Source organism: Labrus mixtus, chromosome 11 (genome assembly GCF_963584025.1).
Source record: "Labrus mixtus chromosome 11, fLabMix1.1, whole genome shotgun sequence".
NCBI lineage: Eukaryota > Metazoa > Chordata > Actinopteri > Labriformes > Labridae > Labrus > Labrus mixtus.
The window spans coordinates 10,879,427-11,135,362 of NC_083622.1; the positions used below are offsets into that span (position 1 = coordinate 10,879,427).

At 40.8% G+C, this 255,936-nt stretch overlaps 15 protein-coding genes and 1 long non-coding RNA gene across 27 annotated transcripts; 7 read left to right on the forward strand and 9 right to left on the reverse strand.

Annotated features, from left to right (window-relative positions):
- The first annotated feature begins 3,964 nt into the window (after positions 1 to 3,964).
- Positions 3,965 to 58,726, forward strand: pear1 (platelet endothelial aggregation receptor 1). Of its 3 annotated transcripts, none has more exons than XM_061049960.1 (23): positions 3,965 to 4,182; positions 31,285 to 31,395; positions 32,929 to 33,030; positions 33,133 to 33,233; positions 38,102 to 38,194; positions 43,005 to 43,251; positions 45,709 to 45,811; positions 46,193 to 46,329; positions 46,686 to 46,898; positions 47,321 to 47,495; positions 47,655 to 47,775; positions 47,941 to 48,104; positions 48,607 to 48,709; positions 49,382 to 49,534; positions 49,634 to 49,765; positions 49,946 to 50,077; positions 51,154 to 51,276; positions 51,425 to 51,643; positions 52,653 to 52,762; positions 53,032 to 53,158; positions 54,165 to 54,227; positions 55,538 to 55,729; positions 56,529 to 58,726. In XM_061049960.1, the coding sequence occupies exons 2-23, from the start codon at positions 31,289 to 31,291 to the stop codon at positions 56,672 to 56,674; spliced, it is 3,063 nt and encodes a 1,020-aa protein (XP_060905943.1). In that variant the 5' UTR covers positions 3,965 to 4,182; positions 31,285 to 31,288; the 3' UTR covers positions 56,675 to 58,726. The 3 variants fall into 3 exon arrangements, with proteins under 3 accessions (XP_060905943.1, XP_060905941.1, XP_060905942.1); XM_061049958.1 differs by lacking the exon at positions 3,965 to 4,182 and adding an exon at positions 6,582 to 6,728; XM_061049959.1 differs by lacking the exon at positions 3,965 to 4,182 and adding an exon at positions 16,887 to 16,968.
- A 3,177-nt stretch (positions 58,727 to 61,903) lies between these two features.
- Positions 61,904 to 70,912, reverse strand: LOC132983175 (lamin-A-like). The gene is made up of 11 exons (XM_061049407.1): positions 70,572 to 70,912; positions 69,546 to 69,702; positions 68,832 to 68,957; positions 66,901 to 67,071; positions 66,404 to 66,550; positions 66,071 to 66,258; positions 64,910 to 65,153; positions 64,405 to 64,512; positions 64,034 to 64,153; positions 63,883 to 63,942; positions 61,904 to 62,005 (listed from the first exon to the last, which is right to left on the reverse strand). Exons 1-11 carry the CDS (start codon positions 70,910 to 70,912, stop codon positions 61,904 to 61,906), a joined length of 1,764 nt encoding a protein of 587 aa, XP_060905390.1.
- A 5,239-nt stretch (positions 70,913 to 76,151) lies between these two features.
- Positions 76,152 to 115,841, reverse strand: LOC132983591 (lamin-A-like). 6 transcript variants are annotated; one of them, XM_061049964.1, is made up of 13 exons: positions 115,684 to 115,841; positions 107,951 to 108,333; positions 87,996 to 88,152; positions 87,261 to 87,386; positions 86,402 to 86,572; positions 86,094 to 86,219; positions 85,647 to 85,867; positions 84,036 to 84,342; positions 80,964 to 81,071; positions 80,749 to 80,868; positions 80,590 to 80,649; positions 80,265 to 80,435; positions 76,152 to 78,453 (listed from the first exon to the last, which is right to left on the reverse strand). In XM_061049964.1, exons 2-13 carry the CDS (start codon positions 108,286 to 108,288, stop codon positions 78,418 to 78,420), a joined length of 1,941 nt encoding a protein of 646 aa, XP_060905947.1. In that variant the 5' UTR covers positions 108,289 to 108,333; positions 115,684 to 115,841; the 3' UTR covers positions 76,152 to 78,417. The 6 variants fall into 6 exon arrangements, with proteins under 6 accessions (XP_060905947.1, XP_060905948.1, XP_060905949.1 ...); XM_061049965.1 differs by lacking the exon at positions 115,684 to 115,841 and adding an exon at positions 112,822 to 112,901; XM_061049966.1 differs by lacking the exon at positions 115,684 to 115,841 and adding an exon at positions 110,168 to 110,378 and having other exon boundaries at positions 107,951 to 108,329.
- A 9,131-nt stretch (positions 115,842 to 124,972) lies between these two features.
- Positions 124,973 to 137,639, forward strand: mex3a (mex-3 RNA binding family member A). The gene is made up of 2 exons (XM_061049967.1): positions 124,973 to 125,493; positions 128,763 to 137,639. Exons 1-2 carry the CDS (start codon positions 125,073 to 125,075, stop codon positions 129,914 to 129,916), a joined length of 1,575 nt encoding a protein of 524 aa, XP_060905950.1. The 5' UTR covers positions 124,973 to 125,072; the 3' UTR covers positions 129,917 to 137,639.
- A 271-nt stretch (positions 137,640 to 137,910) lies between these two features.
- rab11al (RAB11a, member RAS oncogene family, like) lies at positions 137,911 to 148,898 on the reverse strand. The gene is made up of 5 exons (XM_061049968.1): positions 148,563 to 148,898; positions 144,966 to 145,161; positions 144,037 to 144,230; positions 141,384 to 141,464; positions 137,911 to 139,768 (listed from the first exon to the last, which is right to left on the reverse strand). Exons 1-5 carry the CDS (start codon positions 148,600 to 148,602, stop codon positions 139,629 to 139,631), a joined length of 651 nt encoding a protein of 216 aa, XP_060905951.1. The 5' UTR covers positions 148,603 to 148,898; the 3' UTR covers positions 137,911 to 139,628.
- A 1,869-nt stretch (positions 148,899 to 150,767) lies between these two features.
- Positions 150,768 to 163,553, reverse strand: LOC132983595 (ras-related protein Rab-25-like). The gene is made up of 5 exons (XM_061049969.1): positions 163,213 to 163,553; positions 155,712 to 155,907; positions 152,713 to 152,906; positions 152,310 to 152,390; positions 150,768 to 151,357 (listed from the first exon to the last, which is right to left on the reverse strand). The coding sequence occupies exons 1-5, from the start codon at positions 163,247 to 163,249 to the stop codon at positions 151,239 to 151,241; spliced, it is 627 nt and encodes a 208-aa protein (XP_060905952.1). The 5' UTR covers positions 163,250 to 163,553; the 3' UTR covers positions 150,768 to 151,238.
- A 758-nt stretch (positions 163,554 to 164,311) lies between these two features.
- lamtor2 (late endosomal/lysosomal adaptor, MAPK and MTOR activator 2) lies at positions 164,312 to 166,742 on the reverse strand. Its single transcript, XM_061049971.1, has 4 exons — positions 166,536 to 166,742; positions 165,359 to 165,521; positions 165,114 to 165,203; positions 164,312 to 164,919 (listed from the first exon to the last, which is right to left on the reverse strand). Exons 1-4 carry the CDS (start codon positions 166,601 to 166,603, stop codon positions 164,863 to 164,865), a joined length of 378 nt encoding a protein of 125 aa, XP_060905954.1. The 5' UTR covers positions 166,604 to 166,742; the 3' UTR covers positions 164,312 to 164,862.
- Positions 166,743 to 167,367: 625 nt separating this feature from the next.
- Positions 167,368 to 174,585, reverse strand: ubqln4 (ubiquilin 4). 3 transcript variants are annotated; one of them, XM_061049975.1, is made up of 7 exons: positions 174,343 to 174,585; positions 171,545 to 171,696; positions 171,322 to 171,452; positions 170,744 to 171,066; positions 170,071 to 170,186; positions 169,805 to 169,976; positions 167,368 to 168,612 (listed from the first exon to the last, which is right to left on the reverse strand). In XM_061049975.1, exons 1-7 carry the CDS (start codon positions 174,568 to 174,570, stop codon positions 168,472 to 168,474), a joined length of 1,263 nt encoding a protein of 420 aa, XP_060905958.1. In that variant the 5' UTR covers positions 174,571 to 174,585; the 3' UTR covers positions 167,368 to 168,471. The 3 variants fall into 3 exon arrangements, with proteins under 3 accessions (XP_060905958.1, XP_060905957.1, XP_060905959.1); XM_061049974.1 differs by having other exon boundaries at positions 170,744 to 171,090; positions 171,310 to 171,452; XM_061049976.1 differs by having other exon boundaries at positions 170,744 to 171,028; positions 171,308 to 171,452.
- A 471-nt stretch (positions 174,586 to 175,056) lies between these two features.
- LOC132983602 (membrane-spanning 4-domains subfamily A member 8-like) lies at positions 175,057 to 181,131 on the forward strand. Of its 2 annotated transcripts, none has more exons than XM_061049982.1 (7): positions 175,057 to 175,166; positions 176,591 to 176,785; positions 177,535 to 177,651; positions 178,656 to 178,712; positions 178,860 to 179,060; positions 179,841 to 179,966; positions 180,491 to 181,131. In XM_061049982.1, the coding sequence occupies exons 2-7, from the start codon at positions 176,609 to 176,611 to the stop codon at positions 180,554 to 180,556; spliced, it is 744 nt and encodes a 247-aa protein (XP_060905965.1). In that variant the 5' UTR covers positions 175,057 to 175,166; positions 176,591 to 176,608; the 3' UTR covers positions 180,557 to 181,131. The 2 variants fall into 2 exon arrangements, with proteins under 2 accessions (XP_060905965.1, XP_060905964.1); XM_061049981.1 differs by lacking the exon at positions 175,057 to 175,166 and adding an exon at positions 176,350 to 176,464.
- Positions 180,948 to 187,880, reverse strand: LOC132983601 (CD209 antigen-like protein E). Its single transcript, XM_061049980.1, has 7 exons — positions 187,686 to 187,880; positions 186,090 to 186,155; positions 185,225 to 185,323; positions 184,461 to 184,655; positions 183,363 to 183,520; positions 183,065 to 183,183; positions 180,948 to 182,663 (listed from the first exon to the last, which is right to left on the reverse strand). The coding sequence occupies exons 1-7, from the start codon at positions 187,744 to 187,746 to the stop codon at positions 182,522 to 182,524; spliced, it is 840 nt and encodes a 279-aa protein (XP_060905963.1). The 5' UTR covers positions 187,747 to 187,880; the 3' UTR covers positions 180,948 to 182,521.
- A 2,438-nt stretch (positions 187,881 to 190,318) lies between these two features.
- On the reverse strand, positions 190,319 to 196,136 carry LOC132983600 (C-type lectin domain family 4 member M-like). The gene is made up of 7 exons (XM_061049978.1): positions 195,155 to 196,136; positions 193,679 to 193,735; positions 193,457 to 193,561; positions 193,171 to 193,365; positions 191,739 to 191,899; positions 191,461 to 191,582; positions 190,319 to 190,600 (listed from the first exon to the last, which is right to left on the reverse strand). The coding sequence occupies exons 1-7, from the start codon at positions 195,216 to 195,218 to the stop codon at positions 190,432 to 190,434; spliced, it is 873 nt and encodes a 290-aa protein (XP_060905961.1). The 5' UTR covers positions 195,219 to 196,136; the 3' UTR covers positions 190,319 to 190,431.
- A 1,968-nt stretch (positions 196,137 to 198,104) lies between these two features.
- tspan13a (tetraspanin 13a) lies at positions 198,105 to 203,353 on the forward strand. The gene is made up of 6 exons (XM_061049983.1): positions 198,105 to 198,305; positions 200,640 to 200,807; positions 201,032 to 201,112; positions 202,430 to 202,543; positions 202,631 to 202,750; positions 202,836 to 203,353. Exons 1-6 carry the CDS (start codon positions 198,243 to 198,245, stop codon positions 202,908 to 202,910), a joined length of 621 nt encoding a protein of 206 aa, XP_060905966.1. The 5' UTR covers positions 198,105 to 198,242; the 3' UTR covers positions 202,911 to 203,353.
- Positions 203,354 to 205,109: 1,756 nt separating this feature from the next.
- Positions 205,110 to 218,464, reverse strand: bag6 (BCL2 associated athanogene 6). Of its 2 annotated transcripts, none has more exons than XM_061049972.1 (25): positions 218,427 to 218,464; positions 217,268 to 217,357; positions 217,049 to 217,166; positions 216,499 to 216,713; positions 216,191 to 216,262; positions 215,987 to 216,109; positions 215,695 to 215,900; positions 215,303 to 215,435; positions 214,720 to 214,920; positions 214,414 to 214,636; positions 214,212 to 214,268; positions 213,350 to 213,693; positions 213,189 to 213,261; positions 212,710 to 213,038; positions 211,974 to 212,235; positions 211,697 to 211,866; positions 210,844 to 210,897; positions 209,659 to 209,767; positions 209,345 to 209,469; positions 208,644 to 208,787; positions 208,242 to 208,298; positions 207,905 to 208,129; positions 207,260 to 207,367; positions 207,024 to 207,170; positions 205,110 to 205,660 (listed from the first exon to the last, which is right to left on the reverse strand). In XM_061049972.1, the coding sequence occupies exons 2-25, from the start codon at positions 217,346 to 217,348 to the stop codon at positions 205,565 to 205,567; spliced, it is 3,672 nt and encodes a 1,223-aa protein (XP_060905955.1). In that variant the 5' UTR covers positions 217,349 to 217,357; positions 218,427 to 218,464; the 3' UTR covers positions 205,110 to 205,564. The 2 variants fall into 2 exon arrangements, with proteins under 2 accessions (XP_060905955.1, XP_060905956.1); XM_061049973.1 differs by having other exon boundaries at positions 218,431 to 218,449.
- A 960-nt stretch (positions 218,465 to 219,424) lies between these two features.
- On the forward strand, positions 219,425 to 221,082 carry glrx3 (glutaredoxin 3). The gene has a single exon (XM_061049977.1). It carries the CDS (start codon positions 219,454 to 219,456, stop codon positions 220,420 to 220,422), a length of 969 nt encoding a protein of 322 aa, XP_060905960.1. The 5' UTR covers positions 219,425 to 219,453; the 3' UTR covers positions 220,423 to 221,082.
- A 2,101-nt stretch (positions 221,083 to 223,183) lies between these two features.
- Positions 223,184 to 223,634, forward strand: LOC132983604 (uncharacterized). Its single transcript, XR_009674854.1, has 2 exons — positions 223,184 to 223,409; positions 223,525 to 223,634. It is a non-coding gene; the product is annotated as an uncharacterized LOC132983604 (long non-coding RNA).
- A 28,811-nt stretch (positions 223,635 to 252,445) lies between these two features.
- Positions 252,446 to 254,297, forward strand: tnfb (tumor necrosis factor b (TNF superfamily, member 2)). Its single transcript, XM_061049985.1, has 4 exons — positions 252,446 to 252,996; positions 253,103 to 253,157; positions 253,364 to 253,423; positions 253,652 to 254,297. The coding sequence occupies exons 1-4, from the start codon at positions 252,517 to 252,519 to the stop codon at positions 254,107 to 254,109; spliced, it is 1,053 nt and encodes a 350-aa protein (XP_060905968.1). The 5' UTR covers positions 252,446 to 252,516; the 3' UTR covers positions 254,110 to 254,297.
- Positions 254,298 to 255,936: the final 1,639 nt, after the last annotated feature.

Here is a 255,936-nt window from a genome sequence, read left to right on the forward strand (position 1 = left end):
CAACAGCTGGAACCAGAGGTTCAGGCTCGCTGCAGGCATAGGTAAAGGCGGCATCACAACCTTGGGATCCTTTGTCGTCTGTGGGCTGCAGCCACTCGACGCTTTCTTGTCTGTTAGATCAAAAGATATTTTTTTTCGTTCCTTCATTTAAAACAACTTAGCCTGACTTAGATATTTAAATAAACGTATTGAACTCATGGATGAATTTGTTTTATACTCGTATACAATGTTTATTGAAGAACTTCAAAACAGGAAGAAAAGGAGCACACTCAACCGTAATAAAATTTCAGGTGCACGACCGCAAGAAGGCTATAATGAAAATAGAAAAGTCTGCACACTAAATGTCCTTTTTTAGAGTATGTTCTACCGGTTCCCTTGATAGGGGGAAGGAACCTCCCAGGTTGAGCTCCTCTTTTTTTAGTTTGAGGCTTTTTTGGAGAGCCTGGGGCCAAAGGAGGCAGCACAGGGACCCTCTTGGCAGCGTCAGGAAGTTTAGACGTAAAATAAACAGAAAAGGAGCCAGTGAAAAAAGCCATTAGTCAGGATACACTCACCAATTTGTTTGGAAGGTAGAGCGGAGCGCAGGTAACTCCCTGGTCGAGCTCCACCTGTATTTGCCCGTTGCCCCGTTGGAGGTTTTGGGGCCATGGGCAGCGGCTCAGGGACCCTCTTTTCAAGGACTGGGAGCCTCGATTTAGGGACAAATGTTTGTTGGGAGCAACAAAGCCGCGTTTATGCCCATTGAAAATTAACGCATTTTAATACAATGCAAATACATTAAAGAACCATATATGTGTACTACTGAGCATTAACATGTGTTTCATGGAGCGGAAGATATGATGACTAGTTGCCTATAAGTATTGTAATGGTGCAAAAAGTCAAACTTCAGAGGCATGTTATCAATAGCCTTTATTGGAATGTAAATGTACATCCACGCTTAGCTGCAGGAATCTGTGAGGGCAACGGATGTAAGATAACAAAACTGGACAAGAAAATTGGTTTACCCAGGGCAGGCTTAGTAACAATTACCCTTGTATGGTCAAATTCACTCTATCCGGATAGCGCGATTTATCTGGATAGGTTTTTTTTTTTTTTTTTTTTTTTTTGAACGATGACAAGCCAGGATGAAAACAAGCCGAAATGAAATAGGAGTAACAAGGTTTTTTTTTTTAATGTGAGGAGTAGAAAGTACAGATAATTGCGTGAAATCTAAGGAGTAGGAGTAAAAAGTCGGCTGAAAAATAATTACTCCAGTAAAGTATAGATACCCAAAATTTCTACTTAAGTAAGGTAACAAAGTATTTGTACTTTGTTACTTGACACCTCTGCAACATCCCAGATGTGAACAAATGATGTCATACACATTACCACTAGGATGTCCTATAAAGCTTCAAGGGGACAAAAGAAAAATGTTAAAAAAAAAGTTTTATGCAGAATGAGAGATTTAAAGGCAGGTATGTGCAGTAGCTACTATTTGTCATTTCATTTTAAATTTTAATTAAATAGCCGCACAACATAAAAATCGTCTTGTTTCTTGCTGTTTTCAAGCGTTATGTTTATTAGCAGGTTCTCCATTAAAGACAAACTCAGGCTACGAGTGTATTTGCCATTGCAGTAATGTGCCCAACCTGCCTCTTCGAGCACAGTTACTCTAAATTCAGCATGACAATCAAATATTCAAAAAATGAATAATTCAGGGTTTGATTTTAATGGATGCTGTTTGTTCAGGTGTAAAAGAAACCTCCATCCAGGACAAGGACATCTAAAGCCAAAGTGATGCCACCCCCCCTCTGTGTCCTGATCCTCAGTGGGACTGCTGGTCTGTTCTGCAGGAAACAGTTTTATTTCCCTCTGCTCTGGTTTCCGGGCAGTGAGGATGTTGCTCCAGCAGGTCTCCTTCCATGATTGTTTATCTGTGTCAGCACACAGCAGGGGGGTGATGGGGCGGGGGAACAAACACCCGTCCTGCACAGGCTGGTTATCATGCCTGGCCTACTGTTTTGGAGGAAATCCACCAACTGCTGGCTGCGATGCTGACTGACAGATATCTCAGAGGAGGTTATAACACAGCTGTCAAGAAATGAGAAACGTATGAGAGAGACAGAAAAAAGTTCAAAAATGTTTTTTATAGTGTGGGCCAAACCCCTTAATTTCATTTCCATACTACATCATATGGATACATTACAGACTAAAGTTTGCCTTATTTGTGGCAGTAGTTCTCTTTCAACATGACATCATCCTCAGGCAAAAGTTACAGGAGCCTTTAAATATGTTTTCCCCATTTTGATATAGAAGAACTAGACTGTCCTGCTTAAAGCCTTGACCTCAAACCCACCCAAAAACTTTGGGATGACTTGGAACAGAAGGATTGTCCAGATATTGTCATCCAACATCAGCATTGGACCTCACTATCCTGTTGCTAAATGGGAGTAAATATGACCAGCCAGCCAGGTACCAGAATATTGTTGAAGTTATTTGCAAACGAGTGACGGCAGAAGGCAGCAGAGTGGCATTACTCCTCTGAGGAAAAGGCAGCTTCACCTACTACATACTACTAACAAATAGAACGCATACTAACTTAATGATGATGGTCTCGATATTATTGATGATGATGGTAATGACGATGGTTTTTGTTTGATAACGACGACTTATAAGATGGTTTCTATACTGATTAGAGCTCTCAAGAACTGCCGTCAATGTTGTGCTTTGCCTCTGGTCACTTCCTGTCAGCACCTGTGTGTCCAATCGGACTCAAAGCTGATCGTTTGCTCTTACTGACATTGTTCCCTTTTTTCTAGATCCTTGCTTGTGTTGTACTTACTCTCTGATGTACGTCGCTTAATGATAAAAGTGTCTGCTAAGTGAATTGTAGAATTTTGAGATTTGAATATGATAATTGTTGGTATGTTTGTGTGGTTTAGTCTGCTTGTGATTATTTCCTATTATATTGGCCGTTGCTGTCTGTCATTTTGATCTCCGCCCTGGTGATTTGAATTGTAGGAAACATAGGCGAAGCACTGGTCTCATGCATGTACATTTCTTTCAAATAAGTACGATATCCGGGTATTTCTGGAATACTGCAGATCTTGCATTTGTTTGCATGCTGGATACTGCATACTTGATTTTGACCAAATCAGTACGTACTATTCAGGTCTGTGTCAGTTCATTAGATCTACCTTCCTGTCTTGTGTGTGTATTTTTTCTTGTGGCATTTCGTCGTTTTGTTGGATTTTAAGTTGGACTTTGATGGTTTGTTTTCTATTCCCATAGACTCTGTTAGTTTGTCATTTGTTTATTCTTGTGGCTCCTTTTTGTTTTACTGCTTTTTCCATGGATTTAAATTTTTTTTTTTTTTTTTAACTTTTGTTGAAAAGTAGCCTTATGTTTGTACCTTTTTGTTTGAATAAGTACCCTTTTTTCTTTTCTACCTGTGGGTACTCCTCTTTGTTTTTCACACACCACCACTGTAATAGGTGTGAACAGGTTAGATTGCCAACCTTGAGCTGAGGAAGACCAGCTGTCCCCCCCCCCCTTCCAGTATTTGTGCTAAGCTAAGCTAACAAGCTGCTGACAGTATTTCAAATGTCCTATTATCTACCTATTTTTCCACCTGTAAGAGTCCTGACCTGAGTTTTCCATCATGTATTATCCCACAGGACCATTTATCATCCAAACAATCCTGAACACAAACTTAAACTTTAAGACATCAAGGTCTCCAAGCCTTCTGAAGACACAAACAACTCTCTGTACCTCCTCCTTGCCCTCCTTAAATCTCCTCTCTGCTCCATCCCCTCCTCCTTTTCTCTCCTCCTGCTCCTCCTTCAATCAGTCCCCTCTGTGTGTCACAGTTTTTTCCACTTTCCTTGGCTTCACTTCAGGACCCTCCTCCCCTCCTCCCCCCCCCTCTCTCTCTCTCTCTCTCTCTCTCTCTCTCCCCCCCCCCCCCCCCCCCCTCTCCACGTCAGATGCGGCTGCTCTCTTTTGCACTCTCTCCCCTAAATGTTTACACCGCTTTAAGAGTTTACTAAGAGCACGAGACTCACATGTTTGCAGCTATGATGAATCGTTAAAAAAAATATAAAAAAAAAGAACTTTCTTCTTTTTCTTCGTTTGGTCTTTGGAAAGTGTTGGTCTGACTGCGATAAGAGCGACACATTAACACTGGAGCTCCTGGCTGGAAAGGTGAGTGAAATGTCCTCTGGGGTTATAACTGAACTAAACGGAGACTTTAGGGCTTTTCAGATGCGACGAATTGTTGTGACAGAAGTTGTTGTTTTATGGACTCGACAGAGAGATGTGAAGTTGTAGGCTACTTTCTCGCACTGAATGGGGCTCAGCTCGTGTGGATAACAGAAACGAAGTCCCAGAAATGTTAAAGGATGCAACTTTTCAATCCTTCTTATAGTATCTGTATAATATAGTATAATATCTGTTGTCATCTGTGGCTTTGTCGATACTGTTATCAGTGTCGTTGTCTCGATGTGTCGTTTAGTTTGAGGCTAAATACGGAAAATGTTTCTTCTCTCTGACGTCAACATTCATTAAAAAAAGTGCGTTTCTTATAGGAGGGTTAAGATGTTTTTAAAGGATGGTGATGGATTTAAAAGTGTCGAAAAATGTAAATTCTGGTTGTTGTTTTTTGTTTTGTTTTGGGTTTTAAAAAAGAGAGAATCGTCCTTAGAGTTTTCTGTAGTAGGGTCCTATCTTTCATACACTGGTCTACTCTTTTTTCACCTTATTTCAAAGTTGTCTTGCACATATTGTGAACAGTTGTGTAAGAAGTGCTCAGATGATTTACTTTACTAAAGCAGAAAGAGTCCAGTGCAGTTCTAATCCATTTGTAGGAGAGTACAGAGCAGTGAGAACTGTTGCAGAAAAGACACCAAACATAGGATATTTATTCAATGCTACTGTTAATATTTACATTTATTTGCACAATAAAAAGTATTTAGCTGCATAAAAAAGAAAGATGGAGAATATACAGTGCAAGAGAAGGCAGGAAACTGAAAGATTTTATTAAAAGCCTCCACATAAATAATGTTAAAATATCACCAAATTGAAAATAAAAACTCAGAGTTGCCATACTGTTAATAATGTGTACACAAACTTATAATTAAAAATCTACATACAGTAACAATGACGATCAAAGCAAAGCAGTAAAATGTGAATATTTAAAGATTTATGAAGAGCTTTGTTCTTTCTTATTACATAAAGTTTTTCTGTCTTTTTGTGCCTTTATTGGAGAGATAGGACAGTGGATATTTGGAAATCAGGGCGAGGGTTAGAGAGAGGGAGAGAGAGGGGAGTGACATGCGGGAAAGGAGCCACAGGTTGGATTTGAACCTGGGCCGCCCGCTTGGAGGACTATAGCCTCTGTACATGGAGCGCACACAGTAACCACTGTGCCACCATCCCCCCAGCTGCACCTCAGTTCTGAGGTCAATATTGATTCTAATAAATGATGAGCTCATGAAATGTGATTCTCTAATGTAAAATACTCTAAAAGATAGAACGTTAAATGATGAATACATTTTAATCAACAAGCAGTCTAATTTACATGACGGTCTAACAATCCTATAGGAATCTTTTTGTACTTTAGATCCTCAAAGAACCGTTTCCTTTTGCTTACAATACTTGCATAATTTAGCTTATTGTCACTGCACCTAAATAAAGTACTTTTACTTAGTAATATGATGATTTATATCACTCATGCTGAGGTGAAGTGACTAATCTGTAATCAGAAGTGTTAAAAGCAGAAACAAACATTGTGCAGAATGGCTACTCTGCTTAACAATATGGTGTGTGCATTCATTTAGCTTTATAAAAATGTGGAGACAGCCTTTGAATGATGCAGCAGGAGGAGCGAAAAGGAGGAGAGAGGAGATTTAAGGAGGGCAAGGAGGCGATACAGAGAGTTGTTTTTGTCTTGAGGAGGCTTGGAGACCTGGAAGTCTTAAAGTTTAAGTTTGTGTTCAGGATTGTTTGGATGATAAATGGTCCAGCGGGATAATACATGATGGAAAACTCAGGTCAGGACTCTTACAGGTGGAAAAAAATGTTGCATTGTGGGAGTCTGACACCAAAAGAAAGTCATGAACCAAACATCAGTATCTCTAAAAAAAAATAGAGAAAATGTTTCGGTATAAGTACCTGAAAATAAACTGCCCATCATCTACTTGATTTCTCTCTGCTAGTTTTCAAAGCATGTAGGCCGCTTTTTTTCTTTTCTTCAGATAATCAAACCATCTCTCAGCTCATCAACAAGTGATTAAAGCACTTGTTTAAGTGAGCTCCTGGCTTTGTGTCATCACGTTATGCACTTGCTGTTTTTTTTTTTTCTTTTTCTTGACTTTCTTGGCGTCTCTGCTCTGAAATGTCTCCAGCTTCTATCAACAGAGTGTGAGTCAGAAAAGCTCCTCTGGCAGCTCTTCTCTATCGACTCATTGCAGAGGAAGTTGCTGGGAGGAGGTCTGCTGTTTCCTCCTCACCTCCTCCTGCTCCTCCTCACCTCCTCCTCCTCCTCCTCCTCCTCCTTAAGCCTCTGCTGTGTTTGATTTTTACATACAGATATCTGGATCCACCTCTTGGTCTGTTTTAGGGTCACAGAGGAGCTGACTCAGGCTGATGAAACGTGGCGGCGTGGTGCCTGCAGCCAAAACAAGCGTGTGACATCCTGAGCGTGATGTGTGACTCAGCTCACTCATGTCATGTCGGGGAAAGTTAATCAGGTGAAGCAGATTGAGATGAAGTGCAGATGGGAGAGTGTAACGAGGGTGGTTGATGCTTTCATGCTTGTTGTTTCACGTGTTTGCTCCATGTGTGACACTGATTGTTTTTTTTGTCGTCCACAGGACTCTTGAGATGTAAGAGTCTGATTAACTAAAGATGGGTTCATAAACTCGCTGTGTCGCACTTTTATCATCGTTTTTTGTGGCCTGAAGTAAAACTAAAAAAAGTTGTTAAAGATGTGTAGAGTTTAGGATACAGGACACAGGCAACTGCAGCTCGAGCAAAGGACTATTTTGTCCACCGTTTGTGCTTAATGGTGCTTTGTTATGGTGCGTTCTAATTGATCGCTCCTTCATTCAAAGCGAGTGGAGAAGGGGTTGGAGGTGCTTATATAGAGCTCTTTACAATATTCATCTATGTGCTGGGAATTTCTGTTTGCAAAGAGATGAGCAAGCCACAGAGTACAAGAACAGTATGTGGCAAAGAAGACAAAGAGAAAACAGGCTTTTATATGTAAAAGGAAGAGGTTGACAGACAACCTCTGTTGTCGGGCAGATTTACGAGTTTAATGCTAAACATAGTTTGGACAGTGTCTATCTCAGTTTGGAGAAAGGCATGAGGTCAGAGGTTTCAGTATGAAAGCAGAAATTCATGCGGAGGTCTCTGAGGAACAGGATATGTGGGGGGCCAGGTGTGACTTGAACAACGGTACTTTGTTAATGTCACAGTTTTAGCACATCAGCATAATTATTTCCATGACATCTACCACCTGCTGTTTTTATTCTGTTATTTTCACATTTTCCTCTCCATCACAAACACAAAGGACACAAGATGACTCACATTTAAATACATCTGCTGGATTTATGACTCTCTTTTTTCAAAGTGTATCTAAACTTGTATTTTCTCATCCATAAATATTAATAGCATATTGCCTATTGAACTTTTTCATGCTCACTCACTGACAAATCCACTGACGTTTTAACAGTCCTCATCCCCTGTGTGTTTCGAGCCATAAAATACATCAAACTGTTTTGGAAACAGCGTCCTCGAGCTGTAAAATCATCCACTTCTTGCACTTTTGCACTTATTGTCTGCAACATGTGAATGAAAGCTTTTTTTCACTAAGAAGGCCCTGGCACTCTGTAAAGCATAAAAACATCTGTGAGGAAGGCGAGATGTGATTAACTATCAGAGTGAAATCTCTGCCACCTGGTTTAGACTCCTGACCACATCTACTCTGGCAACCACAAAACACCAGGAAGTCTGAACTTTTCTTCTCCAAGAATTAGTACTTCATTTTGATTCAGGTTTATCTGTTTCATTCTGTCTTAAATCTGCATGGGAATAGTAACCCTAAGGTGTCTCTCTGAGGCCATCTTTTTTTCATATTTTGAGGGAAATAGCCACTCAGATGCGCCTGCCCGTCTCCAGACATGTTTGGACTATCACTGTTCTTCTGGTTACCCATTTTCACGGATCTGACCCGTCTCCTGTCTGACACCTGGAGATCTGCCTGCCATGCCATCTGTTTGTCTAAGAAAGGACTCGGGTTCAGACGAGTCATCGGATATGTTTTGATAGGAGACGACACTGGACAGAGACACAAAGGATTCAAGGAAGGAAAGAGTAAAAAAAAAATTTAAAAAAAGAAGAAGAACTGGGGTTAGAGCCATTACTGTTAATTTGATCCCCAGTGCCGTGTCATTTTTGAAAATTTATTGTGACATCATGGAGGGTACCCAGAGTGTCTGCATGTTGTCTTTTGAAGGCCACAGTTTGTCTTGACAAGCTTAAACCCGTCAGCCACACGGCATGCGTGTGTTATTTATGTGACATCACAGCCTCACTTACATAGGTCTTTGTTTGTGTAGTTATTTGAGGCATGGTAGTATGATGGTCACACCTCATTGGTCTAGTCCTAAACATCTCAATAGACATGTTTTCTTTAAGATTCATTTGGGGGCTTTCTGCCTGTATTTGGACACACAGACAAGAGAGACAGGAAATGAGGGGAGAGAGAGTGGAGGATGACATGTACCAAATGGCGTTAAGACTGGGAGTCAAACCTGCGACCAGTGCGACGAGGACTATAAGTCTCTGTTCAGGGGGCGCCTGCTCTACGCACTGAGCTAATGAATGAATGCATTCGGACTGGGAAGGTGGAGAGGAAGACTCAAGCTTATTTATGATAAAGAGTGTTTTTTTTTTGTGTAAGGCCCAAATAATGTATTCAAGTTGGAGCAAGGGTCAGTATGTTTGTGCACCTGCATGTGCATACATGTCAGTGACAGTTCCTGCTATAGGATGCCTAGCAAAGTGCTTTTAAAGAGGACATATTATCCCCCTTTTCCACCCTTTCAAACAGTCCCCTGTGGTCTAAATGAAACATCTTTGTTGTGCTTTGGTCAAAATATAACATGAATCAAGCACCAGAGGAGGTTTGTGATATAAACCAGCTCTCTCAGAACGCTCCGTTTTGGTGTGTGTGTCTCTTTAAATGCAATGAGCCCCCCCCCTGAGTTTTCCCCGTAGACATCACTCCTTTGCTAGTGAGAATAAAAATGGCGGACCTGCTCAAAAGTTTTGTTCTAGGCTGGGGGTGGAGTCTATGGGTGGAGATACCAGAGGAGGGGAGGGTATTTTTTTTATTTTTTTTCCACAATCCCACTGTGACATCACAAGGAGAGCAAATTTGAAACTGAGCATTTTTCTCTGTTTTAAGACTTATGCAGACCACAAACAAAGGACTGGATGGATTTATTTCACATTGTGTGGGTCTGAAGACACTCAGGTTACCCAAATATATGTTCAAAAACACTGTACAATTGGATTTTTCATAATAAATTTTTTTAATTCCCCTTTAAAAGATTTAACACAAATACAATTAAGATAAGTGCAACATGTTCGCTATGTAAAAGAACCATCAAGGAGATTTTCTGCATTGAAGTGGGCATGTCTGAGTGGTAACCACTCTCTTTCTGGGAGCATCTTTAGTCCTGTTTGCTTGTTTCAGCTTCATTGCTTGTTGTGTTTCAAGTAAATGAGCATGCGGCTGGTAGTGGCTGGTAGTGGCTGGTAGTGGCTGGCCTCTTGTTCCTTATGTTGTGTGTTGATCCGCACACTGACATGTCAACAGCCAAAATTGAGCTGGAAAAAATACTTTTATTTATCTGTAAGATTTTTCATATTGTGATTGGATAATTTACTCCCTCATTTAAGAGTTTTATACAACAATGTTTGAATAAAAAGTCTAAAACACGTCCATATTCTAGACCTTGAGCTTTGTTTTGTTGATAACATAATCTGGATAAAAAAGACAAAGAGCTGAGGGAATTCAACAGAAGGTGACGGGAGTTGAATATTCCTACCACAGGCTTATATAAGCCTTTCAACCCCATGTGCTCTGCAGCCGCACAAGTAATTTGGATCAGATTCTGCTGCAGCCCTCCAGCTCGGGGGTTTTGGGTCTTTCGCTCTGCTCTGGCGGGGGGTTGAGGGGGTTGAGGGGGGGGGAACATGTACAGTTTCTTCGGGCTCTGGCTCAAATAACCAATCATAAAAAGCTGGGGTCGGGGGGTTTGGGGCTGTAACAGAAGGAGGAGCCTGCCTGCTGCGGCTTGATGAGGTGACCACAGACTACTTGTACTGTGGTGAGGGTCCTTCCTGAAGTTGCTTATGTTGGTGGTTGGTGGGTGGTGTTTGGGGTGGTGGGTGGAGCAGCAGTGGAGACATTGTTCATTAAGACTTCAGGGGCTTTCTTTGGTGTCTATGTGTCACACACACAACCTGAGATGTAGAATTAGATGAAATAAGGCGAAGGCGTCTCGCTGTTTGCTTTCATCTCTGTGACAAAAACTGAATTATCTCTCAGATTTTCGTTGTTTTTTATTCATCGAAGTTAATACGTCATGCAGATGGAGCAAAGAATACTTATTTTACAAGTTATAAAACTGAAGTTCATGACTTTACCATTCAAAATATGCGTTTTGCATGTGGAAAACAAATGGCCTCTGTGTCATGCCTGGCACAATGTGGACTTGAGCTCAAACTTTTGATGTTTTTTTTTTTTTTTTTTTTGCACAGACCCAGATCCTGATCCACTCCACCAGCTGTGTTAAGCTGCGACTCTCTCAGTCGTCCATCTTGCATTTTTATGAGAGAGAGACTTATTTTCTTTTTTTCCCCCTCGTTTTTTCCAGGCCACTTCTGAAAGACAAACTTGTGCTCAGGAAAAGTGAGATGACAGATTATCATTATTTCAGTGTCCCCATTACTCAAAACAACACAGGCTCCATGTGGAAAAAAGGGATCTTTGTGAAAATGGACACAGAAGCCAAAAAAAAAAAAGGAATTCTGTTGGAAAAAAGAAGTGGGAGAAGGAGAGCCAGTGAAGGTCTGATGGCTCTGTTGAATGACTTTTCCTTTTAGGCGCCTGAATTTATTCTCAACTCACTTCTGTTTACATGTCAGAGGAAGAGAGTGTAGAGATGCAGACCTGGATGTACATGCAAGATGTTTCCTATCTGCTTCCTATTGTTTGTCCCAGTTTTCATTCCTGTGTGCCTCTGCAGAGCTGATTGAAGACAGAGGAGAGAGCAGGGGCCTGAGGGACTGTAGGGACAGGGTTTGATTTACATGAAAACATGTTTTTCTTTTGCCCTGTGGAAGAAAAGTGAAATAAAGTCAGCTGAAGTGATGACATTAATAGACACCGAAGGATAATAGTTAACCAGGGAGTTGTGGTGTATTTAAAAGTAATGAGAAACTTGTGTTATCATCAATAAAGTGCTGACAAGATACGTAGTTATGACTGCTTTTGTGAATGTGTTAACAACTGAATTGCTTGTTAATTGCCAAATGGTTGAAATTGATTTAAAGTACTTTAGTAAGAAGCCCCACTATGAAAAAACAAACGCACTTCAGAAAATGTAGAGAACTTCTGCCTCTGAAATAATCCCAGGTTCCTCTTTCATACATGTCCTTCACCACGGGAGATGTTCCCTGTTACACAAGGGAGGGGTTTGGGTAGGGGGGGGGGGGCGTCTCAGGAGGCAAGATATAATGTAAAAAAGACACTCCAAGATGGTGGATGCTCTATCAGTGTGATGCAATGCTGACAGTTTTTGTCTTCATACTAGTGTTTTTGTGCAATTTGACAAATGGAAAAAAAACAAACATGGAGCACAGAAGAATATGACGCTGCTTCATAACATGCACAAAGATAAAACAGACTTGCAGCAGATGCAAGATGAAGACTTCAGGAACTTTGTGTTAAAACAACTGATTCAACATTTTTTCTTAAGTAGAAGAGAAAAAAATCAATTTCCAGATTCCACTTGCCCGCTGTGAATTTTTCCTGAATAGTACCTGCTCTTCATATTGACTTGAGGAAAATTTCTTTGGAGGCCGGTGGGAAAACTAATGTATACATTTTAGGTGAAAAACTTGCATGCAGCTCACCCCGGAAAGCGTATGTTCTATTTTCAGGAGTTTTGTCGCAGGTGTGGAACGGGTCTCTGACTCACAGAAGACATGCTGTGTTTCCTCCTGCTCCTGTTTGCCTCTGGGAATCCGCAAAAAACAAAAGTGTCAACAGTTTCCTCCTCACTTGTTATCCTTGAGTTGGAACATCATACCCAAACAAGATGACAGGCCACTGCGGCCATTCCTCTCCTGAGTTTGCCCTCCCACCGTGCTGCCCAGGATGTCCTGTGTGGCGGTCTGTATCTGGCTCTCATCTCCTCTTTGCCCTCTGCCTTCCTGTTGTGCTGCACAGCCATGCAGGTGTCGTAGCAAAAAGCCCCGAGAGGCTAATAATATGTTGCACAATGCAGACGGCCGCGCAAGACTTTTCAATTAGCTCGAGCACTCACTGAAGACTCTACTTTCATCTCTTTTTTTTTTAGCCACGAGGCGGTCCAGTAAAGTGGATTAATGGCACCACCTGTGGGGTTTGAAAAGGTTTCAGTCTACGTGACACTGCTGGGAAAAGCACAGAGACTAAGACTAAGTAAAGGAACATCTATGAGGGTTCACCTTCAGGGTAGCACACGTGGCCGAAGTTTTTGAGCGAAGAAAATAAGGCTTTAACTTCCAGATGTTGCAGGATGAGGCCCATCTGGAGAGAGAGCGAGGGAGAGAGACTGAGCTTTTTTCGGGGGGCTATGTGTTAAAAAAAAAAAAAAGGCTCTAAAATGATCAGTTTAATAAGTTGCAGGTTTCCACTTCGTCCTCCAAAAAGGCAGCACACCATATGCCTGTAAACCAGCAGGGTTTAACTTTGAGGAATTTACTGGCCCGGGCTGGACTTCCTGGAAATAGAGATAGAGACGGAGAGCTAATCAAGATAATAACTGATAACTGTTGTGGTAATACCTGTGTTGGTGGTGCTGAGCTGCTGCTGCTGCTTCAAGCCTTTCCTGGTTACAGAGGATGAAGTATATAAGCAGCACCAATACTTCTTCCAACACCTTCTTGATGTTACCCTCTAATCTGAACACATTTTATCCCAGACATTTAACTCAGAAAATGACTCATGACTTTTGTCTTTGCGTTTTGCACTCAAGGAGAATATTTCTTTTCTTTTTTTTCCCATTAAGCACTGATAAAAAGGCTAAAAACTGTCACTGTAGAGTCAGAATGTTGCGTTTTCTGAATTCTTGGATTTCTGGAGTGCCTTTTTTTTACGTCCTGTCTTTCCTTCAGAGCACCTCCTCTCCTCCTCCTCCTCCTCCTCCTCCTTCAGTCCTTCAATCTCAGCACAGTGAGGGACATATGTGAACAAAGCATCTCAAGAAGATTTCAGGGGCAGTCCTAAACCTTTCTAGAATTGTCCAGGGGTGCAAGTGTGAAAACAGCATGTACTTCTTATTTAAGGTTATGAGTTTTGTTTTTTTCCTTTAAAGGTATACCTCTGTTACGCTTGACCACATGGCAGTAATTGAAACACACATCTGTCTCGCAGTGTGAAGCTCACACTGTGCAGGCAGCAGCAACACTTGAGTCACTGGTAAATCATCCAAGTGTCACATTGTTTTTCCCTTTCGGAGGAGAAATGTTAATATCGGTTATTCCTGGAAACAAACAGCAGAAATATTTTATCAACAGCTACAGAAAATGATCGCCACTCAAATGCTCAAATGTTTCCGAGCTCTCTGTTTTTGTGGCAGCTGCAAACAGAGAGAGAGAGAGAGAAAAAAAAAAAAACTGCCATCCAGTCACAATCGAAGTGTTGTCTTAACTGAAACCAGATGCAGCGCGGTTTAAGTCTCTTACTGTAAATTGCTTCTCTTTCATACAGCCAGCCCAGGACTTAAAGACTCACATTAAGGCTGTTGCATGGGAACATAATCCACGCAGAATGATATATGTCATTCTTAAATCTTGTGTCTCAGTAAAAGATTCTGCTTCCCGTTATATTCTTTAGTCACCGCAGTCACTCAGAGGGATCAGGACCATCTTGTTTGGCACCAAAGACCCCCCAAGAAGCTCATACCCGACATGCATCGACAAAACATGAATCTGTTTTTACACAGTAGGCATCTGTCAAATCATAAGAAGTTATTTTTAAATGCAGCATGAATTATGTAAAATAATCTTATAATTGTGGTTTTGCAGACACTGGAGCTCTTTCAGCTTCTGTGTTAGTGGTAGTTTTTGCCAAAGCCGATGGGGTCTGATTTCACACCTCTCCAACAGAGTTTAGACGGCAGCTCCCCTACCACGAGGGTCGAGACCGCAAGAGTAAGCAATCTGCACGCTCCTCGGCCAAAACAAAGGTTGTAATGGAAAGAAAAGAAACCACGGTGCCTCTGTGTGTGTGTGAGTGTGTGTGTGTGTTTTGGTACATGGAACAGGTCGAGTTTTTGTGTGTGCACATCTGTGTTTACGTCCATGTTGGATGCAGAGGTTTGTGATGAGTTTGCAGATTTCGGTTGCCTGCAGTGGTTCAGCATTTCCTCCTTTATTGGCTGCTATGTGATCGCCCGTTTCCCCTCGTAACAAACTACGAGTCAAAGAAGAAGTGCACAACAGTGAGGGACCTCCTGCCTGTGAGGGACGGACTGTGACGATGGCCAAAGCTGTGAAATAGATTCAGATAGCTTTTGCATATGTTATCACACTTGAAGGACATCCAGATGTGCACAATGCTTTTGTGACACCCTAGAGCCTTTATATCAAAGTTTTTCCACCCACAAGTCAATTATAGTTTGCATTTATGATTGTAGAATATTAGTTTAATTTCACAGCTAAAGATTTACAGGCTGAGACAGATGTTCTATATTTTACTTATTGTCAACAGATGTGAAAAACAAAACAAACCAAGAATGTGTAAGTCTGACTCTAAAGTACTCTCCAAGCCCAATTTATCCCTCCATAGACTCCTATAAGAAGTAGACCATTACCATCATGACTTCATCCAGTGGATTTTGGACAACCATTTCAAAAGTTGACTGAGTGGCATTTTGGCCGTCTTTTTAAATTAAAAGATTTTTATACTTTATTTATCTCTGAGGGAAATAATTGAGAGACATGCTTCTCACACACATAAACAAACAGGACCTGTGGACATGCATCATAGTGGAGAGATGTCAGAGTGGGGCTGCTACACACTGCAATGCAGGGAGCGCACCAGAGCAGTTTGGGGTTCGATGCCTTGCTCAAGGGCACCTAGGCAGTACTCGGGAAGAGCCCTGCATCCTCCAGCTACCAGACCAACTTCCAGATTTTGGTCCGCACTGGGACTTGAACCGCCGACCCTCCGGTTCCCATCTCAAGTCCCTAAATGCTGAACTACTGCCGCCCCAAAATATGGTTTCTACTGAAGACATGATTCTTTCAAAACTTCTACCTAAGCAAAATCATTACAGGAAACAGCTGGTTATTGTAGTTTTTAGAAGAAAAAAATATTGAAAAAGAAGTCAAAAAGTGCATCGGTTGTGGACTGCTTTTAAACGTGGATGAATACGTGTTTGTTGTCTAGTGAGTGTTAAAGGCAGCAGGATGGTGTATGCTGGACTGACCTGAAATAAACTACAGTCCCCATGTTTATCATAGTAATGGAACATGCTGGGATTTATTTTCATAGTTTATGAACACCAATGGAGGTCTGTCGAACATGGAAATAAGATCTAGCAGGCTCTGGCTACAAAGGGAGCACAGTTATTAGTAGAATGTGTTCATTTCTGGTTTTGCTTTTTTATGGGATTTGTTGACAATAAGAAAAATCAACCATACTGGCCGAGCTTTAGAAACACGATATGAAACCCTGCAGCCAACTGGAAATAGCTCTCCCTGGCTACAGTACAACCATTAAATGCAAGATGTAGCTGTGTTAACTTGAAAACCACTTACACATACAGTTTTCAGAATCGATTTACGACCAAAACCAGAGCAACTCAATTTGATTTTCACCCATTGTGAGAAGACGGAGAGTGAACCACAGTCACAAAACAAACCGCCTCCATCAATAAAAAGAAATGATTTTTAGTTTTCTCGTAGCTGCTTCTCCGCTCTACACAGCCTCATTGCAAACAGAGTCGGCTGGAATTGGGATGAAATATTTAAGCACCAATGTGGAGAGAATCAATCGACTATCGATGCAGAGCTCCTGTGTGATGCTGTTGCACATCTGCAGCCAAGACAGCTTTAACTTCTGTGATCAATGCAGTACTCGTCTTAGACAAAGAAAGGATTAGAGAAAGGATCAAAGACTGAGAAACATGATCCTGCATGCATTGATGTTGTTTGCTTTCATGCATAATAAAGTTACAAAGTTTTTTTTCTCTTTGCAAAGATTTACTCTGCTCAGAGAAACACAAACAGCGACAGATTGTGACTGTTGTAAGAGTTCCCCCGAGGTTGTGTCTGTTTTCTTTGCTCCTCTGAAGATTTCAAAGGCTCTTGACCTCGTGCCCTGTTCTGTATATGTTTCAGGAACTGGGCTAATAAATATGGTTGAATTAAGTGTTGTCCTTTGCATAGTTTCATCTTGGGGAGATCAGCTCGGGACACAGTGACTTAAGGTCCTAATGAATCTCGTTTTAATACAACGTTTCCCACAACTTTCTGACCCCGAGAGGAGGACCGGAGTCGTTTGTTTTGGAGGCGATATAAAGCAAAGAGAGCAACGGTATGAAGTTAGCGTGTCATGGTGGAAATGCGAGCAAGGGAAAGAGACTCGGATGTGTACAGAGAATTAGGATGAAAACATCACAGGGATCAGTGGCAGAATTTAATGTGAGTACCATTTAGGCAGACCAAATACCGGCTCTGAAAAGTTCAAGATATGACATTGAGAAAAATTAGATGCACCTTCACTAAATAGGTAGATCAATCATTCATTCAGCTATACTTGGTTTTGATAAAATGTTAAAAATTTTCAAGCAAAAATATTTGACATCTGATGTTTTCCAGTTCTTAAAGGAAGAATGCGAGACAATTTTCACACAAATACAGCAGAGATCAAGTATATCATCTGTTAATGTCTCTGAGTCATGACTGTCTACAATGAGTGAGAAGCTCGAGTCCTGCCGGCTGTGTTGTTGTCGGAGCTGTGTTTACATGGACGGGACGGCCGGCTCCTCCCCTTGTGAATAAAGCTGTTTTAGTCAAGGACTAGAGAAAAGAAGAAGAACATACTCACTGCTTATTTCCATGTAATTTAAGCGTTTTTAGATCACCGTCTTTCCGTGTCAACTTACATACAGCATGAAGCTACGAGCTAACTGTGCTAACATTAGCCTGCTAACACAACAACGCAGGGGTCTTGACTCTTGACTACTTCACGTGAGCGCGTGGGGAGGGGGGTTAGAGATGTGTCGCTGGAGGAGAGCGAAGGCTTCTGTCATGCTTGTGCTCAAGAGCGACATCTACTGGATGGAAAAGTCACACATTCTCCCTTTAAATATGGGAATTGACAGCCTTTTCGGAAAAATGGCAGAAGTGAGTGCTGCACTGGGTTAAAAAATAGAGGAATCAGGTTCTCTTCAGGAACAGGGGACAAAGGTTGAATAACTAAAGTTTGACTGTCCTGATGACAAACAAAGTTTGAAGTGTGGAGAAGCAGTCTTAACTGAAAGTCAGAGGCACTCTGATGTCGTATAAAAATCCTTAATTAAACAGGGATGTGACTCTACTGAGTCTTCGTCAGGACAGCCTTTTCGGTTGAATAATAATTAAAAAAACACATTACATTTATATGTCTTATCACTTAAAATCATCACCTTTTGTCAGTAGGCTCAACAATTGGCTGATTTCTGTTGAGGATATTAGCAAAGTAATGGTACAGTAGGAAAAATAACTAAATTAGATTTAAAAAAGACAGCACAGAAGATATTTTAATATTCTTAGAAATTAAACAGCCCCATAACACTACCGTATGAGTTTTGAGTCATAGTCTTATCATGAAGAAAATAAATCATTCAAATAACAAAAAGAGTTACTGACTCACTGATACATTCATGGACGGAGTGAAGAGAGAGTTTCCTGACTGGATGTAGAGCAGCAGTCTGATAGTAAAGCTCAGGAAGAGATGAGGAGGAAGTGTGCGTCTGAATCAACAACACGTTCTGTGATTCAGGCTGAAACGACGACACATTCCAACGGATCAATCAAAGGTTTCAGCCGTTACACATTTCCTCGTTATAGACTCGTCACGGCAGAGGACTTTTCAAATAGTTACAGCATGATTCAGCAAAGTTTGAAATTCCTCACGCTATTGTGTTGTGGTTTGTGTTAAAGGACGCATGCAGTTTGTGTTAAAACTTGGCTCTTCCTTTTGTCGCGTTTGAAGTGGAGCTCTGAGGCAGCATCGATCGGTCAGTCCAGATCTTTGAAGCCGTACTGCGTGGGTCAGGGTAAAACTGGAACAGGCATTGATGGTGCGCAGATGATTCTAATGATCCTATGGCTTTCACTTAGCACCACCAATAGGAAACTGTTTTTCATTTAAGCAGTGTGTTCACAAGCCTGGTTTATGCATCTCAAGAGATTCTGTTGTTAGCACCTCACATGTGCTAGTGCGTCTGCGTAGCTCTGCAATACTCCGCCCAAAAACTCGAGCTGGCAGAGCGATTTTTATGCTAGTTATATCGCCAGTTACCGGTTACACCACATTCTCTGCGTGTCTGTGAATAGGAAACCATGGCAACTGAAAGCCAGTGTACAATGTTGGATTTGTTTGTCCTTCTGAAGATTTTTGAATGTGGGGGAAATGATGTAAATACCCTGCGGACCAATCGCAGGTCTTGCTGTCTGCATCGTTTTGAAACCTAAGGTTATTAAGGTAAAAGAATCAATCTACTTGAAATTATATGTAGTTTGGTACAACAGTTAATTACACTGGAATAACACAATTGGCTTTTGGTTCATCTACAAACTGTGGAGTTAAAGTCATTTCTTTTCAGTTATTTTCATGGTTTGTCTAACCAACAGGTAACTAAGGATTTAACTCTGCCACATGATGTCAGAGCCGAAACAGATGGTTCATGTAATAATGAAATGTGACATTATGGTTGTCTGCATTAAACAGAACTACATTATGGCGGTTCTATAGGCTGTGAATTGTGTTCTCTTACGAGCTGCGGCCGTCTTGTGTTGTGGACGGAGAGGTTTTTCGCCCGTGCTCTTACTGTGAACGGTTACAATGCAAAGCTGTGTTTTCTGGTCACGGTTTGTGGAAGGAGCTGCGAGTTTTATAAGAGCTGTATGTGTCTCTGCAACCAGTATGATCAACAGAGCATTACGGCACATATAATTACAGCGCTGTATGGTCATGTCGCTCTGAAACCTCAGCCAGAGCCTCCATTTTGGGTTTTTCCACCATTTCAGTCCCAGAACTTTGCGTAAAAGTTTACTTTTCAAAGACCAGACATGATTTCAATCCAAGGTGTTTGAGTCTGTGTTTTTGTTTGTTCTGCTCCGTAAAGTTCTGACGGTGTATTTGTCACACTGTCTTAGTGGTTAAAGTTGTTTTTTGGACCCCTCTGCTCTCTCTGACCATTGAAGCCACAGCCATCCTCCCTGTGGTTTCAGTCTGCAGTGTGGAGGGCCGGGCAGCAGTTTGCACTGTGGGCCTGTGTGCAGAGCGCACGAGCCTCAAACGTGTCAAGCAACAGGGGGAGCAAACAGGCCTCCTGGCAGAAAGCCCTAAGCTGACAACACAAAAGAGAATTTGAGTGTAAACCACATCAGAACACACACATCTGCACTAAGCAAACATTTCATGAATGAAGAAAACATGGATAATTTATTCCTTTTTTCATCAGCGTCCCCGAAGATTTCAGTTGAAGCATTTGTTTGAATTTACTCCGCGTTCAGTTGTGCTCTTGTAAAAGGAGCGATGCATGTGTTCAAAGCATGCAAAATGTAAATGTTAATTCAGAATGGCAACAAAACAACTGTGCATGTGCTTGTGCTGCGGTTATAAAGTGGGCTAAATGAAAACCTAATGCAACTGTTTTGTGTGTTTGTGTAATCTTCTGAATGTCTAATCTTCTTGCAGATTGTCGAACACTTTCGCTTAATCAAAGTCGTCTTTGACGTCAAAGCAGCGTCTGATTTGAGTCTGTTTACTCTGATGCATCTCTGCTTCCTCTGTCTGTGTGTCCAGGTCTGTTTTATGGTACCCTGAAGCGTCCTTTTTCTGCCTTTGGTTAAGCTGAAGAAACGCACCGTGGTCTGGACTAACACCCTGGGCTCCTTGGTTAAACTCCTGTGTTGTTGCACTATCGATCTTTCCTGACTGCCGCTTTAAAGTCGACGACATCAGTCCTTGTACCATGTCAGATCAAACATGGAGGGCTGGAGTAGATCTGAAAGAATTAGTTTACGTTTAAATCGCAAAATTACACTGCAGTAATCTTTTTCTTAGGTTAACTTTTCTCTCACTGCCCAATCAAACTCAAGACGGGTTGGACTTACAACATTAGCTTTGTCAACAACTTTTCCGACAGATTTGGACCATTTTTTTCCCAGTTTTCCAGATTAACGTCTCTCTTTAAAAATCTCGAGCCGCGTGTTTCATAACGGATCTGTTAACCTTAAAACTGCTTGTTATTAAGCCTCGGCTAGGACTGGCAGCAGGCTGAAGTCTGTACAGATTCAGTCTGGCACTCTGCTCAGTGTTGAACTCATGTTTATGTCCATGTTGTTCAAAACAACAGTGTTACCATGGTGACCATATCACTCCTACCGCTGTTATCCACAGACTCTGCTCTCCGTCACCGCGGGGACAGAGTCTGTCACACTACCATACATACCACCTTCTGACTGCACTAGAAAAGTCTGTTTCCAACATAAACACACACACACACACACACACACACACACACACACACACACACACATTAGTCTATCTAATTCACGTTTAACCGCTCCAGGAAAAGGTGTGGTCATCACACTCTGCATCCTCCTGGATTTAACTTTCTTGCTAACACACTTTAAAGTAACTCCTGCCTCAGGATCTCTGCTCTGTTGTTTTTGGATGGACCACAGCAAAGTTTGGGTCGGACCTGTAATCATGAAAGTCTGTCATTGGCTGAATGACAAATGTTCTTGTACGATTGGTTGGTCGATTTGGTGAAGTGTCCATATTTGCCATTGAGCTTTTAAAGTTAATTGGCTCAACCAACTGTAACGTCGCTGGTCTGAGTGCTGAGGCACTTTAAGGTTTTCACTCGTAGGATCATGCCTCACCCAAGCAGACCTTAAGACTATAAGTCTACTCCCACTTACCATGCTGGTAAATCATCTCACTTGTGTAAAAGTGAAGGGATTATTTATAAAGCACATCTTAAGGGTTATGGAATACTTCACAAAAATACAGAAAGATAACGGCATATGAAAAACCCGTAGATGTTAAGAGCCAGAGATAAATGTCAGAATTCATTTCTTTAAAAGGAGGTTTTAAGAGACGATTTTAAGGCTTGCTTTGCAACTTTAAGGGCCGATTTTTTTTTTTAAATCGGCCTCTTCAGACACACCTCCTCCATCCCTCAGCTCCCCCTCTCCACTCCTGTCTCTACACTTCCCCCGTCCTGTTTCACATGCAGGGTTATTTGAGGCAGAGACAGCAGCAGACGAGTGATAATAAATATCGGAAAGAAAGATTCTGAGATAAATTCTAAGTAATGATACGCATCTAAAACTTGATTCAGTTGTTCTATGTTTGTATTTGGAGGCCATATTTAGAAACAGCTTCCCTGAGCTAGGGGTCATCTCTCTTTCACACATGGTTGCAGGGCTAACGGCTGGAAAGGGGCGGGGTTTATGCGGAAAAAGACTAATTAGCCCAAAAAAAAAATACATTTGGGAAGTTATGAATCTATTTAAAATCTCAGAAGATAAGAATCTCGATTTTTACATAAATCAATTTTTTTCCCCAACCCCTACTCACAATACTCTCACATGAAGGCCGATCTCTCCTGCTTTTCTAACAAACATCAAAGTAAAAGTCATGAAAAAGTGCAGAGGATAAACATCAGCTATGTTTCTGAACGCACAGACATCAAGACCATCTCTGCATCATCTGCACCGACCTCCCCTTCAGGAGAATCTGCAAAGTAAACATGTGGGATTAAACACTGGCTAAAGAACCAGACTAACAGACTGTTTGATTTTCTCTGCCAGTCTTCCTGCTAGCCTGCAGCAAGTTGGACATTTCATGTGTCAGATCATATTTTACAAACGGACTGCATGCTAAAGCTTTCATTTTTCTTACATTTGTGAGCAATAGAGTAAGATTATGTTCAACACAGCTAACTGACCTGAGATCTGCAGCCTGATTGGATGAACCTGGACAACTTCCCCCCTGGAATCTAAAACTTGAATGAATATGAATTGGGGGAGAAAAAAGGGGGGAAACGCTCCCAGACCACATACCCTGAGGCTGCCAAATGAAAGCTGGCCTCAAGTTGCAGTAGAGATGACATAGAGTTGACATGAGGTGATTTCATTAGTTTTTCCATTGCAGCTCCCTAATTAACAGAGCTTTTAAACAACTCAAACCATGGGACAGATTGGCAGGCTGCAATGGGCATCTGTCGTTGTATTTAAGAGCCTTTTCGGGGAGAAGTTTGACAAGAATCCAAATTATTTATTCCCATGTTATTTCTGGAAACTCTTGCAAAATTGTGGAGATCTGCTGTTGCAATTTTAAGATGCAGATGCACAGTCGAGGACTCAAATCGAGACAGTTTATAGGTCTGAAAAAAATCCAGACTTTGCAAAGTGCACATTTCTGCAGCCTTCCTTTAAATTTTGAAAGTCAAAAGTTCATAAGTGTCTAATTTCTTGCATCAATCTTGCAGATAGCAAACACTACAGAGCTCACTCAGCGAAAGTCAGACTTTCAAATTCTGTGCAAAGGCCTCCTCCTCTCCCTCGCTGGATCGTACATTTGTCACGCAACTCCCCCGAGAACCGTCAACTGCACTTGAGCTGCCAACTGTTTTCCACTCAGAACTTTTCCAGAGGGGGGGGGGGGGGGGGGGGGTTCAGCTCTCTTTATGGCACCACCTTTTACCGTATGTGATGTCTTTACTGTAAACAGAGCGGAACGTGTTGATGTAGGCAGTGTGATTTTTCACTGGATACACTTTATAATGTGGCAAAATTGATCATTGAAGCCCGTGAAATAAGTGTGTGTGTCCACTGGATATGACTGTGTGTCCTTGTGTTACATTTCAGGGTGTGGCATGTCATTGTTTGTCTCTCCAGTGTTTTGTAAAGGGTCTCTGCAGCCACCCACCCAACAGCCCGAACCCGTCCCCCGTGCCACGCCGAGAACCCAGATGCAAAGGATTATGGGTTTTATACTCAGTTTACAGTAACTCTGGTTTAATGCGAGGGTGGGATGGGGGAGAGGGGACTGCGGTCGATGTGTCACATGGAGGACTCTGGCTAATTTATTCCAGTTTGTGTCTGTTTCTGCCTTCGAGCACTTTTATAGATTTGTTATTGTAAGAGCTCAACTGTAAATGTTTGATTGTAAACCTTTGGTTCTAGTCTCCTGGGATTTTTTTTATTTTTTTCCTGGATCCCCGTGATGATCACAATCAGAAGGTGATCGTTTAAATCTCCTTAAAGGCTCCGATACACGCCGCAACTTTACAAGCCAAACTTTTGAATGTTATCGTGCACAGCCGAGCTTTAATCTTCTGCAGTGTGACCATTTGGTTGCCAGGAAACATCTGAGTTGATTTTTTTTTGTCCTTTTTGGTCTCCCTTCCTTTGTATGTTGTTGGAGGTTTAGCCAGTTTTATAATGCAATGAGGGCACTGGTTTCTCAATTACTTCTCCATGTCGAGGGCCCCTTCAAGGGAGGTTAGTGAGCCTGCAGTCCGATTTGTTTTCAGGGAGCTCAATTTGAGGAGATTTTACTTTGTAGAGCGCTCGCTCTGGGTGGGCAGAGAAGTTGTGAGTTAAGTCTGATACATGAGCAATGATTCTCCATAGCTGCTCTCTTATTGTTTTAATGGCATTATAATGGAGTTAAACCACTGCTTATCCCTCCCTGTGGGAACCCACGGTTGATTAAATCACTCCCTATAGTTCAGCTTGATGCCGACAGGTTTGGCTTGCTACTTTTATTTGAAAGTCCACTGCAGGGACTAATTACCTCATTAAAACTAGAAATCAGTAATACATGGGAATACAAACAATAGAACATGTATTCTAAATACTGTCATTTACTTTATACCATTTCCCATTTTGTATTTGCACTGCAGTGACAGAGTTGAGGAAATTGATATCATGTTTAAAATATAATTTTATAAGGAACACCTGCCTTCAGTTAAACGTTTAACAGCCTCTAAGTTTCTTGATTTTATTAAAAAAAAGAATCCCCAGAAGAAATACTTTCATGTGTCTCCAAAACATTTCCGATTGAATGCATCTTTTTCTACATTAAACATCAACATCAAGTTTCAGTTTTGTTTTCTGATCAAATATTCTCCAAATAGAAAACATCTCTCTGCTCAGCTCTTACATCCGTCATCGTCAGGTTCGCTGGTTTATTAATGATTTTAAAAAAGGGCTTTAGAGGGAATCCGGTGCTGATATTAGAGTAAATTATTACAAGGATAGCTTGAAACGGGTTATAAATTATCAGCAGTGTTATCCACACTTATGGGCCGAACAAGAATGCATTGCACCTGCAGGATCTGTGTCATAACTCAAGAGCAGAAAGTGGAGAGAGGCTGCCGTATTTCAACATGCGGCCTCTCTCTTGGATCCCTCACTGGCTTTTAGTCGAAGCTTAAAATAGTGCAAAGAACAAAGGCATGTTAAGATTTTGATGTTATTGATTCTGGAATAACATGCCGGAGTCTGCAGCGCCAAGATGAGCTCAGATATGGCTTCAAACAGAGAGTCTGGAAGATGGAAACACATTGTGTGTAGAGTCTGAGTCTGACTGACATCACTGCACCTCGACATGAAAATGAACTTGTATTTGGCAGAACTGTCTCCCTCTCTCTCTCTTTCTGTGTCTCTGAACACTCCAGCCAATATTTATTTCTTCTTGAATATTTGTCTTTCCCCTTTTTTGCTTCCCCTTCCAGTGGGTGACTAATATTTTCTACCTCAATTAGCACTGCAGCTGCACAGAAATAAATAAAGGAGACATAAATGTGAGGTTAGAAATATCGGAAACAGGGACGCAAACAGCTTGATCGAAGCCATGTGCTTTGCATAAAATTTCACCAGAAGTAACCCCCTCTTTTTATGGAACCTGTTATTAGTTTTAATCTAACTTATGAGGATCAAATTAAAAAGGAAAAAAGTGCAGCTTTTGATCATTGTAAGACCTGCAAATAGAATATATGTTGGTTTGGTCCACCACTCCTGCCTGCTGTTTCTCAAAGACTGTGACGTGGATTGCATTAACATTTTGTGCAAACATTCAAGTCGTCCAGTGGATGAATCCTTATGACCTTGGTGAAACCATGATTCTCTTCCTCTAGCAAATCAACATGTAGAAGTGTTCAGTTTTATCCCAGCTGTCGTCGAGCGAGCAGTGGTGTACACCCTGGACTGATCGTCGCCGGTCAATCACAGGGTGGACATATCGAGTTTAGAGTCACCAGTTAATCTAACGAGCATTTCTTTGGCCTGTGTGAGGAGGCCAGCTGCACAGGGAGAACACGCAAACAACATGCAAGCCCTCTCTGATGAAGGATATGAAGTGGGGACCTCGGGATAATCATGTAGAAAAGTAAGCAGCAAAACAGTTAGCGAGGAGAGTAAAGATTTTGTTTAATAAATTATCAAAATAATTCTTTAAAAGTTCCTTTTATTCTTTTGATGATGACATAAGAGATGAGCGTACATTTTCAAAGCTGCAGTAGAGCTCTGTTCCTACTGTTTAAATTTGACAAAGAAGGGGTGTGATGGGAATACTTATCCATCAAGACAATGTCTCTCTTGCATGAAGTAAAATCTAAATATTGTTTTACTTGTCAGCACTTATGCATCCTAAAGGGGCCTTTAGTTTTCCAAGAATATACTTATAATGTAGATACGAGTGTCAAGCGAGATTCAATATAAAAACTGGTGCATCTGTTTCCATTTGGGCTTTGTTTTCACTGAAGCCCCTGTGCGGTTCTGGAAAGAGCATTGTGGGTCTTTTAAACATCGCACAGCATTCCTCAGATGGTACGGTGCGTGTATGTACGCGTGGGCCGTTACTTTGGGCCTTGACAGAAATGAGTCAAGAGAAGCTCAGTGAAATCGCAGAATGTCCTCAGACACTAAAAATAGTTTGTCTCTGAACTCTTTTCAGCGTATGGGGCTCATTTGATGTGTGTGTGTAAAGTCTCCAGAAGATGAAAACACACAGTCTGTACTTGAAACAGTTACAAACTGTGTGGTGGGCGTTGAGAGTGTATGTGTGCATGTGTACATGCGCTTGTGCGCGCGCGTGTGCTGCATTTTGCCTATTTTGTATTGCTTTACGGAGCCACATGAAAGGTTCTTTGTTTCAGAAAAGATTGCCTGTTTTTTTACATTACAAACAGGACCAAAATATGCCAGAGAAACCTCTACCACTGTGAGCTTTTAGTCATTTTGGTCCTGATTTGATATTTTCCACCAGTGGATGTGAAGTGTGTAAGTGTACGTCTTCTCTGCAGTAAACTGCAGCTAGTTAGCTGCTAGCAGTTAGCTCCAAATTAACAGAGGTTTCATTAACATAACGAGTTTAGGAGTCAAACAGGAGAGGGATCTAGCAAAGTAAAAGGAAACTCTTGTGCTTCAGCCACTCCACAAATGGAGGTCGGTGCTCTCAGAGAAGAACTTCAGATGTTCAAAATATAATTCAGTGAATACCTTCTTCAAGACAGCAACCAAAGAAAATACTGGAGCGCATGAATCACTTAAGGCAAATTTAATAAAACGTCTTCCTCAGAGTCAAACAGTACAGGTACAGATGAAAATACACTCCTGCTCACAGCGAAATGAGTGAGGAATATATTCACATTCATTTATGGATTGATATTTGTTTGTTTTGAAAAGAGTGTTGATGATGTTAGTGGCAACGTTAACAAAGTGCCAATTCAAGCGCTAAGGAAGCTAATGTGGTTGACACATTTTGTTGCCAAACATGGTAATAATAAGGACTATGAGGATGACCATGAAGAAGAGGACTTTTTAAAGCAGTTGTAGGAATAGTTAGGCATTGTGAGGTAAAAGTAAGCTACGATTGATACGAGCTGTTTTCCCTCAGGCTAACATTATCTACAGCTGGCAGGCAGCTGCTAGCTAGTATGAGTTGTGCGTTGTTGTTTCCATAGTAAGGTAAGCTGAATCTACTTTTTTATATTGTTTTTGCTCAAGATGAAGTTGTGAGTAAACCCACATATGCTGTGATTTGGATTTCAACTATTTGTGGTTATTATAGTCATTTGATTTGTTCATTTATAATGTGCTGAATTTAGTGTGCTTGCGTTGTACATTCAGTGACGTGCATATCTGTTTTATATCAGTGATAAGTTAGTCTTATTTTCCAGTAGATATTTAATTTTTAATTGTCCTGTGTTTTTAAAAATCATAAGCCCCTTTAACGATCAAGCTGTCCCCTAGCTTCCCAAATCATAATTCTCGGACGCCGCTTCTGCTCAAAAGTGAACGAAAAAACAGTTGGGATGCATCTTGCTACTCGTGTTTTTCTGCTTCATTGCCAAGCTTGTCCGAGTGAAAGGGTTCAGAGCTGCAGTTTGGAAAAAAGCTCTTAGGAAGTATAATGATAGCTTAGGACTGACTGTAATGGAGAAGAAAACTATTATGTGAAAAAGGAGGAAAGGGGAGGAATCAATCAGTCCACACTTGTGGTGGAGTTTCATGAAAAACTTTGTGTTTAGAGTACCTGTCCTCCTCTACACCACCAAAAAGGAGGGTCGCCTCCTTGAAGAGTCCAGTTTCCAGATGATTGTAGAACCACCTGGAGCCCCAGACGTCTACCTGCCCCCCCCCCCCCATATCCCACTGTACGTAACCCAAACATTCAATGCAAACGGCTGAGCCTGACTTCAAAACAACTCCCTTTGCACTCATTAAGCGCTCTTTTCTCAGCGTTGAAGAATTCCCATGCGGTTTGAAGCCTTTCCCTAATGAAGCACAATTAAAATGAAAAGAAGGTAATGAAAAATATTTACCCCCAGTCCAATGAAGTGGCTGGTGAAGTTGATGACTCCTCTTAATAAAAGCCATATGCCTGTTCTCATAAAATCCTGTTTTTGTGCCACAGATTTCTTTAGGCGTTTGTGCCAGCGAGTGAATTAACTCCTGACGGTGGGTAGGAGGGTTTGTACGAGGCTGTTTATCAGAAGCAGAAGATCTGATTTATGCTGCAGGCCTCACCGTGCCAAATCCTCTGCAGTGATTACCAGTCACTCAATAGAGTTAATGCAGATTTAAACCTGAACAATGAGCTTCTGATTGATCGTAGATGTGTCTAATCATTTTTATTTAGAGGTGTTTCATTCTGCAAAGACTGGATTCACTTTGTAAACACTCATGAAGCGTTTTTCTTGTGGGAGTTGATCCGCTGACCTTGGCAGTATGAGAGGCATGTATTATTCACTAAACCACAGGCTAATCTTTCCCTCACCCGAGGAAATTTCCCAAAATTTCCCAAAGACAGTAAAGTGACTTAAAATGCAAATATGTGCGTGAAAAGTGGGAGAAATATGTTTCTGCACCACAAATGGATGACATGAAGGAGAAGTAGCTAGAAAGCAGTTTAACAGTAAAATGATTCAGTGTAAACTTGTGCCAGAAACCAGGGTCAAATCTCTAAATCACTCATTTTAAATTCATTTTCTCTTGAGTTTATACTGAAGCTTGCCACAATCTTATCCCACATATTCAAAGTTTTAGTCATTTAAATATAACCCTTACTAACAACAACTTCAAAGTGGTCACACATTTATTAGAAGACACAAACACTGTGTGAGAGAATTATGGCTCATTTCTAACAATACAAATCAAAACTAGGAGACAGGGCGGGAAACAGAATGTAATCTGGTGATGGAGTTGGGGCTGGTGTCTATTGACAGCGCACGCGACCTCAGTTTCAGAGCGCTTCTCACCGGCGCTCATTGATGCTTTAGGTTATGAAATGGAACGTATGCTTCCCTCGATAGTGAATGTTAGGTCTGTTTTAAAGGCTCAGTGCACTTAATATTTTCCTTTATTCAAAATAAATATCACCTAGAAAACATCAAAGTAATCTAAAGGTATAAAGTATCCTGGCACTAGCAGCTATAGACCTCGACCCTCGAGACGACGAGTCAGATGAATTTCTCCATTGTTCCGCCATTGTTGTCATCTTGTACCCAAAGCATTGCCCCTTCTTGATTTTGATTGGTCGGTGAGGGAGAAGGGACAACTGGTGAACGCAGAGGTGTTCCCAAAGATGAACTGTTTACAACTGTGAGCTCTGTTAGCGCAGCAACATAAAACAGCTGACCTCGAGGATGTTTTTACTCTTAGCGCGCTGAAAGTGCTGAACTGCATTTCTGTGCAGCGTCAATGGGCACAGGCCGTTATGAATCTGAAAATACTTTTACTACTAGGGTACAACTTTCTGTAGTTCTCTTTTTACTCAAACATCCAAAGACTAAAATGATAAGCTTTTTCTCAATTTAAAGTTTGACTAAAACGGGCTTGAGTCTGTATTTCCAGCCGTGCTAGGAGCCTTTCTCTGTGGGGAGCAAAGTACATTTGATGATCGTTCACTCACTTAAGCCCAGAGTGAAATATTTCAGCAACTATTGGAAGTTTTGTCATGAAAGGTGACACTGTCAAAGAGACGTTTGTTGTCACTCCCTCTTCTGAGATCTGAGATTTTTTTTTTTTCATGGCTCACTTGAGCAGAGAAGATAATCCTGATCCACGGCTGTGATGTCACTGTCCCAACATATCAGAAATGTCCCTGAGGCCATGTGGAGATGATATGAGAAGCAGGGATACTGTAATTCTGTCAGGAGGGGACTTGTTGAGAAAACAGAGGGGACCGCACCATACTGATCCTAAGTCAACATCATCGTTACATTCCCACGATACTTCTACCAGAGGACTCACAGTACTGGCCTGCTGAACTTCTGTTCAATTCCATGGGATATTTTAAGAGGAAAAGAAGAAGAAAAAAAAAGCCTCCCTCTTGCTCCCTGAGAGCCTAACAGGGTCCCTGTGCTGAAGCTCTCTCGTGGGTCGATGCACTGATGGGATCCAGATGCTGCAGGAGCGTGGACGGGGACAGAGAGGAGTGTGGAGGCTTCACTGCAGCTCTGATTGATCGGGGTCAGGATGAAGTTGGGAGTCACATTTCTTGACTCTGATCCCCCTCTCTCTCTCTCTCTCCTGCTCTCCCTCCTCCCCATATATCTGTCTAGTGTCAGGCCTGTGTTTTATGCTCCCTGTTGAGACGGCGGGGAGCTCTACGGGGAACAGAGAGCTTCACGTCTGGCTCTCTGCCTCACCTCTGCTGAGCGTTTAATGAACTCTTTAACAATCACAAGCTGAATCGAAACCACAATTTATAGGCACAGAGAACTGCTTTTTTTATATAAATGAAAAACAGGCTTTGAAATGTTATTTACAGTGAACACAAATAAACTAAACAATGAATTTACATCCAAGAGAACGGGAATAGAACTTTTTGTCAACTTTTTCCATGCTAGCGCAACATTTTCCGCTGTTTGGTCGGCCGTGTTTTAAGGCTGCACAGATTTAAAAAAACAACTCTAAAGATTCAGGACTTTTGTGGGATTGTTGTTTTTTATCGTGGCATATTAATATTACACATGACTGCATGAGATCCCACGACCCTGTCATTGTTTCAACACTTTTCTTTAAGCTAAACAATATGCAGTACCTTTATGTATTTACTGCAGAATCAGATTGTTTGGCATTATAAAAATGTTGTTTTTTTTGGTGCTGCCTTCTCTATTTTTTTTCCCCAAGCAAAATTACAAATATGTCTTGGCTCTGAAATGTTTTGGTTTTTGCGACCCTTAGTGAAAATCTGTCTGCTTTTGTCCCCCTTCTCATCAGGACCATGCCCACTCTGCAGAGCTCCGCCCCCTTGCTGCTCTTCAGCTTCCTGATTGGTCTGAGCTTCTCTCTGAACCCCAGAGACCCCAATGTGTGCAGCCTGTGGGAGAGGTGAGTGCTTGTTCAACAGGGACAAACTAATAAATGGTGCTATTTTTGCATGTGCATATTTTCCCAAACAGAACTCCTAACATATGATGTCTGAGAGTGTACTTTATTGTTTAACAGGATTTATGAGGGTCAAGACATGAATTCATCACGTAAATGACAACACAAACATCTCAGAAAAATGTAAACAACATGAGTGAAATGCATGCATGCTTCATCTGGGGTGGATGATGATCTTAAAGTGTTCATGTGCTGATTCTTTTCTAAAATAATCTGTCAACTGTTCATGTATGACACGTCAGAGAGCTGTTAAAAATACCTGCAGCGATGCGGCACAAGTCAAGATGTATCCAAATTGCTTGTTTCAACAAACTATTTGTCAAAAACTAAAATGAATACAGCTCATAGAAAATAGAAACGTTTAGCATTTCAGAAAGCAGACACAGCAGTGAGTATTCTTCATTTTTGCAATGAAAAATTGCTGGCTGTAAGAGTAGAGGCCTATTACCTGTCCACTGATTCACTATATCGATTAAAAGTTACTATCTGGGATCGTTTATTAGGTCTGTTCCCAGTTTCATGTCAGTAGATCTAAAATTTGACAAATTATTTCAGTCTTGACTAAAGTGATGGACTAAGGGACATTTCTATCTGACTGATAACATAAAGAAAACTCTAGGACGGTGTCCAAATTCAGGGTTAAAATCCTCGTAGGCTGTGTACACGGCTCAGGCCAAACTGAAATGACACGGTCGGGTTTAAAGAGGATTCCCCGTTTGCTTCACCAGCTGTTCCTGCCCTCACCCTGTGATTTCTAAGCAACGCACTCGTCGCCTAAACTGGCTGTAAGAGTAGAGGCCCATTAACTGTCTGCTGATTCACTATAACGATTAAAAGTTACTATCTGGGATCGTTTATAAGGTCTGGTCCCAGTTTAATGTCAGTGGATCTAAAATTTGACAAATTACTTCAGTCTTGACTAAAGTGATGGACGAAGGGACATTTATATCTGACTGATAAAATAAGGAAAACTCTAGGATTGTGTCCAAATTCAGGGTTAACATCCTTCGTAGGACGCAGCCCTCGTAGGCGGTGTACACGGATCAGGCCAAACTGAAATGACACGGTCGGGTTTAAAGAGGATTCCCCGTTTGCTTCACCAGCTGTTCCTCCCCTCACCCTGTGATTACTAAGCAGCGATCTTGTCGCTTAACCTTGATAGACGTGCAGAAACAACTACTCTCGGCTTAGAATCTGCCATCCCGTATGAATTGGCATGCAATGAATCTCAAGAACTGTCCAGCCACCAAGGATGCACTGGATGGATCCTTGGTGGCCCAGGAAAAGATGGACACATCTGTCGGCCCCGTTTGAGGCAGCCTTCGAACTCTTGACAGCCTTCGATGCCCCGCTGTGAAGCAATCAGTCTTGAAGTCCACCCCGGCCCCTGAATTGGGACAAAGCTTTCTTCTGTTTTGTTTTTGATATTTTTGATTCTATTCGATCTCCTATTTCTGTTGTTTTGCTATTTTTCAGCTTCACCACCTCAGTGAAGGAGTCCTACTTTCATCCTTATGACCATGTGACAGAGGAGCCCTGCTCGGACCCTCGGACCTCCTACAGATGCACGCGCCACAGGTAGCAGCAGCAGCAGCAGCATGATGACTCTTTTCCCGTCAGGCTAACTTCCTTCTCCTGTGAGTTTGGGAGGTCCAAGCATCCTGTCTGTTATTGTTTCAGGATCACATACAAGACGGCCTACAGGCAGGCGGTGAAGACCGACTACCGAAAGAGGTACCAGTGCTGTCCGGGTTACTACGAGAGCAGAGACAAATGTGTCCGTAAGTATTTATGGAAACCTCTAAACAATCCGCCTGTCTGCATGCTGACATCTTTAGCACCAAGACAAACAGCAGGCGAGCAGACGTAAGAAACAAAACACTCCTCTGACTTAAGGGAATCAGTGGTTTTAACCTGTTGTTTAATCCCCCATCCCCACAAATAAATACCCGTTGCATTCCCTGCAGCAGCAGTTCACACTTACCCTAACCCTATGAAAAATGAATTTATTGATTTTGCCGATGGTCTCATTAATATCTGAAGGTCATACAGAGGCATCAGTTTAAACTTCAGTATGTTTCCTAACCAGCTTCGTTTTGAGGACACGACCTCAGTGACCTCTGTGAGCCACGGAGGTCGCACACATGAGAACACGCCTCTGAACCCAGACTCAAAATAATACATAGATACAGTAATTCACCTATCCCATTTTCAAGCCCAGCGCTGTTTCCATAGATGGCTGTTCTTCATGAGCCTGGATTTGCCCAAGATTTCTGCCTCTTAAAAGGAAGATTTTTCTTGCCATTGCAACTTTTGCTTAATGTTGCTAAGTGCTCATGATGGTTTAATACTGGGTCTTTGTAATATGCAATGAGTAAGGTCTTTTTACCTGCTCTTTTGTAAAGTGTCCCGAGATAACACTTGTTTACTTGAATTGGCGCTATACAAACAAAGATTGATTGATTGCAAACACACATTGTGTATAAACTGATTCAGGCTCTCTCAGTTAATGAGCGCAAAATGTATAAATCAAGTAAAATAGAAGATATGTGTCCGTTCGTTTGATTCCTCTGTACCGGAAAAAGAGTCACTGTTTGTTTGAACATTGTTTTTAGTGATGATTGAGTTTACTACAGTGCACAGATATACATCCACCCCTTATAAAGCTATAAGCTATAGCTATATAAGCTATAGTTCAGTCAGATGTTGAGGATCAGTAAAGTTGTACTGTCGATGGCGATGTTTCTTGAAGCATACTGACAGTAATCCAGCTGAACACCAAAATGACCGCTAAGGTTAGAGAAAAGACAGTCATCACATTTCTGACGCAAATCATCATTACCCACAGAAAGTTGATAATGTTTTTGGTCTTTTTCCATGAAATGTGCTGCTAAGTTAATATGAGTAGCATATGACACTGAGATAACCATAATGACAGGCTTTATTGCCACTGGTGCTTCTGGTGCTGAAGACTCACTGTATAAACTGGCTGCTGCTGCTGCTGCAAGCTGGAAATGTCAACCTAGCTGACAAACCCTCATACACCCACCGTCATTATTTACATATTTTCATTTCAGTTTGAGGATTTCACATCATTTGAGCAACTCTTATTTCATCAGCTGAGCATCTGTTAGTGATGAGTTCAGAGGTGTGGCACTGCTGTGTGTACAGCTCAGGGTGGAAGAGCAGAAACTTCATGTGAACGGTCTCATCACTGGACTGAAAACCGGCAGATTATACAGCCATTGTTCATTAAGACTCTCATCTGACATTTAGTTTGTATGCTTAACCATGCTAACTATGTTGGAGTGTGCGATTCTGCTCAAACATTGCAAATATTGTGGGTTGAGTTAGTAACCTTGTAGCTGTAAACACTGTATTTACACATGCCATTTATTTGGCCAAGGCAAAGGAGACATAGTACGCAATGCATAATGTTAGCTAGAAGTGAGTTAGCAAACTGTCACTACTGCTGTTGCTGCAAAGCCGACATGCAGAGATGATGAAACAGCTTCTCGGGGCCAGACTGTCAGCTTCAGGCAGCAGAAATAACATCCTGCAACAACAGCTAACATCACAACATCAGATATTATCAAGCTATCAAAAAAGGAAGCTATATGTCCATGACCGGCTATTGTGTGCTTCACTCTGAACCAATATGTTCTGCCCATTTACAGAGTCAGGATTGTGAAAAAAAATCGTTGTCAGAATAAGGTGGTAGTGTTGCACGATGAATGAAAGAGTGCAGAAGTTTAAAAAAGCACCACGGAGTTTGTTGCTTTCTTAAAATACAAAAACTGCTGCAGCTGTCAACAGTTTGCTGACACACTGTTATTGTTGAGTCGGCAGTGAGCGTTCAACAAAGTGAAGTTTACGTGAGTTTGAGAAAAGTCCACCTTCGCTTCACAAACCTTCTCACACATCATCGGAAGGTCTCAGAAATGCCCGCCAGTAATAACAAGGTTTCTCGTTTTGAAAACTGACATTAGGGAGCTGAATGTCATTCAGCAGAGATAATATGCATGCCTTTGTGTGTGTGTGTGTGTGTGTGTGTGTGTGTGTGTGTGTGTGTGTGTGTGTGTGTGTGTGTGCGTGCGTGTGTGTGCGTGTGTGTTTGTGTTTTCTTTTGTATTCAAACACAAAAGCTTGTATTTAGCTGACTGGCATCACAAAAGCCAAGATGGAGCCCACTGATGGCTGTTTTGAGTTCTATAATTGAAATATCTCTGTTTTTAACGTGTCATCTGTCAGTGCCTCCTCCTTAACCTGCTCTCCGTACTCTGTTTTTATTTCTGAAGTACATCTAATTATATGTAATTACAGTCCTCCATTCGATGACATGTTAGCCTCTTTTTTAGAGCCTCCAGTGTTCACACACACACACACACACACACACACACACACACACACACACACACACACACACACACACACACACCTACAACCAGAGAGGAAGATAATCAGTGAAGTTATTGTTCGTGCAGCGATGGAAGAGAACAAAAATCATTCTGATACATAGCATCTGGTTTTCAGTGGTGTGTGATTAGAAAACCCTTGTCTTCCCTAAATTAAAAAGTATGCAGACATCTTATAAGTCTGTAGTCATGAATGCTTGTTAGAATTTAATCAGTTGATAGTCGAAGCGTTTATGATGCTGGCTTGAAAGCCAAAGTCTCCCCACTTAGGGAAAAGGTCCTTTAAAGTATGAATGGCATCTAACACTGATGCTTGCAATTGTACGGTTGAGTCCAGCTGTCGGGCTGGCCCCTCACATTATGACGGCTGGAAAACATGTCGAGAGAAAGAATGCTATTCAGTAAGAACGAGTTCTGATTGAATAACAGAGACCTTTAAATCAGTGCAGACTTTCTACGAACGATATGAAACACGGCCCATGTTTCTTAAGACCAAAACACTCACACATCTAAAGAAAAAGCACACTAATGGTTAACCCATAAAAATATCACACAAAGTTAATATGAGTAACAGAAAGCCATGTTTGAAAATAGTGGTTGAGTTTTCAGTTGATATTTCATCTCAGTAGAAAAAAGGAACTAATCGAGTAAAGTCAAAAAGTTGATAGACGTCATGATAATAGTTTGATAAGTCCTATAAGTTGACTTCTACTTTAGAGTGTTCTCTCAGCAGCATTACAAATATGATCATGACTGATGTGTAATTGTTTTAGTCAAAGAGGGACAAAAACAGCCCTGATAGGGTGAGTCGTACAGGACACACCTCCTACCAACTGTGAGCAGCTGTAACGATTAATTCTCATGGACTGAGGCAGCGAGTGGGCGTCAAAAACCAGGAATGATTTGAACGCAGGAGAGCAGGGCCGTAGATTTTGTTAAGGTCATCAAAGAATACTGGGAACAGTGATGGTACTGGTTGCCAGAATTGTCATTCAAAGTTAAAATAGTGTAGCATGTGGTCATCCTCAGCGATACTTCACTTCTTCATACAAGGAGAAGACATGGAAAGATAATTCTTTTGCTTTTCTGCCATTCACTGAGTTTGTCTCTTCCTGCACTGTTCAGGAGGTTTTGACAATGCAGCCATGTGAATACTTTTTCACATGGGTTTGTGATAACTAGAAAACACAAATTATGTTTTTAAAACAGCGGCAAGAAATCGTACAACTGGTAATAATTTAAATGCAACTTTACATAATCTTGCGGAAAAAAAGGAATTTGTCGATTCAAGAGTGCATTAAAAGAAGTTCTCCAAAAAGAGGCATAAAGTCTGTTAATGAGTGACAACGCCCTCTAGTGGCTCAGACATCTCATGTTTGTTATGGTTTGAAATGCTTATTGCAGCAATGAATCATTGTTTGAGTTTGGCGTCTGTAGTCTTTGACCTGACCTGTGTGGTGTGAGGAGATTACAGTTTAAGCCCCCCAGCCGGAGCCTGCAGGTGGATGCTGGGGGGTTAGTGAGGCTGAAAGTACGAGTGCAGCACTGGTACGGGACAGCAATGGCAAAGACAGAGAAGATGGAGAGAACGGAAATCCTGCAGATTAAATAGACTATCAATGTGGGAGAATATGCTTGTCAGGAGATTGTGGAAAATAAAGCATGTTGCTTGTATGAACTATCTTGCAGGCTTTGCTCTATTTTTGTTGATAACTGCAAAATAAGGTGATGTACTTGTGATGTAGTGGCAAAAGCCCCCTTAGGAAGGGGGTCTTGAAAGGTACCAAACATTAGATTTGAACTAGAGAGACAGGTCGATTGCAGACTCTTATTTTGGTATTTATTAGCACTCCTCTGCTGCTGTCTCTGCCTTACAGAACCCTTCAAGTGAAACAGGACAGTGGGGGATGTGTGGAGACAGGAGGGTAGGGGGGCTGAGGGATGGAGGAGGCATGTCTCATGAGAGCTATGTTTGGATCTGAAAAATCTGCTCTGAAACTCGCATTGTAAGCCGTTATTAAATGTGTTAATTCATTAGGAGAAGAAAATTAAAGAAGGGTAAAATAAAATAGATATTTAAAAACAGGGAGGGGTCAATAATCTGATCTGTGCTCTTTGTGCATCTTCAAGTTCCTGCACACTTTGCTGTTTGTCATCCATTGCATCCTACAGATGTTTTGTTGAACGTTCTCCACAAGGCTGGTCCTGTTATAAAGTGTGTTTCTCATCAACAGCTCGCTGTACCAAGGAGTGTGTCCACGGTCGATGTGTCGCCCCGGACCGCTGCCAGTGTGAGGGAGGCTGGCGAGGAGACGACTGTTCCAGCGGTATGAATACGCTTTTTTCCCCACCTCGCTCAGACATTCCCTCACTCTCTCCTTCTTCACCCGTTTCCCTCTCCCCCCCCCCCCCCCCCACCATTTCTTTCTCTTATCCCCTTCTTCACGTCCTCAGGTGCGCACACAAATAAAAGTTCACATGCACAACAGGAAATGACAACTGGCCGGTCAGTCACACACGGCACTCCATCACACACTGAAGGAGTTTCCAATAGAAACAGCAAGGGAGCATTACAGCACGCACACACTGAGTCATGGATGTGAGCATCAGTCCAGAAACAGTTTACCGCACCAGAGGGACGAGGAGCTGCACCTCCACCTCTCGCTCATAGTTACTGTTCAACATTAATAATGATAGTTCACATGTGGAGCTGCCGTTACTGATTTGGCTGAGAAGTGAACAGTCAAGGGTAATAAAACAAACTCACAAAGCATGAGCATTTACACAAGAGCAATAAGTAAAATCAGATTAATGTAATTAAAGTGGCCTTAGTCAATACAAAAGAGTTATAAACGGAGGCATTAATCTTGCTCCTTCTCTTTGAATGATGTCTTTTACAAAACTAAAGTCAGCAGAAACAGTTATATAATACTTCTTAAAGGCACCATCTCCAGCCAGTGAGTCTAACCCTGTTTCTCGTCCCAAATCTCCAACGTGTGATCGTCCAAACAACCCAAAGTGTGAAACCAGAACCGCATTACTTGGAGCTGCTGCTTCACCTCACTAAGATGGAGGTTTTTTTTTTTTTTTTTCCACAACCTCCAGCTCGTTTCATGGCAGTCAGCTGGGTGAATAGTACACAGCTTCACTGCATTTTCTCCCCAAAGTCTCTGCAGAGAGCGGGAATTAGCTTTGACCGGGCAGCGGTTGATTTTTTGACAGCGGGATGATGGGAAGGGGAAATGGAAAATGTTACCCCACTCTTTCTCTTGCATGGCTCAGTTCTCTTCGTCTCTCGTTACACTCCCTCCTCTAACCCGCGCTTCTTTTTTCTTCTTCTTTGTTTTCACTCGGCTCTTTTCTCCTCTTACACTCCTTCTCCTCTCTGCAGCCTTGGCTCCTCCATTTTGTCCTCTAATGGAGTCTTTTTTTTGGCAGAATCAGGCCTGACACTTCCTGGATGCCTGTGTGTTGAGTTATCTAACGATGGGAAATAAGAGAGGGGCCTGAGGTTTTATACTGAACACTCTTAGGACTGTTTGTCCATGAATGTGTAGAGTTGAAAGAAGTGGGAGAATCTATTCTCTTAAAAAACAGGCAGTAATAGTCATGCTTGAGGAAAGAGAAAGGCAACGATGTGGAAATCTTATGTCAACATATTTATACTTAATGTAAAACCTTTTTAAGAGTAGATTTTGACTGAGGGACTCAGGAAGCAGAATCAAAAATAAGCAGCGAGGCTCCGTTAGATGTCTGTGAGATTTTTCGGACTCGCGATGCGAGCAAAACCCAAACCAACGCTTGGACACTTCTCAGGGGAAAAGGAGGAATTTTCCCACCATGTCAGTGTGCAAGAGATGCCAGTTCTGAACTGTGGGCCAATTACTGGGTCTACATGCATGCATTAGTTCAGATACTGATGTGTATCCCTGTAGAGGTCATGTTGATGTCTGTAGGATACATAAACACATCTCCATCCTGTTAATCAGCTGTTTGTTTGGGAAGTCTTTTTGAAATCAAGAGATGATTTGTAAGGGAGACTTCAGAGCTTCTTCAAGTACATATAAATAAGTAAGAGAGTAAAGTGTCTCTTCATGCCTCAGTTGGTTTGTAGTTTATTCAGTTAGGGGTGAATACTGGAAAACATGTTGTCTGCACTTCAGATATTTGATCTTACTAATCCTGTGATCCATAATCATGGTTGAAGAAGGTATCATCAGCATAAGAGTTGAGTTACCAATTTATCTACCAATGCCAAATCGGGAAATCAACATGTTCTCTGCTCAAAGAGTACGTTGATAAGGACTGTTCCTTGTGGGACACCATTATACAGGGTCACAAACCTCCTCTGGTGTTTGACTCATGTTTTATTTTGACCAAAGCACAGCACAGATGTTTCATTTAGACCACAGGGGACTGTTTTAAAAAAGGTGGAGAAGGGGTATAATGTGTCCCCTTTAAGATCTAAAATGCATCATGAACACAGTCTGTTTATTTTGTGGTTTGCTTCTGATAATGTTTGTTTCCTATTTGTTTCCTTGTCTCTGGGAAGTCGGGTTTGTATATCATGTCATGCACACATCAGGGCTTCTGCATTTTTGTCGGGTCACTGTGATAAATAATCAAACATGCCAAGTATCCTGCACAGATGCAAACACTTGAAAGAAACTTTTCCCCAGAGTGCTCCCTTCATGTCAAAATGTCAAACGTCTAGAGATGCTTAGATGATCAGAGCATGCCATTAAAATAACCCTATCAAAGTGAGATGCACTTTATTTAGCTAAGGTACACGTGTTTGAAGAAGGTAAACAAGCTTAGCAACAGTGTTAGAGAAATGAGAATAACTGTTTATATGCAGATAAACAAACCCATGGGAAAAATTTTGGACATTTGTCAGTCGAGGCCCTGCTGGTCAGCTGCTTCCTCAAAATGTCACCTCCGATATAGTCAATTTCACCCATTCACTCATCTTCTGTCTGAATGTATCGGCCTTCAGTTCTTTTGTTTCCAGCCCTGTGGACCCTTTCGTAAATCTCCCCTCCTGTCCCGGAGAATGTCTGTGTAAACATACAGGCTGCTCCAGCTGAGTTTCTCATTAGTTTACCTGACACACTCCAGCAGAGCCCCTCCACAATGCCCACACAGAGAACAAGTAAAGTTATGATTCAGTTAAACAAAGGAGGCAAGGGTCCTGCTCTGAGTTAGTGCAATAAACACGACAGTCAGCAGCAGATCGCTTTGCTCCAGGCCAAATTTGGCTCTGCTCTGCCCTCTGTGTAATTATCGTCAAAGCAGTCCTTGTACTTTTTCAAAGCTGTGGTCGAGAGGGTACGGGGGTAAACTGGGAACGTCGACAAATAAGACGTGGTGTCAAGGCCTCTCTGCACTCTTGATTCTGTGCATGGATGTCTGCAGCTCACGCAAAAAAAATGCGCAGAGGTCAGCGTGAAATTGTTGGACTCGTTTTCCAATCAGGAGAGGATAACCAGCGCCTGTTTATGCCTTATGTCAGCGCTATCGAATATCACATTTTCTCGATGATTTCTAATGTCCGAGTAGAGCAAAGTTATTGATGAGAAATTTCAAGAATGCCCCCTTGACCAATCGGGTTTCTCACAACACGATCCGGAGGACTGAGATCTCTTCATCATGAATTGAAATCCAAACCTTGTGTGAATCTTCGCTACACGGTGAAACCCCCGTCAGACCCCCAGACTTCTATTAAATTAACCATTTCAAACCCCTCCACCCTGTGATCTCCATGCAAATCCCCCTGCCAGAGCACAAGTATTTGTAGGTAATTCGACACTCCTGAGTTAAAAGGGAGGATTTGGATGTGGAGGCATGAAGGAGAACAGTAATGCATGGACGAGTCAGTACTTTATGTCAACTCTTCTATTGTTGTTCATCTCTGTGCAGTTTAAACCCACTGACTTTAATCAGATTTGTTTCTGTTTGTGTTTTTCATGACATCATATTCTGCTGTAAGTGACACCATGATAAATAAGAGGAAAAGCTGATGTTGACATAACAGAACAGACGCAGTATGGCTGTACTTGCAGTGTATGCAAGTCACAATAATCATGAGTAATCTTATTTTACTGGAGTGTTTTTATTTTATTTCCAGGATGGCAGAGTAGGTTTGACTCAGTGTTTGGAGTGGGAGTTGTGTTACTGGAAGACGACTGGTTTGAATCACTGGAAAATGTGGGCAAAGAAAGAGAGAATGTAACTCAAAGAGAAGTTTCCTTGCTGCTTCTCTTCATTATTAAGTTTTAAAAAGTGAGAAAAGAGTATTTTTATATTTAAAGGTCACATATTGTGCAAAATACACTTTACCAGGTTTTTTTTACACTATGTGTCACTAGTCTGTCTGCAAACCCCCAAATTATGAGAAAAGTCCATCCTCTCTGTCTTTTGCATGCTCCACTTTTAAGAAAATGTGTGCTCAAACAGGCCGTTTGGAGACTTTCCCTGCATGACATCACAAAGGGCAGTAGCCCCTCCCCCCCAGGTGGGTGACACTCCCACAGCTAGGTGTTTGTTGTGCCGTCTGAGTCTGCCTTCTCACCGTAAACAATAGGACATGGAGCGAGAAAGCCCGAGCCACATCCCCTTCTAGAGAGGGGGCGTGGTCAGAGACAGCTCATTTACATTTAAAGCTACAGACACAGAAACAGCCTGTTCTGAGCAGGGCTGAAATAGAGGGGTTTATAGGCATGATCAAATACAGGATCAGAGTGGATTTAGAACAAGAAACTTCACAGACATGTATTAAGGAGCTCTAAGACTTATTTAAAATCGTTGAAAAGGAGGATAATATGTGACCTTTATGTTGGAAGTTTTTCCATTCTTTAATAGATAATTTTTTTTCCGTTGAGGTCTCAAAGAAATGTTTCCTGTTTTAAATTTGAATCCAGTTAACAGTATCATGAACTTTTACAGAATTAGACAACATGACAAAACAAATCTAATGCATCAAAATTCAAAAGTTACAATTCATTTTCAGACAAGGCATCAATAAATTGCATAAGAAAAAAAAATGATTAAGAGCTTGAATTTTACATTACTTGTCCAAGTATTAAAAATTCTACAAAATCAATTACGGTATTAACAGTTTGTCTCATTACCTTTCAGCCTGTGATGACAAACACTGGGGTCCGGCCTGCAGCCAGCAGTGCAAGTGTGAGAACGGAGCGCTGTGCAATCCCGTAAAGGGGGCGTGTCAGTGTCTTCCGGGGTTCATTGGACTATACTGCGAGGAGTCGTGTCCAGCAGGGACCTTTGGTAAAGGCTGTCTGCAGAGGTGCAAGTGTGGAACTGGAGGATCCTGCGATAAAGCAACAGGAGAGTGTTTATGTCGGGATGGATTCACTGGGACTTTGTAAGTGCACATTAATAAATTATAGGGATTTATTATGAAATGACTCTTGGATATGGAGAAAAACATGGAAGCCTTTTGAAAATATTAAATAACTATGGAGTGGTTAATCTTTTAACTGTTTATTTCTTAAATTTAGATAACTCACAGATTATTTCACTTAATGTAGAATACTCTATTGATTGTCCCTTGAGGAGAAAATTGATACAAACTGGTTTAAAAACATACAGAAATATCAGGCTTAGAGTGAAGGAAGGACATAAAGAAACAATAGCAGAACCGTGACTGGAAACAAAAGTTGTGCAGGAAAGCGTTTTTATGTCCTAACACGCAGGAATTTGAAGGTTGCAGGACAGGTGAAATGCTTAGTGGAAACAGGCAGGTATGTCAGAGAGACAGATCCAGAACAAAGATTCTTAAAAATAAAAACACAGACCTGCACAACCTGCAAGATGTGCCAACAAAAAAAATTAAAACCAAACCAAGAAAAACTTGGTGGTTGGCATCCATATGTGTTGCATTACCGCCAACGTCTGGATTGTGTAAGTTTCATTTGTGTAAATACAAACAGTGTCCACCCACAGTGATCCATTGTCCTGTTATGTCCTTCTCTGTGACCCAGACACAATTATCTGGGTTTGGACAAAGAAATGGTGTGGTATATATGCTATAGCATGTCAAGTGAATGTGTGACAGGTGTGCAGGTGGGCGGAGGTGAAAAAAAATACATTCTGAATTATTTGTATTCAAGAGAAACATGTCGCAAGAACTGCGATTATAGCATAAAACATGAAAAACAGCAGGTAGACAGAAAAGGTGAGTTATAACTAATAATATACACTTTTTAATTTTTTATCACACATCATATCATTATCGCAGTATTGTACAATGATCTTGCACATCCCACTTTTGTTGTTAAGGCCTATAACTTTGCTAATCATGGTCACAGTGTCCTACTTGGTATGAGACATTTTTTTATTAAAGCATTTAATGCCTTGATGCCTCACTGTGTGGAACACCACTTCATTACAGCTCACTTCATTATGTTAATTTTCTCAGGAGGTCTGACAGACGCAGAACTGGGAGGTCTTACTTAGTCATTCGTTTTCACAACTTAATTTTAAGATGGAAAAACGACCCTGCTACACAACACTATAATCCGTGAGTCATCTGTTACGCCCTGTTTTTCAGATGCCCCTGAGGATGAGTAAGCTATAAAAATTCTTCCCCACAAGATATTAATGGAAACTCTTAAAGCGCTGATGTGAAAGCACAAGCTCCACTGAGAGCTCAATAAAAAAAAAAAAAGGAGGAGGTTTGGATTTACTGATTATAGGATAAAGCACCTCGATGAATTGTTGGTATCTGAAGTCCGTCCATGTTATTTCACCTCACGGGGGTTTTAGAAAATAATATATCCCAAAATTGAATTTTACAACAGGTAGTTTCAGCCAAGTGTTCTGATTGGTTAAAGACACGTTCCAGCTGTGCTGATGATTCCTGTACAGCTGCTGTAATGCCAAGATTCATAGTAATCCAGGAGCTACTGCTCTCCCTTTTCCTACACATTTTCTTATAATCAACAAAGAGAATGTATTAGAGCTATATGATATGACCTGTGGGCTAAAAGGTCATTCTATCTGTGTACAGCTGCTCCGAGAATGAGACTTTTTCTTGTCAGGAAGTAAGCACGATGAACACCCCAATGGAAAGATCGCCAGTCTTTGTCACTGCGAACTATCTGTTCCCCTCAGCTGGTTATGTCGGACTCAGACGACAGAGACACTGACAGCCGATCAATATACATTTTTTGAAAAAGTGCAAAAGTAACAAACTGTGTGCGCCGCTCAGCTGTAGTGCTGTGCATCTCTCAGCACCACCGAGGCGAGGAGAGAGTGAGCGAGCTGCCGACACGAGTTACTTACAGTAGAAACGAGATGATGCTAGTTTGTAACTTGACCGAAAAACATTCTCCTCACAGAGTCTCTGCGATTGGCTAGTGATGAAAAAGCTGACCCTGATTGGTACTTTAATTCAGATATGATAGGTTTTTTTTGTAATGATTAACATTTTATTGAATCAAGTACTTACGTACATTTTTGTGTCAGATAGTTATGTTGGTACTTAGAGAGAAAAAAAACAACAGTTGGGAAATTCTGACAAAATGATACTCAGAAAGGAAAGCAAAAAAACGGATTAATATGGAAGATAAACAAAGTTGCGCTGAAACTTAGTACTCAAGTCAGTGAACTGATTTACCCTACACCACTGGAAGTGTTGAAGCATGAATAATCCACCTTAAAAATCCTCTAAAAACACTTTTATTTTTCTCTCTGTCACTGCTGTATGAAGCATTTACCTCAGTCCTCAGGAATGTCCCAGGACTCTCTGAGTGCTTTGGACTGAAGTGGTCCATTTAGCTTCGTTTATTAATCATCGACTCTGTCCCTTTTCTTCCAGCTGTGAGAAAGCGTGTCCCAGAAGATGTCAGGCACGCTGCCCCTGCCAGAACGGTGGTATCTGCAAGGGCAAAGGGGTCTGTGACTGCCCCCCTGGGTGGACGGTAAGTTTTCAGGTTGCACTGACACTAACCTTTACGTTACCTGTGGAAGCAGCCAGGCTTTGAATGAGGTCATTTGTTATAATCCAGCTGGCTCCCAACCTCGCACAAACAGTTTCTTTTTGTTAACACTGACATAACTCTAAAAACATTTTGAGTGTTATGGATGGGGATAAGACGATTCAATTTTTCAGTTCATGTGAGAACTTAAGGTTTCTCTGTTTTGGAAGACACGAACGAGGAGAGACAAACTATCTCTGAAGTCAGGGTAACTGACCTAATAAAAAAAGATCATTTGTTGGTCTCACATCCCAGTTTTTCATTCTTTTTGACTTTGCATTTCACTCTGTCTCGTCAAAGTCTTCTTTTCTTGTTTCCCTGCAGGGTGCGGTTTGCACGGAGCGCTGCCCAGATGGACGGTTTGGATCAAACTGTGCTGACGAGTGTGTTTGCCACAACAGGGGCAAATGTGACCCTGAAAATGGACAGTGCCAGTGTGCTAAAGGCTTCACCGGTAGTAGGTGTGTGAACATTTCATGTGGGTTAAATTGCAAGTAAAGAACCAAAAAAAAAAAAAAAACGTTGTCTTAAAAGTGTGAGTGGTTGCTTGTTCTTTTGTATTACATCATCAAAGACCAGCTGGGTTGGTCTGTCTCAATTTGTAGTCACTCAACAGTCCACTATTACAGCTGTTCTTTCAAATTAGTTTAAAGTGTTTGAAAGACATCAGAGACAGAAACATACAGCATCAGGCTCAGAACATGACTGTCCAACCACAAGACATAGTATTGGATTAGATTTGGTTTGTCGTTCAACAGTGAATCAACAGCAGACTTGATTCCCTGTGTCTTTATAAGCCTCTGTTTCACTGTTCCAGATGTAATGAGGAGTGTGCTGCAGGCTCGTACGGTCAGGACTGCAAAGGTGTGTGTGACTGTGCGAACGGTGCTCGCTGCTACAACATCGACGGAGGCTGCCTGTGTGAGCCGGGGTTTCACGGTCCACACTGCAGGGACAGGATGTGTGCACCGGGCAAATATGGCATGCACTGTGAACGCACGTGTCTCTGCCAGGACAAACACACACTCAGGTGAGTTCAGGTCTTCTGGAAGAAGGAGGGGTTTCTACAGTAGTGCCCAGAGGAAAAATAGAAAAGAGATTTCAAAAATGTTTTCATATATTTATCCTGGACAACTTATTGATCTGTGTGAACACAAAGTAAGAGTATAGCCATTTTCTCCTGATTCTTATTATTTTCTCCGGGAATAAAGGTTCACAAAATCTCAACTTTGTCTCCTTTTATGTTTCAAAATAAATCTATTTGAGCTCTGAAATACTTCTCTAGTTTTTCCTAAGTTTTGGGACTATTTTTACACATAGGTCTAACATATGAAACCCAGCTAAAACTGGCAAAGTGTTCCTTTAGCTCTCCTTACCTAATCACTGCTCCTTTGTATTGTTTGTAGCTGGCTCATCGAGCTGTATTTACATGTTTATATGTTCATTTTTCAGCTGCCACCCAATGAAAGGAGAATGCACCTGCCAGCCTGGGTGGGCTGGGCTGTTCTGTAACGAGACCTGCGCTCACGGTTTCTACGGTCACGGTTGCCTGGAGCCGTGTTTGTGTGTGAATGGAGGGGTGTGTGATAGTGCAACAGGTCAATGCAAGTGTGCACCCGGGTTCACGGTGAGTGGTGGAGATTATCATGATTGAGTAATGAATCAGTGGGTGATTACATAAGTTCAATTGGATTTTCATTCCACTTAATATTCAGAAGCTCTTGGATTGAATGACTAGACTTACCTGCCTTCACATTGAAATATTTATCTTTTTTTTTTATTGCAGGGGGTTCACTGTGAGAATCCATGTAAAAGTGGCACCTATGGCAAGAACTGCTCTCTGGAGTGCTCCTGCAAAAACGTTGTCGACTGCTCGCCTGTTGATGGGACCTGCTTCTGTAAAGAGGGTAAAAAGTGCATTTGATCACTATCACTGTCAAACAGGAAACTTGTCAGTTACTTCACACCTTGAGAGACTGAAGGATGCAAGATAGTACTAAAATTGGTGAGGCAACTTTATATCAACTATTCAACAAATTAAACATGGCTGACGGTCTTTCCCATGCCTGCAGGCTGGCGGGGGTCGGACTGCTCCTTCCGCTGCTCTGAGGGAACCTGGGGTCCAGGATGCAACGCCACCTGCCACTGCACCAATGGGGCAAAATGTAATCCTGCAGATGGAACCTGCACCTGCACAGCCGGCTGGAAGGGGGCACGCTGTGACCAACCATGCCCGGTAAATGCCCTCATATGAGGCTTTTTAGCTTGATTTATTTGTTCATTAAAGGTAAAGAGGTGAGCAAACTGATAAGGGACAGCAGTTTTTAATTTATACTGATATTCCAAATTGCTACAAGCCACAGAAAATGTCCTGGACTCAGTCCCCAACACTGTATCAAAACACACAGCCCTATGTCTCGCTGAGTAGACAAACAAGCTGCTGTGTTTGATAAGATGAACACAGAAATCATTACAGTGATAATTATTTATGTCAGTTGAGATTGGACAGTCTGTAGAAATGCGGCCCAGCTTTTCATTCCTCCCTTCAGCCTCCAAACGCATTCATCTGTGTTTTGGAGACGTGCTCCTCCGGTCTTTGTCGTGCCAGCCCACCAGGCTGCCCGTACAATCACACTCTGCCAGTGTAGTATTTTGTCTGACTCTGACTGAGCTGGCCTGAACGTTGTGGAGATTCCCCTGACGATTCTGTGCCTGTTGGCGTTTATTCACATGCACAGATGGGCACGTTCGGGCCAGGCTGCCTGAAGAGGTGTGATTGTGTTCATGCAGACGGCTGCCAAGCAACAACCGGGGAGTGCCACTGTCTGCCAGGCTGGTCGGGTAAGTGATGGCGTCCTCTATGTGACTCTGCCAGCTTGGCTTTGTACCACAGATAAGTCCAGTCCAGTGAAACACTGTGTGCTACATTTTTAAATAAGTCTGTCTGATGTCTGACATCGGGTAATTTTCTCCTTATAGCCTGGGCTTCACATCACCTACTGTCATTTTCTGACCGCCGTTTTTTATTCTTTTTAGGATAATTCTACTGCAGCTTTCATTTTCATTTTCAGGAATTAAAAGCAAAAAATTAATTTAGTCGAATATAATCACGTTCATTGTTGAAGAAGTATTCAGATACATTGTTTTACCTGTAGTAGAAATTGAAATCTTCAGTCAACAAGTAAAATGTCTCCATATTCAGAAATAAAGCTTACTTCATAATAATGAAACAAAACCTGCAAATTAACTATAAACTGAAACAGTTAAATCAATGAAGATGTTTCTGCCGCTCTAAGAGCTTAAAGGATGAATAGAGTTATACAATTTATAAAAACAAGTGCCAATCCAAAAAAAAGAAATCTCTATTTGCTTTGATTTCCTTATATGGCCATACTTTGAGACGCAGGAGACAGACAAACGTTGGATTTTTTTGGATTTCTTTATTAAAACAAACGGCATGAACACTTCTTGGCAGTTGGCCTGCCCTGCACTGATTTTCTGTTTTTCCTCCAGGTTCACGCTGTAACCAGCCGTGTTCAGAGGGTCTGTGGGGGCGTCACTGTAACCAGACCTGTTTAAAGCACTGTCCCAACAGTGACACGTGTGTGAGGGAAACTGGAGCATGTGTGTGTCGCGCAGGCTACTGGGGAGTCACCTGTCAAAACAGTGAGTCTTGTTTTCAATTTTTTATCTAGACATAATTTTAGATTTACAACATCTCCATTTCTGTCTTTTTTTTGTTTGTTTGTTTGTTTTGTTTCCCAGAATGCCGAGCTGGTATGTATGGAGAGCAGTGCAGCATGTCGTGTCCATCCTGTGGTCAGTCGTACCGCTGCCACCATGTGACCGGAGAGTGTGACTGTCTACCTGGGTTCACTGGAGCCAACTGTGACCAAGGTTTGAATTAACATCAATAATTCTACAGCGCTCAACAAACCATCCAAACAAGTCCAAACTTTTTCTAAGAGTGGGCAACCTTTGAATCACACAAACCTCAGATACAGCAAAAATATCTACAAATTCAATCTCAATGTCACCTTGTGCGTCATCTTTTACATGACATTGTGTGTCTTACAGTTTGTCCTGCTGGCTACTTTGGAAAACAGTGTTCTGAAGTTTGTATAAACTGTGCCAACAACTCCACATGTGACCACCGGGACGGCCACTGTGAATGTTTGCCCGGCTGGACCGCGACGGACTGCTCCATACGTGAGTTTATATCATCATCAAGAAAGGTTCAATTACTAGAGGAAAAGAGCCATTGACAAATATGAACTGACTGCTGCTGATCAATCACAACTTTAAGTCCTTAGTTGTTTATTTTGTATTTATTTATTTAACCAGGTTGGTCCCATTGAGATTAAAAACCTCTTTTTCAAGGGAGACCTGGCCAAGACAGGCAGCAGCAAAAACACAAAAGTTACTGACAGAAATACAAAGAGAGGCAAAATACAATTTACAAAGCACTAAATTTTGGATTGAAATAGAACCATCTATGAGTCATATCTGGGAATCAGTTGTTCAAACAGCCGAGTTTAAACATCGACATCCTATAGGATCTGCTTCCATGTCTTTCATTTTGGATTTAAAAACATTTAAGCTCACCAGCTTTATAACTTAATGAGTATTTGTCCCCAGGTCAATGACTTTTGTTCTGCACACCTTCTGAAGATTAGTTTGACTTGAAATAAAGGTTTAACCTAACAGGGCTTTTCACCACCACTCATTCTGCATCTTATACCCTAAATTGTTTTTTGGTAATCTGTCCAAAAATAGGGAGTAAGGATTACTTGTTTTTTCCATCTCCTTCTTCCTGCATCTCCCCCTCTCCCACTTTGACTGAACCAGTTAACTATTCATTAAGATAGTTGAAATTTTAATCGTTTATTTGAATCAGGGACAGTGTACAAAAAAACATTAGTCTCAGAAGAGAAGAGATGCTTTGTACCAGATTTAGCTAGCTAGCTGATTTCCATCTGTTGTCCCTGGGCAGATGATGGCAACAGCAAAATACAAATCAACCAGTCACACAAACACACACACAAAAAAAAGGAAAAAAGACACAGAACTGACTGTAATATTTCTTCACAACTTGAGCCAAACTTTTTTAAAGACAGAAAATAGCTAGGAAAACTTCAGAAAGCTTTATTGTAACTCTCCTCAGCGTTACACCAAGTTGTGCTTATTATTCCGAATCTGGTGAAGCATCACTTTAGCAGATCATTATCATCTTTGCAACATAATTGAGTGTTCTGTTTGTGTGTCTTGTCTTGTGTGTTTTCCAGCCTGTAGTCCAGGACGCTTTGGTCCGTTCTGTACTCAGACCTGCTCCTGTCCAACCAACCTCATCTGTGACCGATTCACTGGAGACTGTGTGTGTGAAGGTGGAGGAGACGAGTGCAAAGAAGGTACAGACAAAAAGACTTCAAACTCAGCCTTTTTTTAAACAGTGCTGATTTCCATTAGCGTATTCTTTGGCTTCTATTTCTGTTTGTGGAACGTTACCGAAGGTTTCTTCAGCTACTTAAATTCACTTTCCACTCGCTGTTTTCACAGACTCCTCTGTGCAGTCGGGGAGCGTTATGGTTCCTCTTCCTCCCGGCGAGAGGGAGTCGTGGGGAGCCATCGCTGGCATCGTGGTGCTCGTCATACTGGTGGTGTTGCTGCTGGCTCTGCTGCTGCTCTACCGCCGCAGGCAGAAGGACAAGCAGAACAACACGCCGACTGTTTCCTTCTCCACCGCACGCACCGTCAACTCTGAATACGCTGTTCCAGGTACAATACGGACGACATAGCAGCCTCCGCCATCAGTGTGTGAATGGGATTAGTACATTTCTGATGGTCACTTTACATAGCAGCCTAAAATCATTGGAGCAGTCAGTAGACAAGGGCTATACATGCTCAAGTCCATTTACCATTACAATGACGCCCTGTTCTATCACTTCTTTGAACTCCTGAATGATACTCCCTTTATTCAGTCTCACACATTTATTTACCTTTGAATACGAAACTAAACATGTCTAGTGATACGATAGCAAAATAGTGGTTCGAAATTGTACAAGGCTTGTCTTTATTTTGAATGTTTAATTTAACTGTGTTAGTCCCGTTGAGATTAAGAACCTCTTTTCCAAAACTGGCCAAAACAGTCGGCAGCAAAAACACAAAGGGACACAAAGTACAAGTACAACACATTCAAATGTGCACGTCGTCTTTTTCATGACGAACATACGGGTTGATGTAGGAGACTTTCAGGAGACTGAAGGTCAAATAACTGGCTGTTACACGGCGATTTAGCAATGACTGAAAAATCGATGTTACAACAAGAGACACTATGACAAATTCATGTTTCTGTTTGTACTTTTGTTTCTTTAAATTTGGATCTTTATTAAGAAAAAAATACATTTGCTTGTGTTTCCAAAAATCATGTTGCTATTTAATGTTTGATCAACTTTCAATTGATTTAAGTAGCATTATTTCATGGCATCATGCCAAATGATATGATGGCAAATGATAATGTGTTGAACAAGTGAAATGATTCCTCCTGTCAACCAGTGAATATAAAGTCACATATATTTTTTTCTTAATGGATTATTTAGTATTTCATATACACTGATCATTAGACTTAGATGTTTGTAAATGTGTCCTCGGTCATACATGGTTTTGGTTTTAACTCACTCTCGTTTTTTTTTTTTTTTTAATACTCTTCCACAGGGATGCATTTTATTGACCTTGAGGTGGTTTTATAGCCACAGATGTGATTCCATGTGTTTGTTTTGGCCTCCAGATGTTCCTCACAGTTACCATCATTACTACTCCAACCCCAGCTACCACACACTGAGCCAGAACCGACCTCCACTGCCCCACCTGCCCAACAACCACGACCGCACCATCAAGGTGAATGTCACCTCGGCAACCTCTGCTCTGAGACTCGAGGCTGTTTTCAGGCCTAAGAGCTTTTTTTTTTTTTTTTTTTTTTTTTTTTGCAGTATTGGGACATGTTGTTGTTTAATTAACAGCAGCTGTCTGTGTCGTAAATGTTTGTACCTGTGCGTCACTGCTCCTCAGTGCCACATTTCATTGGCCTGACTTCCGTTCAAAGGACGTTTTTGAAATGTTTCTTAGCGTTAATAGTTGCTGTTTTTATTCTTGTGTCTTCGTTGCAGAACACCAATAACCAGCTGTTCTGCAGTGTGAAAAACATGGAGCGGGAGAGGCGGGGCTTGTTTGGGGTCGAGAGCAATGCCACTCTACCTGCGGACTGGAAACACCACGAGCCCCGCAAAGACTCAGGTATGTCTGGATGAGGCTAAACTATGTTTCCATACAATTCATGCTTTTAAAGGAGACACTGAAGGAAACAGTAGAGTAAGATCAAATAAGTGGATTAATAAAGATACTATACTGAGCTGGTTTCCTTAATCCCAAATATGATGATGAAAAGATGACGGGTCAAACCTGCAAATGACATGCTAAAATGTTCTCGCCATTTCTCTGCAATGACCTTTTAATTTTACAAAGTTGTACATTCAGGCGCCTCTGCTCGTCAACATAGTGGCAGCACTAGTTTGGTTACGTCTGCTATCGCACTAATCTCATGGGAACAAAAGTGAAAGCGTCGCACAATGACGTCAAACGGAGGAGAAACCTGCGCACAGCGTGACGTTACAAGCCCCAAAATCCGTTTTTCCCATCTACACATAAACACATGGAGTTTCTGAAAATCCAAAAGGTGCGTTTTCAATGACCTAAAACGCTGTTTGCATACGAGAGGCCAAAACATACACCGTTTTCCAAAATACGTGTGGACTACGTGTGGACTAGGCCTATGAGTCAGCAGAAAGCTTATTGGATGTGAGTTACGTACGTTTTATCACACAAACTAATCAGTAATTTAGGAGTAAATATTGCATTGGTTTGATGTTTTTACTCGTAAAACAATAGTGTAGAAAAACGCTCAGAAGATAGAAACTTTTATTGTCTTAAGTGTAAAAATACCATCATTGTTAGTGTACGCTAAATCAGGAGGAATTCAGAGCAGAGACGTGCACTTACAGCTCAGGAAAACTTGAAAAATCTCTTTTACACAGCCTGTGGAAAAGTTTATCAACCATCACATTTTCTTTGGACAAAAATTCACTCTAGTCAACGCTGCGGGTTTGATTTGAGACTATAAAAACCAATCAGGAACTCATAAACAGTGATCGTTGCACCGCCAGCTTCGACTCACCTGGTAGTGATTTTTCAGGTTTGTCTGCCTTTGATTAGTTTGCCATGATTTGTCTTTTATTGTTCACAGGAGCTTTTGGAATCGACCGGAGCTACAGCTACAGTGCCAGCCTCGGAAAATATTACAACAAAGGTAATTTATCACCCTATTTTCACCTTTTTACCTCTCCTCCTCTCTATGATCTACTACAGAGAAGTATGGTTACTAGAACTACGGAGGCAAAGTGATGCACCACAAAAATAAACGACCACATGATTGAGATGAGAAGTTTTCAAGACGTAAGATGAGGAGCTTTAGAAATGTCTTTATTATGGTAAAAATCATGAAGGAAATGAGCTATCAACGATCCATTATCGTTTTGATTCCAAACAAAGTCTGTGGCAGTTCAGAACTCATATCTCTGGTTCTGTCAATTGTTAGTTCTTAAAGCGCGGTGGCTTACGGAGGGTCAGTCAGTCAACCATGTGAACCCTTTTTTTGGGCTATTTTTGCTATAATTGGATAGAAAAGCTAAGGAAAGACAGGATATGTTGGGCGATGAAAGGGGCCGAGGTCGGATTGCATGAGGACTACTACTGTTGATGTATTGATTCATTCAATGATTTCAAAACTAGTCACATACTGTACCCTCAAGCCCCTGCCTGTTGCCTCCACTGCCTGAATGTTGTGTTTGGTGCCAGTTAGCTAATGTTAGCATGCAAACGTGCTAAACAAAGATGCCGAATGTGGTTAATGTTAGGGATGCTCGTCGTTATGGTGATATCAGCATTTGCAACAATCACATTACAGAAGTCTGAATTCATTGCAAAAAAAATCATTGACTGTATAAAAGAAATATGGACGTATCTCAGGGACATCACCCATTGGTTACTGAAGGGATGCTTTGAAGCCCAACGATGGCGGTCCCCATATTGGAAATGCTGCAAGTCATATCATTATCGGAATATTAAACAATGTTATCGCAGCAAGTCAATATCATACCTGCCCATTATCAGCATGCTAACATGCTCAACGCCTTGTTATGTCAGCCTCACTGAGCTGCTGGTAAACTAGTATTTCAACATGAATGACATCTGACTCTTTGTTACAAACATGACCTGTAAAACCAACCAAATGATACCTGGGGTACAGAAAAATGTTACGTACAATTGTGTTGCATAAAAATGATGTAGACTAATCACATTTCATGATATTTGACTGTCCATTGGGTTTTCTTTGAACCATCTCAATCCATGAAATGAAAAGGTCTTAAACTTTTCCTCAGTCCGTCTCAGGGACTCATAAAAAACATTAAAAAAATATTTGGAAGATGTCCAGGAAACTGCTATAAAGTTACAACCCATACTAGATTTATACTAACCTTTAATCCTGCTGCGCTCTGACCGTCCACATGTACCTCAGATGTATTTTTTAACATCTCGCTGCTTCCTGTGTGCTGACAGAGCTGAAGGACTCGGTGGCGGTGAGCAGCAGCTCTCTGAACAGCGAGAACCCGTATGCCACCATCAAAGACCTGCCGGGCCTGCCCTTCTGCCCCCCGGAGAGCAGCTACATGGAGATGAAGTCAGCCGTGCCGCGAGAGCGAGCATACACAGAGATCAGCCCGCCGTTCAACACAGCCACTTTACGCAGAGGTGAGCAGCTCTACCATCTCCGGATGAATTTAACGACTGTTCACAAGGAAGTGAAGGAAGGAAGAGGAAGAGGAAAGGGTTGCTGAGGAGGGTTTTTTTTAATTGTCCTGCAGTTTATTACAATGTAAACATATAGATCAACATGAAGCCAGGCTGACAACTGAAGACTGGAAAGTACTGTTGTTGAACTTTAAACGTTTTAAATGAGACATCTTAAACATGTAGCAGATATCAAATATATCCTGACTTCATGTATAATCACGCATGACTTTCTGAAAAGTAAGTTAAGTCAAGCTCCCTCTGGGTTTGTTGTTCTCAGTTCTGCGTTCACACTGATGGGACAGCGTTTCCTTCAGTTTGGTCAAACATGTTTCATCAAGTATTATGAAATAGTATAATGTATATATATATATAGAGAGAGTATTATCCCTCTCAAACCGTTCACCAGAATCTGGGGAAAGAGAGATTGCTCCGTCCACTCAGGGAGGAGGTACAATAAATAAAGTATGTCTAGTATTAGCAGTAACAGCTAAGAATGACAACAGACTGATCAGTGTCATATTAACGTTGACTGTAATGTAATGATGATGAAACAGGGAGAACTGATTATGTAAATTATGGAGGTTGAAGTTGAGCTGCTTTGAGGTTCACTTTAATATTTATATCAATGATAATAGATGTACGCCTGATATTATATATATATATTATATTCACTTTTATATTGAAACAGTTTTCTGTAATTATTACCTGGAAAATTAATCTTACTGTGTTTTTAATTCCCCCCCCCCCCCCCCCCCAGAGCGCCAGAGTTCTCTCGGCCACCCTCCACACGAGGACCCCCAGAGCCACTACGACCTCCCTGTGAACAGTCACATCCCAGGACATTACGACCTACCGCCACTCCGCCGACCCCCCTCCCCATCCCTGAGGAGGAGTCCTCAGTGACAGCCACAGCAGCAGATTGTAGTCCTGCTCCTCCCTTAAAGGGATGATTGCTAATGAAGAGCGAACTGTACCTGTTCATCAGATCTGTACAACACCCACGGAGCAGTAGCAAGGCATCTGTCCCACCAAGGGGCTTTGTTTACTGTGGAGGTCCCCCTTTTAACTCCACACTGCCCCCCTGTGGGCTGAAGTGGTACTCGCTGCACCAGGACAGACTTGTCATCCTGACAGAGGAGCCAGTATCTGCAGGGAAGAACGCTGGACTGTTGTGACACCAACGTCTCATTTGTCTCCCACGGGAAAAGACTAAAAGGCTAAAAGCAGCAACCGGGGAAGTTTAAAGTGTTTGAACTCGTTTCAGCAGGCTCTTAAGTTCTACCACACAATGGGCTTGTTTCGTCTTTAAGCCCCTTTTCAAAAGTAATGTTTTTATTATCTAAAGTGATAAGTTTGGACTTACAGTTTTCATTCTGCTTCTGAATGGTTAAATTCAGGTCTCATACATTTTTTATATCTGCAATTCATGATGAACTCATCACTGCTGGACTTTCTTTTGATATCCTCATTGGGAAACCTTGGGAACCTCAAAAAGAGACAAAGGTCATTGAAATGTATAACAATGGGAAAAAAAAATCAAAAATCCTCAATTTCAGGAATCTTGAAAGTCACGTATTTTAAAGTAGTAAGTAAAAGATTTGCTTTTCAATGTTTCACTCCATTTGGCATTTAGATACATATTGATAATGATGAATGTTTTGCTGCTCTCTTATGGAAACTTTGTAAATATAGAAAAATATATTGTTATCTTTACTGTTATGAAGAGCGGCCCTATTATCACATGGTCATATTTTGACAGGGTTTGTGTGACCAAAGATCTGAAACATTTTGGTAATTAATTAATGAAGCTCGCTGCCATGACATGACAGTATTATGAATTTTAACACAAAGTGTTCTAGAGCTACTTGTTTTCTGTTTTTGGTATTTAAAGGGCCAGTTCACCTGAAACACATAAAACAGTTTACCACTTCTGCATTGGTTTTTTCAAGAGTTGTCCATCCAAAATTAATAAACAAATCAAGCTGCAGAATCACATACAGGTATACTGTGTGTGTATATATATATATATATATATATATATGTATATATTACCTATCCCTAGAATTCTTACTTGTCTAAACTTCATCCAGATTGTCTTCATTTTCAGGCTGACTCAAGTGACATCACTTTATCATATCGGACACAGCTCTCTCGGACCAAAGGCTTTATCGAACCATTCTTTTTTCCTTTCTTTTTTAAAGTTGTTTTTTGGACATTTTAGCAGCTGAAGAGAGACATTAAATGTTAGGAGAGGGGGGGGTTGGAGGATGACATACAGCAAAGGACCGAGGTTGGATTCGAACCCATGGCCGCTGCAATGAGGTCTATAGCCTCTGTACATGAAACGCGCGACATAACCGCTTTGCTATCGGCGCCCCTTTTTTCAAACTTTTTTCATATATTCAGTACTGCTCTCAAAGACCTGAAAACAGACTTTAATGTACAAAACAGGCGCGCTTCCCCTTTAAATCTAAGACATTAACACACTGATGTTTGTCTCTGATTCTTCTGCTGCATCATTGATTTCATAATACATTGTTTGTACGACAGCCATCCAACTGTTCAGACTCACAGGAACACTGTAAGAGAGGAAACTGTAAAACATGTTAAATATGGTTTTGGGTCATGGGTGAATTGGCTGTTTCATTGGCTGGTTAGTCTTTTTTGCTGCAGTTATAATGTTGTTAATTATTGCAGACAGAAGTCGATCACTATTTTTCTAAATTGATTTGCCAACTAAAATTCTTGTGTCCTGTTCATTTTCTGAAAAATGTAATGTTTGGTATAATATTCAGATCCAAGAAGTTGTGCTGTAAATACAAACCCTGTGTACCAGAAGAATGTACATCACGCTATAGTTTTGAGTTTTCGCTTTTTTTTACAACGCAAGGCCGTATATTTTTGAATGTAACCATAGTAACATGTGTATAATGTAAATAAAATGGCTGCACTTTTCGTTAGTGTTTTTTCTTTATCAGTGAATTCATTGAAGCAGTCGTTCGCTGGAATAAAAAATATATTTTTAATCAATAGCAGCACTTCTGGTCTACTTGGCAGCATTTGTTGCTCTAAAACCCGTATGTTTGACTCAGCACTAATGGAGCCTTCATAAAAGTGATGGTTACCCCATACCATCACAGATGCTGGCTTTTGAGCCGAGCACTGCTAACAAGCTGGATGACCCCTCTCCTCTTCAGCTCAGGAGGCATGACAACCATCATTTATTTAACCAGTATTTAAATCTGGACTCATCAGAATTTATATAAGGACAGTTTTCCACTTCACCTCAGTCAATCTTGAATGACCTCAGGCTCAGAGGAGGTGTGACATTTCTGGATCCTGATTGTAAACGGTGTCCTCTTTACGAGTTGAACTGTGTTGACAGACAACAGCTTCTGGACCTTATCCTGAAAACCAAGCAGTGATGTCCATGACAAAGGTTTGTGTGTTTTTCTGAAGATTACAGCCATTCAATATTCATGTATTTGCCTTTCCCTTGTGTCTTTTATTATTATTAAGACACTTTTGGGATTTCACACTGACAAACTATTTTGTTGTAATTCTTGCACTATTCTCCAGCACCATCTTCACAGAGGGGTGACTCCCTCCCCATGTTTACTATACTTCAGATAGACTCGTCCTCTTTGGGATTCTCTTCTAATACCCAATCTTGTGACGAACCTGTTGCATCAGTTCATCGTGTTAACTGTCCGATTTCAGGTGTTTCCTTCCAGCATTCCACAACTTTTCCAGTCTCTTGTTGCGAATGGCCCGACCTTTTGGAAAAGTGTTGCTGTCATAAAATTCTAAATGGGAATATATTTTTCCAAAAACAAAGACATTTCCCAATTTTCAGCGTTTGATACCTTTGTGCTATGTTAAACTAAATATTGTGTTTCAATGTGTTTCACATCATCACATTTCTTGTTGTTGACATTTAGACATCCCAACTTTTTGGGTTTGTAGGCCTGTGTCTCATAACTTTCAAAGAACATATGAAATAAATGCCATGTTTTTGTTTATTATAGATCTGTCTTAGGGTCTGTCTGCACGGTGCATTGAGTGTCTGCACACCACCGCTACGATCTCTTCTTCACGATTCTTATGTTGGTATTGTGATTCCGTTGAACTACAAGTAGCAATGATATGAAGGCAAATATTTCCGTCTGACAGGGATAGTCTCCCGCTGTGCTGTATGAGCTGTATGTGAACAGCCAGGTCAGGAGAATATCCAGAGCAGTACCCCTGAAATGATCTAGATATTTTCAGGAGTGCATGAGAAAAATGCTTTAGAGGCCAAAACAAAACACATTTGATTAAACCACTTTATTGATTGTCGTAAACTTTTTAAGGCACTTTAGTGATCAGTGTCAAAATCAGATGTTTGATTAAGGAATAAAAGAGGATCTACTGTAACATTTTTTTTGCACTGATTAAGTACAGTAGGGAAAAAAGTACAATAAAAAAAAAAAAGAATACATTGCAGCATCAATAGTGTCCATAAAGTACACCAGATAAGAGAAATACCATCATCAATGATCAAGTATTTTCAATTGAATGCTTTGCTATGATTGTCACAAATCACAAAGAATACAAATCCCACAATCCCACTCAGACTCCCAAATCATGCCAGTGGAAATTTATAGCCAGTGAGCTGAAAGGAGATTAGAAATATGAGCCCTTATGTCCTGTTCTCAGAAGCAGCAAAAACCAGAGTATGGCTGACAGTCATGAGACTGCAGGCAAAGGATCTGACCACCCGAGCACATCTGGTTCCTACACTGTCACAACAAAATATATATGTTCTCAGATAGCTTGCAGTGTAGGTAGACTACAGGCAGTAAATGAACACACACAGTCCTGCAGTGAGTGTGTGCTTCTGGGGGCAAAGAGCCCATGAGGAGGGGCCCAGTTTAAAAGTTGTGTTCACAAGCTGAAACAAACATTTCATCTGAATCGACCTTTAAGGAGAATTTTTTTTTTTACATGTGGTGGGTTTTGAGGTCATTTTTCATCCTACATGTTGTGCAAGTAAATCAAACATCATCTGTAAACATCCCAACATGCTGAATCAAGATTTGATCTATTCAATGCGCGATAAACACAGACTAACAAACACCACAGGGTTCATTCTCAAAACACTCAATATGAAAATCATGTGCCCTTTCCTTTTAACGTCAAATCAAAGTTACCCTGTGGAAATCAGAGTACAAAAAAATTTGAAAAATGTAGATGAAACATCCTGACTCTAGAAAACCATTCTCCATAGGGTTCCCATGAGGTGTTATCTGGTTTAACAGATAGCCATCCAGCCTCGCCCCTTCCACCGCCCTGAATCAGGGATTGAAAAACAGAAAAATTAAAACAGGAAAACTGCACCAGGTTTTTTTCTGGCTCAAAATGAGGCTGAGGTGATGCCTTTCTTATTGTGTATGCATACTGGCTCCTCCAATCACTTTTTATTTTTTTTGGAAGCAAAGTATTTGAGGCATAACTGCATCATTAAGAAAAAAATTACATTAATCACATTTAAGCAGGTTGTTTTCATGTTTGTCATATTTGCCTGAAAAAAAAAAAACAAGGTCTGTGAGAACGAGTTGGAAAATAAGTGTTTGCACTCCTTCAGAGGATGTACGAGATGGTTGATTTGCAATCTTCAACGTTTATAATACTAAGCATTCAGTAGCATCCAGAGGGGTGGCCAAGTGTGCACTCTCGATAGAAAAGTGGCTTCAAATAACGGTCATTTTGAGTTGATCTTTTTAGTTCTGTTAGTGTTTTCAGATTCTAGATTTTCCTGTGGAATTGTACTGCGGGAAAGTATTTCTGTGACTGTATTAAATCCTTCAAAGACTTTGAGATCTGGAATAATTTCGTCAATCTTAATTTCTTAATATTAAAATATATGATGAATTCTTAAGAAAACCCCATTTCTGTTTGTTGTTCTTTTTCAAAGATCTGTTTCAGTTTATTTAGATTCTTACAAACATTACCAATTAGTTAGAAAATGAAATACAAGTAATATTCTCATATAACACATGCTGATTATGTTATTCCTGTTATCCATGTTTTAAAACAATAACTGGACAGTACCTGTCTGGGTTCGATGGTTTCCATGAATTAAGAATCTCCCTAAAGGTCATCAGACGGACCCCCCCTATTGCGTACATTTCTCTCAGAGATGGTTGTGCGGCTCCGTAAATTGTAATCCCTCTCCACACTGTGGGTGCTTTCCTGCAGGGGGCGATACAAAACAGAGTTACTGAACACTGAGAAACACTGCAGTCACAGCAAGTTGAGAGTTGTGTTTTATATGAAGGTAGATGTGTTGCAAAATAGGAGAGCTTGTAGAATGTGATGAGAACAAGCTCACATCACATTCTACAAGTTCTCACATCACATTCTACAAGCTCTCACATCACATTCTACAAGTTCTCACATCACATTCTACAAGTTCTCACATCACATTCGACAAGCTCACATCACATTCTACAAGCTCTCACATCACATTCTACAAGCTCACATCACATTCTACAAGCTCTCACATCACATTCTACAAGCTCACATCACATTCTACAAGCTCTCACATCACATTCTACAAGCTCACATCACATTCTACAAGCTCTCACATCACATTCTACAAGCTCACATCATATTCTACAAGCTCACATCACATTCTACAAGCTCTCACATCACATTCTACAAGTTCTCATCACATTCTACAAGTTCTCACATCACATTCTACAAGTTCTCACATCACATTCTACAAGTTCTCACATCACATTCTACAAGCTCTCACATCACATTCTACAAGCTCACATCACATTCTACAAGTTCTCATCACATTCTACAAGCTCACATCACATTCTACAAGCTCACATCACATTCTACAAGTTCTCACATCACATTCTACAAGCTCACATCACATTCTACAAGCTCACATCACATTCTACAAGTTCTCATCACATTCTACAAGCTCACATCACATTCTACAAGCTCACATCACATTCTACAAGTTCTCATCACATTCTACAAGCTCACATCACATTCTACAAGTTCTCATCACATTCTACAAGCTCTCACATCACATTCTACAAGTTCTCACATCACATTCTACAAGCTCACATCACATTCTACAAGCTCTCACATCACATTCTACAAGCTCTCACATCACATTCTACAAGTTCTCATCACATTCTACAAGCTCTCACATCACATTCTACAAGCTCTCATCACATTCTACAAGTTCTCACATCACATTCTACAAGTTCTCATCACATTCTACAAGCTCTCACATCACATTCTACAAGTTCTCATCACATTCTACAAGCTCTCACATCACATTCTACAAGCTCTCATCACATTCTACAAGTTCTCACATCACATTCTACAAGCTCTCATCACATTCTACAAGTTCTCACATCACATTCTACAAGCTCTCATCACATTCTACAAGCTCTCACATCACATTCTACAAGCTCACATCACATTCTACAAGCTCTCACATCACATTCTACAAGCTCACATCACATTCTACAAGCTCTCACATCACATTCTACAAGCTCACATCATATTCTACAAGCTCACATCACATTCTACAAGCTCTCACATCACATTCTACAAGCTCTCATCACATTCTACAAGTTCTCACATCACATTCTACAAGTTCTCACATCACATTCTACAAGTTCACATCATATTCTACAAGCTCACATCACATTCTACAAGCTCTCCTATTTTGCAACACACCTACCTTCATAGTTTTAACGTCAAACAGGACATTTTAACAACAGTGGTCACTCATTGAATCAGTCCTCACATTTAACATCATCTCACTGAAAAATGCAAGAAAAAACTCACTGGTATCATCTAACATGCACCAGCAAAATTTCCAGAAGCAAAATCTCCTACATTACAGCATTAAGAACGTTTTTCTCCATATCCACTATAACGCTGCTTTCTGCCATGTTTTTCCAACATGTGTTCTCATTAGCTGATCTCAGATGTGATGTTTTAATTCTGGGAACTCTAAAGGTGACTCTCTGTGGTCAGGCACAGGAAAAAATGACAGGTTGTAGTTTGAAGACATCTGGAAACTAGAAGAAGTTTACCATGTCATCATCATCATTGTCATAAGCCAGGACACAAGTCACGCAGCTCTTGGCCATTTCCTTGAGTGAATTAAAAGAACAAAATGGTTAATTAAATTTAAAAGAAGGACAGATGTGAAATAATCTCCAACAAACACAGGGGAGGTCAGACCTCTCCGTTGTCTCTGATCAGGGTGGTATACAGGTGTTTGCCGGTGCCCCAGGACTGATGGCTCCTGCAAACCAGATTGGTGGGGGGGTTATGTTGTCCACCACCAGAAGCAGCCCAGATCTACAAAGGTCAAAGTTTGGAGGAGATTATTAATCTAAGTAATACATCTTAATCTTCTACAGAAATACAGAAACAAATTATTTAAGTTTTGAAGGGATTGAAGTGGTTTCTTTCCAGCTTTGCTTTTTTGATTCTCAATTCATTTTACACACAAATGAATGTGTGTGATTGATTTTCTCTGCCTTCATGCAAAGGCAGAGAAAAGTTAAATTAAGATATCGAAGATCAACAGAGAACCTGGTGGAACTTACAGTGACAGTTCCTCCAGACATCAAAGTGAAGCCCTTGGGAAACTTGTAGTCAATGGGAGAAGAACTTGCAACTTGTCTCTTCAAGTGCCAGTTGGTGAGAACTTGGTCCTGTAAGGGATTCAAAAGCTGTATCATACCAAGATTCAATAATTGCAACTCGCTTTTTATCAACCAGACACATTCTGTATTCAGTGCTTTACAACAGGTGTAAAATGCAACAGCAAACATAAAGCTCTCTCCTTTTGAGCAAAGATTTTTCTAGTCCCACAATCAACACGAAAAACTCTGTATACAGAGCCTTTTCTGTAACACCACCATGACTCAGAAAATATTTTACAGAGAAAATATAAGACCAGAAGAAGCTGTCTTCAGACACATTTTGACTCTATTGCATTTCTCTGTCGGTTGTTGACACTACATTTTAAGTGCACTCTCATCTCTATTAAATTAAATTACACCCAGTTACAAGGTCGGAAATTCTAACCAATAGATAACCGCCACTCACCTTGTCAGTCTTGTTGCTGAGACGGATAAACTTGCCATCCAGGTCGACCTCTTCTATTGTAATACGGCCAGAGGCTGATGCATGCTGCTTGATGTGAGTCTTGGTCACGGTGCCCATGCCAGAGGTCTCGCCATCATTGCCACTGAGGCGGCGCTTCTTGGTGCTGCTGGACTGTGGGGTCCTTGCTGCTTTGGCTTTGTAAGGTGAAGCCTTAGGTGACAGGCTCAGCCTGAGGAGAGAGAGATCATTTAGATAATTGAATTAGAGTAAGGCATTCAGTGAACATACAGATACAGTCTCACAATGTTGGTGAAAAGCCTTTTGTCTTCTCCTTTCTGTTCCAGCACTCTTCTTCTGCGACCAACCAACTAACAATGAGTGGTTGAAATTAATACTTAAAATAGAAATAGTCAGCAGCCAAGTACCCGACCTGCACAAGGTTGAATTTATGCTAACACATCCAGACTGAAAAATCTTCAGCTGATTCTGATTTCCAACTTTTGCAAGGTCTGACTTGTTGATTGCAATTTTGGTCTAAACCAAATGGGTTTGAATCCGACCTCCGTTCTTTGCGGCAAGTCATTGCTCTCTACTCCCTACATTCCCTGTCTCTCTTTTCCTGCCCTCTCTGAGAGAGAGAGAGAGAGAGAGAGAGAGAGAGAGAGAGAGAGCAGATTGTACATGGGATCCGCCCCTGGGTAGAGAGGTTCTTTCGGAGGAGAGGAGCAAGAGCCAGGAAACAGTCACTGTTTATGCTCTGGTAGGTCAATGCTTTATGGCCTCTGCTGATGCACACCTCACGTCCACACTGCACAAATCTTAGCTGTTGGAGGACATTTCTTTCTTTGGACATCTGTGTAGGTCTGTCAGGTCAACCCAAACATTTATGGAGCTGAAAGTGGAATGCCAACTTTTCTCATTGTTCCACTTCCACTGTTGTCCACATTATTACAGTATACTTAGATTTTCAAATTATCATTTGATCTGAACCAGTTTATAGATTCATTGTTTTTACCATCAGGCAAAGTCAAAGTCAGCAGAGAGAGTAGTGTTTTTTTCTTGTTTGTGATACCTCCCGTCCACAATCTTAGAAAGCTTTATTTGTCCGAAGGTGGATATGTTTTTCCACATGGTGTAGCTTATATTTGACAACAACCTCACCTCTCCTCCTCTCCCTCCAGCATCTTCCTGTAAGTAATGATCTCCATGTCTAGGCTCAGTTTGACACCCTGCAGCCTCTGGAATTCATCCTCCTGCTTCTGCAATTCAGCTTGAACATCACGTATCTCCCGCTCTTTTTCTTCATTCTGGGCCTGCTCCCTCGACAGAGCCTCATCTTGGTCCCGCACCTACACACAGACACAGACACACACACACACACACACACACACACACACACACACACACACACACACACACACACACACACACGTAAATATAAACCAGTAAAACCAGCAGACGGCTAAAGTATTAGAGACAGAAAGTGTGATCGACAAATATAATGACTATGTGAACCTGTTTCTGCAAATCAATGATGTGGCCGGACATGCCCTTCATTTTCTCGTGGGCCTGCTGAAGATCTTCAGAAATTGCTCCCATCCGGTTGTTGCACCAGTCCGCTTTTTTACGAGCGTTTTCCAACTGATAGACATAGAGATGATACAGTGAGCAGTGGATTACGGCCCTGAAACAGCTCATTAAAACAGCACTGTTTGAAACACATCTTTAGCTTTAGCTAGTTGCGTTTTGCGATCGTTCATGTTAAGATAGCTTTCCCAAATAGACTTCTCAATATGAAAGCAAAAACCCAATCCACAAAAAAAAAAAAAAAACATGAAACAACTTTTGAGTCATAGTTTAGCAGTCGATTCTTTTTACAAAAACTGCTGTTGTGTTTGTCCACAATCCAATTTAAGATCCCAGCAAAACAGTTATGACTTTGTATGCTTGTCCTGTAGAAGAAACAAGGTAAGATCTAAAGATAGCCATACCCTAGAGTTGTTGGCCTCCTCCATCTCCTCCTTATAGATGCCTAACTTCTCCTCATATTCGGCTCTCAGCTCGTTAAGGGCCTCGGCCATTTTGCTCTCATACTTCTGCTCATACCCGTTTTTGTTCATAGCAATGACTATCTCGTGTCGCTTCTCCATCTGTCGCAGTTCCTACAGCCAAAGAAAGGTCAGGGATGAGTATGAGTCTCATCAGCACTTGATTTTGCATTTGTCTAGTCTGTGTGTTGAAAATTAGCTAATTTGACTTTTTCCATCCAACTTCATTAAACAACATAAAGAAGTTTGTAATAATGTTTTGTTTTTTTCAGCCACAGCAAATAATTGCACCTGAAACCTCAAAAGCAGCTTTGGCCAATAAACATTGATCGGTCCATTGCTGTGCAGTTATTACTTCTGTAGAAGAACAGAAGAACAGAGGTCGAGCAGAAAAATGTCACTTTCTGTTGACCTTTAAGCAACTTCTGATCATTTCGATGAAGTTTGGAAAACAAACGTTCGTTTTGGTCAGGCTTCAATATTGTGGAAACCAATATTTAAAGTAACAACAAATTACAACAATCTAATTTTTACAATCTAAATATATTTCTACTTGTGTTGTGTTCTTATAATTTATGTGAAAATATCGTTGAAATAAAAGAAGCAAAAAAAAGTGCATCTGAGTGTCAGATCTGCATCAGGAATGCAAAACAAACTAGACAATTTGCATTTACCTGCGCAAAATGCGTGGGAATGCTGACCGCTGAAATGTTTTGCAAAACACTGCTGCATGAAGAAGAAAGGATTAGTAGATGAAGAAAAAGTAGAAGAAGAGGAAATAGTAAAAGAATAGTAGTAGAAGAAGAAAAAGCAGTAAAAGCAGAAGAACAAGAAGTAGAAGTAAAAGGAGTAGTAGAAGAAGAAGTATTAGTAGTAGAAGAAGAAACAGTAGTAGAAGTGGTAGAACAAGATACTGCATAAAGACTGCTTAAATGCAGTCAAACAATGAGAAAAAGGGGAAAACGTCTCCCTATTGAGTGCTCATTTCAAGGGCTTAAATTAAAAGTTGGTGGCTAAATGATGATTTTGTGAGCAAGAGGACAAATGGCCGAACGCGTTGATGTGATCTGCATGTCTGGGATCCAAGAAATGTGGAAACCACAGCGATTTAAAAAGTCCCAAGAGGTTTGGTCAGTGAAGTCAGGCTGAAGTTTATCATTACCCCAGATGGAGATTTATCTGGACCACCTGCCACTTTGAAGCTCACAGTGTAAAAACCTTTTCTCCGTTTGTCCTGAAAACTCAATGTGTGAGAGAGGACAAGTTTTCTTACATTTTGAGGGTAAATTTATTAGTGTGGGGTGAAGATTGTGGTCAGTAGAGCAATTTGTTCGGGAGATTTTGAACTCTGTCCCACTCTAGCGATGACGTCACTCACTCTAAAATGTGAAAGAAGTTCAAAACATCACCAAACATTTGGAGGTACAGTTTGAAAAGTATAAAAGGTAGCAAGAAAAGTGAAAGTAGTATGAATAGTGGAAAAGTGTGTGAACGTTTTAAAGCAAAAATTGAGTCTCTAGGCGGAACAGAGATAAAGTTATAAGGCTGAGAAAAAAGTGGGAAAGTGGAACATTTTCCCATTCATTTCAATGGGGCAAAATTTTGTGGAAAAAGTGGAATAACTTAAAAAGTAAAAGTAGTTAAAAAGTGAAAAGTCATAGCCATCATGTCCCGAAGAAGCCGGATAGTATGATAGTTGAATGGTGGAAGTAGAACAAACGGTTGAAGAGGAGAAGCGCGATAATAAAGATTTGGATAACAATCAGCATGTTGTTGGAAGTGAATCAATATCCTGTGGAAAAGATGAAAAGTATGATTGGTGACTTCGACAGCTCAATAAAAAAAACAGCGGGGTTAAAGTGACGAGTGGGAACCTCAGTGTGGATGTTCTTCTGGAACGCCAGTTTCTCGTTCGCTGTCTGCAGGCAGTTCTCTGCGTCCACTCTTCTCAGTACCTCGTCCTGCAGCTGCTTCTTGGCATCGGCTAAGTTTCCGTTTAACTTGGTGGGAAAAGAGGGAGGAGAAAAGAGAAGATGAGGAAGATGCTCTTGAATGGAGGCAAGAAAATTAAACGACTCCAGCTCACTGTTTAGGCTTTAAACTTTGTCTTTTAAGAGAAGCTGTAGTTGCCTAAGAAGATCAATGGGCGGAGAGAGACCAGAACTATATCAAAGTGAGTCCTGTAGTAAAATTCATTGATAAAACAAACAGCAAGCAATGCAGCCTGGTCTGCCTCAACAACCTTTCATTCATAATCAACTAACTGGAGGGTTTAGGTATAATCCCTACTTTTATTGAGGTTCATCTATATTCATGAGGTAGAGAAACAGTCCATCAAATCTTTCTCCCTCTATAAGAATCAATGTGAGTCTCTACCAATAATCAAATGAATTCATTTACAGGACCAACCATGTTCAAACATTTACAATGATGTGTCATTGGGAAGACAACCTCTGTAGACTAAACTATTGTGAAATCATTTTCTGTGCCATCATGTATAAATAAAGGCGTTTTGGATATTGTGTCATGAAACAGGCTCTTTCTGCACAAAACAACCACCTCAGTTCCAATAAAAAAAAAGTTTTTACCTTGGCCACCTGGTCCTTGAAGTCCCTAAGCTCGACCTCCAGAGATCTCTTATCCCCCAAGACGGTGGTGAGTGCAACATCTTTAGAGTTGAGCAGGGCCTCTAGGGCTCTCTGCCGGGCGCGAGCGGTCTCGAGGTCAGCCTCCTTTTTACTGTTCCTGTGTAGGAAACAGACAAAGATGTGGACGTGCGCTGGCTCTCTTTTTGACGGTTTATGATCCACCACTGTTTACACCTCATATCTTTGGTGGGTTTAAACTGTGGCGCCTTTTGCAACTACTCTTGTGTTATTCTGAACTGTTCTCTTTGACAAACTAGCTGTTTGTTCATGCTGTTTTAAAATGTCTGACTTTTAAAAAGTGCTGATTGCAGTATGTTTACACATTTAAAGGTCACATATGCAAAATGTTTCATGTTTCTCTAACTCTTAATATGTGTCACTAGTCTGTCTACAAACCCCCCAATTATGAAAAAAAGCAAATCCTCTCAGTCTTTAGCCTGCTCCACTTCTCAGAAAATGTGTGTTCAAACAGGCCGTTTAGAGATTTTCCCTTTGTGACATCACAAAGGGCAGTAACCCCTCCCCCAGGTGGGTGACACTCCCACAGCTAGGTGTTTGTTCTGCCCTCTGAATCTGCCTTCTCACCGTAAACAATAGAACATGTTGCAAGACAGCTCGAGCCACCAACACAAATTAATTTGTTTTAGAATAATAGGAAGAACAGATTGTGTCCCAGCCTGCCCTCCAATGAGGCACAGCTCGCCTTGAAGCTGCACTCAGTTACAATGAAAAATCCACGGGAAGAAAAGTGACGGCTACTTTTGACGAGAGCTTTTCTAGGTGTTTTTCTAAATCTAGAGCTCATATAAATGCATGTGCAGTTTGTGAGATTGTGCTGAGTTTTAGTTTCTTTCAGCTTTTACGAGCAGACCAGGGAAAAGATGTCGTCTTGTCTTTCTTTAGATTTGTGAGAGATGCAGTGTCATCCTTCTTGTAACACTAGTGAAAGATTCATGGATGGCATACCTGGCTTTGAGCTCCATGTGCTCCTGCCTTATTTTGCCCAGCTCCAGCTCAAGGCGGGCTCGCCCCTTGGCCACATGGTCCAGGGTCGTGCGGGCGTCACCTAGATCTGCCTCATAATTATCCTTCATGGCCTTATTCTCACAGATATATGTGGACTGAATTTCCGTGTTGTGCACTTCCAGTCTGTTGTTCTCGGCCTCCAGAGAGCGCACCTTGTCGATGTAATCAGCCAGCCGGTCATTGAGGTTGCACAGGTCGTCCTTCTCCTGCTGCCTGGCGTTGCATGCTGGGGAGAAGCCGGTGCCCCCATGGCTGCTGCGTTTATGGTTTGGTGTGTCCATGGTAACAATGGATCAGCAAGGCTTGTAGAGGGGGTCTGTAGGAGAGGAAGGAGAGAGCGAAAGAATGAATGACAATTAAAAATGCAATGTCAGAATGAGGGGCCTTCACATGAACAAATACTCCGAGCAGTGAGGGGCATGGCGCCTTGCCCAAGGGCACCTTGGCAATGTCCACGACATAAACTGGCACCTCTCCAGCAAGCAGTCCCACTTTCCATACTTTGGTGTAGTGTAATTCTACTTCTTATTTTAATTTATTAAGACATTATATCTTTATTTAATTCGGGGCACCACTTCCCATCATAGGAAGAAATTAACTTTAACTGTATAAGTTAATTAATTAATCAGTCAGTTTCATATCTTGAAAGAAGTAAGTAAATGTTAAACAAGAAAACACAGACAAAGTCCTGAATTTTATGTGTAAAATTTAATATAAAAAGGGTAAACAATAAGGTATAGATGAAACAGATAAAGAATATGATTATTATTATAGAGAGAGAGAGAGAGAGAGAGAGAGAGGAGCTCAAGGTGCCAGTTCCCCCGGTAGTCTAAGCCTATAGCAGCATAACTAAGAGCTGGTCTACACCAGCACCAGCCCTAACTATAAGATTTATCAAAAAGGAAAGTTTTAAGTCTATTCTTAAAAATACAGACTGTCTGCCTCCCGGACCCCGGCTGGAAGGCGGTTCCAGAGGAGAGGAGCCCGATAACTGAAGGCTTTACCCCCCATAGTACACTTAGAGACTGTAGGTACCACTAGCAGGCCTGCATTCTGGGACCGTAATGTTCTCGAGGGACAGTACGGCACTAGTAGCTCCTTCAGGTAAGATGGTGCCTGGCCATTTAGAGCTTTGTAAGTGAGAAGAAGGATCTTGAATTCTATTCTAGACTGTATAGGGAGCCAGTGCAGAGAAGCCAACACAGGAGTAATGTGGTCCCTTTTCCTAGTTCTAGTCAGTACACGAGCTGCAGCGTTCTGGACTAGTTGAAGAGTCTTTGGAGACTTACCAGAGCACCCTGACAAAAGAGAATTACAATAATCCAACCTGGAGGTAACAAATGCATGAACTAGTTTTTCTGCATCACTTTGCGACAGGATATTCCTGATCTTGGATATATTACGAAGGTGAAAATAGGCTGTTCTTGAAATTTGCCTGATGTGAGAGCTAAAAGACATATCTTGATCAAATAGAACTCCTTGATTCCTAACAGTGGTGCTAGATGCCAGGCTGATGTCATTAAGGACAGTCACATCACTAGAAAAAGTCTCTCTGAGGTTCTTAGGGCCTAGCACAATAACTTCAGTCTTGTCTGAGTTAAGTAGCAAAACATTTCTGGTCATCCAGGTCCTAACGTCCTTAAGGCATGTTTCTAGCTTACATAACTGACTGGTGCCATCGGGCTTCATTGATACATAAAGCTGAGTATCATCTGCATAACAATGAAACTGTATGGCGTGTTTCATTGTTATATTATTGTATGTGATAGTAAAGGGCCATTCAAGGATTCAGAGTAAGCCACTTTCGTTTTCACGTTTTATATAGAGTTGTAAAAGACTTGATGAGGGATGCGGGTTCATCTGTTTATCTTGACTTTCAATCTCAAGACACTGTACATTTGTTAAAAAGACAGTAAGGACAGACTAACAGACATTGCAACATTACAAACTAATCATAAAGACAACAACATGAAGGTACAGCTACAGATAAACAGAACACACATCACAATCATACATTAAAAGCTTGTTTAAAGAGGTGAGTTTTGATCAGTGATTTGAAAGTAGAAGGGTCGGTGCAGTGTTGAATGTGTGTAGCGAGTGAGTTCCAGAGGGAGGGGGCAGCTATGAAGAAGGCTCTGTCCCCCCAGGTTCGTTGCTTGGCTCTAAGTGGGATAATAGTAGATACACAGAAAGAGCAAACTTTACCTTCCTCTCTTACGTTCAGATCTGTACAACACCCACAGAGCAGCAGCAAGGAGTCAGTCCCACCAAGGAGCTGTGTTAATTGAGGGCTCCCCTTTAACTCAACACTGCCCCTCTGTGGGCTGAAGTGGTACTCGCTGCACCAGGACAGACTTGTCATCCAGACAGAGGAGTCAGCAAGCTGCAGGGAAACACGCTGGACTGTGACAACTCCAGCGGGGCCTCAGTCAGGCACAAGACTTGACGGCAACTTGGACATTTTAAAGTTTGACCTCATCTGCAAAGGGCTAAATTCAGTCTTCACACATTTGGCTTGCTTCCAAATTTGCATTTCACATAGGCCCTTAAATCAATAATTGCTTTTTGACATGTTAGAATTCCAAGCCGACATATCCACAATGTAATTTTCAACTCAATTCGCACTAAAAATGTTCATTCTTGATATCAAAAATTCAATTATTTCAGTGACAAAGTTAATTTAAGATATCTACAATTGTTCTTACATTATAAATATCACAAATTAATTCTAGATATCTAAAATGCAATTCTTACTAGTCAAAATTACATTATTGATTATGTTGACCAAAATGACATTTTGACATGTTGAAATGTAATTTCCAATAGTGAAAACTAAATTGCCACTTGTCAGCCAGACTCATTTAATGTTAAAGGACTGGCCATACCGAGCGTCACTAGTTAACTAGGAGACATTTTGCACCTTACTAGTTAACATGAAGAATTTTTGCTGTCTACTAGTTTACTAGTAAATCTTTCAACTCTCGTAAACTAATGCAGTCAAAGACCTCACTAGTGCAGGAAACTGAGTTTTTTGTTGTTGTTGTTGTTGTTGTTGTTGTTGTTGTTGTTGTTGTTGTCATAACTATTGCTTGACCCCAAACATCAAACATCCAAGATCAAAGATGTTTTGGAAAGAAGTATGGTGTGATCATTTGCTCCATTGCACCACTTTATGCTGCGAGATCATTTTGACCCCAGAGGACAACAGACATTAGTAAATTCAATAAAAAACCCATAATTCAATAAAATTACCTCAAATTTACTGTAATCATGAAGAGCATAGTACTGGACAACCCCCATTATTTTCAGACCATTTGATGAATAAAAAACATATTTGACGGCAAAAGATTGAATTTGGGGTCAGATTGACCCCAGGACAACACAAGGGTTTTAAGTTGTTTTAAAATAGGATTCAAGCGCTGAAAGTTGTTGAATGCGTAAGGTTAACAGGACAATAAAAACTGGAGGTAAGCAAAACTAAACTGTAAGTTTATTGCCCCCATTTGAACATGTTAGCCATTAAATTAGGATCAAAGATTAGGATTTCTAGTGATAAAGAAAGATAGCAATTAATGATTCATGAATTTATCACAAGTGCTAGATTATCTGTGATAGTAAAGGGCCATTCAAGGATTCAGAGTAAGCCACTTTCGTTTTCACGTTTTATATAGAGTTGTAAAAGACTTGATGAGGGATGCGGGTTCATCTGTTTATCTTGACTTCTTAAAATCAAATGTATTGTGTAATTCATTTGGATTTGTTCAAAGTTTTATACTGCGTCTTTATTGTTATATTTAGGTCTCTTATATAAATAAACGTGGAAGTTTGATTACAATCAGCGCTGGAAAACTATAAAAATGCTTCAAAATCCAATTAGCTGCTAATTTTTTCATGCCTCAGAATGTGAATTTTAATCGCTAACAGTTTCAGAAGAACTCTGTTACTGAAGAATAAAAGCTTATGCTACTTACTTTTCTCTTTTGTGGTAGTTTAAGGGCGAGTTCAGCAGAGACACAAAACATTTCATCACTCTTGTCTCTTCCACGTTAGCCTCCTCTTCTTCTCTTCTGCGCTGGACGACTAAAAGAGAAACTCATTTGATTTGAAGAGATACCTTCAAGGGCACAGATGGCCTAGCCCAGTGGTTCCCAAAGTGGGGGTGGGGACCCCCTTGGGGGTCGCGAGACACCAAGAGATGGGTCGCGAGAGGCCTTCCAAAAGCAAAATAAAATTTTGATCAAACCATAGTCCTTAAGTGAGATTTGTGCTGAAATTAAAGTAAAAAAAATTGAGTTTGCACATGACTGTATCAGTGTGTCTGCTGCTCTATATAAATAAAGGAATACTAATACTGTAGTCCTCACTGCAGCCGGCCCAGGTTCAAGTCCCACCTGTGGCTCATCTCCTGCATGTCCTTCCCCACTATCTCTCTCCCTGGTTTCCTACTCTATCCACTGTCCTGTCAAATAAAGACAAAAAGACCCCCAATAAGCCTCTAGGCATTCTTCATACTTATCTAATCTTGTGTACAACATTACCCACAATGCAACCTGTAAGGTCAAAGATTTTTATGTTATTTTAGCCTTGAGCCACTAGCCTCCAGTAGAAATGAGGTGGCTCACTCTTTCTTCTTCTACTCGTGCAGATTGTGTTCATTTCTCAAACTGACTCAAGTGACATCCTTTAGGGAACTTTTTCTAAATTTCACACAGCACTCCCCGACAGCCACAAAAGGCTGTTAAACCTTTTGGGGCGCCAGATAGCCTAACGTTGCAAAACCCCATGTATGGAGGCTGAAGTCCTCATCGCAGCGGTCCGAATCTGAAATCTCGAAACCTCTGCCCTTAGGTGCATGTCCTCTCCCACTCTCTCCTCCGAACATTTCCTGTCCCTCTTCAGCTGTCCTATCATACAAGGGCAAAAAATGGCCCAAAAATGTAACTAGGAAAAAAAAAATAAAGCTATTGAACCTTTTCCACATTCTCAGAAGTGCTCTCAAAGACCTGTTAACAGAGTTTCAAGTGTAAAATGGTGCACTTCCCCTAGAATCCTATCAATAGATCGAGATGTAAAAAAAAAAAAAAAAAAAAAAATCAGTAACTGATATTTCTGCAGCTGAACCACTGCCAATGAACAGTTTGTTAAAAATATTTCAAATGAGAGCTGTTAACCACGTCTTCTGTCACAAATCCAGATTAATCAGCACAAAAGTACTTTATATTTGCTATGAAACACGTTAAATTGTTGTTGGGTTTTTTTTGGGAGGGGGGCAATGGTAGCCAAGTGGTTAGTGTGCAAGCCCCATGTACAAAGGCTGTGGTCCTTCAGGCGGGTGGTCCCGGGATCACATCCGGCCTGTGGCTCTTCTCCTGAATGTCATTCCCTACTGCCACTGTCATAATGTGTTTGTTTTGCATTTAATTTAAATCGAATGAAGCTCATTGCCTGTAAATAGAGGTCCCTGTGTGCAGACATAATGTACATGACTTCATTAAGGAAATAAGGACAGCAGTCACTCGCTGGAAGAAAAAGACGTTTTTACTCATCATTGTTTTTAGAAAAGAAAAAAAAGGAATAATTCATTACATCAACTTGAAGGCATTGTTTTCCATAATTCTGACACGATTCTGAGAATAGAAACAAACACAAATCCATCTTCAAGCAAATTACAACTTTGGCATTAATGGATTACGAGAAGAAATCCTTTTTCGTTAACAAATCCTCAGCTCCTTTGAAGAATCTCCAGGACTCCAGCTAGATCCACTTCAACAGGGAGGCTTCACAAAAGCCTTTTAGACTTTTTGTAAGGGTAAGAACATCGTGGTCATTAACTTCAACTTGAATTCTTTTTTCAGATGTTATGTATGGTAGCTGTCAGGGTCTTGAGAAACGTTAAGGCAAGAAGAAGCTTCTCCTTGGTTTATAATCAGACAGCCTTAAAAAAACAAAAACTAAACTCTCCCTGTAAATGATCTCTTCTGAGTTCATAATAACATAAAGTAAACACATCTCATGACCTTACATGAACGAGACGTGATAAATGCTTTGTTTAAGTGTTATAAATCAGTGTAATAGAGGCAGAAAACTCAACCCCTTTCATTAAACATCTCTAAGGCACTTTAGGGGGTCGTAGTGTCAAAGTTAGACGTCTCTTTAAGGCACATAAAACAACCTAACATGGCAGAAAAAAAAAAAAAAAATAGAACAAAAAGAGAGAAAAAATACTAACAAGAGCGATCAAGTATTTTCCATAAATGCTTTGATATGCTTATAAATGAATTAAGCTGCCAGACTACAGTACAAATCTACCTGCTGTGCATAATTGGTAAAGCCCTCAATAAAAGCAGCGCATGAAGCCAAAGTCACAAAGAATACAAACCCCACAATCCTACTCAGGCCCCACAAATCATGCCAGGGGATTTTTTTTTTTTTTAAGCCAGCGAGCTTAAAAGAGAGGAGAAATAAAAGCCCTTATGACCAGTTCTTAGGAGCAACGCAAACCAGAGGACAGCTGACAGTCACAAGACTGCTGAACGTGACGTGCATTTCTTCTCCCGTTCTAAAAGGCACTTTCAGTCTGTAAAAAAATATGTTAAAAAATGTTACTGCAGCATCTCTGTAAGAATAGTGTTAATTTGGTTGAATGAGCTGAGAAATCCTATAAATATACTCTATTTATGGCACCAAATTAGTCAGTAATGACGCAAAGTTTCACTACTGATTCCTGATATTTCCCCCAAAAAAATACAAATCCACAGTTTCCTATCATCACAAAAAAACATCTTTGGAATTTTGTAAAGAGAAAACAAACAAGTCAACATATTTAAATATTCTTAAACTTAGATACACATGAGACTTATCCGACCAAGACTAGCTCCTTATTTCTGCAGACGTTCAAATACGTTTCTCTGGCATGCAAAAATATTCATCTCAATTAATTATTTTCTCTGCATGCACCACAGCTGTCCAACAGCCTAAAGTCATCTAGATACGACAACATGCATGTCAACCTCTACGGTGACAAAGAACCTGCAGAGGACCCTGAGTTTACAGAACTTTGTCTTGCTTCAGACACATTTCCTACTCCATTTTTTTTTTTAAACAAAAAAAACAAACCCAAATCTTCTTTTCCATGTAGCAGTTCAGAATAACATAATACAATTCAAAATCAAGGACAGTAAATGTCTACTGTAAACATGACATCATTTTGAATAAAGATTTGATCTATTTTGATAAACCTGCCTAAGAAACCCCACAGGGCTCATTCTTCAGTCGCCTGTGCGGCTGCAGAGACCTGACAGGGTTCACTAGCTGTGCGTGTTGAGTGTTGACAGCCTGGCCATTAAACATGAAACCCTGGCTCTGATCGAAGCACAAGCACTGGTCAATGGAGCTCTGTGTGTGTGTGTGTGTGTGTGTGTGTGTGTGTGTGTGTGTGTGTGTGTGTGTGTGTGTGTGTGTGTGTGTGTGTGAGTAAGAGAGAGAGAGAGAGAGAGAGTGTGCAAGAGGAGCAGGATACAGCAACAAGCGTTAGCATGGCACACATGCAATAACATAACTTGGATATATATATATATTAAAAAAACCTCAAAAGCTGAATATGAAAATCCTGTGCCCTTTTCCCAAAACCTCAAAGCAAATTCAACCCTCGTTTAAATCTGAGTACAAAAAAAAAAGACGAGATCATGTAAAAAAATAAAGAGGAAACATCCTAACTGTAGAAAACTATTCTCCTTTGTGGGCTACAGGAGGAGGGGGCTTCAGGTGAGGTGGTGGTGTCTGGTGTTTACATGACGGAGCAGTTCTCGGGGCTCACACCGGCCTGAAACAGAAAGTGACACAGTGAAGTGTTAAAAAAAGAATATCAAACACGGTCAAACTAACACATTTATTTCCTAGTCATGGTAGTGACTCTGTTCTCTTTGCGTAACGACCTTTTCATCTAAACTCCTCAAAGGTTTCCTGAAAGTGATGATGTCATCTCCAACTCATTATAGTGAAGAAGTAAGCAATGTTCACTCCAAAAATGTCCTAACAGCTTGTCAGCCGCACGTGAGAATATAACAAAATAAGTGTCTACAACCGAGGTACACTTCCACATCGATCCAGAACATTTTATTCAGTATTAAATGCATACCACGTTTTTTATTTGTTTAGATGCTGCAGTGTTTTTAAGAAGCAGAGTGCGGTTTTCTGGCTCAATTTAACAATCTACCAAGGAGCACGGAGAGTGAACGGCTTGAAGAGGTCGAAAAGCTCCAGCAACACTTATAGTATTGTGACGACCCTGCTTGTTTTACTTGTTGGCTAGTTTGTGTGTTTCAGGTGCAGGTAGGTGTGGCTGTGTCGTCCTGGGCCCGGCTCTGCATTGTGAGAGTGGTCTTCCTCCCTCTCTCTCTCTTACTTACGCACAGATGTGACACTAATTGTTTTGATGGAGCTAGTTTAGTCACTTTTGTGGTTGTATAACTGATCTGGGTGTGATTCATAAAGTGGGCTGATCCTCAGGTGGATCTTGATCAGTGTTGTTGGTGTTGGGTTGAAAGTGGGGAAAGGTCTCTGTGGGGTTTTCACTTCTGGTTGTTTGGGACTCGACTCAGTCATACTCGGAGTTTATGGCCGTGTAATCTCTATTTACAGATTCTACATGGAAATGTAGGTCCAGATGTCCACTTTGGGACGTGTTCTGGTTTCTGTTTCGAAGTGCATTTCTAGCCTGAGCTGTATTGACCAATTACGTATCAGTAGGCTTTTGTGTGTGCAGGATGAACGTTATCCTCTCCCATCAACGGTAATCTAAAGAGTTTTTTTTTTTTTTTAGATCCCTTTAATGGGATATCTGCATAAAAGTCCAACTAACTGTCAAATATAGATCAAACATTTCAGCTGGAGCGACCATCGGCTTCAGGCTGTGGAGCTTTTATGAAAACCACACACTGTTTAGATTAACGCATCATCAAATATCTATCCGACCTCCCTTCAACAAACAAGCATATTAAAAGTACTTTTCTTCTCCTCTTGAGGACAAGCTCGCATTTTTGCTTTTTACAACAACATGATGGTGTTATGTCAGTGGAATTAAGACCCGTTAATGCGAGGACATTGTCGTCTTTTTTCGAGCTCATGGTGCTGAAGTAAGCCAGAGAGAAGTCCATGTAAAACTACTATCTAGTAGGGATCTAGTCTGAGGGATGTAATGGACCAAGAAGTGACCACGCTTACGTCTGCAACTTAAAACACCACATGGAGTCTTGGCGGTAAGTCGTTAAATGTAACTGCTGGCTCCACCAGAATCTCTGAGAAAGTGATATCCGTTCTCTATACACTACGTCGTCTATCAGAAGAATCTTTATTGGTGCGATCCTGAATGAGTTTGAATTTGACAATTTGACATTTTTGCAGGTGTTCTTAATAAGAATACTTCTCCACAAAGATTGAGGAGGTATTCAAATGTTGGGACCTTTCTTTATTTCTACTTTAAATGCTTCTGATTTGTGATTAATTACAGATTAAAAAGGTTCCATATTTTCTGTTTTAGAGTTTAATCATCAAAGGAATCTCACATAGATATATACAGTAATAAAAATTTTAATTAAAACAATTACATTTTGTAAAAAGACAATTGAACAGTACCTTTCTGCGCTCATTGTTGCCCATGAAAAAGGAATGTCCTCCGAGGCCTTCAGTTAGACCACCACCGCTGCAAGTACCCTCACGGCCCGACGGCTGTCCGCAGGAGCCGCAGATCACCGTGCGGCTCCGCAGGTTGTACTCATTATCCGCACCGCTCGTGCTGTGAGCTCCCTGCAGGGGGCGACAAACAGCAGTGTTTTAACCCTTAACCCTGCAGCTCCATTGGTAGACGCTGCAGCCAAAGCCAGCTGAGAGTTCTGTTGTTAATATATATTTATTTTATATATTTTTTAAGTATTGTTGGAATTTTTTAGGAAAAGTTTACCATGTCATCTTCTTCATCATCGTAGACCAGGATGCGAGTCACTTTCCTCATGGCCATTTCCTGGTGGTGAAAAAAAAAAAAGACCAATTAATGAAGTAATTGTATTTTCAAAAAGCAGAAAGTTAAAACAAACTCAAACGAACACGGGAGGAGTCACACCTCTCCGTTGGCGCTGATCAGAATGGTCTGCAGGAGGTCACCAGTTCCCCAGGAGTCCTGGCTCTTCCACACCAGGTCAGTGGGAGGGTTGTGGGTTCCACCAGCAGAAGCAGCCCAGATCTGTATACGTCAAAAGATACAGTTTGAAAACTTCTATGATGTCGCTGCCATGCTTGAAACAATACAGAAAAAAGGGACTCCTGGTGTAGACTTACAGTGACACTTCCTCCAGCCTTCAGAGTGAACTTGTGGGGAAACTTGAAGGAGATGGGGGTCGAACTTCCAACCTGCCTCTTCACCTGCCAGTTGCTCAGAACCTGGTCCTTTAAAAAGAAAAAAGAAACAACAGATTAAAGTGCTGCATACTCCCCAGGATTTGATAATCAATCAATCAATCAAACTTAATTTGTATAGCACTTTTCATACAACAAATGTATCCCAAAGTGCTTTACATCAACATTTAATCAAACAGCAACAACATGACTCCCTCCCCCACCCCTATCCCACAATCCAATAACTAAGGTAAAAATAACTAGATAAGAACAGGTACTGAGGAAACGCTATCATTCATTCTAAATGAGGAAACACAGGAGGTTCAAAATGTAATAAAACTAGATGAAATGAGATTCAGTTAAAAGCTCTACTAAAAAGGTAGGTCTTGAGTTTGCTTTTGCAAACTTTGCAATTTTGTAGAAGCTGTAACTCCGAAAATATTCTTTTTGGGAAGACCAGAAAGAAGAGCACTACAGTAATCAATTCTACAGGTGATAAAAGCATGAATAAGTGTCTCTGCATTGGCTTGAGAGAGAAACTGTCAGACTCTGGCAATGTTCTTGAGGTGATAAAATGCCTTTTTTGTAACATCCCTGATATGAGGTAGGAAGCTGAGGTCTTTGTCAAATATGACACCTAGGTTTTTGACCTGCTCACAGGGATTAAAAGACAGTTTGTTGAGTTTGTCATTCAGTTTCTCTCTCTGGACTCTTGTATTCATCAAAAGATTCTTATGTGTGTGTTTAAACCTCATGACTCACTTGGGACTTGTTTTTGTCTGTCATGTTTAATTTCAGGATATTCTTCAAATGTTCATCTATAGCCATGGCTAATGTTAATATCTATCTGAAGCATGTCATTTGACAGAGATTTTTTTTATGGGGGGGGGGGGGGTATTTGAACCTCATCATATATCATATTACATTATAACTTTTGCTTTAACAGCATCCCACCAGATGGAGCCATCTCTTTTTTAAAACATGGAGCAAACGCATGCTGTTTTCAGAGTTACCACTAGGGGGCATTGTTGAGGCTAGTGAAGACAAACACCAAATGTATGCAACTCAATGGTCTCTTTGTTTTCATATGAACACCAATGAGAATTATTAGTGGGTTAGATGAAAGTGATTTGTATGTGTGAGTGTATTTTTCAGCTTGAGTAATTTTATTAAACTTTTGCAGGTCAGAATTGTTATCTCGTCTGTCCTGTTTCTCTCTCTTACACACACGCACACGCACGGACAGGTTTTCATATGAAATAATATATTACACCTCATAGATGCAGCAGCATTTCTTTGCATGAGTTTCAATACAGCAGTGAAGTGTTAATGCATGTTTAAGCACATTTTTGCAGCTGAGTGAGTGGACATTATTGTAGGTGCATCTGTATCTCTTCTGTGTGAGTGAGTTTGTGTCCTGTTTGATCGACATTGACGATAGGTGAACTTTACTTTAATCAAGTTCAGGACACTTAGGTTATTTATTCTTATACGTGCATTTCAAACACACACACTCACACTTTGATGCAGCTGCAGAGACAACCAAACAAACCCTGGATTTATTTTGACACCATTCATATGCATTAGGAGCTACAACAGTATGTTAATAGAACACACAGATCAAAAGTTTCCACTTTCGAACACTTTGATAACTTCTGTACATATGTAGCCACACTTCATGTATAGAGTTCCACACACGACCTCACCTGCACTGCTCCTAGAGGATGAAAAACATCCCACCGTGTCGGTGACTATCGATAACCTCAAGCAGACCGCTGGCCATGTGGAGACGTTGTATTTAAATGTCTGTCCTTTAAACTGTCAATGGTCATTTGTGTTCCCGTCAGGGTGACTCCAGTGAACTGGGAATCAGGGTTCAAGTCCAGATAGGGAGCTTAAGTAGGTTGCCTAATCTAAATATCCCACTCCCAACAAGGGGAGGTAGTGACAAAAAAAACAACAATACAGGACCCGATTAAAGCCATGTGACTGGAACGAGTACACTTGGTTAAGTCTATAAAATGCATGTTATGTACTCGTTTCTGAAGTTTCCAAAATGATTTGATAGTTGGTATTCATGGGCAGGACTGAAGCTGGTGAGATGATCTGATCCAGTTAATGTGGAAGATAATATGAATGAGTTTGAAGGGAACCTTTTGTTGCCGAAGCTTCAGGGTTAAAGCCCTGCAGAGTCTCGCCCTGACATACGTTACAGAAGTGCTACATCACACAGCACAGCGAGCCCCCTCAGATCCTCAGATCCAGGTCTGTTAACCGTCCCACGCTCACCTCCAACACTATGGATACAGGTCCATCTCTGTAACTTCACAGAGGACTCAGGAATAGTCTCAGAATGTAAAAACAGCAGTAGGATCTCTCGGCTCCTTTCAAAGCTGCTTTAAGACACAACTTTACTCTCTGGCCTACGCCTGTGATGACTGCTGACCCAGTTTGTATTCCATATTGATTTGAATGAGAGTTTGTACTCCGAGTGTAACATACATCTCTGCACATATCTGTGTTGTCTCGTCGGTGTCTCTTAGTTCAGTAATGTTTATTGTGAAGCACTGATGCACACATTTGTTTAGTTTTAAAGTGAATTTGTCCTTAACAGGAAATCAAAGATGAAAATTCAGCCTACAAGAAAAAAAAGGATGAATCTAAAATGTGCAGACAGAAGCTACAAGTGATCACAGCTCTCCCTGCTCTTCCCATACAGATTCAAATTAAAACCAATAGCAAGCAAATATGTTAAATATCATCGTCATTCTTATCCTGGCATGCTTGTTTGAAATCGTAAATTTGTTGGTAAAGTTTAAAGATACCTCTGAACTGTCTTTATTAAAAGGAGCTGCATGTTGAAGGAAAGAAAAGTTGTCTTTGTACCCATAAAAAAGGGGAAAGTTTGAGGTTGCCAGTATGATTTTCCACCTCTGAAGAGCAGTTTCATCTCCATTTCACTGCGTTACAGTTTAAATGCTCTAAAGCGCTAACTTAAAGACAAGAGTCACTCACCTCGTCAGCCTTGTTGCTGAGACGGATGAACTTGCCATCCAGGTCGACATGGTCCACCGTGATGCGGCCAGAGGCTGATGCGTGCTGACTGATGCGAGCTTTGGTCACGGTTCCCCCCACCATGCTGGAGGTCTCGCTGTCATTGTCGTTGAGGCGGCGCTTCTTGGTGCTGGCGGCGCCGGAGGAGTTGCGGCTGCTGGAGGCTGCGGCAGCAGAGTTGAGCAGGCGGCTGGTGTGGCTGTGGCTGGAGCCGGAGGTCCGTGTCACTGTGACCTTGGTGGTAGGAGGGCTGGGTGACAAACGCAGTCTGAGGAGAGCGAGAGAGAGAGAGAGAGAGAGAGAGAGATTTATATGATAGGTTTAGAGCACGGCTATGGAAGCAATTAGTGATCAGAATTCAAATGATAAAGCTAATTTGAAAATTCAAATGCATTAACAGAAATTCTTTTTAATTTTCAGAATATGGGTGTATTATTTGACTCAAAAATAAAATGATGATTAATTTATCTAATTTGAATTTTAAAGTTTGAGGTTGCCAGTACTACGGCAAAATTTAATCAAAATCAGGGCAACAACTAGTTTGGAGCTTGTACCAGCTTTAAAGATTCACCCCGCCACCCATCGTACTGCGCGTTCTGCCCGCTCGCCTCATAGACTGTAAATATTACGTTCACCTGCCTGGGAGCTGGAGTCTGACGTCACTTTCCTGCGTCGTCCACTTTGCCAATTCGTTTTCGAGTTGGTTTGAATTATGATCACTTTTTAACACGGCAAGTTTGAAAACGAAAAGCCAAAGACCTTTTAGTTTTCATTTGAATGATGTCATACAATATGCAGACATAGAGAGCAAAAGTATAATGCAAACTGGATGACTGAATATTCATTTTAAATATAGGTCAAATAATGCACCTATAATCTGAAAATTAAAACATGTTTCTGTTACTGTATTTTCATTTTAAAATTAGCTTTTTCATTTGAATTATGATACAAATTTAGCGGGGCATTTTTTGAAAATGATAAAGCAAATGTCATTTTCTTCCTCATTTTAATTTAGTGAAAGAATGTGCATTTTTAAAGTTGAAAACTAAAATTCTAATTAGATTAAATTAATCATCATTTTATTTTTGAGTCAAATAATACACCCATATTCTGAAAGTTAAAAAGAATTTCTGTTAATGCATTTGAATTTTCAAATTAGCTTTATCATTTGAATTCTGATCACTAATCGCTTCCATACACGGCAGGCAGAGATCTGTCACACATTGATGATGAACAATGTGTCCTTACTGTTCTTTCACTCTGCTTATGTAACCAACTATACTTGGACTAGAACTGTAGTCTGTGCCAGGTTCTCAGTCGGTTTCCGTACACGTTTACTGACTCTGTCTGTTCCTTTTATTTTCCTTGTGTATACTAGAATTTCACATTTACAGTCATGGAGATTTGAAGCAGTAAGCAGCTTCTCTGTTTTTTGAAAATCAGCCACGGATCAGCTGAAATGGGCAAACTGGGTAGAGAGAGTATGACTTGTATTGTTTGGCATCCTCCCCTCCTGTCACAACCTTAAAAAAAATCTTTCTGAAGGTGGCTGTGTATTTCCTACAACCTCACCTCTCCTCCTCTCCCTCCAGCAGCTTCCTGTAAGCACTGATCTCCATGTCCAGAGCCAGTTTGACGTCCAGCAGATCCTGGTACTCCTCCAGCTGGATAAGCATCTGAGCTCTCATCTCGGCCATCTCCCGATCTTTGTCATCCACCCGCCGCCGCAGCATGTCCCGCTCCCTCGCCAGAGCTTCCTCCAGATCCCGCACCTTGGATTCACTTGCTGATAGCTAAATGAAAGAGAACACCCACATGCACAGAAGTTAGTTGATTAGGAGTCGTCAGTCAAGCAGGCTGCACACTGTTGAGCTTCACCTCATCAGGCACGTCGACTCAATGCTGCTTAGAGGTGAAGATAAACGATGTTCCGCAGCATTCATGCAAATATCAGTCAATAAATCAAGCAGACAGATTAACAAGCAGCAACAGATAGTGTGACTGTATGAGTGTGTGAACCTGTCTCTGGAGTGTGCTGAGCTGGCCTGACATGCCCTCGATTCGGACCCGGGTCTGCTGCAGCTCTTCATGAGCGGCTCCCATCAGGTTGCTGTTCCTGTCAGCTGAATGACGGGCGTTCTCCAACTGACGGACACAGAGAGCAGCGGTTTAACGCACTGAACCAGCTCATTGAAACTGTGCTCTTTGAAGCACACATGAGCTACTATTATATTTTCACAATCAAAAACGCTTAAGAAGACAGATGTGTGTGGTTGACTGTAATAATAATAATGGAGAGCTGTTTCCCCTGCAGCATCCCCACGTACCTTAGAGTTGTAGGTCTTCTCGATCTCCTCCTTGTAGATACGGACTTGCTCCTCATGTTGGACTCTCAGATCAGCCAGGGCCTCAGCCAGCTTGCTGTCAAAGTCCAGCGATCGCCCCCCGACGAACTCCTCGGTGCGTGACTTTTGCCGGCTCTGGAACTCCCGTTGCTCCTGCAGACACAGACAGAAAGATCAGCAATGACTTTGAGTCTCATTAGTGTTCACTTTCATTTTCTTGGATATGCCTTTGTCCAGTCTAATGTTGACTTGTGTTGTTAAGAAGCTCATTTGACTTTCTAAAATCAATGTATTACTTTATTAAGCAACAAACAGCCCTGGAGGCTGAGGTTAAGTTTGGTTTAATTTCTTTCAGGCACTATAAACAGTTTCACCTGTAGAGAAGCAGCTTTGGTCAATAAACTAAATTGCATTGATCAGTCTGTTGCTGTGCAGTAATTACTTGTTTAGAAGAACAGAGCTGGAGCAAACAAAGCAGACTCTGATGACCTTAAAGCAACTCCAGATTATTATGTTGAAGTTTGGACAACACTCCTTTGTAGTCAGTTTTGGTCAGACTTCAATATTGTGGAGAATGTGTGAAAATGTAAAACATTTGCAATCCATAAATGTTGACTTGCGTTGTGTTTTATCATTTATATTAAAAAATAAACTTGAAATAAAAGGAGCAAAAAAAAAAAGAAGGTGCATCTGAGGGTCAGATCTGCATCAGGAATGCAAAACAAACAAGCAGGTTGTTGGAAGTGAATCAATATCCTGTGGAAAAGATGAAAAGTAGGACGGATGACTTAGATAGCTCAATAAAAAAAAAACAAGAGGGGTTGAGGTGAAGAGTGAGAACCTCAGCATGGATGTTCTTCTGGAACTCCAGTTCCTCCTTCAAAGTCTGCAGGCGGTTCTCTGCGTCCACTCTTCTCAGCATCTCGTCCTGCAGCTGCCTCTTGGCATCGGCTAAGTTTCCTTCCAACTGGGAAGGAGAAGAGAGAGGAGGAGAGAGAAGACGAGGAAGGAAATGTTCTTTAAATGAAGGCATGTAAGAGAAACAAAAATAAATCAAACGCAGCTCAAGATGAGATCAACAGCATCGTTTGAGCTATTAACTATGACTACAAATCATTAACCTGTAGTTCCCAAAGGAGGCCAGTAGGTGGAGCAAGGCCATTACTATATCAGACTCAGTCCTGAGGTAAAATTCATTGATAAAACAAAGAGCAGACAATGCAACCTGGTCTGCCTCCACACCTTGTGTCCATTCATAATCAACTGCCTGGAGGGTTTATGTATGATCACTGAAGTGTCCACACTGGAACCAAGGAGTCATAACTTTCTTCCCAAAACAATCAATGCAAGTCTTATAATCAGATGTAAACAGTGACAGAACTATTACCTTTCTAATTACGGTGGTGTGTTATAAGGAAGACAACTTGTATTGTGGCATTGCAAGTACCTTCACTAATATCAATCAGCATGAATTCAGATTTTTTTTCCACAGTTTTTGTTCGCCCTGAGCCATGAAACGGACCCTTCCTGCACAAAACAACCACCTCAGATCTGTTTAAAAACAAATGCTTTTTACCTTGGCCAGGTGGGCCTTGAGGTCCTTGAGCTCGGCCTCCAGGGATCTCTTCTCCCCCAAGGCGGTGGTGAGCGCAGCATCTTTGGAGTTGAGCAGGGCCTCTAGGTCTCTCAGTCGAGCGAGAGCGGCGACCAGGTCAGCCTCCTTTTTACTGTTCCTGTAAAAACAAAAAAAAAAGCACAGGAGATGTGGATGTTAGTTTGATCTCTCTTTTTTTTTTGTAGATTTCATGATAAGCCACTGTTTACGTCTCCTATTTCTGCCCCGTGTTGCAGCTTGTTTCAGGTTTTTCATGACTGACGTTCTACAGCTTAAGTCCTGCTTTTAGATGTTGATCTATATCATGTTGCTTCATGAAGTAACAAAGTGCTGATGCAAAATGTAAAAAAGAAAACATCAAACCAATGTAAGATGAAATTAAGATCCTTTTTTACAGAAATACATTTCTTTGCCTTTTTCTGACTTTCCTATTGGTTTGGAAGATGCTACACAGATATGAGAGGGACATTCTGTCGTCTACTCTTCAACATTATGTGTTAATCTAAGATGTATTTTTTAGTTTCCATCAGGTCTCTCTGAAAGCTGCTCCTCCTTTTCTGCTTCAGCTGAAACTTGATAACCTGATGACGGACGACACACACACTGCCATTGTACAGTAAGAGAGTCGTGAACATCGGCGTGCTGTTATCAGCCTTCATTGCTGAATAAGAGTTCATGAAACTCCATCTCAGGGGAAGCTGTGTTGAATTAAGAGAATTCACGTTTGTTGCACATGTGCTTGTGCGCCCCGCCTCTTCTCTAACATCACTACAGGAACCAATTTAATGTTCTGTTTCGGAAAGAAACACTTGGACGCAGCCATGGAAAAAGAAAACTATCATTCCCAGCAGTAGAAGAAGAGAGCGGAGCAAAGAGAGAGAGAGAGAGAGAGGTTGTTAGCAGTATAGGTGGTTCATGAACAGCAAGGGAGGAAATGGGCTCCCTGTTATTCTATTAAGCCCTGTGGGCTAGTCTTCATTGTCACTAATAACGGCCATCTGCCAGAGGAGATAGCTTCCAGGCTTCTTACACAGACCTCAGAGTCGACCAGTTAGACTACTAGCCCAGTGTAAGGACAGGAAGGCAACGTGAGTGGAGGTCTGTTTAACTGTGGTACAAACACATTGCAGGACAAAGTTACTCCACTACAGGATAATGATTAACAAATAAAATGACTCCATTCATAAACCTCAAAAGAAGTTACAATCTAGTTTATTGGTTTATGATACTGCAATCACTCCCTATTACTACATTCAATGAACTCCAACAAGGCTTGGAAATGCAATTCTGCTTTAAAAGAGTTCAGACAAAAAAACTGAAGGGAAACAGAACCACTCTGTGTGAGAGCAAAAATGAATGGAGTCTTTCATGTTCAGAAAAAAACAGTCAAAAATTAAAAGCAGAGAAAACATGTCTGTGACGCTTTACAGATGTTAGATCAAGCTTAGAGGGCCTGAATGGGTAATTAAACAAAAAAAAAAAAAGGCCTACTTCTCATTGTTCAGTTTCAACAAGACGAGACACAGTCCAGTGTTTGAGTGAATCCAAATCAAATAAGCATCATGGCATAAAAAGAGGCGAGTACGAGAAGGTCTGGGAAAGAGGCGGGGACATCCTGCCTCTTTAAAGGACTTAAAGTTGACATATAATTGTACTGATCCACTTTTTTTTTAAAAGTTTGTAGTCCCAGGATGAGTCTGCAGAAGGCGCTTAACAGCTTGCCCAGAAAATCACAAGACAGTTCCCCGATATGAAACCATGAATTCCTCGAGAGCACTTCTAAAAAGCCTCGACGTAAGCCGTTAAAAGTGCTCGCTTCTCCCAGCGCTGGAGAGCAGCCCTCCCCTGGCAGCCCTGCAGCGTTCTGAAGGCTTCCAGAGAGCTGGCCAATCAGAAGAAAGTGGGCACGTGGGGAGGGGTGCCAGAAAATTGGGTTTTTACTGAGACCAGTATGAGATAAATAAGGAGTTCTTTGAGGGTAATCATGCAAAGCTGAAAATGAGGATAATATGGCATCTTTAAAATCACTCAGAGTCCATTAAGTAGTTCTACACACACTTGCTCAATGTCATGTTACCCTCATTGTATGACACTGCACTTATTTTGCTAGTTGCACCTTCAAACCCAGTTGTAAAAGCGTTGCTCAAAGGCAAGTATGTTCAATGTTTTATGTATTATAACCTCAGTCGCTTCTCTAACACAGAAAGTCTCACATTCAATTCTGTCCTCTTGAAGGGAGTGATGTTCATTTTTTGTGGCGACCTTTTCCTTGAAGAATTGTGTCAATTCTGTGACAGGAATGTTTTTAGTACTTTGACTCCTAAAGAGACACAAGAATGTAACTTTTTACAATCCAGGTGTGCAGGTACTTGGGATTATGGTGTCAGAAATCACACACACTCACCACGTTAACGCCTCCGAACATTCCCTGAATTCTTGCAGCTACAGTAACACGGTCGCCCCTTACAAACATGTCGGCCATCCAAAGTGTCAAAACAGCGACATGAGCGGCAGATTACAGAGGTGAAATGATTCATGTCTTCTACTGTATAGAGTTCAAAGACTGTTCCTTCGTGTTGTAACAGGATAATGAATTTCACCTCCTCTGGTCGGGCCACGTTCCCTCCGGCTTGTGTAACTCTGTAGGTGTGATGAAAACTCATTTTCCAGACTGTTTTTAAATCCACCACAACGCTGCTAATTAACATATTATGGAGACCAACAATAAACCCTAAAATAAAAAAACAGGTCTCCTTAATGAGACTGAAACAAAGAGGGGCATGTTTGCTTTACATTTCACTGGGTTGTAAAAAAAAGTAAATGCATCGGTGAGGTGAGCACACACATTTTTAAATACTGTTTACAACTTGGGTCAAACAGTATGTGTACATAAAGTTCTACCCTCTTTCCGTATAAGGCCATCAAAGACCTCGCTCACAAGCTAAAAAGTATCACACACTACCACTGTTGATCCAGTGATGTTTAAGCAATCAGTCGTGTCTGATCCTGGATAGATGTTTGGGGTACTTTGGCCACTTTAAAAACAGTTATTGCATGTTTTATAGAAAGTAAAAGAACTTGTACTAACTGGTCACTTTCAAATGTAATAACATAATAGTCGATCATGTTTTGTTTTAGTATTTGGAGCAGGATATACATTGTTCCACAGTGTTAAAAGCATTTCTTTATGTAGTGTTGTCAGGTGTGTTTCTTTGTTGTCCTCTGCTGAGTGGAGTCTTTTATGTTTTATGACTACAGATAAAAATTAGCCACTCGCTAAATCTGCTGCTACCATCTTTTCATTTTTCTTTGTATAAATGATCGATGTCACTGCACACTGTCCCCTGATGAATACTATAAATGAAATAGAGCTTATTTGACTTCGATTACTTTCTTCTTCACTGTAACAGTTTAACGGTCTGATTCTTGCAGGCACATGAATGCTCGTGCGCATGTGGCGATCGTAATGTTCATTAGCGCTAATGGGCCCAGCGGATCGGCTCCTGCAGGGAATTAATGGACACAAGTGGGGTTTTCTGTTTGACTATTTGTGTTCACTTCATACACAAATATGACGGCAAGACAAAGAGGGCTCCATGCTTCAGAGTGGCATGCTGTGTCACAGTTTGAAGAATTCTTTTGTTTGAAACTTCTTGTACGATCACGCCTTCGGTAGAAGGAGCCTCCGTGAGAAACGCTGTCAGAGAGAAAAAATGTCTGCTAGAGAGAATGAAGAGGGTGAAGCTATGCTCGCTGCTCTTTGAGGTCCAACTAAGACACTGTGGTGTCAAGTCTAACTTCAGCCTGATAGACTTTGAACAATGACTGATAATAAGACTTTTAGCAAGTTAGGTTCAAATGTTCAGCATCTTACTTTAGCACGTTAGCGTGCCAACATTTGCTCATTTATGGAATCAAAGTTTAGCCGAGGCTCCTGGGAATATCACATATCGAATGTGGAATATTGAAAACATACTGAGCAATACTCTCGTAACATCCCACTGGTTATACAGCGCTATGTATATATCGCTTATTTTCTTATTTACTCACTGAGCTTTTGCACACAGCTTCATTCTTCAATAGTCTGTGCTTTATCTCCATCTTTTCTCCCATTCTACATTGACTTTATCTCTTATATACATTCCTTAGTTTATTCATATTCGATTTATTTACTTTATTTCTACTGCTCTACCGTGTGTTAGAGCAACTGTAACAATTGAAGTTCCCCCAGGGGATGATGAAGTATTTCTGACTCTGAAGTTTTGACGACTGACTAACAAATAACTCTGCAGGAGTAACAAAGAAAGACAATGATCCAGGAGTTCAACTTGAGATATTACTGATACATAGACAAGATCATCCTTGGACAATTCAATTAGTCTATAAAAGCCACTGAACATCATCATATCAAAATCTTAAAACCCCCCCAAACATGTGTCCATCTCATAGATTTTGAGATCAAACTTTGACCTGCTGCTGGTGATAGAGGGATCACCAAAGTCAAAAGGATTCTTCCTCTGTGGAAAATGAACACTTGAAAAATATATCAAAGCATTCAATCAAACAGCTGTTGAGTTTTTTTCAGCTTTTAACAGAGTAGTGGACGGACCAGCTGACATACATTTTCACCTCGACAGTCACACTGCAAACATGGAGAAGAACAAGGTCATTCATTATATTGTACCTCCCCATGTTTTATGAACTTTCTTTGCAGTGTTACTTTGGCACCAGAAGTGCTTTAGAGCATGTTATTTTCTTTACATACAGTCCATGATTGACAGCTCTGTGCTCTTCTTACACATGTTATCTCTGCTTCTGGCATCTCCAGGATGCTGTTCCTGGATGCCTGCTTCAAAACAGCGTGTGGCGTCTAAAGACAACGAGGGGACATTAAAAAAAAAACCTGTCAGTGTGTGTGTGTATTTCTCTTAAGTAGATGTGTACATGTGGGTGAATTTGTGCATGTTTGAGTGTGTGGGAGTGTTGGACGCAAAAACCCTGTGTGTGTGTGTGTGTGTGTGTGTGTGTGTGTGTGTGTGTGTGTGTGCCGTTTATGTTGAGAGCATCTTTGCACTGGATGTGTGTATGTGTGTGTGTGTGTGTGTGTGTGTGTGTGTGTGTATGACATCATTGCTAACAAAATGTGTTATAAAACGTATATGTGGCCACACTTACAGCCCAGTTACCATGTATGTCCCTGCACACGTGTGTCCTTATATGCTATTTACATAATCCAGTGCAGTGTGTGTGTGTGTGTGTGTGTGTGTGTGTGTGTGTGTGAGGTCTAAACTACCCGTTTATATAATCCAGTATGAAATATGTAATTAAAGAGCCCCAGCATAAATATGCTCAGACTTTCTGTTTACAGTGTGTTCCGTCAAAGCTGTGACGCCTCCAGCCTGCCTGAACACGTGTGGAGCCACAGTGCGGGTAATTTTTTTGAAAAATCACACTTTTAATATTTACGAAACAATACACAGTAAGCATGAGGCTAACAAATGTGGTGCTGAGGATGGCCGAGAGCCAACAGAGGAGCAAACAACTGCAGATTCCATTTGGGAAATTAGGTAAATAAAGTGGAGAAACAGCAGCCTGTTTCATCAAGATAAGGAAGATCTGCTGCGGGTAAAACAAGGCGGCAGAGTTGATGCTCAGCTTGTGAATAGTGAAGGACCTCTGTGACACCTCGACCGCGTGGCCCACTCAATTCCCCGTTACAGGAGGAATTAAAAACAGTAAAAAGAAGAGTCATTTCGGAAAGCTTTATTTCGCGTAGACCTCGTCTTATTTTGTCATGCCTTCATTCCTCCCACGCACAAAAGTCTGCAACCTTGAACAAAGAGTATTACTGAAAAATAATAAAGGTTTACACATCACTCCAGCCTCTTCAGTGGCAATTTTAGAGCTTTTAAGGCATTTCGTTACAAAAGAGTAAGTGACATATTTTGAGGCGCAGAGACAAAATGGGAGCTATTGGATGGAGACATTGTGAGATGGGGGGGGGGGGGGGGGGGGAGAGAGGAGGAGAGGAGATGAGAGGAGAGGCTGGTGGGGGAGTGTGAATTTGAAATGCGAAAAAAGAAAGACAAAAAAAAAGAGAGAGAGGGGGAATAATAGAGACAAGAAATCTGAGGAGGAGGAATGTGTTGGCTCAGCTCCCAGCCTCAAGGATGACTCACAGCTATCTTTGTCCACCCCAGTAACGAGAAACGAACCCCGCCTCGTGGAGTGAAAGAGAGAAAAAAGCACAGCCCCCCCACCACCCGCCTCCCTCCTCTCCTGTTTTGCTATGCCGTTACCGTGACAACCAAGGCCTTGTCGTCAGGCCTGCTAGTATGCCATTACTACCACGCTGGGGATGCAACGAAATAAAAAAAGAAAGTGCACACTTTTCAGAAGGGTTTTTTCAAAATATCTCAACACTGAGAGGGTGTTGTCTTTTGTAAACACACAAACCTGTAATTTCTACAAGATATGGGAACTAAATTACCGCAGCTACGCAGCCAAGAAAGGGCTCAACGAGACACTGATGGACGGTGTAGTTAATCCACAGTGAGAACTTAACCAAAACCGTCATTTAAACAATTATTTTGAGAATACATGCACATATAAATCTAGAATAAAGAGAAAGCATCTCATATTTCTGTGTTCAATCTACTCTGGATTTTGAAGACGGTTGGTCAAAAGTGAAATTTGTGAGCCGAGTATTTTTCATGGCCGCGTTAAAATTCTCTCCAAATTTAAAACACTTGAGATCGTACAGCTTCATTCTCTGACCTTTGCCCTGACAGAGCAGCCTCCCCCGTTTTTTTTCCTACTTTTGCAGGAAAAATCCTCGCTCACAGCACTGAGGGTCAACATGATCTACTCTCTCCTGCACTGATCAGATCCTTTCTGAAAAAGAGAGGATGATATCTTGGCTGCAATGAATCCTGTTGGAAAGGTTAGTTCATCGATGTTAAAATAAATCACATTCCTTTCATTACCTTCATCCGGACGGATAGTTTAGACATATCACTTTGAGGATTTGACATAAATGTCTCGGAGAGTATATAGTGAGGGGATCTACACGTTTGTACATTTATTTGACCTATATTTCCGGAAACATTGTTTCCATTTGTCTGAATAATTTGAACTGTTTACAGTTTCAATTGGCACAAAAATAAAATGTTGACGGCGTCATCTGTTGTTTATCTAAATGTTGGAAATCAGATCAGATGTGAAATGGACTTAAGCAAAATGAATCTAGGACGGTGGCAAGGCTCTTTACAATTTAAAAAAACAATCTGAACCACTTTGTCACTGAAGACAAATTTAAATAAAGTATACTAACATGTTGCAGTGTAAGACAGTTGCATTGAAAAGCAAAGTATCTGCAGGGATGGAGATGGCTACGTGATGCACACACCGGGAGCTGCATCCATGTGCTGTTTACCATGGAGCAGCTCCCCTGCAGCAAGGGGGGGGGGGGCTCACACTTTGCACATGGGCACATCTGCTGAAGCTGTGGGGAGACAGAAGGAGGGGGTCCGTCTCATTCACTTTACCCGCAAGGTTTTTCCAGCTAGTGTGTTTAAACCATTCTCTGCGAGGGGCCGTTAGAGTTACACACACAATACATCGCCTCCATCATTTCCTGTAGTACTATTCAAAGAATCCCTCTGACATGCATCACAAGAGTCCATTGATCCATATGGTATGTTACTACATAAACACACAGACAATCACACACCCCGTCTGGCAAGCATGTGTGGGCATGTGTGGGTGGGGTTTCCTGATGACTCACAGCTCGAACACCCAGGAGAGGAAAAAAAACCAAAAAAGAAACAGGGGTTCTCCCGAATTCCCCCCAGATTGTGTAAAATGTTCCCATCTCTTATTACCACCAACTTTTCCTCTTTCCATCGTCACAACGTTTACTTTACATTCACAAAGCTGCTTTATGTCGAGAACAGCGGAGGGAAAATGTGACTAAGGTTGTTGAATAGTACACAAAAGAACAGAGCCAGAAATAGGACTGGCACCAGGACAACATGCAGAACATTCTTGATACTACTTATTATTTTAATTTTAGTTATTAATTTAAAGTTAAATAATAAAAAAAATTTCAAATCGCAGCCAAAAGAGATATTATTTTCAACCGACTGAATGATATGTGAAGGTACTGAACAGTTTACAATCAGAGTCTGGAGGCAGTCGGCCCTTTTCACAACTGATTAAAAAAAATTATAAAACCATTTGAGAGCACAAAGCCTCACAATGTTGTCACTGGAAACATTTTTAATTCTGTGTTTCACTGTGACACTGCACGGTATTTTGTAAAAGCTTTCTTACAAAATTAAATTAAATATATAGTAACATTTATATATGAAAAGGAAATCTGCGGAAAACTTATTAAATGATCTCTTTGACTGACTCTGACTTTAAGTGTTAGCGCCTCGATCATTCAGGATCACGAGACTTATCATGAGAGTTAAATAAATAACTGCTTTGTTTTGGGGAAATGACCTTTTAGACTTGTGCACAACAGTGATATAAACAGATCCTTGCTTCATTTCCATCTAATTTCCAGTGGACTGAAATAACACAACGTACTTTAACCTACAGATAAAAAGATGCATTAGAGGTCTGCAGACGACCCCTTAAATCATACAAAATTAAAACATACATGTGTGGTAAGAGGAGGTGAGCACTCTTAAATTAACAACAATGTGAGCAGCACAGACTGCATACATTATTTTTTTTTTTTTTAAAAGCCATTCGGGCCTCCTCGTATTAGCAGACTCCTCTTCTCCACGACTGTTGTGCAATTCGCTCAAGAAGACTCGCAGTAACATAAATATAACAGGCTGGCACATGACTGCTTCCTGTGTGTCCTCAGGGATGCAGGACACAACAACATGGATTGTGTGTGTGTTTATGTGTGTGTGTGTGTGTGTGTGTGTGTGTGTGAGATAAATCACCAGAAATGGACAACAACGCAGCCTTTGCCAGAGGCCACTCATACACGTCCACATGTGGCAGACGGGAACAGAGTCCCAGTGTGTTGGGTTTTACAGCAGAGCAAATGTCGACCATGTCTGATAGGTTTCAGAGAACAGACTTCAGACGGGACGACCACGGGGGGGGGGGGGGGGGGGGGGGGGGGGGGAAGGCTTGGACGGAGGAAGAACGACAGTGTTCTCTCATGTCAAACTCCTGGTTTTGTTTAAGCTGTCTACAAAGCAAACTCTGCATGCTAAAAAAAAATGCATGTACTCTCTTTGTCCCATTCATCGCTGCAAACATTTGCATCTGTTCATACAGTTCCTCAAACAGAGTGTCAGTCAACAAGTGGAGAAAGAGAAGGGTGTCCCGCCTGATTATAATGCCTGTTTGAAAAGAGTGTGTGTGTCCACCGACACCACAGGGTAAATGAAACAGGCCTTGTTCCTCCCTGTGTGATTAGCTGATGATTCATCCAGCAGTGAGTCACACGCTGGTGGTCTGGGTGCTCGTCTATGAACTACTTTTCATATTATCTGTGATGTTAAAGAATCAGAGTCAGCCACTTCACTCTTTTGTTCCTCCTTTTTTAAACAGGACAGTTATTACTGTGGTTACTTCCTGTGAGTTAATTCAATCCAAATAAGATCTCGATCAGGACATAACAAACAGCCACGTGTGCAGTACAAAGAAAACGACAGTTAAACATAGACCATCTCCAATTATCTTTTGCACTAAAACATGTTTAGAAAATTAATTCAGCTGCATTGCCACAACGCTCTGACTCAAAGTACAGAGGTATAAGCTGCATAACCTTGCGTTCCTGTGATGTCTTTAAACTGTCTGTGCCTCGTGTCCGCACTGAGCTCGGGAAAAGAGCGTTTAGTTTTGCTGCTCCCACCGCATGGACTTGAAAATGGCGGATCACATTTCGCTTGAAGCCTTTGGCTCAATCTTAAAAGATAAAAAACGCGAGACAATTGGACAGTGCCTATGTTTCTGAATTGTAACCTGTGATCAACATTCTGCACTTTATCTGTAAATCAATTTGCACATTGTAAATTGTTGTTCTCTCTTAACTTATTGTTTGTAAACTGTCTCTTTATCATGTAATGCTTTTTATGACGTGTGCTGCTGCCCTCTTGGTGAAAGAGATCCTGATCTCAATGGGTTATTTACCTGGTTATATAAAGGTTAAATAAAAAATAAAATAAAGAAGAATGTAATTTTAAGCATCAATCCTCTGCACGTACAGCATGTGGTGCTGCACAGTCATTAAAATACTTAAAATGTCTATTCCCATCATTCTGCTTAGAATAGTTTCTCAAATGATATCCTAAAGTTTTAATGTCATTTGCATGAACAAGAAATCTGTGGGGTGTATCGCCACCTTCGCTTGTTTTAACAGCAGATTGTGTCCCAGCCTGTCCTCCAGTGAGGAACGGATCTACCTCCAGCTGCACTCAGTCCGTCTCATTGTAACTGCTCCTATTGTTAGCTTTAAGCTAAACAAAACACATGTGGAGTTTATGAGAGTTTGATGAGTTTTGGTCAGAATTCTTTGGCGTATGGAGGAGGAGGAGGAGGAGGAGGAGGAGGGGAGAAAAAAGGGGATTTGAAGCTTGGAGCAGGACCAAGTTGTGGTTGTGGGACGAGCCTGACGATGGGCTGCTCTCACGCTAAACCTAAATGGACTGGCACCGAATATAAAACAAAGGAGAAAAAAAAAGAAGAAGGAAGAGCTGAACGATTTGGTACGTGACACATCAAACAGGAAGGGAAACTGATTCAAAAAAAGCACACACAATCAGAACAAAGGTGCATCAGGACATTCACGACGTGTCAGGTGAGCTGTTAAAACTCTGGAAATAACGCTGCATCGACTTCCAGTGATTGTCTTCACTCTGGCTCTGTGTGTGCTGCTCTCTGTGGCACACCACACCCATCTGGCAACGAGTGAAAAAAAAAAAGTCCAAAAAAGTGTGTCTTGATTTGTGTGGAAAAAAAGAACAATTTGTGACCCTGGCATTAACGTTGTGAGTAACAAACATTCATACAACGGTTCAGCAGTGGAAATAAAGTGAGTGCTGATCAATCTTAACAATTACATTCTTCAATTACTTCTTATCAAAGTCTATTTAAAACAAAAACCATGCTGTCGAAGATGAGGCCCCACATCAAGATGTAAACACTCGTCTTTTAAGTCCTCATCACATTTCCTCAGTCCTCGTAAACGAGAGGGATTGTTAATGCAGAACATCTGAGACGTCTCCGCTTGATTCACATTCTGAAAGAGTTCCCATACGAACTCAGTGCTCTGTTTAGATTCTACAGCAGGACTGCTCCAAACATCCCACTCGATGTACATTTATGTCAGAGTAAATCAGCTTCTGCAGAGCTGGAAACTCGGAAACCGAACAATTGTTGCATAACTGACCAGATGGTGTAACGGGAATGGTTCAGGTTACAGTGCACCCACCTTCCCCACTTCCCAATAGGAAGGTCCCCGGGCAAAAAGAGCGAGCGAAAAAGAGAAAGAGAGAGAGAGCAAGTGAGCGAGAGTGAGAGAGAGAGAGCGAGAGCGAGAGCGAGAGCGAGAGCGAGAGAGACTTTGTGGAGTCCCACCATCTTAGACTGATTTACCCTGGCCATGTGCGAGTGAGTCATAAAGGGCTTGGCGGGCTCTGAGGGCTCTATGGAAACTCTTATTCTGTAAACTCCACTCCAACACACACACACACACACACACACACACACACACACACAGTACAGCAGCCTGCCAAAACCTCCTCTCGGTACCCAGTTCTGGTCCGCCTAAGTCCAAAGACCCACTCTCTCATTACTTGCACACCAATAAACCCGAGACGGCTCCGTGCAGCAGTGGTCCAGCACATTCACAGGCCTGCCACATCTGTTTTCCATCGCTGAGGAGTCAGTTTGGGGCAGAGAGAACAAATAGTCACCAGAGCAGCAGGACACACTCTTACCGCGCCTTATAGCACCTACTGGTATTATCTATAAGATCATCTGTACTGTGAGCTCTTTGTTCTGTGAATAGACAATCAGTTACTGTAGATCATAAAAAAACTCTGAGCCTTTAAGCTAAGAGCACTGTGATGTGAGAAATCATCTCCTCAGAAGATAAAGGTTAGTTAAGAGAAAGAAGAAAATAACCTTGTCCAGGCATGACGAGTAGATCGACACACATCTGATCTGATATTTTTTTATTTTCTTAGTCTAAAAGAAAAGTCTTACTGCTTCTTCGGCTTTGGAAATACGAGGACTTGCTGCATTTTTCTGACTTCTATTGTTGTTATTAATTAACTCTGTGAGTATTAAAGTAAACAAAATAAGATACCTGAAGATTCAACATGTGGCCTTAGGACTATGTGATAGGCTTTCTCTCAATTTACATAATATTAAAATATTTTTTTATATTTTGATCCCATCAGCAGAGGCGCTGCTTGTCGACAGGCAAGCAACCGCTTGGGCCCCCAGGCTAGTAGGGGGCCCCGAGGGCCAAAACAGTAGAATCGACACTGCACATCAGCCGGCATAAGTCTGCTCTGTTTTGGGGAGGAAACTTGGCACAGCCACAATACCCTTAATGTACTTTTGTAAGGAAAAAAAAAAGTACAGAAAAAAAAAAAAACATTATCCTGTAAGAGCGTAAAAATGTATTGAGATACTTATCAGATAATAAAGATAATGAAACTCATCATTGCTGGTATTCATAGTCTTTATATATTGACATTAATTAGTTTGAAGTGCATTACTGTTCGTCTCCTAATTATCACTGTCACTAAATACAAATATAGAGCTTCTGTTCCAGCGTAGTTTAAAAAGAAATGTAGAGAAACTGAAGCAGAGGAGAATACAAGCACTAAAATGTAGTTATGTGTCCCTTAAAGATAATTCAGGCATAAATGATCCTTTGCTCTCAAATGCAAAGTGTGAGAAAGAAAGAGAAAGGACTCTTTTTTTTCTTCTTACTTTCAAGAAGAAATTCAATAGCATCATTGAGCTTACAAAGAGTGATCAAATTTGCATCCCTGCTGGATAACACCCTAAATCACGGCCACTTCTCGGCGCTCTCATCTGGCCCGGCATGACTCGATGTGACAGGCAATTGTCTGCTGTCACATAATACAAGCTGAGCTCATCGTAGGGGAACACAGGGTTCCACCCTTGAGGCAGCCAGGAGAACAGAGGAGAAGTGATCAAACAGCATGAGAAAGAGATGTACAGCGGCTCCATGAAGCGGGCTGCTGGAGGTGGGGATGCTGTGGCCTCGGGGAGCGGGACTCGGGACACTGAGCTCGGTTTGAAACCGTAGAATAGCCAATGTTCTGGAGGACAAGGGGAGTGTGTTTTAAATTTTTCAAATCCTGCTCCACATTAAAACCTGACAGCTGCTTTATGGGAACCTTTATTTACTGGAACACATCTGTTTTCTTTATTAGTCCTGATATGACAAGTCAAATCGTCTGCTGTGAAAAGGGTCTATTAGTCTGATGAGTCTTGAAGTTCAGGGATAAATGCTACTCTGCGCTACGTGCTAATGGCTGCTGACAACATGCTGATGCAGTCCTTTTTGTATGAAGTGGTCAGACTTACACCAGCGAGTTTTCCCGCAGAAAGAACCCGTCAGAGTCGATATTCTCGACATTTAAACAATGATACACAAGGAGCATAAAAAGCTGGCACGATTAATTTTTCATCCCAGTAATTGTGCTGACCTTACAAGAGCATGTTACAGTCATTAATTTTTGAGCATGTCTGCATAATCAGCCTTTGAGATGTTGGCGGGAAGAAGTGTGGGGTGTAATGCGCTCTGATTCACTCTGCAGCTTCTGAAGAACTAAATCACTTTTTAAATTAACAATTATAATTTTTTTGTTAATCTCTCTAAATCAGAAGAAAAAATGACATTGTAAAAGGAAATTATTGCGTTTCTCAAGCAAAGATCGAGGTCGCTGCTCTCAGAGAAGGACCTTAGACGTTCAAAATATAATTCAGTGGACTCCTTCTCTCGGACAGGATCCAAAGAAAGCACTTTGCACCGATATAAATGTGCCTAGAGTGATTTGTGTGATCCAGTTCTTTCTTTGGATCCTGTCTGAGAGAACGCAGAAATAACATTCTCTGCTTTTAAATTGTGCAGACTTTTGAGACAGTTAATTGAATCTCTGGGTTTTGGACTGGTCCTGGCACGTCACCTTGGATTTTGGAAATGTGTTGTGAGCATTTTTTCATAAATGATTCATTAAAGAGACAGTTACATACATGACTTTGTTGGCTTATTGGAGAATTTAAAGAGTTTTCATTGCTTTAAAAGTCATTCTTTTGTTGTGTGATTTCTTCACCTAAAACTCTTAGAGACACAAAGATCTCTCAGCGTAGTGACGTACTGTTGCCACTTGAGCTCCTCTTAAATAACAGCAAATGCAGTGGAGAGGCTTGCCTGCATGATCAGAGGGGAGGACTGCAGGCGTGCTCTTTTCCATTTTAGGAAAAAGACTTTGAAGACTCGGCACAAGCGCTTCAAATGATTCCTCTTGTTGTCCATAACAAGGCCCCGGTAGTAACACAGCGGTATCATGTGTTTCCCTAAACATTAATGCGTAATGTGTTACGTGGATAAAGTTTCCCTGCGGTCAAATCTAGAAAACTTACTCACTGAAACTCAAGTTATGACTCACAATAAACCACTTCCCTACAGACTCTCCATCATTCTCTCCTCGTATGACTTCCCCTTTTTACTCGCACGAGTCGAGGTCGGCTCGATATTCAAATATTTGTTCATCACATTGTATGCGTTGCTCAGCGTGTGTGTGTCTGTTTCCTTAGTAACCTGAATGTCAGCGTCTCCTGTGTAGCGCTAACATTACTATAGAAACGTAGAGAAAAAGAAAACAGATCTATATGAACAGGACCAGGGGAATCAAGTTCACAACTAACTAAACGATAGAATCAAAGAGAAATGTGGGAGATCATAAGGACATATGAAAACTTAATTCAGCACTGCAGAAACAGACAATGTCATGTTTAGTACGGGCTACGCGACAGAGAGCAAATATTCTAAAGAAAGGAAATGGGAATGTGCTTTTATAAGACGTGGACTTCCTGCTGTTATCTTTAGCGACAGTAATGAACGCTAAAGGTCGGCTTCAACATCACATACAAATCTGTGAAGACGTTTCAAGAGGATGTTCTGTGCAGCACCAGATCTGTGTATTGATTTCATTTTTTTTTTGTTCCGATGCACCTGGACACGCCCTCGTTGTGTCTACAGCGGCGTTTATTCAATCCACTTTTTGGCTGCAGTATTAAGTCAGAGAGCTCCGTCTACCTGCTGCCACACCCAAACCCGCGCTGAGCCAACAGGTGGGGCAAAGTCAGACGAGGCAAATCCCTGCTTTTGTGCATGCAGAGTAGTTTTGATGTGAAGAAAAGGGCTTGGCTGTTTACTTTACGAACCTGTACGGTTGAGTCTCATCCTTATCAGATGGACTTCGGCCACAGGGAGACATCAAAGTTGATCTTTTTACAACTGGAAGGTTTGAAAGCTTTCAATCTAAAAACACCATGTGAAGACAGCGTTATAGTAAGTAATTATGTATTCAAAAAACTACAACTTTACTAACACTGATCTTTAACCAGGGCTTTTACTTTACATCTCCTGTACTTCACGGATTTATCATTACGTCTATTCAATGTGAGGATGTAACAAAAAGTGCTTCCCCAAAAGCTTAAGTTACCTCATTCATATTGGATTCAAGCAGCTTGGAGATTGATTATCACAATAGTTGTGGATTCATTTTGTCTTTGTATTAATCAGCTGTTGTGTGAGCATTATGGTCCACATAGGACTTCCTGCCTTGTGCAAAAAAAAAAAAAAATGACAAAGACGACTTATGTAGCATTACATCTTCACCACTAAAGAACGCCCTGCTCATCCGGCTGGGTGGAGCGGTAAAGAAAATGGACGTAGAGAACCAGTCTTGCCGGTGTCACTGACAAAACAGTTCTCCCACACAGGCTCAAGTTTCACAGCCAGCAGCACAGCTGGAGGTGAGACTGGGCACGAGACACCAGACAGACATATATTTCGGTATTAAAGGAATGATGACTACACAAGGCAAACCTATGAACGCAGCTCTGTAGCTCCTGCTGTAGCTTAGGGGCTCGTAGCTACTGTTTTTGACCTGTTTTTCTTTTCTTGTGTTCCTGCCTCCAAGGTTTAGGTTTAGACTTGATTTTACAGCACCTCAAACCACCCACACCTGCTTTTGTCTACAGTCTTAAATTATTTACAAGTCAAATAGTGCTGCAGGGAGAGAAGTTGGCATTCTGGCCCAGCAGCTTGAGGTTTTGCCTCTAGGGGGAAGAGCATGTGTTTGTTGTAATAGTTATGTATATAAACCTGTGTGTGTGTGTGTGTGTGTGTGTGTGTGTGTGTGTGTGTGTGTGTGTGTCGTGCCTTTGGGCTAAACAGGTGTGTCCAGGAAACTGAACTGCAGAGATGGGGCTCCACCTGCTGCTGTGCGTTCTGTCAGTCATGAGGGGGATAACCAAGGACATTCTCACACACACACACACACACACACACACACACACACAAAAAAAAACGTCAACATATTATGAGGTGGAACTGTCCAGTGTTTGTTTCCCCTCCGTCTGCTGCCGTCGCCACCTGAAGCTCAGCTCAGCGGCCCGTCAGTGTGTATTAATAAACCTGACTTCCCGTTACAGTGAGCACTCAGTCAGCCTCATTCCTGAGGCCGTGAAGAAAAAAAAAAGAAAAAAAAAACCTCTGAGTCACCACCCCGTCACACGGCCGAGCCAAGATTCCCCGAGCACCATGGCAACCAAACAGCAAACAGGCCAGAGAAAGTATAGCAGATAAAGCCGGCGCAGGCTGGATTGAGGAATTCTCTCCCACCGCACGTGCGTCAAAAGATCTGCTCCCTTTTGAAACACAATGTAGCTGCCTGGCCTGCTGCTACTTTTTCTTGCCAAGTGGCTGGAGGACTACAAGAAGCACTTTGACATGGGGGATGTCGTAGAAGTGAATAATCAAATTGTTTATTAATGACCTCTCAACACTTGGTTATTCTGGGCCTTTTTATCCAGAGCACACAACAAAGCCGACCTCATCATACACCTCCCGTCAGAGCAAATTTACAAACCACACGTAGACGAGCTCGGGGACAGAGTCACCACTGAGACGTGAGTGAGCACACAAATACACGTCGGCAGAGTTCAGAACGAGCCACATTAAAAGGCACATAAACCGCAAAGTTTGTACATTTTTATTGGTCTTTGCATACACACACACACACACACCTCTGAGCCACACCCACTGACTTCCCCCACATGGACATGCTTTACAGCGATCGTTCAATAATAATGTCAACTTAGTGAAAAGAACAGGAAGGTGCTGATTGAAGTGAAAGCATTCCCTGCCATGTGTGTTCTTACTGTACAGACTGCTGTATCACATCTGAAGATACGCTGAAATTCAGTGTTTTTAAAAAGACATGTGTTGAACGTTGCTCCTCTATTGTCTAAAAACATAATATGTAAAGAACCTCTGAAGGTCTTACATGCTATTAAATGTATTTTGTAAATTTAGTGGAGTCATTTTTTTTTCACCCTATCCTGGGTTAAACTTTGTCAAGACTTTAACACATTCCTCACGTTCTGCCACAGCGTACGGCAGGAGTCTATTCTGCAGACTTTCACCTCTGCAGCCGAGGACAGGGCGATGAAAAAACTCACTCAGACGGCCAACATGACACCTCAGGAAATAGCTGCTATCTATTTACCACAAAAGAGATTCTACTATGTCCATTTAAAACCACAATATACTTTCAATTATTTTTTACCCTGCAACTCACACACACACACACACACACACTCATAGTCTTACTGATTTTTATCCACCTTTATATTAATTTTATTTATACAATTGAATCTTTAAAGATGGAACACAGCTCTAACTTTTGCGCATATGTGGCACAACAAAGAGATGTTTTTGTTAATTTTGTTTATAATAAAAAGACGGGATGTTTAAAATGTTACTACTCCATTTGTGTCACCGCCAAAGATCTGCATACACCTATCATTAATATAATATTATTTTGCTTTGAATTACATTGGTTGTGGAGTTTTTATTTGTGGGGTTTTGTCATTTAATGTAAGGGTGTACACTTTTTGTGTACAATCCTTGTGTGACATCTTTTGGTTCAAATAATCCAAAGAATCCAAGAAACTCAACTAAAACTTAAAACAACGAAACACTGGCTGTTACGTCAAAGCTACATGAGGAAGCGGGAGCTGCTACTGAAAGCTGCCGTATTGTTGCTGTTTGTGCTGCTGTGATAAAAACGTCATGGAGACATCGTCAGTAAACATACTCTCTTCCTCAGGTCGGTTTCGCCCGTTTGTCTTTACTACGTTAACGCAGAGTTTGTTTCCACCAAGGGGAGGGAGTGGCAGAGAGAACTCCCATGATTCCCCGCTGGCCCCGGTGTCAACTTTTGTTATTGTAGTATCGATTGAGTGCCCCCTGGCGGCAGAATCTACATATTATATCTTTAAACAGTCGTTAAAGAAGACAAACATTAAATTCTCTATTTAGTGTTAAATGGGACAGGTTTTAGGGTTTCTTTTCTCCTATATCAAAGTCGACTGAATATTTTTGGATTGTGGAGAGAAAAGAAATGACATATGAGGACAACACTGTGAGTTATAGGAAACACATTTTCCATCTTTGTAGAGCAACTAATCCATTAAAGAGAATATAATCGATTAAGTACGATCTTATCTTTCTCATTAAAGGTTTGGGTTAATGTGTCAAACACTGCAGTGAAAGACACTCTGTCATTATAGAGCAGTAATTCTTGATGAACAGAGCACGCTATGTGTTTAAGGTGGAGCCTGTTTGGCTGGAGGTGTGTAATTTCTCAACACCCCCGAGGGCCTGAAGTGACATAACTGTGCTGTCTAACTGACAAGTCGTACAAACTCAAGCACCAGGAATGTCTTTCACTCCACTAATGTCAGGTACGGCTCCACACACCACACTGCATTCCTGGTAGGAAAATGAGGGTGTTGCACCACCTCCGTTGTACCAAACAAGCAGGTGTGAACTGGAGACAGCCCAGCGCAGAAATGCTAAATTACAGCATTTGGAAGGAACCACATGTTCGGTTGTTTTGATTGCAGCACCGCCTTAACTACAGCTATGAGATGTTTTGGGTACAAGTTAAAATGTAAAAAAATAATAATCTCAAAAGATCAAATTCTGATGGCTCTGGAGCTACATGAATATTTCTTAACTTTAAAAAGGAAAATGAATGTTAAAAAAAACAAGACTGCAGGGAGAGATGTGCCACGGCAAGCACAGGGACATAACATGATGCAATTTAAATGTAGCCATAAATAATGTCACTTGTAATATCCTTATTTAACCTGTGTTGTCATAGCAACAGTGTAATAGAATAACCATTGTGTACAGAGTGGGCCGCAGGGTAAACACTATCGACCTATCATGTGAAGAAGACGCACTCTAACGGCTCAGAAACTTGGCCCGAGTTACAAAGGACTACAAAAGGCTGGGAATTCCCCCAGAAAGGAACCTCACACCAGCGATGTAATTTCAGCCATGCTGTAACACTAGTGAAAGATTTATGGATGGCTCCTTGTGATCCTGCTGACTCTGCATGACGCTTCTTTTAAACCAGTGCTTGTATCACATATTATTAGCTACTCGTCATCTGTACTAAATGCCTACAATGTATTATCCTATATACTAAAATAGACACACAACATGTGCTGTTTGTGAAGCCAACATCTACTCTGTCACATCTCTATGGTAACAAAGCCCCTCCCTTTTAAGCTCCACCCTCACATGCTCCTCCTACCTGGCTTTGAGCTCCATGTGCTCCTCCCTGATCTTGCTCAGCTCCAGCTGCATGCGTGCTCGCTCCTTGGCCACCTGGTCCAGGGTTTTGCGGGCGTCGGCTAGCTCTGCCTCATAAGCCGCCTTGATGCCCGACAAGTCTCGGGTAGTTGATGACTCGGACTCGGTGATGCGCAATCGCAGTACGGCGTTCTCGCTCTCCAGAGAGCGCACCTTGTCGATGTAAGTGGCCAGCCGGTCATTGAGGTTGCACAGGTCGTCCTTCTCCTGCTGCCTGGTGATGCGGGCCGGGGAGACGCCAGCACCACGGCTGGAGCGTTTCTGGCTCGGGGTTTCCATGGTAATAATGGCTCAGAAAGTAGTGTCGAGAGTGTGAGTCACTGTCTGGGGGGAAGGAAGGAGAGAGGAAGAATTAATAAAAACTATAGTGTACGAGCTGCCTTCCTTAGAAACGCAGTGCACCAAATCACAGCTGAATCACTGGTTAAACTTTAATGGAGTTTACACTGAAGAAATGTTCTCATCTTGCACAATCCGGGTGCTGGTCTTGGCAGACTGCCTACAGTGCTGGATCTGCTCACTTTGCTCTATGAAAATTTATTCCAAAGCATGTCTATAAAACTTTTGATATAAAAACGAGCCCGTGCTGTAATCACACTGCATGAGGTCAAAATAAACTCTCAAAGGAAATTATATTTCTGTTTTTCTTGCTTCTTGTGTTACAGGACTCCAGATTTTTAGGGACAGAAAACTTCTATTATTTCCAGAAGTTGTTACAGTTCTCCTTCCCCTTTCCTGCTTTCCGTACTCCTGAAAACATCCCATGTTCACAGTGGCATTACCACGGTAACACACTGTCATAACATATGCCTCACTGTTCTCTCTTGCAGCTCCATCAAATTGTTGTGGGAGCAGTTTATCCACTTCATGCAGCTTACTGTTGAGCAAACATATTTCACACAAACACAAACTCCCACCTCCAGCACACACACGAGGCAATTAAGCACTTTTAGCCAAGGACACCAAAATAAATAAAAACATTTCCCTCCCTCTCTGCTCTCCAGAGTTTTTGGGAAATAGAGGAAAAGACTTCAAAATGCTTCTCACTGTTTCCACGCTGTTCTGCAATGACCATCTTGCTCATAATAAGTAATAAGTATTGACTCATGATATAAATAAATACAGCAGGATGTCCTGATAAGGACAAACATCCACGGTTTGGCTGTTTAGATTTGTGCGGGAGATTATATGAATAAATGAGAACCTCCCAACAGTCTTGGCACTGAAGATGCATTTTTTCTTTTATATAATAACAGGGTTTTTTGTTTTTTTTAAATAAGAGGTACAACAAACTTTTTGAAATCTCTAAAGAGCTTATATATCCTAAACAATAAATGTGTTTCAGCACATTTGTTTTTTTCAATGTCTTTCACTATACATTGAAACCCCTTAAATAGCATCTTAAATAAATAGTAATTTTTAGTTAATATTCCAGCTGAGGCTAAACAGGTGTGACTTAATCATTCTATTTTTTTTTTTAGCAGCTGCTCCATTAGGGAACCTAACAGCTCTCCCACTGAGTGGCGGGAAAAGATCCTCCAGTTTGGTGTGGCTGTGGGCGTACGCACCAAACTTTGCCATCCATCCCCTCACCGCCCATTACCAGAAGTGCACGCAGGGACATGCACGCCCATGGGTAGGAAGCACGCCCATGGGTGGGATGGCACACACACACACACACACACACACACACATGCATGCACATGATGCGTGCACACACGCCCACAGGAGCAAAACCCATACAGTCCCAAGTACTCTCTGGGCTAACTCTGAATAAATGAAGCATCCATTTAAGCTCCTAAAATGAGGCGAGCATGCACAGGTGCTGCCTGCTGCTCCACTCTTCAGCAACAGTACAATGAGCTCCAACTTTTAAAAGTTACAAAGTTATGCCAAACCACTCCCTGACAAAATGAAAATGAAAATAACTCTGAGTTGACTGAACAGGTCAAATAAGCACTGTACCATATTTATAACAGTGTCACTGACGGGCAGAGTAACCAACATAAAAAGTCTCACAGGGAGACAGAAAAACTCTCTGAACCTTACCTCAGTTGTATGAGAACCTCTCGACTGCAGCCTGCTGAAGGTACTAAAAAAAAGTGCAGGACCTTTCTAGAAGTTTATCTACTGCTGAGAGAGTGTGTGTGCGCCGTACCCTAAAGGAGTGTAGAGATGAGGATCCGTTGAATAATGCTGCCTTGCTCTCTGCTAGTGGGTGTGTGCGCCCTTGGCTCGTGCCCTGAACTGCTCTCCTGGCTGTCGCTCACTGCACATGTACCTACTGCTGAAGAGAGAGAGAGAGGGCGGGAGCAGCAGAGAGGGAAGGGTAGGGCTGCTGGGAGGAGTCAGGCTAGACTGACTCAGGAGTGTGTGTGTGTGTGTGTGCGCGCGTGTGTGGACTCTGTGTGGACACACACAGAGCAGCTGCTGAGCTTTATCTCTCCCTGCACTGGCCCTATCTCTTCCTTTCTCATTTCACTCAGACAGAGCCGTCGCAGACAGACTGACCTCAGCTGCTGGTGCAAGCGCTCTGTCAATAAAACGCAGTGACACTGATGATACTGAACAGCTCCCAGGTGGGTGAAAGTGTGTGAATGTGCAGATCTCACCCTGCGCCTACCTGCTGCTATGAAGAACACATTGTAAGGCGGCTTTTCTGGTGAGAACAAATGTGACCGCCAACTTTAGAGCAAATAGCTGGAAGCAGACTTTCTGTTTCTATTTTAGAAAAGCCAACGAAAAAGTCCTCCCTGACCTTGGCACACACAAACGCACAACAAGACAAGGTAATAATAACAAACCCAGAGTGCAGGCAATTCTTTTATCACCTCAAAGCGGGGTTCAGGTGTTATCCATGGCAAGAAAAATAGCATGTCAGGAGGCTCAGCCACTGAATCCAAGGAGGAAATAGTCCACAATTATTCTGCGTTACATCCCCAGTGTTTAAAGAATAATTCCCACGAGTCATCTTGAACGTCTGAAGGTCTGACAATCAAACCAACTTCATTCTGGTCTTATATTTGTCTCCTCTGGGTGGAGTTAATGGCATCACAGGTCCAATCAAGTTCTGATGCATGGAGGAAAAGACGTGTTCAGTGTGTGTGTATGCAACTCCTCACCATGGAAATGGAGGTTAGTCTATTTTTGTGTATGTGTGTGTGTGTGTGTGTGCATGTGTGTGTGGTTAAACAAGGGGCAAGACAGCGTCTCTGTTTTTGGGCATGGGGCAGGCTCGGGGAGTATCCTGGCTTCACTGTGGCCTTCCAGTGGAAAGGAGCCGTCAGAGTCTGAAGCTGCCTCTCTGAGTCACACATCCCCTCTACAAATGGCCTTCTTCAGCCTCCGCCTCGTCTCTATCTCTCTTTTGACTTTTCCATCTAAGGTTTTTAGCCCTTGCTTCCATGGAAGTTGCACAAAGAATGCCTGGCTGGCAGCCCAATCATCTTTCTTCAACAAGCTTTTTTTTTTTAACAATTCAAAGATTTTCTTTCCTTTGCTTGTTTGTTCTCACAAACAATGATTAAAATTATATAAATGCTTTTATGTTGAAACAGGATCCCTGAAGCAAAGCATCTGACTTGCTTCCAGGTAAAACAACTAATAGGTAGGGGGTTTATCATCACTGAAACAGTGATTTCAACCTTCTGATTAAAAGTCACATATTATGCAAAATACAATAAACCATGTAAAAACACTAATATGTGTCCCTAGTCTGTCTATAAACCATCCTCTCCATCTCTTGCCTGCTCCACTTTTCAGAAAATGTGTGCTCAAACAGGCCGTTTGGAGATTTTCCCTTTGTGACATCACAAAGGGCAGTAACCCCTCCCTAGCCAAACTAAAATATTTTTTTTAATTTTCACATTTTCTAAACTTAACAAGTGATCATTACAAACATAGGAAAACTAAACTAAAAGTTGAAAAAGAAAGATAATGAAAAATCTTAAATTATATTAGATTTTTTTTTTTTTGGCATTTGTGCCTTTTACTGATGGTGCAGCTAAGGTAGTCATGCATCAAAGGGCCAGAGCCAGAGCCAGGGCCAGGGGTTGAACCTGCGGCCGATGCATAACGGACTGTACTGTAGCCTCTGTATGAGGGGGGCCTGCTGTAGTGACGGAGCTAAACCGGTGCCACTCTCAAAGAACTTAAAAAATAAGAGGTTCTTTTTTTTCCCTAAAAGGAAGTTAGACCTACATTTAAATACATGATTACAGATACTTATTCCAGTTGTCTTTCCTTGAGGACTATCTTTACAGAAGAGAACTGATACAGATGTATCTTTCAGGATCAGGATGTACATGAGGTCACAACCTTGAATCTGTCAACATTATAAGGTCAGTAAATCCTAAAGCCTGAGAAGTCATTTGGGTGAAATCGGAAGAACTTCCCCGATGCGTTCAAGAGACCAGAGAGAAACCGAAAACCCCGATAATAACTCCTCCAAGAGGCACTAGATAGATAGATAGATAGATACTTTATTGATCCCGAGGGAAATTCAAAAATCTACAAGGAATGTTTTATACGTCTGTAACCAATTATCATTTTCATCACTTTTCAGACAATGGCGACGAAAAAAACTTCCCATGCTCGCAAAATTCAATAAAAACCTAAATCTTTAAAATTCCACGTTTTTGTTCACGGTTAATTCAAAACAATAAACCATCATTTTGTAACTACCAAAATGCTTCTCCCAAATACGTTGGAGCTTCCAGCTGCCTGTCAGACACACAGTTGGGATCTGAATCCCAGAGGCACTCATCAAGTACACAGACAGGAGCAGACATGACAGACTGTGATGCAACTCACCAGACAAGGCAGGTAGTGAACAATGTGTTAGCAGTCAGCCTTCTTCCTGTCCCTGTTTCACTCCTCGTCTCTCCTTCCTTCCTCTCTCTCTCTCTCTCTCTCTCTCTCTCTCTCTGCTCTCATGACATTCCAGGCGGGCAGCAACAAACAAGGCGTGCCTGTTGTGCAATCTTGATGTTTTATTTCTCTATCAGGAGCCACTCTCTTGCTTCTCTCTCGGTAGAAAAAAGAGCAATGGCATAGAAGAATTTCAGTGCATGAAAATAAATCCATTATGAGAGGCTATAGCAGGCTAGTAGTACGAACAGTGCAACCATTAGAAAAAACTTGAGGGACAGCTTGCACTAATATGTTTCATCTCTTGTCTTCCCTTTCTTTAGTGTACGTATTTCATGTCTTGATCATTTCTCTGATAACGGGACTGAACACGATGATAAGGTTGTGTGATCTGATTGATATCCGAAGAATTCATCTTTCCTGTAACCGACCAACATAGCCACTAAGTTACTACACAGGGAGACTGTTACCACCGTTAGTTATTCTAAGGCTGCTCTCACTGTGTTATCTCTTCCATTCAAGAGATCAATGTGTGCACTTCTGCATTAATCATTATTTAAAGAAAAACTGTGTCTCTGTCCAACACTAAGAGTCTGATAAGCTTTGGACAAAGTTAAAGATATATACTGTGTACGTCTGCGTTCTTTGATACTTTGTTTTCTCAAAGAGAGTCTTAATAAAAGTGTGACACTCTCTTTATACTTCCACACAAACAACAGAGACAATGAAGGCAAACAATAGCTGCTCTGTGAGACTTGGTGTTGCTTATTATGCAAATTATTCTCAACGTGATCACGGCAGCCTGTAGTCTTATGTAAATTAATTGGATCATTTTACATAAAGTCCAGGAAATGTAGAATAAATATTGACTGGAGACACAGAGAGTTGTCTGAGATGGGTTCTTGGGTGGGTCATAACAGAAAACCATGGACGAGGGAGGATCAGAGACTTGTCTAATTACTTCAGGAAGTCACTGTCCCCTGGAGGCGATTGAGGAAACTGTTCATGGGAGAAAATACTGACATACAGGTCAGGGCAGCTGTGGCTCAGTGGCAGAGTAGGTTGTCTTTCAACTGGAGGGTCTGGGGTTTAATCCCCAGCTCCTGTAGGGCACATGTCCCATGTGTCCCAGGAAAGACACTTTACCCCACTTTACCAAAGATTTCTGTTAAAGGAGGTTGTTAGTACTGTGCTCATGATGGATTCATGTTGGGTCTTTGTAAATAAAGATGGATTGATTGAATGAAGCGCTGTGCAAGCTCAAGTTCATTCACCATCTACTGTTTGATTTTTAGAATCCTTATATGAGATGCTGCATTGATAAACAATCTCACATCTGGAGATTTTTTGTTGCTGTAGGCCTCTCATGCACTTAGTTTCTCATTGATAAAATCACAGAGTGAGGCAGCAATCAGTGGCTAAAGGTTACGAAGACACCTCGTTATTTAAAGAACAACTCTGAAGTAACTGTTCTTGAATTATTTCCCTTTCTGAGTTACAATGTGCTTACGTTTCTCAGAATAACATCTACTGGGAATCCAGTATTTTGATGTCGCCTCATTGTCTCTTTAGTCATCCTGTAGCCAGCCATCGCATCACATAATATCAGTGAAGCTGGTCTTATCGGCACAGATGATCCTGACAGGTCAGAGTTAGGTTTGTGTCTGAACGGCAAAGATCTAAGTTGCCTGCATGAAGTCGATAATCTAATAGCAATAACCATCTGGTAGCTGGACAGCACTTCCTGAGCACTGCCGAGGCACCCTTGAGCAAGTCACCGAACCCCCCAACTGCTCTGGTGTGCTCCGTGCGTATAGCAGCCCCACTTTGACATCTCTCCATTAATGCATGTCCACAGGTCCTTTGTGTGTGATTCAGGCCTGTGTGTGTGAGAAACATATCTCTTAAATATCAGAGTGTAAAACCAGGGATTAATACAGTATATCAAAATTAAAATTAAAATCATCTATGAGACATAAAGACACGAGTCTCTCTGCAAACCCAATCCAAAATCAAAATTACAAATACATTGAAAGTGCCATTGAAAAATAAAGCCATCATAAATCAGAATGGCCGACTTTAGAACAAATGAATAAATAAATTATGTTATAGGATTTTTTTTCTTTTAAATCATGTTTATATTTTAATCTTGGCTTCTTCAAATGTACTGTGGAGTTGTGAAAGGCATTATTAAGTCTTATCTCATCTTTAAAAATACATTTCATACAGGTGTTAGTTCTTTTTTGTATTATTATCTTGAATTTAAGAAGTGACTTGTTTGAATACATTGATTTAGAAAACTAATAAAGTGCTATTATAGCATTTGAATTACACTGAGGGCAAAGTTTAGAGTAGCTTAACATGATAATGAAATACTGAAGTGAAGTACATTTACCTCAAAGTACTTCAGCTGCATTGTACCACAGTCTGCTCTCTCGCTCTCTCTCTCCCCCTCTCTCTCTCTCCCCCCCTCTCTCTCTCTCGCTCTCTCTCTCTCTCTATGAATGATACTGCAGCGCTCTCACTGCGCCTCTCTGGCGCCCCCTGTCGTCCCTGCTGCACACAGTCACACGTCAAGTCATTCACAAGCACAGAAAGCTGCTACAGCGCCCTCTACCGACTCACACAGTAAATGAAAACTGGTGGGTGACGATAACCATAAACAAGGGTCACAGAGTTCATAAATCGGTTCAACAGTCTTTCTGTCTGTCTCGCTTTATGACATATGAAATAAAAACCGTCAACACATCATGAACCATTTAAACAAATGTTACAGTGAGAAATGTTCCCCCAACAGTCTCCTACCTTCTGTCTTTGCACAGGAAATTAGCTTTTCTGCACTCGGTTAAAACATGTCCCTGTCCCTTTTCACGGTCGCCATTAACCTTTATCAATGACGACAGTCCGGTTAATCACGATATTACCCACGGGGTCGCTTTTTCTGTTTAGGAAAAAAAAGAGAAGTAGGTGAGGGGGAAACTCCTCAGAGCCAGCAGTGAGCAGCCACCTGCAAATCAACACACTTGATTAGGCTGTCAATCTCTGCTAATTACAATGCGGCCTATTGGCGCCACCTGGCGGCGACAATTAACGTTTTTATTGGGATTATTTGTAGCTGGTGGTGGTTTCCAGAGAAGGCATGCAAGCATTGGGATGAAATAAATAAATAAATAATTGAAAATTCAGCATTGGGATATTACAACGCTTCAGAAATCCCAACAAATTTGACACAGATCATGACTACATTTTAAGGCAGCAGCAGCCTCGCTTTACAATCCAGATACCTGCTATCAGGATCAATGCACGTGGCGCTGTAAAGTAAATACAACAGCTGTGTTCATTTCACTCGGGACCCCCCAGAGAGCCCTCGGGGGCCCCTGCGACTCCATGGACCGCACTTTCTTTTTGGCAAGGATTGTTACAGTGACCTTAGCCGCAGTTTCACATGAATTGATAATTTAATTAAACTGGCAGCCAGGATTGCATACAACCATTCCTCAAGGCAACTATACCAGCATGACTGCCACTATCAAGCTGTACAGATGGCCCGGTTGAATAGTGCCGTCACTTTAATTCCCTGTGATCCCAAACTCATTCTATGACACACTCACACACACAAAAAAAAAAAAAAACACAATAATTAAAACAACTGAACTGTGCTGCTGGAGATATCTTACCTGGCTCTTCCATGTGACTGCTTATCATTATGCAACAGCTGAACCTGAATTGTACATGACCTATGTTACGGAGCTGTAAATGCTTTGTTTACATTCATAACGTTCATAAATGATGGAACAGGACTGAGGGGTCATTTGAAGGCATCATGATCTCGGAGGAAAATATGGGCCGAGAAAGTCGCCCCACCCACTGTGATTGTGCCTACTGTGGCACTAAAACTGTACCTTCAGGGCAGGATTAGTTCATCATGTGCAATGATTGTATAATCCAACTCACAAAGATACACTGATTTTTTTTTTCCATGTTGCGGTATAAATGGCACCTTTCTAATGTCCTGTGGAGACCACCAAACCAACACAGATTTCTTTGGGAAAGCAGGAGTAATATGTACACAAAGAAATTATCTAAACAGTAAGTTTATTTCAGACCTTGTGGTCCAAAAGACCACTCTCTGAACAACTATCAGTAATGAAAGAAGAATTCAGATCCTTTGAAAGGGTAACAGAAACTCTCCAATAGAAAGAAAAGTTCTCTAATTAGACTCTCAGAGTGTAAGGTTATCTGCTGATGAGTTCATATCAGCCGTTTAATGCTATCACTGGTCACGCTGAAGATAATTTTATTTATTAAGTTAGCTCAATTCAATGTCCTTCAGTTCATTTTATTCAGAGGGGTTATCGGGGACAGGATGAAAAGTGGAGATAGTGTGGTAAAAAGTAAAAGTCTGATCATTTACAGGTTGTTTTATTCTGAGCTCACCCTTTATGTTCTTCATATTGGCGACTGGGTTGTTAAAGAAATAATGAAGAGTTTTTGGATTTAAGTGGATTGTTCTTCTTTTCCGCATGAGACCATCGAGGGATAAATCACAGACAAAGTCATGGTACAAGATGATGGCTGCAGCAGAAGCCTCCAACGCGACACAAAGAAAAGACATATGATGAAACCATAAAAGAAACATTGAGAACATATATGCACTTTTATGCTGTAAGCCTGTTATTGACAACATTGGGGAACCCTTTTCCTTTAAAAGCAGTAACACAGTGATGTTCTTATAATCCTAACGTCTTTCACATGAAAACTTTGATGACTCTTTCTTCACCAGGAGGATCCTTTTCCCCCACCATTACTGTGTGACGCTCGCTGCCCTACCTTTTATAGTTCGGCTTCGACTAATCTTCGGTCTCCCTTGTTCCTAAGAGAGGAATCAGCTCGCCAGATTCAGAGCATCTGGGCCTGTTGCTCTCAGGGCATCAAGGCCCAACAACCGCAGTGTGACTCTGCCTCTCTCTCTCTCTTATTCCACCTGGACTCATCCCGGCATCTTATACACCTCTTTGCACCCTTTAGCTTCACAACATCCCACCCTCCATGATGCCACACATCCACATTCACACTACTCACTTTACTGACGGACACACTCCATGTTCGGAGGTATCATTCCAATTGTTTACTTTCTTACAATCAATAATTATTATTTGCAGGTATTAAAGGGCCCTTGAGCCAGGCTATGACAGTGGAAAAACACCAAAGTGAAAAAAGAGAATGAAACAAACCACTCAGTTGTGTTTATGTGAGCGCTGGTGTCCATATTTTTTATTTCCCTTTGGCGCCAGTTGACACATCCAGCTTGTTGCAGGTTTCTGCTCACTGATGCTGAAGGCTGCACTTCCCTCGCTATTTTATAAACTTTATTGTCCAATATTGAGGAAACTGGTTCAAATATTAACATGCAAAGTGTTAAATATAAGAACTTAATGTTTTTGTAGCTGCTAAATCAGTGTCTTACAAAGCAGCCGATGTCCCTTTGAGATGTATTGGAGTACTAAGCAGCGGCAGACGTATTCAGATCCTTTAATAAGTGAAAGCAGAAATACCTTCATCTTGATGTAACAGCCCTTGAAGAAAAGGTTTGGATAGAGACACCAAAAAAGCATCAAGAGATCTCAGAGGCAAAACGACCAATCTGGTTTTTTGGGAGGCTTTTTATGCCTCCATTGGAGAGACAGGGCAGTGGATAGAGTCAGAAAACCGGTGCAAACAAGGAATGACATCCGGGAAAGGAGCCACAGGTTGTGTTTGAACCCGGGTCGCCCGTATTCAAGGACTTTAGTCTGTGCATATGGGGCGTGTGCACTATCCATTCTGCCAAAGACCATTGTGTGTGATTATTGTATGAATAAAACTGCATCGATGTGGTAGATGTTTTAATGTTGGAGTTGGCAAAAATGTAAATATTGTCCCTTTTTTCAAATGCTTGGTCCTTTAAAATTAAATATTGTATTTAGTTTTATCAATGGATCGTATCTTTAAATTGTCAAGTGAATCTTCAAACAGAGAGCAGTTAAAGAAATGTTGCGGGGGCGCTGGTGGCGCAGTGGTTGGTGCGCGCGCCCCATGTTGTGGAGGCTGTGGTCCTCCGGGCGGGCGGGCCAGGCTCGAGTCACACCTGTGGCTCCTTCTTCCGCATGTCGTTCCCCGCTCTCTCTCTCTCTCTCTCTCTCTCTCCCTGATTTCCAACTCTACTCAAAGAAATGTTGTGGGCACAATATTTTTACCTGAAATGGAGTGGAGTCGACATGAAAGTTAGGCACAAATATGTGAACATTATACTTATGGACTGCAGCTGAATAGATGTATCAAGCTGCTTTAAATGAATGATATTTAGCAGCATCAAAACGAAGAAGAACACGTCTAATAGCACTTGTGTAAATGCATTGATTTGTCATTGCTCATGACGCTTGTCCAGAGAAACATAAATAGTTGTCCTATCAACTTCAGTGTTAAAAGGTTATTGACGTAGCTACGCCTGATTTCCCAAACTAATATTTGTACATATAAATTAACCTCGGAGCATTTGACTTCTGCAATCAGGTGTGAGAGGGTTCAGTTGGAACAAGCCATCATAATTCAGTGACAGCATCAAATGGGACCCGATCAGTCATTTTGCAGTGTGATACAGATCCTGTGACTTAATCCTCCAGCGGCTTAAAACATGCAGACTTACATTGTGTACAGTGAAAAGCAGATATCTGAAGCAGCTGACCGTCTGCATTACATTCTACATAATCTATATAACGAGGAGCAAATACCAGGGAGAAAGTGAAGTCCCCGGCAGGACGCCTGAGTTCAAAGCTCCCTGTGACACGGCTGAGATCACCAGCATACGGGAAGCAAGCAGTGAGGTGAGCCTTACTCATCACTAGGCGTGTCACTGGCGCTACAGCATCAATGTGATTAGAGAGGCGGGGGGTGGGTGAGGGGGGGGGAGGAGGAACGGGTTATGGTGAGGAGAGGGGGATGAGAGTGAGAAGAGAGATGACCTAATACCCGTAAAAAGCAATGAAGTCATTCTACCTGACTCATATTCCCAGCTGACAGCAGCTCTCCCAATCACAACATCCCAGAGCATGCGAGTGTGTGTGTGTGTGTGTGTGTGTGTGTGTGTGTGTGTGTGTGTGTGTGTGTTGTCAAAAGGGCGAGGTGAGAGTGTGTTTGCATGTCTGTATGTGTGTGTGTGTGTGTGTGTGTGTGTGTGTGTGTGTGTGTGTGTGTAGCTTCATCTACATGTGAGTGTTTCACAGCAAGTGAGGAGACGCTGAACTTGCCTTTTTTTTAAGTGTGTGTACAAGGTTAAAAAAAAAAAAGTGTTCAAGGATAGGAAATAAGTCCTGACATGTTTGTCACATCAACTGATTCACAGCATGCATTTTTTGACATGTGAAATATGGGGTGTAAATCGCAAGATTCATCAGTTTATGATGACATCATTTCTTTATAAAAGGATCAGTTTCAGCTCAAAAGTCTGTGAAGATTATAAACACACGTGTGTCACGAGCATGTTCACCTCTATCACTTCCATTTCTATCAACTCGTAATAAAAATCTAAAATATGGAAATAATTTCATTACTGGGCCTTTCAAAAAGATCTACTTATAAATATAAAGGAAACAGCTACACCGTGTTAACAATGGGCTGATGCATTAGCTGGTGTTTCTTGAAGATGTGTTTGATCATTGAATCAAAAGTTATTCTGTGGCAGTTTATCTCAGCATATTTGCACCACCCACCACTTCACTATTGTCTCGTTTAGCCCTGTGCATATTAGTCTTTGCTTCTTTTTTTGTAAAGAGATTTAACGGTGTACTTTTTGGACATAAAGAGCACAGTTCAAGTCAAATTCCTTGTGTGTGCGAACATACCTGGACAGTAAAGCTGATTCTTATGTATCACTGTGTATCATTTCAACCCTAATAAACAGCAGGATGAAATAATAAGCTTGACTAAATTTGTCAAGAAGTGACTTTGATGACTAATGATTCATTTACCAAGCCAACATCCACTGGTTCCACCTTCTCAAAAGAGAGAATGTTTCAGCTCTAATCTCTCCGTCATTTCAAAAGAATCAATAATGAAAATAATCACTTGCTGTTCCCCTAAAAAGCAGACCAAGTTGGGGATGAGGCGACACGCTCGTTTTCTGACTCAAACAGACAGTTGTTTTCTGTAAGAGTGTTTTTCTGCGTCACACTGCTCACTGAACAAATCCCAGTGACAAGAAGAGAAGGAATCAGCATCCCCATTTGGACTGATTCCAATGTGGAATGAAAAAAATTTGAGCTGAATTACATCGAATCGGGTGATGAATTTCTATGATTTTTCTCATTTCTTGAAATCATCAGCAATGACTCATCCCTTCACAGAGTCTCTATGTCAAGTCTTGTCTTAAATTATTCAAAGACAGTCTGGTTTTTAGAGTCTGTGAGAATAACATACACATGCTGTAGAGCTCCCCCCTTTTAGTTTGTGATACAAGTGGAGCTCGGAGAAATGATTTCTGCTGACTTAATCCCGAGTTCGGGACGAGAAGGCCTCATTATGTGGGTCCCGTCATGGCAGACACTAACTGAAGAAGCTGAGGGGTTTTAACTAAAAAAAACACTCTGCTGATTTAAGTCTGATGAGGTTTCTACATTTGAAATGCACCACAACACTTTTCCAACTTCTTGTCTCTGTTTTGAAAAACTTGTTTTGTCATGTTTAGTTTGATCGTACCATGTTCAGTCTGTCTGGAAGTACACATGCTGATGCTGATGCTGCTGCCAGGGAAAGGGAAAAAAAGTGGGAGAAAAGTACTTCAAACAACAAATAAACAAATAAAGTAAAATACAGGAGGGGAAAACCCCTGGCACACAATAAGGCCTCTCTTTTCACTGAGTGTTTGTTCAGCTGATGGACTTCAGGGCTCCCGTCAGCCTACGAGCGCAGGATGTAGTATCATTTGCATGAGGTCTTACATCATCCCTGAGAGCCCGTTCACTGTGGCATCAGCACGTGGTGCTTAGCCAACATTTCCCTTTGTGCTCGCAGAAGCCTCATTCAAGTGACAGCGGGGCACCAGAAAAGTCTTGAAAAGGACATCTGGTCGTGGAAGTCAAAGGGATGTCCTTTAGGGATTCTCAGACATGTCTTTACAGCCTATTAAGTCTGTCTCTTCTGGAGGACAGCATACTGTCCATATAGGTAAGAGATATGTGCTGGGATTCGTAGGTTGGTATGTTTTTTTCCTGTTGCAGAGAAAACCACAGCACCTCCCCGACGATGCCAGTCAGCCTTTCATCAGGAGGGGGGGGGGGGGGGGGGGGGGGGGGGGGGGGGACAGCACTACTGTGACGGCCAGATGGTCAAGATCATTGAGTTTTTTATGTGCAAGTAACATGACCTCAGCACTCTGGGTTTCACAAGTATCCTGTCGCCAACACACACACACACACACACACACACACACAGAGACACACGTGTGCGAGTGACAATAGTAGCCTCCAGCAAAACCCGGCTGAGAGGTCTGAATGAAAAGCAGACCTGCAGACCCGTTCAGAGCCGGAGAAGGTTTATACTTCAGGGTCACAAAGGTCACAATATCATCACCCATCAAATCTCCAACAGGCTACGACAAACTCAGACTCCAAGCAGAGAGGGGTGTGTCGAAACATGATCCCAGATCCATTCTTGCTATTGATTGAGGCTCTGGACTCCCCGCAGACCCCTTTTAATGGAGCCAGACGACCTCTTGGACACACTAGCACACTCGGTACACCACTGAGAGGCCGGCTCTTGTGTGTCCACATCCCATCCCATCCCATCCCACCCACCCAATCCAATCCTCTCACTCTCCTCCACTCATGGGTAGGGTGGGGATTGGGGGCAAACACCCCCCTGGGCCAACCCTCTGGTCCTTCATGCATCACGCCATCCTGCTCTAGTCCTGCTCGCTGCTTTTTTATCCATGTTATTGGGTGGAGAGGGGATGTTTTAATCCTGGACTCATAGCAGGAGTCTCTCTGTGAGTCCTCATCTGCAACACGACCTCGGGGAACCAACCCCGTCCTGATTGGCACCCAGAGAGCGCGTCTAGACTATGATTATGCATGTAAATACACCTGCTCTATCTTCCTGGTACCAATTTCACCACAGCTTTTATATTGTTGCTATTCTCAGACCTGATGTTTTTTGGGGGGAAATTTGTGATTATATTGTTGCTCCATTCCATGTGTTATTAAAAGCAGAAGGCGTACTCACACGAAACGCTAAAATATTCATGCTAAATCTCATGAAGAGTCACATGCCACGCACAGTCTGTCAAATGGAAGATGGTGTGTGTTTTTGTTTTTACAGTGTGGGAAAACAGCACATATGATGGAGAATGATTAACTGAATTTAATGGATGGGGATAGACTGCAAAAGTAATCTACTAGGTGAAATCAACACCGCCCTTGGGACACACAAAGCACAAGAGATTTTGCAGAAAATTTCCTCCAAAGGCAATTCATCAGCGTTCAGTGTTTCCCTAAATATGCTCGCAGAAACATCTTTATTTTCTATTAGGGTGAAGAAAGAATCTGAAGGATGAAGTGGTGGAGTATCTAGTGTTTTTTTCTGAGCGTAAACATCCCCAGAGTTTGCCTTGTCATTCAGGTGTACGTCTTATGCAATACACACTCCCTGTACATCCCACCATGCATATATGCACAGATGGTATCGACAGGCTAAGCTCCAGTTTGACTGGCACTTTGAGGAAGCTAAAAACATGGACATCAGTTGTTTGTGGAAATGTATCGACCAACTCCAATGTTTCCTCAAAGCTTAATATATACAAGTGACCCTTATGTCATAAAAAATTACTACTCTGAAATAAAATAACTCTTTTTTTTTGTCTAATACATTTTTTTTATTGTAAATTTCTAGATCTAAATGAGAATGAAAGTTGTAGTTACTTTGTTTTGCATGTTTGGAACCTTTAAAAAAAATCCCTTAAAAGGGAAAGAAATCACTTAATGCTTTGTGTTTATTTGTAGATTTTTTTTATTCATGTTAATATAATTTTGCTTTTATTGCTGCAGTTGAGTCTTTGTGTTGTGCTACAACCATGCTGTCAGGCGTGGCTTCTGTCGAGGACATCTTGGGGAGTCTGTGCGCGAAACGAACGGCGCGGTTCTTTGTTCACCGGGGCTGCTGCTGCAAAACCCTTGTGTGTGTGTGTGTGTGTGTGTGTGCGCGCGTGTGTGTGTGTGTGTGTTTTTAACGGGAAATGTGCGGGGGCTTTTCTGATGTCCCCCCGCTGCATAGGGTCTGCAACGCCTGTCTGACAACTCCCTTTCTCTTCTCCTCCTCGTATACAGCCCCCCCCCCTCTCCGCCCCCCTCCAGACACTCTCTTTCCCTCCTATACATAACATCCTCATGCGCAACGGCGCCGGAGACAACAACGCGGTGACCTGCCGCAAAGCACGGCTACATGGAGGTGGGCGGACCCCCTCCAAAAAAAAATACCACCAACTCCTTCACTCCAAAAATAAAGAAAGAAAAAAAAAATCCTGCCGTGAAAGTCCACGAACCCCCACACTTAATTTATGCACGATCTGCTCGTTCTAATCTCATGATATGAAAGTTGACATCATCTTTTTAAGCATCAGCAGATGACCATGTGCGCACTGTACTTGTACCGTTTGATACGTAACTGTTTACATCCTAGGTGGCTGTTCTTACATAAGTGGCAGAAATGCGGGTATTCAGGCCACGCCGCAGCTCTGGACGGGGAGTGTGGTGCAGGAACTGAACGATGAGGTGTTTTCTTCCCTTTCTATAGGTGACTGGAGGAAGCTGGATTTGAGATGCCACAGGCTCGGGAACCTGAGACGGAATGGTACAACGGGAGGGCGGCTCGTTTTGTCTCGGCGAGGAGGAGAGCTGTGTAAACCAGACTGGGTGGAGCAACACATCGCCCGCCCCATCTATCGTGCAGACGGCCTTGTGTCCCGTTTGCCTAGGAGCTCAGAGAGAGACTACTGTACTGAAAGTCTGGCGGATAGAGAGAGAAGGGGGGCCGGTCTATGGGAGGGACTAGCGCAAAGGGGGGAATTGGAAGGAGGAGGGGGCGAGGAGGAGGAGGAGGCGGCACGGGTGCTGTTTCTCCAGTCTCTTTCCCCTGTCTTTGTCTCACACACTCTTTTGTTAGCCATGCCTAGCCTGCTGGTTCTAGCAGGGATCATGGAGAAAAATGGGGGCTACGGCGGGGATCTGGCCGGCTCCGGTTTCGGAACCGAAGGTCTCCTTGTGCCGCCCGATGAAGAGGAAGACGACTCCCGTGCCCTCAGGGTCGCGCTGGGCCAGTTGTCTCTGCTGGGGCTCGGGGAAGGCGAGGACGTCGGCGGAGCCCCAACAACAGGAGTACAGGATCGGAGTAACAATAATAACAACCACCACAACCACACGAACAACGTCGGAGGTGGCGGGGACACGGCGATTCTGCAAGGGAAGAGCAAGTTGTGCGCCCTGTATGAGAGCTCCTCAAGTGAGACGAAAGGACGAGGCTGCAACATAACAGAATGCGTCCCAGTGCCCAGCTCTGAACATGTGGCCGAAATAGTGGGGAGACAAGGTAAACCGCTGGCTTGCAAATTATTCCCCATCAAAGTTGTGCTTTTATCCCGCTAACAGTGCTGCATTATCCCCTCCGTGGTTTCCTGTGCGCTTTGTTTTTTGTTCTCTAACTGTTACCTGGTGTTATTTGACAAAGAAAAGGGAGTGGTGTGTGTGTGCTCGCGTGTTTTTTGTACTCCCCCGAGACATCAGCCTCCCACTTTTTCTGCTCTAATGTTGCAAGTTCTCGTGTACTCATCATATGGCTCGTGTATTAAAATAAGACCTGCTCTGCTGCTTTGTGTTTATTTTTTTTTTGTTGCTTTTGAGTGAATTTGCACAGAGGCACGAGAAAGAGAGAGAGAGAGAGACCCGTTTCCCTACTGGGCGAATTATTCTACATCCACGCCATCAATGTCAGCGCACAGACACACACACTGGAGCACGGAGAGCACTTGCTTCCTTTGTCGTCTGAGACGCGCCAGACTGTTCAAAAAAGGCAACGTGCGGCTGGCGAGGAGAGGAATGTCTTCACTTTGAATCGATTGTTAGAAAACACCCCAAAATGTGCACATTTTGGTCACAGTAGTGGAAGATGGTTTTCGCCTCCCCACATTTATTCAGCCCGTTGTTTATGTTGCGCACTGCCCCAGTGACACAATTGGGAAAAAAGAGGCAGCGTGGTCCACTTGTTTTTTTGTTTTGTTTTTTTTTGTTCATATGAGGGAGTTGGAAAGTTCAATTACAGACACATCACAGATTGTGCACGTTTTTCTTCCAGTTTGAGGTGATTTATTGAACAAAGGGCTTAAGTTGAATGACAGCAGCTGTCAAACAAAGGTGTGAAAGTCGGGGTATGAGGGGAGGGGCGCGTTAAGACAGTGTTACTGTTTGGCACACGGGATGGCCTTAAAGGGTGACTCAGCTAGAAGTTGCACCAGGAGATGGGAATCCTTTTAAAAATACAAATAAAGAGTATATTCCTCTTTGCATTCATTTGCCATTGTTAGGTGATTTTTCACTCTATCCAAGTTCCATATTTATGCACAAACAGCTTTGAAAAATCTTCAAGTCAGTTTGGATTTAGGGAACTCAGAAGTAGTTATTTTGCCTTCTTTGTTTGTGCCGGTTGGTGGTGTTAATGTGACTGCCCATTGTTAGCTGTTGTGATGAACCCATGGGCGAGAGGGGCAGAGAAAACAAGGACAAGGACGGAAGGGCAGTATAGCATCTAGAAAGCTGAATGGGAGTCACGCCTTGGAGCTCAGCACAAGGGGCTCCTCATGAGCCCCACTCCACTGCACACTCTCAATGCCACATGGTTGTGTGTCAGGAGAGAGGGAGGAATGGGCGGGCGAACAGAGGGAAGTACAAAGACTGCAGGGTGGGTGAGGTAGCACAAGCAAAATCCTAGTTTATTTTGCAACAAAAGAAAACGGGTATCAATAAATGTCAAACGGTTTCAGTCAGTGGGGTCATGATACACCCTGTTACCTTTTTTTTTTGTAAATGTGGATTCAGTTTTTGCTGCTGAATGCCTCTTGTCTGTCCAGTGCGGCTCTCGTTCATTTACTCTGAAGTGTAAGTTTTGAATTTTAATGGGGTAACTGAAGACGACCGGAGGGTTGATCCAGTGAGCACGAGTGCAGAGCCCCTTTTTTTTTTTTGCCTTTCCCGGGAAGAAGTGCTGATTTTGGGGGATTTGAGTCGAGCTGCTTTTGATTCAGGCCCTTCGTTAGCTGGCAATGCGTACACACCCCCTTCTCCTCAGCACCGCGCATCCCAGTCTGCCTCGTGGATCTGGCATACAGAGGATCCTGTCGTGAAGAAAGGGGTTGAATATGATTGTTTTCTTCCGTCAGAGTCACAGGGATTGATTTCGAGGATGCTCTTGTACCTTCCTGTGAAGCTCTTCGGGCTTTGTTTTGAATAACAGGCACCTCTTCCTCCACATTTTTACAGCTGAGAATAAATTTGTCTCCGGTGACCTTAATTTCTGGGTGCGTTTAATTAATCTGTGCCTGTTTTGTTAACAGATAGTTCTTTAATTGAGACATAAATTTGGAATAATAGAATGATGCAATGTAGTCCCAGAAAAGGAATTTGACAATTACTCTCTGATCCCCCTATGGCATGGACAGGCTTATTAGACTAATACCAGGCAATGGCCACAATGGGCATGTTCAGATTTTAGGTATGAGCAATTTGAAACCTTCAGTACAAGTATCCTTCTGGTCCCAGAGAAGTAAGTGTTCCTGAACAAAGTGGGCCTATTTGGGAGCATTACAGCGACATTCGCCTTCAACTTAAAGTGTCTTTTAAAGCTTTTGATACCTGCTGCTGGGATTTTCACAGAGCTAATGCAATGATGTGCTGTTTGATTTGAAGCATCCTGAGTTCTGGTAAGATGAGCTCTGATGTGCTCACTGGACGCCTGATGATTCTAGCTTGTCCACAGAGTCTGACCGGCCTCTTCAAGACGATGGTCGAAATGAGAAAGGCATATTAAAATCAATAAATGTGGAAGTCTTAATGGGGAGGCTGCCTGAGTTTCTGAATGAAAACTGACCCGAGGAATACCTGGTGCTTCAAGGAGTGTTATATAAACAGAATAGCTCTGCCCTTCTTCTTCTTGACCTCAAATCTACCTGAAAATCCTCCGAAGTATCGGCTGATGTACTGTGTGTCCTTTTCCGACATGACTTAACATGTAATGTTATAATGAATAACATTACTTGCACTCCCTAACATTGAGGCTCGAATAACATTCATTAAAGTAAAGTAGTACAAACTGATCATAACCACGACTAATGCAGAGCCATTAATGGCCGAAAAATGAAGCACATGTGGGCTGACTGTATAGTCTCGTAAGTTCAAGGAGAGGTCAGACAGTGATTGCTCACTAGCATCTAGCACATTTATTGCATCTGCTGTAGCTCATGAAGCCCAAAAAACAGACATGCCTACCCTGCCAAAACCTCCGGATCATCCTTGTATCTTTGAGTGAGATAAGTGTACCTGATTTAGAGCTAATGGATAGGTTTACTGAAAAGTACACTAATGCTGAGGTGCTGGAAACCTCATAAATCATTGCAATTACTCCGCGTATCCTTTGCTGGGGAAATGTACTACATTCAGTACGTCTGAATTTACACTGAACAAAGAAGAGCTGAGGATTTCTGTTTGCTCAGGACGATGACACTTGTAGTAGTTCCACTCGATTTGTGGATCACATGATTCGACTGATCATATTTACCCATTTTGAAATGTTTGTTGGTGTCTCTGCAGGTTGCAAGATCAAAGCCCTGAGGGCCAAGACCAACACCTACATCAAAACCCCCGTTAGAGGAGAGGAGCCGGTGTTCTTGATCACTGGCCGGAAGGAGGATGTTGCACTAGCCCGTCGTGAAATCATCTCTGCTGCAGAGCACTTCTCCATGCTCCGAGCATCCCGCAACAAGCTAGGAGTGTCCTTTAGTGGCTCTCCGCCCACACCTTTGCCCGGTCAGACTACCATTCAGGTGAGAGTGCCATACCGTGTTGTGGGGCTGGTAGTGGGGCCTAAAGGCTCCACCATCAAACGCATCCAGCAGCAAACCTGCACATACATCGTCACCCCTAGTCGAGACCGCGACCCCGTCTTCGAGATCACGGGGTCGCCGAGCAATGCTGAGCGGGCCCGCGAGGAGATAGAAGCACACATCGCCTTCCGAACAGGAGGCCTTCACGACCACAATAATGAGAACGACTGTCTGGGGCCAAATGGTGGAAGCAGCCCAGCGAGCAGTAGCGGTGGTCTGGAGAGCCGACTACAGCAGGTGTGGGGGCTGCAGGGGGGCCAGCGCAAGCCCCTCACCAGCAGCTACCGCCAGAACTTCTCAGATGCCATGGTGGGAGGGGGAGGGGGCGGAGGAAGTGAAGGAGGGGGAATCTACACCAAGAGCAACTTCTCCAGCTCTGGAGAGAAGCCTTGCTCTTACTTTGGATCAGATGGTACCCAGAGCTGGGGTGACCCTGACTACCCCAAACAGGTGGCCTTCTATGCCCAGCAACGCTCCAAGAGCTTCGGAGGCCTCCCTCTCCCCCTGACCAGACTCTCCCCTGGCTTAACCGAGTCCTGCGGAGGTGGAGGAACCAACAACTCTTCAGTCACCAGCATCGTGCCCGTATCCGGTTCACCTCATGCCCAGGCTCGCCGTGCCCACAGCGAGCCCACCTCAGCCGGTGAGGGTTTCCCGGGCCGTCTGCCAGTGCCGGACTCGCCACCGGCCACTGTGCGGGACTGCATGACCTGCTTTGAAAGCAAAGTGACGGCTGCCTTGGTGCCCTGTGGCCATAACCTCTTCTGCATGGAGTGTGCCATCCGAATCTGTGAGCTCAACCACCCGGAGTGCCCAGTGTGCCACACCCAGGTCACACAGGCCATCCGAATATTCTCTTAAGGAACCACATCAGTTTTTATCATTAGTTTTGTCAGTGTTTGTTCAATAATTATTTCCTGTTATTCTGATTATTATTATAATACACATTTTGTTTTTTCAGAAAATTTTAAAACAATCAAGCAGATATTTTAGAAGGCACTGCTTGCTTTACTAAAAAGTATAAGAAATATTTTTAAGTTTTTCTTTTATATATATATATGCATATATATTTTATAAAAGTTTTGTTTATAAGAGAAGTATAGTAACTTGCATTTTCAGTTTTTTGGACTGCTGCTGTTTTTCATTCATGAATCACAGTGTAGGCAGAGGTAGACAGTAATGTGAACATTTTATGATTCAAATTTTTATTTTACCATGAAGTGGGTTTATATGGAAGGAAAGAAGATGATTGTTGAGGTACCCAATCTGCACCCGACTGACCTAGAAAGTTAATATTGTTCTTAAAAAAACCCTAGATTTTTTCATTGCACCTTACAATCATCATGATCTAAAAGAGGATTTCAATCAAACCTTGAAATTTTGGGAGCTGACGTGAAGGTGAATTCAGCCTTTTCAGATTTACTGTGATTGTGGTTTTGATATAATTGGTCTAATAGATATTTTATCAAATTTAAAATGTGAATAGATTGGTTGTAGCCTTGAAACCCCAACAAAGAACAAATGATTGCCCCCTTTTTTTCAGTCTTATACCTTGAAGTCTTACAAAGCAGATGAATCCTAAAAAAGGGATAGGACACTACATCATTTATTTCCAGTGGTTACTTACATTTTATTGGCATCATTGTTCAGAGAAAGGCTAAAGCTGTGTTTTAGTAAAATCTCTTTTCCAGTAGCCATTGATTACACTTTGGTCACTGCAGTTTGTTGAAAAGATTTAGTAATGCTTGCTCCTCGTGGCACTTGAAAAGCATGTGGTTCCTCGGTTGGCTTAAAGCACTGATTTAATTTGTGAGGCCGAAAGCCTTGGAATTCTTCCAGTTGGCTAGTTCTCGATATCCGTCTCCCCAATGGACTTGTTTCAAAGCCACCTTAGCCGCGCTTTATTGTCTCGTGTGGTCATTTGGCCACATTCTCTGAACGATATAGGACAAAGAAAGAGCTCCAGTCAACAGGCATTTCTCTGAGGTGTGCACTGTAAATAAAGAGGAGAATTAGAATGTGGACAGAAGCCGAGTAAAACTGTAAATTGTTTCCCTGAATCAGCAGCCGACTTCCACTAAAATAGTTGACACTGTAAAAAACAGAGTCCCCAACCAGTAATCCTTACTCCCCAATACTAACAGCATTATGTGCGAGCTCTGAGGGGCCAGCTGTCTCCCCTGTAATTAGCAAATCTGTACAGGAGCAGGTGTTTCATGGCACACTGTGGCTGTGACCCCAAGTTGGAGCTCTGGCCTAGCCCCCTTTCTTTCTCTCTTTTCTTTGGCTTTTATGTCTCCCCCTGCTTACAGTTTGATCGTTTGGTTTCGAAGGCCTCTCTGAGTGGGGCGTATTGTCTCGGCCCGGTAGCGGCTTGGGCTGGGGAGTGCTCGGACACGGCCTGGATCTACTCATTCATAATTAGGCAAATGGGTTGGTCCAGGTGCGGACCGTGTGGGGACTCAGGGGCTGTATGAGGAGTAGGACAGGGTCCCGCAGCGAGCCCCTTTCAGCCCCACCTCACTGTTACAAGCACAGAGGGAGCTGGATGGTGTGGATGCAGCTGGGCATATAGGACCCCCTCCTTCCACTCCCAATCGCCCCTTCCGCCCCCCCTTTTTCCTCTCCTTTTCTGCCGCTCTGAGCTATCCCTACTGGGGAGTCGGGGCCTCTTTTGTCCCAAAACACACACACACACAAAATCTGAAAGACAGTAGTGAATTTGGCAGCGCCTGTGAAATAAGGGGAAGCTTAGGAGCAAGATAAATTATCTACAGTTATCAGGAGGCGCACAAGCTACCTATTCTCAGTGTTAATGACACAAAATTTGCTGCACGCACTCTGTGAATGATGAAAAACGTACGTTTACCCACAAAACAAAGATTGCGTGATCTCATCACACAGGGGGCAGCATTATCCCCCCTCCACCTCCCAAATGCACCGCCCTGAAATCTGGAAGGGGCCGTTTTTTTGAGACAGCGCCAATGCAGATCGCTACTGTATGGGACATCCTGCAGCTGCCTTTTCACTATGGACACCAGGGCTTCAGCCAATGGCTGCCCCCCTCTGGCTTTGAGCTTGGAGAATGAAATCAGACAATTGTAATTGACAGGAAAGCAGAGGAAACGCCCCATTTAACCAGCACTCATGCTGAATCAAATTACACACCCTCTGCGTCTGCCTTAGCCCCAGCCTGGGGATTTCAGAGGGCTAGAGGAGAGCGGATGGGGGTAGGGATTAAAGCTGTTGAATGATAGGGGGGGATTCATTTTGGCTGTAAGAAGAGAGAAGTAGGCTCAAAAAAAAAAAAACCTTGCAGATCTTGCATTTTTATTGGTCACTCAAGTCTTGCTGCAAGCTTTGAGTAGTTGTCACATGAGGGCTAGTGTCGGTGATTCAGCAGGCCTCTCTTTTGTTGTACTGGAGAACAATTCAACTCGGCTTCTGTCTCAAAAAGGAATTAACAATTACAAATTGTGTCTCCTAGCACACAAAGGGCCATTCTTAAAAAAAAAAAAAAAACATAAAGCAGACCACTCACATTACGTGTGGACTGCAGGGAAAGCACTGTACTTGCAAAAAGTACCCTGAGCTCTATCAGATGTAGGAATAAAGAATAGTTATGGTTTTATGGATGGAAAAATTGCACAGTGGTTTGGCTTAAGCTTTCTACGACAAATTCAAGGCAGTATGACACTGTTCTTTGAACTAAGTATTTTTGTTATTTTGTTTTCTGCCTTAATATTTTTTATTCAAATATCGCCATTACTTTGGCTTACAAGGTAGCAACTTTGGCCTTTGATAGTATCGCCCCGTAGACAAACTTTTTGAAAGTACTTATTTTTGGAGAAAAAAAAGAATGTGAATCAAACTGCTTGGGTGGGGATCAGAGAGATTCAGGAAATTAGGCTCTTAAAACACTTTACTTAAATATAGAAAGTAGAGCACCTTATACAAAACATGCGCAATTGATGAAAACCAAACCGACCACTGATGGTGAATACATTTCATAGGATTTGAAAGAAATGCACATAAGGATTCCCTATCATTTTTTTTGTATTATGGTGGTTCTTGTTCTTCTTAATGCTACAGTAGTACTAGTGGTAATGTGGGAGACCTCTCGTCCATTTAGTCCATGCTGATGACTTGCTGGAGGTTTGCACTGGTTTCATGCAGAGAGGGCTACTTGGAGAGTCTCCCTGTTTAGACGCTGTATAAGTTAATGAGTATTGTACTTTATGGGAAAGCACCCTGAGCATCTATGTAAATACAGTATGTGTATCGGTTATGAACATCCGGACAAAGGCCCGCTTAAAGTGAAGTTTTGATTATTTTGAAAAAGGCTGACGGTGTCATTGTCAATGTTTTAGCACATGGAGTCTTAGGGAGAGTAAATCTTTTATATATGCGCCCCCATCACCCTTTGGACTATAATAGTATATTAGATAGATTCCATACATTTATGAAATATTATTTAAACTGATTAACTTAGTACTTCATCCAAATAGAGAAAATAAATGAACCACGTCTATAAACTGTAATAATGAATATCCTTTTATGACGCAGCTGATGTATAAATCCAAGCTTGAATTAAAACTCGAAGAAATATTGTGTGTAATAACCTAGCCCTGATGAGTAAATCTGTTTCTATGTATATTAGGATGAAAAGCAATAATAGGACTATACTGGGATAATACACAGAGGAGGTCTGCTTAGTCAGTTCTTGAAATAATATTCTATTCACAAATCGACCTTGACTATTAGGATGCTGTTGCGTTTCTGTCTCACATCGGCTAAAATGTCATTATGGATTCATGCCAGTGTAGAAACAGAGATATAATGAATTAGTAACAGTTTCAGGATAATTAATTGTTCTTGTTGTGTTCATCAGGGTCATTTAGTCAATTGATTGCTTTTTTTTTTTTTTTTTTACGTTGAAACTCAATCAGATCACAGGGTGAGTCAAGACAAACTTTAAGGATTCCTGCTTTTTTTTTTGTTGGGAGTAGCACTGAAAATATGAACCTGCATCTCTTTGTGACTTAAGGAGGAAATCTCACTGCGCTGTAAAAGTGATTCCTGGAGTGTAAACAAACAAACAGGACCAGAGTGTGAGCACGGAAGTCTCTTCTCTTTGTTCAAAAAAAAAAAGAAAAGAAAAAAAAGCTGGACAGGATGACTTCACTTGTGACAGTGTGATGTTTTGAAGGTCAGAAACATACACAGCAGGGAGAGGTAGAGCAGCATGATGTGATGTAGTTACACTCTGACTGCAGTCATGTAGTGACCATTATTCTTCATTAACTTACAGACAGAGGCAGGCGTGTTACCAAGCATATCTCAAGAGGATTTCTGTTTACATAGTAAGACTACGTTTCTGATTTCATGGCTCTACTTGCACCTACTTTTTTCATGCGTAGGGTTTATGAAAGAAAAGTGTCAGACATAGCCAAAGAACAAAATACAAGGAGAGGACACGGGCTAACGTACTACTCGAGTTAACTTATTCTAGCATGGAGATCCGCTTGATTTAGAGTTTATTATTAAGGAATAATCTTGTGGCTAGATTTACTCTGTTTACCCCAAAAAGTCTTGGAGGCCACTCAGTCGATATCTGTGAAATGAAGGCATATCATGTTTCAGTGTTGTAAGATTAGTTTGATACTACAGGGGCGCCGGTAACAGACTTACTTCTCCCCAAAGAGATCAGCCTAAAGCACATCCTGGCACTTCCACAGTCCTTTGAGTGATTTTTCTAGCGCCCTGGTTGAGCTTGTTTTGTGGGCACAAAAATAGTCCAGGGAAGGTCAATCTCTCTGAGAAAAACGTGACCGGGGTTGAGATTAAAAAGGGACTGTCCGAGTCGTTTGATAAAATAGTCTGCAAAGAATTCACAATGACAAGCCAGTGGAAATCCAGACCCTAACTCCTCATTTTCTAAACCCCTCGGAGTAAACTGTGAGGGGGTTTTCTCTTTCGATGTAAGGTCAGTGTGATAGTGAACAAAGCAACACTGTGCTTTTAGTTGATATCATTTAGAGAGCCATCGACTGTATCCTTAAGTTTAACTGCATGTAAGTAAAGTATAGTACAGTAGGTAAGATTTATCCGAAGAAAAAAAAAAGTTAAGATGGCATAAAGAATTCATCAGCCTGATACCTAAAGTGTATACAAAGCTTTAAGACCTAACGTGAACATCGGTCAAAGATCATATATTTACCGTGTAGTTTAACTAATCGATACATAAAGTTTAATTATGATTCTTAAGAATATGCTAAAGTGTAAGTTTCATTTGTCCAGCTCACCCAGTGTGAGATCCTTTTTGAATTCAGTGGTGCCACAAAGGGGTGGGGGGTGACTCACAGTGACATTTGATGCATTAAGTTCTTGTTAGTATTATTTACGATATTGTATTAAGCTTACTATTATAGTAATGGTAGAAACTGTTGATGTTTTTTCTTCTCTTGATATGAAAAGGTCTTTATGCATTTATGTAGAATCCCTTTTTTTTTTTTAAAGGAGTGATAGGAAATCCTTATTTTCAATGGATGCACTTAAGCAATTGTACCAACCTGTCGAAATCACACATTGAGCAAGTAATGCATTTGAATGTAAAAAAAAAAAAAAAAAAAAGACCACTCAACTCGATGCACTCCTTATGCTTATTGTTTTGTCAATTTACAAGTGAGCTTTAAGTTTTTTTGTTTTTTTTATAAAGAATTTGCGACAGGTTTTCAACGTAGACTATATTTGAGTTCTTCCACATACATTTATAGAAAGTAACTTAAAATGAATAAAAAAAGAAAAAAAAACATATTACAATTTCTCAAATCTATTTTGCTAACATGGGTTATTATTTCATAGAAAGCAGAGGAAAAACAAAGTCAGTATCTGGATGTTATTTATGAAAGTACAAAAAAGAAAAAAAATGAAGCAACATATTTATGAGTAACCTCAAGACATTTTGTTTTTTAATTAAAAATGACAAGAAGTTAATATATTTCTAAACACAGGGAAGTCAGTTTCTACTAATAAGTACAAATGAGAAAAGAAGTTTAGAAGTTTTATTTATGAAAGTTACGGCCGCTCGGCTTTTTCCACGTTCTTCGTGATTAATGGAGGACGAGGAAGGAGAGCTCCCCGTGGCTTAAATTTTAACTTCAGACGTGCACGACTACAACATCAGTGCGGTCACAATGGAATAATGACAGAAAATAATATAATATTTTTTAGAATTTGGAGATATTTTAGTCACAGAGCATCAATTTTGTGCCTCAATTCTATATTTTTCCTGCATCAGCATTCTTTGTGTGGTGCTGCTTGCTGTTACCCGTTCTCCCCCCTTCGACTAAGCCCATGTTACTGACTGAAACACATAACTCATTTCCTCTGTAATCTAAACTCACTTTTACTTATCAAACCTATAAAACATGTTACGACTGCAATGCTTGGAATGAATGAGGCGACGCTGTGACCCCTCTGCCAATGGGGCCACACACAGCTTGTACACACTTTCATTCATACATTTTCTACATCTACTACTCAGACAGCTTGTGATCACTAGCAACAGAGCATAATCAGCCTTAAGGCAGCCTTTATGAGAGACTTCACCTGATGTGCTAATTAGGTGAAGTTTGCAAATCGAGCGGACACATCTAGGGGAGGACAACAGCGCACTGTGTAGTAGATCTATGTAACTAGATGCACACATATACACACACGACAGATTCATTACCGTACTAGTTTGCATGTATGTTGTATGGTCACTTAGACAGGAGGAATAGCGCAGGTCCTGTGTTGTCCTTGAACATAGGAACACTTGGGCTGTTTCTCCTCTGTAGATTTTCATAGTTGGGAGTCTCTTTGGAAAGTGAAACAGTTGACATGAGTTTGGAGCCAGGCAAAGAGAACATTTCAGTCCCCACATTAAAGTTGGATTTTGTATTCTCAGTTACCTGATAGAAGATGAAAGACTGTTTTGCACCTCATATGAATTAACTTGAAGTTCTTAGTTTGTGTAAAAAGTAGATACAGTGAAGAAAACTTGACAAAAAAACAAAAAAACACAACAATAGCACATTTTCTGCTGCACGTAAAAAGATGGGGGCTGAAGTGGCGTTCGCTGGTGAAACTCGCAACCTTTTCCAAAGAGGCCAAAACAGTCTGACAGTTTGTCTTTGGTAGCGTTTCCAATTTTTCCAGCACAGTAGAGGTGTTTCATACCGGTCTAATAGTGGTTGTAGTGCATTAGTTTTTGGGCCAGCATCACCTGGCGATAGTTTCTGGTTTCTCTGTGAACAGTGAAAGAGGGTCGCCTTCACGGCCCTCTGTGGCTGACCGTCAACTTTGATGGATGGAAAAAAAAAGAAGTCTTTGAACTCTGTTACAGTATGCCGTGCCCTAACAAGGCATGTGATATTGCAGGTTTATTTGTTATAGCAAATGTTTTTTTGTGAATTACATTTTTTGGAGACATTTTTATTATTATTATTGTATCTGCGCCATGTTAGTTCTGGTTCTTTGTTATTTTTCCAAGATTCAAGATGTATTGTAAATGTTTCTAATAAAACAAAAATGAAATGATCTTCACTTGTAACTAATTGTGTTTTTTTATTTATTTATTTGAAGGGGAGCGTTAATCTAGCTAAGTGATTCTTTGAGGATATGATTAGTATTATTTCAGTCCGAATAATACGAAATAATTTAACACCTTGTTATTAAATTAAAGTGGACATGCAGACTTAATATTCTCTGATTACCCAAGCACTTTCGACCAAATTCAGTAATAGAAAATCTGGCTATTTGCATCCTGAATAATTAAAAAGGATCTTAAGGAGACATGAGAAGAGGCAGGCTATAACAAATGAGATTTATTTTATACATATGCAGTCCAAATATACATATTAGAATAAATGTTAAAAAGCCCTAACCTACACCACCCAGTTTAAGACCTGTGAAGTCAACAGAAGTCAGTGATGATGCAGAAACACATCAGCAGGATAAACAACATCTGTGTGCACAACCTTTGGATTTAATTAAGCCCCCCCCCTCCCTCCTAGCACTACCATACTTTCTCCTTTTCCTCATCTATTAAACTATTAGATACTAACAACCCCAATCCTGGCTCCTCGAATCAGACCCACGCCCTCTCCACAGGAAATAAAGACAAGTGAGAGCGAGGGCAGACCTCGGGGAGATCCCAGAAGGCAGAGTCCTGTTCCAGTTACATACAGCGTAGAGAGAGATAGAAAGGAGTAGGTGAGCAGGCAGCAGTGGAGGATTTCACTTACAGTAAAACAAGCCATCTCGGGTACATCAGAGACCACAGGAGCAGGGCAGGGCTGAGTGCCCTCACTACCTCATCCCCTGAAACATTATCCATCCATCCATCCATCCATCCCAGTTAGCAGGAAACAGCAGCACAAGGTTGTCCATGCATTTAAAACAATTCCTTAACCTCCGAACTTCTCCCATAGGTTAGGAGGCAGGGGTGAAAGAATCATCAGCAAAGCTAAAACCTTTATCCCACCAGCATGCGAGGCAGTTAACCCATCCACAAGTGATGCAGCTATCTGTTGTAAAAGTTGGAGGTTGGAGTTAATGCTGTGCAAAGCTTGCAAGAGCATGACTCATCTGTCGAGAACAAAGTGTGCAGAGAGCAGGGAAGCCTTCCAAACAAAGATCAAAAGCAATCAAAAAGAAATTACATGTCACCGTTAGAGAGGGATGTTATTGCTCCGAGTGGTCTGGTGGAACACAACATGAGCCAACCAACATCGACCAAATTCCAGCATGTGCATTTAGGAAAAATGACTTAAAACTCTTTTGCTCCTCTATTACTGAGGAGTCGCTGTCTATTTAAGATTCTTCAGATACGATGGTGGACAAACGCAGTGAAAAGCAAGAGAGCTCCCTTAAGGGTGAAGCTATCAGCGGGGGGGAAACAAAAAGCAACTAGTGTTAAACTGCAAACCCTTTTGCTAAACAAGACCTTAATCTAGTGTTCAATAAATATTGTAGGGGACTTTATTTCCTGAATATTGTACATTGGTGTAAAATGGGAATGACAGTGGGGATGGTGGGGTTGCAGTTCAGTTCTTTGGATGTGTATTTTTTTGTTTTATTGCCCAATATCCTGGTAGTGAGAAACTGAAAGATAGCATTTACTGGCTTGTAAAGTACAGCTTTGAAAGGGAGGCAGTTTGCAAAGACAGAAATCGTGATGAGATACAAAAAGGGACCAAATATTGTGTTACATTTTTCATTAGATCTTGAATCGGTTCTGATGATGCATCTCTCTCATAGCTAAAATGCAGACTATGCAGTGCATCAAACCTCTCAACAACCCGCCCTGCCTGTTTATCTAAACTTCCTTACTATCCCTCCTTCCCTGGTCCCCTCATTTGTTACTGTATTAAGTTTTCTTAACCAGACATCTTACAAATCATTCCCAGTACAAGTGTCCTTGTGTATTATGGTTCTCTCTACCTGTCCATCTGCCTGTGTCTGTTTTTCTAGCAGGCTGTTTCTCCGATATAGCCTTGAGGTGAAGGAGGAGGTCAGTGGTAAGGCCTCAGTTGTTCTGGCAGCAGACACCCTTACTGGCTGAGTTTTGGGTGGGCTCAACTGTGATGGGCACTACGTTGGAGGCTGGTGAGAAGTCTGAGTCGTTTCGCCCTGACATCTGCCTCTGTGACACGATGTTGTAGATGGCTGTGATGGAGAGAAGGGTGAAAGGAAATGAGTTATGTGTAGATGCCTTTAAATCTAGCCAACAGTGGGACATATTGTGATAAGGACAAACAGCATGACAACACTGAACAACAACTGTTCTATCCAGACTCCTGGCAGCCGTGAAGGATTCTTTCCATCCTAAACTGGCATCGGTATGTCATGTGGCAGTACCAAGTCTCCTTTTAGGCACTCCCTACATGCAACAAGATGAAATACATTTCATATTTCTATCTGAATACCTATTTTGCAAGTTCATGCTATAAAAGCAGCAAACAGAAAAAGGACTCATCTTTAGCACACAAGAGCTGCGCTTGTTTTGTTTCTCTTCATCCCTGACATTTCCTTTTTCAATATTTTACTGTCAATAAGCTGGTGAGTTCATAAAACTTAAAAAAAAAAAAAAAGGGAGAGAGCGGGACTAGTGCAAACACCGCTCTGGTTTACTGTTGCATACTGCCGCTTTAACTCTAAACTACAGCCAGATGTGGAAAACAGCCCTGAAGTAAAAACTGCCTATTAAGCAAGAAGGTTTAAAGCAAAACAAGACTCCTGGCTGACTGTGACGTGACACGTCAGGTGGTAAAACCATGAGTCATTACTAAGAACTCTACACAGCTACAGCTGCTGAGCCTATATAGACAATAATCCATCAGGATGACCCTCTTTGACCTGCGCTCTGTCTGCTGCTGATATCTACACATCATGCGACTTCTTCCCTGCTTCACTGGGTCTATAGCTTGACTGCTAATGTGCTCTGAACTTCCTCTATTCTCCTCACTTAATGAGCTAATTAGCATCATTAGCTCAATGGGGCTTGTTGGTTTGAAGTTTTTATGAATTAGAAATTACTGTGGTTTGGGCAGGATGGCTCAAACGGATCAAGCAGAGGCGCCTGAGTATTGAACATGGAGCAGAAGCAGAAAACAAACAGTGAGTGGTGCACATACTCACACACTGATCGCCCCTGGAGCAATTATAGTGGAAGCACAACTCACTGACGGATTGTCCCTTTGGACACTCGAGGGGTAGACTCATTTCCAACAATGTTGCCAAATCTTCAACATCAGATACCCCTTGCTAGCTTAGCTGAAATTTATGTCCCCACCAGGAAACTGCTCAAAAACATTTACAAATGCTTAATGTCTGTGAACTACTATCAGAAGTTCTTTCTTGAAGAGATGCTTTCGATTAAGCGGGTCAAAGCCTGTTTGTCACTATAAATGATTTAGAGTGGCTGCCCCAACAATAACTAACTGGTTGCATTGTTTTTCAGTGTGCCCATAACCTTTGTTATCTTAAATAAAAAAGTTGTTCTTGCTTAAGACTGCATGTAAGTGATGGACATGGATAACCAATAGGATGGATTTTGCTGCCATCTAGTGGCAGCTTTAAAGTCTTGTTATGTAAACCATCAAAGTCTGGATGGAAATGTAACACTTTCAGACAAATCAATGTACTTTATAAATCAAGATCTTAACATCGCTGCTTCTGAGGTTTAAGATTGGTACACTCCAGCATTCAATGCACTTTCACTCAATGATTTGATATAATCACTTTAAACAAAAGACAAAGAAAACACGAACAGGAAACATACCTGTGAGAATAGTATGGAATGCCAGCTCCACATTGGATGAGTCTAACGCTGATGTCTCCAGGAAAGACAAGCCATTCGCCTCTGTAAAGTACATAAACAGAATGACACCATATGTTTAATATCTGCTAGTTTCTGAACCTTTATAACTACCTACACAGAGCGGGGAGATGCTGTGTTGACATTTACAGTCATGATGGACTCTCTCCGTGGTTCTCCCCTCAAATTGAGTCGTTTGAAAAACTTCCTGTTACAGAATTTCAGTGATTTGCATTCATAGATATTTGCTCTGGAATGTTTTTTTTTCATGTTCTGACTAAACACATCGTTACTCACATAAACTTGAAAGATCAAACTGGGTTTTCAAAATGATGAGAAATCCTTAGCGACTAATAAAGTGATCTTGTGGTTCATATTCATCATATTTAAAGAGGTTACACTCCTGTGTCACATGGATTCAAAAATGCACACTTAATCTGTTCTTTTTAAAGGGATATTAAACTGTTCAGTGACAAATGTATCATGCGGATCGCCCAAAAAATGCAACTTAACCTTTTAAAATAAAACTGACTAATCTGGGTATGAACAATGTTAAAAACACTTGGAATAATGTCAGCACAAAACATATGACAGTTTCAAACAATTCCATAATTTTTTTCATGCAGAATTGTTCAATATTACACCTTCAAGTCAACATTAAAGCAAATCGCAGAAACTGTGATGCATCCAGTCACTTAAATGTGACAATTTGCTTCTTTTTATGATTGAAATTATAGTTTATTTTATGGAGCATATCTTCTACGATGAAACTAAGATTATTCGGATTAATGAGTTTGTAAATTGAACGTCTTTTTATTTTCTATTTAAAGTTAAATAAAACTCAATGTTTACGTTATGTATTTCTTTGATATGTTTGCTTTGTTTGGACTTAAGAAAGGAAGTTTTGGTATTTTTTCCCTTTGTTTAATCATGCTGCTTAAATTTTGTTTAATCCAGGGGAGGTGCGATTGATTACATTGATCGATTACACAAACCGATCTCAGAGCTCCTCTCTGATTGGCCCAAGAGGACAGGTAACGTGATAATTAATGTCTGTGAGGTCAGCAGACGTGTTGATGTGTCATTTTTGAGACTGAGGAAAGCGACTTTTTATGTTTGAATACATTTCTGTTGCAGCGATAAATCTGCAAATCTAGTTGTCGATTCCACACTAATTGATTCATCAATAAATCGACTACTTTTTGCTTTCTTCATTTTTCATAATCCTAATTCTTATCTCAACTTTGCACATGAAAATATTTAAATCTGGTAAAAAATTTGATCAGTGTGATAGGTGAGAATTTTATTTTCACACACAGGTGTAAGTACAACTTCTGACTGGCTCACTGTGACTGACTCTTTGAGAGGAACACATGAAAATGGACTTTGACTGGACATGTCCCTCACCTGGTCTTTATGTAAATTAAGCATACATAATTATGGTCACTGGTTTGGAAAACAAATCAGCCCGACCAGCAGACACTGACTTGTGAAAATGTATTTATCTAGCTAAGAAAATCAAACGCCTAGTGTGATATGGACTTGTGCATTTGACTTTCACACAGGCAGTCTCAGCACGAGTCATTTACCAGTCAAAGCAGGTGTAACACTGCTTCAGACACGAGCCAATAAACCCAAGGTCAAGAATAAACACACAGGGCAACCACTCAGAAATAATGAGCGTGTCAAAAGGTTGACAATTACACATAATTTTTAGTGAAGTTCTGCAGGCTGATTGTAAAAAAAAACTAAATCTGCTCTAAAACAAAGCCTTGAAATTCTCAGAGGGGTCGAGAGAAATGGAGGTTTAATTTATTTAAATCGAGTCCGTTTGAAACGTGTGCTGTGACACGTTCATGGAAAATGCCTAACAGTATCACAGTGCAAACACTTCTAACACGGGTTTTGCCAGAGGGAATACGCAAACGAGGCTTAAAAAAAAAAGTATAAAATAAACTGAAAGAAAACTTGATGAAATCAGCATGTTTTGCTATACTGTCTGCAACACACATAATGGGTTATAAAGTACTGAATACCTCATTTAAGGAACTAGGGGATTGGCCCAGTATCACAGCCTTAAATGCATTTTTGGCCAAGTTCTCTGCGGATGTCAAATCATCATCAACTGAAGAGACACATTCCTCAAAGGTATCGTGATAGTACTGATAATAGTAAAAGAAAGATTTGATTTCCCTCTTGCTCTTGGAAATGTTAAGATAATGGCTGTATCATTCACGATGCATTGCATTTATATTTTGTGATGACATTTTTGCTGTCTTTGCATTATTGTTTCAAAGCTTATTTGCAATACAAGCAAAATACAGAGACTAGAAATGGAGACAAGACTGGAAGTAGGCTGTGGTTGTTCTGGGCCACCATCTACGTCAAATGATCCGCAGGTGAGCCAGAAGATCAACAGATGTTGAAGCTTCTCAAAGCTACGCAACAGAGAAACTGAGAGACAAAAGGCAACAACTGCAAATGTTATTCTACACTTCACTTAGATAGTAAGCGATAACCTTGGAAATATTCTAATGAAGCTGACTCCTAGAACATCAAAGGCTCACACAGGCAGGATAGTGTTTGTGCTCATACATAAATCACACAACAACAATACCTGAAAAGGCCTTGGCCTCATCTGTGGGCACCGCCCTGAGGTGGCGTAGATCACTTTTGTTGCCCACCAGCATGATGACTATGTTGCTGTCAGCATGGTCCTGCAGCTCCTTCAGCCAGCGCTCAGCGTTTTCATACGTCAGGTGCTTGGCAATGTCATAAACCAAGAGAGCTCCAACTGCTCCTCGGTAGTACCTGGAAATCATAAGAAGAGGAGATGAGTATAATACAAATAAGAGAAAACATATTTTTTTTGACGATTTCAGGATTCTTCTGTCACATGAGCTCTGCCAACTTCAAGGCACAACGTTTTATCGGTAGCAATTGTAGAAACCAAGAAACACATTTAGTAAAACAGTACCAGGTTAGAACTGGTGCAAGTTATTTGAATCAAAGGTGCCACAGGCTTGGCTACTGCAGTGAGATAGACAACCTGAAAAAAAGGGACCAGTGTTTGTACGGGAACTTGACTTAGAGATGAGGAGGAAGCTGTGATTTACAAAACACTTCCTCCCCCAAGGCAAAAAGGTACATTTTGTAGGACTTATCACTTCCTGATTCTCGTAAACTTTTCTCAGTATCATAAGGCTATGATTGATTAAATGTAATTCATGGATGGAGACTGGCCCTTGGTTGGAGGTAAACTGTAAACCCAGATATTTATATTAAAACTTGATTTCCTGTGACTGTGACTAGGAGTTTTGACAAAAGATGGCACAATGCACCATGATGAGGAAACAAAAGAGGCCTTTTGAATGTCTTGTATCAAGACCTTGCCTGTTTTGAACTTTGCATGTGGACCTGTAAATGGGTGTATGTATGCTGGACTGTAAATCAAAGGAAAAACTATGATGTATAAAGGGAGCATGCAGTCAAAGCATGAAGTGAGTCTGTGCTTCCACAAAGGCTTCAGTGATGTTTTGTACTCACGCAGAAGTGATCGCTCGGTAACGCTCCTGTCCTGCGGTGTCCCAGATCTGAGCCTTGACGGTTTTGCCTTCTACCTGGATGCTGCGAGTGGCAAACTCCACCCCGATGGTGCTCTTGCTCTCCAGGTTGAACTCATTTCGAGTGAAGCGAGACAGCAGGTTACTCTTTCCAACACCGGAGTCTCCTATCAGCACCACTAAAAAGGAAAAAAAGGAGGTTTAAAAAGAGGAACAGTCATCACCATGGTAATACAGTAGAGGACTCTACCTGTAGAGTTCTTTCCTTTTAATTATTTTTGAATAAATCGGCACAGGGCAGTCTCATTTTCAAGAGTGAAAAATACACAAAGAGTGCAGCCTGAGCACAGTGTTTGAGCAGCACAACGTACTACTTCACTGCAGCTGTAAAGGCAAACTGTATAACAGTTTATTCAACCGTGAAGGAGTAACATTAAACAACATGAGCTGATTTTTTTCATAAATCAAATTTGTTCCTCATTTGATTGGATAGCCTGCCTGAATAATGACGCACACATTTGGCTCCGAGACGAAATAGAGCAGAAACTCAGGGGACTCCCACTGAGTATCCGAAAATATTAGATACCACCTGCTCTTTTCAGGAAATAAAGGCAGACTGAGCACGTTAATCAGGGTTAAAGTATTGATTTCTTACAGATTTATTTTGTCAAATGTATTCCAGGAAAAAAAGTAGATTTTAAATTAAGGAGAATAAATGAACTAAGATACAGGTAATTCAACATACATGCCACTGCCAACAGATTTTAGTTGTTATTGTAAGATGTTATTCTGTTGTAAAGGCTGCACTCAATCTGTCAACTCAATACAATTTGTTTTTTGCATATGGATGATTCTGTTGTTGAGGGACATGGTTTTTGGTACTGGAAGCATTTTGACATATGTTACATTTAAGAGAAATAGTGATCCTGTGGTAGACTTTGACCCTCAACTCCATACCCATTTTTGTGTCACAAGTTTTTAGTTGATAGTAAACAACAACCAGCACCTTAGAGAAAGAAAGTCTTGGCTGGGTTTACACATAATCTTGGAACTATCAAGGTGCATGAAGACAAAGACTAGAAGAGGTCAAAAAGCTCCAGCAACACTTTTAGTATGAAGATCAACTTTATTAACAAATTAGACCGATGCGTTTCAGCTTGTGGCCTTCATCAGGGTGACTGAGAGGTCACCATGTAACACTCTCTTGTAATGAGCAGACAGAAAAAAAAAGCCTAATTTTGGTTTTCTTACTTAAACATTTGGGAAGCTTGACGTGGGCCCGAGGGATATATTAATATATATTTACAGTTAAAAATCAATTAATGCTAATCCTCTACTGGACTTTCTCCAAATATGAACTTTAACAGCCATTATTAGAGTGTGTGTCAGTTAACTACTTCCACAATTGTCAGGTGAGTCAGTCTGTCAAAAGGAACCAACCCCAGCAACTCACCACCCTGCTATTAGGAAATAGGAACTTGTTAAGGAATGTTGAAATTGCATTAACACATGGACCGCTGTGTCTACACTTGCATATAAGCAATGCAACTCATTCTTAGAGGAAACTGTGTGTTAATGTTTGTCAGTGTTTCTATGGTGTAACAGACGCATGCAGCAACCTGTCCAAATAAATATGAACTTGTTTCTGAAGAATATGATTAAAACAAATATGTCAAAGCTATGGGGAGAATACCAACCAAAAGTAAAATTGTCGCTCTGCTATGCATCAAAAAACTGTCCTTCTCCATTTTGTCTGACACAAAAGATCTTGGGCGGAGAACAAAAATCATTATGCAACCGTTTTCAGGTGCCCTGCCATCAGACAGGTATTATCACGGCTGCGTTACACACCCATTGACTAGCCCATTGTTGGGTTTGCATTCTTCAGCTAAATATAATGATATATAATATAAGATATGACACCTAACTATTATATTATACAACCTTGCACTTAGTGATGGAGCTGGCCTTTGAGGAATGACTAATAAAAAAAAAATAGACAGTCTGATCCTAAATCCTTGAAAATTTAACAGACCAATTTCAGTATTTCTATTTGTGTAAAATTAGCATAGTTATAATGCCAGGAAAGAGCAGCAATTTAAAATAGATCACCTCGATGAAGGTAGGAAAAATGTTTTCTTTCAATTAGTGATTTTGCATCATAATGCAAAATGTGTAATTTAAAAGAAAACGACAGACACAAATGTCTGCTTTTTTAACATACTTCCCTCAGCTGTGTAGTACAATGTGCTTTAAATCCAAAAACACACGGAAGATAAACATTCAAAGAGTGAAAGAACTGGTATAAAAAGCTTCTGAAACATATCCCAGTAATGACAACCATTAACATCACTAAAATGACAATGTGTACAAAGAAAAAGGTATGGCTTGAGCAGGGAAGTAGGTTGACTCCCCGCACTGCTGCCTCCATCAGTAAGGAAAGGTTTATATGACTCACTAAAAGCTCACCCAACTTGACTCATGCTATCCAGCAGCGAGGGACAAAAGGAGGCTGTGGGAACAAAGAACAACTACGACAATAACATTAGCCTTTTCCTGGTTTGAGAGAACGACTTAATGGCAGCCATCGCCTTATCACTGTCCTTGCGCTGCAAATGATTCAGAAGAATCTGCAATAATCAGTTTATCGCAGATTGAGTGCGTGAAAAAATCTCGCCTTCCCAGTGCTCAGAGCTTCTCTGTGGCAACACACAAACACACTTCATGCAGGTATTTCCAGTTTGACCACACATGCCTGTTTAGTGTTCTATATTTGAACAGACCATAGGCACTTTATTTCCCTTGCTTATGACTAGGTAAAAGTATGAAAAGCTGCCATATGGGAACAACAGTGTTTACCCCCATCACAGTACATTATTACAGAAATAGAATATTATTTTATACCAGATGACAAAGTGTTGGAATAAAACACGAATAATCTCTTGCCATCATGAAAAAGTTATTAACATCAAAGTATTTTATATCCTATATTTGTTAGAGAGCCTGTACTTACATTTCTTACTGTTAAAGACTTCAGGTGGTGAAAGAAAATGAGTGTGTTTTGCACAGGTGTGAAGACCTGTAAGTGCATTTAAACTTCAAACAGGGAATTTCCAGTAAACCACGAAGACCTCAAGTGAAAGTGTAAGACAGTCTGATTGAAAGCTGTTTTGTTTTCTAAACCCACCACGGTTTATGACCCCGGACGCCGCATCACAAGATGATTGCATCATAGGCCTGCACAAATGATGATGATGACTCCACCGCGGATGCTACTTGAACGCCACATAAATAATCCTTACCAGCAGCAATATTGCAATTTAAAAAAGAAAAAAAAGCTGGCATGTCTATCAAACCATGTTGTAACTTGTGTCTCAACTTGACACAGATAAAGTTACAGCTCGCAGCAGGTGCCTTTGTCTCTGGGTCTGGATGAACGTCGTCTTATACACCTTGTTGCCAGGCACTCGGGGGGTCAACACCTCGGCATCAAATGACACTCACAGGTGTAACTACGGTTTTGGTGTCGAAACGTAGCCTGCTAGCTTGGAGATAATAAAAAAAAAAAAGAGCGACTCACCTTTAAAAAGATAGTCATATTCGTCCTCTCTGTTCGTCATTGCTGCTGTTTTTCGACGCCTCTACGTATTTACTCGAAGTCGAACAAACTTCTGGTACTTTTGGGAGAAGACCGTCAGACACCACCGTTAACGACTGTAGCTGGTAGCTTCACACCCGGAAGACGGTCAAATCGCACTCAAGACGAAAACTACGCCGAAAAACTTGTCCAGAAGTTCAAAATATTTTTGTTCACTGTTGTTGTTCCCACAGCAGCTACTAGCTCCAAAAAAAAAAAGTTTCACCTCGTCTTCCTCACCCTCTGTCACTTGCCATTACGGAGGCTGCGACGTAACGTCAGTGTCTTTGGCCCGCCCCTTGTTCGCTCCTAATGGTCAATAGCTGATCGACACCTGTCACGAGCGTTGACGTGATTGGCCCGCTTGGCTGCCGTTCATGGTTCAACCGCTGGTCGTTGATTTTCATGACGTCTGCGGCCCCAAGCCTCAACAGGTAGCATCAAGCCTCATTGATATGTATTACTGCAGCCTTACAGAGGTGCAGTGATATAATGACGTTTACATCTCTCAAGGAAGACAAGAGATATCAGAAAGGCTAAATTAAATCAATTCTGAGGGAAAGCCTACATATAGGCCCTAGATGCTTCAGGACCAAATATGTGTCTTCATTTTGTCTGTCTCCTGATTTCTGTTATCCTGTATATATGTTTTATTCATGTTTATTAAACTGCGCTATGCTACACAGCAGATTTCTGTGCTTTCGACCAGGGGTCCCCTTGAGTCCCCAAGAAGGGGGTCTTGAGATGCCTTCAAAAATACTAATACATATTTAAATTATTCAAAATATTTCACCTGTTATTTTAAAATAGATACAATTTCAAATAAAAACATACTATTAAGTGAAATTGAAATAAAATGAATATGTAAATATACGTATTTGCATATGAAAGCAACAATATAGGTGTCTGCTGCTCTTCACACACAAAGATGCACACATCTATTTTTTAAATATGTCTTTGTCCACTGTCTATACATATACATTACTTAATTATTATATGCCTTAACCACCCTACAGTGACGGTGGGGGTCCCCAGTCTCTGGCACCCTTATTTTTGGGGTCACAAGCTGAAAAGTTTGGGATCCACTCCACATTTGTCTTTTTTTAAATGTGTACTTTTGTCTTTCAACTTTAAAAATTATTTTTTTTAGCATCTACCAAAGAGGCTTTGCCGTTTTTGTAATTTGTTTTTTTGTGAAGAACTTTTTCTTGATGAAGTAAAAAAAAAATGAAACTGCTTAAGGTGCCCCTATAGACAAAATGCTTTCTTAACTCATTGCTGATCTCTTTTTTACTTGTAGGCTATATATCAAGCGGCAAGATTCAGTGTTGGAACATGAAACAATGTGTAATTGAAAAAAACTGCAGTTCATCGAGTGTCCACTTGAGACTGGGTCCAAGAGCCCAGGAACTCACATACACACCCCATTCAAAAATGCACGTTTTTACAGCAGACATTAAGATGTTTACAGCCTGGTACAAAGAATGATTTTGGTCGGATTGGTTAATGTCTTCATGGGCACACACTGTACAGGGGTGTATTTTATTATAATGCATCCATTTTGATTTTATGGGGAGAATATGTACCTATAAGAACAATATGTATCTATAGTAAGGAGCGTAGCTGACCTGATTGACAAGTGGGCACGATCTAGCTAGTTTTTCAGGAGGCTTAAAACCCACCTCAACTTCACCTCTTTGCCTGTCGTACGGTTGTTTGAAGTTAGGCTGAGACAGGATATCCAGCATGGCGACCGCCATCAACAAGCCTTCAGAGACCCCTGCAGATATCTATGGGTGACGTCACTCAGGCTTCGTCCCCTTTTACTTACAGTTCTTTGGTATATATACAGCAGTTTTTGACAAAACAATCTCATCCTGGTTTCTTTTAACAGTCAAAGGTGTAAAGTTTTGCCCTAGAAAAAGTAAACAGTCTCTTTCAGGTGTGCTGTTGCTGCATCAGTGTTTCCAGACATTAAAAATAAGGATACAGAAATAAGTGTTCTCGTTGTGCATGGTCTCACTTGTAGGTCATAAAGAGGCCTCAGCATTAACTCCAGCCAGGTCATGGCCAGATAAAAAATCCTCACAGAAGCTTTGTGCTCATATCGTTCATCATAGGAGACAAATAACACATTATGAGACCAACTTTCTCCATATTCTTTTTAATTTCACGTCAGCGATTAAATCAGACTCCTCTTTACGTCATCAGCTGGAGTACAAGCACAGGAAGACTTATCATCTGCACAAACAAAACATGCCCTCAATCTGTTGTCATGTATGATGTACATTTAAAACTCCAAATCTTTGCATGGATCATAAATATATCATCTTACAAGTAGTACAGTTATGTGTTTACTTTTGACCTATGTTCAATAGTCAGCAGGGACTCTTCAAAGTTAATGTTTATCCAGATACATTCATTCACATATATTAATCCTCTTTTTAATACATCACCAGCATGCAATTTGTACAACCTTTGTGTCAGTCTTTTCCAAGTTAACATTGGCACCCAGTGTTGCCATATCACCCCCATAATCTTCAAGCTCTAGCAAAGCATTGTGGGTGAAGGTGGAGTTCAGCACCACTGAGGTGCCTGGTCTCCTGAAGGTCCTTGTGATCAGACGTTTCTGCAGCAGGGCCTACTCTCCTCTGTGTTTCCTGAGCTGGAGTTGTTCAAAGTCACGGCACTGATAGAGCTGCGACCTATTTGCTTACTGCCCCCCTTCCTGCGGATCTCTGTGGCAGAAAATTAACAAAATTAAAGATTGACATGGTGCTACAATAGAGGAAACCTTCCAGGCTTTGAGAAGAAAAAAGTCACACAACTATCAAAACAAAGTACTTAACCAACTCACTTCCTTGCTGTATAAAAGTTGACTCAAACTCATGAAAAATATATTTTTTATTTAAATCCAAAACTCAACAGAAAACCTTCCTCCGAAAGCAGTCAATCAAAATACTTTTTCCAAACCTCTATGAGGTTAGGAGATGAAGGCAGGTATACAAATAATATTTATTTAGAGGGGAAGACAGGGAGGGAAAGAGAAAGGAAGATATGCCCACAGAAAGATCCAAGAAAGTCAGTCATGCCCCAAAGCGAGATACAATGACATCACACAGAAATTTGTTTCATTTTGTATCACAGCAGATTTAGATATGAATTATGATGTGCTTCTTTTACCAAAGGGGGGAACAACGTTTAAAGGGGACATATTATGAAAAATCCACTTTCACAGTGTTTTTGAACATATATTTGGGTAACCTGAGTGTCTACCGACCCACAAAATGTGAAATAAATCCATCCAGTCCTTTTTGTTTGTGGTCTGCATAAGTCTTAAAACACAGAAAAAAATGCTCCTCCTCTAGTATCTCCACCCATGGACTCCACCCCCAGCTTAGAGCAAAACTTTTGCGCAGGTCGGCCATTTTTATTCTCCCTAGCGAAGGAGTGACGTCTACCAGGAAAACTCAGGGGGGACTCATTGCATTTAAAGAGACACACACACCAAAACGGAGCGTTCTGAGAGAGCTGGTTTATACAGTATCACAAACCTCCTCTGGTGCTTGATTCATGTTGTATTTTGAACAAAGCACAGCACAGATGTTTCATTTAGACCACAGGGAACTGTTTGAAAAGATGTAAGAAGGGGGTATAATATGTCCTCTTTAATACATTAAAACAAATTACCTTCCAGGACATTGTTGAATGCTGCCTCCACATTGGTTGATGCCAAAGCCGAGGTCTCCAGAAACAAAAGACCATTCTTTTCTAGATAACACAAATAAAATATTAGTTAGGTTACATGATATTTATAAAATGCACATTTGTTATAGTGTCACTGTAAAGCAATAATATCTATTTTTATCTAATAATTCTTAAAGAAAAGGGAGATTTCAGGAGCTAAACTGGGCCCTATCATCAGGCAATATATTTTAATTGTAAATCAATTTGTGGATTTAGAGTCAGTTTTGTCACCGTGAAGAAAACATGATTGAGAAAATTACAAACATTGACAGGACAAACAGTTCAGTGATCACTTTTTAAATTCAGTTTTCAGTTTAATTTAAGGTTACACTTGTACACTTTGTACCTGCAAAGTCTCGAGCCTCCTCAGTGGGCACAGACCTCTCGGGCTCCAGGTCAGACTTGTTGCCCACCAGCATCACCACAATGTTGGGATCAGCATGTTCGTACAGCTCCTTCAGCCAGCGCTCCACGCTCTCATAAGTCAGGTGTTTGGTGATGTCATAGACCAGCAAGGCTCCAACTGCACCTCTGTAATACCTGTGCAGAGATGATCCAACTTTACAGTAAGTGATCGTGTAACACCTGGGCCTTTTGTTTCATGTAATACCACTTTGAAGGTCTGAGTGTTGCTGTCTGTATAGCTGTTGATATTATGTTTCAAATTAATGTGAAAGGTTAGTTTACAACTGGAGCGCCACTGGCCTAGTCGTTGGTTTGCACGCGCCATCGACAGAGGCTAGGCCCTCTAAGTGGGTGGCCCGGGTTGGAATCCAATCCTCTCTCTCTCTCTTTCCCAGATTTCTGACTCTATCCACTGTCCTGTCTCTACAATAAAGGTTTATTTTGGTCTCCACCAGCTTGTAAACCACTTGTTTTTTAGGTGATAAATCCCTTACTATGTTCACAGGCTAAATGCTAACTTAAAGCATCTAGTATATTGTATATTATTTAAGACACTATAGGCGAAAAGGACACAATAAGGACAGTGATGATAAACAGAAAAACTGAACTTTGAGTTAAGAAACATCATTATTATGTAGAGTTAGATGGGAACCTCAGAGTCAGGTACTAACTCTCTGTGGGTTCATGATTGATGATGTTTACACACATGCACAAACACAAAACTCCTTGAGCCACATGTTTTAACCCAAACAGACACATTTCTTCCCTTACTTCTTCCCGGACCTTTTTCCCGAGAGACTTTTTCAATGCAAGCCAGTTGGCAGTAAAGGTGAATTAAGATCACAGAACTGGTGCTTGACCGGTGTGATTGTCTTGTGTTTTCTTGTCCACTCATTTGTTGCTATTGTGACTATGTCCAAATACATTTAGCATTAAGACAAAAACTGTCATTATATTGTTAGACTCTGTTGCTATGTTCCCCATATTGGATTTCTGTCCACCATCTTGGATCCCAGGCCCCGTGGCGTCAGGGAAAACTTCACACTGTGAGGGACATTTATGAATAGGAAACTCGGGAAGATCTGTGCTGCCCTGAAATCTTATAGACATTTTCGGTAGTGCATATTTGGAAAAAGTCTTTAAATAACCTCTTTCACGCTGCACTTAATCTTGTCACGTCATCCATTGTAACACTCAAAATATCACCTGTGGTAGCTTTAAGTACTTTCCTATCCTAATTGAGAAAAAGAAGTAGTTTCTCCTGCTCTCATTAAAAAAATATAATGACTGACAATTGGTCTGAAGTGAAGAACCAATCAATACTTCCTTCAAAATTACATTTCTGCTCCTCTCTTCCACTAGCATAATTAATTCCACTTTAATAGGTTTTAGCCGCTTGTTACAGCACAAATGGGAAATTCCATGGGAGCGAGAATTTGCATGCTGGAATAAGTCTGCAAGTAATTACCCAAAAAGCCAAGCTGTCAGAAAAGAGCTAATCCAGCGCTGTAGCATATCCTCAGATTTTTCCATGTCTTAATAATAAAACTGACATGGTTCTATTGTTTTAAAACCAGTCTCAGCTGTTAATCCTTCTAGTTTAATTAAAAAAAAAAGAATGAATCAGGAGTGCCCTCGGATAGGACAGGGACCTGATGAGAGCTGTTCAAACAAAGTCTCTGCTCTAACCAATTGGAGTTTTTGAACCCATATGTGCCAGTCATAAGCTGACAGGAGCGCAGAATGTGCTGGTTGTTTTTCAGGTAATGTGGGAGGGAGCTAAGGATCATTGCCTGTCCCTGCGTGTGTTTTGGCTGATAGCAGCACCACCTTAAGATGCTGACATACAGGTTTGCTCAAGAACTACAGAGCAAGAAAACAAGCATGAAATGTTGATTAAAATATCTGTCTTTCTGTGTGCTACGCTCAAAACGTGTGCCTGTTTAATATGAGTGCAATATTTAAACCAGTGCATCCACCAGTACGACATGTCACTTATTCATTTGGCATATTTTTTATGAACAAACACGACACCTTTATGAATCACAAAGAAAGGTAGCAATGTGACCCATCAGTCACTACTAAAGTCATATTCAGACTGTCTGTTCAAGGAGCGATAATTACGCCTCTGTGACATTTGGCGTCCAATATGAACATCATCTACTTGTTTGGTTTTTGCTCGTGATTGTGGTTATATGTAAACGTGTATACCTGTGTATCACAAACCTGTACCACAAGGGTCTACAGATGGAAATTAGCATATATACGGTTGCTACAATCTGGCATTTTTACATGTTTAAGTTCATTAACGTTGGGGTGCTGGTGGCGCAGTGGTTGGTGCACGCGCCCCATCTGTGGAGGCTGTGGTCCTCCGGGCGGGTGGCCCGGGGTCGGGTCCAACCTGTGGCTCCGTTCCCTCGTGTCGTTCCCTACTCTCTCTCCCTGATTTCTGGCTCTGTCCACTGTCCTATTCCTCCATTGAAGGCAAAAAAAGCCCAAAAAATAAATCTTTAATAACAAAAGAAATAAAATCATTATGGTGGACTGTACCTATTTTAAACAAATAGACAGATATATATATATTTTTTTGCAAACATCAACTAAATGTGCATTATATAAAGTTCGTCTGTAAATGTTCAAAATGTAATTTTGAATATTATACATTTAAATTATAACAAGTAACACTTTGATTGTTGATGTCTGACATGGGAGTTTTTCTAAGGAAGAACAGATATTTTGAATGTCCAACAGGAAGAATGACATGTAGGTATCAGAAATCGAAAGCCCAATATGCCATAAACAAGAGTAGTAAAAGTGACGTTGGGGATATCTGAAACTTGATACAAATCATGCTAGCATCCTGCACAGTTTTAATATGTATTTGGGACACATGTTCATATTAATGGATCTATTACAGGTGTGCTGATTCATAATACTCACGCAGAGGTGATGGCTCTGTATCTCTCCAGCCCGGCTGTGTCCCAGATCTGGGCCTTGATGGCGAAACCTCCAAGCTGCACCGTCCGTGAACTGAACTCCACCCCGATGGTTGTGCGACTGTCATGGTTGAACTCATTTTTGGTGAAGCGGCCCAGCAGATTGCTCTTTCCTACGCCCGATTCTCCTATTAGAACCACTGCAGGGGACAGAAATAAGAGGCACAAGGGTTTCAATCAGTTGTGTGTGTTTGTGGCAGAACTTAGAAGAAGAAGATAAACGTTATTAATTCAATTTTACACTCTGTTGTTGAACATGCTACACTACACACAGAGGATGGAATAAGGACATATGCACAAACAGGATGCACTAATGGAGAGATGTCAGACAGATGGGGTTGGGGGGGGGGTTGCTCATGGGCACCTTGGCAGTGCTCAGGACTGTCACCTCTCCAGCTTCCAGATTTTAGATTTTTTTAAAACCGGCGACCCTCCAGTTCCCCATCCAAGTCCCTACAGACTGAGCTACTACTTAACCAAATAGTCCGACAAACTTCATAATGGCTATGCGTAACATGAGCCAACCCTGTGCTGCCCAATTTATCCTTTTCAGCCCCTTTTAATTGTAGCTCTTAGTCAAGGTGTGTCTTTGTCTTTAGCCCCATAAGTCCTCAGTCTTAGCTGTCAGGGAGAGCGGGTAATTACACCATGAGGGATACGATTTCCCAATTTAAAATAAACCCACCACACCTTCATGTGATAGAAGTGAATCATTTAAACTCGAGCATGCAGCGGCAAAAACAAAATAAACAGAATGATTGATTTCCAACGAGTTAACCACGGTTCTTCTTAAGCTGTTGGCTATCCCAGCATGCACTGCAGGAATGACAACTCTAAAATAAACCAAGTTTTCTTTTTACTATTATTTTTAAAAAGCAGAGAGGGAATAGGACAAGTAAAGGAAGCAAAGCACAGGAAGAATTAAAGGTTTGGACAGGAGTGGTCTCGATGATGAGGACTTAATTATAGACATTTTGAAGATTTTCTTTTGCTTTTCATTCACTAGGGGTCTCTTTATTTTTCTCTTACTTTCCCCAAAATTGGTTTTAAGCACTCTTTTCTTTTTCATGTCCCCTCATATTTTTTGGTGTGTAAAGACCGTATTTGAATAAAGCTGAAGGACAAATTAAAGCCTTCTTCTTTTTCTTAGAGGGATAGGTTACACGTCCCCCTCTTCAAACTGAAAGTCTGTTTGGCTAACAAAAAATACCCCTCACAAAAGCACCTTAGTTTCAGGAAATACAACAATCTACGGGTGAAGTGTTTCCAAATCAGGTGGAACTAGTCAAGCTGCTACTTCCTTTAATCTTGGTCGGAGGAACCATCCCGCTGGGTAAACAGGACGAGAAATACCACAGACACCCCCCTCTGCACATGTCGGTGACTAATGTTTGGGTTTCAGTTGTTAGCAGCTGACTCAGAGAGCAAAGAGGCTTGGTTTAATTGGCACAGATAGGAAAGTATGACCACATTATGGAAAGACTGTAAGACTGGGATAACTGCAGAGCTGGAATAGACACACAGTCAGATTCTTGCTGAGGCGTGTGAGCATGTGAACGCTCAACACAATGCTTGTGACATCTTCACAGCAATTAATTATGGATTTAGGGTGTGATCAGAGCGACAAGCCTGTGGGACAGTTTTAGAAATACACGTTTTTGCTTTTTTTTTTGTTGCAGAGTTAGATAATCATGACCATCATGGCCGTGCTTAAATCTGAGAGTGCAGTCAGCAGGCTGTTAGCTGAGATTAGCATAATCAACGTCAGCTAACCCCTTTCTGTCATAATGTAAAAAAATAAAAAGATTAACCCAAAACTAAAATAACAAACAGGTTATATTTAATCCATAAATCTGTAAAAAACTCAAATGTTAATACAGACAATTGTTTTCCTAAAGGGAGTTACATGTAACATGTTAGCGGTTTCACATCTACACGCTATGCTACGACACAATGTCAGAATTTTCAGATTCATTTGTGGGCTTTTTGTGCCTTTATTGGAGAGATGGGACAGTTGATATAGTAGGAAATCAGGGAGAGAGAGAGTGGGGAATGACATGCAGGGGAGATGCCACGGGTCGGATTTCAACCTGGGCCGGCCACTTGGAGGACTACAGCCTCCATACATGGGCGAGCGCGCACTAACCACTGCTCCACCAGAGCCCTAGAATTTCCCATCAGATTCAAGGTGATATTCTGTGTTATTTTGTGAGCACTGAAGGTGCTGGTTAGTTGACCTTTAACACACTTCTAAAACAATTGGACCGAAAATCTGAACATGACATTTACTGAGATGATTGTTTGTGATTATGTGCACATCACGTAGGTGCAGAGTTATTAAAAGACAGCAGCAAGACCTTAATAAAATTATTTATTCCATACTGTACTACAGTTGGACCATATGTTCATCTTCAGGTGGAAAGAAGACCATCTGAAGATGAACAAAAGGTTGAAATGTTGTGATTTAATTACGTCCTTTTTAGTTTTGAGCAGTGCTGGGCACTGATTTTGGCTTCCTGTAATCAAGAAAACAAAATATCAAGATGAAATGATTACCGTGCTGCATGCTGTGTTGCATCGACAAGTCCATAACTCAAAGCTCCAAAAAATAGTCATTTGTATGTATGATCATTTTTACATTTTTTTTTCACTTGTTTGGGTTCATTTCTTGTTTGTCTTTCAAAGGGTTCAGAATGCTTAAGTCTTAAATTTGAATCTTGATTTAACACACAGCTACTGTACTTACCTAATGGTGTCATAATCGTTAACTGATATCACATTCTCTATCACAGTGGAAATGGCATTAAACAATTATCAATTATTACCAATAACACGACTGAACAGTGACTTTAACGTTATTAACACACTTTTTCTAACAGGACATTAACATTCCCATGAGCCTTTGCACTACAAACTGTCCATTTGGTGTCGCTACAATATGGAGAGTGTCAATCTCAAGAGTATTTTGTGAAAGATTCCACATGTTTGGAGCAAAAAAAAGGTGGATTTTCCTATTTCAGAGTGAACCCACGGGACTTGAAGCATTGGACCGGCCGCTAGCGTCAGCAGAGCGAGCTTCATAGCTACCAGTGGACCAGTTCAACATCGATGCTACATGAGAAGGCAAACTTTCAATAAGGGGTTAACATATAAAAAGAAACAGGTGTTTATCACGCCTGTGTGCCAGAGAAAACCCACCAACTTTGTGATACAGAATACAATGCTCAAGTGAGACTGCTTTCCCAACTCTTTTCTCCAAATCATCAAGAATAAACTTTGAACTTCTAAACCAAAATGGGAAAAAAAAGTCCTTAAAATGTCTTTAGAATTAAGTTTGAACAGAACATTAACAATTCATTGAATACTGAGTAAACTCCACTTGCTGCAAGACAAGCTGCTAAAAGAACATCGTGGTGAGGTTGCTTTCATGGACCAGAGCTGACTTTGATCAGAGTTTTAATTTCACTTGGACACCAGTCAGAACCACAGATTTACAAGAATGCTGTCACAGTTTCCCTCAACCACATTTAAAGGGACACAGAAACCACAAACCGTCCTGGCCTCCCTGGTTCTTAACTCACAAAATGTTTAACTTGAAGTCTAAGGTCCTGGTTTTACTTGAATTGTTCCCTCTGCAACCAGATGACTGTAATGCTTCCCCCCCCCCCCCCAGTGTGGGCGAGGTGAGAATGCCTGTTTTCCTAGTTTTGTCCCCTCTTCTCCTTCACAACTGAGTAACTTCTTAAGCAAACAATACCTCTGGTTTCTATGGCGACGCAAGACAAGAGGCCTCAAAGCTCCCTGGCCTGGTTTGTTACTTCTGAGGGCACTGGCTGATGGGACGCACTTGAGGCGTTGCAGGGAGGATAAAAGTTTCATTTTGTTTGTTTTATTGACCTTGAAGTCTGTAAATGTAACTACTGTACTGTACACACTGCTGTCACAGCTCACAGCTCTGAAGTCCAGCTGGAAACTCAAACACTACTTACATATATGAATTCAGCAGAGCAAGGCGTCATCCTCCAGGTTTAATCAGGTTTAAATGGCAATTTAAAAAAAACAAACCATCGTTTTTAAAACGTGCATTAAAGCCTCTGTACGTCCATACAGGGGTTTTAATTACGATTAGGCTGTGTCATACCCTATATGGTCCACTCATTGTATCCCACAATGCATTGTGTAGAGTAGTGTACAACCATAGACTGTAAATATTACATATATTCAACCGATGGTCATCATCCAAGCAATATTTACCATCATGCATTGTGGCTAAATGGTTTTTCAGAGCGGTTTTTGACTCTCAGATGGACAAGAGTCATTTGGGGGCGTTTTCACTGAAATCTCTGATCTGTTCTAATCAAGATTAACAGATTGTCAGCAGAGAAACGTCAGTTTGTCCCGATCATGACGACAGGCACAAGTGAAAATATGTTTAATTATTTATTTAAAATACAATATTTTCTATGTATTCATAATTCATGACTGTTTTGTGAAAATACACTCAGTATAATTTAAGTTATTACTGAAATTCATGCCGTTATTAACCGTTGTTATTGATCCTCGGCCAGAGTTATGCTGCACATTGGTGGCCGGCGAGTGAGCGAGTAGTGTCTGAAATCGTTTTTTAAGTTTTGCCGAATGAGTGCACTATATGGTCCACTATGGGAGTAAGGAATGAGTGTGTGATTTCAGGTTGTAAATATTAGGAGCTGATGCAAAAAATCCTAAGCACCAACAAGTATGATAACACGTCACCAAGTCCTCCTTCCCACTAACGGTTTCTTTTAAATTAACAGTGGAGCTGTCAGTCAAACTTGACCACACCCACATATTCCAGAGAAGAGGTGTAATCATGGTCTAATTACTAACACCTGTGTGGGTGTATAGAGGCTTTCCTATCCCTGACCGTATGTATCAGTCTGTAATAAACTATATATACAGTATGTGCTTAATTGCTAAAGTATCATTAAAGAAGACTTTTAATACCAAGGCTGCGAGCATATGTATATCATTTTCCACCGTAGCGTTCTTCTTCTTTTGTACAGTATGCGAGGGTCGAGAGTGTGCAGGCTCCACATTCCAAGCCAACTCTACAGAAACTGATTTTGCTGATTAGTTTCTCTGAGCTATCTGTAAATCACTGAGAGGAATGGAAAACCTGCTCGGACTTTCGAGACGAGAAGGTATCTCGATGTTTGGAGCAGCGCAGCCACGAGTAGGTTTATTCAGTGATAACAATCAGGAGGGTATTCCTCTGATCTGTTGCTGCAACATTGGCGTTCCTTCTACTTATTGTATACCTCTCTTATTCAGTCTCATGGTGAGAGTCACGTGAGAAGATAAATATCTCATCAGGTCTGCACGGCCCAAAGGCAGTTAGCTTAGCTTAAAATGGGGAGCGGGACAGGAGGAAGTTTTGTCCCCTCTTCTCGCTCACAGGAGAAGGACTTCTTGGAGTAGTATTACCAGCTTGATTTTGACAACCAGCAAAGACTCAAGGAGCAACTGCATGTGGTTAAGGCGAACAGTCCTGCACGTAACTCAATAAACCACCACATGTTGTTTTTATAATCTAGTTTTTGCAGTGATTAAACATATAAGAAATATGGGGCGCTGGTGGCGCAGTGGTTAGTGCACGCGCCCCATGTATGGAGGCTGTGGTCTCAGGCGGGCGGCCCGGGCTCGCATCCCACCCATGGCCTCTTTCCCGCGTGTCATTCCCCACTCTCTCGCCCTGATTTCTGACTCTATCCACTGTCCTATCTCTCCATTAAAGGCATAAAAAGCCCCCCACCCCCCCCCCCCCCCCCCAACAACAACAACAACAAAAAAAACATATAAGAAATATCAAGTTAGTCATGAACTTAAAAGACCTTGGAATTAGATTTTGCTACCTCTGGGCAGAGTCTGACTATGTTTTTGTGTCTGGTCTTTTTGCCAAGCTAAGCTAGGCTAGGTGGCTACTACTTACACAGAATGCAGCTCTCACTGTTATATATCCACCTTTGATCTATATCTTTGTCTGTAGCTTCTTAGTTGCTGCAGACTTTAGTGTGGAGCCCTCACGGCAAACACTCTATCCCCATTAGTTCTTAGTCTTGAATTTGGAATTAGCAGAAGACCTCTGCCCGAAGAGCTCAAAGTACGAGTGGGTTTGTATGGTAGTAAAAGGTCTGATAAGTAGCTGGGAGAAAGGCCATGGAGAGATTTAAAGGGGGCAGATTATCCACTTTCACAGTGTTTTTGAACATATATTTGGGTAACCGGAGTGTCTACCGACCCACAAAATGTGAAATAAACCCATCCACTTCTTTGTTTGTGGTCTGCACAAGTCTTACAACACAGAGAAAAATGCTCTGTTTCAAGAGGTCACAAACCTCCTCTGGTGCTTGATTCATGTAATATTATTATTATTATTTATAGACCACAAGGGATTGTTTGAAAAGGTGGAAAAGGGGTATAATATGTCCTCTTTAAAAGTAATCGGTAAAATCTTAAAATCCATTCTAATAAAACACACGGGAGCCGGTGTCGAGATGCTAAAACAGACATAATGTGGTCATGCTTTCTGGTTCTGGTTAGAAGCCTGGCAGCTGAGTTCTTTACCAACTGGAGTCGATCTATAGATAATGTTGTCATTATCTGGTGAGTTTTGTCCATATTAATAAAACTGACTTTACCATCCATATGTTATTTTGCTCAGAACTGTGCCTGAACCCAATTCACATTTCTTAAAGACTTTAACTCCTCGTTTGATCAAAGCCATTTTGGTGTCTTAACCAGCTGCATAAAAGAAATGATTACTCCGCCACGTAGGTTAGGCACAGAACAAACAGAGTGAGTAATTTTTAAAAAAGCTTTGTGCAGATGCAATGACGACACTTTCACACCGTGGATGTGAGCTAAACGTACTGTATGTGTGAAGTGCTTTGCCTTTTGGCAAATATACAGATTTAAACCGGACATGCTGTGCTACAATGTTGATCTGCATGAAATGCTCCAGATAGCAGAAGTTCACATCCTGGTTTCAACATTTGCCTGTATATGATGCATGCTTACAGTTCACTCACTCGGGGACAAAGTGCTGAAAGTGTTAATGTGATTGTTGTAACACACACTTCATTATACTGCAACTCACCTGAGGTGTTTGGACACTTGCAAAACACCTGCATACATTATTTACCCAGCTGACTGAGCTGCTGACACACAGGCACATTATTTCTGCTCATTTGTTACCGAAACTCTGCATTACTATGACCTGTATATGAAGCTGTTCTTTGATAATACTGTTGTGCACTCTCTTGACACAGATTTTCCAGCTCATGGAAAATGCCAAGTTAATAAATGATAAACAAGGAAGTGGAATTTAAAGGACAGAGGAGCATTTTGTAGAGCACATTTCAAAGACTTTATGAAGATACAATAACAGGATAACATGTACTCACCCTTAAAGACTAAGTTGTAGGCCTCATCTGACCCCATATTGTGTCCATTCAATGTTGCCGCCCCACAGGTTACTATCGCGTCTCCAGGACTCACAGATTGCCCTCAGGATGTAAGATGACACTGACTCACAACACGACCCGACTGCCCCTCAGACCGTCAGCATTCAGCAGAGGAAACAGCTGCAAAGTGTGGGTTTGGACACATGAATAAAAGTCACCAGCTTTCTGCCCTTCTCTATCTGGGTTAATAGTAAGCTGGCTTGTTTGAACAAGGCATGCTGAGTGTATCCAGGTTGTTGTGCTGCAGCAGGCAGGGTCTGTGTCAGGGAGTGGCGGCGCAGACGCAGAGGTGTGTCTGTGTACTGGAGTGAGTGCAGGGCAGGTTGGACAGGTGGGGCGACTCACAGGTACGGCTGAGCGAGTCTGTCAGGCGCCTTCTGCTGGAACAACATTACACTGCATGCAGGAAGCAGGAAATAAGTGATTTTTCTTCATCATAACAAGTTAGAAAATCAACCTTTAAGAGACCAGATAGTTTTTCTGTGAAACTTACTGAACAGTTTTGTCTGAACAGGTCTGTTGTTTCTATTTCAGCCTGAGAGGTCACATGGATTGCACCATGAACACTTCTTTTTGGTCTTAGTGATATCTTTCCATCCTCAAAATTGGACTTCCTAGACAGGATTTCCAGGATTATTCAATCAGGCTTATTTTATGGTGCTCACTTGAGGACGATGTCAAGGTCAATGAAGCTGTAGAGAGTCCCAAAACAACATCTTCATAGGCCAATTTTTCACACTGTCGTGTTTAATTGAGGTGTGTACCACGGACTATTACCATATACAAGATAACAACCCTCTTGTCACGAGCGATTTTGGGACTATTTTTTCATAGCAGTCACTAAAGACATCCTTGTGAAAACTTCAATGTAAATAACTCTCCTTAAGAAAGTTTTGATTTTATGGATCATTTTGGAACCCCTAATTTATTTTCTTTGTTTTCTTTTTTTTGCTTCAACTCATCTATGTCATGTTGATCTTTGAGCCCACTCATGTCACACCAAGCAGTCAGCGCAGAGCAAAGATACAAAATGAGTCTGTTTGAATATTGATTCCATTTTTTATTTATTTGACAACTTTGACACAACATATAGAAAATAATCCACACTGCATTGCATCAGCAAGAACATTTTTTAATAAAGAATTCCACAAATGTTTTTATCATTTGCATGTAGGCCCTCTGGTGGGTTTCAAAATGTTCCATTTTCTGCCTCGCTGTGATCGACGCGCCTGAGCGTAAACTGCAAATGAGTAAATCAGCTAGGACCCTGCAGAAAATGTGGAGTCATTTTCACATTTTCACACCCAGAGTTCCTCCTGAAAAACTATGTGGACTTTCAGAACGGACCATCAGACGCTGAGTCAAAGCAGCGGGCCAATATTTAAAACCAATACAAGCTTTTAGATTAATACCATGGTTATAAATACACTGTTCAACCCTTGCCTCCCTCACCCCACACACACGTTCACTCACACACTCGTAGATATATATGCATGTACACAGAATGTTACAGTAGTCCATGAATAACCTGGATCATATGAAGCTGTTTTCCCCCTCTCCAGGCAGACAGAAGGGACAGACACGTCTTCACTATGATGCTGCTACCTGAGTTAATGGCTCCTCCAGGTACTGCACAAGGGCCTCCGCCTGTAAACACAACACACACAGATCAGTGTTAACAAGGACCCTGTTTCCTTCCTCGAATCTAAAAACCAGATTGGCATGTACAAGAAAAAAAGGGAGCATTCATGAATACCAGGCCGTTGAAAGTGAGACGTTGGTTGATTGTGAAGTTGGTTGTTGAAGCAAATGACTGAACGCAAACGTGTCACAAGTCTCACCTTGGCTTTAAGCATTCCAAAGCCGACTGTCTCTTTGGCGTACATGCACAGGAGGAGGTTTGCTACACGGGTAATGGCCACTCTTCCTTCCTAAAAGAGAGAAAGTGAGAGAGAAGGTCACAAAGGGAAACTACGTTCTGAACTCACTGATAATTTATCAGTTTCCTTTTGACAGAGCAGAGTTTGTATCAGTTCTAAATGTCAAAGACACAATCAGTCCTCATGAACACGAGGGCTCTTCTCACCATACAATCCATGAGTATGAATTTGAGTTTGTCTTCGTTAAAGGCTTGGTGGCCGTTCTTGTCGTATGCCGCCCAAATGTTGCTGGCGATGGCGGCTGTCACTCGAGCGTCTGTGTCTCCGTAGCCAGAGTACGCCAGGAGGGAACCTTCGTTGTTCAATAAGCTGTTGAAGATGTTCAAGAACCCATCAGATAGAGATTTGAATTATTTCACAAAAGACTTTGAATGATCTTAATTTAACACTGTTGAGAAGATCTACAGCTAGCTACAGTAAGGTTTGCAGCGGGACATAATCTGACCAATCACATTACAGTGCATACAGGGTTCCCACTCTCTGCTAGAGATCATTTTCATGACAGTTTACGCTGGTATGACAGGAACACATCGTGCTCCATACAGCAATAGTCTGAAGTCTGATTTAAAAGACGTGCAGTCTATGGATACAACCATGAACTCTCACATGTTTAGAAATTATGATTAACTGATCATAGAATAATGCAAATACACCTGCCGACGTATAGCACTTTATTGTATTCATATTTTTTCAATTAAATTAAATCAAAACCCTTTGTTTTAACTCGAAAGACACTGAGGTTTCCCACATTTACAGTGACGTCGAGCTTACAAACCTTCAACCACAGGAATGTCTCTAAATGTGTTTGCAATGACAGTAGGATACCTCCTTCAGTGGTCCACACATGACAGCACTCCCTCTGGCTGTGCTGCTGAGCAAAAGCTGTTCATACTTTTTGATGTAGTTTAAAATATGATATAATGGTGATGGACGCACATTTGGGGGGGGGGGGGGGGGGGGGGGGGACTGAATATAATAATAATTCAATGTTTCAGTCACCATTACATTTGACATATTTTAAGACGCACTACTTGCAAAAAAAAACACGTCAGTTGTTTCTAAAGTATTTCAATAGTTACCTAAAGATGTCAAAGTAAAAACAAGGTTGTTGATTTCTACATGTTTAGCCTGCTCACCTGACTCATGGCGGAATATTTTATTGAATGGTTAGTTTTCTTAAACAAGCTATTTGTATTTAATTGTATGTAAAATACAGCGTTGTAAAGGGTAATAAAAGTATCAGTAAAACTGTTTAAATATACTAACACTCCTGCCTCAGCTAGCATCTCGGTAGCATGCTGCTTACTAGCCAACAGTACTCACAGTGTGCTCTGGACTCCGTTTGTGTTCGCCTGGCTGAGGACCTGCGTTAACGCCTTCGGTCGTAACATGTTTACCTTTTAACTTATCGGTGATAAAACAAAATACTGTCAAATATGAAATCGCCACAAAAAAAACGGCCTTAAAACTGTTAAAAACTACTCATCAACACAAAGCCAAGTCAGCTGACTGTGTTTGCTTCCCTTTCCGGAAGCCTTCGTAATGCATTGTGGGAATTGTAGGCGTCAGGATTCTGAGCGAAACAAGAGCAGGCCAGAGTTTCTTGCGGCTCTTTATTAGAGTAGTTTTAATTTTAGGGAGACTTTGCCAATTTTTTCTAAACTCTTTGTATGTATTGCACTTATCCTAAAGCCTACACATAACAAGTCATACGTTTTATTTTATAATAACCCCAATAACTTTGGCTACATTTGTGGCAAGCAGCAATGGACAAGAGCAGCAAAGACATGAGGTACCACTTTGTCCACAGGAGGCGCCAAAATGTACATAAAAAAAAAGCGCCTCACAGGAGCTCTACGTTCATTTTGGTTTCTTATGAATGATATACTTAATAGACCATTAAAATGATGAAAGGCCTTGAACTTCCTCTTTCTATGCACAATCGACTACAATTTATGTGGGTGACACTACAGCTGACACAGGGAGTGCCAAAATCAACGCAAACAAAAAGTGCCTCACAGTAGATCTACGTATATTTTAGATTCTTATGAATTATATACTTAATAGATCATTAAAATATGACAGGAGTTGGAAAAAATGTATTTAAAGACGGGGTGTAATTCAACATAATACAGTAGGCAATAGACAGCAAAGACAAGTTGTAAATGGTTTATTGGATTGGAAAAAAAAAGCCTACTTTTCTGTCCAGACAAAGTCATACAATAAAAGATTTCACAGATCATTAAGCGGTGTATGGAATTGCAGATCCCAACGTTATATTTAGGGCTCTGCACTGCTGGTATAAAAATACACAACTGTAATTGTTATGAGTTTTACTTCATCTTTAATCAACAGGGTTTGAATGGCTCATCAGAATTTATTTTAAGCATCACCGTTATTTATCTGGGACCTGTTCAGACACTTAAGACAGAATCAATTTAATAAGAACAAAAAAACAAACAAAAATATCAGGAGTATGTCCCATTTCATTTTACTTTTGGAATGTTACTCGACCAGAAATCAACTTGAACCAAAGTCTTGAAGGCAACGACAACTAGGTAAGAGTATGGCAGGTTGCACCTTCACCGTCACAGAATTCATAGTTCTTCCTCTTCTTCAGACACATTTAAACCGGCCTGGTTCAAGTCAAGACCAATCACAACCTTTAATCTAACGAGGGGCATGTTTTAGTGCAGTGGAAAAGTCAGTTTCCTTCAAATGTGGAAAAAAAAACAACATAACGCTGTCAAACCCTTAATCACACCCACAATACATCCTTTGTTCTACAACTTGAAAACTTTCACTTCCTCTTCTCCAAATATTGAGGCAGCAGTTTGACCATCCTCGCGTGATTCAGTTATGATAATGAAAATGTTTAACTTCTATAAATACCAGTAAACCAGGCAAAAAAAAAACCATCAAAAGACAGAAACAGATCGAATCTAACAAGAGCATCATCCAACCTACTGCAACAGAACTTTGATTCGAAACTCTTACCACCTAAATAGAATTTGTTAAATTAAATATAATGTTAAATCTTTTGAATAAGCACTTGTCTTTACAGAAATCATCTCCAGCTACAGTTGCAGGAGTAACTCAGCGGTCCGAGCAGCGACGGTCTTGGCATCATTTTGCAGAAGCAGCTCACAGCATTCAGCGTAGGACCGAGTCTGTTGGAAATAACTTTTTTTAAAATCACCCATAACCGTCCCTGACTCTGCTGGTCTTTCACCTTTAACCCCAGGAGGAAGCAAGCGAGTTAGGCCAGCAGTCTCTCGATGGCGGCGTTGACGTCCCCTCCCGTGGCGATGAGAGCCTGCAGGTTGGCTTCGCGGTTGATGAAGCCCATGGCGCTGAGCTGATCGAGCTGCTGCTGGAAACGAACCTCTGGGGTCTGAAGCTGTGAGGGACGTCACAAGAGGTCAGATACAGCTACACAGGTTCCAACAAACATTTATTTTTTCATATAAAACAGCTGATTTAGGCACTTTTGTTTTTTTAACAACAACATCAAAACATGTTCAAACTCATCCCCTCACACCCCATACTATTTTAAGTGTTAGGACTTCAAACCTTTTAAAATAAAAAATAAAAAGACGAGACATTCAGCTGTGACAACTTCTACTGAAATTCCAAACACTGTTCTAACTCTTCACTAAATAATAAATAAATACAAAAATATGTTGATGAAAGGCCTAGAACTTTCTATTTCCATGCACAATCGACAAAGCTGATTTCTGTGGGTGACACTACAGCTGACATTATTTTCCCAGTTTAAAAAGTGACATTTTTTGATTTCAGAACAACTATTTCCCCTGACTCTTTCAGATCTGAACTTAAAAAGAATTGTCCCATCCTTTTATGAATCTTTAATTGAAGCTGGTAGTTTATCGTAACTAAACAGAGAACTGCAACCTTTTGTTTGGCTTTTAACTCCTTTTAATAACTGTATTTGTATGTGCTTTTATGCACATTTTAAAGCTACTGTGAGGAGTTTTAGCTGGTTCTGAAGCAAAGTGAAATCTACATGCTAACACATGTTTATGACCTACAAAAGCAAACCAGATCATAAGCAACAAGGTGGATTCTAAACAGTCACTTTGAACGCTCATATCTGCTGTCATGGGGTAGATGTGACACTGACTGACAGTAGAGACAGCTTTTGTTATATTTTTCACAGCAGACTCGCAAAAAGAAATGCCTTTGACTTTTTAGAGAAAGCTGGGTGAGATTTTAGAAAAACACTTCTAACAGCTAAGAGATGAGAAGCATCTCTTTGACTACAGGGGGCGCCAGCTTCCACGCAAACTGAAAGTTCCTTCAAGAAGCAAATAAACTCTAACTCAAACAAACTTTTCCAGAACAGTTTGCCTTTTTTGGTTTGAAATTAAATTCTTTACATACATGTTTGCTAAAGGCAATAATTGCAAATCAACACCACAAATATAATGATTGTATCTTAATAACAGTAACAATCCTAAAAAGTTAGGAGCTTAACTAGATAAAGAAATCTGAAGTTTTTGAGTTTAAAAAAAAAAAAGGAGCTTAGATTATTAAAACAGGAAAAATTAAGTCAGTTGGATGAAACATACTGATGGCCCACCGCCGGCAAACATCTGTAACATCTGCTGCATTAGCTGCTGCTGGGAGGGACTGCTGGCTGAGGGGAGACCTGCTCCTGATGGCATGCCAGGAGGCTGTGGGTTTACTGGAGGTATGCTACCCCCTGTGGATGGGGGAACTGGGAGGCCTCCAAGAGACAATCTGGAGAGGGAAATGCATACATTTAAGTACACATTCATTTTTGAAAACTACACTCAGAGTTAGTTATCTTATATTTAGAGCAAATTGATGGAACCTGGACATGAATCCGGGGGCTTCTGTTTGTAGGGTCTGCAGGCCCTGTTGGATTTGCACGAGGGCCTGCATGGCTCGAGGATTGGTCAGCATGGACATCGTTGTGGGATTCTGTAACTGCTCAAAGACAAAAAGAACAAAAGTCAACTCTAAACCTAACACAGTCCTGGGGAAGTTTGCAGTAAGCTTCAAGTGACCCGGTAGTGAGATCCAAGATTTTACTCCTTTCACAGAAGAAACGTTTGAGCAAAGGATGTTTTGCAAAAATGGAACTTTACAGTTACCACTTGCTCTGCTGCAGCCCTGTAGTCTCTATACGTATTTGCAGATAGGCTGACGAGCAAGTCCGTTTAGACGCTTAAACACAAGCTTTACATATTGGGAGTCAGTCCAATTTGTAAAAATTAAAATCTTGTATTTACTTAAAATGCGGCAGTGTTGTTTTTTTGTCCAGAATTTTCAAGGCCCGATTGTAAAGGCTCAGATTTGATTAGTGACTGGTTGGTCTGAGACCAGATGTATTTATGTCTTTATGCTGTTTTATATGATATATATTTTCTCTGTTGCAAACAAAAATGCCCCTTGGGGACAAGAAAGATTTTCTTAACCCAAATCCAGTGCTTATTGTCTTTGCTATGTCAGAGCTCTGACAAGATAGCCCAGTCTACACTGACCTGTCTCATTAGCTCAGGGTTTCCAAACATCTGGGAAACATCTGGGTTCTGGTCCATTAATTGCTGCATTTGAGGATTGCCTGCCAACATCTGTCTCATCAGGTCTGGGTTGGACATCATGTTCTGGACCATCGGGCTCCCCATGACCTGCGACAGCATCTGTGGGTTTGACATCAGCTGACTCTGCACCTGCTGCTGCATCTCCATGAAGTTGGTGGAACCAGAGCCCAGACCCAACATGCTGGACAGGTCCCCAAGTCCACCACCAAGTCCACCACCAAGTCCACTACCAAGTCCACCACCAAGTCCACCAAGTCCACCAAGTCCACCAAGTCCACCAAGTCCACCTGAGGAGGAGGAGGAGGAGGAGAGCTGGAGGTTAGTGCCTTGTAGGTATACTTTATGGTGAACAAATTAAAGCAAAATGATCACATTTTAATTTGTCTTGTTTTATGTCATTGGTGTGTCAAACTGTACAGTGTCTAAAAGAAGAAAACATCCATAGTTTCATCAACAGTTACTTACAGGACAGAAGGGGGAAAACAGGACAGGACATTAACTCTTACTCATTGCATTAGCAGGTTGGGTTGGATTCTGACTCATGCCACCTCCTGGTCTGTCTGCAGCAGCGGTGGTGCTGGTGCTGCTACTGCTATTTGGAGCTGCTGCAGAACTAGAACTTGCCTGAGATGTACTGTCAGCTGTTGGTCTTAAGAGACAAAGAAAATGTAAAAGGTGAACAATTTAAGCAGGCTTTACCTCTTAACCAAAACACATCTCCCAAAAACAAATTGCACTCACTTTGCGTTGGTCTTTATAACAAGATGAACAGTCATCCCATCTTTGATATTATGCTGGCTTAAAGCATCAGCATCCTTCAGAATCTTGCCAGCAAATATCAACACCAGCTGGTCCTGCTTGGCCTGGAACTTTTTGGAGACCTCCTGTCTGAACTGGACAAAAGAAAAAAAAGAGCAAGGGCAATTTATTATCCATAATGAGTAAACAGTTTCCCCCCTCAACAATATAGGGTGTAGAAAACTAACATTAAAGGAGACATATTATGAAAAATCCACTTTTACAGTGTTTTTTAAAGGGGCTATATGTAACTTTTTACATGTATAAATATTTTTTTATCGCCCATTAATAAGCGAACGGTTAACTGATGTTCACTGTCTATCTGTGTTGCCTGTATACAATTTTTCCCCGGGTCATATTTTCCGCGAAAGCTCCAGGAAGTGACATTTTATGCACGTTCTCAACGTCCTCCTCACTCCGCTCCGCTTACAGAGATCAACAGTACAAACTCACCACACACTCTCGCTACAGCCAGAGGCCACCTTCCACACACTTCTATCCGCCCTAAGAGCTCTCAAAGGCGGACAAACTCATCACACACTCCTGCTCTCAGCCAGTGTCTGCAGAGACTGTCGTTTGTAGGATGGAGATTGAATACAGACACACAGACTCCTTCACAGACTTTCACATGTGTATGACCACTTACTTCCTCTGTAAACATTATGCCGGTAAATATCCAGTGTTTCGCGGCTGATGATGATGCTCGTTTGTGTACGTACGAGCACGTATGACGAGCAAGTGAGGGAGAGCGAGCAACAGGTTACTGGTGTAGTTCACCTAACGGTCATGTGGTATCGCTACAAACGCAGTATTTTTGAATGTTACATATAGCCCCTTTAACATTTATTTTGGTAACCTGAGTGTCTTCAGACCCACATAATATGAAATAAATCCATCCAGTCCTTTGTTTGTGGTCTGCATAAAGTCTAACAACACAGAGAAAAATGCTCAGTTTCAAATTTGCTCAACTTGTGACATCACAGTGAGATTCTTGTAAAAATAAATCCCCTCCCCTCCCCTGGTATCTCCCCACATGGACTCCACTCCCAGCCTAGAACAAAACTTTTGAGCAGGTCTGCCATTTTTATTCTCACTACCGAAGGAGTGATGTCTACCAGGAAAACTCAGGGGGGATCATTGCATTTAAAGAGACACACACACACTAAAACGGAGCGTTCTGAGAGAGCTGGTTTATACAGGGTCACAAACCTCCTCTGGTGCTTGATTCATGTTGTATTTTGACCAAAGCACAGCACAGATGTTTAATTTAGACCACAGGGAACTGTTTGAAAAAGGGGGATAATATGTCCTCTTTAATCTCGTAGTAATTATTCAAAAGCAGTAGGAGACAGTGTTTTTTTAGTGTCTATGCAAATACAATGAAACTGTCATTAACAGAGGACATCAAAGGGTCAAAGCCCCCTGAACAGGTTGACCAAGTTAATCCACAATGCGTTTCTTAGTTTCGCCATTTGTTAACAGTGTACAAAGGTTACAAGAAAACGTGTCCCAGATTCCTATCGGCACTAAAATGTGTTTAGTAATGTTGGTTAACTACTCTGCCCTACAAAGGCAAAAGGCAGTAACTTCAATTTTTTCGAAAATGAGTTTTTGTCATTTTTGGAACATTACAGATGTGCTTTATCATGTGGACAAATATCTTGAGTCAATTGTGTTGTTTTTCTTTTGAGAAAATAGTAGGTTGTATTTGCCTTAACTTCCAAAAGCCCTCGAGAAACCAAGGCAGAGTCCAGTAACTTCACTCATCAGGGTCTTTGTCTTTGAACTGCAGCATTCCTTAATGCTCAAACTGAGTTAAGGTCTTCTGTCATTGTTTTGCTGCAGCTCTAAGTGAAGTTACTGTTTTACTGCAGTGAAGTTAAGGTGTTATGTCTTTGTTTTACTATCTGTCATCAAGCACTTAATTGTGCCATGATCACTAGATTTCATGTTATCATTATTTATCATATACTGATTTAATATAGTGATCAGCAACCAAGGGAGCTATCAAATGGAAGTTAATGCCTTTTGCCTTGGCATGACCCCTTATTATTGTACAGGCAATGCAACGGCAGAGTACCTTAACTTCCAAATAAGGGTCAAAGGTTATGTTTAAGCTCAAGATTTTTATGTACATTAATAACCTGATTAAAAAGACAAAGAATTGCCACATTCCCAATATTCTGCCTGCAACTCATTTGGCTGAACAACAAAAATACTTTAAAGTCATTTTTCTCAGTTCTACACTCTGGCGAGTTAAGGTCTTTTACCTTTGTAGGGCAGTACTGCCGACAGGTGTTACGGTGTAACCAGTGACCCTGTAAACGACTTTAAACAGCGACTGAAAACACACAAACATGACATGTTTCTCACAAAAGAGACATTAAAAAAGATAAAAGGGGTTAAGTTTTGTCATTTATATACAAATTGTTTTTGACATTTCTTACTCTTTACTCTGACAGGTACCATTTGACAGGGTCGCTGTTTACACCGTTACACCAGGTCTGAAAACAGCGGTCAGTGCTATAGACTTAAACTTTACTGCAAAGTATCCTAACCCGTTATTTAACACCAGTGTTACTTGAATCTAAATGGGCATACATGTGACATGTGGCAGCCAACACGTAAACACCCGTGAGGATGAAAGACACAGACAACATTAAAAACCTTTTGGCTAAGAGGACGCTTTGTCATGCTAGCATCATATCGGCCCGTCGGATGTGAAATGTCAGTAAACTCACCTGGGCGACAGAAGAATCCCCTGAAATTGTGATGTCCTCTTTCCCATTTGGGGTTTTGACGGTTACCACGATCATAGATCCTTCAGAGGCCACATTTTCATCTTTAATAGCATCGCCGCTGCTGTCCGTGCTGCTTCTCTCCGCCATAGTTGCCAGTGGATCTTCTTCTTCTTCTTCTTCTGTGGTATTTCCGGCAGGGTTTAGGCTGAACCGGGGGATTGACGCCATCTGGTGTTCATATTTAGACATTTCTCCGTTTCTACATTTGACCATTGTCCTATTTTCCATCCTGGCCAAGAAAGGCAGCAGCACAATACACGAGACACTTCACAAAAGAGTATATTGTAACTATAGATGGTAATTAGTGACTCGCTTAATCTGGCTCAACAGTCAACTTCCCAGATGGGGGAAATGATTAGTTTATCTCCCTCCCTGCTGTCTATGCGTAGGCAAAGGACCTCAGTGCTGCCCCTCGTGGCTGGACGCCACATTACAATAACAATGACGTAGAATCGTTTAAAAACATTGTGATTTTTTGCCAAAGCAATGTAACAAGCTGTTTTTCCAATGAACACCGTTTGTGCCTTAAATATATTGAAGGTCAGAATTAAAATAATACGATATGCTAATGCAGTACAGCCTCCGACCGCTAGTGGCAGCACTGAGCACAACGCTACTGAGACAGCAGCACTCTAGTTAGAAAAAGATATCATAAAATATGCGTAGGTGTGGTGTGTGTCTTGGTTACCTAATACAAGTAAATACAGCTCATCGAGTGAGACGGACTTCCTCAATTTTGAGTTTATTCCCAAAACAACTTTTATGTGAGTACTAAATGCCTTTCTTATGTTTATGTCTTATGTTTCTTATGTTTCTTATGTTTCTGTCTTATGTTTCTTATGTTTATGTCTTATGTTTCTTATGTTTCTTATGTTTCTGTCTTGTGTTTCTTATGTTTCTTATGTTTCTGTCTTATGTTTCTTATGTTTCTTATGCCTCCTTAGCACAGATAGACTGTAATAACTTTTTTCGAGAATGAGGATGATAACATCTATATATGTTACTTTCTTCCGCGTTTTATCTGATTACAGTCATTAAATTACATCGAGAACAGTAGTTTTAGGCCTGAGTGTAACGATTTGCTCTTTTTTTGTGTTGTGAAAAACATGTTCGCAGTTTTAAAAAAAAACTGCTCAGCTGGGACTTTGTGTTGAAAGGGTGCGTAAAGTAAAATCTAACAGTGTTTTCTAGATTTATCTTCTATTGGATTAACAAAGCAAATAAAGCATCAGAAGAATAAGTGTAAAGGTAAATAAACCGTAACAAATGTAATATATGTATTCTATATATATATTCAGAATTTAGCTTCACATTACTTCTAGCGTCTCAAATAAAGAAAAAATAAAAACAACAAATTGTACAAGAGAGAATAACTGAATGTAAACATACTTTGCTAGGGGCAGTCACATTATAGAGAGCTGTGCAAATCCAGCGCTTACAAATGATCAAATGTAAACAAGTGTGCAGGCAGTTTGTCAGCAAATACAGAATTAAATGATTAAAAGTAAGACATGATGTCTGCGTCTTTGACACAAACTGGACGATATTTCCACAGGAGAGGAGTCTGATGACTGAAGGCTTTGCCTCCCATACTAGAGACACAGAGCGAGCAAACTGTGAGCCTAAATTCATTCTGCAGACACAATGTTTCAGAGGGGTAACAGGTGTTATATGCCGTCTTTAAATTTGTACTGAAACCGAAAGTTTCCAGTAGTTCCTCTAAGGCAGGGGTCATCAACTACATTTGTACAAGAGTCAGCTTTTTTTCTCGACGGACACTGTTTGGGCCGACTTTAAGATATGCTTATACGCCTGTCCGCTTTCAAGCACAATGCGAGTATTTCAGAATTGGGATTTTATTTTTATGTTTATTGTCTAATCACCAGAGATAATTTAGATTATGGGGTTACAGATAATCACTGCTCTAAGAACACAGACTAAGAACTTACAGGTTCATAAAATCACTTCAAGGTTCAATGACAAAGTGTAAAAAGTTCACTGACTGTGTGAAACTTTGGTCAGAGGGAATAGAAGAGACGATAAATGTCAGCCAAAAGAAAAGGTCAGTCACTCAGCAAAACTGATTATGAGGACTACTTTGACATTTAGATTCAGCTTGTAACTATTTTAAAACTTAAGGAATAAGAAACAGCAAACTGATTCTGCAGTTACTCTCTTGTGTTTTCAGTCTGTCGGAGCTGGCAGGATGTCTGTGACCATGACCAAGGCTGAAGGGGTCACTGTGCTCACTTTGACCTCGGACCCCCAAAGTGTTTTACCTCCAATATGCCAAATCCTCAAAGGCCTTTGTTACAGCCCTGCGTGCTGCTCTGTGTCCCAGCATCTGAAGAAGCTCCAGGGCACGTCTCAGTCAGTCCTGGGGGTAAGTAACAAGCTCATGTTTGAAGTATCTCTATGAAACTTCATCTTTAAAATGTACACACATACGTTTTCCTTCACCCACTCAGTTCTGATTTAATTCTGACTAAATTGTGTGTTTGAAATGCCAGAAGCTACACATTAAAGTCACAAGCCCTCATCAGACTTCTGTTTCAAGCCGCGGTATTTACTCCCCTGTGACGTTTCACCTTCAATCTGAGTGTAATGGGGGGATGAAGTGATCCCACCGTCTTTAGTGGTAGTAACAGAGGCGAGCCGGTTTCAGCGGCGCTAGCGGGGGAGCGCAGCGCTGTGTGTGCGTGCATGTCTGACTGTGTGTATATGTGGAGTTCCCGCTGAAAAGCAATGTGAATTCTCAGACTGGGACACCAATATTACGCTGTCACAGAATCAATACAAATGTATAAAAATGTGATGACCGCTGAGCTTAGTTAAAAAAAACAGTCTGAAAAGAGCTATGAGGACAAAGTCTCATTTGCAGAGTGTTTTCATGACACCGTCTGGGCTCTGTACCTGTCTCGGGTCTTCAGGTAATGTTCTGTTTTATTTATGATAGGAACATTGAGTAAACAATGAAACTATGAGACAGAGGTCCTCTAACAGGATTCTCTGCCCCCCCCCCCCCCCCCCCCCCCCGTGTTGTTCTCCAGATGACTTTAACCATGACACCTGGTAACTACTTTTAAACTGTACAGGTGTGTGGCGCTCATACTGTGTTTGCTCCCCCATCAGGCTCTGCAAATCATGATTGGTTTGCTGAACATCGGCCTCGGAGCGATCCTCTGCTCTGGGTCTGGCTCTTGGTGGCAAATGGATGAATACAAGTTTCCCTTTTGGATGGGAGGACTGGTAAGCAAACTCATGTTGTACTTGTTTTTTATGTTGTTGTTTTTTTGTGTGTATTTAAATATGTGCGTCCCAAAGCCCTTACAAAACTAAAGTAAAGTTAAAGTAACTTTATTGGGGCTGCTCTGTTGGAGATTCAGCTGCCGGTTTTCTTCCTACAGGACAGGACCTGCTTTGCAACGTAACTGTGAGCGTGTTGGCATGCTGACATTAGCATTTAGCTATAAGCTACAAGTGTCTGAGATAAACAAACACTACATCGTTTGGCCAGTCAATCGACCCCGTCTCCAACCTCGAGTAAAGGTCAAAGTATGGAGAGTTGTTTTACTATCTGAGAGATTAATCCTCAATCTTAAACCTGTTGAAAGCAGATGGTGAAAGAAGCTGTATCCTCCTTACATGGGGAGCAACCAAACAGCTAGGCTATCTACGCCTCATGTAAGGAGACAGTCCTCCAAGCAGGCAGCCCGTGTTCCGGTCCGACCTGTTGCTCCTTTCCCGCATGTCATTCCCAACTCTCTCCCCCTGTTTACTACTCTATCCACTGTTCCATCAAATAAATGCAAAAAGCCCCAAAATAAATCTTAAAAATGTATAAATAAATAAAGTAGTTGGTGCAGTTTAAAACTGAGAACTATGAAGAACATGATCTATGAAAGAAAATCAGACCATCAGCAAGAAGACTAAACTACTTCTATGGAGCTTTTTGAATGTTTGTGAACACTGTCATATGGTCCAATTCTGACAAAGTGATTTGTAGCATGCAGGAGAAGAAGAACCTTTAAGATCAGAGGACAAGGTGACACCAGGATTGTTCAGATGATTGACTTAAAAGTTGAATGCATATAAAACATTGAAATGAACAACGTGCTTCCTCGAGTGTTCCCCTTGCATCTTTGGATTGACTAATATTACAGTGAAGTAGAAGATATTAGTAATGACTTATGGGTATCAGAGTTGGTGTGAAAGAATGGAAGTTTAAATGTTTTTGTCTCTTCTCTCTTTAGTTTATTTTATTTGGTGTCGTGAGCATCGTGTCTGAGAAGCGTCCAAGTCCCTGCCTGGTGAGTAAACCAGCTTTATAAAATCCTCCTGTTAGCGTTCATTGAATCGTCAACTTTGAATCTGTCTTCATATAGAGACCATAAAATAGGAGGAGTTTGTACATTCATCGTGTCTGTTGTTCATACATTGAGATTTTTCTTCTACAGGTTATCCTCAACGTGATTCTGAATCTCTCAGGAGTTGCTTTCTCCATTGCAGCCATCGTGCTCTACAGCATCAACATTGCACACATTGGGTTGTGGTGGATGTGTCGAAATAATGATTACGATTATGGTTACAACCGACACACTACAACAACTTTATCTCCTGATCAGACTAAATGCTTGGAGGCCAAAGCAATAACTCTGGTATGTATGTGTGGGGGAAATGTTATCTGACCAATGACAATACAAGCTGTGTGTCGCTGAGGAATGGAAACATACGGTGGCTGGGAAGTGCAAAACAAAATTACCAAGTGTGAAACATTTTTACCAGTCCCCAAACAAATTTACAAATTACAGAATCTTAACGGAAAGGGAACGTACCAAATGCCGGAAGTAACCAGGAAGTGATTGAGTGAGGGGTCATTTTGTTTGTTTTGGTGAGAAGACTTGGCAGACAATGATTTGGAGTGATCGAGAGTTTGTGGTGATGGAAAGATGTTTTCGCCTGTTTTGTGGAACTCATTTGAGCCAGATTAGTCAGTTTTGCTTTTCGTGTGGACGATCTCTTGAACTTTTAAAGGACACCAATGAGACAGAAGGACCAGATATTCACTTCCGGGTCACTTCCGGCATTTGGTACATTACCTTTCCGTCAAGATTCTGTAAAATTGTAAATTTGTCTCAGCGCGTGTAAAAGTGTTTCACATCTTGTAAATGAGTTTTGTCCTTGATAAAAGTGTTGTGGGTTTTGTAATTTTGTTTTATAAAATGTAAATTTATCTCAAGCTTTGTTAAAGTGTTTTGCACTTCCCAGCCACCGTAGAAATGAGACAGCATTTTGTCTTCAAAGTTAACTGCTGCTAATGATGATACAGACTTAAAACAAGTTGACGATGAAGAAACTCTCAAAATGAGTTTGTCAGAAGCTTCCTAAAGATATTCACAGCTTTTAAACACATCGCTGTTTCTTTTGTGTCCCATCAGATGCTTTTGAGAAGCATCAACGCCGTGCTGATTGTTCTGTCCGTCCTGGAGTTCTGTGTGGTCATCAGCTCTGCTGTCTTGGGGATCAAGGCTCTCTGCTTCATTCAGAAGAGAGAGAAGAACAAGGTAGAGTCTACACATTCAGATTCTTTATTGTCCCACATGGGGGAATTGTGTTTTTGCAGCACACAGAAGACAACACATACAAGGACAACATCACCCTAAAATCAAAATCAAAAGAAAGTTAAACAATCAGACAACACAACACAATATGAAACGATATGAAACATCGCAGTAAAATCAGTCAAGAGGTCAACCCAAAATGAGAATTTTTACTAAGTTAGTAAAGTGCAATGTGGAGGTGTGCAAATGTGCAAAAAGAGCAGCCTGAGGGCTAATTAATATTCAATTTATTTATTGCAATGGGGACAAATGAAACCAGATGAAGACTTTACATAGCAGCCTCTGCCATCAGGGTGTCAATGTGTAGGTGTGACCTGCAGTGTAAAAGTGTGCTTTACAAGCTCAAGTCCATTTACCATGTACAGTCAATGTGTGTAATCACTCTGTAAATGTGTGAAATTCTCACAGATTTGATTGTGTCTGCACCTTTTCATATGATTTTCTCTTTCTTCTCTCTTCTCTGTTAGAGTCCTGAAGACCCCCAACTCTACAAACCCCTGCTGGAGGAGGTCACCAGTAACCCTGCAGCCTGAATGAAAACCTCTGCTTTGCACTTTTAGTCTCAACTCTCCTGTTGGGCTTTTATGAATCATAACCACTGACTGTATTTACTGTTAAATCATCCGCTCACTTGGTATAACCTGTGCTGAAATTAAAGGGTCTTCTCCTACAAGGGTAGCTTAAAAATGTTTGCACTTATACTTTTACAGCACTGGTTCTCAACTGGTGGGTCAGGACCAAAAAGTGGGACGTGGAGCTGTTTTTAGTGGATCACCAATGTGTGCCTGGAAAAAATAAAGTTTCTAAAAGTCTATGAAGCACTATAAAAACATGTCCCATGTTTAGTTTTAATTTAATAAAGCTCATTCGTTGAAAAATATCAGATATTATTATCGACTGCTCCCAGTCTGTGGAATGCTCTACCTGACCACCTGAGGGCACCACAGTCTGCGGACACTTTTAAAAGGGTTCTTAAAACCCACCTCTTTAACAGAAACATTTTGTAGTGTTTTTAGTTTCCTTAGCTTCCTTCCTCTTTTTATTCCCATGTTTTTTTTTATTGATTTAATAAAAATGTGCTCTATAAATAAAGTTGGATTGGACCAGAGCTCTTGTGAGTGTTTATACACACAACTTAAACAGACTATTTCCCCCATTTTTGGGGGATTTTAAAGCTTCCTGCAAACTCAATATCTGTTCAAATAGACCACAAAATGTAACAAATGTAATAAATTGCGTTATTGAATTATGTCATCATCATCAACCTTTATTTAAAATCTCGGAGAGGTCATTGAGGGTGACCCTCATTTACAATGATGCAGATAAAACATACATAAAAGGCAAACAATGAGTTTAACAAAATGAGATAAAGCTACCACAGAAAATCAAATCAATAAAAGAGCAATAAGAACAATAAACCAATATAATTTAAAAAGCTTGAAATTACTACAATGATAAGTCAGCAATTAAAATCAAATAAAACAGTAACAGGCAGGTATTGGGTGGTTAAAAATAATATTCCTAAAGTATCCATAAGGGATAAAAGTGCTCAAATTCAAGAGTTTGCAGCACTAACACTAAAAGCAGTTTTCCCCAGGTCAGTCCTGGCATGAGGAACCTCTCACTCAAGCGGGTTAAAGATGGAACAGGGTTCAGATGTAACAAGGAGGTGATATACTATGATGGTAGCTTTCCGGTAAGGGCTTTATAGATAAAAAAAGATGCCAGTGGTTATTGCATCTCTCAGTAAGAGAGGACCAAGCAACCTTATCATGTAGAATGCAGCGGTGAGTCATGTCGCTATCACCGGTAATGAATCTAAGTGCAGAATGATAAACAGCATCTAAGGGCTTCAGCGTAGTGGTAGAGGCATGCCTATAGACCACATCACTATAATCCAAAGCTGAAAGAAAAACTGCTTCGATTATCCTTTTCCGACAGAACAGAATGTAATTTATTTCTATAAAGGTCACCAATCTTCTGTCGGAATTTGTCAGTAAGATTGTCAATGTGAAATTTGAATGTTAGTTTGTCGTCTATCCATACACCGAGATATTTATAGTCTTCAACTCTCTCGATAACGGATCCTAGCAGGGTGGTAATATGAAGGGTATTAGCCCTAGAAAACAACATACATTTAGTTTTCTGAACATTTAAAACCAATTTAATATCGTTCAGTGCAACTTGGAGAACATTAAAGGGATGTTGTAAACGATGCAGTGGAAAAAAACGACTTACACTTAAGCTACATACTACTTTGTCTTTAGATTGTATATTTAGGCCTATATATATTTATGAAAGGATTTTTTTTTGGATAGGACAGCTGAAGAGAGACAGGAAATGTTGGGAGGAGAGAGTGGGGGAGGAGTCATTCATACTTTGTGTTAATATCTGTTTGAGTTTTCATTAAGTGGATAAAGTTTTGGAAAAGTATACTCCTGAACAAACAGCAAGAGCAAGAATATTTTAAGAAAACAAAACTGATCTCTAATTCAAAATCAATCAGACATAATCAGAGCTTCACGCTCACAGATGAATTTGTTCAAAAAGTCACATTTTGCTGGGTCCCAGTTTGCTGTAAGATTCTTCTGGGGGATAATGAGCCCACACGGACCAGAGGAACCGAGCGTCATCCAGTACCTTTGAACAAACAACATGGATATCGGTAATAATATCAGGTGACAACAGAACTCACACTGAAGGTGGGAAGCTAACATCTGTTGACTCTCTGTCAGCCAGGTCGGAAATCTTACAAAACGTATGACATCTAAAAATAATGGTTCAAATATCAGCATTTCTCAATTGATCAAAACTGAAAATTAAATCAATTGCAAAAGTCACAAGCATTATTTTGGCCCCATTTCAGGGAAAACAATATATTTGATAAGCCATGTGGTTGAATGCTAATGGTAGTGGTTGTTAAAATATAATAATTTTCTAGTTTATACAACTAGCAAACAAACTCAGCAGTTTGTGAGAGTGGATGAACATGAGGCGGACAGTGATAGTGATCTGCTGTGACTTTCTTTAAGAGCTCTTACCCTAAAGTGTCATTACGTCCATCCACCCACTTCCAGTTTTTGTCGTCAACTGTATGTAATCCCAACCAGAAGCCATGAAACTTATCATGGTAAGATGTGATGTGCTTGCTGATGAATTCCTGGAAGACATATCGGTGGCTGATTATCATATACACAAACTTCAAGAGATTCTTTACAGATAATTAAAACTTTTAAAATGTTAAAACATTGCATGAATGTGAGTGTAACGTTTTGTTTCTTGGTTAATTAAATTCTACATCTGACATAAGACAATTAAAACTCAAGTGGTTGAGCTCACCTGTTCTTGGAGACTACTTATAACAACCAGATCTGAAGCGCTGTTTTGGCAGTATGTTCGGCTATCTTGCCATTCCTTCCAATTTTGGGATTCTCCGTTGTAAAACAGATAACACTTTCCCTGGAACAGAATCCAGCCTTTCGGACACGGCTGACACTCTGCATTCATGAACAAAGGACACAAATTAAAGAAGATTCAAGATCAGACAAATTTAGAGTATTGTACAGGTTGATGGTTAAATCTCTCTTTCATCCATTTTACTTGTAACTGCAGGTCTACTAGTTCAACTTCACAGTGCCTTTTTTAAATAAACTAGTTTGCTTAGGCTATCAAAACATTCAGTTTTTTTTCTATTCAGCTTACAGCTTCTCAATATTTCCTGTAAACCAGACAGTCATCTTTAACCTTTTTTTAAATTCACTGTGAATCACAATCTGTGAAACGCTGTATGAAGATAGGCAAGGCATATAATCCTATATGAAATGTTAGGAAACCTAATTCATAGTTATAATTTCAGCACCTCCAAAGTTCAATAAGTCATGCAGGCCTACTGAAAGCTAAGTCACAACAGCTAATATTGGCGTTGAGCTAACTGTTAGCTGGCTAACATAACAAATTTGGTTTGCTAATATTAATGTTAACTAACATCAAAGGTAACTAAAGCTAACATTACTGTGAACCATCCAATTACATTGCAAATAACTTAAATGGTAATGTTAGCACAGACATGGCAGAATGCTAAATATAGCTCTTGTCTAACAGAAGCTAACACGTTTCCAAAATATAGTTTAAACTTGAAATATAGCCATATTTTCTGACTATCTCTATAACTAGTAAACCTCTTACACAGCAGCAAGACTTTATAACAGCATTTGAGCGTCCCACTCTGATCGTGACATCAGTGGAAAATGGCGCCGTGTGGGTATAAATATTAGTGCATGCTTAGGGCAGGCAAAGGATGCAAAGCAGATTAACATAGATTTATACCTGCCCGTACATCTATTAATTCTAATGTACTTTAAAATAATGTATCTGTAGCCTCACGTTAGTCTGTATTCTTTGGTTAATAAATAGTTAGGGTCAGAAAGGAGCGCTTACTCTTCTCTGGGCAGAAATCATTTACTGGGAAGGTGTCAAACTTCAGGATGGCTTCCAGCATCCGGTTGAGATTGTCAGTGACTCTGCTCAGCTTCTGTGTCTCATTCTCAAAGACACCCCTCTCTGTTTTCAGTTGCTGAATTTCAGCCTCGAGGTCTCCGAGGCTTGCTTTCTGTTTGTTCATTACCACAGTGACTATGGTGAAAACGAAAAGGAGGAACATATCAGTTAGACAATCTTTTGATGAATGGATGCAGCAGGTTTTATCAAAGAAGGATAATTTTCCGTATGCACACATGCTTTATTCCTGACCCTTTTTAAGACAGGTATCCTGCAGACACATTGCTTTTCCTGTTGTTGTCACAGTAGCCTGACATGTGAACCATTTAAAAAAAAAAAACACTCACATCAGCTGCTAAAAAGAAATGCATCCATTTTTAAAATGAGTACGATGAGAAAATAGATATGCACATGTATATTTTGGTCATTCAGACAATTTATGATACACTAAAAAAAAACCTTTTGTCATGCAGAAATACAGACACCAATGTTAAAAAAAAGGAAGACCGGTAAAAGTGGAAGTGCCCAATGATACACATTTCAAGAGATCTCGAGAAATTAATAGTGCCTAATATCGCTATCAGCCCCAAAAATCCAATATCGGTCGAGCCCTAATTTCAACATCACTTTATATAAATCAAGCTGCTTTAAATGTTCAGGTGAATGTTCTCAGTTTGACTCACATGTGTTCGAATGAAACTTACTGTATATGATAGCACTGATGCTTGTCACCAGGAGGACAGAGAGGATCCCCAAACACACCACCGGCACATGAAGTTTAGAGCGTCCAGCTGTTTCAACATCTGCAAGTTATTAGAAAGATCATAATTAAAGAATGACTGTAATTACGATCAGGTCATCAAATTATCAGTTATTATGGTAAAACAGGAGACGTTTTTAAATTGTATTGTAATAAACTTTAGGCTAAATATTTTTCTCTTCCTGTTTGGGATAACACAACTGAAATGTACGGAGCCCCTTAAGGGACAAAGATGGATTTTTTTTAGGTTAATCCTTTTTTTGGAAGAAATATATTTTTTCCGAGTATAGCGGCTCATTTATTAATTGATGCGCTTGCCTTGGCTTCGCTCCTGAGCGTCCTGTGAAATAAGACAGTCAAATATCTTTTTCATTTATGAAAGATGTATTTCTCATTCCATTTCAAATGCTAGATTCCAACAATTCAGCAATTTGTGTCTTACACTTTATAACTCCTAAACAGGGCTCCTACATCGAGATCACACAGAAGCTTTAATTTGACTGACTTCCTGCGTAGGTTCATAGACACAATGGAACATACATCAACAATGGAAGAAAGCAGGATTTACTGTCATTTAGTGCAAAGGGAAACTTGTCCCAAGAAGAACTCGTACCTTACTTCTGGAAAAGAAACAGATTCAGACTTCAGAGAGCTACAACCTGACTTTCTGAAGGGGCTTTGTAGAAATCAATCACTGAGCAAATGTTACTTACAGGGTGCTGCACATGCACATGACCACCCCACCCCCCATAATCACAGCATGTTCTGTGGTGTATTGGAAAAAGAAAACAACAGCTGTCATGACTTACTTGATATTGCAGCTGCGGGCTCTTTAGGTGTCACCACTGAATAAATTGTCGATTCCTCTTTATTCTCTAGATGAAAGATTGAATGACAGTATGTAGTTTTTACTTCCCATGGAGACAGAAGGGGGCATAATACAGAGCTTATTAATGCTGTGATAGATTTACTTCATTATCGATCATTTCTGGTTCTTCTTGTTCTTCCCGGATGCAACACAACAAGTAATTTCAACATATTACTCATCGCAGGGGCCCAATTCACCCCAGACACTTTTGCTCACTCTTAAAGAGTTGTGTAACTATGATGATTCATTTTGAAAGCTACAACTGTAAACAGATCCTTCAGCCTTAAGAGCCCGAAATGTAACAATGACCCAAAATGTAATAACTGTAGAGTATCATACACAAATACCCCCCGTCCCCTATACTGTATATGATTGCCTCACTCTTTGATGTTATACAATTATTACACTATTAGGAGAGAAATATTAAGGGAAAAAGTTATAGTTTAGTTTTTGGGCTCAGCATCTTGTTACATTATTGACCAGTTATTACATTTTGTTTTATAAAATTTCGGGTCGTTACATTTCGAGCCTACAAGAGATGAGCTCTGAAGAAACGCTTCTAAGCTCATGGTCTCACAGAAATATTAAGCCACTTCCTTCCCTAGTGAACGTATTTCATTGTTTCTCTTGACTGTGCTTCCCCCTGATCTAGAATCCTGTCTGCAGGAAGTGCTCATTACATGTAAATGACAAAAAGACATGAAACACATGAAGCTGCCTAAAACATTTTTAGATTTATTAATAAAAGACGACAGGTTTCAGATTGTGATCATTTGGAGGTTCTTCACTTTTTACCGTCTTGAAGAGGAGATTTTTTTTCTGACACTGTTTTTTCTCTTTAGACACCAGCGTGTATTTCTGTTGATGTATGAGGAGATGAAACACCAACATCTTTTGGAGCATGCAGCCTCTGATTAAAAACATATTCAGATTGGGCTGTTTTCACAGGAAATTGTGGACAAACTGCAAAACAGCAAGAGATTGCTATTTTTTGTATCATGGCCAATGGTGTAAAGTGCAGGGTATACGCAGGTACACAGAGTTTATTTGTCAGTCTTCATAGAGTTCTAAATCTCCTTTGATTACACCATTGATTGATTGATTGACAGTATTAAGTAGTATGCTGCAATTTTTTTCCCCTGATGGTGAATGGATGACTCTCCTTACTCCGTCTCTAAGTGGCTAGTAGACACAAACTAAATATGTACATGTCACTATTTATAACAGAGACTGTTTTTCCTCTGCTGGACGAGTCACTTAAAAAAACATTTTGGGGAAAAGTGAAGAGTCTACTTCTTTAGGCACCACTACACCACTGATCATGACCCAGAAATCCCAACAACTAAAATCTCCATTTATTAATTTGTTTATTTTTAACAACTGGATTGAACAATGTGAAACTTTCAAACAAAGCCGGCTGTAAGCATGTGTTCTAGTCAAAAGATAAAACCAACTTTTTTTTTTCTGTGAAACTAGTCAGAGTGAAATAAGCTTTGGAGTCAGTTAAACTTAAAAAACTTAAATAAATAAAACTTACCTTTTCTAGGGGAGCCGCTATGATAAAACGCTATCATAGAATAATTATTTTCTTCCTCCATCCTTAACAGTCTCTCATTAATGCTCTCTTCTGAGAATGACAGAAGGCTTTGACAGTCACATTTATTCACAGAAAACCACAAAGAAAACCAGAGACACCTTCCTCTTTCTGAACCTATACAAGTACATAGGACATTTTCAAACTGTCGATCTCAAACCAATCTCTGTGGTCATCCATTTCATCGACATGTGCGTCCTCTTGGAAGTTCCCACAGTTCTGCATTTAAACAAATGTACACAATGCTGCAATAGAAGGAACTGACAAATTGAATTATGAACCTTTGATCTGTCGTGTCCCGCACAGCGACCAGTTCATTTTCAGTAACAAACTCAGGCATTAAGATTTTAAAAGTAAAAACAAAAAAGATTAAAAGTGCAGAGCAGATTTTTATTCCCTTAACTCCACAGAGCATCTTACTGTCATTTTGTACAGCATGTCGAGGATGCAGCTTCAATGTTTCCATCAAGAATAAAGATGCATCCTCGACATTTTCATTGTTTAAACATCTTTTTTACAATTTTTTTTTTAAATCATGGTTGCCTTTTCTCTAAAAGTCCACTTAATATTCTGACAAATTCTTATCTATTTATTCATTTGGTCTTAATTGTGGATTTGATTGTGGCTCAGTGAGGCTGCATCGTTCAATGTCAGCACCAACAAACATGTGATTCGTAGGAAAGTAACTGTGCATGCACATGGTCAAGAAAAGTACAAACTTTAAACATAGATTCAGTCTTTCTCTTTTTGTGAAACTAAACTGCTGAACAGGTGCGTCAGCAGCATCACCTGGGCCACATGCAAAGATCTGATTGCGCCTCTAAACACCAAAGCTTTATTTTTTTTGTCTTCATTAGATAAGTCAGATGAAGAGAGACAGGAAATGTTGTGAGTAGAGAGTGGGGGAGGCCATGCAGTAAAGTATCGAGGTCTGCACTGAGGACTATCTCCTCCGTATATGATGCGTGCATCATAACCACAAGGGTATCGGCGCCCTAACCCCAAAGCTTCAGTTAACCCTACGATGATGCTAAAGCTACATGTGAGCCATTAACAGCTTAAAATGAAGGTTGTCAAAACTTAAACTTTGTGTTGCATATGTAAAAACTCTATAGCAGTTTAACAAAAACAATGATCTGTTATGGTTCATCCTCGCAGCCCCTCCCTTCCTCATGTTTGTTGTTTGTTTTCCCCTGTTTGTCTCAACCCTCTGTTTCTCCTCCCCTGTGTGTCAGGTGTGTGAGAGAGTGCTGGTGGGCGTGGTTTTGGGCAATCAATCATCCTCATCTCCAACAGTTTATCTACTCCAGTCCTTTCACCACTCGTCGCATGAGTATACTATATCCCTCCGTGGTATTTACCTCGTTTTTGGCCAACATCTCTGTGAATCGTTCTGTGTGAACTTCGAGTGTTTTGCTAACATCTACCTTTGTGCTTCTCTGCCTCGGTACCTGGTGTTTTGTGCTCGTGCCTGCCCGCCTACTCGTGGAAGCCTCTACTTTGTGGATTTTGTTTTTCCGAGCTCCCAATGCTCTTTTGGCATTGTGTTTTTTGTTGCACATTAAAGACTGTTTGGATTGTGCCTCTGTTTCCGGAGTTTTGCTTTTGGGTCGTACTCTCGTGCCGAGTCATAACATGATCGCTTTAAAGCATCTCGAAGGTTTTCACCATTTAAATTTCTGATTTAAGAAAGTTCATGAAGGTTCATGTTAGTTTATTGTGCTAATTAGAAAAAACTAAAATGATTCATTTCAGGCCCAATAACGGCCCCTACCCTTCTCTTCCTTTATTGGGGCTCTGGGTAGTCAGTCCCACTTTTCCCCCGCTTTGTCTTTTTTCGAGTCTTCTGCATGAACAAAGTCATAGACAATGACTTGATCTCAACAGCAGCAGCTTGTTGCACTGACTCTCAAGATGCCTGAAGCATAGCTGCTGCTATGGAAAAAAGCTAACAGGGATCTCAATTAAAAAAAACAACACTAACTGCATCATCCATCAGTATAAGCTCAGAACCTTTTACCCTAAGTTTTTAGTGTGACATCATAGCAGCCCAACACAGTCCAGCCCGCTATTAATTAAGTTCAACGAAGAAGAAGAACGGGACACAGTAAACAAAGGGACCCTTTAGGGTTGGATTGGTAACCTTGGCACTCCAACAGAAGGGTACCAAAAAAGTAAGACGGTAAAGATCCCTTATTTTTTGTACCATTCCCAACTTTTGACGATGGAAACGCCAATAAATGAGTACCGTACCGAACCGGACCGCTTGGTGGAAACAGGGCTTATTATTGTATGTTTTTTTTTGCATTATTTAACTGTATTGTTTATAAATATTTGTGTATTCTGTATATTTTGGGTTTAGTGAATTTCTATCTTCACCGCTGATTACTTGTGACTTTTATCAGTAAAACTGAGAGTTGTTTGTAACTGTTTAGTCCTTCCTACTGACATGCATGAGTGCAACATGATATTACAAAGACCTGTCAGTATAATATAGAGCAGTTTCACAAACTATGACACCAAAACAGAGAGTCGAATGAACACCTGAGCAAAACAAAGACGAGAAGAATAGAACATGTGTTTACATCTTTATTTAAAAAGAAAACAGGAGAACGGACAGACTACAACAGTATGCTTTTTAGCTTTGAGTTAAAAAAAAGTTGTAAAACTTTCTTATAAATTGAAATCTCTACGCGAACGCTGCTTCTTCTTCGTCCTGTTTGATCAAGGCTCTGGTTTCACAGATGAAGCGGTTCCGCATATCACAGCTTGTTTTCCGCCACTTGGCCTGGGGATCTCCATGCGGCGAGGTTAAAGCACAATTCAGTCTGTTGTTGGCTGGTTGTGCCCTCCAATACCTGAAGAAAAATAACAAGGCTTTCATCCTCTGGAAGACGTTCTGAGGTGGATCTTTTTTACAGAATCCAATTTCAATTAAGCAAGACCAGCAGGTGAGTCTACACGATCACTCATCATGGACTGCCCAGTTTGAGGACCAGAGGACATCCTGGTAAACATAAAGCTGACAACAAATTGTAGGGTTACATTGTAACTTTGGTTCTCTGAGTGGGCGCCAATGGTCCTTCCAGATGGGAATCTGGAAGAACGCATTCTTGAGATCTATGGTGAAAAAACCAGTCTCTGGCAGCGATGGCCTGCTGTAAGAGTAGCAGCCTCAAAACTGACTCCCAGACTGAGAAGATCTGTAGCACAAAACAAGGCGACACTACTCGTTGAAATAAATGTAGGACCAGATGTGTACATTTTAAATGATTTTCACCGTTTTGATTTTTAGGGAGTTGTTTATCCTCAGAGAGTCAGTTAAAAAATATTTTCTATAAAGCTGTGACTGTTGTTTCCTGTTACAGCATCACTTGTCATCTTCCTCTTTAAAAGGCGCTTGTTAGTTTTTTTCAGTTTCTTGTCACACTGAAGTTGATATTCTGTACTTAATACAGACGTCTGAGATCATTTCTAATATATGGGCCTGACCGACAGTGTGTTTAGTCTATATCTATATGTTTATGTGTTGATGTGCATGGTGAGGGGTGGTGGGGGTTGAATATATTTTCATCTACGAAAGGGGGGCTCGTCGGAAGAAGTTGGGGATCCGCTGGTCTACAACACGGTGATCGAAAAATGCATCACATTTGGATGGTTTATAATGTGTCAGGTTATTTACTTCATGATTCACTGAGCTTTAAGAGCTTGAACTTACACCGCAGTAAGGTTGCTTCCATCTAACCACATCCAGGACTCCGTCCAGTCCTCTTTTCTCAAGCCAATCCAGTAGCCGTGGATGTCATCATGATACACCTCTGTGTGGTTATTGATGAATTCCTGGATGGAACAACATTTGTTCAGTGTCTCTTCTTTCAAATAAACGTTTGAATGAAAGTTACAGATGAAGGAAACGTAAATGAAAATCAGCAGAAAGGATAAGAAACACAAAAATCTAGTTTAGTCACTGATTAAGTCAAACTGAGTCAGTCTTGCCTGTTCTTCCTGGCTTTCTATCACCACCAGATCTGCAGTAAATTTTTGGCATTCTTCTTGACTCTTAATCCAGGTACTCCATTTCCAGGAACTTTCAGAATTCCTAAATAGATAACAGTTTGACTGAAACAGCACCCAGTTGTCCAGACAAGGTTTACACACTGTAAAACAAGAGAAAGACAACAAAATCATTACCATGGTATCATACATATAACAAAATTAACTAGTATAAATATTTACAAAATGCTTCTTGGAATCCCCTAGGTCCAACAAAAGTGCTCAGAATACAACAGCTTAGTGTGGTAGTCAAGACCACAGTAACCCAGACAAAGACATAACCGAGACCAGAGCGCTCTGAGACCGAGACAAGACCAAGAAATTTAGGGATTGAGAGAGACCAAGTCAAGACCAAGAACATAAATATCAGTGAAAAATCATCATCTTGTGTGCAGGGGGCGTGTCACTCACTTGTACAGTTACATTAGGAAGGTTGCGGCCGTAACCAGGGGATAAAAATCGAATGACCAATGAATTGAAGTTATTATTAATGTTATTTGTTGTTATAGAAAGCAGCGTTTTCCTCGAATCACATTGGTGGTCTTGACCGCTCATGATTTAAAATTTGGAGTCTGCCCAGTCCGAGACAGACGAGTAAACATGCTTTCGATTTCGAAGACTGAGACCTTAAAAAAATGACTGCGAGACCGGTCATAAGACCAAGAACGATTTTGAGTACAACAACACTACAACAGGTGGATCTGGAGAAACCTTTTAAGAAGCTTCAGGAATTTTAAAGGCCAGGTTTATTTAGATGGAATAGATAGATGCACTTAAATTTATCATATTATCCTCATTTTCACCTTTCATCTTGTCAGTCAGTTTTGCATGATTTGCAAAAACTCCTTATTTATCTGATACTGGCGTCAGGAAAACCCTTGTTGCAGACTCTGCCTGAAACGGTTAATTTCGGCTGCTGTCTCTTTAAGGCCCCCCTTCCCACATGCCCACTCTCTTCTGATTGGCCCGCTCTCTGGAAGCCTTCTGGAGGAAGAGGGGTGGGATGCTCTCCAGAGCTGGGGGTAAAAGAGTTTGTGTAAGCTTGTCAACGGCTTATAGAGGCTCGAAGCTTGAAGTTTCATATCGGGGAACTCGCGCGTAATTTGCAGAACAAGCTGTTCAGCGCCCTCTGCAGACTTATCCTGGGATTACTCCAACAAAAAAATTAAGCTGATGCGAGTGTCCGCTTGGCCCTGACTGTGGAATCACAGAAACTAACATGTTTACAGCCTGGTTCAAAAAACAAAATTGGTCTGATGTCTCGATGGCCACCACTTCCTCTTATATTTACAGTCTATGCATTGTTTATGTGCTTATTGCTTTTTGTGAAATTCACAACAGAAGCTCTCTATGACCATATGTCCTATGTTTTTACCATTCTGTAGGCAGAAGGTATTCACTGGAAACGTCTCGTACTCCATGATGACTCCTAGGGTCCAGTTGAGTCCGTCTCTCTCTCTGGTCAGCTCTTGTGTTTTTCTCTGTAGGTCGTCCTTCTCGGACCACAGCTGCTGACTCAGAGCTGTTAGGTTGTTTTTTTCTCTGAGCCGCTCCGACATGATCGTGTAGACTGAAATAAGGGATGACATTGTTACTGCTACATTCGTCTTTTACTGTCGCTCAGCCTTCACAGTCGTTGAAAACAGATAGACATAACATACATTGGATTTTGAGGATGATGATGTATGATGCCAAGACGACACAAATGATCCCCAAAGCTGCAGCCACGAGATGAGACGGAAGACACAGCCAAGCTTTCCTTCTTCCTAACAAGAAGGAGAAGGAACATTTTTGTTTTCAATAAATTAAATTCAAGCAAATTATTAACACATCTTTAAAATAAAAGTGTAATGATGAAAACTAATGACCTGGGATGGAAGGACCTGTCTGCTCCTTAACTTTGATTTCATCATAGATTATTTCCAGCTCATTTGGTTTCTCTGCAAAAAAAAAAAAAAAAAAGGGAAATGCATAATTATGCCACTTTCATAAGTTGTCTCCTGGTTTACTACAGGAATTACTGAGAGAGAACACTGGCCCCACAGTGGTAGCCAGTATTTCACCTTGTGTGGTCGAACTGCACCACTGATTTCTGCAGGTGGTGACAGAAAAGTGAAGTGGGCACACACACAAATAAATAGCATTTTTTTCTAGTTTCTTTCTCCACCACGTCATATCTACTTAGATTACAGTATCTAATAGATGTAATATACCTGTGTATACTTTGTTTTAACATTAAAAAGAGTAGTTGTAGGCTAATATTTGAATCTTCATTCTTTAAGTACTCAAAAAGATTTATGTCCAAAGTAAAAAAAAAAAAGATTTATTTTTGTGCTTTTGACTTTATTTGATCAGACACTGAGGAGAAGGAAACTGCTGCACCATCAGCGCCCCCAAAGTCACAATTGTGATAAGTGATAGAATAAAAAGGTGCTATATTGGAATGAAAAGGAAGCTACAAGCAGCCTGTTGTTACACAGCCCAAAAGGTTGATTTAAACACAAGGCAAATAATCCATCATTGTTCAGGATTATTTGGGTGGCCAATCAGATTTCTAGGGTGGCCCTGTCCACCCCTGGCTCCGCCCCTGACTCCTGCAAACCTGACATTTACAAAAAAATATTGAAGATACAGAAATATGTCAGTGCTAAACTTTCTTCTTATTTTTTAAACCCGCAAAAATATAAAGAGACAATTTCATCTATTCATCCTGTCAGGGTAAAATAAAGGATTTAAATATTTATATCATTTAAATATAATATATCAGATTAGATTCAACAAATCTTAAAGGGTTAAATTCAAGCCAGAATGTAAGATATGTCTGCAGGTACATGTCGAGTATCAACCTCAGACCATAAAAGAAGAAGCGTTCAGGTTCTTAGGGGGGGAAATACACCTTCTCAAGTCTTGCTTTCACATAAGAGCTCTATGCTTATTGTCTGTCTCTGTGTTGCTATAGGTGATGTATTGTTGGCTGCAGGAGTGTATAAAGGTGCATCATAAATCAAGTCTAAATGTTAATCATTTGGAGCGGAACAAAAACACTCTAAGTATAGATTATTTAAAATCAGATGGTCGTTAATGTTGATGCAACTACTGTGAAAACAGCTGAAAAAAGTTTGTAAATGTGGATTACAACATCATTTTTTTCTGCTCAAAATGTTGTAAATCAGCAGAAACAGAAACACTTAAGCACAACAGAACTACCTCAAATCAATCATGAAATACATAAGTAAATATACTTGTACTGCATACAGCTCTGGGTTCATTGAACAGACTGTTCGCACGTCACCTATAAGCACATTTAAGTTATCATAGTGCAGGCTGTGCTCTATAAATCACAAACAAACATGACTCACCAAGTGTAGAAACCTCATTTCTAGCCTTGAAAGTCACCGTCGTGTATGTCAGCTGTTCCTCCATTATTTGACCAAATTTCAGATTTTCTTTAATGCACACCTTATGTGACAGGCAGGGGGAGAATCGTGGTCACAGTGTGTGCGGTTTGGTTTTACAGACAGGAAGATAACATGAGCTGCAGTTCTTCTTTCTGGTAGAGTTTCGTAAGAGTGAAAAAACATTTTGAAGTTTCATTGTTTGGACCTGGTCATGGTGCGCAGGAAGACGTGTCATCATGCACTGAGCAAAGAGCGGGTGTTCTTTCAAGTGTTAATAAAAAAAATTATGAAACTATGAAATTGTTGGAAATTAATTGGTAGAAAAAGTTTGTAGTTTTTTTTAATCTTCTCATCAACATGCTGGAGCTTTAAATGTGTTTCATGTTTCTGTAATGATTTGTCTGCAGGATTACATCTGTGTGTTCTCAATTGTTTGTTTTATGTGAGTGATAGGGCCCGACCGCTACAACATTGTTGGGGCCAATATCGCTTTGAGAAAAAAAACTAGAGACCGATATATTGGCCTATGTCTTTCTAACATCTATGTTTGATCTGTTTAGAGAGAGCGATAACGATAGACACATTCATTAAGTTGATCCCTCAAATATATAATGAAGACAAGACACTCAACTGGAAAGTGACTGCGCATGTATGTGCATCATCGTTGATACTCTGGAGAGTGATAATGCTCGTTGTAAATGTATAGCGCCCTCTGCTGGTGACAGCCAAAAAGAGAACTGCTAGTGTAATACTGTAATTTGACTGGTAAATAAATCTAGTAATATCTGCTATATAATTACCCATTACTGATACTCACTTGATATGTTAATAGTCGCCCATATTATTGGCTGGCGGATTAATCGGTCGGGCTGAGTGCCTTACTGTTATGTGGCACGGTTATGGTCGAGGCTGAGACTGAAGAACGCCACATGGAGAGTAAGAGGGCCTGTAACTGTGACTCTTTCATATCAAAATAAAATAAAAAGTCCAGATAAGTTTGTTGATTTACTTATTTTTTTATTTTCCTTTTATTGTGTAAGTGAAACAGTGACACAAAGGACAAAACGGGGAGGACAATTTTAAAGGCATATAGAGAGTCAATTGCCAGAGCAATGGACAACCCAAGAACTTGGGAGATTTGTCTTGAGAAGACTCAGAATGAAAGCAAAAGAAGAGTAACATTACAAGTAAACACACAAATACATAGCCTAATGACACAGAACAGGTGAAACAGTCCAGCTCCCCACACACAAGCGTACCCACCCATCCATACACCCACACAGACACACACACACACACACACACACACACACACACACACACACACACACACACACACACACACACACACACACACACACACACACACACACACACATGCACAGGGATCATTACCCAGGGCACATTCTAAAAGATAATGAGACACAGATGCAATAATCACCAGTCCATTTGGACGTACTGTACACACCATTATAAGGCAAAAGTTCAGTTGCCACCCACAACTTAGGCCACAGAATGCATCCATGAAGAAAACAATATTATTATCATTATTATTATTATTATTATTTTTCCCCCAACTCTTATACCACACTGCACAGCGATCATAATAATCAACTGCAACCAAAATGTTACAGTGCCACACCATCCACCATGAGCCTTCACAGCAATGAAGTGCGGGGCCAGAGAAGGCCATCAGAGAGGCACGCAACTAGGCCCCCACCAAGCCGCCCCCAGCAGCACAACCATAGGCAGAGCAGGCATGGCAAGGAGCGCCCACACTGGTCATTTCTTATTTGTTTATTTTTGGGATTCATGCGGGGATCTATTGTCTATAGAGACCCTGCCTAGAGTGCCGGCCCTGACGAGACCCGTGTCTTTTCCCAGAGTGGTCAACTACCAGACCGTATGGAGGCAGCTCGACCATTGAGGGGTGACACCTTCATTTCTCCCTGAATTGATTGGTTTTGTCTGGTTTTAGTTAGTTCTTTGTTTCACTATCCTTTCTATTTGTTTGTTGATTTATTAAACAAAAGAGTGAAACATAATTCAAAACAAAAAAAAGTCCAAAAGATGGTGATCATTATGATGATGACGATAAGGCTAACGATGACGTTCAATAGAAAATATTCAAACCCACTCACCCACTTTGTCTAGCCCCCCCGCCACACACATGCAGATGTTAAAATAAAGTAAACTCACGCCCGGAAATGATATGAAACCTTTATAAGGAGCAAAATACACGATATGGCTCCTACAGCGGTACAGCCCAAGGTTATTATTGTTAACGGAAACTAAAATGTAAAAAACATTTTTTACAAATGATAAAGAAAATGTCCTTATCCCGTCTTTGACACAGGCATACTGAGTGACATAAAGCTTGTCTACTTGTCTCAGACACATCACTTTCAATTTGGGATGAGCTTGTTGACTGCAGGAGTTAAAACTTTTTTCCCTTACTTTTTAAAACATCTTAAAGGGTAATTTCTTTAATAGAAGTTGCTTGATATGTTTCTGTGAACCATTTACAATAGCCTACACGGATGGAAAACTAAAACTGACCTTAAATAACAGTAAGAATGTACAAAATGAAAACGACACTTAACAAGCAAACCACAATTAAAACGAAACAAAAATATAAAATCGAAACAAAAATGTAACTTTGCTCATATAACCTTGGTAGTTTCCTCTCTTCTTTTACTTTCACAACCAATTAAACAAGCAGTCCTATTTACTAAAAATAAATGCGCCACAATAAAGAAGTAAACTGTATTAACCTTCAGCTTGTGGTGACACAATGATATTATCTAATGTGATCCTCACAATAGAGAAGCAATTATTTGCATTGAGAACAGAAGCCTCTGTGTTTATGTGAGACAACTGACCAATCAGCGAGCAGGATGTGTTCAGGAAACGCTCTCTCTGGTGTTTTCCACCTGCAGACAAGAAGCCACACGGAGCCTAGAGAGCCTGAAACACCAACGCAGTCTCAGTGAAACAGCTGGAGAAGTCAAAATCTTTCTGTTTGAAGGACTTTTTCTAGAGAGCAGCGATGGTTTGCGGCGGATTCGTTTGCACCAAGAACGGACTCTGCGCTCTGAATATACTTTACGTTGTAAGTGTGAATTTACTGCTTTTAGAGAGATGGAAACGTTTCTCTGACTGTGTCGTCACTGTCACTTCTAAATGTCGAACACTAAGCTGAGCAGGAGGATAGGGTGAAAATGGGCTTTTGTCCGCTTTCTTGACGAGGAAATGTCACGCGCATGTGATGGTGGCAGGTGATGATTTTAACCTGCTTTCAAGGGGCATCAGAAAAATCGGAAACATGAGTTGCCGTGTAGGGAATTTGTACGAAATAGCCCATCGGATCGGCGTGCAAGATCTTTTAGTCTGTGAAAACTTTGTTCACGACTCGCTAAAGTGACGTCATGTTACATAGAAACAAAACTTCATGAGCCGAGTGGTTGAAACCGTTTGTTGCTGTAATAATACATTTGCATAAACCCCTGTAGCAAGTCAGGTAGCCTAAAGCAGTGGTTCCCAACTGGTGGGTCGGGACCCAGAATTGGGTCGCGGTGCTGTTCTCGTGTGCCTGAAGAAATACTCGTCAAGAAGTCAGTGAAACGCTTTTTAAAGGAGGTTTTTTTTAAGAAACATGTGTGGGTTTTTTTTTTTGTATCATCTGTCCAAACTGCTCAATTTTGTAATAATTAAATCTGATTGGTTGAAAAATATAAGAAGAGTTGGTGGTGGGTCCTAATATAAGGCTAGACCAGCGAAGAACCACTGATCTAATGAAAGGTAGAAAAACATGATGGTATAAGCTTCTCATATGTTGACACTTTAATGTGTCATGCATGATTATTATCTTAAGGGTTAAGGTCCTTGAAGACAGATAATTGAACAGAAAAAATAATTTGATCGGGCTGTGTAACTTCTTGCCCTAAATCCGTGGATAATGAAATAATTGTTGGGTGCAGCCCTTCATTGAAAGGCATCTCTAAGAGAAGTAAATAGCTCCCTATTCAAGTCCAATACTTCAAAAAGTGTCACTTAAAGGAAACAATTAAATACAACATTTAAACACGTTGAGCAAAAACAAGTGACCATAGGCCTATATGATTATCTTGCAAATAAACAGATGAAGATTGATACTGTGATCATCATAGTATGGGTAGAAATATAACAGTTATTTAAATCTATTTTTACAAAATAACATTAGGTTACTGTGAATTATACTCCACATTGTATTATTTACCTCTTTGCAATACAAGTACTTTCAGTATGAATTAACAGTAACATCAAGATTCATTATTTTAATTTAAATGCATAAAAGTCAAAAGCTCTGTCTTCAAAACTTCCACTTCCTAATACTCTTTTAGTGGATTCGATCATTTGTTGTGTTTTTTTTTTTTTTTTTAAAGTTTTTTTTTTGGGCATTTTGTGCCTTTTATTGGAGAGATAGGACAGTGGATAGAGTCGGAAATCAGGGAGAAAGAGAGTAGGGAATGACGTGCGGGAAAGGAGCCACAGGTCGGATTCTAACCTAGGCTGCCCGCTTGGAGTACTACAGCCTCCATACATGGGGCGTGCGCTCTAACCACTGCGCCACCAGCGGCCCCTATTGTCGTTTTTGAATGTTTACAGAGCGCTAATATAAACCATATATAAGGGTCTCAAAGTTTCCGCAGTGCATTATGAAAAGTAGTGTAAAACTGAAGATGTCTTACCCATACATCATGAACAATGGCAACGTGATTGAGGGTGCAGAGAAATGTCCAAAAGTAGTGTCCAATTTTCTTTATTTTTCTATTTTGAGCCCTTTGCATATAAATCTGTTAGTCGTAAGAATTGAGTAGTTAATGAGTGCAACATTTTGGGCTCAGCCATGGTTCCTTTTTCAGCCCGGAGTAAAGCCTGCGGTCTTCTCTATAACTTCACAAGGCCCAAAAAGCCTCTGACATTAAGGTTAGGGAGCCCTCATTGAACCTGAGAGTGATGTTTCTCTGCTCTCTGTAAATGTTGAGAGCCAGATTCAGACATTTAAAGATTAATACACTCTGGGGGACATTTTTGGTGGCAGACAAATGTCATTTTAGTTTGATGGCTGGCTGCAAGTTGGACAAAAAAATATGCATTTCGAATTTTAACCTGCCTAATTGTGTCACACGATCAGGGTTTAATATCTCAGAGTATCAGTGATCAGCAAGCTTGCAGAGTTGAGTTAAAAAACAGAGCTGCTTTTTATCTTAAACTTGAAGAAGAGTAGTTAATACACATCATGTAGGTACAACTAGAACAACAGTATGAGTGTAATAAACCGCTTTATCTTCCGGCTGGTACAATGTTTGGACCTCCATGAGACGTGCACACTTCCTTGAACAGATAACACTGATTGCACTTCCTCCTCTCATGCCAACATTTTTTTTTCCATCTTCCTCCTCAGATGGTGAGTCTGCTGCTTGTCGGAGTGGCAGCCTGGGGGAAATGGTTCGGCCTGGTCTCCAGCATCAGGGTGGTGGCGGGGGTCATCGGCGTGGGCATCTTCCTCTTCATGGTCGCCTTTGTGGGTCTGTGCGGCGCCCTGAAGCACCACCAGGTCCTGCTCTTCTTTGTATCCTTTGGTTTTTCTTCCAGGTTTGTTTGCAGGAACCTAAGACTGTCTGACAGCTGCTGTGTGCTAAAACAAAATGAAAAGTAAATATCAAAAAGCTCCAGGAGGATTTTAGTCCTCTGTATTCCAATGTTTGACGCTCTCATGTGGCAGCAACACTGAGAGATTTCAGAAAGTTTTCATGATTTTTTTAATCAAACTTAAACTTCCTCAACTCTGTCCAGTACATGATAATCCTGTTCATAGTGTTTGTCGTGCAGTTTTCTGTGTCCTGCGCATGTCTGTCCCTGAATAAAGACCAACAGGTATGTTTGTTTTATCTTTGCTGAATTATGCATCTCAAGGTCGTATTGGTCCAAATATAAGACAGGGTTTTTTTTTCCTTAAAAAAGTGAGATCGTCTTAGTTTCGTCCAGAGAGAGACACTGCGATTGGCCAGAACAAAGTGACTCGAAAGCAGGTCAAGTCAACCAACAACTGATGTGGAGTTATAATGCCAATTTTCAGATCATGGTTATTAATGAAGCAGAGGCTTTAAACCACAGAGACATATAATGCTACAGAGTGTAATGTCCGAAAACTGTTTGCCCAAAAAAGCCGTCTCAGGAACGCTAACAGTCAGAAGAAATCCTACCATGGTGTTCAAACGTCTCCAGGAGATTGACAGGAGTGTGTGAGTATGTTATTAAAACACAGAACGAGGGTACACAGCACCTGCGCTCAGGCTTCAGAGAAGCCCCTGTCCTTTCAGCGCTTTGTGATTAACTTAAAGAAAAAGCACACGTACCGCCTGGATCAGATGAGCAATCCTGACCAAACGGCTGTATTTTTTAATATGCCAACATATGTCACTGTATACAAGACAGACGGGAAAAATCAGTGACGGTAAAGTCTATTTGAATTTGAATGTTATATACTTTATTAATCCCTGAAGGAAACTCTGTTATTCAGACATACGTCTCACACACACAGGTCAGAAATACACACATGAACAAACAGGACCTGTGGACATGCATTAGTGGAGAGATGTCAGAGTGGGGCTGCTACACACTGCTACACAGGGAGCGCATTAGAGCGGTTTGGGGTTCGGGGCATTGCTCAAGGGCACCTCAGCAGTACTCTGGAGGTGGCCTGGCACCTCTCCAGCTACCAGACCAACTTCCATATTATGGTCCGTATTGGGAATTGAACTGGCAACCCTCCAGTTCCCAACCCAGGTCCCTACACACTGAGCTACTACTACTACCTACTGGAAATGATTGAAAAATGAATGTAATAAAAATGTAACGGTTTAATCTAAAGATATTGAAAACTACATTTTATTTCACATGTTAAAAACAGATTTGGTCCTCTCAGTGTTTTTGAGTGTTTTTCCAAAAGTTAGTCTTAAAAAGTAGGGGTCTTCTTGTAACTAGGGTTGTCTTCTATTTGGACCAAAACAGTAGTTTACAATTTATAGTTTACCTCGGGTAAATACTCATGCTCTCAAGTCTGCCTTCTCATTCTAACAGTGTTCATTGTACACAACTTTATAGTTAAGAATATTGTGATTGTTCTTCATTGCCACATCAGTCTGCTGCCCATCTTTGCAATATTTAAAATAAACAAGTTATCATTTGCAGAACAATCTCCTGGAGGTTGGATGGAACAAATCTGAATCCACTCAAATGGACGTCGAGAAAACCCTCGACTGCTGTGGTTACTCTTCTTTCAACCCCAATGGCACATGTGCAGCTGTAAGTTAATCATTTGGGATATTATTTCCTCAATTGCGTTTTGTATTTTCTGCCTCTGAATTTTCTCTCAACGTCCCCTTTCTCTAGCGATGCTTTCACAGCAACCCTCCGGTGATTTGTAACACGTGCGCAAGCATCATCCAGCAGTACGCAGGAGAGGTGCTGCGGTTTGTGGGAGGTATCGGACTGTTCTTCAGTTTTACCGAGGTCAGTAAAAAGTCATGGTGATGTGCTTTAAAATGCGAAAATTGGTGTGAAATTCAGGAAAGCTGACTCTTACTTTTCCTTTCAGATCGTTGGTGTTTGGCTTGCCCACAAATACAGAAATATCAAAGATCCTCGATCAAATCCGGGAGCCTTCCTATAGGCCTAACCACTCACCGTAAAAAAAAAAAAAAATATGCACTGCTGAGTATTTTTTTCCTCTAAACTTCTCTGGACATTTGTTTTTTTCAAGATTTAAAGCCAGATGTAACTCAAGATGAATTATCACCACTGTTGCCACAATGTAACCATGTCTGTGGTATTGTAAAGATTGTAAAACGTTGTGTTTCAAAGTCGTCACACAGAGTCTTAAAGTTAGCAAACAGAGGAAGCAATGGCAGCTACACAGCACAGTCTTAAGTTTGCTCACAGCTAACATTAGCTAACACAAACAACTGGTTATACCAGGTCTGGTTTTGTTGTAGCTACAAATCATATAAAAGCAAAGAAGTGTTTTTGTTGTTAAGGAAACCTTTTGTTGCCAACAATTAGAATTAGTTTCATCTTTAAATCTATAGTCTTGCTTTAATGTGCGCTAGCTGTGATCTCCATTTAAAAAATAATACAGACACTAAGGAAAATACCCTTATTCACATTTCTACTGAGAGCTAGACGAGAAGGTAGATACCACTTACACATGTAGGCTATACCTACTGTAAGTTTGAAGGAGGAGCAGGCAGTTGCCTAGCTTAATTTATCTTAATTTAGTTTAGCATAAAGACTGGAAATAAAGGGAAACAGCTAGCTTAATCCCATGTGAAGTAACAAAATCCATCTTTCAGCACTACTAAAGCTTAGTTATTTATTGTTTAATTATTTCTTGTTCAATCATTACAGTAAGTTTAATAAAAATGGCTTTATGTGCATTAAGTGCATGACTCTTTCTTTGCCAGGTGTAGTGACTTCCTGGAGAGGAAAGGACACCAAAACACAACCTACCAAGATATACAGTGTTGATTAGTGAACGTTAAGAGTTTCTGATAGGTAGATTATGCAAATTTGAGGTTGAACCAGGCTAGCTGTTTTAGATCAGGATGCTACAACAAGCTAACGTTTTGCTTGTTGTAGCATATTTAAGTATACGGACACACAGGGGCCATCGATCCTTTCTTAAAACTCTCAGCAGGAGAGCAAATGTTGGCTCTTTAACTCTAGTGTGTCTCATTGATAGACATCACTCAGCTTTGTATGCACACCATACACACACCCTATGCAAATATGGTGCACGTTAGCACCATGCTGGCTGGGTGACAGTGCTCACCACTCCCAGACTTACTATTCATGTCTGACCACACACAATAGTGTGTTTAACAGATAATACATTTGGGTGTTGGATGTCTTAACAGCAGGAGACAATTAAGATGAAATTCATGGAAAAGTATTTGAGTTCCAAGCCAGTTTTTTTTGTAATGGCTTTATACATATTTATGTCTTTGTTTCCTGTTTAAAATATTATAAATGTAGTGAAAATCTTGTTCCATCTGTTAAGTTGTTTCACTTCATTTTTTTTCATTGTCCAAAATAAACAGAGATGCAGAACATGTGTGGAAAATGTTGTATTACACTCTGCCGGTCACATCCAGAGCTGATAACAGAGGCCTGCGAGTAATTTGGTGCCACATGACTCGCTCACATTCCTCACCCTGAACAGGATGCCAACCAGGAACTGCACTGGCTGTTTAATTTCCTCTGAGTGGCTCTACGACTACGTCAGGCGGTCCGACCTGTTCACCAAGGTCACTGTGACCTTAAACTGCTCGGCCACGTCACTGCTCACTTGTAGAGTCATTGTTTGCACACTGTCCTGGATGATTAACTGCACTCTACAATTAGCTCTGTTTCTTTTTAAATAGATCATGCTGTAGCTGCATGCATTAGCTGGGTGTCACATCACATAAACTTAATCAGACACTGCACATATTTTCTCATTGTATGTCTTTGGTCCTCATGGTATCAACTCATGTTGTTGGGTTCTTTTGATATGTGGTTAATTTTTCCACAATTTCAGCCTGTTGTCAGGTTGAGACAGGATTTACAGCATGGCGACCACCACTGATGAGACGCAAAAGCCCCCCGCTGTAACAGACGGGTGTAGCCACTAAGGCTTCATCCACTAATATCTACAGTCTTTGTTGAAAACTCATTCAGTGCCCCCTGATGAAACGATTGAAAAATTGAAAAAAAAAATTTCATTAAGAGGGGAATTCTGAATTTTTCACTCAGGTGTTGAAACATGCTACACACACACGCACAGGCTGAAATACATGCATGCACAAACACAACTCAGAAATAGAACACTATGTATATTGTATCAAGATTTTTATTAAGCTTACTGTACATTCATGTACTAAACAGCATGTTCATTGCATGAAAGTATACTCTTGCGTTTGAGAGTATAGAGGAAGGCAGAAGTCCACTAAATATTGATGATTCAGGCTCCATATTAACACGAGGATAAGAGGGCAAAAAGGAAAATACAAACATGTATGCAAAGAGAAGTAAAGTCAGACTAGTCATTCTGGTGTGAAAACGTTTAGCAACAAATCGTCTCAGCGAAGGTCGGACAGATATAAACAGAAAAATAAATAGGCACTGGGGGGGAGTTGTCACATTAGCAGGAGAAGTTAAGTCAAGAGCGCTATTAAAAAGGCAAACAGAGAGTTGGGGGGTGAAGCTGCTTTAAGTGGTGGTCGAATTATGATCAAAGAAATTAAAAAAAATAAAGATGAAGAAGTGAATGATGAGGGTTGTACATGATTATGAGTCTGATGAGAAAGCTCTGTGTGAGTTGGGGAACTTCTGGGAGTTGAAATCTGGGTCCTCCCTCACTCGCTTCTTGATGTCTGATTTAACCTGAGAGGCAAAGGAAAATGATCATTACCATGGTGACAAGGACTGTGCGGAGGCAGCCATGTGTCCAAAAGCAAGAGACTGATTCCCTGTTATAGAGAAATCCCCTTTATATCTGTGATTACAGTACTGACTCAAAATCAGGAAAGGAAAAGAGACCGTCTGCTGTGTGATGTTTATTTTGTTTTAGCTGATCTAAATTGAACACCATATCCCACAAGCCCTTTCTCTTGGCAGGTTAAACATCACAGGATAGTCAGGACAAAGAGGAGAGCAAAGCATGCATACTTTAAGCAACTATTATTGACTACCAGATTTTTAAACTTTAATATGATACCAGTAAAAATCAAACAATATGAGGCTCCAGGAGTCTAGTGGTTAGTGTGCATGCCCCATGTACGGGTTCAAATCCCACCTATTGTCCCTTTCCTGCATGTCATTCCCCACACACTCTCTCGCTCTCTGATTTCTGACTCTGTCAACTGTCCTATCTCTAAATAAAGGATTAAAAAGCCAAAAAAATTAACCTTTTAAAAAAAATATAACACCAAAAACATGTTTTGATACCACAGCAACAACAATAGAAGTCCTAGGCCCACAACAAAGGGTCAGCCCTTGTTTTTAATAACCAAAACATTGAAAACTCCTGCACACTTTCAAAAGTGATTTGTGCAATTTAGACAGAAACCTCCTCTGCTCTCTATTTCGGATTTCAGAAACCTCAGTATTTACCAACCTGTGAAATCAAAAGGGGCTGCCACTGCCCTCCCCCTCAAAGCTTCAGTGCTTATCAATACAATCAGTTATTAAAATAACAGAGATTGTAATGTTTTATACATGTGGTATCGAAAATAATCTAAAAGCATTGAAATGTCTGAAAACTGAAAGCAGATAAAGTACCTTAATCCTACAGTTTTAACATTAAAGTTCTAAAGATAAAAAAATCATAAATAAGAGTTATTTAGATTAAAAACAATATGCAAGAAAACAATAATCTGTCTTTGTAACTTTTTGCATCCCTTTTATGTTATGACAATGTTGTGCTTTTCTTTTATTATGTGTTAATTAGCACATGTATGACATGTACACATACACTTACTGAACTTCTCTGTGCTTATTCTTGAATGGTTGGTTATTTATCTGATTGTTTAACTTTATCCTTAAATCATGAAAAATCCCTGAAGAAGAAAGTTTGTAATGATGCATTGTGGAGGAAACAGAGTCATCAGTATTCACACTTTTAAACTTTGTAAAAGCCAAGCAAAGATACATATCATTACAAAAAGTATCAAAACTAAAGGATCACACTGTTGTCACCAGTAGCTTAAAATGGTGAGCAGCAAATACTCATTAAAGGTTTAGCTACCTGCTCTGCGTAGGCTTCCTTCATATCCTGGGTCTCCAGATCATCTTGTAGCTCCTCTGCAGAAGTGATGGGCTTCACTCCCGCTGTCCTGGCTGCTTGACTCACTGCATCAGAGAGGGAGAGGAGGCTTCCACCGCCCAGTCCTGTCTGAAAACACACACACACACACTCTGAAGAACGTTGTGGAGAGGAAACATTCACTACATTAAAAGTGTAGTCACTACTGATCTGATTACCTTCCTGCGTTTAGCCGGCATGCCGTGTAGATAGGCGTCAGATAGTGGAGGCTGAGCCTTCATCTTCCTCTGGGTCATCATGTCACACCTGATGATGGGCACCCACTCCTACAACACAGTAAAAAAACACAGCAGAGATAGGGTTTATGAGGAGTATGAGTTATCAGAGTTAACTAACTGTACAAAAAATTGTGGCAAATAAATGACTTTAAAAGTCTCTCATTAGGTTTTTGTATTTTTGTGTTACGATCAAAGAAGTAGTTCCCCATCTTTAACTCTGGGATGTTGTAAAGACAGAAGGGAGGGGAAGCCTGATGTATGAACACTACAGCAGCAACAAAACATGTTTCAATGCAATCTTGGAAAGGCAAGCAATGATTTAATATAGACTTTAAACATAATAAATCCTTCATAGTCTTATTGAGTCTAGTCTTTCCAGAAACAATGTCTGACATACTCTAGATAATCCATAGACTGAAGGATTATACGTTGTTAATGCAACTACTTCTACAGATGAAACACCTCTTTTCTGTTTGTTTGTTTGTTTGTTTGTTTTAACCATCTTGAGTACTGAGGTCACAGTAAATATGAACCAGGTCTGCACTGCAACAAAGAAAACAGTAATGAAACTGTGTCGGCTCTTACAGGTGGAACAGCAGCAGCCCAGGCCTCAGACTCTCGGGGAGATTCCTCACTTCCTCCCTCGGCTCCCGCTGCTGCCATGTCGCCACCTAACGGCGCGGCTCCTCCTGAGGCGCCCAGGTCCCCTGGCAACACCCTTGTTTCCCGTGACGACGCCCTCGTGTCGTGTGATACCGACATGGCCTCCTCTGCTGTGGTGGCTGCAGCCGGTGAGAGGGTGTCCCCAATCTTTAGAAGAGGAGAACAGCGAAAATGTGGGAACAAAAAATGGCTAAACAGTACTGAAAATGTCAGACTGAGTTCATCAAGAAAAGGACCTGAAAGTCACCTCAGTGCTTACCGTTGCACTTTGTGCTCGTTCGGGCTCTTGTGTGCCAGCGGCAGAAGACTGATCTCTCTGAAAGAATGTCATTTAATATTTATTAGCCAGTTCAGGCGTGCTGTCCAGAGTAACAGGATATGTGTCGGCCATCAGACAACAGGGGCTCCTCTCAATGCAACAGGTTAACAAATGCACCCTGTTCTGCAGAATCACTACAACATCTTCAAATATAAAACAATAAAACACAGAATACATATCTGCAGATACAGAAACAAAACTTGAAGGAAAGACAGAATCAAAGTGTCTAAAGCTTCAAGCCTGAGCGCCCACATCAACTTATTGAGGATTGCAAGTGTTCTTTCCTCCAACTTCATTAAACACTTGATTAAAGTAAAAAAAAAAATGCATCCAGTCTGTTACCTGATCTGTAGATCTGAACCTGATGTAGTTCTGGATCTGCTCCTGAGTGACGGGGATGTGCTCCAGAATGACCTGCAGCCTCATCGTCATCATGCTGGTCATCCAGTTAACCAGGCTGGGGCTGATGTCGCTCGACATCCTCCGCTGGAACAGGAGAAAATAAAAGTTAAACTGTTAAAGGAACAACAACTGTTTACCCTTTTTTGTTTTTGATAATTTCCTCTCCAATCGGATTGTTAAAAAGGTAATGTTTTTTTCTTCTGATCTGAAATGTGAACAAAAATATTTCATAGGCAGAGTCAGTAACATCTGACATCTTGTTGTTATTCTGTGACAAAAGGTTTCTTTATTTAAAGTCACTGCGGATATCATCACATAGTATCGGTTAAAAAATCTATCAAATTATATTTCTTCTGAAAATACAGTTTTAATATCCATGACAGTTACAATATCGTATGTGGGGAAAAATCGAGTAGTTTATTTGGAAGCTTGTCCGGTTAAATTATCTGTTAGATGCCTTTGGATGTTTTTTTTCTTTTTTGCATTTCCTTCCACACACTCCTCCTTGCATTTGCACAAAGATTTAAACCTGACACGCTCTTTCTAACCTGCACAATTCAGTTTAATTATTTCCTTTACTGCCTCCTGAACAAAGGGAAAGATACAACACAGTGTGTGAATGACAGATATTGTATACTGACTATTCTGTGGTTGATGACAGCAGTGAGAGCTCTCTGGTCTCCTCTCAAGCAGTACAGGTTGAGGGCCAGACATTCAAACAGTGCCTGGTTACACATCTGCAGCAGCTGCGGCCCAAATGAGTCATCTGGGAAAGAAAAATATTCTTATGCATGATTAACACAAAATAAATATGACCCTAAAGTCCTGCAGACACACAAGAAACTAATGCTTTGGTTTACAACATCACCTCCCAGCAGAAGGTCCTGATACATTTACATCATAAACCCAATCATCAAAACTACTTATTTATGATAAAGTATGATTTGTTCTTTACCATGGCATCGCAGAATATGTGTGGCGATGTGTGTCAGCTGCGTTCTGAAGAAGGACATGTTGGTCTGAGTGGCATCAATGCCCTCCAACACTGTGACTGAAGACTCTCTCTGTGGGATTTGGAGAAAAGAGGGGCTGTCGATACATTGAAAAACTACACAACGTATTTCAACAGTGAACGGACAAACCAACTTTAATTAATCTGGATTTTCTAAATGAATTATTGTACTCTTTGTGAACTTCCTGTTGAATCTTTGGATGTGCAGATGACCCCATTTTTTGAGACAGGAAAGCAGACAGAGCCAGAAACCGGGGAGACAGAGTTGGGAACGACATGTGAGAAAGGAGCCACAGGCCAGACCCGAACCGGAAAAACTATGCATCTGCACATGGGGCACATCCGTCAAGCCACCGGCGCCCCCTTACCAGGAATTCCTAATGAAAATTATCTAATGTAATGGAGTGGGTCCAATTCAAGGTTTTTAAAACAGTGGCTGAAACTGAAGCTGGTTTTTGAGCAATGGCCGTTTCCTCTTAGAATAATCCTTTTACTGTTTGGTCTTATTTAGTCTTGTTTATATCAAGTTTATAATGTCTGTTTTGACAATGCATCACTGTTTGTGTATTTCTTTAAGTCTAATAATTCTGTTTTAATCCTAAAAGCTGAGCCAGGGACTGGGGTTGCAAATTAGCTGCTAGAAACTCGTGTGCATGGCATCTTAGTTTGTATTTAATATATGAAGCAATGTTCACTGCATCTCTCCCTGTTAAATAAACACAATGCACACAGAAACATTAACAAATGATCTCTATAAGGTCGTCTAAGCAACAAATTCTATCAACTTGTGTGATTGAGTAAGGTATTTTACCTGCTTCTTGTAAAGTGTCTCGAGATAACACTTGTTATGAGTTGACGCTATACAAATAAAAGTTGATGATGATTAAAGTTGATGATTGAAGGACTAAAAGTAGATACTGTAAACCTCATTTTGCATAATCACAGGCCTATACATTGTCATCATTGGTCCATTAATAATAATAATATCCCATAAATATTGTGCAATAAGTAGTGTATAATATATACGGTATATATATATATATATCTGTGACATATAATAGTGTGTGCCTGATTCAGAGTCTCCGAGATGCAAGTCACATTGGAGGAGTTTTTAAATCAGGAACTTACAAAGCTCTCAGTGATGTACTCCTCCAGTTCATTGACAAGACTGTCAGCAGCAGCCTGCAGGAGGGAAAGAAAACACACGAGGAAATAAATTAAAGAATGACAGCACACACAGGTAGAAAAAGATTAAGATCATCAACTACTGGTCAAAGACACCAGGCACCAACAATTTAAAAAAATGTACTTTAACTTTGTCCTTAAAGATAGAGTCAGTAGTTTTTACCTAAAAATAAAAGATTGACCTATAAAAAAGTAATGCTGCTCAATCATCACTTATGGGCCTCCATACATGTGTGGTGGAGACTGAGTCCTCTGACTGGATCTTTCATGTTTTGGTCGGGACGTTTCTGGACGGGGAGCTGCTTTATTTGCCCCAGCCAATGACAGCTCGCAGGTGAGTTTGAGAGTGGATACAATTCAGTGATTGGACGTTAATCAAACCGACGGTTATGAAGGACGCGGTCATAGGGCCAAAGAAGAGAAAATATAATCATAGTGAGGCCAAACGTCAAGGCAAAGCTCATTCTAAAACGAGGGTGTTGTGTTGGTCTTTACCCTTGGATGCAGAGTTGGCCTCCTTTCTGTTAGACAGGCAGGTGCCTACCACCGGCACTTAGCTTGTGCTAGCGTGTGGTTGCTTGCAGTGTAGGTGTAAACCTACACACTACATCCTGTAGTGAGTGTGCGCCTTTGGAGGCAATGAGCCTAGGAGGAGGGGCCCAGTTTGAATGTTGTGTTTAAAAGCTGCAACAAACATTTCTACTAACTCCACCTTTAAAGTTGAATACTCCATCTAAATAAAACAAAGACATTTTAAAGGAATATTCATCTTCTCCAGCTGGGGAGTGGTTCTTACAACAATGTTCTCATCGGTGGGCTCTCTGCCGTTGAGGTAGTTCTGCGTGAAGAACTGGGACAGCTGAGGCTGGATGCGTCCGAGGGGCTGGTGCTGACCATGAAGCAGCATCACCAGGTCAGACATGGTGAACGTCTGGCACACCAGCATCAGCAGCTCTCCAAAAAACCCTGGGATAAAAAAAGAAATGACACAAACATGAGGGTTAGATAAAGATAAACAATTTTCTGAAATGATCAGTTCGGATGTTTTCTGTATTTCTATCTTTTTAATGTACCCGTGGGATCCTCTGGGCTGATGAAGATGTTGGTCGCCTGGGAGAGCCTCTGCATGAACTGTGCGATGCTCTCTGTGTCGTTCTGGGCCTGACCCAGGGAGCCCATCATGGTGCCCAGGACGCCACGGACGATGCCCGTGAACAGCTCCGGGTTGAGGGCTTCAGCTGCCCCGGGGGGGTTGGGATGGGGGTTTGGCCCTGCACCAGGAGCAGGTGTGGTACCAGAGGGAGGTGCAGGTGGAGCGAAGATGGGCTGGGAGGCCTAGGAATAAAATAGATGAGTGAGGATTTGTTGGCATAAATTTTCTTGGTTTCTAACCAAACCGATAAAACAGGTATCTCACTTGCTGTAATACCGGTGTCAATACCATATGTTTTATAATACGCACTACATAAAAAAATACAACTTTTTAAAGTTGTGAATGTTATCTAAGCAGAAGAGGTTTAATAAGAACAACATAGAATACACTGTCAAACTAGCAAGCTTTTATTTAAAGGAGACACTTCCTTATTAAATATAAGGAAAGAAGGAGATCGGAACCTTTTCAATCTGTTTTGTAAAGCATCTGATAAGTCGCACGCTTTAAATCCCCATATCTCAGCAGCATAATTCAGAATGGGGACAACACATGTATCATAGACTTGTGAGTAAGCAGAATAGACGAGATCTTTACTTTTTTTACTTGTTGACAACAAATGTAGTGTGTGCATTCAAGTCAAACAGCAAAGCACTGACCTGCATGAACTCACTCACTCCCTGGATGAAGGCTGGAACCCCTGATGTGGTCACAGTAATGGAAGGGGCTCCTCCAGGTCCTGCACCTGCCCCACCGGCTACACCCAGGAGAGAACCCAGGAGCTGGCTCAGGTCTGGGGGCATCTCATGGGGCTGCTGCTCACCGGGGTTGGCGTCAGGCTGACCAGTAGCGTTTGCGGTGGGTGGAGGGGTTGGACCTGAGGCGGAGAAAGAAAAGGAGGAAGAGGATGAGGAGTTCTGAGAGGAGGTGGAAAAGGAGGAGGAGGAGGAGGTGGACGTGGATGAGGAGGATGTGACGGTCTGACCAGCTGAAAAAAAAGAAAACAGAACAAAACGTCATGTATTGACAGTAATCCTTGATCAATCTATATAAACGTTTTGCTCTCAAGAAGAAAGCTGCTTATAAAATGCAAAGCCATGTCCAGTTTTTAATTATGAATATTATTATAAAAACGTACGCATTTGTCCTGGCAGTAACAGCTGTCCAACTAGTCCACTAATCATCTGGTTAAGAGCAGCAGGGTTGAAAGCCTGCAGAGCAAGATTTTGCAATTATTAAATATTTTGCTAACAGTTAGCTTCAAAAAGAGCAGAAGAATTAGAAAAACGTTATTCCCACCTGTCCCGGCTGTTGTCCCGGCATGGCAGCCCTCACATTGATGGTGGTGCCCCGGGGACCGAAGGCTGGAGGGGCCATGTTCGGTGCGAACGGGGGTCGGGTGAACACAACTCTGGCTTGAGGCTGGGGGCCTGTATGAGGAGGAGGTGGGGGAGCAGTAGGGGTGGTGGTGGGTGTGTTGGGACCTGTGGTGGTAGTGGAGGAGTTTGCTGTGGAGCTGTAGCCAGGTGGGGTGGGCTGCGGTGGGACTGGGTGGCCAGCGGTGGCAGCGCTAGTTGCTACGGCGGCAGCATACTGGCTGATCTGTTGCATGAGGTTCCGCATGAAGTCTGGAGGGAGGGCACCTGAGGGAGGAAACAAAAAAAAATAACAAATACAATTGCATTCTTTTCTCTTGTTTAAACCAATATATCGTGAAAGACAAAAAAAATTGGGAATGAGTTGCAAACTGGAGGGTCACCAGTTGAAGTCGCAGTACGGACCAAGTATGAGATTTGGACAGGTTCTGTCTGTGATTGTGTGTGTGTTTCAGTTCTGTCTGTGTGAGTGGAAAGTTGTAATTTCCCATTGTAGATTATATAAGGGGGATATAAGTATACAAATAAATAAGAAAGAAAGAATCAAAAGAATGACAAAGTTGATACATGTTAGAACTGGAAGGATTGAATTGTGTATCAACAAATATGGAGAAGCAGCTGAATGGTAAACCCTCTGGTTCTTAGCTGCACAGAGACTGATGGGCTTCTTTGTTAATTTGATCTACCTGTTGACTTTCTAAAAAAAACTTTATAAACTACAGTAGAAGACGTTTGATGTGAGTAGGATGTGTTGTATGTTAAGTATTTTATTAACTAGTCTTTACCTGGTTGTCCAGGTATTTGCTGTCCAGCTGCAGCAGGATTTGCTCCTGGACCTGAACCTAAACACAAACAAACACACAAACAGATGAACTCCCTTGTACAATACTGAAGTTATTCAGTTAGTCTCTGCTGCACATAATATGATACACAATCAGCCGTGATGTGGCTGAGCATTCAATCAGCGGCAGGTAGGGGACAACACACCATCCGTGTTCATCTGCATCATGACCACCGGGACTGCCTGGTGGCTGATCCTGATGACCCGGGGGCCAGCCTGTCCCTGTCCAGCCTGTTGATTGGAAGGGGAGGTCTGTGAGGGTGTGGTCTGTCCCTGACCTGCCTGCTCAGCCTGGTTGGCTGAATGGGTGGGCGGGGCTTGTCCCTCTGCACCGTTAGGCCCAACTGTCACTGTGGCACCCAAGTTCATCTGTAAGTGAAGATGCACACACAGTCAGTGTGATCACATCAAATGGTCACATGAATACATTAAATGTGCTTTTATTCACTTACTTGCACAGGGATGTGGTGGTGCACAGCTCCAGGCATAGTCACTGGGGTGGCATAGTGGGAAAATGGCCGCACCACGTGTAGGTGGCGGGGCACTGGGCTCATGAGGTTCAGTCGCAGGTCACTGAGGGCCACAAGGGCGTTGCCAAGGAGACGGAGACACTCCCATGTCATGACAAGGTTGCGCTGGTCATCCTCTCTCTCCTGTGACAGAAAGTAAAAAAAAGCATGGGCAACTTTCTCAATATCAATTATATGGTCTATGTTGGATTCCTGAGATTTTGAACATCTAACATCTATTGGTCTACAGTTAGATTTTAAGACTGATACCATTCATAGCTATAGCAGAAGCATTATGTCAAATAAATCAGATGAGAGGGGGGAAATCATGGACATTTCTAGTGTTGCTATAGGAACCATATGACTTCAACAGCTGAAGAAGTGACCCTCCACCCTTTTTGTTATAAAACACTTAAATCGATGTCCTGGCATCCTAATAAGAAAGGCTTTTTTTAATATATATATATATATATATATATATATACCAAAGATGATCAGTTAACTCATTTAGTTGTTTGAACCCTACTGTGTTATTGTTGTATTCTGCGGTGGTGGCTGTCTCCAGGATGGTGTGAGCTCTCTGAATGAAGGGCTGCAGTCTCTCCTCCACCCTGCGCAGCTCGGACAACATCTCTGCCAACTCAGCCGGGCTTGGATGACTAAAGGCAGAAAGGAGAGCAAAACTTGTAGCCATCAAACGCAACAACTGTTCACCATATAATGTCAGGAACATAATGAAAATGCTTAAAATTCTAATATCAGTGGAAATAATCCTGCATTGACCCCCATAATTAGCTTCATGTTTTCATTGAATCTATGATACATTATTTCATTCCCCCCCCCCCCCCCCCCCCCCCCACTTGAATATGTTTATAAGTGACAGATTAAGCCACAGCGATGAGATTGCATGTGTCTCACTTGGGTCCAGGTTGGGGTGTTGGTCCCTCAGATTGTGCTGAAGAGGTGGGTGGAGGTGGGGGAGTTGTTGGAGGTGGGGAGGTGTCCATGGGCTGGGCAGAGGGAGAAGGAGTGGAGCTGGTTGATGAGGAGGAGGGCGGAGGGGGAGCAGACGCAGCAGAGGCTGTGTCTGTTTGGGAGGAGGAAGCTTCACCCGGCCCTCGACCCTAACAAGCGAAATAAAGCAGATGAATATGTTATTTTTAAGGCTGGTGACTTCTGATGATGGTGATTTGAACAGGTCTGCTCTCACCTCCATCCTGTGGACGACCTCATTGATGTCCCTCAGCAGGTTCTCAGCCAGCACCAGCCTCAGCCTCGGCTCGCTCTGCACTGGTTGGTCCATATCGATGTGCACATTCACGGACCCATTGCTCTGAAAAATAAACAGTGAAGATTGGGAAAAAAAGACAGGGTAGCATTATGTAGCATTGAACACTATCAGCAAGCATCTTACTCCAGTGCTGGTTGTGACTCTGGCATTCCTGGCATTCTCTCCCATGCCAGACACCATCTGCTGAACTGACATCTGAAGGGAAAAAACAAAGTACAGAACTAATGAGCCCAAACGTGCAAATGCGAGTCAAACATTCAGCAGTCATGAATACCTAGCTGTTTGGGGCTAGGCAACATACTGCATATTGAATATAATGCAATAGAAAACAGAGATAGTATAAACTTATGTAGAATATGTAAATAGAGATTACCCACAATGCAATTCAGTTACTGACACTTCGGTCTTAAGGCGTCATTACGCGGCCCTACCTGTATCTGCTGGGGGTCCATGATGTTGACGGGGAGGTTAAAGGTGCCAAGCATCACATAGCTGTTAGCATTGCGATCATGTGGAGGCACTTGTGATGTTCCCTGGGAGGAAGACGACGGCCCACTTTCTGCTGAAGAGCCTCCTGACCCGGAGCCAGGCTGGGACGGCGGCGGCGGTGCCCGCTCCACAAGGTGGATCACCTTGCCACCTACATCTGGGGAAAAAAACAAAGAATTAGGGTTGTAACAGTAAACATTAGACAATGTTTTGACTTCACACTTTTATTTTACTAGTTGTGTTATACATTGCTGAAAGACTTAAAATTATGTCTAATTACTTGTTGTCAATACCTATAACTACAGGAACAAGTCAAAGACCAAATTACCTACAACCCTTAATGTATATCTCTGATTACAAAGTAAACATGTAAAATACAAATGATAAGAATCAATGACCACCTGATGATGAAGGCAAGAAGAAAACGCAGATCCCTTAAAACAAGTTTATTTTAAGTTCTGCATCACTTTAATTAACCCTTTAAATACTTACTGTAGTCTGTCAGAGTCCTTTCATCCTGTAAGACCCTGCCCTGGTAGATCAGCCTCTGTTTGTCCACAGGAATCCCCACTGAAGGGGCAATGTGTTCTTTAAACTCTTTCACTGTCAACTACAAAAAAAAGATAGAACAGACATGAGGGAGGCTACTACGAAGGCTGACTCAAAATGACAACTCAAACCAGAGTCTGTCGATGGAAGTGAGGAATTTACCTGAGCACCAACAGTGTAGGTTCTGCTTTGGGAGTCTAGTGTTTTGACTGTCACCTCTATGTCTGCGGTTTGTTCCTCCATGTTTTTTTTCTGTTCCATAAAAGAAAGCATTTCAGTAAATATTAGCGCTGGGGGGAAAAATCGATCGATATCAATTGAAATTGAGATTCTTATCTTTTAAGATTTTAAATAGATTCATAACTTCCAACATCGTTTTTTTGGCTATCAGTCCCTCCCTGCTAAGGCTTGCTCTTAAAGCCAAACGGACACAAGAAAATTACAAGAAATTCAGCCAGTCTCACAGATGACTGGAGTAGATTATGAAGTATGTACTAATTCAAAAATAGACTGTGAATCATGAATCCAGAAAATAGATTCTCAATCGACTTGTGACCGCAAGAAGCGAAACCGAATCGTGTGACACCCAAAGATTCCCAGCCCTAGTAAATAAAGCCCAACATGCACTGGTCTCCTGAAGACATTATCAATATTACAGAGTTTAAACATTTAAACAACATTATACTAATTGATAATCAGTTCTTCAAACCATCCTTTTTGATAAGCATCCCTTACTCTGTGAAAACGTATAAAAAGTACTCAATGTGCTTTTAGAGTAAAACATATTCTGCCCTGTTTATGTTTCTAAAATATTATAATCCCCTTTTAGTAAATACAATAAGTTACAGATCAATGGCTAATGAATATAACTGAACATTCAAATCCTACAATGACGATCACTAATAATGGAGACAATGTAGTTATGATTTTTAAGACTGATAATCTCTGATCAAAGAAAAATATTAACAATATTCTGTAATTCTAGTGTGGACCTTTGCCTGCTTAGCTGTGCCCCTCACATGCTACATGTGCTGCCCATCTGGTTACGTCTTTCTGACTGTAGAGTCTTTTAAAAAGCAGCTGAAAACGTTTAGACAGGTGTTAAGACGGGCCTATGGGTAATCAAGTTCACCCAGTCTACCTACTGATCTATGTTTTACTGTGCCAATTATGGCTCCTGGTTATAGCAGGATTTTATGATGTCGGGTCCGTGAAGTACTCATTTGTTCCTGTTTTATTAAACCTATGTTGTTTTTTGTTGCTGTAAAGCACTTTGTGACCTTTGTCTGTGAAAAGTGCTATATAAAATAAATGTACTTACTTACAGTTTTGTTAAGAAGAGGGTCAGGGCCCACTCAGCTAGTCAACGTACAATGAAAAAAAAATGCATTCTTCATTATTTGTGCAGAACATAAAAGTTTCTGCCTCTAAGAGGAGAAGAAACTTACAAGATGTAATCAGGTTTTACATTTAAAAAAATGTCACGAACAGAACTTTCCATCTGTTGATCAATAATTGCGTATTATAACATACACATTCAATCACACATCTACTTCAACTTTATTGTCCCTTCAGCCAAAAGACACATTTAGAAACACAGGCACATGGACTCAGACAACATAAGCAACATAGACAGTGAACAACATTGAATACATAAGAGATCACTGGGTGTCAACAGGAAACGTAAAAACAATGAGAAAATAAACAATCATTGGTTTCGTGGCTGTCACTGATAATAATAACAAACACAACTACAGCAGCTGGAAACAGGCCTGTGTAAAGTCAACAGAGAGCAGCAGAGTATGTTAATCTTTTAAATTGCTTTCAACATAATAATTGCCGTAGCTGACGTTACCATAGAAACACAGCTTAGTAGGTTAACGTTAACTAAAGTTTAGTTAGAGAAATACAGTGAGAGGATTTTTAGTTTTCACACGAGTTAACCAAATCTGACATTAACACGATACTCGAATATTTAAACGGAAGACGTGAACCAGCTAAGCTTAGTTAGCAGTGGTTTGCTAACAGGATTTAGCTTAACCGGACGGCTCTGCAACGGAGCTAACTTTCACCGCCTAACAAGCAGGGAGGCTAAGCTAAATGCTAAATAAACAAATCGTTACTGGTCGTATCATAAACAGTAAGGTGCTACTACTGCGTGATGTTGAGTGGTTACCTGAAATGTCGCAGTATCCTTTCAATTTATCAAGAGTATGCAGCTGTTTCTTATCATCACATTAACATGAAAATGACTTCCCAGAAGAGGCTCTCTGCTGCTACCAGGCGGGTTGCACCGGATGTGACGCCAAGGGGGAAACCGGAAGTGGTGAAGAGAAGAGGACAAAAAAATGGCGAATCTCGTGGAGGCAACAACGCAACAGCAGTTTGAAGACTTCTTGGCCAAAGCTGGAAAATGCCTGACGGTGGTTCATTTCCAGGCGGCGTGGGCTCCTCAGTGCGAGCAGATGAACGTGGTTATGGCGGAGCTGGCGAAGGCGCAGGCGCACACCACGTTCGTGAAGCTGGAGGCGGAAGCGGTGCCCGAGGTGTCGGAGAAGTACGAAATCGCCTCCGTGCCCACTTTCCTTTTCTTCAAAGGCGGGGAGAAAGTGGACCGCCTGGATGGGGCAAACGCTCCGGAGCTGACCAAGAAGGTGACCCGCTTGGCGGTCGCGGGTAGCCCGGGTGAAGAAAGCAGCACGGATTTAAACCAGCGGCTGAAGAAGCTCATCAACGCGGCCCCGTGCATGCTGTTCATGAAGGGGTCAGCGCAGGACCCTCGCTGCGGCTTCAGCAAACAGCTAGTGGCCCTGCTCAAGACACACAGCATCCAGTTCAGCAGCTTTGACATTCTGTCCGATGAAGAGGTCCGACAGGGGCTGAAGACTTACTCCAACTGGCCCACGTACCCTCAGCTGTACGCCAACGGAGAGCTGGTGGGAGGGCTCGACATCGTGAAGGAGCTGGCCGAGTCTGGAGAGCTGGAGAACACCTGCCCGAAGGCTGTCACCTTGGAGCACCGCCTGAAGACCGTCATCAACAAGAGCTCGGTCGTGCTGTTCATGAAGGGCAACAAGGAAGGTGCAAGATGTGGCTTCAGCAGGCAGACCCTGGAGCTTTTGAACGACACCGGGGTGGATTATGACACATTTGATATTCTGCAGGACGAAGAGGTGCGTCAGGGGCTCAAGATTTACTCTAACTGGCCAACCTACCCCCAGCTTTATGTGAAAGGAGAGCTGATAGGAGGTCTGGACATACTCAAGGAGCTGAAGGAGAGTGGAGACCTGGTGTCAGTGCTGAAGGGGGAGTCGTAGGTGGATTTTGGCCGTGCCATCAGAGAGGGGGAACCAGGTGTCTACTGCACATGCCCAGATCGACCCCCAGTCACTGCTGTAACATTGCACCAGGGACGGGATGTGAAAGGAAAAAGTTATATAAGAGATTATTAACAATCAAATACGCCACTCATAACTCACCGCTGTAGCACTTGACTAGGTTCATTAAACTGTTAATGACACTGTTCATGATTTTTAACAACGACAGCTGTCTTTTTGGTTTGCACTCTGAAACAGGAGCAGTGTAGGTTTAAAATACATTTAAAAAAAATAGAAAAAAACGCCATTTCATCTTGATCAATCTATGTGGCAGACATCCCTTAATGAGTCCCTGTCTGACTTGGACCATAAAGTTAAAAACAGCAAGCTCTATTGTCTGTAATACGGGTTACATCTGTCCTTTCAGTACTCACTTTTCCCCCGCTTTATATTAAGTAAGCAGTTCCTATCTGGACTGGAATAGCCTCTATCATTCATGCAGTCGTGTCCGGCTCCTGTCCATGCTTACCTCCCTTTATAGTCAGAGAAACAATATTTAACTAAATCCAAAGGCACTCTAGTTTGCATACTTACCACAAATTCTGTGTTGCACTTACTGATACTTTGTTCATCATTAACATGATTAAACAATGAAGAAAAGCTGAAGAGTCAGTGTTGTTTTTGGCCCTGCTGTCTGTTATTCAACTGATGTGTGAGGAAATAACATGTTGAGAAATTAAATGCATAAAAAGTCACATTCAATAACAGGTGTGTTTGACCTAATATGTAAAGGAGATCGTTTGGGGAAATACTTTAAGTTGGCTTATATGTGCTCTCTGTAACCATGGATACAGAACATTCACAATTCTTTGTCAGTATTCCATAGCACACAACCAATGTTTAACTTTCTATTGCAATAATATTAAAGGACACAGCCCCAATAATTCATCAGAAAGTCTAACCAGCTCTCCTATTGAAAAAGATCATTAAATAAAGTTAGTCAGTCTCTACACAGCGCATTCTTATGTGCACTGCAGGAGGAAAACATATAATTTTAACTAACCAGTTTCTGCAATAAACATTTTCCTGAAGAAAACAATCAAAACATCTGAATGAACTATTCATTGGGATGATGTCACCTGGACATGTGTCTCAGTGGGTTTTGTTTAGAGAGCCCATGACCGCCAGATATTTGACTTCTTGTTTACAGAAAGCTAACAAGCTTGTTGTTGGACACCACCTTGTGGAAGTATGTGTACAGTACATGTATAACCTGATCTTATCCTCTAGGTTCCCCTCATAATAACACATGGTCAAACCAAAAAGATAACTAAATCGAAACAAAAACTTCCCTTCTTTTGATGGCTGAGTCCACCTCCGCATAAGAAAAAGGAAAAAAACTCAAAATGGTTCCATTCAAGTTCTCAGCGTAACACAATTCAAAAATATTATCCTCTTCGTAGGTGATAGTACACACAATTTTGAACTAGGCTAGCCTGTTTCAAGCTTTTATTTGTCTACACTGAGCCTTTATCATCAGATCCAAATAAACAGACTGGATCAACCCGACCCTTTGATTTAAATACCCACACTGTGAGTAAAGTGTTAGTGAGCCGGAGGCAGACAAATTCATTGATATGGTTTCATTTGAAATATTTGAAGAATTGTGTTTTACAGAAGTCATTTAAAGGCTGAAAACACAACATCGTGTTGAAAAGCAAGCATTTCAAAGAAAAGACTTACTATGCAACTTTCAGAGCAGATTTTTAAAACAAATGCTCTCTTGAGACATGCCTCCTTCATCCCTCAGCTCCCCCTCGCCCCCGCACCGGTTTTCGTAAGGCAGTAGACGAGTGCTAATAAATATCCAAACACAAGATTCTGCAATCAGTTTGAAGATATGCATCTCAGAGTTGATTCAGTAGTTCTATGTTTGTCTTTTCAGGCCAACAATAGCCTTTTCTTCAGTTTGGAAAGTTTGTTTAGTTGTAGTCTGTGATGACACAACGTCATAAAGCCTTTAGACACAGCTTCCCTAAGTGGGCGGGGCCTTTCCTCTTCCACCAGGGCTAACAGTTGGAGAGGGTGGGGTTCACAAAACAAAAACTGCCATAACCTGGCTCAAGGGCCATGACAAATATGAGATAGGACACCAGTTACAGTTTTTTTTACGATTGCTATGACACTTTTTTTCAATACTTTTAACAATGTTCCTAAACTCTTAACACAGTTAGCACAAAATCCGCCTGTGTAGGCTATGCAATTAACACATTTCTTGTTGTTTGGCACAAAATGCATACATTTAACACAAATTTAAACGTTTTTTACACACAAGCTGTGACCAAACAATGGATTTTTACAGCCAAATTTACCAATGATTTCACACGGTATGTCAGAACAGATAACATACAACAATATAGAGCAACACAAAGAAAGTAAATACAATGCCTGCACGGAGGAGAGGAAGACGAATACCAGGACAAGGGAGAGGAAGATTCAAGATCTTTCACGTGCTCAATAGATGTGCAGTGAAATGTAAAGACTGTTACGCAAGGCCATACAATACAGTAAACACTCAAAAATTACTACAGTAATACACATAGAGTAAATGTAGAAATATACTGTAAGATAAGATAAAAAAAGAAAAGTATAAATATTCAAAATGTAGAAAATGTAAACAGTGTAATGAGTAAAGTGTCAAAGTGTCCAGGGTGTCAAAGTGCAGACGAGCACCAGGACATGGGAGAGTGAGAGTGGGACAAAGGCAAGGGAGAGGAATGGATGAGGATAAGGTATAGGGAGAGGAGTTAGAATGCGTGGTGGTGCTCAAAGAAGGGCCAGAGCTAGGGTAACTGATGAAATAAGAGCTACTATCATAGACCATGTCATAAACCACGGGTTATCAGGATGGCTGGGGAACGACTATAACCAAATCTTAGACGGGACACAGTGGCATCCATTGTCCGGATTTTTCAAGAAACCAACAGGTAGGATATTGTATAATGGCTTATCCTACTGCAAAGTGTAAATCATTTTTACCTTGTATTACAGTTACTGTAAGCCTCCGGTTTCTAATATGTAATTGTATTTTGTCTCTCTAAGGATTCAACATCTACCCCCCTCAGGGGGAAGAGGAAAGCACCTACTGTAAATGAAGAACAGGAACTTGCCATTTTCAACATGACAATGAAATAAAACCTTTACTGCAGCAATTCTGTCTCTGTCTTCTTTTTTTCATAAATTGTACCTTCTATAAAGCTACTCTGATATGGGTCAGTCCTTTTTTGTTTTGAATTCCTGCAGCAAAAGAAACAAAATGCATGCATTTACTAAACCCAACAAAACAAAAATACAGAGAGGCTTTAAAAGAAAATGCCAGGCAGACCTGGCACATGTAAAGTAATACAGTTTCTATTATTCCATCTGATGTTAGTGTTTTTTATGACATTGTGCTATGATTGAAATATGCTCTGCAACCGGGACTGCTCCAGGAATCTTTGATGCACTTGTGACTGATGTTACTTTTGTAGCTGATTACCCCCTTTGCAAAAGAACTCTTACTATATGCAGTAAAATACACAAAGACAAAAGACTTTGACTTGAGATCTTTTATTACCAACAGAAAAATCCACAACACCGGTCGTTTATTTGTACTAACAGATTCCATATTAGATTCATTCTCCATCCTACAAACGATAGACAGTGAACATCTACTTTTTCACATCAGTTAACCGTTCGCTTATTAATGGGCGAAAAAAAACGATTTATACATGTAAAAAGTTACATATAGAACCTTTAATAAAAAGAAATCCATTCAACTCCAAGTTAATGATTCAGTGTGTGTTTACAGAGAGTGAGTTGGACTTCTTCATTCAGGACTAACTGAACTTTAACATACAGTATAAGCAGTGGGGGATTGCAGCTTGTTGGTTGACATGCAAATACTGAAAACACTTTCTATAATTAACTGCTGCTTGGTTGAAGTGGTTTAAAAGAAACTGCTACCTCCTACATGATGATGACTCAGTAGGCATCATAGAGATGGCTTTTGGTGAGTTTCTCCTTTTTTTAACATGACTGAGTAAGGCTTGCTGTGTGAAAGGATGAGTCATTTTATTATAAATGTGTTTATCCCAGCTTAGTTTTTTCATCTAAAACAAAGCCTTCCCATATTTCAGCCATTTATGACCTCTTCCATATCAGGGGTGTTGCAGCAAACCGTGTTAATAATTCACCCACCCCCGCTCTCTTTAAAACCAACATGTTGGAACTGTACCCTTATTCAGAGTGTTTTCAGGTTGTCTTCAAGCTGAAGCTCTTGAGGTGCAGATATGTGGAACAAAGCGTTAGCCTTTTTATGTTCTTTCTATAATTTTCTGCATCAAGCCATTGTTCCCTGCTCTTTTCCTGAGCTTTTACTGGCCAACACTATCGACCGTCAGCAGGTAAAAAACACAATTAAGATATTTTATGCATCGATATGTGAAAAGCCCTCCCACATTTCCAAAGCATTTTATGGATAAAATGATGAGTATTTTACTGTTATTTTGGTTTTGTTGTCACGTTGTTTTGGATGAATTTCTTTGTGAATTGATATTTTCTGACAAATTTAATGATTTACGATACTCGCATTGTAGCTAATTTTATGTACGTGTTGATATATATCCTCTGGTTAAGTGTGACGTGTGTTAGTTTAAGTCATGCACCGGTCTGGTTGGGGGGGGGCGTTGGTTGAGATAAATTGAACAGATATACATTCCACTCCCTCTGCACTTTCCATCAGTGGTCTCTGCAGCATGTTGTGGGTTTAACTGAAAATAAGTTCCATTCTTTCGCCGTTGGTGACACCACACTGTTATATTCCATCTCTCTTTTTCTCTGTCTGTTTTAGTAGTGAGTTACAGAGAGGCCGACATCCAGATATTCAGAGAGCTAGACAATGTTTGGTACAACATGGAGCAGACGGCTGAAGACAACAAAAAAAAAACTTCAGAAATATACACCAGAATAAGGGAAGAGACACATACACACACACACACACACACACACACACATACACACACACACACACACACACATACAGTTAAGATGAACAGTCATGTGTTTTTGAAGGCCAGAGGACACATCATTTATAGATTTGCAAATGGAAAGTTTGTGCATTATCTTTGCAGAGATCAAGCTACTTAGGATTCTATATTTAGCAGGGTTGGAAAACCCAGATGGGCTGCACGGTGGTGCAGTGGTTAGCGCTTGTGTCTCACGGCATCTCACTCTCATCCTGGTTTGAATCCTTGTCTGACAGGGCCTGTCTGAGTGCTGCTTGAATGTTCTTCCTGTACGTGTGTGGGTTGCTACAGGTAGTCCGGCTTCTTCCCACAGTCCAAACAGATGCTTGTTAGGTCACTTGGTGACTCTTAATTGCCTATAGGTGTGAATGTGAGTGTGGCTGGTTGTCTGTCTTTGTATGTCAGTTGGGATTGGCTCCACAACCCCGAACAGAGAAAGCAGTATAGATAATGGATGGTAGGATGGATGGGAAAACCCAGATGTGTCTCTATTCAAACATAGGCCCTGACTCTATAGCTAACTGCTAATATTACTTTAATGTGTGTTGTTAGCTTAAAAAATGTCGTCCCCTGAATAAATTAACGCAAACACATTGTAAAGCGTGCCGAGTCCACTTCTTCTCCACTTACATTGTCTCATGTAGAACAAGAAAGTACGAGTCTCCATTCAAAAACTTGTGTTTTCAGTATTCCTTCTAAATATGATGAAAGATGCCAGAGTTACTTATTTCTGCTTTTGTTATGTTTCAATAAACTGCAAGTAACCAGTTAGAATTCAGTAAACACAGAGGAGTCGGCTTCGTCCAGTTGGTAATCCAGCCGTGGCCAAGACCATTGAGATGTTTTCACATATGAACTCAGGATTATCTTTTAACATACAGGTCCAGAGGGTTACATTGATATTACAACATTATACAAATGCAAGAGCTGAAACAAACTAAGGCGCTCCAAACCTGCTGCAATCACATGTGGGCTCCCTTGATTCTATAGAGGCTGGCAGGTTAAAGTCCATTTCATGTTCTGGTCAATGGATTCGGACATTTGTGTTTCACATGTGACTCCTTAGAAATTAGTTTTTTTTAGCAGTGCAGTGCAAGTGTGTTTGGGGCTTCAGATTCCTAATCTTCTGATCAAATAAGAAGATCCTCTTTAAACAAAGCAACCTCTGTTCATAACTCCATGTAGTCTTTTTAGGAGTCAACTGCAGTAGGCTATAGTGGCTCACTTGCTTCCTTACTGAGATCTTGCTGGTGTTGTGATTCAGGAAAGAAGGAGCGGAGGAGCCTGCTGTGGACTGGAAAATGGGCTAACTGCCCCGAGTGCATCATTGTCCAGGAAATCGAGCTCCCTCTACACGAGACGGACTCGGAGGACTCCCTCGGTAGACACATGCTCTATTGTAAGTTTAAAAAGTTCTCACCACATTTATCATGTATAGGCCTACGGCTACAACCAAAAACTCATGAATTATCAGACAACAGCTTGACCTGCTTTATATGCAGAAAGTAGTAAACTGTGAACATGATTTAAATATTGCATGATGGCTGATAAATTGTGTTTCAAAAAAATATTTTTTAGATTTACAAAGAATTTTCAGGTCTGCCGTAGAACATAAACATATCTCAGATAATGTAGATATGGCGCTAAGCATTTCTAGAAACACAATCAGTGAGCTATATAGCCTAGCTTTCTTTTCAAAATTATTTGTTTAGTTTTCATGTACCGGTGTGTCTATACCCTTGTTCATTAAAAGTTTACTGACTATGACATGAATGAATCTCCAATTGATAACTTTCAATTGTTTTGAAGCACATCGTTTGACTCTAAAGGTGGCAGTTAGGACTAGCTCTGCTCAGTTAGCTAACTTTAGCATTAGCGGTTAAGCAGTTTAGCTACTTCTTTGTTTAGTCAATGAAGTGAATAACTGAGAGAATGGTTCATTGAACTAGAATTTCTCTTTAAAACAGACCAGAGCTATGTAAATATCAGTTAGCTAGATTTTGCTAACAAGGCTAGAATTGTAGTTTTCTTGCAAGCTAGCTTACACTGATATAGCCTTAGCACTTCTGCTATGAGACTGTGTCTCTCTCTGAGACAATCATACGCTGTTTACACAGAAAAAATACTCAGGTGTACGTAGCTGTCTGAGTTATACTTAACAAATTCACTTAACTATTACTGAGCCTTGGTTTTTTTTAGCCTAATCAGTTATTTTCAGAGTTTTGTTTCATTCGGTTATAAAGAATTTAGATTATCACAGACATGAAGGAGAGTTTGTGTTTTTTAATCAATAACAATGATTTAAACACACACTCAATGTAATAACAATGTTGAAGAATATATAGAAACTGTGTATTTCTACACATGAAATTTATATTTTTGTTGGTTGCATTCACTTTAGCTCGTCAGAGATATGTCAACTCTGAAGTGGTGAAGACATTTCTGCAAAACGCAGCTTGTCAGAATATGGTGAAAAGTGTCCAGCCACCTCAACAGAAAGGTTTGTTATTATTATTTGTAGCCTATTTTATTTTTTGGAGGGGGTGGGGACCTTGCTTTTTAATTTAAAGAAGGCCCTTTTCATTTTTTTAGCCGAACAATTCTATCTCCTCAGAGTCTTCCAAGTCTTTCCACTGGTAAGTCAAAATATTAAATCTAACACCCTTTGACATATAAATATTTTATTTATAACTGACTCAGTCTGTTATTGTTTGTTTAAATAACAAGGTCTTGGTGCTATCTTACAGGAATTGTGCTGAATAATGGACTTTCTGAATTATGGACTTTCTGCATGATTAGAAGATTAGTAATGTTTTTCTTGTGTGTAATAAAACAAATGAAGCACTCATACCAGCACCCTGGTGTTTCCCTCAGGAATATTTTTTTTCCTCTATGGGTGGAGAAGTTCCTAACATCCTTGAAAACAGCACATAACATTCTGAAAATAGTTATTTGTTGTGTGAGAGGTTGTTTTAATTGCCTGCTGATCACCACTGATCTGTATCACTCTGTTTCCAAATAACCAGAGGTGCAATAGCCTTGGTAGAAAAAAACAATCACACGCCTGAAGGGGAGGATCCAGCCACAACCTCAATAACATGGGGAATTCCCACGATGTCAGCGAACAGAAATACCTGTTTAGAGAACTTGAATGAAGGCAGCAGGAGTTTTGAGTGGTTTTTAGTTTTTAAAATTAAACCAGATCATAAATTGTAAGAGGTAAAATGACCAAACACCCTGAAATCGGGAGGACAATTGAAAAGTAATAGGGTTAGATTCCCTGGAAAATGTCTTGATGACAAAGGAAGTCTAAATATTTTTGTTTACAAGTCAAGTCACAACTGTTTACCCAAGATAAATACAATGAGAACAAAGGTAGCAACAATATGTTTGTGTTTATTTTGTTGTTTTCATGGCAACAAATTATCCACATCAACATACACCTTCCTTGTTCCTCACCTTCACTTCAGGTCCAACCAAAGCCAATGATTATGAAATAATTGTTCTCTTTGTGCCATCAGCGCTGAGTGTGTCACTGCGGTCACTGCAACTATTTTTCAATTGTGTATTTAGTAAACAAAGCAGAGTCACTTAGTAACACACACAGTTTTGTGAGATTGACTAAAAGTGCAGAAGTAGAGAAACAGAAGTTGTTCTAATATGACAAAGTAAATATAGTATAAAGGACACAAGTAGTGTCTGCAAAATGTACTCAAAACATCAGAGTAAAATACTTTGCCCATGCCCATAATATTTATTAAAGGAAGAATGTGCGATTTTTTGATCCAGTAGATGTCACCCTTGAGCACCAGCATGAAACCAAAACAAACTGCTGTTTGACGACCGCTTGACCGTTATCAATTAGAAAGTACCATAATTAAGCACCATGAAGTGCAAGCAGCAGACAAAATAGTTTTTTTGCTAGAGTTGCAATTGCCTGTGTCCTGCATTGTTGTGTTAGCAGGCTAATGTTAGCACACTTTGGTTAGCTTGTAGCTTCATATCGAACATAAATTGACACAGAATGACCGTGATCTAAAGACACTTACGTTACATCCAAATAAGCAGTGAGTATGTTCTTCTTTTCTCTAGTACTCGACTAAAACAGCTTTTATACACAAGGCCGTCCCATCCAAATAAACATGATGTAAACACGGCTCTGACAACAACACAGCTAGCAGGACTCACACTTCTCACTCATTGTAGACAGTCGTGACTCAGAGAGATATTAATACTTGATATTATGCTTGATTGATACTTGATTTATGCTGTATTTATGTGTAAAATGTCACACATTCTGCCTACAGGTAAATGTTAGCTAAAATATCAAATGTATGTTCCCTTGCCACTGTAACTTTGCGTAACTCGTTCCCTTCATGAAATCTAATTTAATGAGGTATAAAAAGTTCACCCAAAACACACCCCCTGTACAGAGTATGCCATAAAAAGACATGAGCTGTTCAGACCAAACATTTTTATACAGGTCTGCAAACATGTTTTATTCTCATGTCAAAATGGACATTTTTGAATTGGTGTGTACGTGACTACAGGGGCTTTTACAGCTAGCCTCAAGTGGACACTCATGGAACTGCATGTATTTTTTTTGCATTTCCAGGTTGCTGCTCGACTTCTTACTCTTGCCGTCAGTCTTTTGCTGACTTTCGCCTCTGCTGCAGGCTCCACTCACATCTTATATTTTAAAGACTTATTACCTGGTCAGGCCAAATGCAGATGAATCATATCGGTCCATATAAGTTGACTTAAAAGTGACAGAGATTGTTCAGAGTGGTGGTCTATAGATAATTTAGAAACAGTGCTGCTTTAACATCGTCTGTCTTTAAGGATACGCTTCAAGCTAACTCCGGTATAACTCATCAAATGCTAACTATCATGTTTAATATTGTGCCTTTCTTTACAAATAAAGTGAGCTGAAAGAGAAATACCCAACAAATGGATTTCTAATCTAATATAGTCTGCTTAGTATCTATTTTGGTTTCTATTTATAAAGAAACCAATCGAAGGGACGCATATGAAACTTGGTACATGCTGCGTGTTTCATCAACAATAAATAAGGGAACTATATATTTTTTTTTAAGTTGCCGAAACTTTTAAACTGCAATTAAGTCCATTATCGGAAAACCTTTTCTGATTTTATGAAACCAGATCCCTCACCAGCTCTATAACAGTGCTTTTGGACACAGTAACATACTGGACAGAGCTGAACTTTGACTGGAGAACTAAAACTCAAAATAAGTTTAAAAGGTTTCTCTTTTAGACCACAATGACCTTTAGAGTTCTTGTGTCAAATCTTCAAATGACAGCTTAGTTTGACCTCTATCACGGAATAAGTAATGAGAGGGAAATACACAAATATCATTGACTATTTCAGGTAAAATGCACAGGAAACAAACACACTACTGTTTGATCTAATTTGTTTTGAATCGGGACAGCACCTAAAAAACCCACATCTAGCTACCTGGCTGTCATGTTTCGCGTGTAGGCGAGCCTGTGTGTGTGAGTGTGTGTGTTTGTCTGTGCCTGTGTTGGGGTGCTCGGCAGATGTAAGGCCAGAGAAAGTAAGTGACATTTAAAAATCCAGGAGAACATTGACTGGTTGCTTGGGGATGTCCCATGGAGCATGAAACTAGAAACAGAAAAGTGAAATAGAAATGAGCTGCCTCCCATTCTCTGACTCACTCTGCATCCTTTAAAAACTAAACCTCAACTTTCACTACTGTTTTTAAACTCCTCATTCCTTTATTTTGACTTATTCTCAAAACAACACATTCTCTAACAGCATGTCAGCGATAAAGTCTTATCACTGTCAAAGTAAAAGTAAAATATAAAAGCTGGGCAGCTATGTCAGGGTTACTTGATGCATTTGCAAGGGTAGGTTTGCAATTGTTCAAGCTTCTTTGTATTGATAATTAAAACAATAACTTGTGTAAAATTTCTGGTTGAGGTTAGGAAAGGTTCATGCTTTCGGTTTAATGTTCATACATTTTTTAGTCTCGAACAACCACAAACTTTTTTTTGCAGTAGTAAACTAGACCACAATTTTTCCGTGATCATAACCAAGAGTGAGCGCCGGAACAAAATGTGGAACTAGCTGAAATCAGTAACAGTATTTATGTGCTTTACCAGAGAGTCCACAGTCAAAAACACTTTCTCCTGAATGTTATATAACATCTGGTGAACATAACATTTCCTTCAAAATGCTTTTTCCATGGCATTATTATGGCATTATTGATCAATATAACAATCAACCAATCTTTTTTTGTATAGCGCCAATTCATAACAAATGTTATCTCAAGACACTTTACAAAAACAGCAGGTCTAGACTGTACTCTGTATATCATTTCAAGACGCCCAACATAAACCACCATGAGCACAACATTTAGAAAAGTGCAAAACTGCAAAAAAAAAGAACCACACTCAACCGTAATACAATTTTCAAAGTGCACGACTGCAACAAGACGAAAGAAAAACAGAACAGTCAGCAAACTAAACGTCCTTCAAAGTGTGTTTTATCTGGGTAGAGCAGCAGCGTGAAGATCAACAACGGACACGTTTCAGCACAAGGCCTTCATCAGCGTTCAACATTTGGAAAAGTAACAGTAGAGAGGGAAATACTGCCTTTCATCGGGCAGAAGCGTAGACAAGAACCAGACTCATTTTGAACAGCCTTCTGCCAGCCTTCTTCAAGGTGTGTGGCTACAATGCCACACACCTAAAAATCTACGTGTGATGTTTACAATAACAACAAAGTCACTAGGCTGATTAATCCTCATAGGTTATTAACATTACCTACTATGATACAACTACAGTATTATGACAACTAAATGGGGAGGATTTTAATTCTAGCAGCTGAGTAGAGCAGCTATTAGGTCCACATCAACATTCAGTAATATGATATGAATGCATACAGAGAGAGGGAGCGAGAGAGAGAGGAGCTAAATGTAAGCTCATAAAGGAAAGTTATAACAGTAGGGAGGGTGTCTGCCTCCCAGACCCAAACTGGCAGATAATGTGTTACACAGTTCATGTCCATGTTATGCTGTAAATACCTGAACATTTGGATCACTCTGTAATGGTTCTCCCCAGTGGTTTAGTGGTGCTGGTTCCTCGTTTTTTAAGGGGCCGGCCCAGCAGAGGATAATCGGTCTCTGTTATAAACAGTGACAATATAAGACTACTCTTGAGTATTTAATCCACTTTAAAAAAGGGTCTTTTGCATTTAAACGTAAACACTCCACTTCCTCTGCTTGACAGAAGGGGGTAGGGATTGTTATGAAATGAACATAAACCACAAAAGATGAGCAGGTTTTATTATTTTAACTGTCAAACAGACAACATGATGAGACAAATACATAGTCCCTTTACCATCCTGGGGAAATAAAAAATGCAGCTTACTTCTGAATATTGTGAATCAGAGGGGATTTACTGTAGAAGTGGTTCTATGGATACCGAAAAATAAGTGTATACACTGGCTCTCCCATATGGAAACAGTGAAAACCATCATGTGATTTTAAATAAAGATAAAGTTCTTCTTAGTCACGGCATAAAGTCTGAGTATGAACGTCTGTATTTTTTTAAAGGACTTTCCAAGGCAGATTTACAGCCGGAATTAAACACTCATTTGGTAAAATACACCTGAGATATGAAACCCAGAGTGATGAAACTTTATATTCTGTTTGGAATTCATTTTTACAAATGATGAAGCCTTGTTGTCCCCAAAACATTGGCAGGTTTTTGCACAATTTCAACAGTGTGTAGGAGTTTTTATGTATTTTGTCATTGATAACAACAAGAAACTACCCAGTATTGGGTGCATTGGAGTTCTATTTTTGTTGCCGTGGTAACTGTTCTTTCACTAGCATCATATCAAAGTTTAAAATCTTGGTTTCACGACTCCTCTAAACAACTATATTTGTGTAACACCCTTTAAAACTCTATTGCAGTGAGCAGTGCATTTATATATGTGCATCCTTTTGACATTTGATGATGTGTTTTAAAGAATCTTAAAGGTTTCCTTTTCACTTTTTCAGCTTATTTTACCTTTTGTATGAACGTTTTGACTCAGAGAGATACAGATCCAAACAATGACTTCATATTTATTTCAGGTGTCCTCCATTGGGGCACTCAATTTTCATCACAGATAAAACTCAGATTAAGTACATAATAATAAGAAAAAAGTCCCTGTCATGTTTGTTGGGTGTTAAACTCAACCTACAGCTGTGGGAAATCACAAACCAAGCACCACAAAACTGAGCTGTCAGTGAGGGGCTGCACCAACACAAAGTGGTTTGTCCCTGAAATGCAACACTTATTAAGACCTTATTTAAAACCTCCTAACAGTGTGTACTTTAATATTTCAGTCTTGCTCTCACTTGGGTGGAAAATAGGGCAGGACTTTGTTTGTCATAAGAGTCTGAAATGGCATTTTGGTTTCATTCATCTAATGAAGGCTTCACACCACTTCTTATGAAGTGCTTTTCAGTTTCACCCCCAGGCTATACACTCTACCATGCGTGCGTGGAGCCACCTACACCACAGACGGCCTCCTTCCTCCTCTCTATCGAACCACAGCTCTCTCTACAGAGGGTGGGGGGGGGGGGGAAAACTCCATCTCATCTAAACTACAAGCCCCATGTCAGAGGGAAAACCCTGTGAACATGACATGTCTTTCACAGAGAAGCAGCAGATGAATTTGGACACTGAGAGTGCAACACCTGCGAGGTGAGTCCAGATTCAATGAGTGAATTTAGTTCCTCTCTAAGAATAGTGTCAGAATAGTGATTTGCATTTCTGAAATATCTCTGAGAATAGCTGATTTAAAAAAAAGAAAGAAATTGAATCAAGATTAGATTAGATTAGATGTTTATTGCCATTTGCACAGGTACAGCACAGTACAGGTACATTTGAATTGTTTTGCATCTCTCCCAGAGTCAGCTCTGGAGAAAGCCGAGAAAGCTCTAAGAGAAAAAGTATAGAAACCTCTATACAGCGGGGGAAATGGACAGGACAAGACACCTGTTAGAGGATGAGATCAGAAAATAACATGCTATCATTTTGTGGTTTTGCACAATTCAGGGATTGATTTTTCTTGGATTTGACAAAACAAATGACAATCTCAAAAAGGAAAATCTTTGAGCCTTTAATTCTCTCCATGTCTTCATCATAGTGCTCAGACTTTAAAGAAAACATGAAGGCATACTGTTTGACATCATTTTGGATCATTTATATTTTGTATTTTGAGTTACCAACCTAACAGTCCTAACTTTTTATGGAACAAGAAATGTAGCTTAAGATATGGTACTTTGTGATTCCTGAAAACACATGAACAATGCTGCCGTACACATTCAAAATGTATTTAATTTCTTTTTTTCTACTACAGACATGCAGTAGTGGTCAGGTTTTTGTTGCTAATTTAGTCATTTATCATCTCTGCAAGTTTACATCATACTGTATGTGATTAGCCTGTGACTCATCTTGTCACTGCTGCTGCCTCTCATACATCACATACACTGGAATGTAAAGAGGAGCTATATGCTTGGACCAGTATGTGAAGTATGTCGCTGGAAACCACCTGCAGACTATAGTGACACTTTAAGTTTAAAGGTTTGGCATTTTGATTGAAAACCAACTGACACACTCCTCAGAGTCTGTGGTGTGTTAACAAGCACTGTTAAGTTTCACTCTTTGTCTTAACAAGTAAACAATCCAACCACAAACCAAACACTGAGATGCAGGTCTTATCTGCAAGACCCAAGAAAAAACAACTCCCACTGAGGTAAAATCCCAGAGAGGCAGCAGCATGGTAGGTAGCTGATAGTCTTTACCCATAATGCCATGTGTGCAAAACAGCAAATCTGGATTTCATTATGGAAGAGCAACACAAGTTTTCTGGTCCACTCTCGTTTTCTTTTTCTTCGAAGTATGAATTGAATGTATGTTTGTTCAAATATGTCATTTAAAAAAAATCAAACTAAACTGGTGTAATGTGTGTGATTAACAGAATGGAGGCTCAGTCCAGGTCCTCTCATAAGTACCTGCTGCTGCAGGTGTGGTGTGGACTCCTGACTGTGGCCATGGTGGTCATGGCTGCCCTCCTCACTTCAGTCAAACCAAAGTCAGCTGAGGTCAGTACATGTGAGATGTCCTTTAGATGCCTCTAGATGGCGGCAACGTCCTGACTGACAGGATCAGAGGGTACATTGAATTTATCCTGAAGGCTAGAGTGGCCTTTACCAGATTTTTTGGCAAAAACATGACTCAGATCTGCTTTTTTTCCATCAGCAAAAACCACACAGAATTTGATCATTTCAGTTCTTTCCGTTTCATTTTGACCACTTTCAATTGTGGTCTACTATCAGATGCAGGTGCCAGTGTTATGCAATGTAGAAAAACATTATCGGGAATTATTCGACTTTCACTGAATAAAAGGTAGCTTACTTAACACCCCCTCACCGTAATTATACAAAATAAAGAGAAAAGAGGCCCATCAGATTCTGAGTCTTTGGATCGATGGTATTATTTTTTTATTGCCCTGCGTCCACAGATCCTGTTACATTATTTAAATACAGTTCAGTCCTGTACCTTTCATTTTTTTCCGATTTGTTCAAAACAAAGTAGTTCCCTATTTCAAACCTGACCCAAGACTCAACCTTTATCATTTATGTTATTTTCCAGACATATTTTAGAAAAGCACATTCCATATTGGTTAAAACAATTCGTCTGCCTCGTAAAACCCTTCCAAAACCCTCCAAGTTATCTTAAAAAAAAAAAAATGTTCCAGTAAAACACATCTGTGTCATTTTTCTTGGAAAGGGACACATTTTTTAAAATGACCACTGACACAATGTTATCTCAAACAATCAATACATATTTATTTGTACTGCATCTCAAAACAAATGTTATCTCAAGACACTTGTGAAAAAAGAACATCTAGACTACTCTATTAAATTATAACAGACACAACACACAACATTAATCCACCATGAGCATAGCACTAAAGGAAACTCAACTCAAGGGCAGAGACCTTGAGAAGGACCAGACCAGCCATCTCTTGGGACTGTGTTGGGCTTAATGGGATAGAGGGAGATGCAGAATAAAAAGAGATGAGAAGATACAAATAAACAGAGCAACAACAACAACCACAGATAATACAGATGTATGGCTACAGTGTCCTAAAGGTGAAAGTATTCATAGCAGGAACAGCAAACAATTAGTTGATAATGGTAACTATAACAAGTTGTCAACAGGTCTAATATTTTTCTGTGGCTTTTTAGTGTCGAGGAAAAGGTTGATGATTATTATGATGATGATGATTATCGAAAGAATGATGGCGTTTCCTTTCTTTTACAGGGCGGGGTTTCTTCTCAGAAGTCAGATAATGTCACACCAACAGGTACATTGAAACACATCAAATTTCAAAGTCTTGACTCCTAACCTCAAAAAACTGTTTCAAAATCTTTTTTTTTCAAAGGTATGACAAGAAAGTGAAAGATACTAATAGGAAAACTTACTTTTTTTTCAGGATGTTCTCACTCATACATCCAGTTAATCAAATGTGAGTACAGTCTCTCATTCCTTATTTTTTATAAGGAAAATGTGTGTGCTTTGATGGTTGTGCAAGTAGTCACATTTTTGTGGTCACATACAAGCATGTGTCAGCAGTCTTTACTGCTCATTGTGTTTTTATGAGCTTGGGGTTAAATCTACAGGGTCAAATAATTGAAGCTTTGGTGGTGCTTGCTGCTTGTTTGGATCCCAGGTAGTGTTGTTGTAAGCCACTTGAGATCGGTCTCAAGTCCACTTTATGAAGGTCTCGGTCTCGTCTCAGAATCGAGAACATCTTTACTCGGTCTTGTCTCGGTCTCAGGCTGGGCAGACTCCGGATTTTAAATCAAGACCGATCAAGACCACCGCTGATTTACAATTTTTCCACATCATCACTGTGATTAGAAGGGAAACACCCCTTTCTTAAACAACGAATAACAGCCACAACCTTCCCTGTGTTATGATCTGGAGGAGTCACAGGCCCTCCTGCACACAAGATGATGATTTCTCATTGATATTTATGGTCTTGGTCTTGTCTCTGTCTCGCCCTGCCTTGTTCTTGGTCTTGGCTTAGTCTCAATTCCCAATTGTCTTGGTCTCAGAGCACTCAGTCGATTGGTGTGGTATTGAATACAACCACTAATCCTCGGTTCTCCATTTTGCAATTCTCAGTTTTCCTGTAACTTCTATGAAAACATTTCAAAGCAGAAAAAGTCCAGAGTTATTTTCAGTGACAGCAGAAACATTTTTCAGCAGTCCATGTCAGGTTCAGCTGCCAGCGCCTGACATTTCAAAGAATCTCTATTTGGAGCTGTCATTTTACTTTCACTTTAAACTGTCATACTGAAAGAAATTGACATCATAAGAGATACAGAGATGTCACTTTCTAGCCAAAATATATCTCCACTGACCAATGCTAGAGCTGATTTAAATACAAGGCTAAACTCAAACTTTTAACTTATGTCTCGTGCTGTAATTGTGCTTGTAATGGACAGACAATGCTACCCTTTGACGCCTACAGATGCTGGCTGCAACAAGTGAAGACACGCTTAAAAGTCTTTTTCTAAGAAACGTGGGAAGTCTTTAAGAGAAGAAGATGAACACAAGGGGGAAGTAGGTGCAGGGTTAATAGTAGCAAAATAACTGCAACTATTGGATGCACTTTTGCATTTTGTCTTTTTGGGTCTTCACTTCATCATGATTTCATTAAAACCCATGTGGCCTGTTTACTATAGGGTCAAGCACCAAAACTATTCCTCCATTATTAAACCGGTTGTGTATTGTTGTCTTCTTAATTTCAAGTGGTTAGAGTTCATCATTGTTTGTTTAGAAAAAAACAAACAGTTAAGTACATGGTCTATGATTATGCAAGTCTCCTGCAGCTATCACATCTAACTGATAAACATCTACTACATTAACGTACAATCCGTCTTCCTGTTCACACAGTCGGTCTCAACTGATTGTGAGAGACACACTGTGAAGTACTGTCATGTTTCCAGCCTCAGGCATTGTGTTCCTCCCACCACACTGCCTCTTTCCTCTGTGAAGTGGGTTCCTAAAACCTCAACAAACCCGAGCAGAGCTGTAATGTGGGCTGCACAGACTAAAGGTATAATTACAGCCCACGGCTCAGACATCATACGTTTGGCAGGGCAGGCTTTGTCTGACAAATGGAAGGAAATTAGTCGTTAATTGTAAGATCAACTTTATTTAAGTGCTGTCTTATTCGACTTGGGATCAAAAAGACAGTGAATGCTTCAAAGGGAGTTGGTGGATTTTAGAATTTGATCAAACAATGTTTTTAATTCCAGAGCCCAAAACTCAAAATGTTTTCTGAGCTACTAAAGACATGTTTTCCGATTCTCCCACAGCTCCAGATAGTGGATCCTGGCAGGCCGAACACAGCTGTGAGTCCTGCTCCCTGGAGCTACGTGAAAAGTCCATCCACTGCTCACAAACCAGCCTGTACTTCCTCTACGCCCAGGTCACCTTCAGCAGGCACCCGAAGACAAGTCTAACCAAATCTGTGATCCTGAAAAGAAACGCCTCTTCCTATATGAGCATGAAGATACTGGTGGAGGGGACTTTTCGGAACACGACAGAGGGCTCAGTGTGGGTGGGGAAGATCGTCAGTCTCACAAAGGGGGACAGCATCAGTTTAGATATCACAGATGACTTTCTGACAGACAGCACTTTCTGGGGGGCTTATCAGCTGCACTAGCAATGCAGATATTCAGAGTGTGAGGTCGTATAGGAGAGAATCATTTGGTACATCATTATTCCACCAATATGTTTTACTGGATTCAACTCAAATTCTCAACGACTCTGTGATATGAGATGATGATTCAATCTTAGTTGTCACAGGTGTAAAGCTTTTTAATTATCCTTGAGGCCGATATGGAACACTAAAATATTCAGGGCTCCATCAGGCCGGGAGAGGAAGGTATCTTCCTGAAAGAGAAGTTTGGATCTCATTGACCTGCAAACATCTTCAAACATATACTTCCCTTATGTACGGAAGCCATAAAGGGACATGCATCAGTACTTTTATTTTATTTCATATCTAAAGAGTTCCAAAGGGAAATTTGCTTAACTTTCCTTTATCACCAGAAAACAGTTTATTTCAAGATAATGAGGTTGATTCATTCATCATACAGGGAACACCAGCTTCATTATCCCGAGATTACAAGACAAGTAAGTTGAGATCTTGAGAAAGCATTTGGAAAATACTTATTTCGGGAAGATTGAGTAAAAAAAATGTAGAGTTGTAGAACTCGAAATCGGTATTGGTCTTGAGACCATTATTTGAAGGTTTCTGTCTCGTCTCGTAATCAAAAGCATTTTGACTCTGTCTTGTCTCAGTCTCAGACTGGGCGGACTCCAGATTTGAAATCAAGACCACCACTGAAAGGCCATTTTTCCATATCATTACTTTTATTCGAAGGAAATCCTCCCTTTCTAAAAGAACAATTAACTTACATTAATTCATAATTAGATTTTCATCGCCCAGTTACGGTTTTTGGTGATATTTATGGTCTTTGTCTTGTCTCGGTCTCGCCCTGCCTTTGTCTTGGTCTTGACTCGATCTTGATCCCTAAATGTCTATTTCTTGTCTCAGTCTCGGAGCACTCTGGTCGATTTCTTGGTCTCGGTTGCCTTGACTACAGTGCTAATAAAATATATGGATGCATGTCCACTAAGGGCTTCCGTACTTATAAGTCCCTAATACTTCTGTGTCAGAAATCATGTGTACCATTTGGTGCTTTGTTTAATATAACTCTCTAAAACTCTAATAAATGTAGTGATGGATAGCCCCTTGAGATGAATCATACCATTTTCAAGGGGGTTTGAAAATTAATGAATTAAATTAATTAGTGACTTTTCAGTGCCAGAATATATTTAAGTATTTAATATAAGTGTTGCATTCATGTGTAATTTATAAAATCAATATTATATTGCTTTGCGTTCCTTTAATGGAATCCAAATGGGATAAAGATTGTATCATCTAAATGCCAAAGAGCCCATTTCTTGACTTTTTTACTTCCATTATTTTGCCTGATTTAATGTTTCTTTTCATGCTCTTACTTGTATCAATGTTTTATTCTGAACTCTGTAAAGTTACTTTGAATTGCTCCTTGGTGCTTTATAAATAAACTTGTCTTGCCAGCTGACCACAAGGTGGTGCCAACTTTCTCTAAATAGGAGTCTAAAAAAAAAGACTCCAACTGAGTGTAGAATCTGTTTCCCAATGTCACTTTCACATTACACAGCCTAATGACGCTCTAATCATCTGTAATTTATAATATAAAGAAAGAGTATCACAAACAACAAAGACATTCCACAGATGCCTGAGAAACCTTGGGAGAGTCCCACGAGCACAAAACCTGTTGTTCCTGACCTCGCTGGAGGCTAACACTGTAAAAACAGAAAGTATTTACCTCTGTATGATTGATGAGAAGTTGTGCAAGCAGGAGCAGCAGGTGCAAAACAGGAAACCACAAATTTGGTGCAATATCAGTCGTACAGCCGCCAACACAACCACAGACACACTGTACACGGAGCCCGAACAAACACCTTCTCCTGTTGGCTCCTTTAATAAAGGAGTGCTAATGCGATAGTCTAAAACCCATCTTGAGTGAATATGGACAGTAAAATTATCATAATAATGTCCGTGTCTGACTTTAGCTAACAGAACGAGATAGAAATAGGCCCCCAAAATGCAGACTCACACCAGGCAGAGTTCAGTAAAAGCAGAGTTTAATAAGCAGGTCAAAGGTCAGTAGGGAAATTATCGGCGGAGAAAACAAATCCTCAATAGGCAAAAACGAGAAGGCAGGCAAAGGCAAAAAAAACACTAGAAGAAAAAGGGCGACACAAAACAATACACTAAGAACTGGCAACATGATGAAGGAAACACAGGGATTATATAGACAGACAATCAGGCCATGAAGAGACACAGGTGTGCACAATCAGGGCACGGCGGTATGAGGCGGGAAAACAGGAGGAGCAGGATCTGAAAGACAGAGACATGGATGCTAACGTTAGCTGTTTTGGCTAATGGGTGATCAAATATGTTGTTTTGCCTTTAAATGTTGCTAGATGTCTGCAAATTGTATGTCTCCATTCTTCTCTCTGTTGCTGATCAAATGGTAAGCAGTGAAAGGAAAACAACTGTCAGTTTCCGGTGTACCTGGAAGTCAGTGGTAGGACATAACAGCGTTATGAGAGGTTTATTAGGTTAGTGTTGTCTTGACTTGCAAGTGACAGTGCAGACAGTTTTCCTTCAGGATCAGATTTAAAAAACGAATCTAATCTATCTGTGTATCAAGGCCTTCATTTAGCATTAGCATGCTAGCATTTTCTAAAAAATAACTTTAGGTTTGCATCTATTTTGGGGGCAAAGCATTACACACAATCTGTACATGTTTAAATACTGTTTTCTGATGACAAATCTCACCCTGCTGTCTTTGAACAGTCAGACAGCACTCACTGTGGAAAATCCCAACAAAGACTCTTTCGGCAGTGTGCTGTAACTAACTTTCTCTGATGCCTACCCAGCAGTTTTCTATAGTGATACAATTTTTTTTTTTTTTTTTAGCTCACAGAGGCATGGCTATTCATTAAGCAAAGTTTTTCATAGCTATAGGTTAAAACTCTTCATGTGTGCTTTTACTAGAAAGGACAGGCAAAAGAGAATATTGTTTTGTTGTTTGGTCGTAAATTAAACTTTTGACCCAAGACAGGTTAAGAGATCACCATTACATTTCACCCTGAGGCAAACATGAATATCATCAACATAATGACTCGCAATCCAGCCAAACATGGCTTAAACTATAAGACACAACTCATCATAGAGTTACAAGAAAAGTCAGACGATCTCCAGAGTAAAGATTCATTTTCTAGGATCCAAGAAAGTACGTTAAAAAATGTTTGAAATCCATTAGTGAATTTTTTGTTTCTGTTCTTTTCTGATTACTAAAACTGTCAGCGGCTGTAGCCTTTGATCTGAATGACTCATCATGTATGTCATTCCCCGAACTCGCTCTGTATTTGGTGAAAGTGCTTTTAGTGTGTTTGCTCCATTATCTCGGTCTGAACTGCAGTCACCTTAAACTAGCATTTTGTTGGCAACATGGATCATTTTAGCAGGTGTACTGTAAGCAAGTTTCTCTGCTTAACGTTTCTCTGCTTAACGTTTCTCTGCTTAACGTTTCTAATTTGTTCATTGATGTAATCTTTGTCTTTTTGTCTGTCTTTTGTTCTCTGTCTGAAACTTTTGATGATTCTGTCTCAGCCAGGACTCTCTTGAAAAAGAGATCTAGTATCTCAATGAGAATATGTTCCTGGTAGAATAAAGGCTCAAAGAATTGTTGAGACATTTTCCTGATTGTCTTTGCCTTTCATATAGTTATGTCATGAAGCACAGAAACACACATTAACACATTTTCAGATGCATCACACGCGCGGAGAGATGATATCTATATATATATATAACTGTTTGGATAAATTAGTCAAGAAGGGATTAACCTGCTTTTAACTCACACTTTATCAATAGGATTGAGTGGACTTGATGTGACGCGGCATACATTCTTTTTGTGTGAGACAAACACTAATCCTCCATCTTATCAGCGTCCACTCTACCTGTGCGCATGTGGGTCACTTATCAGGACTTAGGGAAGCATGACATCACCTCCACAGGTATCTCAGGCCGCTGACTCCCTCACACATTCTCTCCAACACTTGATCCTTTGTTCCCTTCAGCCTTTGGGGGTTTTGTCAGGATCGTTAGTGAGTCCTGTCATTTCTCCCGGCCTCTTAGTGCACTATTACATTTGCCTGCAGGTTTAAATCTGGCTCAGTCATGAAAATTTTATTTTTTTCAAACACACAGAGACAGAGGATGAGATAACATTTTGACTTAAGAGGCGGCTGTGTCTCAGTGGGTAGAGTCAGTCGTCTCTCAACCGGAATGTCAGGGGTTCGATCCCCAGCTCCTGCAGCCATATGACCGGTTTGTCCTTGGGCAAGACACTTAACCCCAAGTCCCGCTGCTTCATCCGCGGCGTATGAATGGTTATTTACTTATGAAGGTCACTTTACAAAGCAGCCTCTGCCATCAGTGTGTGAATGTGTAGGTGTGACATGCGGTGTAAAAGCCCTTTGAGTAGTCAGAAGACGTACGGTCTGACTTTATTTAATTGTTTTTAAACCATTATACTCGACATATCGAGATTTGACAATTCAAAGAAAGAGGCCTTTTTACTTAAAAAAAAAAAAAATATATATATATATATATATTGTGTTTATAAATAGATATTATGTTAAAGCAGCAGAATCACACAAGAGAAAATACAACTAAATAATTTACAAAAAATATCTAATAAAGTTTTAAAATAAAAGTTAAAATGAATGTACATTCAAACATAATGATTCTGATGTAAATATGTATAAAGAAGAACAGAATAATGAATGATCATATATTATGGATAATATATATTATTTGTAGAATCATATACGGTGTAGTATATATACTTTATACAATTATTTTGTATACATTTGTAGCCTACTGTTCATACATTATAATTTGGTAATGAAAAATGTATCAGTAAGGAATTCATATTTAGATTAAGATGAATCTTTTCTAATTGATTCATATTTTTGGATACTTGGTCATAATACATATCTGATCAAGTATAATAAAATTAATTATTGTATAGGTTTAAATCAATGGGAGTGTAGCCTAGAGGCTTAAGTCCTCGAGAGCAGGCTGGTTCGAATCTGATTCCTTTCACTCATGTCATTCCTCACTCTCTCGCTCTCCAGCTTCTGACTATATCTACTGTCCTATGTCTGAATAAAGGTATAAAAAGCCCCAAAACAAATCTTAAAAAAGGCTTAGATCAATAAGAAAACTGTATTATTCACTATCAATGACTTATGGAGAAGGGGTGATATTATATAAATCTGTACATCTTCACACTTCTTTATGTTGCTGCTTTGTCCTTTTCATTTTTTTGTAAATGTTGTTTATTTTTTTACGTCTCTCTGTTCTTTCCACGATCACTTCCTCCAATTTTTTTCTTTCTTTTTGACACAAAACAAATACAAGTTCAATTCAATGATGCGTTAAGCCTCCTTCCTCCTCTCGCCTAATATTAACAGTAAAGACAAATCAGTCTTTCCTGTGAGGGCTTGGGTGAATGTGAGCAAAAACGCGAAATAATCCCACTTCCGTATCTGTCACTCGCACTTCCTGTTTCACTCTACGCGTTATTAGAAGATTTGAGCTGTTATTAATGAGTTTTATGTGTTTCAATGCTGTATTGTAAACGGGAGGAACATCCTCATGTGTGGGATGATATTCTCAGATATCATCATCTGACTTGAAGTCATATTGTCCGACTGTACTTCCTGTATTTCAGTGTGATCTGTATATTCTGTTCTTGTTGTTTTAGTCACATGTCACTCTCATGTCGAGCCATCTGTTCATCATGTGACAGAGTAAGCAGTCTGAGCTGGAAGAAAAAAAAAAGTCCTGTATGGTGATGAGGGTCATATGGATGCAAAATAGGTTAACAATGAGTTCTTCATTATTTGCATAAACACATTCAACAAGCTGTATTAAAACTTTGATGCTGACCCAACACTGTGAAACAACAAGCATCAATATGGGAACAAGTGTAGAAGGAATCACCTGACGAGGCCTACATTTGTGCAATGCAGGACGGGATGCCCAGAGGATTAGAGAAGTGGACCCAGGACTGATATGAGAAATAAGTGTCCAGAGAAAAGACTCCACTCTTTCTTCTCCCCTAAATAAATTCACTGTCAGGGGGCCTTTTAGCAAGGCACTCTATACCACAACTTCCGCTAAAAGGAGGACGATGTAGATATGAAACCGAGGGCGAGCGTGCACTGAGACACCTTAAAGGTCACAGAGAATGAACTCCACTGTATCAGTACTGTCTGTGTTAGTCACAAAGTAAACTGGTCTTAGTCACAGATCCTGCAATCTGTTCAACCACCAACTGAAACTGTCCCACACAGCCTTACTGTCCAACCGTGATGATTTCTGGTTACTAGTTTTCATTCCTGTTGTTGTTTCTCTCTAAAAGCTGCTCTGATCAATGATGACTATCTGGTAAGCTCTTATCTCTTTTTTGGGGTCACCGGGGTCACAGAGACTTGGATGGAGGAGAAAGGATAACAAAATAGGTATAAAAATCAACTTATAACATTATTATTATATATAACATTATAATATCTGTCTTTTTGGCTGTCATTGATCACTGCATATCAAATCAATCTTTCAATATAATGAAATAACATTACTAAGGTAAACTCCTCACACACTGACTAACTTACAAACAGACATTATTTGGCACCGTTTCGGTTCTAGACCTTCATAAGGGGAACAGTTTGTTCAAATGGACAGGACGTCTTTAATAGGAAATGGCTGCAAGATTACAACCAATCATCATTATGACATCAGCTCTGAATCATCAAATTAACAAACAAATAAACATCAGTTTCCTAGATGAGAGTCACATATTTAAAAATAACTACCGAGCACCTGAGAGGCAATTCTAAATAACTTATCAATTCATAATCTCAAGTTCAGGGGAAACTGACTGACATTATTGTTTATTTTTAGTTATGTAAGTCCCCCCAAAATACAATAGTCACCACCATACACTGCACACAATGGACAAACATGCAGGGTGTGAATCCAGTACGCCTCAGGCTGTTTGAGAAGTTTATCATGGTCATTCAAACTCTGCAAACGTTGGCTCCAAAAGGACTTCATGTAGACCTTGTCTGTCTTTTTATTTGTAGGCCTTGAAGTTTTTGTTGGACACATTGCTCTCCTGTCTTGTAAAATGGATGTGTGAAGGTTTTTTTCTATTTTGAACAAGGTTATTAATTATGAATTGTTAATAAAGTAAGAAACATATTAACATATTATAATATGTAGAATTTTATAAGAATATTGACATTACAATATCTCAATTAATTAAAAACCATGTTGTATATATTTCTTTGCTGCGTTCTTACATTACCTCAAATATTACCAGCAGACATCAAAACCACGACGTGGGGGCCGCCATGGTAAAAATAGGTTAACAATGAGTTCTTCATTATTTGCATAAACACATTCAACAAGCTGTATTAAAGCTTTGATGCTGACCAAACACTGTGAAACAACAAGCATCAATATGGGAACAAGTGTAGGAGGAATCACCTGACGAGGCCTACATTTGTGCAATGCAGGACGGGATGCCCAGAGGATTAGAGAAGTGGACCCAGGACTGATATGAGAAATAAGAATCCAGAGAAAAGACTCCACTCTGTCTTCTCCCCTAAATAAATTCACTGTCAGGGGGCCTTTTAGCAAGGCACTCTATACCACAACTTCCGCTAAAAGGAGGAGCTGACGTACTGTTCGCTGTATGTGCTGCCGTGATAAAAACGTCATGTAAATTATACTTGGATACATCGTCGGTAAACATATTCTCTTCCTCAGGTCGGTTTCACCCGGTCGTCTTGGCGGAGAGAACTCCCATGATTCCTCGCAAGCCTCAATGTCATCTTTTGTTATTGTATTGATTTAGAGCCCCCTTGTGGACATACTGTGCCTTTAAGAAGTTGTGTATTTAGATATTTACCATTGTAATGTAAAATTAACTTAAGAGAGGGGGGGGCTTCAGAGATAATTGGGTGACATCACTGAGACGACATCCATGTTTTAAAGAGTCTATGAATATAAGTCAGTATATCAAATGATTTAGTAAGTTATTGTCCCATTCAGAGAAGAATCTATAACAAATAAAATAAGTGTTGCTCTCTTTGGTTTGGAGCACTTTCATATTTGGCATTAATCCCTGATAGCACAGAACATTTCACAGGAAGCACTGTAAGTAAAAGATGGCAGGAAGTCAGATTGTGTGGAGCATGTTTACAGTGCACAGTCGGGTCAAGTCTACATGGTCCCAGACCCTAAAAAAAACAACTTGTTGGGTTTAATTATATAACTGCTGATGAAGGAAAAAGCTACAGAAATTTTAATTTTTAAAATACAACAGACGTTTATTTTTGTATTTAAAAAAAAAAAGCAGATGTAATTCCACCTAGTAGGACATGTTGTCCCCGGATTTTAATTTTAATTTTGATCCTAAATGAGTGTAAACTCTACCACAGAGAGACCAACACACAACTGATGAGGAAGTTCAGCTTTTAAAACAGCTAATTAGCCTCTGAGGACTGTGAGCACCAGCCTCACCGGGCTTCATTCTGTATGCACTATTTGTTTTGGAGGCCTGCCAAACACACATTTAAACACATTTTGCACTTAAAAACACACACTCTCAAACACAAATTATGCACAGCAACTCTCTTATCTCCTTTTACTTTTATATAATGATCCGAAGGCTTTAAGCCCTGCAATTTAATGCCTTATCTCCTTATTTAATAGATTCTTTGACCCTGTGAAAACGCCCCTTGAGGTCAAAATTATCTTAATTTAATGACTGTAATAATGTAAATCCCAATAATGGAATTCAGATTAGTATCTGATTCAATGTTATCTCTTGAATAAGGTCCTAACATGTACAAACTAGAGGGTAGAACACCTTAAGTGTAACTTCTCTTTGGCACAGTTTTGTAGGACGGCAGACTATACAGTCTGTTGCAGCGCTGCCACTTTTCATTTGAGGTTTGACCACATCTAACCCAGTTTATTTCCCAACACATCAACACCTCCCTCCATTACCGCACACGGCAGCACCAAAGCTGGAATGATGAGACAGAAACCAAAACCTTGTGATGTGGATTTTTTTTTGGTCTCTTTTAAAACTCGCACCTGCGATTGTGTCACAAAACCAATCGGAAAATCAGAAGCTGGGCATAAGTGAGGCATCTTGTTTGCTCACAACAGCTTCCTTCCTCCACTTCCGCCCTCCTTGGCCCCCCACCTTCCACTCCTTCCTTTCCTTCCTGCCCTGAGGTAATCTCTGTCTGTGGCTGAGCTCCGCTGTGCCGTGATGACCGCACAGTCTGAAGATATCATGATGCAATCCACGAGCAAAATCAGAAAAGAACAAAAGAGGCTCTTTTTTTTTCTAAACGTAAGTGTTGCAGTATCTTAGGGGGAGTTACATGTGAGGAATATGTCACCATACGATTGGAAAAGGACTGATAATGATTCAGTCACACAGGAGAAAGAAAAGGGCACACAGATATGACGGCTCGAAATGGGAAGCTTTAGTTTCTCTCAATGAAAAGAGCTTTTTGTCTCCTGCTGGAATCCGGTGGGAGTTTGTGAGTTATTTATTACAAATGACCTCTGACTGGGAAATTTTGCTGCTTGACAGTTTGGAAAGGTTCAGCAGATTGTAAGGAATGATGCAAATTACAGTGTACAATGTGGCGGGTAATGGCAGAGCGCATTCAGACATAAATCATAGTTTGTCTTATTTGTCACTTTTCATTTATAACAATTTTGGTTTATTTTAGAAAAGAAAAAAGGGGATTAAACTTGTTGTACATTTGTTGTTCTGTTGAATTCGTGTCCTTTTATTTACCAAGATCCATTTATGACTGCACCCACCAGTGAAGTGGATTCATTCTCCCCCCTACTCCTCGGAGTAGATGTGTTTTTCCATTACATACGTGTTCTTTTAACTCTTCTGTTTAAGACAGGGAGGCTGTCATGTTCATCACAAACAAAGAAGGGAGGAGGACCCAAGTGCAGATAACCAAAATCATTTATTTAAACAAAAAAGGCAAAAACTGAAGTTTAAAAAAAACTCAGGGAGCCCCAAGAAGCAAACCAGATGACACAGGAACATAGGTAGTAAAACCTGAACTGACAAAAAGTGGGAAAGAGGGAAGGAACACTGACACTAAATAGACAGACGGGTAATCAGACACAGGTGAGACTAAAGACAGGCGAAGACAATCAGGGCAATCAAAACTGGAGGGAAATGCTAAACATGATACACAGGGAATATAAACTACAAAATAAAACAGGAAACACTCAACTAAACGCAGGATATTTAAAATAAAATCACACAGAGAAACAGGGATGGGCAAAACAGTCCCAATTCTAATTCCATACTTGGTCCATACCAAGACTCAAACCAGTGACCCTCTGGTTCCCAACACAAGTCCCCACAGACTGAACTATAGCCGCACCCAATACAACATTTCTGGCATTAATTCTACCTTTTACATTTTCAGTTGTCATTGACATGATCAGAAAGGTGATACTTACTAAATGGGTTTTGTTTAAGTTGGAGATGGTGATGGTGATGAATTGGTGTGCATTTTATTGAAAGATGTTTCTAATAGCTCCCTTAAGGTATATTCATAGACTGGGGAAAATAGAACACCTTACAATATAATACAATCCAGTACATCACCACCACCTCCCACTTTGACTTCAATGATACGTATAAAGTAGATTAATCACCTTTCTGACCATGTCAATAAAAATATAGACGCTTCGTAGGAGTCAAATGTATGAATCGTGAAGTTGGTTGTATTGTATTGCATAGGTGGGTGATCGGTTTATATTAAGACTTGAACTTGTGCACGATGTCATGGGTGTGGATGTGTGTGGGAGCTAGCTGTGTGCTATAGTTGTCAGCTCATGTGAGTCACTTAATTTGAACTCCTGTCCAAATTTGGTTACTTGGGGCTGGAAAAAAAATGACCAGTGACAGCAGAGTGTCAAACTAAGGATTAAAAACCACAGTTGGTGTATCCGTGGCAACGCCCACTTCTGAGATACATATTACTGTTACTAAGATATGATATGTACTCCTCAATATGAGGTGTATATACTCCTAAATTTGTAATTCACCCATGACCCTGAAATCACACTGAATCAAACTGTGGTGTGGTAAAGAGATGATTTCATGAATAAGGCACAATGATTCCCTCAATTTCCAGGAGTTTGAAGATATAGGGTTTGTAACTTTAGAGAGTATGAATTCGCTGATATTTCTGTTGTATGTTACTTTGGCATTTGGAGATATATGAGTCTGTGTTAGTCTATAAACCGTATGTAATGTCTGGGATTTAGTCATATATGAGCTCCTGTACAGTATGAGGTTAGCGGAGATCATAACCGAGAGTCAATCTTTCTTATGAATAATCCAGAGGCGTGTGTGAGTAGGCAGGAGGAACTGCACAGTTCAGGTTGTGTATGTGTTTGTTTGTTTGCTTGTTTGTGTGTCATGGACGCATACATGATGATTGTGACGGTGATGTCATCCTTCAACATCCTGCGGTCGGTAACAGTTTGCGTGCTGGAATGAGTGACAATCAAAGGCAGACACACAGATGTGTTGTGCTGTTTCTAGTAATAAAACAGACGATAAAAAGCAGAAACAATGAACAGTTTCAGGCCTTTTTGTCTGTATAAAAAAAAAAACTCCAGATAATTGTGTTTGAATTGTGTCAGAGAGAGAGAGGGAGAGAGAGAGAGAGGGATGGAGTGTCAGGTGAGAAAGTGAAACAGGGAAACTGAGGCAAGGAGAGCAGCAAATAAAGAGAAGTGTAAGAACCAGTTGGTCGGGGTCTCCGAACTCACTTGCATGACCTCACAGTTCTGAAACAGAAAGACAAGAGCTGCCAAGTTTTGATTTGTAACTCTTCTCCATTTCAGATTGATGTAGTTTTCAGAAATAGTTTCTGTTCTTTATATAGAGATACCACACAGAAACAGAAAAAACAGAACGACTTACATTTTAAAGGGTGGGGGATGTATGCTTATTTCAAAATGTCACTTTGGGGCGCTGTTGGCCAAGTGGTTAGGGTGGGCGCCCCATGTATGGAGGCTATAGTCCTCAAAGCGGGCTTCAAATCCAGGTCCAAATCCAACCTGGAGCTCCTTTCCCGCATGTATTTCCCCACTCTTTCTGTCCATAATTAAATGTTGCTTTTGTGAAAGTCCTTCTCTTTATGTTTTTATATCTTTGGCTTTAAGGTGTCTTTTAATAGAGTAACTTTTGGCTGAATAAGGTTAAAGATTCAAGTTAAATCTCTGGTGATTTTGACCTTAAATTTAGCAGCACAGAACAAAAACGAGGATGATATTTATTATTTGATGTAATACATTGCATACCATATGTGTAACGCAGAACACTTCTGTCATATCATGAATGTATTTGGCTTTTAATTTCAGCCTACCGATTCAACTTTGCTCATGTTACATATGTTATGTATATTAAAGGAGAGAAAATACTTAACTTAAAGCCTCATTCCTATTTAGCCTTAGATTAGATTAGAAAACTTTATTGATCCCCAGCGGGGAAACTCATTTGTCACAAACTTCAATACACTTCATATATTTGAACTGATATAGGTTTTTATTTCCAACAATAACTCCTCCTTTTGGCACCCGCATGTTAAGGCTTCAGCATAAGAGAAGATGAATTAAACTATGATTAAAAACACACAGCTGTACTGATGTAACGTGTCATTCAAAACAGGATGTTTTGTCCTGATGTGTGCTTATGACCCCATTAAAGTGTGTGACTTGTTGAATGTTGACATGGTGCTAATAACTCCTGATTAAGAGCAGTTACAGTAAATTGTTGCAATAAACAAAAAAGGTGATGAACAGGTGGCAGACATTTCTGTGGTGTTTGTAAACATCTGGTCAGATGTGACCACACACTGTCGGTGAGTCGTGGACGTATGTGTAAAGCTCAGCAGACGCGCACCGGTCTTACATTCTGTGGGTGGCTCGGGTCAGTAATGAGCTCAATATGTGTTTATGACTTGTCTGTCTCACTGTGTGTGTGTGTACAGTATATGTGTTTATGCAGGAATGTGTGTGCGTGTATTTGTGTGTGTGTGTGTGTGTGTGTGTGTGCACTGTCATTTTTTTCAAAGCCTACAGCAGCGACCAAACCACTTTCCTATCCTGAAACCACGGCTCCCGTCGAGTAAAAACTCCATGAGAATTTCTGTGACTTCTCTTTCCTTCTCCCCGGCTCATCTGCTGCTGCTGCTGCCGCTGCCTCCTGCACCCTGTCTCCACTTACAGGGTGACATCACTGGAGTTTCCCTTCTGCAGAAGCAGCTGCCACAGCATAAATACTACAAGCTCTCTGGCAGAAGTTCATTCGAACACAATAGCAAACACTTAAAGAGAGAAGTAGCAGCAGCACAGAGCATCCTGCTGAGGCTTACGTCTGAGGACAATCAAGAAAGTCAGAAAGATTTCAAAATCAGAGTGTTGCACAGAATGATGGCATACGCAACCACGCCAGGTGATGTGGAGATGGCTCTTGAGGAGAGGATGGTGGTTTTAGTGGAGAAGAAATCCTCTTCAGGGAGGTCACTGAAGGTGCTTGGGGCCCTTCTCATTGTGGCCCTTTGTATCGGAGGCATCCTGCTGTTTGCTTGTTACTGGAACGGAAAGTTGGAAATGAAGGTAAGGAGCCGCTTTTGTTTTATCATTTGAAACATGTATTTTCATTCAAAGACTCAAGGAAATGTTTGTGTTGCCATCTCTGATTAGATTTTCTCTATCATTACAGAAGCAATCAGGCCAGAAAGAAACACAAATCAAGAAGGACACATCAGAGAAAACAGGTGATTACATGCATGGCTTGCTCATTTTAAAGGGATGCTGAGGGTTTTTTTTTTTTTGTGGGATTATTTGAGTCTTTTGAGGATTTCTTGAGAAAAGTTAACGTTCCCAAGTGATTATATGCATGGGTGTTCAATGTGGGGTTTTGTGTGATCTCTGACTTTGAGGATTCTTTTAGAGAAGCTCACATTTGTCTTCCTCTGTACAGATCACCACGACACCCTGAGGAGAATCGGCAGCAAAGCGAAGGCAGCAATCCACTTAGAAGGTGAGTCACAGCTTACCTTTGGCAAACAATGGGCTCATGATCACAGCTTTCCATTTGTGTGATATTTGCAGACAGAAGTGTGTTACACGGGAGCACAATAAGACAATTGTTGCCTAAGTTATACATTAGCCTTTGGCAGCCGTTCAATCCACTCTCTGTGTAGTAGGCCTGTTGTCTTCTAAGTCGTGTTTCAGAAGGTGTGACTCTGCTTTCTCTTGGTGTTTTTAGGTTGGTATGACGAAGACGGTGAGACAAACCAGCTCGAGTGGAGAAGCGGTCAAGGCCAGGCGTTCGCTCAGGGCGGCTTCAAACTGGAGAACAACCAGATCGTCATCCCACAGAGCGGCCTCTTCTTTGTGTACAGCCAGGCGTCGTACAGGGTCTCCTGCAGCGATGGCGAGGAGGAGCGAGGGGCGGGAAAACGTACCAAGCCTCTGAGCCACAGGATCTTGCTCTACACAGACTCCATCGGCGAAAAAGTGTCCCTGATGAATGCAGTGAGGTCGGCGTGCCAGAACACGGCACAGGAGGGAGGGTACAGCTCGGGACAGGGCTGGTACAACACCGTTTACCTGGGCGCCGTGTTTCAGCTCAACAAAGGGGACCGACTATGGACAGAGACCAACCAGCCATCGAAGCTGGAGACCGACGAGGGCAAGACGTTCTTTGGTGTGTTTGCACTTTGAAAAAAAGGTCAAAATCTCGGCACGGGGCTTAAATGTAGGCTTCTATTTTATTTGTAGAAATTCTTTACGTTTTATTTGTATTCATCCTCATGGTGATGGAGAAAGGTTCAAATCTCAATGGAGATAACGTTTATAGCCGAACAGGCTCGTTTTTAAAAAGTCCTATGAACTGTAACAGTTTGCAACATTATTTGCTACTTGAGGCACTTTGTTTGTACTTTATTTATGCCGACCTGAGATTGTAATAGGCTGGACTTTTCTCTGCTGTAACAGATGACGACACATCTCTTCACAAGAGAGTGTAGGTACAAGGATTATGTACAGAACATTTATTTGTGACATGTTTCATATTTATTTCTATTTATTTCTATTTAAACTGTTGGGATGAGGTGTTTAAGATTATATTTATATGTAATGTGCACATGAACTAAATAAAAGGTCAAAAAGTGAACTAAAGGAGTCACCATCTTCACTTAAAAAAAGGATGAACTGTATGAATTTCAAAGCTGGGAAGCCAAAGAGAAATTGGGAGCTGAGTAAGCAAACAGCTCCAACCAGCCGAGGCTCACTCACACACAAACACAAACACAAACACAGAGACAGACACACACACACACAAACACACACTGCGGAGGGCTCGGTCCATTATTTGGCAAAAAGTTGCAGTGAAATTCCTCCACAGCCAGCAAATACTTCCCTTGTAAGATCAGACAAGCCGAAGGGAATTTCCTGCTTTTTCTGTGTCTTGCTGAGTGCTGTGTCAGGTGAAGGCCCCGCAGAAGCCTCAGCCCAGAGCGGGTTTTCCCCAACAACACCCCCCCCACTCCCCCACCCACTCCAACCTCCACCACCACCACCTTTCTCTCCTACACACACATACTCTACCTCTTCCACACCACCAAAACCTTTCCCCCTATTACCACATACCTCGTCTCCAGTCAGCTGGAAAGAAGCATGACATGGGAGGGAGTGTGTGTGTGTGTGTATGTCTAAGAAACTGTACAGTGTGTGTGTGTGTGTTTGTGTGTGTGTGTGGGTGTGTATTGTGGGATCATGAGACTGCGGCACAGCTGGTTTGTTTTGTCACATCCTCTAAAAACACACACTATACAAACATTGCCTGTATTTCGGAGCAATCAGTCTTCTGTACTTTCTTTCAAACCTCAAACATCCACTTATTGTCTCAGACACAAAAGTCCCACCGGCCTCACAGCTGCTCATTGTGCTGAAAACAGCGTCCAGCTTTATTTATTTTTTTAAATCTCTTCCTCTGGGTTTTGATGCTCTCATTGACTCCTGAAGGCCAAAATATAGAAATATATCATGTTTCACTGTCAAATGTAATCAACCTGACTGCACTGTTAATTGTTTGTCAGAAAAACAACAAATAACTGCTGACATCTAGTGGATGATGTAAACATGAGCGCTACTGGGGATGTTCTTTTCAATTAAAGAGCTGCTTGAAAAAAGTTTTAATTTGACAAAAAGATGGAAAATGTACCTTAAAAAGTAAAAATATTCTGTTTAAAATTAAACTTGAGAGTCTTATGAAACATGCAAACAAACATCTGAGGAAAAAAAACCATCTTAACAATCTATGTTTTAAGACTATGTGACCTGGAGGGTCATGTTTTGATTGATCAAACCATAGTCTGTATAAAAACATGGATGTAGTCTCAATGACCTCACCCATTGGTCTCCAAAGAGACGTTATGAGGCCCAACAATGGCGGTCAAAGAGAAAAAAAGAAGAACATACTCACTGTTTATTTGGATGTCATGTACGTGTCTTTAGATCACGGTCATTCTGTGTCAATTTATGAATGCA

What these genes read in the sequence shown, in the direction of transcription:
- pear1 (XM_061049958.1), top strand. Translation starts at nt 6,703, where the DNA reads ATGTCATGTCGGGGAAAGTTAATCAG. An exon ending in AGGAGACGAGTGCAAAGAAG is followed by an intron (nt 51,277 to 51,424) that starts GTACAGACAAAA and finishes CTGTTTTCACAG; the next exon opens with ACTCCTCTGTGCAGTCGGGG. An exon ending in CGGAAAATATTACAACAAAG is followed by an intron (nt 54,228 to 55,537) that starts GTAATTTATCAC and finishes GTGTGCTGACAG; the next exon opens with AGCTGAAGGACTCGGTGGCG.
- LOC132983175 (XM_061049407.1), bottom strand. Translation starts at nt 70,912, where the DNA reads ATGGACACACCAAACCATAAACGCAGCAGCCATGGGGGCACCGGCTTC. An exon ending in TGATCAGAGACAACGGAGAG is followed by an intron (nt 63,943 to 64,033) that starts GTCTGACCTCCC and finishes AATTCACTCAAG; the next exon opens with GAAATGGCCAAGAGCTGCGT. An exon ending in ACAATGATGATGATGACATG is followed by an intron (nt 62,006 to 63,882) that starts GTAAACTTCTTC and finishes CGCCCCCTGCAG; the next exon opens with GAAAGCACCCACAGTGTGGA.
- LOC132983591 (XM_061049964.1), bottom strand. Translation starts at nt 108,288, where the DNA reads ATGGAAACCCCGAGCCAGAAACGCTCCAGCCGTGGTGCTGGCGTCTCC. An exon ending in AGAAGAACATCCATGCTGAG is followed by an intron (nt 86,573 to 87,260) that starts GTTCTCACTCTT and finishes CTGTGTCTGCAG; the next exon opens with GAGCAACGGGAGTTCCAGAG. An exon ending in AGGCTGGAGGAAGTGTCACT is followed by an intron (nt 80,869 to 80,963) that starts GTAAGTCTACAC and finishes TGACGTATACAG; the next exon opens with ATCTGGGCTGCTTCTGCTGG.
- mex3a (XM_061049967.1), top strand. Translation starts at nt 125,073, where the DNA reads ATGCCTAGCCTGCTGGTTCTAGCAGGGATCATGGAGAAAAATGGGGGC. An exon ending in CGAAATAGTGGGGAGACAAG is followed by an intron (nt 125,494 to 128,762) that starts GTAAACCGCTGG and finishes GTGTCTCTGCAG; the next exon opens with GTTGCAAGATCAAAGCCCTG.
- rab11al (XM_061049968.1), bottom strand. Translation starts at nt 148,602, where the DNA reads ATGACGAACAGAGAGGACGAATATGACTATCTTTTTAAAG. An exon ending in TGAGGCCAAGGCCTTTTCAG is followed by an intron (nt 141,465 to 144,036) that starts GTATTGTTGTTG and finishes TGTACTTTACAG; the next exon opens with AGGCGAATGGCTTGTCTTTC. An exon ending in ATTCCATACTATTCTCACAG is followed by an intron (nt 139,769 to 141,383) that starts GTATGTTTCCTG and finishes TCTCCATCACAG; the next exon opens with CCATCTACAACATCGTGTCA.
- LOC132983595 (XM_061049969.1), bottom strand. Translation starts at nt 163,249, where the DNA reads ATGGGGTCAGATGAGGCCTACAACTTAGTCTTTAAGG. An exon ending in CTACAACTTAGTCTTTAAGG is followed by an intron (nt 155,908 to 163,212) that starts GTGAGTACATGT and finishes TGTCCCCTGCAG; the next exon opens with TGGTTCTAATAGGAGAATCG. An exon ending in TACAGAGCCATCACCTCTGC is followed by an intron (nt 152,907 to 155,711) that starts GTGAGTATTATG and finishes ATCTCTGCACAG; the next exon opens with GTATTACAGAGGTGCAGTTG.
- lamtor2 (XM_061049971.1), bottom strand. Translation starts at nt 166,603, where the DNA reads ATGTTACGACCGAAGGCGTTAACGCAGGTCCTCAGCCAGGCGAACACA. An exon ending in AACGGAGTCCAGAGCACACT is followed by an intron (nt 165,522 to 166,535) that starts GTGAGTACTGTT and finishes CATCTTCAACAG; the next exon opens with CTTATTGAACAACGAAGGTT. An exon ending in TCATACTCATGGATTGTATG is followed by an intron (nt 165,204 to 165,358) that starts GTGAGAAGAGCC and finishes TCTCTCTTTTAG; the next exon opens with GAAGGAAGAGTGGCCATTAC.
- ubqln4 (XM_061049974.1), bottom strand. Translation starts at nt 174,570, where the DNA reads ATGGCGTCAATCCCCCGGTTCAGCCTAAACCCTGCCGGAAATACCACA. An exon ending in ACCCTGAGCTAATGAGACAG is followed by an intron (nt 170,187 to 170,743) that starts GTCAGTGTAGAC and finishes GTCTTTGAGCAG; the next exon opens with TTACAGAATCCCACAACGAT. An exon ending in TTGCCGGCGGTGGGCCATCA is followed by an intron (nt 168,613 to 169,804) that starts GTATGTTTCATC and finishes CGTCCCTCACAG; the next exon opens with CTTCAGACCCCAGAGGTTCG.
- LOC132983602 (XM_061049982.1), top strand. Translation starts at nt 176,609, where the DNA reads ATGTCTGTGACCATGACCAAGGCTGAAGGGGTCACTGTGCTCACTTTG. An exon ending in CCTTTTGGATGGGAGGACTG is followed by an intron (nt 177,652 to 178,655) that starts GTAAGCAAACTC and finishes TTCTCTCTTTAG; the next exon opens with TTTATTTTATTTGGTGTCGT. An exon ending in AGAAGAGAGAGAAGAACAAG is followed by an intron (nt 179,967 to 180,490) that starts GTAGAGTCTACA and finishes CTTCTCTGTTAG; the next exon opens with AGTCCTGAAGACCCCCAACT.
- LOC132983601 (XM_061049980.1), bottom strand. Translation starts at nt 187,746, where the DNA reads ATGGAGGAAGAAAATAATTATTCTATGATAGCGTTTTATCATAGCGGC. An exon ending in GCCCGCAGCTGCAATATCAA is followed by an intron (nt 185,324 to 186,089) that starts GTAAGTCATGAC and finishes AATAACTTGCAG; the next exon opens with ATGTTGAAACAGCTGGACGC. An exon ending in TAAGTAGTCTCCAAGAACAG is followed by an intron (nt 183,184 to 183,362) that starts GTGAGCTCAACC and finishes TATGTCTTCCAG; the next exon opens with GAATTCATCAGCAAGCACAT.
- LOC132983600 (XM_061049978.1), bottom strand. Translation starts at nt 195,218, where the DNA reads ATGGAGGAACAGCTGACATACACGACGGTGACTTTCAAGGCTAGAAAT. An exon ending in AAATGAGGTTTCTACACTTG is followed by an intron (nt 193,736 to 195,154) that starts GTGAGTCATGTT and finishes TTTTTTTTGCAG; the next exon opens with AGAAACCAAATGAGCTGGAA. An exon ending in CAAAGTTAAGGAGCAGACAG is followed by an intron (nt 193,562 to 193,678) that starts GTCCTTCCATCC and finishes CCTTCTTGTTAG; the next exon opens with GAAGAAGGAAAGCTTGGCTG.
- tspan13a (XM_061049983.1), top strand. Translation starts at nt 198,243, where the DNA reads ATGGTTTGCGGCGGATTCGTTTGCACCAAGAACGGACTCTGCGCTCTG. An exon ending in ACCAGGTCCTGCTCTTCTTT is followed by an intron (nt 200,808 to 201,031) that starts GTATCCTTTGGT and finishes AACTCTGTCCAG; the next exon opens with TACATGATAATCCTGTTCAT. An exon ending in TGTTCTTCAGTTTTACCGAG is followed by an intron (nt 202,751 to 202,835) that starts GTCAGTAAAAAG and finishes TTTTCCTTTCAG; the next exon opens with ATCGTTGGTGTTTGGCTTGC.
- bag6 (XM_061049972.1), bottom strand. Translation starts at nt 217,348, where the DNA reads ATGGAGGAACAAACCGCAGACATAGAGGTGACAGTCAAAACACTAGAC. An exon ending in ACCACCACATCCCTGTGCAA is followed by an intron (nt 214,637 to 214,719) that starts GTAAGTGAATAA and finishes CTTCACTTACAG; the next exon opens with ATGAACTTGGGTGCCACAGT. An exon ending in GCAAATACCTGGACAACCAG is followed by an intron (nt 213,694 to 214,211) that starts GTAAAGACTAGT and finishes TTCCTCCCTCAG; the next exon opens with GTGCCCTCCCTCCAGACTTC.
- glrx3 (XM_061049977.1), top strand. Translation starts at nt 219,454, where the DNA reads ATGGCGAATCTCGTGGAGGCAACAACGCAACAGCAGTTTGAAGACTTC.
- tnfb (XM_061049985.1), top strand. Translation starts at nt 252,517, where the DNA reads ATGAGAATTTCTGTGACTTCTCTTTCCTTCTCCCCGGCTCATCTGCTG. An exon ending in ACGGAAAGTTGGAAATGAAG is followed by an intron (nt 252,997 to 253,102) that starts GTAAGGAGCCGC and finishes CTATCATTACAG; the next exon opens with AAGCAATCAGGCCAGAAAGA. An exon ending in GGACACATCAGAGAAAACAG is followed by an intron (nt 253,158 to 253,363) that starts GTGATTACATGC and finishes TCCTCTGTACAG; the next exon opens with ATCACCACGACACCCTGAGG.